General features: G+C 36.0%; 5 protein-coding genes across 8 annotated transcripts; 2 read left to right on the top strand and 3 right to left on the bottom strand.

Moving 5' to 3' along the window:
* Positions 1 to 12,586: 12,586 nt before the first annotated feature.
* Positions 12,587 to 48,593, top strand: LOC148940998 (small ribosomal subunit protein uS11A). The gene is made up of 5 exons (XM_089105420.1): positions 12,587 to 12,666; positions 38,198 to 38,353; positions 39,885 to 39,972; positions 44,805 to 44,934; positions 48,435 to 48,593. Exons 2-5 carry the CDS (start codon positions 38,205 to 38,207, stop codon positions 48,521 to 48,523), a joined length of 456 nt encoding a protein of 151 aa, XP_088961546.1. The 5' UTR covers positions 12,587 to 12,666; positions 38,198 to 38,204; the 3' UTR covers positions 48,524 to 48,593.
* A 25,929-nt stretch (positions 48,594 to 74,522) lies between these two features.
* LOC148940997 (profilin-like) lies at positions 74,523 to 101,607 on the bottom strand. Its single transcript, XM_089105171.1, has 3 exons — positions 101,393 to 101,607; positions 81,876 to 82,047; positions 74,523 to 74,739 (listed from the first exon to the last, which is right to left on the bottom strand). The coding sequence occupies exons 1-3, from the start codon at positions 101,507 to 101,509 to the stop codon at positions 74,639 to 74,641; spliced, it is 390 nt and encodes a 129-aa protein (XP_088961297.1). The 5' UTR covers positions 101,510 to 101,607; the 3' UTR covers positions 74,523 to 74,638.
* A 15,505-nt stretch (positions 101,608 to 117,112) lies between these two features.
* On the bottom strand, positions 117,113 to 237,255 carry rudhira (breast carcinoma-amplified sequence 3 protein rudhira). 4 transcript variants are annotated; one of them, XM_089105435.1, is made up of 11 exons: positions 237,178 to 237,255; positions 228,083 to 228,267; positions 214,039 to 214,203; positions 202,751 to 204,021; positions 197,274 to 197,473; positions 174,883 to 175,124; positions 170,312 to 170,400; positions 166,749 to 166,897; positions 163,034 to 163,192; positions 131,412 to 131,578; positions 117,113 to 117,350 (listed from the first exon to the last, which is right to left on the bottom strand). In XM_089105435.1, the coding sequence occupies exons 2-10, from the start codon at positions 228,200 to 228,202 to the stop codon at positions 131,427 to 131,429; spliced, it is 2,547 nt and encodes an 848-aa protein (XP_088961561.1). In that variant the 5' UTR covers positions 228,203 to 228,267; positions 237,178 to 237,255; the 3' UTR covers positions 117,113 to 117,350; positions 131,412 to 131,426. The 4 variants fall into 4 exon arrangements, with proteins under 4 accessions (XP_088961561.1, XP_088961559.1, XP_088961558.1 ...); XM_089105433.1 differs by lacking the exons at positions 117,113 to 117,350; positions 131,412 to 131,578 and adding exons at positions 145,361 to 151,402; positions 231,975 to 232,064 and having other exon boundaries at positions 237,178 to 237,214; XM_089105432.1 differs by lacking the exons at positions 117,113 to 117,350; positions 131,412 to 131,578 and adding an exon at positions 145,361 to 151,402.
* LOC148940996 (uncharacterized) lies at positions 122,871 to 131,379 on the bottom strand. Its single transcript, XM_089105132.1, has 4 exons — positions 131,371 to 131,379; positions 129,378 to 130,449; positions 128,821 to 129,120; positions 122,871 to 123,082 (listed from the first exon to the last, which is right to left on the bottom strand). The coding sequence occupies exons 1-4, from the start codon at positions 131,377 to 131,379 to the stop codon at positions 122,871 to 122,873; spliced, it is 1,593 nt and encodes a 530-aa protein (XP_088961258.1).
* A 28,850-nt stretch (positions 237,256 to 266,105) lies between the features above and the next one.
* RpS10b (Ribosomal protein S10b) lies at positions 266,106 to 284,173 on the top strand. The gene is made up of 5 exons (XM_089105588.1): positions 266,106 to 266,235; positions 272,699 to 272,839; positions 275,953 to 276,066; positions 279,283 to 279,465; positions 284,079 to 284,173. The coding sequence occupies exons 2-5, from the start codon at positions 272,699 to 272,701 to the stop codon at positions 284,121 to 284,123; spliced, it is 483 nt and encodes a 160-aa protein (XP_088961714.1). The 5' UTR covers positions 266,106 to 266,235; the 3' UTR covers positions 284,124 to 284,173.
* Positions 284,174 to 288,358: the final 4,185 nt, after the last annotated feature.

The raw sequence follows: 288,358 nt of genomic DNA, 5'->3' as shown, positions 1-288,358 counted from the left end.
GTTAACTAGAGAATATTTGTTCGAGTGCTAGAAAAACTATGGAGTTTTTAGCAAAAAGATGGCTTACAACTCATGTTGATAAATTTTCGAGTGTTTTTTAATTGTAAAAAAAAATGCTATTCTTTCACGATTTTCTGTTTTTTGAATTGTTTACTAATAAAAAATTTCTTTCCTCGATATTGTTTGTTGGTTTGAAAACTTAACGTAAGGAGAGATACTATTAAAGATTCCTATAGACAGCTACGCACGGGCTTTGGGACTATCCAGTTATCTCAGTGTTTGTGCGATTGTCTCAATAGTTTTTAAACTTGTAAAATATTCCTAATAGATTTCCAGTCATGGAATTTTTTTTTTTTTTTCTCAATAATTGTATTTGGTTTGCTCTATTCCAATTCAGTGTTATCTCACTAGTTTTCCGAACGCCTGTATTAGTTTTCTTTATAAAAACTGTCGCAGGAGGAAATTTCCTTTATTTGAAAATGAAACTTAAAGATGTGTCAAAAAATTTTTAGTACTGTATTAAAATATATAGAAAAATAATGTAAGCATTCGATAATAAGGAAGTACTAAGACCGATTTGCCACTGATTGCTTACGTAGCTTTGCTTTAAAGCAGATTGCTGCCTCAAAAAGGCTGAAATTGTGCGAAACCCTCCTTCATAGTAGCAGGACAGTTCGTCTATAGGAATGAAGTTGCGACACTCTACGCCATCCACCATGCAGCAGGGGTCCTAATTTGAGTCAAGTCTGCTTTACATAGTGTTTTCGATACGGAAATTATATATTTGGAGTTGTTTGTTGTTGTTGTTTTTTTTTTTTTTTTTTTTTTTTTTTTTTTTTATCACTATTTGGAAGGTCTTATACCCTTGGATTAAATACGTTGAAAAGACTGAATCAAAGATGCTTTCAAGTTAGTTTTATATTGATCTCATTCCTGCATTCTTGCATTCTGTTTTTGCGTGTTACAGCGGGGGAGGGGGGTAACTGCGCCCTACAGACTCCAGTTTTCCCCTCCAACTGAAATTTAGTTTCTTCAAAAATCTTGTCAAAACTAAGATAGACCTGCATAATTCATGCATCCATAGAAACGGGTCTGTTTTCTTTAGTATTAATAAAAAAAGCTTTCCACAAATCAGGTTTCCCAAAGAAAGGTAAAGAGCCCCATTGAGCCAAGAATGAGCAGGTATAAAGTCAAATAATCTTCCAAGCGTAAAACTACCACAAATCACTATCAATAAATAAATGAAACTCAAAACGAGCAAACATTAACATAAGTAGGGCTTAAATTAACAAAATGAACCAGCAATTGAATGAGTTGGAGAGCTATGTCATCTGATTTCTGATTCTAATAAGTGTATTCCTTGCAGGCACTTTTTGAGACTTAAGGGGTTATTAACGTGTCAGATAAAGTGATTGGGAAAGTGGTACAAGGTTTATATCTGGGACTACTAAAGTATCGGCTTCTCTTTTGAGAAAACCGAAATACGGCTCAATTATTCTTAACTTCACCCGAATCCCTGTTCAAACCTAGACTGACGTAAATGTTGGTATTTATAAATGTCAACAGCTTGTCTGTAGTGCTGTACAACACCTTTGTCATGCGATATTAGGCTAGCTTGATTAAATAAAATAGTATGGTCTTGGTTTTCAAAAATGTGCTTTGCAAGGGCAGAGTCACAATTTTCTGTTTCTTTCCGTTTTTTAAGTGCGTTATCAATTGAAGTAGAGTGCTGAGTTAATCTATCTGTAAGTCGCTGATCAGTTCTTCCGATATACCAGAGACCACACGAGCAAGGAATTCTGTAGACACCGGAGTTTTCACTTATCGGGATACGGTCTTTACCTAATTTATTAAACTATTTGGATAAGCATTCCAAAATACAATATCTATAAGGTGGTCGAGCTCTGAATCCAGGAAGCGTGTTGAACAAACTTGCAATGCTCTGTCAAATAGAGAAGTGACAACTCCTCTTTTCACAGCAGGAGAACGATTAGTGGAAGAATTTAAGTAACGATCACCATGTGTGGGTTTTCCATAGACACCAAACTCTAAACATGTATCATTTTGGTGCACCAGAACATCTAAGAAAGGAAGACGCCTCTCTACCTCTGATTCCTGAGTAAATTTAAGTTTTGGATTCAAGGAGTTGAGCAAGTGAAGAAAAGAACCCAGAGACCATGTTCTCACAAATAAAAAATATCATCTTTAAAACGAACCCAAAATTCAGGTTTACAAAAATTTTGCAAAATAGCCCTTTCTTCAAGGTGTTCCATGAAGATATCGGCCTGTATTGGAGGAAGGCGGGGGCACCCATGGAAAGCCCATATTTCTGTCTATAAAAAATGCCTCTATAATGGAAGTAAAAAGCTCTGTTACAAAGGGACGTAAGTGAAAGAAGTGCCTGATTCGAAAGAGTAGATTTTTCTGATATAGATGGGTTAGAACTAACTTTATGCTCCAAAATCAGTCCGGCCTTTTGAGGATCACAATTTGTATATATTGAATCTGCATCAAAACCGCCAATTCTTGTATTTGATTTAACTGAAATTTGCTATACCGTGGAAACGAAATCAGCGGAAATTTTAGTATAGGATTTTTGAGCCTGAATTAGTGGGCGAAATACAACTGATACGAATTACCCTATTTTTCCTGTAGGAGAAGTAAAAGAAGAAACAATGGGTCGAAGTGCATTACCGGGCTTATGAATTTCAGGAAGACCATAAAAACGGAGGGACGTGAACCCTCGTGGGTAAACCTTTTGTACAATTGATTTGTGATTTCACCTTTTCCTTTTAGATAAGAAAGCTCTTTCCGGACTTCCTGGACAAATTTTTTCTGTGTGATCGGTAGCTTATTGCTCATATGTGTTAGAATCATTCAAAATTTCTCTGACTTTTTGTCGTAATCATCTGAATCTAATACAACAACAGTATTGCCTTTATAGGCTTTTGTAATAATCCTGGAATGATCTTTATGTAGTGAGCGTAAGACTAAGTGTTCATTTTTAGCAAAAATTTTTAAATTTGGATTTCTAATAGAAGGCGAATACAACAAAGGTTTCAACAAAATGTGCTCTAACCTCGGCAATCTCTCCAGTCTCCGCAGAAGAGTCATGAAATGTCCCCTCTGTGTTCGCGATAATTTCACAATAAGGTATTTTCGAAGGAGCTATTGAAAATTTCAATCCTTTCGACAGAACCTGATTTTGTTCTATTGTAAGGGGCGTGGGGCTGAGATTTATCAAAGCAGGACCAGAAGATACTTTGGTGGATTATTAGACAGTTTTTCGAATTTTAAACATGGAATTTCTCAGAAAGTCTTTATTTGGAAATCCTAAAATCATGCTGAAAAGAATGTTCAGCAATATCCTTAATTTGATGAAAATCAGCACAAGAAAGCGTGCATAACATTTCTCGCTCTAGCCTGAAGTATCCTGATTTAACTGGTAGCGCTTGCTTTTGCAATCGCTCATAACATGATTTAAAATACCAAACCCTATACGTTCTGTAAATTACCGTTCGTGACGTGTATTTAAGTGAAGCGAATGTCGCATTGACTTGGGTTCAATATACGGTTCATTTTACAATTATGAAGAAAATATTGTTGATTAATCAAATTAGCTTTTTGTTTTCTCACAAGAGATATGAATGTAGTAACAACAAATGTATAATGCTCCTCATCATTTGGCCTTTAAAAAAAACCGTTTTTACATGTTTTTCTTTCTTGTTATGTCAGGCCAATGTAGTTTAAAAAATTGTCTAGGTCCTGGAAGTTACAAATTAATACAATTAGCCACTGCTATGACATTGGTGATATGTCGTTTTGATAACCTGTATCTTCATATACTTCTTGGAAATCTCATCTCAATGCTCTTGGCCCTACAAGTAGTTGCAATAGAAGTAATAGTAGTAAAACCCCATTTTTGCTCGTTTTTCTTTCTTGTTATGTCAGGCCAATGTGGTTTAAGAAATTGTCTAGGTCCTGGAAGTTACAAATTAATACAATTAGCCACTGCTATGACATTGTTGATATGTCGTTCTGATAACCTGTATCTTCATATACTTCTTGAAAATCTCATCTCAATGCTCTTGGCCCTACAAGTAGTTGCAATAGAAGTAATAGTAGTAAATGTAGCAGTAACTGTAGTATTAACAGTAGTGTGCGCATATTGCCTTTTGGTGAGTTGCTCCTCCCCTTTAAGCATTCTCTGAGAGTTCCAACTCAACTTAAAATTAACTCAATAATTCTGCTGTACGCGGATGACACCAAGCTATATCGTATCATCATGTCACCTGAAGACTGCAAAACTCCAAGAAGATCTTGACCGTATTAGCGCCTGGATGAAGACTTGGCTGATGGAAATTTGTGTCCCGAAAAGCCACCACTTGACCCTTCGAGGTGAATGTTCATCTGCATCATACAGCATTGGGCCCACGCCACTGGCTCAAAGCACGGTCGAAAGAGATTTGGGTATCATGGTTGACCACAAGTTGACCTTTTCGAATCACTATGAATTAACCATAAAACAGGCTATGTGGGTATCAGCGCTGATCTGGAGAACGTTCAAGTGTCTTGATATAGAAATGCTCGCGACCCTCATCAAGTTGCTAATCCACCCAATTCTCGAATATGGTCATTGCACAGTTCGTTCATCCCTGAACAAGGATATAGATGCACTTGAAGCAGTTTAAAGGTGGATGACGAAGTTCTCCCCAAGTCTAAAAGACCTCCCACACGAACAACGTCTTCGTCTGCTTCACCTACCAGCCTCTCATACATATTTCTAAGGGGTCATGTGATCGAGCTGTACAAGCTATGCCATGGCTGCTAAGACAACGTCCCCGGACAAGCACTGCTGGTCTTTAAAGAAAATCATCTACGTGGCCATCCCTTAAAGCTTAAAACTGAGAAGTTCTACAACGATGTAGGCAAATGGGCCTTTCGAAACCGATTCGTCGACACCTGGAACTCCCTAGCCGAAGAAAATGTTCTGGCACCCTTCATCAGCTCTTTCAAGAGCTTGTTTGACAGGATATACGGGAGTCGTATGTACGACTTCAGTAACTTTAGAAGATTTATCTAGATTTTTGTATTGCCTTTTTCCTGTTTTGTAAGAGGCTCTGGCCTGTGTTTCTGCATTATATTATTATTATTATTAATACCCAAATCAATTCTTAAGGTATGCTCTTTTCACAATTTTCATGCAAATAGTGTCTTATGATTTAGTTCAATTTTGCCTTCAATATTGTAAATAGAGTAGTGTGGTGGTAGTCATAGTAGCATTGATAGCATGCAAATGTTGTCTTTTTGATCATATCTCTTATCATTTCCTGAATTTTCCCAATTAAAATACTCAGTTATTACTGTGTTGCACCCTTTTGACAATCCTTATACACATAAAGTGTTTTGATTTAGTTCAATACCGCCCTCAAAATTCTCTGAAAGGCTCACCTGAATACTCTTCGTCTTCTTGGAAAGTAAAGTTCGAACATGCATCCTTTTTCAACGAATTGCCTAACTTACAGCCCTTGTCCTGAGGACTGTGGGAGGTTGACATCCCGAATGACATAATTACTGGACCTATCAACAATGTTGAACAAAATAGTTCTCAAAATTTCGATCGGATATATTTTCGGGAACAATAGGCTGGGGGGGGGGCTGATTGCCCTCCGTTCACTTTTGACTCTTAAAATAGGAACTAAAACTTCCGACTTCCCATTCCATTAAAGCCTTATATGCCCGGGGCATACCTTACAACCCTTGCCCATGGGAATTGGGGGATTGTGTCCACTCTAACTACATTGTTATATTATTTTTCTTCTATTGGTAACAAAATGGCTATCTCACAATTTCAATTGAATGCGTTTTGGGAAAAGAGGATTTAGGGAGGGTGGCTAGTTGCTCTCCGTCATGTTTGACTCTAAAAATTGATCTAGACCTATACATTTCAAATCAAATGAGCCTTTTCTAAAGCTCACAGGACCACCCCTTCCATAAAAACCTTTTATGCCCCTGGGGCATAACTCGCAACCCTTACCCATAGACTCTGGGGAAGTCTGTCCACCCCAAAAGCCTTATTGTATGATCTTTGGACTATTTTTTAACAAATGGCTATCTCGAAATTTTATCGGAAATATTTGTGGAAAACACGGCGTGCCGGGGGGGGGGCTGCCCCCGATCACGTTGATTCTCAAAAAGTGAACTAGAACATCTGATTTCCAGTCTAATGAGCCCCCTCCGGAGTTTATACGACCATCCTTTCCATAAAAATCTTATATGTCCTCGAGGCATAACTTACAACCTTTGCGCTGAGAGCTATGGGGTTGGGGGGCTGTCATCCTCAAAGATACAATTCCCAGACCTTTCAACTACGCTGAACAAAATGGCTATCTCCAAATTTTGATTATATGTTTTGGTATTTATGGCTTCGGGGGGGGGTTGTTGCCCTCCAGTCACTTTTGACTATTAAAAAAGACCCTTTTAATTTCCAACTGAATTAGTCTTTTTTGATGTTTCTACGACAACAAATGGCCATCTAAAAAATTCTACCAGATGCATTTTGGGAAAACACGGTGTGTGGGGGGGGGGGGGTATCCGTCCTCCGATGGCTTTGAATCTTGAACAGGGTACTAGAACTTCTGATTACCAATCCAATGAGCCCCCTTTGAAGTTTATGCGACCACCCTTTCTATAAAAACCTTATATGCCCCCACGGCATAACTTACAACGTTTACCCTGAGGGCTGTGAGGGGGCTGTTATCCTCAAAGACATAATTTCCGGACCTTTCAACTACGGTAAACAAAATCGCAATCTCAAAATTTTGATTGGATGTGTTTGGGGAAATGGTGGACGTGGGAGGGGGATTAGTTGCCCTCCAGTCGCTTTTGACTATTAAAAGGAGCACTAGCCCATTTAATTTCCAATCGAATGAGCCTTTTTTGAAGCTTCTGCGACAACAAGAGGCCGTTTCAAAATTTCTATCAGATGAATCTCGGGAAAATACGATATGTGGGGCGGGTATCCACCTTCCGATTACTCTGAATATCAAAAAGGACAATAGAACTTTTGGTTACTAATTCAATGAGCCCCCTCCGAAGTTTATACGATCACCCTCTCTATACAAACCTTATATGCACCCGTGTCATAACTTACAACCTTGATTTGAGAGCTGTAAGTGGATTGTCAACCTCAAAGACATAATTCAAATAGCGACGAAGACCACACTGCCTTTCCATCATAAACAAATAAGTAGAACAACAGGGAAATTTTTATACAAGACAGTGGAACGCAACTTTAAATGAATATTTCGACCCTATATCCAAGGGCCGTCCTCAGCAAAACAGACGAAGAGAATAAAACAATATAAAAGAAACTTACATTAAAATTCAATCATTAAAACTGAAAGGTTTTTTAAAAAAATGTTTTAAAACAGCCCTAATATCATTACTTCAAGGAAGTTCCTGGTTGAACTCAATATGACTAAGAAGTCAAAACTCAAATATGACTAAGAAGTACGTAAATAGTGGGATCACAAATAGTCAATTTTAAAGCATATCTATCAATGACGAGCTTAAACATGAAAATCCCAGAAAAAGAAATAAAATATCTCTTATTACAATTTACTTTGACTTTGGTGTTCCCACGCCGAATGGCACATAAGGTGGCACCAATGTCTCTCCATGATGACTCCAGTGCTGCCTACCAGATATGATGATCTGAACAGAGTAGCATCCTTCTCCAAACAAAGGCTTATGTTATCTTTTGGAATATAGTATAATGATTAACGAACTATGTTTAACCAAAATGACTGAGTGAAAATTATTTATGCTGATTCACCATTTTTTAAAAATTTCATGTAGAATATTTAATGTGACTATAAACACTCATTTAAAAATAATATAAATATATGGCATTTCTTTAGAATTCGAATTCTCCGTATTACAAGGAAGAAAAAGAAATCATTTGCTTGTAATTTTAATTTGTAATAATTTGTTAAAATCGCACGTATTCCTTTGAACTCGTTTATAAAAGTATGCTTTGAATTGTCATTTGAAATTTCATTATGCAATTATGCTTATAACTTTTGAAACATTATTCTCGAAGTCAATGAATTTTACGTCTTTGGAATCAGCATACGAAGTATGTTATTTTACTGTATATATTTGTATTTTCACCGGAAACTTCTGTTCTGCTGAGTTTCAGCTACTATTGACAAAGCTGAGTTCAGCTACTGTTCTGCTGAGTTTCAGCTACTATCGCTGCTGTTGTGTCAATTGGAGGGGGGTTCTCCTATTTGGGGTATTTTCATTGGAAACTGCCTTTGGGGGTATTTTCACTGAAAAACTACGAATATGCTCCGCCCCCTAGATATTAGAAAATACATTCGCCCCTCCCCCACCTAAATTTTCGTGAATTGACGCCACTATCACTCTTTACTTTCCATTCATTAATATAAACAGGTTAATACCAAGTACACCTGAGCATAAGCTATTCTAGATCAGACATGCATCACAAGAAGTATTCGTCCTTGCCTAACGATTGGCCAGATGTTTCTGAAGTTTTGGTATAACTGGATATCATTAAAAAGATTAAATTGCAGCTCAGTAAATATCACAGAATCACACTGGATTTAGATTAATAGACGCTTCATTAGGGTTTTGTTTGTTAAATGGGCATTTTGAGGATGAAGAACCTCTTTCTAGCTTTGTTACTTATAATAGATCGGCTCCTCATTGTAATATAGTATATGTAAGCGTGAATTTATTATGAATTACACGTAGTAGGTTTGAGATTGCTTGTTCGGGACGCTTGCTCTTGTTGATATTTGGTCTTTGCTTAGTGCCCCCAAATGGAGACGCTCTGAAGGAGAGCATTGCAAAGTGCAGAAACCATCTAGTGAATAAAATGGGTCCAGGCTTGGAAAAAGCCTCTGTTCAACTAAAATTCTGTTCAACCGACTTAACCGCTTTGTGTAGACGTGAGAAAAATATATCAGTCACTAACATTATTGGGGGGGGGGCACTACTTTTTTTGTCGACATGATGATTTTAGTGACTTAAATAATATAGAAATTATGACATGGAATGTTAGGACGTTAAACGAAAACTATTGTATTAAAACTCTGAGTGACATATTCAGACGTTTTGAACTAGATTTTCTATAAGTTGTAGGATTCCCAATGGCTAGGAAATAAGAAATTACGTGGTATAGAATTTATAGATTCGTGTAAGAAGGATTGAGTACAAAGGTAAGGGGTGCGGCTTATAATGAATAAGGAAGCTTTCACGTATTTCTTAGGTTGGGAAGGATTTCTATCCTAAGTACGAGGTATCAGTCAGAATATTATATCAAACAATTCGTGGTAACGAACTGTTAGTAAGGAGCGACCCGGCTCAATAGTAACTGAAACTCTAAACAACGGAATTTTGATACCAATAGCTATATCAAAAGAATCAGATTTTTATGATGATTTCAAATATATAAATTTCATCAAGTTTAATGTTACTCATTTAAAGTTACGCGCCTGAGAAGATTTGCCTTATTTTTCGAAAAAAGTGAGAAACAACCCCTAAAAGTCATAGAACTTTAATGAAAATCACACCATCAGATTCAGCGTATCAGAGAACCCTACTATAATTTTCAAGCTCCTATCTTCAAAAACGTGGAATTTTGTATTTTTTGCCAGAAGAAAGATCACGGATGTGTGTTTATTTGTTTGTTTCTTTTTTCCCAGGGGTGATCGTATCGATCCAGTTGTTCTAGAATATCGTGAGATGGCTCATTCGAATGGAAATTAAAAGTTCTAGTGCCCTTTTTAAGTGACCAAAAAAATTGGAGGGCAACTTGGCCCCCTTCCTAGCTCATTTTTTTTTCCGAAGTCACCCAATCAAAATTTTGAGATAGCGATTTTGTTCAGCATAGTCGAAAATCTTAAAAATATATCTGAGGGAGACTTAATCCCCCAAATTTACCGGGGGAAGGGCTGCAAGTTATGAATTTTACGCATTGCTTACATATAAATTCGTGGTAACGAATTTTAAGTTAGGAGCGTCCCGGCTACATAGTAACCGAAACTATGAAAAACGGAATTTTGATACCAATAGCTACATCAAAAGAATCATATTTTTATGTTGATTTCAAATATACAAATTTCATCAAGTTTAATCTTACCCATCCAAAGTTACACGCCTGAGAAAATTTGCCTTGTTTTCGAAAAAAGGGAGAAACAACCTCTAAAAGTCATAAAACTCTAATGAAAATCACACCATCAAATTTAGCGTATCATAAAATCCTACTATAGAGGTTTCTAGCTCCTATTTAAAAAAATGTGGAATTTTGTATTTTTTGCCCGAAGAAAGATCATGGATATTTGTTTATTTGTTTGTTTCTTTTTTCCCAGGGCTTATCTTATCGATCCAGCTATCCTAGAATATCTTGAGATGGCTCATTCAAATGGAAATTAAAAGTTTTAGTGCCCTTTTTAAGTGACCAAAAAAATTGAAGGGCAACTTCGCCCCCTCCCACGTTCATTTTTTTCCTGAATTCACCCAATCAATATTTTGATATAGCCATTTTGTTCAGCATAGTCAAAAATCTCATAGATATGTCTTTGAGGGAAACTGAATCCCCCAAAGTTACCGGGGGAAGGGCTGCAAGTTATGAACTTTGCACATTGTTTACATATAGTATTGGTTAATGGGAAATATACAGATGTTTTCGGCAGAGATTTTCTCAGGCGGGGGGGGAGGTTCCAGGGGAGGACCTTTCCATGGAGGATGTTTCCTTGGGGGAAGGGACATTTCTATGAAGGGGGTGTTGGATTTCCCTGCATTATTTAAAAAACGATCAGAAAATAAATAAAAAAACAAGTTTTTTCAATTGAAAGTAAGAAGCAACACTAAAACTTAAAACGAACAGAAATGATTACATATATGAGGGAGTACGCCCCTATGTTAATACCTCGCTCTTCACGCTAAATCTTTTTTTTAGTACTTTCAAAAGAGCTGTCTATTATAATTAACCGGCCTTTGGGATTCGAACAAAATCCGAACTATAGCGTAAAGAGCGAGGTATTGAATAGGGGATAAACTTCATAATATACGTAATAAAAACATACGAATATAGAAGTTCGTTACGTAAGTTAATTCATAAGTTACGTCAGAAAAAAATTTCGAGAAAGCCATTTAGCCAAAAAAATAAAATTAATATGCAAATTTCGTTTTAATTATTCATGTACCGTGAGCCAAAATCAAAGCTGCATTAATGCAAAAACGTTCACAAATTAAATGTAAAAAAAAGTTTTTTTTTAACTGAAAGTAAGGAGCGACATTAAAACTTAGAATGAACAGAAACTATTCTGTATATGAAAGGGGCTGTCTCCTCCTCAACACCTCACTCTTTACGCTAGAGTTTGACTCTGTATCACAGCTTTATTTTTTAAAACAATAAAAATTTTAGAGTAAAGAGCGGGGTGTTGAAGAGGGGACAGCCCCTTTCATATTCAAAATAATTTCTGTTCGTTTTAAGTTTTAATGTCGCTCCTTACTTTCAGTTAAAAAAAACTGTTTTTTTATTTAATGTCAAGCAGAACCAATTGACGGAGACGCTAGTGACTCTAGTGAATTCTTCATATAGCTGCCGGAACAGATCGACAAAACACATGTAGAAATAAAATATTTATAAAAGGGTATTTTAATGCTCAGGTGGGTAAAAATAAGGATAGACAGTATCCTCGCTTGAATAACTTGGTGTAAGAAAAAAAAAATAATGCAATTGTACTTGACTTCTTGAATTGTATTGGTGATAGGAATAAATGAGGGAATAGTAAGTTATTCTAAATAAAATCGCGACTGCGAGTTACCTTTTCATTATTTACGTCATATTGACAGTTTTAAAGGAGTTAGTTTAAGACCCCAAAACAAAACTTATTATTTTCAGCTTTATTTTTATCTGTCGCCTTATGAAAATAATTAGAATTGGTTTTCCCTCCAAATTCTCGACTGCCTCTAAAATTTATGTTAATTTTCACGAAGAATTATGATTCATTGTGCTCTAAAAATTGAAAGTAATATTAGGTTACCTAAAAACCTGTTTTTCCATGCTATTTTGAAAAACTACTTTCACAAAAGTTTGATTGGCAACTTAGCTTTCGGAATCGTCCGTAAAACGTTAAATAAAAACAGACTGTAGGTGTTTGTAGTTCTTTGGTTGGTCAAAATATAGAGACCCGTTTTCACAAGAATGGGAGATGAAATAATTTTAACTCTTCCCCCTTTTCCTTGTGAAAACAAACTTTTATTAAAAAAGTAGTGTATTTCCCCATCTAGTTCTGTTCCGGTCTCATGGCATAGTTGAACTAGTGTTCTTCGTGAGGTTCAACAAGAGATGGATGAGAGGAAGAAACAGGCAGTAATATACTCTGTTAAAATAATACAGCAAGAAAACACAGGTTTGCGTGAATGTGAGCCTGGCTTTCATCTAGATCACATCCATATAAAATGGGCTGCTTTTTTTTTTTTTTTATCAACATATTTGAACAGCCCGAAATTGTTTAAGAACTCAGGTTGAACTCAAAATATTTACGGCCGGCAACGTGCTTAATGTTTACTGAAGAAAAGAATTTTAAAAGCTAAATATTTAAGCTGGGATAAATAAAAGTTTATCAGGTAGCATCGTTTAAATTTCAAATTAATTAGTAAATTTCCCTTGACTACTGTCTTCCAATGTCAAATTATTGTGCTTAGCTAAAATCTCCAAGATTTAAAATAAGGCATACATAGATTCTAGTTGGCAATAAACCTCAAAAGTTGACATAAAATATATTGTGAAAATGCTGTCTTAAATAGCTTTAATGGGAAAATGATACTTTCAGGAATAATTTTGAAGTCTAATGTCCTTTGGAAGGTGTCCTTGTGCTCCCATTGCTACTCCTTCACTATTATTAAGGCATAGGAAATTGTGTGGTAAAATTCCAGGTCAATATCTACCTAATCATATTATTGAGTTAGGAATAAAGTGAATACACCATTCGATGCCTTTTTTATGCTGATTACGAATATAATAAGCATTTCTATCAAAAATGAATTTCAGCCCCCCCCCCCTATATAGGCTATACCTAACCTAACCCTTAATTGTGATATTTAGGGGGGGGGGGGCTGAAACTCATTTCCGATAGAATTGCTTATTAAATTTGTAATCAGCATAAAAAAGGCATCAAATGGTGTATTCACTTTAGTCCTAACTCAATAATATGATTTGGTAGATAGGGTAAGACACCCAGTAGTCAGACACTAATCACTTTGAAAACTTTTTGACATTTAAACTACTCTAATTACTGTATTATACCACCTAGAAACTTAATTTTTGTATCAAAAAATTTCTGAAGAATTTCTGAATAAGTAGGTTACTAATTCAAATAGGTTCACTTGTACAGTGCTCCCTATTTTTGAATTTACTAACAAGGGACAATTCTGCCTAACTTCGGACATACAAACAGCTCATTGTAAATTGGTTATTAAAATAGTATAAAAGATTCTGTCTGAGAATAGGCAGGTGGCTAACTACTGGGTGTCTTACCCTATTTACCAAATTCCACTCTAGCTACTTTTGGCTATCCTATCTTAGAAAGTGGCTAGGTTTGGAAAATGAAATTTTCAGGGATGGGTCTACAGACTAAAGTGTGTCCTGGGAAGGTGTTTTGAAGTACCTACCTCCACTTCTTCTCCTTCTAGAGGGTCCTGACCTTTGATGACCTTTATAAATCTATGTGTTATAAAAGTGAAACTTGCAAAATAGATCTTTGGCTTAAATGAAGTACAACCAAATTGTTTTCAGCTTCACAACTTTGCTCAATCTCAATTTATAAGGGTTTACAGATATGAAAATGCATTTCCTAAATTTTGATAAAAAACATTGAAATGGCTTAAAATTCTGCTCAAATAACAGGAATTGCATTTTCAAAACTAAAGCCAGAGAAAAGGAGAAACTAAAAAATTTTGCTTTGTCAAAATTTCAATAGGTAACCCCTTTTCAAGATAGCCAAAAGTAGCTAAAGTAGAACTTTACCATTTGTGTACATCTAAACCTGTCATCTGTGCAATCTTCTAAACTTAGAAACACAGAAAAATTTGAGGTAATAGCACAGTATAATAACACCTCCCCAGTGGCCTAGGCTACCCAAACAGTGCTTAATCTTGGACAAACTGTATATTTGAGAGCTTCAAGGTCCTCCAGACCTGTAGTGCTTTTGAGTTGATGACTCTCAGTCAAACCTCCACTGCTAGTTCTCCTACTCCTTGTCAAGCTGGTGTTCATAAGACTGGATTACTGGAGTTCTTCAATTCATTCCATTGGTGTTTTACTCTTCTTGAAAAAATACATTTGACAGATTCTTGATATGGAGCTTAATTTCGGTAGCTTCTTTGAGTGTCCTCTTGTGAGATGATGGCTGGTACTGTGGCTGACCTCGAAGATGGTAAAGTTTCGCTTTTCGAGTTTATAAGTCAGCCTCATATCACTACGCAGCCATTTGTAGACAAGGGTAGCCAACTTGAGCTCCTTGAGAGGGTTCTTGTATGAAGCATATTTTAGGCTTTTCATGTACTCTGTTGCTTGTATCTGAACATTTTGATGAGCCTGACATCTTTCCAGTAAGAAGGACCAGCTGGGCACATGCCAAAATAAAGATGGGGTCTAACAAGAGCCTTAAAAATGTTTATGAATATTGTTGCCTCAGCTATTGATGGTCCTTTTTAATAGGCTAAGGATAGGATTTGCTTGGGAGACAACAATTTGGATAGGGCTGTGGAACCTCAACCTTTCATTAATGATCACACTGAAGTCCCTTTCTTCTTCTCTATTCACTAGATGGTCCTTTATACTAGTGATTGGGTTTAAAATTGAGTAGGTAGCCATTGGGTTATTAGGTCCAAGGTGTACACATACAGTATTTGCCTGTATAGGATTGGAGAAGCCAGTTTTGAGTCCAATTCAGTTGTCATGCTCAAAATCCCCTGGTCCTGCTTCATCTCTGCCTTTGTCACTGTATGGCAGCAATCTCTTGGTATTTTTCTTCTGAATCTTTGGCTTTTTGGCAGGAGCTGCTTTCTTGCTTTTCTTGAGATCCTTCTTCTCTTTTTTTGCCTTCCTTTTGTTTTCAGCAGCTTGGATTGAGTCTTTCACTGGTGTAGAATACTCCAGGCTTCCTGCCTGTCTTTCTGTTTGTAGCTTCCCTTCTTGACAGGTGTATAATATCTTCTGGCACAACAAATGAGGTTGAATGGGTTGTAGCACTGGGACTTTGGCTCAACTGAAGCTCTTGCAGATCTGTTAAATTTTTGTCAACAGTGGCAAACTGATTTCCTGGCTCAGTAGTGTCTTCTCATCACAAAGCAGAAAGAAAGTCAGACTCTTGCCACACTCCAGCATTCAGCAGGAAAATTCCAGGCTTTGAGAATCCACTAGTGATGTTAGTATGAGAGAAGGCCTTAGGAAAAGCAACCCCCCAGTAATTCACCAATCTCATATTCTATCACAGCTTGACCAGGGTGAAGTCTCAACCAGTTCTCCATTGCCTGTGACCTGTAAGTCTTTAAAGGTCCATAAACCAAAACATTGAGACTGCAACCTGGATGATGTGCATGGTTGGAATGTAAGCAAATGTATTTGCTTATCTTTGGCCAATGAAACTGCATTGTAACTGGTGCAACTTTCATGATTGTCAATCAGAATCAAGACAGGATTCTTAGGAGATGGGTGGACATGAAATACAAAGTGCTCCAAATGCAGCAAAAACAGATCCTTTGTCATCCAAGCATTTCCAGGCTTGTCACTTGCTATTCCAGCAGTCTGTGGGGGGGGGGGGGCTCCATCAAGAAGCCTTTCTACAAAACATGCTCATGGGAAAATCAGAAAGGTTGGAATAAATCATTCCATGGCATTTATAGTGCCCACCATGGTCACCAGCTTTCATCTCTCTTGGGAAGTCATAGCACCAAGCTGCTTTACTCCCTTTAGGCTCAGCACTTTTTGCCACTTGGTCTGGACATTTGTGAGACCAGTCTCATTGAGGTTGAAGATCTGGTTAGCAGGGAACTTGTATTTTGAATACAACTCTCCAAGATTCCTGTAAAAGGTGTCAACACAGTTGAAACCAAGATTTCTCTGGATACTTGTAGGTTCTGGCCTTCAAAGCAAAATTGACAGATGCTTTCTAAGAAAGCCACACAGCCAGTCTTTGCCTGCAGAATTTTCTGTGTCCCAGCTTGATAGATATGCAAGTCCATTTTGTTTTGCCATAAGCCAAGCAAGCTCTCTGGCTCTCTTCCTGGAGAGACCATAGTGCATTTGGGCTGTTTGAAGGATGTACTCTTCAAGTTGAAGGTCCTGCTCACTTGTAAATACTTGCCTGTTGTCATAGGTGGGAGTGTAACTAAACTCTCCTTTTTCTTCATCTGTTCCATTATGAAACCCCATGGTGTATCTGCTAAGAGTTGACTGCTTTACATTTGTTAACTTCAGCAGCTGCTCAAAGTGGCATCTCATTAAGGTGAGCTTGTACTGCTTAAGTTCTTTTAAGTTTACATTTATATACATATTACATATATATATATATATATATATAGGTAAGATTTAAATTTAATTAAATGCTTAGAATGTATGGGGTTTATGATTGAATATAGTTTTATGGAATATATAAATAATGTAGGATTTTGTATGATGTAACAAAAAACAAATATAGTTTAGATTTGAAGTATTTGAGACTTGGATTGTAGGGTTTAGATTTGAATTAGTGAAGTTTATTTTATGAAAAAAAAATTAGTAAATTTTAGGGAATGCAGAAACATTATAGGATTTATGAATTTTTAGATTGTTGGTTTTATATTTGAAGTCATTTTTTTATGAAGTCATTGTTGAGGGGGATACAATTCACCTAAATTGTGAAATACTTGATTTTTGGGAGTTTTTTTTAGGATTGTTGTAGCTACCTAATAATGCAAGGCCCAGCAAGAGTAGAAAAACAAAAGAAAGAAGTCAACATAAGACAAGAAGCATACTCTCGAAAGTTCTCTAGGCTAAAGCAAGCAAGAGTACCCTAGGACACAACAAACTTGAACCTGTCCCAGTGTACCCAAGAACACATGTCCCAGAGTACTCTAACAGTACAAACTTACGAAAAAAAATTAGATCAGCCACTAGATGGCAGAAGAAAACAACAAAATTTATACCATCAAAAAGCTCATAAATTTCTCTATCTAATGGGTTATCAGCAATTTTCTAGAAGCTGCTTACCTAAGAGTACCATAGAATTTTGCAAAGCAAAAATATTTTTCAAAAATCACATAAAAATTCTTACCTAAATTTTGTGATAGAAAGTTGCATGTGTGACCTTTATACTACATCCACAGATGGTCCAAAAGATGGCGTTTGAGGTGTGAGTAGTGGCAGATTTTTAGCTTGAAGTGTTCTGTCAAAAGTACATGTGTCTTGATGTACCTGTGTCCCAATGTACCTGACTTTCCCCTACAGTTCCCTGTGGTACCCCATCCATTACTATGGACTCTTAGCTTGCAGTTAGTGAAGAAATTTATTAGCCAGTCTATAAGGGATGAGGTGATACCAGCAGCAGATAATTTTGAGTGTAGTCAACTATGGGGCACCTTGTCAAATGCCTTGGCAATGTCTAGCAGTAGTACTACCAGTACTAGGTCTCTGAAGAAATGAGAGAAATATATTTTATCATAATCTACAATGCCTACTTATGGCACAATATATCAACTATTACTTTTTTATGTAATAAAAATGTGCCTACTTATTTTGTGTAAACAGGATAAGATTGCCAACAAAACTAATATTTTAGTTTTGAGGGCCCCTTCACCTACAATAGGTTTTTTTTTACTCTCTTCTCTCATTTTGGAAAATTATTAGTGTGATGGATACAATTTTGAATGATACAAAACAAGGATTAAAAGTAGCCAAGGGTAAAGAAAAAAATATGTCAAAAGATGGGTACTTAAACCCTATCTTTGAGTTTTTTACCTGTACTAGTCACATAACCAGCTGTCTCAAAAGTTTCAGGATTATTTTCTGTTGCTGTATAGACATTTTAAGCTTTTTAAATAAATAAAAAAGTGATTGTATCACACATTTGGGCTCAGTAAAGACAAGAGGTGTACCAGATTCTAAATTCTATGATAGTTGACAAGTTTATACATGCTAAAAAGACTTGAGCTGTTTCCCAGTTTCTAATAAATTGTTGATGTACATGCTAGTTATTAATTTTAGTACTATGGATAAGGATGAGAATGATGTTTTGAAAAGATTAAGCAACCTAAGCTGTTGCAAGGCAAGAAATGCTGATTTGCTACATCCATAGCTACTGAAATTGTATTTCTTTGTCCTTACTTTAAAATGGTGCCTTACTCCTAAAAAAGTTATTTAAGAATTATTGGCCATTAAATATAACCTCAGGTTTTTTTTTTGCCAACTGCTCAGTGCTTGGGTCAACAAAGCAACCATCTATCATAGGCAGCACAATAGTACTGCCTAAGTAAAGAACAGTGTGGGCACAATGTATTATTTATTTTTTTATTTTTCTTCCCCATACCCGGGCACTTTGTATCAAAGGATTTGTCATAGAAACTTCGAAAAGAGCTCATTTAATTGGAAATTGGAGTGGCTAGTGCCCTTTTTAATAGTCAAAAGTGATTAGAGGGCAACTAGCCTCCCCCCCCCCCCCGCCCATCATTCCCCCAAACATATCCAATCAAAATTTTGAGATAGCCATCTTGTTCAGATTAGTTGATTTCCAGATAGAAAATATCTTTTTGAGGAGGACACTCCCCCAGAACCCTCAGGGAAAGGGTTTCAAGCATACCTGAGGGTATGCCCTGAGGGCATATAAAAACAATGTTGGCACAATGTATCATTTATTATTTTTTTCCTTTAGAGCAGGGCACTCCATATGGAAGGGGTCATTGTAGAAAGTTCAAAAGGGGCTCATTCAATTGGAAATCAAGAGTTCTAGTGCCCTTTTAAATAGTTGAAAGTGGTTGGAGGGCAACTAGACCCCCCCTCCCCCACGCCTATCATTCCCCCAAACACATCCAATCAAAATTTTGAGATAGCCATTTTGTTCAGCATAATTGATTTTGAGATAGAAAATATGTTTTTGAGGAGGACACTCCCACATACCATCAGGGCAAGGGTTTTAAGTTATGCCCTGGGGGTATATAAGGTTTTTATAGAAGGCATTGTCATAGAAACTTCAAATAAAGCTCATTTGATTGGAAATTCAAAGGGCTAGTGCCCTTTTTAATAGTCAAAAGTGATTGGAGGGCAACTAGCCCCCCCCATGCTCATCAGTCCCCCAAACACATCTAATAAAAATTTTGAGATAGCCATTTTGTTCAGCATAGTTGATTTCCAGATAGAATATATATTTTTGAGGAGGACACTCCCCCACAGCCCTCATAGCAAGGGTTTTAAGTTATGTCCTGGGTGCATATAAGGTTTTTATAGAAGGCATTGTCATAGAAATTTCAAATAAGGATCATTTGATTGGAAATTCAAAGAGCTAGTGCCTATTTTTAATAGTCAAAAGTGATTGGAGGGCGACTAGCCCCCCCCCCACGGCCATCATTCCCCCAAGCACATACACTCAAAATTTTGAGGTAGCCATTTTGTTCAGCATAGTTGATTTCCAGATTGAAAATATTTTTTGAGGAGGACACTCCCCCAAAACCCTCAGGTCAAGGGTTATAAGTTATGCCCTGGGGGTATGTAAGGTTTTTATTTACATCTTTGTTGTAGAAACTTGAAAAAGGGCTCATTTGATTTGAAATTCAAAGGGCTAGTACCCTTCTTAATAATCAAAAGTGATTTGAGGGCAACTAACCCCCCTCTCATGCCCAACTTTTCCCCAATCACATCCTATCAAAATTTTTAGATAGCCATTTTATTCAACGTAGTTGAAAGTTTTGGAAATTAGGTCTTTAAGGATGACAACCCCTGCCCCACAGCCCTCAGGGGAAGGGTTGTAAGTTATGACCTGGGGGTATATAAAGTTTTTATAGAAAGTGTTGTCATAGAAACTTCAAAAGGGGCTCATTCGATTGGAAATCGAGAGTTCTAGTTCCTTTTTAATAGTCGAAAGTGATTGGAGGGCAACTAGACTCCCCCCCCCCCCACGCCCATCATTCCCCCAAACACATCCAATCTAAATTTTGAGATAGCCATTTTGTTCAGCATAGTTGATTTTGAAATAGAAAATATGTTTTTAAGGAGGACACTCCCCCAAAACCCTCAGGGCAAGGGTTTTAAGTTATGCCCTGGGGACATATAAGGTTTTTATAGAAGGTTTTGTTGTAGGAACTTGAAAAAGGGCTCATTTGATTTGAAATTCATAGGACTAGTACTCATCTTAATAGTCGAAAGTGATTTAAGGGCAACTAACACCCCTCTCACACCCACCTTTTCCCCAATCTCATGCACTCAAAATTTTTCGATAGCCATTTTATTCTCCGTAGTTGAAAGTTTTTGAAATTAGGTCTTTAAGGGTGGCAACCCCTGCCCCACAGCCCTCAGGGCAAGGGTTGTAAGTTATGACCTGGGGGTATATAAAGTTTTTATTTAAAGTGTTGTCATAGAAACTTCAAAAGGGGCTCATTTGATTGGAAATTAAAAATTCTAGTTCCCTTTTTAATAGTCAAAAGTGATTGGAGGGCAACTAGACCCCCCCCCCGCACGCCCATCATTCCCCCAAACACATCCAATCAAAATTTTGAGGTAGCCATTGTTCAGCATAGTTGATTTCCAGATAGAAAAATATTTTTTTGAGGAGGACACTCCCCCACAACCCTCAGTGCAAGGATTTTAAGCTATATTGAAATCTTTGTTGTAGAAACTTGAAAAAGGGCTCATTTTATTTGAAATTCAAAGGGCTAGTACCCTTTTTAATAGTCAAAAGTGATTTGAGGGCAACTAATCTCCCTCTCACGCCCACCTTTTCCCCAATCACATCCCATCAAAATTTTTAGATAGCCATTTTATTCAACGTAATTGAAAGTTTTGGAAATTCGATCTGTGAGGAAGAAAATCCCTCCCTCCACAACTATCAGGGCAGGGATTATAAATTAGTCCCTGGGGGCACATAAGGTTTTTACTTACAGCATTTTCATAAAATCTCCAAAAGGATTCATTCGATTGGAAAGTGAAATTGCTAGTATCCTTTTTAATCGTCAAAAGTGATTGGAGAGCGACTAATACCCCTCTCATGCCCACCATTTTACCAAACACATCCAATCAAAAATTTGAGATATCCATTGTGTTCAACATAGTTGAACGTTCTGGAAATTAGGTCTTTTAGGATGATAACCCCCTCAGAGCCCTCAGTGCAAGGGTTGTAAGTTATGCCCTAGGGGGCATATAAAGTTTTTATTGAAAGCGTTGTTGTAGAAACTTCAAAAGGGCTCATTCAATTGGAAATTGAAAGGGCTTGGGCCTTTTTTAATAGTTGAAAATGATTGGATAGCAACTAACGCTCCCTTCATGCCCACCATTTTTCTAAACAGCTCCCGTTAAGATATGGAGATTTCAACTTGGTTCAACGAAGAGGAACGTTCTTAAAAATATGTGATTCAGGTTAATAACCCCCCCATATTCCTCTTTGCACGGATTTTAAGTTATGATCTGGGGGATTGTAAGGATTTTATAGAAAGTTGTTGCATAAATCATAGGCAGTGTGGTTGTGCTGCCTAAGTAAAGAATGGGGACATTCAAGAACAAGACAAGGAACAGGGACTAAGTAAAGAGGAGGACACTCCCCCACAACCCTCCAGGCAAGGGTTTTAAGTTATGCCATGGGGGCATATAAAAACAATGTTGGCACAATATATTATTTATTAATTTTTTCCATTAGAACAAGGCACTTTGTATCAAAGAAGTTGTTTTAGAAACTTCAAAAAGGGCTCATTCAATCGGAAATTGGAGTGGCTTGTGCCCTTTTTAATAGTCAAAGTGATGGGAAGGTGACCAACACCCCTTCCATGCCCACCATTTCCTGAAATACGTCCAGTCAAAATTTTGAGATAGCCATTTTGTTCAGCATAGTTGATTTCCAGATAGAAATTATGTTTTTGAGGAGGACAGTGTCCCACAGCCCTTAGGGCAAGGGCTGTAAGTTGTGCCCTGGGGGCGTATAAGGTTTTTATTGAAGGCATTGTCATAGAAACTTAAAAAAAGGCTCATTCAATTGGAAATTCAAAGGGCTAGTGCCCATTTAATAGTCAAAAGTGATTAGAGGGCAACTATCCCACCTCTCACGCCCACATTTTCCCCAGACACATCTAATTTAAACTTTGAGATAGCCATTTTATTCAACGTAGTTTTAAGTTCTGGAAATTAGGTCTTTGAGGATGACAACCACTCCTCAGGGTAAGGTTTGCAAATTATGCCCAGGGGGCATATAAGGTTTTTATATAATGCATTGTCATAGAACCCAAAGGGCTCATTCAATTGGAATTTGAAAGGGCTAGTGCCTTTTTTAATACTTGAAAGTGATTGGATAGCAACTAACGCCCCTCATGCCCACTATTTTCCCAAATACATCCAATCAAATTTTTGAGATATCCATTTTGTTCAACATAGTGGAAAGTTCTGGAAATTAGGTCTTTTAGGATGATAACCCCCTCAGAGCCCTCGGTGCAAGGGTTGTAAGTTATGCCTTGGGGGCATATAAAGTTCTTATTGAAAGCGTTGTTGTAGAAACTTCAAAAGGGCTCATTGAATTGGAAATTGAAAGGGCTTGTGCCTTTTTTAATATTTGAAAGTGATAGGATAGCAACTAACACCCCTCTCACGCCCACCATTTTCCAAAACACATCCAATCAAAACTTTGAGATATCCATTTTATTCAACATAGTTGAACATTTTCGAAATTGGGTCTTTTAGGATGATAACCCCCTCAGAGCCCTCAGTGCAAGGGTTGTAAGTTATGCCCTGGGGGCATATAAGGTTTATATAGAAAGTTGTTGTATAAATCACAGGCAGTGAACTCTTTATGTCCACCATTTCCCCAAAAACATTCAATCAAAGTTTAGAGATAGCCATTTTGTTCAACATAGTTGAAAGTTCTGGAAATTATGTATTTAAGGATGACAAACCCCTCAGAGCCCCAAGGGCAAAGGTTGTAAGTTCTGCCCTGGGGCCATATAAGGTTTTTATTGAAGGCATTGTCATAGAAACTTCAAAAAAACTCTTTTGATTGGAAATTTAAAGGGCTAGTGCCCTTTTTAATAGTCAAGTGATTGAAGGGCAACTAGCCCCCCCCCCACCACCACGGCCATCATTCCCCCAAGCACATCCAATCAAAATCTTGAGGAGGACATTCCCCCACAACCTTCAGGGCAAGGGTTATAAGTTATGCCCTGGGGGCATATAAGGTTTTAATTGAAATATTTGTCGTAGAAACTTTAAAAGGGGCTCATTCGATTTAAAATTAAAGGGCTAGTACCCTTTTTAATAGTCAAAAGTGATTTGAGGGCAACTAACCCCCCTCTCACACCCACCTTTTCCCCAATCACATCCAATCAAAATTAGATAGCCATTTTATTCAATGTAGTTGAAAGTTTTGGAAATTAGGTCTTTAAGGATGACAACCCTTCCCCCACCACTCTCAGGGCAAGGGTTTTAAGTTACGCCCTGGGGGCATATAAAGTTTTTATTGAAAGCTTTGTCATAGAAACTTCAAAAGGGCTCATTCAATTGGAAATTGAAAGGGCTAGTGCCTTTTTTAATAGTTGAAAGTGATTGGATGGCAACTAACACCCTTCATGCCCACTATTTTTCCAAACACATCCAATCAAAATTTTTAGATATCCATTTTGTTCAACATAGTTGAAGGTTCTGGAAATTAGGTCTCTTAGGATGATAACCCCCTCAGAGCCCTCAGTGCAAGGGTTTTAAGTTATGCCCTGGGGGCATATAAAGTTTTTATTGAAAGTGTTGTTGTAGAAACTTCAAAAGGGTTATGCCCTGAGGGCATGTAAGGTTTATATAGAAAGTTGTTGTATAAATCATAGGCAGTATGATCATGCTGCCTAATTAAAGAACGGTGACACTCAAGAACAAGACAAGGAACAGGGACTAAGTAAAGAGGAGGACACTCCTCCACAACCCTCCAGGCAAGGGTTTTAAGTTATGCCTTGGGGGCATATAATAACAATGTTGGCACAATATATTATTTATTAATTTTTTCCATTAGAACAAGGCACTTTGTATTGAAGAAGTTGTCGTAGAAACTTCAAAAAGGGCTCACTCGATAGAAAGATGAAAGGGCTACTGCCTTTTTTAATAGCTGAAAGTTATTGGATAGCAACTAACGCCCATCTCACGCCCACCCTTTCCCCAAACACATCCAATCGAAATTGTGAGATAGCCATTTTGTTCAATGTAGTTGAAAGTTCTTGAAATTAGGTTTTTTAGGATGATAACCCCCTCAGTGCAAGGGTTGTAAGTTATGCCCTTGGGGCATATAAAGTTTATATAGAAAGTTGTTATAGAAATTTCAAAAAGGGCTCATTTGATTGGAAATTGAAATTGCCCTTTTCAATAGTCAAAAGTGAGTGGAGAATAACTAACCCCCCTCTTACGCCCACCATTTCCCCAATATCATTCAATCATAGTTTAGATATAGATTTTGTTCAACGTAGTTGAAAGTTCTAGAAACTATGTATTTAAGGATGACAAACACCCCAGAGCCCCAAGGGCAAAGGTTTTAAGTTCTGCCCTGGGGGCATATAAGGTTTTTATAGATAGAGTTGTTGTAAAACTGCAAAAGGGACCATTCAATTGGAAATTGAGAGGGCTAGTGCCCTTTGTAATAGTTGAAAGTTATTGGAAGGTAACTAACACCCCTCTCACGCCAACCATTCCCTGAAACCCATCAAATCAAAATTTTCAGATAGCAATTTTTTTCAACTTATTAGGAAATTCAGGAAGTAAGTTCTCTGAGGATGACACCCCCCCAGCCCTCAGGGCAAGGATTGTAATTTATGCCCTGGGGGTATATAAGATTTGTATTGAAAGTTTTGTCGTAGAAACTTCAAAAGGGCTCATTTGATTGTAAATTTAAAGGGCTAGGGCCATTTTTAATAGTCGAAAGTGATTGGAGAGCAACTGCCTCCCCTCTTATGCCCACCATTTCCCCAAATACATCCAATTAAAATTTTGAGATAGCCATTTTGTTTAACGTAGTTGAAAGTTCTGGAAATTTGGCCTTACAGGCTGACAACCACCCTAACAGACCTTAGGGTAAGGGTTGTAATTTATGCCCTGGTGGCATATAAGGTGTTTTTAGAAAGCGTTGTCGTTTCCAAAAGGGCTCATTTGATTTGAAATCAAAAGGTCTAGTGCCCTTTTTAATAGTCGAATGTGATTGGAAGGCTTGACATTTTTATAGTAAAGATCAATGTGGGTATACTGTATTATTTGTTTTTGTTGTGGTTTAGACCAGAGCACTTTGTATCAAAGGAGTTGTTGTGGTTTAGACCAGAGCACTTTGTATCAAAGGAGTTGTTGTGGTTTAGACCAGAGCACTTTGTATCAAAGGAGTTGTTGTGGGAGCTTTGAAAAGGGCTCATTTGATTGAAAATAGAAAGGACTGATGCCCTTTTTAATAGTCAAAAGTGATTGGAGGGCAACTAATCCCCCTTCCACTCCCACCCTCCCATTTGCCCATTATGTTTTAAAACTAAATTTTGCCTTAAGATTAAATCAAAATTCACTGTGATAATTCTAATTACCAATAAGGCATCTCAGCAGTATTCAAGAACGACTGAGGGTATTATGTTCAAACTTTTGGGGCTACTTCTGCTCTTAAAATTTAACCAAATTAAAATAGCATAAGTGTATCCAAGCTATCAACGAAAGTAAACAGATTTTTCTGCAAATGGTAAAAAGATTTCCATTTCAGGTCAACTAGAGGAGGTATGAAGCTAAATTAAACAGTACTATTTGTGTCCGGATTTTTAAAAGGGTGTATGTTAAAAATTGCTGAAAATTTTTCTCCAGCATACAAATAGCAGGCCAAACTATAAAGCCTTTAAAAACGAAAAGATTTAAAGTATTATTTTCTTTTTCCCTGAAAAGACTATGTCAATATAAGACAAACAGAAATTAATTAAAAAAAAACTTTTTCCACAAAATAAGTGCTTCAAAGAAAAGTAAAGAACTTCATTAAACAAAAAATGAGCAAAAATAAAATCAAATAAACTAGCAAGTGTGAAACTACCACAAATCAGCATTGATAAATAAATGAAACCCAAAACAAACAGAAATTACAGTAAATAACCAAGTCAAACTCAAAATGAGGAGAAATTAACATAAGTTTGGCGCAAAACCCATATGGCTTCCCAAGGCCAGAACAAAATTTGCACTTTACTGAAAAAATACAAATGAATGTGCATTGTCAGTTTAGTACACATATACTGATAATTAGTAATCAAAATGTTAATATTATTTGATTTACTAAAGTTATAAAAGTAAAAACATTTTTATATTTTTCAGTAAACTGCAAATTTTGTTCTGACCTTAAAAAAGCATAGGGGTTTTGCGCCCAACTAATGTTAATTTCTGCTCGTTTTGGGATTCACTCGGTTATTTATTGGAATTTCTTTTTGTTTTGGGTTTCATTTATGTATCGATGCTGATTTGTGGTAGTTTCAAGCTTGGTAGATTATTTGATATTTATTTTTGCTTGTTTTTTGTTTAATGGAGTTCTTTACTTTTCTTTGAAAAACTTATTTTGTGGAAAAGTTTTTTTTTAATTAATCAATAAATAAGGCCAGTCCAACATAGTACTAGGTCTAATAGAATCATTTAAGCTGGCCTGGTGGATGCAGTTGGGCTGTGGAATAACTAGAATAAAGATAATCTTATAAATGAAGTCCTCTTGAAAAAGTCAAAATCTTTCAATTGTGTCTTCAAGCAAACTGATTCAAGATGTCAAAGGCCATGAAATAACTTTTTGCTTTTGTTGTCAAAGTTGGACCCATTCTTTTTGCTTTTGTTGTCAAAGTTGGACCCATTCTTTTTGCTTTTGTTGTCAAAGTTGGACCCATTCTTTTTGCTCCAATTTTGTGTGAAGTATATATTTTGATGGACCAGGGAACTAAGTAATATGGATTAAAGGATAATGTTTTATTGCCTAAAACAGCCTATGCTAGTGCAGCTAAATCATAAATACAGTTGACTCAGCACTCCAACAAATATAAATATATATCCATAATGTAAATAAATAGATTCATAAACCAAATATCAAATACCTTCTAGAGTGTTCTCATTAAAATCCTGAGTAAAATAAGTGACAAATTGAAAAGATATCTCTCATTAATAGAAGGTAGTAAACAGTTAAGTGCAGGTAATTCTGTTTTTTGTAGAGTCAAGTGTTAGTTCTACCCTTACAGTCAACAAGATTGGGCTGTAACTCACAGCGAGTATGAGAGTACAAACATTTCTACCTTAAATTGCACTTGCTAGCAATAAGCAATTGTCCAAATCAGTAAATCAGCACCAGCAGTCGTCAACAGATCTCAAATTGGGATGTTGAATAATTATATCCAAGTATATGTCTTCTTCTTGAAAAAGCACCTGGGATCCTAAACAGACTCTTCTTCTTCTATTTCACAGCAGGTGGGCTTTTCAGTTGATACTATTTAGCCCTTTTCCTTTTGCTTCACTCTGTGGGCTACAGAGCTACTAGCTTGGTTGTCTCTTATTTATTAGATATTGTCAAATATCTTTCAGTAGATCTTTCGTCTCTAGGAGTTCAAATATAAGATGATAGATATCGATTTCTGTGCTCTGTGTGCAGGTTTAGTCGGCTGATAGTGAGATTTTGTGGTGTTTGAAGCACTTTAACAGTTTACAATGCAAGGTATGCTGTGCAGACGTCAGCATATTACATTCATATAGGCAGTGGTCAAATGTTTAATTATTTATAATACAATACCTGCCGAGAGGGGACAGGGTAACTGAACCACTTGGATTAGGAGACTGATACGAAAATACAAGAACGTCTAGTCTATTTGTTCCAGAACGAATTCTATGATAAATTTTAGAAAAATACTTATTGGGAAAGGGGGAAAGAGTAGGATTTTTCTTATTAAACATAATATCTGATAGTCTCCATCGGTAAATATCTCTAATGGGGATTGGTCTCCCACTTGGCTGGTCTATATTTATAGCATTTTTTGCTATTTCTTCAACCTGATGATTACCACTTATACCAGAGTGGCTAGGAATATACTGAAGATAAGTTCTTATGCTGCTTGAAGCAAGATTATCTATAATACTAAAACAATGATAAGTGTCAATATCCAGCTTATACTGAGGAGCTGAAGACAGCAACTCAAAGCTTGATAAAGAGTCAGAATAAACTACAATATTATTTGAATTAGCAATCAAGGGTTTATTTTCCATAAGGTGTTCTAGTACCATGATTATGGCATTTAACTCTGCAGACATTATAGATACATTATTATACAATCTCTCACCCATTGCAATTTTCAGGTGAGGAAGGAAGGCACCATTTGCTACCTTCTCATTCATTTTGGACCCATCAACAAAGATTTGGAAATGGTTTTTATAAGTAATTATTTAAAAAAAACTACGTTTTCTAAAGAGTTAAAGAGGCTGAGTTACAAGGTCGAACCTTAAAACGTACAGGGATTAGGAGGCACAGTTAGGGGGCTGCCGCCCCCAAACCTCGCTTTCGCAGCCTTTAAATAAAAAAAAAAAAGTTTTTTTAAACTGAAAGTAAGGAGCGACATTAAATCTTAAAACGAACAGAAATTATTCCGTATGTGAAAGAGGCTGTGCCCTCCTCAACGCCTCGCTCTTTACGCTAAAGTTTTTATTGTTTAAAAAAAGAGTTGTGAGAAAGTCAAACTTTAGCGTAAAGAGCGAGGCGTTGAGGAGGGCACAGCTCTTTCACATACGGAATAATTTCTGTTCGTTTTAAGATTTAATGTCGCTCCTTACTTTCAGTTTAAAAAACTTTTTTTTATTTAAAGGCTGCGAAAGCGGGAGTTTGGGGGCGGCAGCCCCCAACTGTGCCTCCTAATCCCTGTACGTTTTAAGGTTCGACCTTGTAACTCAGCCTCTTTAACTCTTTAGAAAACGTAGTATTTTTCAAATAATTTCTGCACGTTTTTGTACAGTTTATTACTTATTATTGCTTGACTAACTGTTAGACGATTGTGTATTATTCTTTTCTTTCTCGACAGGGTGTTTTAAGGGTCGACCTTGTAACTCAGCCTTTTTAACTCTTTAGAAAACATAATTTTTTTCAAATAATTTAAAAAAGAAAATGAGTTTTTTTTTTAATTTAAATTCAGTATATAAAAAATTCGATCTAACGTTGAATCGAACTCGGATTTTCCGTCTGATAGCCAGGAGTCTCACCTCTACACTAAAGAGACATAAATGGAATTGTTTTTTAGTAAGGTGATGAACCTTTTTGACGCAAGCAAAACTTGATATTTGGTTTTTGGAAAACAGGGAAGGAGTGATCAGATTGAGCTGAAATTTCTAGGATAAGCTCCCAGGCCCCAGGAAAACTTATCCTCCAAGTTTCAGCCCGATCAGACAACGTTAAAGGGGGGTTGTGGTGGGAAAAATTAACATGGGCTAATATAGGAAAACAAGGTTTTTCGTAAATGTAAATTCGGGGGATAATTTTTTCGGTCTGAAAATATCAAAAGGCCCTAACTGGTCGAATTCTGCTTCGAATGAGTCCTCATTCAACCGGATCCGTGGCCAACTGTGGCCTGTAGGCGTGGCTAAGAAAAAAAAAGAAATGATGAATTTTAAGTGGCTATATTTGGTTTTTTGAAAACAGGGAAGGAGTGATCGGATTGAGCTGAAATTTCGTGGATAAGCTCCCGGGCCCTAGGAAAGCTTAACCTCTAAATTTCAGCCCAATCGGACAACGTTAAAGGGGGCTGTGGTGGGAGGGTCCAAACTTCCGGCCCAGTTTACCCCATGAAGATAAAGTCGGAGGAGGATGAAATTTTGCAAGTTTCTTAGTTTGAGCTTGGGCTACAACCGCCGTCTCTCTGCGACCTCTAGGACCTGAAATCGCTTAACATTGTGGTGGGTCGCCTCTTTATAGAGGCACAAGTGTGCCTCCTTGATTGTATTAAGTTCAGCAATTTTTTTCTGGACAAAAGCGATTGGGGTTAAATCTTTAGTCCACTTTGAGAAATCAGTATTTATTATGGGGATTGACCAATTCCATGGAGGGGATTGGGGGAAAGTAGGTGCAATAGACATTGCGGGTACAGGGAACCTATTCTGAATATTAGTATACTCATCTGCAGTGACTCTATACATGACTAAATTTCTTAACCAATTATTTAGGGTGTTTGAGCTAATTGATTCAATTTTGGTAAGATGTTTTATCAGGAGAAAGCTATGTCTCTCCCTTATTGCTGTTTATCCAATCTCCATAAGCAGAAACTTGGTGCTTGTGGGTTTCCTAAGACCAAATATGAGACATATTATATTGTTTTGTATTGTTTAAATTTTTCTCATCTGGGTCTTTGCACATGCACCATAGACAATGAGCCCATAGTCAATATGGGGTCTTATATGGGATTTATAGAACTGGAGTAAGGTTTTCTCCTTGCAGCACCAGGGTGTGGAAAGAAGTCTTTAGTATCTTTCTATAGTTTTTCTATAGCATTAGTTTTTATATTAGCATTTAGTTTTTCTATAGCATCTTTTTATTGTATTTGAAATGTGGAGGTGGAAATTAAGCTTTTGGTCAAGCATGAGACCAAGGTAATTAATATGATTATCTTCTGGAATAGTTGTTCCATTTAGAGATAATCTTACATTAACATGGTTTCGCTTTCGGTGAAATTGGATTATTTTTGACTTGGTAGGTGCAATGGGTAGGTCTGAATGTTGAGAGAATTTTTCAAATTGGAAAAGTGACTTTTGCAGCTTTGACTGTGCAATCTCAAAGGTGTTGCCAGATGACCATAGTACCAGATCATCAGCATATTGTAGATTCATGTGGGGGAGGTTCTTGTCCCAGAGATATAGGAGATATATAGAGATATAGGGCAAAGAGGAAGCAGCTGAGGACTGCTCCCTGAGGAATGCCTTTGGTTATTGTCTTTTGGGGTGAAGAGGCTGTACCTACACAAACAATGAAACTTTGCAATTCTATTAAAGATTTTATAAAAGATATTAGCTTGGGGGGTAGTCCAAGGTTTGCAAGTTTAATTAAAAGGATTTGGTGGCTCACATTGTCATATACCCCTTCAAAGTCTAGGAAAGTTGGAACTAGGACGTTTTTTTGTGAATGATTCATTTATTGCATTTGTTAACAATTTGAAAGCATCTGTTGAGGAATGGTGTTTCCTGAAGCCAGTTTGAGTGTGAGGGATCATATTATTTTTTTCAACAAACCAGAGGAGTCGGCAATAGATCATTTTCTCAATTATTTTCCCCATCACAGGAGTAATCATTATGGGCCTATAAGACTCAGGGTTACTTTTGGGCTTATTTATCTGTAGGATTGGTAGGAGGGATGAACATTTCCAGATAGTGGGGAATATCGATCAAGCCCAAGCATAATTACAACAACTTAGAATTTTCTGTTTGTATGAAGGGGTGAGATTCTTTATTCATGTAGGGTGTATATTATCATAGCTGCTGCTAGTCTTGGTCCTAATATGATGTATTGCATTATTCATTTCCTGGATTGAAAATGGACTGGTTATATACTCGGATCCTGGGCAAGGTTGGTAACTTGGGTTCATAGGAATTGGGGGCATTTTGCTACAATTATTTGATGTTAACTTATTAACAAAAAGAGGGGCAAATAGCTTAGCTTTTTCATTATCATTGTCATCATGGGTATTATTATGTATAAGCTCATACAGGAGTGGGTTGGGGGAAGTCTTTTTGCCACAGATGTGGCTTATGACTTTATGTATAATTGGCTCATGTGCTTCTCTGGAGAGATTATTTGCAAAATTATTCCAGTAATTATATTTAGCATTTATTATGGTCTTTTTTAGATTAGATTCTGCTTGTAATTTTTTTAAATTAGTAGAAGGTAATGGTTTTTTTTAAGAATGTTTTCTAAGCTGCCTTTTTTGCTCTCCCTATCTGTTGGAAATAATTTGTACTGCATGCATTGGGACTGTGTTTTGTGAATGGTTGACAGGGTGTGTTTCATTGGGATAGTATGATTATCTTTATCTATTAGTAAAGATGACAAAACTTAAGAATGTGTGTCAGCTGTTGCATTTGAAATGCATGAATTTTGGGTGAAACTTGTAATTTCATCATTTAGCTTATTTTGGAACAAAGGCCAATTTGCTTTAGTGTTGATATATTTGGAGGTATGTGATAGGGTCTCAGCAGGTTCGTTTAGGGAGCAAACTATGGCAAAGTGGTCAGTACATAGACTATCAATTTTATTTATATAAATTTTATTCAAAATATTTAAAGACACAATTTGTAGGTCAATTGTAGATAAACTGCCACTTTTGGGGTTGAAATATGTATTCATGTTTGGAGGGGTAGCAACAGCTAATTCATTATTATTTGAAATCATACGCTCAATGAACTTACAAGCTTTATTTGCTGGTTTAGTCCCCCACAAAAGGCTGTGGGCATTAAAGTCGCCAAAAATAATGATATTTTTCAACATATTAGAATTATTTATATAGCTGAAAAAATCCATGACATCTGTAATTTGGCCATTAGGGTTATAAAAGCCTAATACGTAAGTTTTTGTATTATTCAGCCAAACACTGATACCAATTGCAACAACATCCTTTGCAAAATCTGGAAAGTTGATGCCACAGAATTTTATATTATTTTTAACTATTAAAGCTACTCCACCTCCTTTTCTCTCTGATGATCTATCCTTTCTCAGGATAGTGTATCCCAGTGACTTAATCTGTTGATTTTGGGTTAAATGAGTTTCCTGGAGGCAAGCAGTATTGATGGAATTATTATTCATAAAAGATATTAATTCATTTAACTTTTTTTCTGTAAATGATTTTCTGTATTCCACTGGAGTATTGATATGTGTTGTGTTGTTGATTTACTTTTGATATGACAGTGTATCAATGTTCAGCTTTGTTAATAGTAAAGCAAGATCTTTTTTTTGCTTGAATGATCATATGATTAGGGATGTAAATTTTTGCTAATTCAGCAATGATTTTTGTTTTCTGTTGTTGTTGTATATTCATGGCCTGAACTGCATTGCAGTTTAGAATGAATAAGCATATATTTGGGGTTTGCATGTTTGGTTGTGTATCCAGTTTGTCAGCTAAGGGACTAATTCCTGGTAGTGTTTCTGGTTTGTTTTTCGTTGGGAGGGGGTGCCAGGCTGACCTAATCTCACTAGGCAAGAAGGCTTGTTGGTCTGGTGATTCTTTTTGATAGAGATGCGAGCTAGGGGGATTAATGGATGATGTTTCGCAAGAGGTATTTGGTGCATTGGGAGTGTTTGACTTGTGGGTTTTATTTGATTTCAATATGGGTTTTATTTGGTGTGATTGGGTAGCATTTGCTTCCATAGCCACAAAAGGGTATGGAATGGCCTTCTCTGTTGCTATTTGGAGTGTTAGTGCTCTTTTCTTATATGCAGGGCATTGTGATTTATTGGTCGATTCATGTGGGCCTTTACAATTGATACATGTAGGCTGAGTGTTGTTGCAAGTTGTCAACTCTTTAGGATGGGAGCCTTTACAATTACTACAGGCTAGGAGAATTTCATTGCATTTATTTGTTGTGTGTCCCAGTTTCAGACACTTCTGACACTGGATAGGCTCTGGCTTGTGTTCCTTGTGCGGTTTGATTTGCCCAAATAGGAATAACTTTTTTGGGATATTAATTTTTTCCTTCAGTGTAAATAAGAAAGATCTACTTGTTTTTAATCCATTTGAGTAAGGTTTACCCAGTTGAGTGACATGTTCTACAGGGACTGTGTTACCAGCTCTATCTGAGAGCCCTTCTTTTAACTCCTGAATTGGTATTTTTAAGGGAACATTATATACTACTATTTTTGTCGGGGATTGTTTTAGGTTCCATTTAGATGAATTGATTGGGGTATTCAGGAGAGATTTTAGATTAAATAATATATCTACTGATTTCTGATCATGGGCAGCTATTAGTAAAGATCCATCACGGTGAATGTTAAGAGAAAACATTGATTTTAACATTTTGAAAATTGGAACCCTTATTGTAGTAATATTTGTTATTTCAAAGGGGGTATTAGGAGTAATTTTGAGGTAAATGCCTAAGTTTTGGGAAGGAGAAACTTGGACAGGGGGAGGGGAAATACTTTTGATATTTGTGATAGAGAGCTTGACCAGCCAAGATGGGGCAAAAATGGATCAATTTCATTAGTATTTAGGATGGGATCCAGAGGGACTTTTTTAGGGGGAGTTCTTTGCATTGCCTATTGGAATAAGCTTTAAGCTAAACAGGAAAAGATAGTAATATGATACAAGACTGTCTGCACTCTACTATGGGGAAAACTTCACCATCCACAAGAGAAAACACCACAGTTTGGCCCTGAGGAGGATTTTGAGCACAATTGGTTTGGTACAACTACTGATAAATCGAGACAATAATTCACAAGAAATTTATTTTTAAATTTCTTAAAATGTTGCTGTTGTGTTCACAGACTCCTTTCGGCTTTTGACTGCACTTTTCTTCTTTTTCATTAGAAATCACTTGGACTCTATCATTTGGTGCCTTTCTGGCTTCCAAGTTGGTAGATTCTCCTCCATGGCATTAAATTTATGTTCTTCCAGGGGGAGGGGGAGAAAACTAAATTGGCTTTTTCATACAGGCCAAACAAGGGAAGCATAGGGTCCTGCTACCATTTCCCTTCAATTTAAGAGTAAACTCGGCAGGTACCTCTATGGCTCTTGCGACAGGACCCTCCCTTTTTTCTGCTTGTCAACCCTTCTTTAAATTTACGATACTTTGGAAGAAGTCACTCACTCAAAGAACATCTAAATTCATTAACACATCAATTGCGTCTCTGTAAAAACTTCTTTTAAATGGAGACTGGGAAGGAAGCATCCACAATCAGGTTAATATCTAGTGGAAGTTGCAAATTTTTGGATAGGGCATGCAGTTTATAAATTCCAGGAGTACTTGCAGTTCATTCAAAAAGAAGGTATTGCAAAGTTTCCTCAGTCAATTTGCAGAGTCTACAATTTCGATCACTATACGGCTTCCATATGAATTCTTATCTCCTCAGTATTACTGCTAAGTTTTATATTTTGAGGCAGACCAGATTTATTTCAGGCTCTTTGAAAATTGGAGCCAAAGCAGGAGGAGGATTTCTATAAGGATGGCGGTTTCTAATTGCATCTCTAAGTGCTATTGAATAATTTTGAGCAAGCTGTGGGTTGATTGACTTTGCAGTCTCTTCAGCAAGAATGTCCACTTTTTTGTTATAGTGGATGCCTATATGGATAGGAAATATGCTGGAAAGCCACTGCTATGTCAATCTTATGTAGAGAAATAAGCTGTTCCTCTTATCTCCTGCAAATCAGTGTCCTGTGCGTTCCAGGTTAAGGTTTTCATTAGTTTACGAGCAGTCCGAGAATCCGAGAAGATTGCTACTTTGCTGAAATGGGGAGGTATATTTTGCACCGTCTTTAGTGATTCAACTATTGCTGCCAGTTCAGCCGTCAAAACTGAGGAGTTCAATGGGAGAGGCTTTTGAATGGACAGAGAGGTGTGTGGAATTTTACTGTTGCAGCAGATTTATTCCCTACTAGGGATCCATCAGTATAAATGTGCATATGATCTTTAAACTCTATAGCCTTTTTTCTTAAGAATTCAGCCATAATTAGTTGATGTGGGATATTCTCCTTTTTGTCTTGTATAAGCTTTAGGCTGACAATTGATTGGCAAAACTTCCATGGAGGAGGGAACTTAAAAGAATCAACCTGAATTTTATCTAATGACCAGTTTCGACAGAGTGCTGAAAAAGCTTGTCATGGTGCGATTCCGATTTGATTCTGCTGCCTAGCGCTCCCATGACAAAGAGTGAAAATGGAGTGCCGCTCCCCATAGGCTTGGATCCTGGTATAATATTTAACAGTGGCTTTGGCTATTCTCTCACTTATAGGGACAACTCCTGCTAGTTTCCTGGTACAATCACTAGAAGTGTATGGGTACAGCCAAGAGCGCCATGTTCTGGATAGTTTCCAATTTCGACGTGTTTTTTTTATTGGTATGGCCATAAGCAACTATCCCATACTCCATTTTTGGCCTTATATATTGTTTGTAAAAAGTTCCCAATGCAGCTGGTGAGTTTCCCCATTTTGTAGAGGCGGGTCTTTTTAGAATTACAATCCTTTTCAGGCAGACTTCTTTCATCGCCTTTACTTGTTTATTTTAAGTCCATTGATGGTCTAATTTCAATCCCAGTAATCTGCACTTGCACTCTACTATGCTATTGACACTAAATGCTATTGCAATTTCATATTGTCTCAAGTTGTCATCCAATTGCAAAAAGTGGGATAGCATGGTAGCCATTTTATTTGGCAGTTTTCATGGCCTAGTGAAATTTGTTGGCAGCTTTTGGCATTTTGTTGAGGTCTGCTAAAGGCTGCTTTGGAACTTTTTGCATACCTGTCTGTCATATTGGTTGTTTGTCAGTGCTGGATGTCAAGTTGGGCATGCTTGCTCCAGATATATTTCTACATAGCTGCAATATGCTATCAACCTAAGATGATGGAAAAATTGGCACTCCCCAGCTGCAACAAAATCTGGTAGACTTGTGTTGTTACATCAACGATGTTCGAACATACATTGCTTGAGCATAGTCTCCCCCACTGTATAAGACTGACAAGAGCCTTATAAAAAGGTTTAGGGAAAACCTACTAAGTTTCAATCAGGAAGTCTGCTTCTAGAGAGAGAAAGTCATGACAGTTTTATAAGGGATTTGTGCAGCCCCAGCTCAACATTACTTGTGCATAGCTTCTTTGCTGAGCATGGCTGACAAGACAGTTAAAAAAGAAGATTCAGAGACAAACTACTGAGTTTTACCAGGAGGAATGTTGCTTCTAGAGGGAAAAGCATGACAAAGTTTTATAAGGGGTTTGTGCTCTTCCCACTAAATATTGCTTGAGTATGGCTTCTTGATTGTGTAAGGCTGACAAGGCCCTTATCAAAAAGGTTCAAAGTAAATCCACTAAGTTTGATAATGAGGTTGTAGCCTATAGATAGGGAAAACGAATGAAAAAGTTTCATAGGTGCAGTCCTAGCTCAATGTTATTTGATTGTAGTTTCCCCACCATATCAGACTGACAAGATTCAAATATAAAAAACTCAGGGTCAAACTACCAAGTATGGTCAGGAGGACCATTGCTTATAGAGAGGAAAAAGCCATGGCAAAGTTTAACAAGAGATTTGCACTGTCTTAGGCTTGACAACACCCCTATACAAAAGGTTCATATACAAACTACTGAGTTTCAACAAAAGGAATATAGGTTGTATAGTCGGTAAAATCATAATAATGCTTTACAAGGAATTTTTGCAGTCCTAGCTCAGCATTGACTTAGGTACGCTTCTTTACATTACAAGGCTGACAAGAATTTTATAGAAGGTTCTGAGACAAACCATGTTTGATCTAGAGACTATAGCTTGTAGATAGGGAAAAGAGTTGACAAAGTTTTGCAGGGGGCCTAGCTCAGCATTGCCTGAAAATAGTTTTCCCTCTGTATAAGGGTAGCAAGATCCTTATAACAAACCACTAAGTTTAATCAGAAGGACTTCAGCTTGTAGAGAGGGAAAAGTCATTACAAATTTTACAAAATACCCTTAAAAGTATTTTTCGCTGAAAATACCCCAGAAAAGTATTTTGTAAAAAGTAGGTGGGTGGGAGAGATTCTTCTTTCCCTATATATATATATATATATATATATATATATATATATATATATATATATATATATATATATATATAATTTTAAAAACACATTTTTATTCTGTAATTTAAATTTTGAAATATTCAATCAAGCATTGAAGGGATAATGCTCAATGAAAAAAAAGGTTTAAATTTAATGTACTATCCTTACTCAAACTATTTGGATTTATTGTTGTTTTTTTTCCCTTTGTCTTATTATTTCCCTCTTATAGGTGAAAGATGGCCCCACGTAAAGGAAAGGTTCAAAAAGAGGAAGTTCAAGTTTCTCTTGGCCCCCAAGTTAGGGATGGAGAGACAGTTTTTGGAGTTGCACATATTTTTGCCAGTTTCAATGATACTTTCGTTCATGTAACAGATCTTTCTGGCAGGTGAGTAAAATCTATTTTAGTGTTAAGATTTACATTTTAATATTAATTTTTACAAAAAAGTAGGGGAAAATAATTTTTTACAACAAAAGATAAATATTTTGTTAATGATTAAATGTTTCAGTGTACATGTTAATATATTTCAATATAATAATCCATGATTATCATTTAAGCATTTCAGTGTACTATTTTCTGAAAGTTTTTCTTAAGATACTTCTGATGTTTTTAAAATAAAACTTTTTGCCCATATTAAAATTAGAATTATAAATAGCTAAAATATTTAAGTATAATAATCCCCTGTGTTGTCAATTGAGCATTGAGCCCTGGTTCCCACCAATAACTTTTGAAAAATACCTTTGTTGGGGGTTATTTCTAATGAAAAATACTTTTGTCCCACCCCTCTCCTATCTTAGATTTTTGTAACTTGACACCACTGATAATCCCTGGTTCCCATTTAAGCAAATCTTCCCCATAAAGCTTATTTAAAATAATTTTCAAATGGTAACAAGATCTTTTGTTAATACTGCAATTAAAAATTTATTATTAAAATTGATATTTAAATGTGATAATCTGTGGTTCCTATTGAAATTTCAAATATTAGCTGAAGTATTTCAGTGTAATAATCCCTGATTCCTATTTCAGAAAATTCAGTGTTCTGTTCTTTACAATAGTTTTGAAATATTAAAAGCAAATTTTAGTGGTAACATTGAAATTAAAGACTTGTTAACATTTAATTATAATAATCCTTTTTTTTATTCCCCTGTTCCCATTTAAAGTGAATTCAGTCTACTGTTATGTAAAAAGCATAAAGGGAGGGGGGTTATATGCTGTGGTATTTCTTTTCTCAGGTTTGCTAGATCTAGGCTATAGAACATTCTTGGACACTATGTAAATAAGCAGCTGATACAATGAAAACAACAAATTGAGACTAGTTGAAAGTGTCATCAGAACTCCATTTGCTTCTTTATTAATTTTATCTCTCAAAAAACCCTCCAAAATTAATTCCAAATCGTAAACCTTTCGTATTTTTCGCCATAACTTATCCGATTTCACCATAGCTCATTGCTCTCCTTTTTTTTCTTTTTTTGCCACACCTCGCAAGGAACAGTGGTTGCAAAACCATTGTATAGTCTGACATTAGGATCTGACATTCTCTTTTAGATGTCTTGATAGTAAAAATAAAATAATAATTGTGCCATGATGTCAAAAAGCATAACAAGTACGCTGGTTCTAACTTATCACCTAGTTTGATCTAACAATCTGTCTCATAGATGTCCTGATGTCAAGAAGTCATTTGAAGGGTAAGATTCAATTTATTTTTTTTGGGGGGGGAGGGGGGGGGTAACTAAGGAATAGGTCTTCATTTAGACTCGACAACTTTTTGTTCAAGGAATGTTTATTTCAAAACTTTTTTGGATTCATTGAAACATAAACATAAATTGAAATATAAACTGAACATATGTCCTCCAAATAACAGTTCTCACGGTTTTCTGGTTTTCTTTGATGCTAGCAGCTATAGCCTATTTTTATTTAGGGAAACCATCTGCCGTGTCACTGGTGGTATGAAGGTGAAAGCTGACAGAGATGAATCATCTCCATATGCTGCTATGTTGGCTGCACAAGTAAGATTTTCTATTTCAGTCCCTTTCTGTTTGTGTTTTTTCAATATGTATTACTACAGTGCACTATTTATTAACCTTTTTACCCTAAAAGAACCTATTCAAATAAATTTAATATCTGGAAGAATCACCATGTAATATGTATCCTATTCCACACTTTTGCGCAATAGTAAACTATTTAATACAATGGCAAAGGACAGGGTGCTGGAAAGATCAGTCAACCTGATCCAAGCTGTTTATGAAGAGATGCAAGCAGTGGTCAAGTTAACAGTGGACCGTCTATGATCTTGCTCGTCAACTATGGATGTGTTCTCTCATTAATGCTATTTAATTTGGTTATTGACTGAATAGTTGAGTCTGCGGTAGTGATACGTCAAGGAATTGCTAGTATAAGCCTCAACTGTCTGCAAGTCTTATGGACATGGTCAGTCATAAACCTTTGAATCATATTTTTGCAGTCTCCAGTTGCCTTCAAATGGCTCACTGAATTGATAGACTATTTGAATTACACTTACACTGTGCCTATCTACCTTAGTTCTCCCTAGTGGTGATACGTCAAGCAACTGCTAGCATAAGCCTCAACTGCCTGTAAGTCCTGTGGACATGGTCAGTCACAAACCTTTGAATTATATTTTTGCAGCCTCCAGTTGCCTTCAAATGGCTCACTGAAATGATATACTATATGAATTACCCTTACTCTATGCCTATCTACATTAGTTCTGCCTAGTGGTGATACGTCAAGGAATTGATAATATAAGCCTCAACTGCCTGTTAGTCCTGTGGACATGGTCAGTCGTAAACCTTTGAATCATATTTTGCCGTCTCCAGTTGCCATCAAAAGGCTCACTGAATTGATAGACTATCTGAATTACACTTACATTATGCCTATCTACCTTAGTTCTCCCTAGTGATGATACGTCAAGCAACTGCTAGCATAAGCCTAAACTGCCTGTAAGTCCTGTGGACATGGTCAGTCACAAACCTTTGAATTATATTTTTGCAGCCTCCAGTTGCCTTCAAATGGCTCACTGAAATGATATACTATATGAATTACCTTTACTCTATGCCTATCTACCTTAGTTCTGCCTAGTGGTGATACGTCAAGGAATTGATAATATAAGCCTCAACTGCCTGTTAGTCCTGTGGACATGGTCAGTCGTAAATTTTTGAATCATATTTTGCCGTCTCCAGTTGCCTTCAAAAGGCTCACTGAATTGATAGACTATCTGAATTACACTTACACTATGCCTATCTACCTTAGTTCTCCCTAGTGGTGATACGTCAAGCAACTGCTTGCATAAGCCTCAACTGCTTGTAAGTCCTGTGGAAATGGCCAGTCATAAACCTTTGAATCATATTTTTGCAGTCTCCAATTGCCTTCAAAAGGCTCACTGAATTGATAGACTATCTGAATTACACTTACACTATGCCTATCTACCTTAGTTCTCCCTAGTGATGATACGTCAAGCAACTGGTAGCATAAGCCTCAACTGCCTGTAAGTCCTGTGGACATGGTCAATCACAAACCTTTAAATTATAATTTTGCAGTCTCCAATGCCTTCAAATGGCTCACTGAACAGATAGACTATTTGAATTATCCTTACTCTATGTCTATCTACCTTAGTTCTGCCCTAAGATGGCTGATAGACTGTCTATCAAGAAGTGAAATGAATAATTTTTGTATAATTCTGAAAAGCTAAGCCAGCTCTGCATCTCACAGAGGTTTAACTGTTTTGGCCTTCAAGTTTTTTATCCATCACTACCACTAAATTGATATTAATTCAAAAGAGTAATAACTCTATATTGGGAGATTCACGCAGTTGTAAAAGCACAAAGGAAAAGGATGCGCCACTAAACTCTATGGTTCAAACTGGCAGTGCTGATATCCATTTCATGGTTCTTCAGCCAAGAAGTGCAATGAGGGACTGGGGGCCAGCCGTCCAAGGCTTTGCACATCCTTCCTGTTTCAGCACAAAACAGGTTCTCGTAAAACCCAACCCCGCTTTCTCTCTTGGTCTAGTGACAAATGGAGCCGAAACCAAATATGATATAAATGACCCCAAAATCTTCCTCGTTTCAAAGGAGAAAGTAGCATGCTGCGTTCTTCATTTGAGGTATGTGTTCCTAGATACAGCCTAGAATAGGTTGTGTAGCACTTTTTGTAGCCACGATTGTCAAACAGACAAGACTGCGTTGGTTTGGCCATGTCCTGAAAAGACTCAATAACCGCATCAAGCAAGTGCTTCTAGCTGCTCCTCTTTTCAGTTTGATGCAGACGTCCTGGCGATCAATTGAAGAATTGGTGGGCAACTGTCAAAAACGATCCCAATGCTAGTTGTGGATGCTGAAAGTTAGACAGAAAGAGGGAGAGCTGCTGGTTCCGGTTTTCTGAAGAGCTGGCACAAGACTACAACAAATGGAAGTCAACCATACGAAGTCTTCTAGATGCTGGGGGAGGCGTTGTCGTCTGGCTCCGCAGCAAGTACAAGTAATGCCATGTCATGCATATGCAAATCTTACCTTTTCACCAAAGTCTAGGTTTATGTAAAACAGTGGCTAGGGCATTATTTTTATGCGAAAGTTGAATTCGGATAATCAAAGTTGCTGATGGTGATGTACTAAGAGTCTTAGACCATGGGTGTGTAAGAAAAGTTTTAGCTCTCCCCCTTACCATCAGGGTCTCAAATAGAGACTAAAAAGTAACGATTTTAGAAGTACATCCTAGTTGTACAGCGCCACGAAAAAGTGCCAGCTCTCCTAGTTTCAGCACATTCGCCAAGGACTAAACACTACTTGATAAAAAAAATTATTAAACCTCCTTGCCATTGCCCACTCCGAAGAAACACCATGGCAGTCCACATTTACTTACTTAGTTACAATTAAGGGAAATCTAGAACCCCCTAGTGGCTTTTGGCAACATGGTGGGATTTGTCATGGTTACCAATTATTGTTTCCGTGACAGAAGAGCGATCCAAATGGTAATTCTTTATTTAATAGGAAGAATTGCACCAGAGGTGTAATCTTTGTCAGTGTGGGGAATTTACTTTGAAATTTTAGCAGGTAATTACATAAAAGGGGTAGATGATAACATAGGCAGTTGCTTATACGACGAAAATCAGATAGAAAAAAGGAAATGTATTATTTGATTCCCTATTCAATGCCCTTTCTGAACACAATTATTGTCAATGTTTATGAAGACAGTGTTTGGTCTTAGTAAATCAAACTTTCAGAGATTTTCAGGCAGGGCCGTAGTCAGGGGGTGGGGACTACCTGTTTTGACCCCCCCCCCCCCCAAAAAAAAAGAGAACAAAACAAAAAACTGTCAGTCTCGCACAAAAATAACAAAAAACTTGTAAACAAATTTTGTTGCATTTTGTAAAGTTCTTTTTTGTATTCCCCCCTCCTTTTGGGAACAAAAGTTTCAGTTATATAGTTCAAACACTTTCTTTGAAATACTAAAGAAAATATTTGCTTCAGAATTGTTATTTCTCTACAAATTCCAGGTGATAAATTCTTAGTGGCATCTTAAGGTCCAGCCATCTAATGCATGTTGTGGTAAATTATGATGATTTTAGAAGTTAAATCTGAATAAATATGGGTTCAGGAAGGGATTTGAAAGACCAGCCTACTGACTGTTCTCTATTACTTTTTGGAAATATCATGCACTGGACATCAATTTATGAACTTTCATTTCTCCTGTTCTACTGTTCCTTCTCCTGTTCCACTGTTAATAGTCTGCTCGGATGCATGAGGAAACAATAAAAAATGTTTCAGAAAACCGACCGGTTCTTCTCTTAGATCGATCTGTTTTGGGGCTAGGAATTTTTTCTAGTTTCCCTATGGTACCGATCGGTTTTTTGTGTGTCGTCGAGCAAAAATGAGCAAGTATTTTTTAAAGTGGGAAATATGTCAACTGTTAAGCACGCGAAAGTTCGAGATTCAGTGGTTCTTACCCAGAACCATCAGTTTTAATCCAACACTGGTAATGCTTTCTATAAGACTAACACGAAAAAGGAAGATACTTCCTAAGAAATACATTTGGCTTAGAGACTTGGGCTAACAAGTGCATGCTATCTGTGCTTTTTAGGGAAAATTTTGCACCTATAATTTGAACACTTCTGCTCGTACCGACCGGTTTTTCTCATTGGTTTTTCCATGCATCTGAACGGACAATAAAACCAATATCGGTTTATAATATGTATGTTGTCTTTTGAGAACAGATAAATTCATTTCAGCAGTTTTTAATAGTTTTGAAATTATGATGAAAAAATAATGTTGTCAAGGCTGTGAAGTCAATACTAACCTGTTAATTAAGACGCGATGAAATCATTCCAAAACAAATGTCTACCTTATATTTAGGTGAGAAGTTTTTAACTGCAGCGGTTCGCTGGTGCGGATGAAATCCGGGACAAGTTGCAAGGTATGCGGGCCTCGCCAAAAACATCCCTGTTTCTGTTTGAACGTTTGGCTCAACAGTGGCGTAGTGTGTTAGCTTCACAGATGTGTACAAGTGTTCCAGATTTGCAGCAAATAGCCGAAATTAAAATTGGTGACCATCATAAAAAGCAAAAAATCTTGACCGAAGGGCAAAAGCTAATTGTAATACAAACTGCTTCCATTCTGAAAGTAATAATAATAATAATGCTATATTGTGTATTCCAAGTTTTGCTAAATTCAATTTTTGCAGAGTTAAAATCGTGGCAAAACTCGCCTTAGTAAAGGTTGACGGTTACGCAAAGCTAAAGGTGGGTTTGAATATTTGCTCAATAACGAAGTAGCCAAGTCAAATATGTTTTTTTTTTTTTTTTTTTCATTTGTCTACATATTCATTTTAGGATGTGTCTGAAAAGTGCAAGACTCTTGGCATCACTGCCCTCCACATTAAACTCAGAGCCACTGGTGGTAACAGATCAAAGACCCCTGGACCTGGTGCCCAATCTGCCCTTCGTGCTTTAGCTCGTTCAGGTAATTTTGTAGGTTTTTTTTTTTTTTTTTTTTTTTATGCAGCTTTGCCTTTTTTTTAGAAAGATCATTCTCGACTGATTTTCCCTTAAGAAAGAAGAAGAAGAAGAAAAAAGGCTCACTGCTTCAATGATGTTGCGAACAAAGATGGATCTAGAGTAAAATCTTGGGGGGGGGGGAATGTGACAAGGTCGCCAATAATTGACCAAAATGACAAGTTTATTTTTTAAAAAGTAAAAAAGATAAAAAAACAAATGCGGGTGTCATAAACATCTTGGAGGGAGACCCCCTGGATCCGCTTTTTTATGAAGAATAGAAAACCAAAAAAAAAAATATAAATTGGCTTTTTAATTTAATTAAAATATTGTTATAATTAAGCTATGAAATTTTATTAAGATGTCAAGACCACACTGGCTATACATGAAATACGAAAAAATTATTATAAATAAAAATTAAGTTCATAAAGACATCGCTTTAAACAGAGATGCTGCTGATGTTTTTAAGTTTTTTTTCCTATTTTCTCTTTATGTTTTGTTTTTATTTTTGAGCACTTCCTAAGGTTTGGTTTTTCTTTTAAGGGCCAAACACACTTAGCTTTTTTCGGCATTAATTTGCCAAATCGGCACAGAATTGCAAAGAAAATGGCAGCGATTCGAGCTTGAAACACTTTATAGTTTTTGGTTGCAGTTTATAGAAACGGCGCCGAGTCTCATCATAATCATAAATAAAAAAGTTTTTTCCGAAGGATTTCAATCCTCAATCGTTTCCTTCTCTTCAGCAGGAAAATAAAAAGAACTAAGTTGAGGTCAATCATGCAACCATTGAAACACCTTAAAATTGGTGTCCATGAAGTTTACATTTGAAAGTCTCGCTCAAAGGGAACAAGTACTGAAGACAGTTTGGCGTGCACACTTGCCGAAATATCCTATTGGTTTTCGTTATTCACACAGAAAATCATCCTTGTAGTTACTCTTAGTCTTTTTGTTTCTGCATTTTTTATTTTTTCGTTCTTCGTACATCTTAGCTCTGTTATTTTTAACTTATTACTGAAGTACACAACAGAATTTTATTTCTGAGGAGGAGGGGGGCAAATTCAAAGGACGCCATAAGCAGCCAGTTATATCAGAAATATGTAACAAACATCAAAATATGGTTAAGATTTAGGGTTGATGAAGTTACTAAGTCCCCCCCCCACTTTTCATGTATACGTGCCTGATCATTGCTCTGGTGCCCTGTGGAAATCTGGCGAATGCATTTAGCAGCTCAGTTTTTAAGTACTATCCCAAACTTGATGTTAATTTAATCTTCTTAACGAAAATAAAAATTCTTAACTCAAGTAAAGCACGATTAACAGCTCTAAATCACTTATTATTTAGTTATGTTATGTTATTATATTAGTTATGTTAGGCTATTGTTTATACACATATTGCCACTTTATTACATTATTTATATTACTCAAGCTGTTGTTTATATCATTTATTTTATCGTTATTTCTGTCCAACATTATGGGTGCCTTGAAGATTTATAACTTCATGTTTGATGACTTTTCTTTTGGAACTATGGGTATAGGTTCAAAAAGGTTCATTTTGCATTTCCAGTAGTTCAAGAAAGTTTAACAGAACCGTCTTTTTGTTTTTTCTGTTAAAGGTTGTCTGTTATTGTTTTAACTCGTGATAATAAGCCTACAAATTACAGACCGAGAAACCTGAAATTGATCAGGAAGTAGGTTTAATCTAGAAAATAGTGAGCGGATGCCCACTCACTGTGCCCCTTAAAGCTACGCGGGGCATACTTCAGCCACGTGTGGCGTGGGCTACTTGGTATACACGGGCTACCTGGTTTCGAGTTTTCGAAACCCCTTTGGAAGCAAGTGTATAGTATCAAAAGTTCTTCAGTTTTTCTTTATTTCGTTTATTAAATTTAAGAAATTTGGAAAAGAAGGGTTTCCCGGAAAAAAGGAAAGATGTTTCTTGGATTAAGAAAAGTACCAAAAATGTGCAAAACAAAAGGGACATGAAAATGAGGTGATCTTTGCTCTCCCCCCTGGACCCATCTTAGGTATATTCTTACCTGAAAACTGCGATTTTCTAAGGGTTCTCTTTTTCTGAAATTGTAAAGTTTTGAGGGTTTCTCTACGTTTTGTCATTGGTGCCACGTTTAACCCCCAAAACAGATTTATCTTGGTATATCTACAGTCATGTAACTTAGTATTGAGTAATTTCAAGATATTTCGTGTTTTTTTTCTTTCTATATTTTCTTGGTTTAATTAACGTTTGTGCACGTCATTTTTTCTTAGTAAATAAAATATAACCCCTGAACCATCTTACGACTATTCACACCTGAAAACTGCAATTTTCTAAGGTTTCTCTTTTAGTTGTTCTAGTTGTCTTTTATTTTTAATTATGAAGTTTATAGTGGAGATTCAACATTCTTGTCGGTATTACCACGTTTAACTGAGAAAAGAAATAACCGAAGCAAGTTTTTAAGTTTTGTTTTATTCCCAAAGATAATACACCTTCAAAGGGAAGATGTTTAATACGCTGGGGGGACCAAATGTTTTTAGTTTACTTTTTGTTAATTTTTCACCCACGTTTATAAAAATGATGCTTAAACAAGTCTTGATAATTTTTTGTTTTTAAATTTTTTTTAAAATGAAATTTTCACTACAGTTAATATAGAATATTATAAATTTTTGATGGGAATCAATGATATTAACACAATTAATTTTTAAGCAATAGTAGGGAATTATTTAGATGTCAAGTGTGGGATCAATTTTCTGCATTAAAATTGTTATATTTTTTTTTCTCTGTTATGTTAATTTTTCTTATAAAAAATATTTCTATTAAGTAACTAGTAATTAAGTAACTTGATAACATTATTATTATTACGGTAAATTAAAAGAATATTTATTATAAGATTGTTAAACTATATACAGATGAATTCAATCAGGAAAGGGTTCCAAAATACTGTGGCATGCTTCAATGTTGCCAACCTGGTATAATTACACCGTTTTCGGTACAACTTAGAGGTCCAGGTACAATGCGGTATATTTGAAATTTTTTTAGTATAGTGCAAATTTTCAGGTACATTTTGTTTATTACGCCAAATTTTAACCTGTAATGCGGATGGAACAAATCAATCTGTTGCGGTACAATTAAAATAGCTAAGAAGCATCTCCCCCTCCCTCTCTCAAAGAAAGACTGAAAGTGCATAAGTACTTAGGATGGGAACTTTAGGCCAGTGCCCGAACAACCCTAAATATCTAGATTATCAGAAAATGTTGCCATGTTTATTAGATTTTTTTTTTTTTTTTTTTTTTTTTTTTTTTTTTTTTTTTTTTTTTGATACAGCCTTCCCCGTCCCGCCTCCGACAATCTTTTCGTAATTTTAATTGAGTTCTTTATATAAACTTTATATATAGGAAGAAAAGGGTAAAATTTCTCCTGGGAAAACTTGTCCAATCTTGACAGTAGCTTAATAAATATAAATATTTACTATTTCAGGAATGAAAATTGGTCGCATTGAAGATGTAACTCCAATTCCTTCAGATGCAACAAGGCGAAAGGGAGGCCGTCGTGGTCGTCGCTTGTAATTCGAATTCTGGTGTGGGACACTCAATCATTTATGTTGTAAGCCCAAGATAAATAAAGTTGTGACCCATATCTTTTCTCTTTCTTCAGCCTTTGACATGTATTGAAGTGTTGCTTAATCACTTCGGCGGTTGTTGAGCCTTTACTGAAAACTAAGTAGATCGTCCGAACCTAAAGTTGTTTTTAGCCAATGTTTTTTTGTAAATATTTTGAAAGAATGGGTCTTAAGTGACGGAAATACTAGTCTTCTTATAAATCCATGTTACTGTGAAATACCGAAATCCGGAGAATGTCGACATTCACCGGTGAAAGTCCCAAATAATGATATTTAACAAATATTTCGAACATACACCAAGCGACTGTGTGTTTGTTGACCAGTCAGCTTTGTCACTCTTTGGCAAGGTTTGGTAGTGACAGGTTAGATTATGAATTTCAGAAATGCTCAACATTCACCATTAGTACATGGTAAATGTCAACAAAAAATTTTCGCTTTGTGTATGTCCGAAATATTAGTTAAATATCCTGATTTCGGTGTTTCACCGTAACATCCACACTTACGTGGACGTAGGTCATTCCACACCGACTGACGCATAAGGCAGCAACGATAAACTCTCCAGGGCTGCAGACCGAACATATTCCATTGACGATCTGAACATCGTAGCATCCTCCAGGCATCGGCTTAGCGTTGTTGTTTTGTTTTCCTTGCCCTCTGATACCGGGAGGGACACAGCACCTACACCTCGTGAGGGAGTCGGTCGTTACCAATGTGACCCCAGTAGCGCCGTTGACTGCTTGCAGTTGTATCGGTCACAAACGATAATTTGGTGTTTTTTTCACGAATGAAAACGTTCGTAAACTTGTCAGCGTGATGTATTCCAAGGATGTGTCTAAGAAAATTATTCTCAAGTCCTTGAATTTGTTTTTTGACCTGCTCAGCCAACGCCAATAATTCACATCGTTACTGACAGGACATAATTAAATTAAATCTTCATTAATTGTTACAAATGTTTCTAGGTCGAAAACATCTTTTCCCATGGAATCTTGATTAGTTCTATTAGTTCTTGATTTAGTTGTTCTATTTACAATAACTATTTATAATATATTTTTTAGTCGTTTACTCGTCGCTAGAACAAACAGAGAAGTATTTATAGAGATTAATAGAGAGAAGCTAATTTTATGGTTAGAGTCGCGTTTGTGACTGTTCACCTCCACCTCCTGATGGCCCCATGCATAGCCCTTAGGATATATAAAACATACGTTAAATAAAAATGGTATTTTTTGGTTCCTTATTTACTCTCCTTTTCAACATACGAGTCATTAACCCAACGATACCCCTCCTCCTTTCCCTGATGGACGCATATATAGCCTAATAATACATTTGTTAGTTGTTCTTTTTCCATTATTTAGTCCATTGTAAAAGCCAGTTACCCTGTGCAAAGCCATTTCTAGGGACAAATTAATTACAGCGCCCTTCCGACTCAAATTTAAGCAAAAAAAAGTCAAATCAAAATGAAAAATTGGATCAAAGTGAGCAATTCTCCAGCCAAGGCAACCTCCCCCCAAAGCCACGATGCCTGGGGCAATTGCCCCTAAGCCTATAAAAAGGGAAAATATATATGTTCTAATTAAGCACTAACTCAATGGAAGAAAAAAGTTAAACACATTAAATAAATTAAATATAATTTTATTAGGAGATTCTCGTAAACCATTTTCAGCAATTTTGACACACTGTCGCTATCACACCTAAATGTTGCATCTGACGTTTTCACACTCTAGAAAAAATTGCCAAAAACTATTTCTAAACTCTCAACTGATTCTAAAATCTCAAACATCGTGCAAATCTTATATAATTTGGTTGGTGCAACATTGGACCAAAAATATGCTAAGGAAATATTATTTCATCCCCTGTGTCAAACTTGCTGAACTCAAATTGCAAAAACTAAGTGGATACTGTATACTGAATCTGTTGTCTTATTTAGTTCATTTGGGATTTTTCAATTGTTTTTGCTTTGTCAATACTAGCCTTACCTTAGCTATGCTACCAACATTATTTATAATACCGTGCTTTCTTTCTTAATTCGTTTTTAAAATATTCTATCTACTTTCCTATTTCCAGTGCTATGCTAAGCAAAAAAAACAACAGGAAATTAGTCATAGTGAAGAGGGTCTAATGATGAATTTGAACAGTAAAATAAATCCAGTTACCCATTATATTTCAAATTACCCATTAATATTTGCAAAGCTCGTCTTCTGTCCTGCGTTTATAATCTAACAGTATACTGTTGAATTAATTGTAAAGAAATTACCTGTAGGTCCCGTATCGACTGTTCTTAAAAACTGCTTCATATTCTTATGGGGAAATTGGTATCTTGAGATACTCTCGCATAAAAAAAAACGATCTAGATAGGTCAGAAGTCTTAAGAAAAATCGTTAAGAGCCTTAATTTTGTTTTTTTGCAAATGACGTCATGTACTCTGTTAGTACATCGTATAAGCATTTCTTTTGACATCATATATGGCATCATACAAGTGTTTTCTTATCATGCATAGCATAAATAAGACTTTTCCAACGCAACAGTTGTTTATATAATGTAATGTCTGTTGGAAGGCCAACACCTCGTATTGATTCTCATTGTCGCTTATCTTCGAACAACAGCCTCTTTTTGATGTCATGCCGTTACCATAGGTTCGGTACAACCACCCTGGAAAAATACAAAATTCCTTCTTAAAGTTGTAGCCTTTTCAGATCGTTTTCGTGGCCAGAAATTTCAATATGCCAGTTTAAAAGGAAAAAAAAACTATATTGCCGATTTCGAGACCCGGCACTTGGCATGCGGCAGGCTTGTATATATTGATTCTCGTTGTGAGTAGCAACCTCCAGATGAGTCACCTTTGTTTGCTACTCTTTCATCGGGAAAACACTGGGCTCCATAGGGAATGCACATAACGTTGAAGGGCCCCAATGATTTGTAATTAACAGTTGCATAATTTAGGGCATCTTTGTAGGTTTGTGCTTTTTTTGCGCCACTTTTGATGGCTTGGTTCTTCTAACGTTATGTTTGTTTCTTCTTCACTTTCATTTTTGACTCATTCTGATTTTCACTGTTGCTTGTCTTCTAACAGCACAATTATTTGTTTTTCGCTTCATTTTTTAACGTTCTGATACTCGCTTTCTCGCTATCGCTTGTAATTCTTGCTGCCGCTTATCTTTTTGCCCCATATTTCTTTGTTCTCTGTGTGGCATATCTTTTAACCGCGTTATTCTTTGTTCTCCACTTTTATTTTGAATACGTTCTACTCCTCGTCGCTTGTCTTGTAACCTGATATTTCTATGTTCTTCACTTTGTTTTTGACTCGTTTTAATTCCTGCTACCGCTTATATTTGAACCAGATATGTGTTATTTCTTCACATTTGTTTTTGACTCGTTGTAATTGTCGCTGACGCAAGTATTTTAACTTTATATTTCTCTTTTTTTCATTTTCGTTATTCTCAAATCCTTGGTTTGTTTTTCAAGCTTCTTAGCTAACGGCAAAAATTCACATCCGTACATCGTTATTGAGAGGACATAGCCCTAGTAATTTCAGAAAGTTCAATAAACTGTAGTTTTGTGCAATACTTTTTTCATGATAGTTTTAATACTAAATTTTGGTTGGATGGGAGGGGATTTTGTTCATGTGTTATTCATAGATGGCTTAACAGCTGCTATGATTGTATTTTGTCTAAGTTTCTACCGGGCCCAGGCGACTACGATAAGCATGTTCAAGTCAAAATCAAATATGTGATCAGTTTTGTTTCATAAAAGATCCCCCAGAAAGTCAGGCCAAGACTGATGCCTTAAAAAGTGATGAATTTCCGATACAAGTGTGTGTTGTTACTAACTATTGTAAGTTAGGAGTTTTTTAGGTAAATTTTCATTATAAAATAGGTATATGAGAGATTGTTTCGTTGTGTTTTTTTTTTTTTTTGTCCAAGGCTGCAAGATATCTGGGTTAGATGTCGAAAATTACTAAATTTGTTCCCCGTGTCCTTGTTAAAGTTTGCTTATAGCACAAATATTCAACTGGAACATGGATGCCTTTTGTAACACGGGTGTCGCGTGACTAAAGATTGCAGAAGAGGCTCCCATTGACAGATCTTGTTTCAAGGGGGCAGTTGGGGGGGGGGCAGGGCTTTTACTATTGAGTCGAATTTAAATAATAGCTATCATTCCTGAATTTAACAGCAATTTTTTTTACGAGATATTGCTTTTCTTAATGTGTTTTTAAGATTTTTGGCTACTATGGACCGTGGTTTTCTCTGTACTAGGGTACAGCTATTGCTGTAACCATGACCATCAAGTGTATTGGGGTCCTAGGTATGAATGGCCCATTTCCAAATATATAGGACAGAAGGATAAATTATTGTTTTTTAGAGAGGGAGTAGTTTTACATCGAAGCAGCATAAAAAAACACAAAAGTATTAATCAATCACTAAAGACCATTCGAGTCAGCTTTTGTCACCTCCAATAAAAGGGGCTGGATGACGTTTTCTAGTTTTATTTTTGAGTAGAATTGAGCTGAATACGGTTGGTTTGAATTGAGGCTGAGTGAGACGGGTTTGGGTTAAACAGAGGTTGTGCTAGAAGAGGGTTGAAAGGCACGGAGGTTGAGTTCAATGGGGGTTGAAACAAATGAGAGTTGAGTTGCACGAGGGTTGAATTACAAAGAAAGTTGTTGAGAAAGATGTTGAGTTGGATGAAGATTGAGCTGAATGGGGTTAAGTTGCACGGGTATTGAGTTGAGTGAGGGTTGTATTGTTGCATTGGGGTTCAGTTGTACGGGGGTTCAGTTAAACAGGGGCTGAGTTGCGCAAGAGATCAGTTTTATGAGGTTTAGTTGCATGGGGTTGCGTAAAACAAGGGTTGAGTTGCGTAGAGGCTCAGTTAAACAGGGTTTGAGGTGCACGAGGGTTCATTTAAATGGCGGGTGAGTTGCACCTGAGGTCAGAAGCTCCAAGGTTCATTTCCAGTGGAACCGATTTATATTTCTCAATTATATTTTTTTCTTATATGCGAATATTTAGCCTTAAACAACTTGATTGCTTATAGTTTCCACATATACCAAAATTTACAATGCCTTGAGTGAACTAAGGAGCGAAATTATAGTCTTCCTGTGAGCTTGTTCTCAGAAACCCTTTGATTCTTCTAAGTGCTTTAATGATGTATATTTATAACCCACTTACAACAAAAGATAAATAGTGGAGTAAACGCTGGAAAAAAAATTGATACAAAAATCAACTATAACATTAAATAATAAAATTAATAAAAGAAACGGATCTCACCGTGCTGACGTGACAAATGTCGATATGCCGTTTCCGAAAGCTTTTCATATAAGCCAGTCAGCTTCTCAGTAATATTCAGAAGGTAGAAGTTATTTACTCTCTTTCGGTTCCAAAACCAAAGAGGAATATAAAGAATAAATTTACAGAAGCGGAAATAAGACGCTCAAATAACACTAGAATCTTTTTTTTTCCCCCTTTTTTTTAATAGGATAAAACCCAGAAAGGTAAAGAACAGAATGATCTGAAAAAGTAGAATAAAGCTTACCAGGGTAATACGATTATATTTCCCTTGATTGGCTACAATTTTAGAGTAATCAATCTAGATCTTCTTTGTAGCATCCGAAACAAAAAGTTGTAAGATTTTTAGTAAGTGTAATGCTCAGCCACCAAATCGAATGAGGAATGGAAAAAGTTTAAAAGGTTTAGGAGGAGATAAAAACTTGAAAGAAAGATACACACATTTATCAATATTAAGCGAAAGACCGATTTTAGTAAAAGAATAAGAAACTTTATGAACCATCTGTGGTAGACTGAGGTTAAACTGGCTAATTATAAGACTATCATTAGCATAAGCAAGGTGGGAAATATCAGTTTACCAAACAAAACACATAGAAGATATGTTCTCAACTATAGTAAAAATATAGAATTTAAAAATACTTGGACATAATATTCCATCCTGCCGGACACTGCGACGAACAGGGACAATAAAAGAAGAAAGGACACCGTTAGGTTTAATTCCAAGATAGGAGTTACTATACCAAAACTTAAGATAGAAATTAAGTGAAAGGTTGATTTTACACCTGAGTTTTAATGAAAAGGTTGCAATATTTGATGGAACAACGTTTTCTATTATGAAAATAAATTTAATCAGAAAAGCAATTTCAAAAACAAAGTAAGTCCCTCTTTCACTTTTTTAATATATTCAACTGTTTACTCTTGAAAACTTCCTAATTTCCAATAGTTTTTTTTTTATTTAAACAGCTTATATAGGTTAAATACGATAATGCCATCTACATATCAGTCGTACCTGGTGACAAAACTGAAGTATCACTTTCGAATTATAGAGGAAATTTTGACAGCTTCATTATGTTACACATGAGTCCGGTATTGGGGCGGGGAGGGGAAAACTAACCTTCCCAAGTCAAGTGAAAATGACAGTGAACCATATAGTACCGCAAAGGTAAAGATATACTAAAGAAAACTGACCCGTTCCTGTGGATGCTAGAATTATGCAGACTTATCTTAGTTTTGACAGGATGTTTGAGGAAACTAAATTTCAGCTGGGGGGGGGCAAATTGAGGTCTGAACAGGTTAAATGTTTTTTTTTAACATTTTATCTATTTCCTTTTTTCTTTTATTTGAAACAGTCCCTCTCATTTTTAGTGTAGCCTAGCAATTTAAAAGTACGTCCCCTCCTCTGTACTCCCTGGATCTTTAACTTAAAATTTGTCTAAATAAAATTAGGTATCTTTACCACTTGATTCACTTAATTCCTCTAAGATGGTTTTTAAGACAATCACGATTCAAGCTTTGAACTTCTACATAAAATAAGGACAAATATCTCATCGAAAAATCGCAGAAGAGACAGGTTGTCTGAGGTTCGGTTTATTCTATTTACCATTTTCGATTTTAATTTGAATATCTGAAAAAGGAAACGGACAAGACATCAGATTTATTTTAATTGTTTAACATAGCCTTCACGGAGCCGTGAAGATGTCGCTAATCTTGGTAGTTGCCTCGCTTTTCATTCCTGAGGTACTTAATATACCTTCTCTTAAACACTTCAAGAGAAGATTTTTCGGGATTAACTCTGCTGGGAGGCCATTCCATTGGACGACGATTTGTCAGGCGAAACTCATTTTAAAGTATTTCCGGCGGGGTGTACCCTGCACAAGATAGTCCTGCCGAAATTGTTGTGCAAACTGCGCGGTTTTGGACACGTTGAAGAGCAGCGATGTGCCTAGTTGGGCCACCAGCAAAGCGAGGACACGCATATTTCATGACGGTTTGATGCATGAAGTGAATAGTATCAAAATGGAGTCGTTAGAGCGGAGGGTTTTGTATCTTAGGGTGGCTCCTAGCTTCAAAGAGCATGAGGATCTCACTTTGCTGAGATGTCCAGCCATGTGAGATCGAATGAGAAGTGAACTCCAAGAAGGCGTTCTGTATCTGCTCTTGTTACTGTCTCCCCTTTGAAAATAAAAACCGAGTAATCTTGCGAGCCTTCGAAACTAAGAGCTGTTTTGCTTTTGATGGATTTAAACTGACAAGCCACTCATCCACCAACACCTCAATTTTTTCAAAATCAGCCTGAAGCTCCTTATGAGTTTGCTGGGATATTCGTCTTCCGCGATAGAGATCTTGGTCATAGTGTCATCAGCAAAGTGATGAGGTTTTTTGTACTAGGCTATCCCTTAAGTCGTTTATGAACACCAGAAAAAAGTTTACCCAAAAAAGCTTCCTTGAGGTACTCCGACTAAAACCGGCCGTCCTTTTGAAATGAATCCGTCAGGGACAGTTCGTAATGAATACTGACGAAGCAAGTCAGCCAGCATCTCAAATAGCCGACTATCAAGTCCATAGGCTTTTAGTGGCCATTGAAGGCCCTCGTGCCATACGCGATCAAAGACTTTTTGCAATGTCAAAGGAGAGAGGGCAAATGCCATGTCCCTGAGAAAGAAGCTCACCCCACTCTTGGTACTATGCAATTAGACAGTCCAACGTAGACCGTTTTCTACGAAAGCCTTATTCTGTGTCATCCAATAACTGGTGTGACTCGAGGTCTTTAAGGGTCTTCATTAAGATGCTTTCAAGCAATTTTTATGGAGAAGCTTTCATGGGCCAAGCTTTCCACTCAAGCAAATTAACGGAAAAATTCTTCCGGGGCAAATTTTACAAACACCATAAGATTGTGATTTTGAAAAAAAATTTAAAGAAAAGTTTCTGTTAATAGGCGAGTGAAAGACAAGTTCAGTTTCAACCGTCTATGGTTATATATGAATATTCGACGCGGGCTACGGAGAAGCAGAGTAAAAAAAACTAAGACTAGACAAGTATTAGATAATGTACAGTGCTAAAAATTGTAAACAACCCTAAAATAAATGTACTCTTCTTTAATGCAACAGAAAAGACAGAAATATTCCAGAAAAGTCCCTATGAGCGTCTCAGCACCGTGCAATGGACACAGTCGGAACAAATCTTGATTATTCAGCAAAGCTCCCATGTACCCAGGTGGAGGGGGTAGACGGTTTAAACTCCCTCTTCGAAATTTTTGCTCGACTCGTAGAAACGTAACAAAAACGCATATAAACAAATTTTTGGTGCGTTTTTAAAGTTTTTGCATATCAACCCCGTCTAGTCTTTGGTGACACTGGGTAATTTTTATGTGTAGTAACAAGAATAATTAATTTAATTGGTGTATTTGGTCCAATTAGGGTAGTAAAGAGTATCTGATCTCGGTTCCCGACATAAAAATGATTACAGAGATTGAAAAAATAGCAAGTGTCCCCACATGCTAGATGACGTTGATAGTTTTTTCTTGAAAATAGCACAAGGTCACATGCTAAGTTACCCATACTCTTTGTAACTAAGGACAGTGAAAATGAAATCTAATTGTTGGAACTGGGTATTCGGGGATGTATACAAACATAGATACCTTTTAAAATTCATGTAAATCGGGGATTCAATTTTCACTGAAAAAGACCTCATGTGTAATTATGCAATTTTGGTGGTAGCGGGTGCCAAATAAAAAAAAGGCCGAAAATTCAGCTTAAAATTTGGTAAATACACAGGGCACCAAATAGAATAAGAAAGTTATTTAAAAGTATAACTATCTACGGCAATCAACTGACTATTAGTTTTTTAGTTTCTACGGATAAAAACTATTCAAATTTAACCAATTAATTTTGCTGATTAATCTCCAAAGTTCGACATGGAAATAGTGACGAGATGGGATACTGTCCTAAAAGCTTCCTAATTTTCAAACCAACAAAAGAAAAACCTAAAAAAATCAAGTTTCAACTATGAATAGACCTAAGATTAGTTAAAACGGCAAAAAGTTTTGATGTCCTTGCTACTCTGATGTTATGCTTGAAAATAATTGCACAAAAAGTAAACTGTTGGGAAATTGGAAGCACTTCTAAATATGTATATAACAATACTACAGAAGACTTAGTTGGAAGAACAACTGGTAACTCAATAAAACATTTCAAGATTCTTGGTATTTTATTTTACAAAACCTGAATTGGCTTTATATGGCTTTTAAATGTTGACAATTCAGTTAATGAGCAATAATTCATATTAGAATGATTCCGAGTAAAAGTCAATTTCACACAAAATAATTTTAATTCATAATTTGAAGGGAGAAAAGGGCAAACTCATAGTTCATAGTAACATCACGGGTACAGAGTAGACATTTTGCGCTTAAGGGTTGTTTGGCCTTTTTGACCATCATAGCCGAACAACAAAAGGCCAACAAATAATGGTTAATTTCACTTATAGGACAGAAATAGGGAAAAAATAGACTGTACCATACCGTCCAATTCCTAGTTCAATGATCTTTTCAAATAAAGTTGTCTTTGCCATCACAAATTGATCTCAGTTGCCCCGCCCCTTAATGGGGCTAGACATAGCCCTAGCTTTTATACATTTTTTTTCTAAATCACTTCATTTGGCATTTTGGACCAAGTGCTGATGCGAAATAAGCACAAAATTTAACCTACAAAAAAAAGCTAATAAAATGGTCAAACTTCTGTTGCCATCGATAAATAAACTCCCCTCTTACAAGAAACATCTGCATTTAAAAGATACTAGTGCTTCGAATATTTCATTCAGTGTCCTAGTTTAAGGTTAGTACAAGGGTACTCAACCTGTTTGCATCCTTGGGGCATACCTAGAATACCATTGGGGACAGGTGCCACCTCATTATTGGGTAATATGAATAGATTTGTTTTTTTTTCTCCTTTTTCAGTAACAGCTCTTGTTTTGTTTTTAAACTGAAGTTCTGAAAAAATTTAAATTAAATTATAAATATATTTACAATAAAATTTATCAAGATTAGGATATCTTGATTAAAAAAAAAAAAAAATTGGTTTGTCTATTTGTAATTCTACTGTTTTTTAAGGCCTGAGCATTTGTTTTTTAATCCGTAACAATGTAAAAGATTTTCATCAGACTGTGAAGGGGCTTGTGAGAAACGCCTTGCTTGAACCTTGAAACCCAAATCTATCTAAAATATTTTATTTGAACCCTTATACATAAAAAAAAACAACGTTACCACCAGACTAAGATTTACCAAATGGCCCAAATGGCCCGGGCCTAGAGGCGCACAATGCCAGGGGGCGAGATAAATTATGAGAGTGATTTTTTTTTTCTCAACAAAAACTGGACTGATATGATTTATCGTCAAAGTATCGGGTGCGCTCCGCTGCCGCACTGCCTAATGTTAAAAAAGTGATTTTAAAACAACACAGGAATTCCATGGCCGCTTATTAACTGTCAGATGTTCCCCAAGAATTGCAGCTTAGAGTTACAAAAATATTTTAATACGGGATTTACAACAATTCATAAACCTTAAGAAACAAAACCAAAAGTTTTAAGCTTTGCTATGTTTCTTTCTTCTTCATTTCGGATTTTCATTACTTTAGACAATTTGCCAATGCAATTTGCTATCAAAAAGTGAAAAACTGCTTTTTAAGAAAAAATTGCCATTTGATTTAATATCATCTGATATAGTTACCGAAAAGTGGCTTGAACTCGTGTCTTTCAAATTTGAAGGAGAACCCATGCCCCTTGGATACGATAACGAATAACACACGATGCATTTTTCAGCATACGATTACCAAGGAGCAATCTACATATCAAGGTTGCAGCAGTATCTGCAACCAAGTAATGAGTGAACCACAGCCCAGAGTAACAAAAAGTGAAAAACTGCTTTCGAGAAAAAAAATTACCATTTGACATTAATTCAGGAATGGTGACTTTTACCGGTAACTATTTTTAACGAAAAGTGGCTTGAACTCGTGTCTTTTGAATTTGAAAGAGAACCTATGCCACCTGGATATGATAACCGTTTACACCCGATGTTTTATTGAGCATATGATTAACGAAAAGCGTCATACATATCATGGTGGTAGCAGTAGCTGCAACCAAGTAGTGAGCGAAACAAGGCCACAAACAAAAGTGAAAAACTACTTTTTGAGAAAAAAAGTACCATTTGACATTGATTCAGAAATGTTAACTTTTACTTATATTTCTATTACTATTAATATTAACAATAAAGAACAAAAACTGGTTATTGCAAAATCGGACTTATTTCAACAGCCAAATATCTTTGAAAAGTGCAGTACGAAAAGATATTAAATTGCTTAAACAACAAAAACTGGTAATTGCAAAATTATTTTAGTACGGGATTTACAACAATTCAAAAAGATTAAAAAAGAAAATCAAAGGTTTTAAGCTTAGCTATTTTTCTTTCTTCATTTTGGATTTTCATTACTTCACACAGTTTGCCAATACCATTTGCTATTTGGTCTGTTTTCATATATCTAAGATAAAAATTAAACTGCACAGGATTGCGATTTTTCATTGTTGCAAAAGTCCATTGGTTTTATTACCGATGCCTTCACACCAGTAACTGACTTCATGAACAAACTCATTTAATATCATTTGATAGTTTACCACAAAGTTGCTTGAACTCGTGTCTTTCGAATTTGAAAGAGAACCCATGTCACCGGAATACGATAACCAATAGTAAACACGATGTATTATTGAGCATATCATTAGCAAGGAGCAATATACATATCAAGGTGGCAGCAGTAGCTGCAACCAAGTAAAGAGCGAACCACAGCCTAGAGTAACAAAATTGAAAAACTACTTTTTGAGAAAAAAATTACCATTTGACATTAATTCAGGAATAGTAACTTTTACTTATATTTCTATTGCTATTAATCTTAAGAGTGAAGAGCAAAAACTGGTAATTGCAAAAATTGGACTTACTTCAACAATCAAATATCGTTGAAAAGTGCATTACGAAAAGATATTAAATTGCTTAAACAACAAAAACTGATAATTGCAAAAATATTTTAACACGTGATTTACAACAATTTATAAACCTTTAGAAACAAAATTAAAAGTTTTAAGCTTTGTTATTTTGCTTTCTTCTTCATTTTGGATTTTGATTAGTTCAGAAAGTTTGTCAATGCAATTTGCTATCAACAAGTGAAAAACTGCTTTTTCAGAAAAAATTGAAAACTACAAAAATTAAAAAAACTCGCAAATAACGCAATAGGCTTTAAACGGGGAAGGGGGCAGTAGCCAAACTCCTATTTATAGTAATTTTTGCTAGTTGTCAGTTTGACTTGAATATTAAATTTAATTTTTGCTCGTTCTGAGATTTATTTATTCATCTATAATAATACCTGCTATTTCTGTGTTTGCTGCGATCGTTCATTTTATTTTCTGTTCCTTTTGGGCACAGTTTATATAATTAGCAGTATGATCTTTCCCTATCTCAACCATTATAAAAAACCGGACCGAGTTGCGAGTGCTCCAGAGAGCGTATAAATACAAGCGACACTATATCTTTTCACAGGTAGACAAAGCATAATCACCTACAGAACAAGTACTGACAGAACCACTTGGCCGGCTCACTAATAAGTGGACAATAAGTGCACAAATAGGGAGGAGCTTTTTGTTCGCACCGAGAATGAAGAGCCAGAAATCATCTGCGGTAAACTTACTGCTAATTATATAAACTGTGCTTTTGGGTTTCGTTTTTTCTTTAGTAGTAATTTCTGGTTGTTTTGAGTTTGAATTATTGTAGGAACTTATTTCTTCTGGTTTTTGGTCGTTTTGAGTTTTAATTATTGTAAGAATTAATTTCTGTTGGTCTTTAAGTTTAATTTGTCTCTTTACTTTTATTTGTAATTTTTTTTTTCGGAAATTACAAAAAAAAAAAATTCTGTTGTTTTTTGATTGCCAGCGTTTCGTTATTGGTTAGTATTATGGGTATTTCTCCAGTTTCTCAAGACTTCTGCGTAAGACTTGAAATGTCCGATTCTAATTTATTAGTTATAATTAGTGTCTTTTGATTTATTTAACATCCCCCTCAACACTCCCCTGAAAGTTTCAACTAAATGTCATTGGCCATTCATGAGATATTGCGGATACACCCCTTTGACAACGGGGACCCACGTCTTTTGATCGAGTTCATCATCCCCATCAATATTCTCTGAAAGTTTCAGCTTAATACAGTTAACTATTCCTGAGAAATTGAATACGCCATTTTAACAAGCTGCAAATAGTACATACATAATATATTTTGATTTAGTTCAACATCCTCAGAAAATTTTAACTCAATACCATTAGCCGGTCCAGAGATTTTGCAGCTACGCCCGAGGTCATGGGATGCATATAGTTGTATTTTGATGAAGTTTAACATCTCCCTAAACATTCTCTGAAAGTTTCAACTTAATAACCTTAACTGTTCCTGAGATATTACAGACATACCATTTTGACAACCAAGATGTGTGCACCCACTGTCTGTAAATCCAATATCCCCTCAACATTCTCTAAATATTTCAACTTGATACTTTTCTCCGACTGTTTTTGAAATATTGAGGATATGCCATTTTAACAATGTAGATGCATATACCGTCTTTTGATCTTGCTTAACACCCCCCTTAGCACTAGTTTCAATTTAACATTTTTGGACGTTCCTGAGATCAATGTAGATACGTTCTTTTGACAACTTGGGTGAGAGAGAGAGAAGGATTTATTGACAATACTTATAAACAAAAACTTATTGCTACTTTCCCTAAAAGGCAAAGCTTGTCCTTGGGAGAGGTAGAGAAAACAAAATCCTTAAAACAAAAAGAACACTTGGCCACTGACACCACTAATATCACCACACTAAACAATAAATAAAAAATAATATCATATATTATATATTTCCTCCGGGAACATCATATCAACAAAACCCCCACAATAAATAATTCAATTAATCAAAACTCATAATCAGCAAAAAGCAGTTCCTTAATGGGTTTTCTAAATATTTTGGGGTCTCCATTAATCTTAATATCACTAGTTAAGCTATTTTATTTCCATGTACCTCTAAAAAACAGAAAAACATGAACGGGAAGAAATACCTCTAGGTACATAAAAGTCAACTCTACCGTGAGAATGAACAGTGGACCGAATGGACAATAAATCACCAAAACAATGAGGCTGATTATCCTGAAACTCCTGGCACACCTAGTGTCTTTTGATTTAGGGCAACATCCTCCTGAAAACTCCCTAAAATTTTCAATTTAATGACCTTTGTCCCTCGGGAGATATTGCAGATAATCTCTTTTCACAACTTTGATGCACTATGCCATTTTGACAAGCAGGATGCAGTTAACTCTTTTGATTTATTGCAATATATCTGCTTGTAATAGTAGAAGTTGTAGCAATATTTATAGTAACAGTTGCAATCACAGCATTAGTAGAAATACTATCAGTAGCAGTTACAGTCACAAGGAGTAGCAGTTGCGGTCGCGAGTTTTCCCATTCGTCGTCGCAAGTTGTAACGACACTCGCAGTCGTAAGTAGACGCAGTTACAAGCATCTGCAGCAGCAGTCGAGTTGCATTTGTATTCGTAAGCATTTATAGTCCCAAGTAGTCATAGTCGCAAGTAGTCACAATCACAAGTTGTCGCAGTCGTAAGCAGTAACAGTGGCATGCAGTCACAGTCGCAATTACAAGTAGCCTTAGTTGCAGTCACAGTCATAAATAATCGCAGTCACTAGTATTTGCAGTCAGGAGTAGTTACAGTCGCAAGTAGTCAAAGTTGTAAGTAGTCACAGATCCACCAAGTCAAAGTCACAAGCAGTAGCAAATTTAGTAGCCGTCACGAGTAGTCACAATCCCATTCGCAAGTAGTGGTAGTCGAAGTCGCAGTAGTAATAGTGGCACTGGAAGTTTCAAGTTAATACCCTTAGCCACTCCTAAGATATTGCACATACACCCTTTTGATAAAATGGATACACTAAGTGTCTTTCGATTTAGTTGGAAATACCCCTCAACATTCTCTGAATTTTCACATTTATATCATTAGCCTTTTGTGACACACCCAGGATCAAACGTTCCCCCTTCTTCCCCAATGATAAATCCTGTATGTAAACAATTGGCAGGTTGCATAGTTTGCAACGCTTTCCCCTGGAGGTGGGAGAGGGGGCACGGCGTCCCAAGAGGCATAGTTATTAGACCGTTTGACAAAGTTAAACAAAGTGACCATTTCAGAATTTTGGTCAGTGTTGAGGAGGGGGAATCTAAAAAGGACAAAAGGTGGCCCTTTCCCCCAAGAACTTTTCAGCATGTCCTGAAAGTTTCAACTCGATACCCTCAGCCATTTCTGAGATATTGTTAATGCGCCCTTTTGACATACAGCATGCACATAATCCATTTTAATTTTGTTCAACATACCCCTCAAAATTTCCTGAAAGTTATTGCCAAAGTATGCTGTAGTAGTCGCAGTCGCAAGTTGTCATAGTCGCAGTTACGATTGTAGCAGTAGTTGCCCTGAAAGTTTCACGCTAATACCCTTAGTCGTTCCCAATATATTTCAGATTTCCTGTTTTGATAGTCCGGATGCACACAGTGCCTTTCACTTTAGTTCAGCACCCCCTCAACATTCCCTGAAGTTTCACATTAACACCCTTAGCTTTTTCAGACACACACAGGATCAAACATTCTCCCTATACAAACGACAAATCCTGTATTATACGATGGGCAAATTGCATAATTTACAATCCTTGCCCTGGGGGCTTTGCACCGCTGGAAACATAGTTATATGACCTTTAGACTATTTTGAAGAAGATAGCTATTTCAAAATTTTAATCAAACGTTTCGGGGCGGAGGGCAGCTAAAAAGGAGACGGGAGGAGGGCCGATTGCCATCCGACCGCTTTTAAACACCCCCCTCAACTTGCCCTGAAAACTTCAACTGATTACTCTCCGCCATTTTTAAGATATTGCAGATTCGTGTTTGGATAAACTGGAGGCATTTATTTTTTTTTTTATTTAGGGAGAAAAAAAAATATACGTACCCCTCAACATCACCCGGAAGTTCTAACTTAATATCCTTACTTTGACAAAATAGCTTTTTTAAAATTGTGATTAGTGTTGAGGAGAGGGGCCATCTATAAAGGATGGGGGGGGGGCAAAGGAGGGGGAAAAGGGCGGGCAGGCCCCCCTATGGTCTATACGATAATCTCTTTCATATGAAGTGGCTCTGAAACATAAATGACAAGAATACGTTGAAGCCTTATGGCTCTTTACTATAGACAGCGCTAGAGCGTTGTCTCTGATTTTTTCTTTGGAACATAATGGCACAGTTGATTATATTCTTAACGACCGACAAATAAGGGTTATCCGACAAAATTATCCTTCTGTCCGTTGATTTTCAGGCGCTACAGATAACTATTGACAGCCTTTATGCTGGTTGACTTGATGTTGGTTTATCAGCTGCTTCTTCGAAGACTAAATTTCTGGCTTCGATTGGCTCCAGATTCAAAGATCTAAACTGGCCCTGACACTACACATGCTTCTATGTCACTAAAGTACATGCATTCCCATGTGATATATCAGTATGTGCAACACGATTACTCACTATCTATGCATCAAAGGAGAAACTAAATGGATAACATTCAGAGTGAAGGGTCACTTCGATAAGAAAACGCTGGGCCGCCTTAAAACCGCGTTTTCCTCCTTAATTTTTATTTCCGGTTCCTATTTGCAAGCTTTCTACCGTTTCTGAACGGAAACGAAATCGTTCGTAATTTTTAAGATTTCGTAAATATCTTCTTCGTATATCTTTAAGATTCAGAAAAATCGGGAATGGAACTCTTAATGAGAAAGACCTCCATATATCTTGGTTATAGCAGACGCCGAATTTAGAAAAAAAGAGGAAAATAAGCAAAATCTGAAAGTGAAGTTATTTTGAAAATCAACAGATGGTTGATGTTTGAATTTATAGCGACCAAAGGAGCTGTCAAATTTAACTAGTTAGTTTTTCTAACTTATTTTCACGGTTCAACGTGGTAACATTGACGAAAATATGATACTACCCTAAAAACTTCCTAATTTTGAAACGAACCACATAAAAAAGACTAGCAAATCGTGCTTTTCAGGTATTAGTAGATCTAAGATATGTCCAGTAAAAAAATATTTTATTCCATCGTATATTTAATTTACTCTTATTTTTTTTGTATATACAAGTTCTTAAATAATTCCTAAATTAAATCGACTCTTGCTAACTCGAAATTCACGGGACCACGATTTTTCTTCGAGTTACGTAAAGTTCGACATATGCATAATTCGAGTTATAGAGGTCATTCTATCTAAAATTTGACTTATAAAGGTAGTGAGTTATAGAGGTAACCCAAACGAAAATTCGAGTGATACAAAATCACTAAATTTACTCCCTAAAAAGCTTACACGTTGCAACCAGCATACCGGGGTTTCGACTAACAGAGGTCCGTTGGAAAAACTTCGAGATGCAGAAATGAACTTTGACTTCTAGAGGTAAAGTGAAAACCAAATGACGACTTATCTACTGAATTTTGAATCATAGAGGTAATTTTCAGTTCACTTCGACTTAGAGAAGTAAAATATAACGGGAAACTCATTTCGAGTTATGCATGGTTTTTGTTCGACTTTCTAAGACAGGTTTTTCTAAGGGGATTAAAACCACTTTGAAATATCGAGGATAGGGACACCATGGGCGATTTTCTGTCTTTTAGGATGAAAATTAAAGGTAAAAGTAATTTCGATGTAAGGATGATAAAAGTTTAGCTAGCTCAGCCGCTGTAGCTACACCTGTTTGGTGTGCTAGGATTTTGTCACATCAAGCCTCAAGTCTGTGTAGAATGCGCAGAATTTGGGGTTCAGAATAATTTACTGAAAGGTTGATTTTATTGCAACAGGAGAGTTGAGAACTTCTCAACATAGGGGGGTGTGCGTCTGTGGGGGGAGGAGGCCCTTTTTTCCGTCGCCAGCTCAGAACTGCCTTTTTTATATTTGTAATTTCTATTTTCGTTGCGCAAAGTGGTAATTTTCAATGTTTTCTTCTTTTCTTTTTGTTAGCCCGCAGAAGCGCTACCTCCACTAGGGTACCGGTCAGGTAGGTATAGGATTACCGAGGTTCGAGTTATCGAGAGTCGACTTTATTACATTTGTTACTATAGCTAAATATATTTCAACTCAAAAGTGTCTTATTATCGTGGTTTACTGGTTTCCTATGTTTAAGTTCATCATATCTCAGATTTCTTAAGTCTTAAAACCATATCCTTGCTGAATAAACCGCAAAACTTCCGCTAGAACTATTTTGACTGTTTTTTTTTTCTATTATTGTAAAAGGCTATAAAATATACCAATCATGCCTCACATTTTGAACGGTAGGAGACTAAAATCCAACAATGAAATTTTAGGGTCATAAAATTTTTTCAAAGGGTTCGGTTTATAAATATTGTTGGTAATTGTGTATTATCCCGAGCAAACTCAAGAAGTGAAGTTAATCATAACGACATACACCAAAATATGATGAAAATACAATACTTTAGTAACAAACTTATGGAAACTACAACAACGAATTGTGGAAGCAGGCCGCCCAGAACGGATTATGTTAAATACCTAACCAACCACCTCTATATATTAAATTAAAATATACCTGCATCGGAGTTTTTCTCACTCAGACTGAGCTAATTATAATCAATTGCAGACAGACAAACCGGTTCAGATGAAACAGAGCTCACTTCTTGAGTGCGTTCCGGATAATACACAAGTACCATATTGCATTAGTGGAGTCCCCACCCTTCCGCTTTATGCACAGGTAAGCTAATAAATGTAATCAATAATGCCTTTCCGCGTCACTCATATTATAGCTCTAGAAAGTGGGATCGAACCACATTTTTCGTACAACTTGTTGTTTTGACATAAAGTCAGTCAAAAATTTGGCAAATCTTCCTCTTACTTTTGAAGCACCCGCGTTCCAGGAACATATTTGACCACAGTCATTGCCGCAGATTCCAATATTCTAGCCTTGGTTCGCAGACTTATCTTACTATTCTTCTAAACTTTTCTTGTAAAAAACAAAAACCAAACAAAACACCCTGAGCCGTGGCTATTTTACTTCTTACATCTTCAGCTCATCCACCATCTTTACTAATAACAGTACCCAAGTAAGTAAACCTGTCCACTTGATAGATCTTCTCATTACCCAATATCACTTTTTCACCTTCATTTATTCCTAGTCTAGGCGACTTAGTCTTATTAACATTAATTTTCAAACTTATTCTTGCGCTCCGAACTCTCAAACCTCAAAAAATTCCTTCACTCTGCCAATGTTTTTCTGGAACACTCAAATTGTCTGCAAAACCCAAGTATGGGAGAGTATTACCTTCCCATTTGCCTAAATGCTCTCCCATAGCTTTTTGCCGAGTTCCTTAGGACAAAGTCCATTAAACTAATTCATATAAATGGGGATAGGACAAAACCCTGCTTCACTCGTAATTTGACGCCAAACCAGCTACTAACCCCAGTTTTTACCTTAATCGTAGCAATATTGTCCTCGTATATAGCACTAATCGCTTTAAATGTACTTGTCTGGTGTACCATATACTGATAAGACCTTCACCAAAGCTCTTCCATTAGCTGAATCAAATGCTTGTCCACGATCTATAAAACTGAGGACTGAAGGGGTCTGATGATTCCTCTCCCCTTCGTGAAACCACACTGTTCTTCCCTTAAAACTTAATCTATAGTATTTCTTAGTAGAATAAGTAATTTCATACTAAGTATTTTTCTTCCTATGAAAACCAAGCTAATGCCTCTATAATTAACACATTAAAAACAAAGTCCATGTTCTTAATCAAGAGACATCCATGCTGTGCAAACGAAATATGAAACCGGAGGAGTCTAGATTGAATGTCGAGACAGGGAGTTTTTTTAAGAAGGGCTCCATAAGTTCAGCCACTTATATAAGGAGGGGAAGGGTTGAAGTCCTGGCTAACCAAGAAGAATATTTGGAGCAAATTTGGAAAAATGTGCTCCCCCACCAAACATCTGCGTGTGTTACAAGATGTGGATCAAAAACATATAATGCAGTTGATGAACTGTTTTTTTTATAAACTGAATACAAACAAAAAATTAAACTTTTGAGTTAGTTTTCAGTATTTTTAAACAATTTTTTCATAATTTATAAATAAAAACGTTGTAGAAAAGGTACAGCCTTGTACGGGATGTTTAGCTCTTATGTGTCTAAAAACTCAGAATAATTCATATAGGGCGTATTTAAGCGTTTACAGCAAGAAACTATTGCTAGTATTGGTGTGTTTACAACATTTCACCTCTAGAAAAACCGATGTTCAAGTAGATTTTTCAGAATATTTATGGTTTTAACAGCTAATTCCACAATTTCTCCAAATACCTATCGTTTTTGAGAAGAAAAAACTCTATAACACTTGTCCATTGAGTAAATTTGCAATCAGACGAAGAATACTCCTGTCCCAGTGAATCGTGATGTAATTACACCAAGTAGCCGTTGTAAAAGAAGAAGAAAAAAAAAATACGAGGATGAATTCTTTTTGCTAGATATGCCAAGATTTGTCTTGAAAATTAGTTCACTTTTGTATTAGCTAGTGTTGTGGTGTAATTATTTGTGTTGCTTTTATATCCAGAGGCGGCTGTAAAAAAGCGAAAAACGCACAGTGACTTGACTTGCTTTATTTACTACTAATTACAAAATAAACTATATACAAGCAACCGCCCGGAGAAGGCTCAAAAAGCCTGATGAAAGACGGCTGCAATCCTCTAATTCTCAACCTCTCAAAATTCTAATTCTCAAAAAAAAAAAAAAAGACCTGAAAAAAAACTTGAACACTCTCTCTCAATTTAAACAATAATACCAAAAACTATGAAGAAAAAAATAAATAAAAAAAAGACATTAATGATGACAATAATAATAAATTACCTCCCCTCTCCCAATAAATTTTTTTTTTATTTTTACTTTAAACGACCAAATGTGCTCAGCTTCCCGAACGCCAACTGGGATATCATCCCAAATAGCCGGAGCCAAATACCGAATTCCGAAACCTGCACGTGTGGTGTCTCGATACTCAACCGTAAAATTTTCCGCCTCTCTAGTCGCATACCTGTGGAGTGAACTATTTACGCGAAAAAAATTTGTAAAAACTGGAGGACATACATCATTCAAACATCTATAGGCAAAAATAGCAGCTTGGTAATCGCGAATCTGACCAATGTTAAGCACTCTTAATTTTTTAAAACATGACGCGGTATCATTCACATTTTCTATATAATTCCCAAGAAGACGTACTGTTTTATTTTGTAAAATATGCACTCTTTTGAAATTTGCATAAAAATTGCTAGACCAAATGACACAACCATAAGAAATATAAGGCGCAACAATACTATTATAAAATAATAAAAGAACCGACAATGGTAAAAAATGCTTCAAACGACGCAAAATTCCCAGACCTCTAGCAACTTTAGCTGCAACAAGATCACTATGGTGCTTCCAAGACAAATTACAATCAAGCTGGAAGCCCAAAAAACGCACCTCATGCACCTGTGACAAAGACTTACCATTAAAAAATATCTCTCCATCAACACTCGGAGGCTTACCAACTCTCCTAAAAATCATAAAATTAGTTTTTTGAACATTTACTGACAAAAGGCTTAAACTTTTAAAAACATGAAATGACTTTAAAACCCTATTTACTTTCAACAATAGATCATCAATCATTCGACTAGACATAGTTAAAGCAGTATCATCCGCGAAAGTCGTGATAAAACACTCCGGTAAGTAGAAACGCATTGAATCAACATACACAAGGTACAGAAGTGGTCCAAAGACATATCACTGACGTACACCACACTTAAATTTATTGTTATAATAAAATGCATCATATGAAAAAACTTGAATATATATTCCACTTAAAAAAATATCAAACCACTTCAGATAATTACCACTAACTCCAAGGGACTGTAAACGTTTGAGTAAAATTTTAAAATCCACTGTATCAAACGCCTTTCTAAAATCAATAAAAACAGTCAAAGGGATTTCACCACGTTCAAAGCATCTATTTACAATATCACAGAGAGAATACACGGCGTCCGACGTCGAGTGACCTTTCCTAAAGCCGAACTGAGTTTCACTTAACATCCCTGTTTTCGTAAGGTAATCATATAGCCTTTTATGCACAATTTTTTCAAATATTTTTGAATATAAGAAGAAGATAATATTCTAGGTATGCCAAGGTTTTGTTGGGAATAAGTAGAACGTGAAAATTTGTCTCAAAAATAGCTGGAAAATGTCATGGAGACATATGGGAACTCTAGGAGATATACTCAATGCCAACTTTAGAAGACCTTCACTTCTTTTCTTATGATTTATCTCTTTAAAGAAGTTTCTTTATTTGTACAAACATTCTACATAGTATAATTTTTCATCGCTTTAAACAACATTCCAAAATTTTCTGCTTCTTCTGAAACCTATCACCATCGGTTTAAGCTACGAAACTAGCCTTTGTGGAAAGATCCTATATTTTCTTTTACAAACTACATATATGTCCACTTTTCGTTCTCCTCCAGTTTTTGCTTCCAATATTAATACACCTGCAGACGCAGGGGAGGGGGATTCTCCACCAGATTTGTCCCCAGCACCTGGAGGGGTGGTGACCAAATCATCGATATTTTTGCAATCAAACCTCTCCGCCCCACACCCGACAATCTAAACTTGTGCACCTGTGAGTGGCAGGTAAATCCATGATTTTGGGAGGGGGTGTTACAATCTTGATGGGTTTTTAGGCTCGCAAATCGTAATTTTGATTATCCCTTTTTTCTAAAACAGACACGTATATAAAGTTGTAGGCTATAGGGTTAATAAGAAATATTGAACCATGTGACTTTTCGTCTTGAAATTACCAAAAACATTCCTAAGCTGTTCTCAAAGAGAGGACCAGAAGGGCGATGCAGATCCAGAGGATAAAAATGAAATTGGGCCTACATTGCCCAATTCTGTTTAGAAGGCATTGAAATTGCGCCTACACTGCCAATCCTCTATTTAGGAACAGTTTAACAAATGGTTTTTGGCAATTATCTTAGAAGTGTGAAAATGACTTTAGGGTGTCGCAGCAAAGGTATGCTCCCATGTTTTGCGTCAAAGACCAAAGCCGTATCCAGGAGGGGTACGGCTCCCCAAAATTATTGTTCGCTTCGTAAAAAAGCAACACAAATACACATAAACAGATTTTTGAAAAGGAGAAAAAACAATGCAAGTCTCACTTGAAGATTATGCCTCAGTCTTTTTTCTTTAGTTAACACGTGGTGATTTTTAATGGCAAAAGAAATGTATAAAAATGGTAATATATTTGCCAGAAACGGCAAAAAACGAGCTTCACTCGTACCTTAACCTGCTTCGTGTCAGAAGTTAAGTTGAATTTTACCATTTCCATAAGTATTTGCTAATTTGACTATCATTCTTCATCTATTTTAGTTTTCTTAGCTATTACCGTTCTGTTTTCATATTGTTCATATTTCACCGTTATTTTCCATGATAAATATAAGTAAAATTTTGTAACAATTCCTAAATAGCATTACTGACTTCAGCTCACCTGAGCTTGCTACCATTTTACTTCGGTCTGTAGGACTCCCGTGAGCACCAGGGGTATTTAAGTGAGAAACGTCTCCCGAGGCTCAAAATTTGAAAAAGGAGAAAATTCATTTCGATAATGTAGTCATAAGGCATTCCTTTAATAGTTTAATTGTTCTTTGACCAAATAAATTCAGTAAATGATAAAATGGATGGAATCTAAAATGTAGGAAATGTGTAGACAGCAGAATAGCAACAGCACAGACGACCAAAGACAAGTTTTGTGACTTAAAAAATCATCTATCCTTTGCTAAAATTTGACAGGTACTCAAATTTTGTCCAAAATTTTTATTTGCAATCCAAATTTTCAATTCTTAAGCAGAAAAACTGAAAAAGCGAAACGCTATTAGTCAATTTAAAATTATTGATTCAACAGCAGTTTATTGAAACCACATAAAAAATTTTCGCGGTTGCACCCTCGTGAACCCCTTGCTCTTTACGCTAAGATCCATAGCGCGTTATAGTGTAAGGCCAAGTTTGATTATCCGTTCTTAAATAACTGAGACAAAAAGTAAATCTTTAGCGTAAAGAAGGGGATTACAGAAGGGAGCAGCCGCCTCATTTAAGGAATAATTTCTCTTCATTTTAATTTTCAATGTTGATCCTTACTTCCAGTTGGAAAAAACTGTTTTTTTTTTATTTCTCTAAAGATGGTAGTTTCAGGAAATGTACTTGAAACTCAAAAATTTGTCAATCCTTTTGACTGGTTTAAAATTTGACAAGAATAATATAATAAGAAATAAAGTTACATAAAGTAAGCAAATCTTTGTTAATTCAAACAGGTACGACAAAACTTCAACTTTAGCCAACAGAGAGCAGAGGTCGATGTGAAAATTTTGTAATTTTGAGTTTTAATTTATTACATGAATATTTTTTATGTTCGTGTGGGGTATATCGAGGTGTATTGTGGAAACTTGAGATTTTTTTTTAAATTACGGTGACTCTAGTAGCAGCTCAGCTTGAAAAGATGTATCGATGTGCACTATCAGCATTGGTTATGTAGTTAGCTCATACTTATAACCAGTCTTGAGAAAAATTTTAATCCGGGCAAGCCTCTAGGACAACTTATTTTTGCAAGTTTTAGTGCAAGTTTATTTTTGCAACTAATATGTATATATATATATATATATATATATATATATATATATATATATATATATATATATATATATATATATATATATATATATATGTTTAGATACAATTTATCAATAAACGAAACTTAAAGGATTTAGAAGTTGGAACTATTCAAATTTGTCCGAGTATAAAAATGGATGGATTAGACCTTTTTGACCTATGTTTCACAGATAGAATGATTGACTGATAGTATAAGTCATAAAAGCGGAACAAAAGAAATCAAGACACTTCTTACTATGGTGTTATAGGCAATCAATCCCTCTGTTCCTCTACAGTACACTGTGTTCTAACCAGGGTTGCCACCCGATGAACAAAAATTCACTAGATTGTTTGGTTGACGTAATGATTTTCTTCAATAATCTAGCAATTTATGTGTTTAAGTGAGATTTAGTGATCTTTTTTTGTTTGGGCAATGTAAAAATCACTAGAAATAGTGATAAATTACTGGGGGGTGGCAACACTGATTCTCATAAGGCTTAGAAGAATATGGAAGAGGAAATGGATCGGAGTAAGGATAGTCAAGAGGTGAGTTATATGGCTACATAAGGCGCAGAAGCATTAAAAAGGGTGGATTAGATGAGTGTGCCAGAGCGAATAAGAGGGTTCCAAAAATAATTTCTTGGGGCATTCGTTTATTCTCAAAAGATTTTAACTCTGCGAAACTGTTCTATTCAAAAATAAGACAAAGATAAGCGAACCCTAGACATTTTTCGCAGATTTTCACCAGCCGCAAAATTACAAAATTTAGGCAACCGAATTTTAGTAACTACGTTAATAAATACAAACACCTTACAATACACATAGTATTTCTATTGAATTAACAAACAAAGCCATTCCAGACTAATTAATAGCTTTTATTGGAAAAAAAGGAAGAAAAATGCAATTTGACCACTTTTCAAAAAATTACAGAATAGTATAAGCTTACATATGCAAAATAAAAAACATGTTCCTAGTACCCATATTGCATAAGGTACTCTCCTAGTCGTTCAACGACGTTGGCGGCTTGCTGGGGAGTGCAGTGGGTCTCATCATAGATTCCTATGACAATTGCTGAAATATGAAAAATAAAGAAATTACCAAACATGCGTGATAAGCCACATGTTCCAGTAAGACAACACTAATGATACAATAACACTCTTGCTCACTTAAAGTCAAAAGAAGGTTTTAAGAATTTTAGAATTCTAAAGAAATTTCAAAACTTCAAAAATTCTATAGAATTCTCTTAGAAAAAGAAGAAAAAATTCAAATGAAAAAAAGGTCAGAATCTCGAGCCACAAACTAGAACTAAAATCTCAGGACTTGACTGGAACTTAACCAATTTAGAACAACTCTTACCTGACTGTCAGTGATTTTATTCTTTTCTTTTTTTATATACACGAAGTCTAGGATTTTAAAATATAGCAAATACAATTTATTAATTGAAGGTTCTCACTACAAATGTGTCTCCTATGATGAAATACGCAACAGCAGATTTTGGGAAAACCGAAACCCCTTGGTCCCTTGAGAGCCCAATAATGGCGTTTCTTTTGCGTGGTTGGTTCCGTGGTTTAATCGTGTTTTGCCATTTTTGCGTTTTCGACAAAACACGTAACAGCATGTTTTAACAAAACTTCGTTTTTTTGCGAAACACGAAACATCATGTTGCCTGTTCGACTGTCTGTTTCCTCAAACTTGGAACTTGCTCTTTGTGCGCGTTGCGTGTTCCATTGGTCCCTATCCAGATAGAAAAAAAAGTTATCTGTAGATGACAAAAGAAAAGATAAGATGGAAGGGAAGAAAATGGACATAGATCCTGCTGAATATGCGTTTTTGAATAGAGGCCAAGGTGAAACATATGTGTACAAGAAAACAGGCAAGTAAAAAGCTCAGAATTTTTCCACATGTTTCCACAGTTTTGAATATTTTGCCACTTTTCCTAAAATGCGTTTTTAGACGTTCAACCAGGAACATGGGCAGAGAACACGAAAGCGACAAAAACTGCGTTTTTGGGCAAGAACATGAAACTTGGAACATGAACCATGAAACACGGAACTTCAAAAAAAAACGCAGCTAATGATATACTAAAAAAAGCGCAAATCAATCGATCAAGCGTACTCAGTCTGGAGGGGGATCAAACATCAATGCAACAACAAAGCTCCACTCAATACTAATTTGCAAAAAAATTTGATTACCACATTCGACCAAAGGATGCATGAATGCCGGCAAATACAGAGCTAAAAAACGCGTTGTATCAACGCGTAAAGACTTAAAAAACTATTGCCACTATTAGAGTTACAGTGCTTATTTGTCTGAAAATCAAAGTAACGAGTAGCTAAATCTACTCGAATGGCGCATGCATGACCAAACGGGATGCCTTTAAATGATGGGTCAACAAAACACCTTACAATAATAGTAATTACGAGATTAAACTCAGAATTAGTCAGTAAACCGACAGCTTTTAATAGACTAAAGGCCATTTGGAGAAGCAGCAAATATTCTTTGCGACTAAAGCCACGTCTTTACAGTAGCTATATGCTCCCCATACTCCTCTATGATAGGGGGTGCTAAAAAATGAATCAACAGCTTGAAAAGAGAAACCTTGCATTCGAAAATATGTGCCTTAGGAGCAAAGAGTATAACCCCAAAATCCACAGTAGAAAGGACTAGTCTCTCATTACTGTTGTTCTAAGGAAGAAGCGGTGTAAATATTTAGGACATGTACTCTGTATGAAAGAAGGCCTCCTTCTTCGGACAGTCTACAATTGGAAACCAAAAGGCAAAAGAAGACGAAGCCGTCCGAAGAAAACTTGTGGCGAACTTCTGACCGAGATTTGAGGACGGTTGAGACCTCATCAGTACTTGAAAGGCAAGACATCATCGCTGTGGTACCACTTCGGGACGAGTGGAGAGGCTTGGTCGATGCCTTATAATCCACCAATAGCTCCCCCAAATGGCAACATAATTTTAGAACAAACCGCCCTAGATGGAAAATCAATGGAAAAATCAATTACTATTAGTCCTTAGATGGAGCTGGCGACTTCTTTCTTCCCTCTCGTACACTAAATTGAGATTCAAGTTTCTTCATTTCTACAAGCCAATTTTAATAGGCAGTTCGAATTGCAGAAAAGTTCACTTGACAGTCTGGTTATGCAATTCTAACTCCTTGATAAAAGGTAAGAAGGTTACTTTTTACCGTTCAACATAAGCAATTCTTTAATTTTATGATTATTAACAAAAAAAAACAAGTTTTTTTAACTGAAAGTAAGGAGCGACATTAAAACCTAAAACGAAAATAAATTATTCTTATATGAAAGGGGCTGTCCCCTCCTGAACGCGTCACTCTTTAGACTAAAGTTTTTTTTATTGTTTTAAAAAATAAAATTGTGAGACACTGTCAAACTTCAGCGTAAAGAGCGAGGCGTTGAGGAGGGGACAGCCCCTTTCATATACGGAATAATTTCTGTTCGTTTTAAGTTTTAATGTCGCTCCTTACTTTCAGTTAAAAAAACTTGTTTTTTTTAAAATTTAATTTCTAGACGTTTTTTAATTAATGCAACTTTGATTTTGGCTCACCGTACATGAATAATTAAAACGTAATTCGCATATTAATTTTCCTTTTTTTGGCTAATTGGCTTTCTCAAAATCTTGTTCTGACGAAACTTGCGAATTAACTTACGTAACGAATTTCTATATTCGTATCTTTTTATTACGTACATTAGGGAGTTCGCTCCCTAGTCAATACCTCGCTCTAGACGATAAAGTTCGAATTTTTTTAGAATCAAAAACCCCTTAAACCCAAAGGCCGTTGAATGAGACTCTATAGATATATTGAAAGTAATAAAAAAAACTTTAGAGTAAAGAGGGAGGTATTGAATCGGGGGTGAAACCCCCTCATATACGCAATGATTTATGTTTATCTTAAGATTTAGTATCGCTTCTTACTTTCGCTTGAAAAAAAACTTGTTTTTTTAATCAATTCCCGACTGTTTCTTGGATAATGCCGGGGTAACCGGTATCCCGTTCATGGAAATATTCTTTCCCCAAAGGAAATATCCTCCCCCGTAACCCCTACGCCGACCCCCCACTAGAAAAAAAATTCCTTTTGAACACGCCTGTATACTTCCCAATAATCAAAACTGTATGTAAACAATGGGCAAAGTTATAACTTGCAGCCCTTCCCCCAGGAATTGTGGGGGATTAAGTCATCCTCAAAGACATATTAATTAGATTTTCGACTATGCTGAACAAAATGGCTCTCGCAAAATTTTGATAGGGTGACTTCGGAAAAAAATGAGCGTAAGAGGGGACCAAGTTGCCCTCCAATTTTTTTGGTCACTTAAAAAAAGCACTAGAACTTTTAATTTCCGTTCAAATGACCTCTAGAGCGATATTCTAAGACTTACTAGGTTGATAGGATCACCCCTGGAGAAAAAAACAACAAACAAACAAATAAACACCCATCCGTGATCTTTCTTCTGGCAAAAAATACAAAATTCCTCATTTTTGCAGACAGGAGCTTGAAACCTCTATACTAGGGTTCTCTGAATACGCTGAATCTGATGGTGTGATTTTCATTAAAGTTCTATGATTTTTAGGGGTTGTTTCCTCTTTTTTCGAAAATAAGGCAAATTTTCTCAGGCGCGCAACTTTTGATGGGTAAAACTAAACTTATTTGAAATTAGCATAAGAATTTGATTCTTCTGATGTATCTATTGGTATCAAAATTATGTTTTTAGAGTTTCGGTTACTATTGAGCCGGGTCGCTCCTTGCTTACAATTCGTTACCACGAACTGTTTGTTTTTTCTTGTTTTTTTGCTTATGTTTGTGTATTATTCATTTTGCACTGAGGACAGATGAGCGGATGGTCTCGACTGAAATATTTACATTTTCGATTTTTTTTTCTCTGGCTGTAAATCACTTCAGTTCCCGGCATTTTCTCAAAGTGGCAGGACATCTGTCGGTGGAGGGGGGAGGGGGACTAATGCACATAGCAGAATTACATGAAAAAACGCACAGATACTCAAACTGACGTTATTTTGCTACAATAACGGGGTTCTTTATAAAAAGACCTGATAACGTTTATCTTGAACAATAAGCCAATCTTATTAGTGACTTCGGCTCCACAATAATATAAAATAGTCTGTTTAAGATAATATCTAGAATAGAAGAATCCCATCTCCCGCCAACAAGCCCATAGGGGTTTTCTTAGCAAAAATGTTCTGTATTTTTTTTGTCAAATAAAATTATAAAAAAATATCTATTAATTGATTCACAAGATCCCCCTGATTATCATGGCTATAACCAGGGAAGTATCATGAGTTTAATCACCCCTAAGAAACGTAAGAAAAAGACCCCCACCCCCCGAGGAAATCCAACAGCTGAAACGTCGATTCGGCAGCAATGGCTCTGGCGGATTTTTATCGTTTTTATCCCCAAGAAAATCAAAACAAATTTTGAAGCCAAAAGACACTTTCGCGGTTTTTAGCCCCACTATCCTTGGAGAAAATCGTGATACCCACCAAAAGGTCAGATCTGAGAGCATCTATCATGCATTAAAGACTTAAGAGAAAATATTAAATATTATCTACCCGGTTGACTGATCGTATTTCAAACACTAGGCTGTACGAAAAGTGTAGTTCAATCCCGCTTTCTAGGGCTTTAATGAGAGAAAGGTTGAGATGGCTAGGGCACGTTTTGCGGATGAAGGATGGCAGATTGCCTAAGATTTTTCTTTTCAACCAACCGTCTAGGACTAAACGGAAAGCAGGTCGTCCGCGATTGGGGTGGGAGGATGTCACAAAGAAGTATTTAAAGGAAATGGGAACTTCCTGGAAGGGTGTGAAGAGGGAAGCATTGAATAGATTGGGATGGAGGAGGAGCTTGCGTAGCTCTGTTGGCCCCAGGCGGCTTGGTGTTGCGGTGAGTTGTTAGTAGTAGTAGTAGTAACAGAGAAAAGCACATGGGCTCTGAGATATTAAATCCATAAAACTATTATATAGATTCTAACTATGCAAAAGAATAATTCGCCCAGAAGCAGGACATCTGCAATCTACCTGAAGGACAGGTAAGTCTCTAGAGGGTATACTGGGCAGGCATGAGCCTATGGGGGAAAAGCATAGATTTGAATTGTTTTTCGGGAAAATGTATTTATAGTGAAAACAAAAGAAAATTTCTTAGGAAACTATTTTTAAACGCTCCATCTTACGGATGGGGTTACTTTCCGGGCAGGAAAGCAGAAGGCCAAACCAAGATAAACCTTATCTGACCACCCCATTTCTCAGTTATATAAATTATTATTTTCGCTTCTTCCAACTATCCTTGAGATTTAACATTGTATTGTATTGGCTATAAATCAATTAATTAATCAAACAGTTCGTGGTAACAAAATGCAAGTAAGGAGCGACTCGACCAAATAGAAGCCAAAACTATACAATGAGTTTTGACAACAAAAAATACATCAAAAGAATTGGCTTTTTATGCTAATTCCAAATACATAACATTAATAAAGTTTAAGGTTGCCCATCAAAAGCTACAAGCCGGAGAGAATTTTCCTGATTTAGGAAAATGGGGAAGCACCTCCGAAAAGTCAAATTATCTTTCCGCCCTCCATTACCTCTTGCTCTTTCAAAGCAGTAAAAAACTTCAGCCTAACGAGCAAGGGGTAGAGGATGGGACAGCCTCCCTTATATATGGAATCATTTCTGCTCGTTATAAGTATTAATATCACTCCTTACTTCCAGTCCAAAAAAAAACTTGTTTCTCAGTTAATATGAATAAGAGCCAATGAACGTACGATTAAACTCAACAAAGTTTGTACTGGTCCACTAGTCTCATTCCGTGTTCGATATTGAATTTTACTCTTTTTTTTAAGTCCACTATTCTATGAATTTAACAACACCATAAACTTAAAACATACGTAGCTTTTTTGTCCATGCTTTGATTACCAAGTCCAAACTTAAAATAAAACAATAGTTTCGTTGATTGAATTGTTCTCGGCAGATTCCACAGAATAGCTGAGACATAACTTGTTGAAAATGTTCCGAATCAAACTTTACTGAATTTTTTTTTTTATTGATTAAGTTTCATAAAAAAAAATAGCCCCGTAATTTGAGACAGCAACGAGTAAAAAAGGATTGAGTTATTTGACTTCCCTTTTTAACATAAGCTTTAAAAAATGATGTAATTGGCAACAAAGATAAGGCACAAAAAATAAACCACATTAATTAAAGCTTTAGTTAAATATAATTAATAATTGATAAAATTAATAATTCATAATTAGTTAAAATCACATTAGCTAAAAATAAACCACATTAATTAAAGCACACTTCTTATAATATTTTTTTTTCATGTTTCGAACTTCATACAAAAGAACCCTATCAGGTGTGGCGTTATTTTTGAGAGTTGAAAATCCGCCAGCAAAAATAGGTAAATACCACAACTATCTTCGTTTCTACAAAAAGGGAAATAAAGGAGCATAAAACTCAGCATCAGAGGCAAAATACAAGACACAAGTAAATTGTGTTCCAAAAAATCCCATAGCCATCAAACATTTCATGGGATCCGAATATGATCTATCTGTATGGCAAAAAAGTAATGTAATAATAGTAGGTAATAAGAAGGCCCATTAGTCTAATTGCACGCAAAGGGGTCATAAAAAGTGGGGCTATGATACTAATACACTGAACTGTTGATAAGTATCTGAACTTTGGTAAAACAGCAATATTTTTAAATATAATAAACAAAAAAAATAGAAAATATGCAGAATAAAGGTACAATTGCAACAATTCAAAAAGTAAACTGTTGGTTGGGGGTGGGAGAATAGCGTTGAGGACAGCCTTAGAAATTCAACATCCCCAGAAAAAAATCCCGAATAAATCACAGCAAATTCGCTAATATTTAAGACCAACCAAGAAAAGCCTTTAAATATGCAAAATAAAGCTGGAAATTGCAACTCTTAAAAAGGTAGACTTTTGGTTAAAGAGGGGGGAGGATGGTGTTAAGGACAGAGATTAAATCGATTTTGAAATAACACATTTGGTTCTCCCATGAGGGGGGGGGGCTTTGAACAGCCTTAGAAAATCAATATAGCCTGAAAAATAATTATCGAATTAATCAAAGTAGATCCGCAAATATTTAAGAGCAATCAAGAAAAGCCTCTAAATCCGCAGAATAAAGCTACAAATCCTAAGGACAAATAAGAATGAACCTTTTTCCGTTTTGATGCAATGAATTCCCTGCTTCATCTTCTTCCCTCTGATAACTCTGTCTGATGCTGACAAGAAAATATAGCGCGTGCCAGCTAGGGTGAGACCATTAGCCTGGAAATATTCGTGGTTGGCATAATTGGTCGCTAGAGTAACTAGCTCTTGCTGTGCAACCTGAAATGAAACAGTATTTAACTTATGAACACGGCTGCACATAAAGGGATTAAGGAGAACCACCCTTAATCCCTTAAGGGTGGGAGAGCAAAGGGATTAAGGAAAATATGAGATTATATATAAACGAACCTTTTTTTTTGGCACTTAAGGAAGTTTATTTCGGTTTGAATCAAGAGAAAGTAATTGTTACACTTCAAATCATTAAATTGTCTTAAAATATAAGAGTGGCAAAGCTGAAAAAAAAATATTTTCATCTTAGGTCTGTGCATACCCAGCAACAGCAATTTTCCAAAGCGATGCATACATAAATGTACTTAAAGGAGTGTATAGGCTACGCATACCTAATATCCCCGCATTAAGGAAAAAATCGCCAATATCGAAGCCAAAATCCATAGAATTTACCTCAACTAATAAGTCCCCATCTTGTTGGAAATTAGGTTTCATTATTCCTGTAAAAAAAAAGAACGAACAAGATTTTGATGGTGTATGATACGTAAGATTGATTATTTCCATACATACGAATAAAAATATTTCCAACGTACGAATAAGAATATTACGTACGATTAACATCATATTTTCATCTTGGGAACATATATTCATACCTGAGAACAGCGATTTTCCAAAAAATTTCTTTGGTTGTTTAAAAATTATGAAGTTTTTAGAATAGCACCACATTTTTGTCAGAGGTGCCGCAATAATCGTGAAAATAAATAAACAAAATTAATTAGTTGAATGCTTTTGCCCATAAAAGTTAAGAAATAAAAATTTGTTGATTCCCAAAAGGCTCTCGATTATCTACCACTAAGAGCATGGATTGATGAATAACGGAATTTCTCTAAAGCCTAAACAGAAAGGCTGAGATGCAAAGGTGAAGATAGCTCATTTTTCAGTCAATGCAGACAAGTTCTGTCCCTCCAGCCCTTCTGCGTGGTAAGGCATGTGGTTTTGAGACGAGAAGTGGCCTACCTTCTTTTACCCCCTTTTTACCCTCTTTGAGGTCTACAATCCGGAAGGAGTGCTTCTGAATAGACTCAGTTTTATCGCCAAGTTCTTTCAAAAATGGACTTAGCACATTCATTAGACGAGTCAGCCTTGGCAAAAGGCAGACAAGTGCTGCCTCCTCTGTCTGTTAGGGTAGAAAGGCAGTCAGTTTTAGGATCGAGGAAGTTTACCCTTCTTGTATATAATTCAAGAGGGAATGCTTCTGAATTATTTCAATTTTATTCCTAAGAGTTCAGGGTGCTAGAGTAGGTTTGAAAATAAATAATAAGAAGACTAAGTCGCTAAGGTTAGGAGTAAGTGCCGATGAAAAGGTGACGTTGGATAACGAGAAGATCGATCAGGTGGACACCTTCACCTACCTTGGTAGTATTGTTAGTAAAGACGGTGGGTGCATTCAAGATATTAAAAGTAGAATAGCCAAGGCCCAGGGTGTTTTTTCGCGGTTAAAAAAAAAAAAGTTTGGAAGAATAGGAAGATAAGTCTGCAAACCAAGATTAGAATATTGGAAGCTACAGTGATGACAGTGGTCAAATCTGGCTCTGAAGCATGGGCGCTCCGAAAAGTGGATGAATATTTGCTAGATGTTTTTCCAGAGAAATTGCCAACGTATTGTTCGGGGTACCCGGCTTAATGACCGTATTTCAAACAGTAGACTGTACGAAAAGTGTGCCTCAATCCCGCTTTCTAAGGCTGTAACGAGAGAAGGACTGAGATGACTAGGGCATGTTCTGCGGATGAAGGATGACAGATTGCCAACGATTGTCCTTTTCGGCTAACCGTCTATGGTTAAAGGGAAAGCAGCTACTTCATGGTTGGGGTGGGAGGATGTCATAACAATCATTAATTACCAATGATTACTTGTTCATACTGTCAGGCTAAATGAAAAAAAAAAAAAATATATAGCTCCTAAAATGCTTTTAATCCAAAGGAATCCGTTGCAACATCGCAGTCCGTTCTACATTTGAAATAATATCAATTGCCAATAATTTCTGTTATCCCCTGTCTAAGAATGAAAATAACACCAAATAAGTACAATCATTTATGATAACTGATTTGTGGAACACAGGCTAAGTTCTTTTGAAAGATAGGGATGTTAGCGAAGTGAAAGCAGAATTCTTAGCTGATCCACTGAAGCAGTGCAATATATTCAATCACAGAGGCACCAGAAAAGGAACAAACACAGGTTAAATCTCTTCTATATGCGAAAGGTTTTATGCAGAGATTCAGAAGCCTCTAGAGCTATCACACAATCTACAGACACTAGTAGCAGAATTGGGTGAGTGAACAGTCCTGGTTGACCTCAGTAATAAATACTTCAACGTTGCTGGCACACATGATTTCTTTAGACATGTTGTTCCATCCTGAGATTAAAAGAATTGAGAAGAAGCTATGGTGGACTCTTGAACCTGTTTGTTTTCAAAACTTCCTCGAGTGACATCTAGTAGTTCAGATACTAGGGAGGAAAACTAACGATGGAAGTTTAGAAGAGTTAAAATCCCAAACGTGAATTGCATCTCATTATAGTGTCTAGTCCTGAGGTGTTAGAAGTTTTAGTCTTTTCAAGTATGTTTTATAGTGCAGGGTTCCAAGACATGTTAGAATTTCTGCGCCTCTTTCTAGAACCTCTTAAGTAATTTACAGTAATTAATATATCAGGGAGATGCAGCAACAATCCGTTTTCAAGGTGGATGCAAATAAAAACAGCTATGTTTAGTTTTTAGTTAGCTCCAGTTTTTTTTAAACCGGCAGTTATGTTGACAAGACCTAAAACACTGTCTGATTTTGTCATTTGTACTTAAGTATACTAGAAGTAAATTGCAATTATAACCCTACAGTCTTTCTCTGAATCAACCATTTCTAGAACTTCTGGCTGCATTTAGTGGAAACAATATTAATGGTAATGGTAATTCAGATTCAGACAAAGGGCTTTACATTTTTAGAGGATAGATTCAAGCATCCAAATGGTGGATGATAATGAAGATAATGAAGCAAGGTGTAGCTGGAGTTATGATTTTGAGTAATAAGGCTACAGAATTTCGAGCCACCAGCAAATATGTATGAATCTGAATAATTTTTGGACAGGGCAATAGTATACAAATTGAACAGCATTGATTCAATGATGGTACATTGTTTGGTAATTGTTTGAGAGACTGTAATTTGCGTGGCAAATGCAAAAACGAAGCTCAGAATTCAGTTTAAAGAAGAACAAGAGCAGGATTGTTAAATCTATTTTGTGAATGGTACCAAAGATTGTAGCTTGTGTGGCAAGTGTTTGGCAAGATGAAGCTCAAAATTCAGTTTAAAGAAGGACTAGTGCAGTATCACATAATATGTACTGCAAATGGTGCCGGTGTGCCGATGATGGCGCCTTGTGTAGCAAGTGTTTGGCAAAACGAAGCTCATAATTCGGATTAAAGAAGAACCAGTGCGGGATCAAACAATCTATGCTATATTTTACAATGACGATAGTTCAATGTGTGGGAAGTGAAGCTCAGAATTCAATTCAAAGAAGAACCAGTGCAGGATCACATAATCTGTGTTGTGGATAGTACTGATGTACCAGTGACGGTTCCTTGTATGGCCAGTTTTTGGCAAAGCGAAGCTCAGAATTCAGTTTAAATAATAATGAATAAAGGATCATATAATCTATGTTATGAATACTGATAAAGACCTATTCTGAGCTCCCAAACAAGTAAAAGATGAACCTTATCCAGTTGGAGTAAGGTCTATTGGATAAGATAAGACAAGATAAAGTTTTATTCTCAAAATGACTTATGAGCAAACATTGCTAAACTTGAATTTATAATCAGAAAAATTAATTTAATAAAAAAAAAAATTTGGGAAAAAAATTACAATAATCTTGATAAAAGAAAAACAGTGAAAGGCCAGTCAAAAATTAAAATCAATGCAAAAAAAAACTGCAAAAAATACAAAAAAGCTTAAAAATAGAAAGCAAGAGCTCATAGCAATTCAGATATATTTTAAGCATTTAAAAAATTGATACAAATTAAAAATTACATTCAGGCGCGTAACTAAGAGGAGGGAGGGATGTGGGTCACCCAAGATGACTCCTTCCAGGAGGCGGGACAGAAAGAAGAGATTAAGAGAACAAAACAAGTTCGGGGTCACTTCTAAAGTATATTACGAATACGGAAGATCAAACTCCGATTTGTGTAAACATCAAAACAACCATTAGAAACGTTGTGGTAGAACGTGGTCAGGATTCAGAAACAGAAATTGTGTGTACCAAAGTTGAATGTGTTACTGTGGAATCCAGAAAAACCTCAGCTGTGATAGCTGCAACCTACTAAGAGTGAACCCCAGCCCATCTTAACCAGGAGTTTAGAAAACCATTTTGGAAAAAAAACATGGCTAGTAAGAAAGAACTACAAATTGAAATCAATTCAGGAACGGTACCTTTTTTTTCAATTAATCTACAGCCTACACTTAAAATGCCACCCTCTATTCGACGCATTAAGTCACACCAATTCATTCACCCCAATCCAACTAAAAATACCTGCCTTACTACATCCCACACAACTCAGCACAAGTATCGATCCCTCCTACTCCATGCCACGTTGATCCCTCCAGTCCCAACTGTCTAAAGAGAAGATGTCAGTAGCAGCCAAGGCTTACGATGGAGAATACGCCTCCGAAACCGCGGTCCCCTACACATTGAGTCACAAACATGGAGTTCATAGTATTAATTTATTTTCATTCCAGAGCATCATGGACAAAATCCAGTTATTTATTATATTTTATTATTTGTGTAAAATAACTGTCCTGATCTGTTTCAAGTATCATGCTCACAAAAAAATCTATATAGTTGCAGAGCATTAATGTTATCCAAACAATTTTTTTTTACTAGTCCATTTTAAGCCATGGATGGGGGGAGGGCTATTTATTAGACTCACAAAGAGGAGGTGGAATTTTTAGAGTCTGCCCCAGGTAGCACCCATGCTAGTTACAGCACTGCTTACATTAATTGTCAGAAGACATCAGAAGACAAAAAAAAATCAAGCAAAACTAAAAGAACAAGCATATAAAAACAACTCAAAACGACACCTGAACTGACAATGCACAACAATGTTTGCTAGGGTTGTAGCAACAGGTAACTAGGGTTGAATCATTGTTGCATATGCTTTCAATGTGTGCCAACATTAGTTCTGCCTGCTATTGTTCTTATTCATTGTATTATTCAATTTGCTTATTACGCATTTTTTTAATAGGTGCTCTGATCTTAAATGTACAAAACAAAAACGTTTTTCAAGGCTAATGTCTAGTTGGCTAGAAAATCCATGACACGAACGTTGGAAAATTAGAGTAAAAATCATTATATGGATTATAATAAAACAGTTTTGAGTTCAAGGAGAAAAGCATTACCAATCAGTTTTTATTCTGATGCAAATTCGAGTCCCATGCTGAAAGAGGGCTAATAACCAAAGATTGATACCAATCAATTCCCTATTTAACACTTTTTCCAGATATGATAGTCACCATCCTGACAACTTCATTCCAGCCTCCTCCTCCTAATGGGACTGGATATAGTCCTTGGTTTTATACAATATTTGCTGATTTTATACGGTTGCCATTATTATTTTTTGTACTTATCCTTTATCAACAGCTGATTCATAATGCCAAACAAAGCAAATTTGACACAAAAAAGCAAACTTTTGCATATAGCCCAGGGCTATGTCAAAAACTTTTGCATATAGCCCAGGGCTATTTCAAGCCTTGGATGAAATTGTCATAGTAATTTTATATCATACTTCCAATTGGCATCACAGTTAAAACATGACTGGCAGCACTCCGTTTGAATGATGACTTTAATTTTGGTTACTATAGAACCTGTATATTGTGTAGGGTTGTTTTGAAAGAGACTAAGCAGTAGGTACCTGCAATGCTTTAAGACTTCAAGCAATATGTTGTTTCAAGCTGAAGGGTGAATTTATAAGCTTCCAGAGGAAAGATAGATCATAATTTTTTGCAGAGGTATGGAGAGCTTGTAGCATAGGGGGAAATACTTACAAGTGATGAAAAGCCCATGGAAGGCACTAGTGATTAACTACATTTGGTGTCAATAGCCCATAATCGTTTAACATAAAACAAATGTTTCTTATTAAAGTAATCCCTACATTTGATTATTTTTTTTTTAATTATATGCTACACATTAATTTGCTCAGGAACATTGGACTTTACCCCCTGGATTTTTGCATATTTTCATTTTTTTTCTTAAAACAAACAGCTGTCTCAAATGTTTTGTCTGATGGCATTAATGCAAAGATTGTGCCCCTCTGGGACAAAATAAAGGGAAATGGCGATTTATGAGGTACCATGAGGAACCTGTATATTGACTAGGGTTGTTTTGAAAGAGACTAAGCAGTAGGTACCTGCAATGCTTTAAGACTTCAAGCAATATGTTGTTTCAAGCTGAAGGGTGAATTTATAAGCTTCCAGAGGAAAGATAGATCATAATTTTTTGCAGAGGTATGGAGAGCTTGTAGCATAGGGGGAAATACTTACAAGTGATGAAAAGCCCATGGAAGGCACTAGTGATTAACTACATTTGGTGTCAATAGCCCATAATCGTTTAACATAAAACAAATGTTTCTTATTAAAGTAATCCCTACATTTGATTATTTTTTTTTTAATTATATGCTACACATTAATTTGCTCAGGAACATTGGACTTTACCCCCTGGATTTTTGCATATTTTCATTTTTTTTTTTCTTAAAACAAACAGCTGTCTCAAATGTTTTGTCTGATGGCATTAATGCAAAGATTGTGCCCCTCTGGGACAAAATAAAGGGAAATGGCGATTTATGAGGTACCATATTTTATTACTTAGGAAGGGTACTTGAACTCAAAATTTCTGCTTGACTGAGCCCTATTTTCTATTGACTACTAACTATGGTTATTGAATCCTTTAGGGTTTTTTGGAGAGGAGGGGGAAGGGGGCAGCATATAAATCAGTCAACGTTCATTCTTTCAATTCTTTATTTCAGACTATTCTACTTGCATTTCATACTTAATTAGTTTTGAAGTATAGAATTTTGTTCTGAAAATCAAGTATTTTTTTCTGCTATTGTCTTAGAGAATTTGATTTTACGATAGTCATATTCAAAAGAAGGACTGCTAGCAACAGGGAATGTATGTCTAGTCAGCAGGAAGCTGTTCAGTACAACTTTGAACCTGATGGTCAAATGACAGAGCTTGCTTTCAAAGATGACGAAAATATCAAAGTAGACATTGAGAGCTAGAATAAAATCCACTTGAGAATGCAACAATGGGGAAAATCCAGTCATTGACAAAGAGAGCTTGTCCCTTCCCATGCTGGTTGATAGAGATGGATCCCAGAGCTTTCTACTCCATATTTATCATCTCATAATCAGACAAGAACCCATCACATTTCAAAGAAATCTCAATATCTAAGAAGCTACAATTCGAGAAAGCAAACTTGCGGCCTCTAGCCACAAAGGGGACTTCATCTCTTTCCCACCTCCTTCTGAATTAATTGCCCGTCAGATACTTCAAACTTCTGTTTGGTAACCCCACGAATGGATATTTGGCCTATCAAACTAATCTGTAGGCAATTCTGAACAAAGAAACCAGTTTGTAGGTGACCAAAAAAGAAATGGAGCAGCTTTCAGGTATCCACTTATTTGTGATGATTATCAAAGAGCCTAGCATCTACCACCAGTAGGAAAGACCAACAAGATTTCTGCTATTGTTGATGTTATGTCAAGAGACAGGATGATTATACTTTACGAATTTGTTTATGTCAGTGAAAACATCAATATCCTCCCGAATTGCCAAGGTACACATGACGCTTTTATAAATAATAAATACTCATTATAGAAATAGTAGCAAACAGCTAGAAGTAGACATAACATGACAAGAAAATATAACACACAATAAAATGAAATAAATATAGAAATGAATCATCAAAACTTTACACAGCATTTTCAAAAGCTTCATCATTGTAGTGCTTCAAAAAGTACAGAATAAAGAAAAAAAAAATCGTTTTGACGCCTTTTGGGGTTGAGGACAAAGGAATTAACATGATGAAGTGTGAACTCTTCTATATGTAATTTACTGGCTGGTTTATAGTTCCTGAAGATCCTGTAAAATTTTGTGATGGGCATCAGAGCTAAGGCCCCCCCCCCCCCCAAAAAAGCATCATAAAGCAATGGCACCTTTTTGATAGCTTCTGAAGCCCCAGCATCTACAGGATGTCCTCATAGAAGGTGGGTACTTCCGTATCATACTGACAACAGCCAAGAAGTGAAGTTAATCCTAATGAAATATACCAAAATATAATCAAAATACAATACTTAATTAACAAAATCATGAAAACTACAACAGAGAATTATAGAAAGCAGGCCGCCCAGAATACATTACATTAAATATCAAACCTAACCAACTCTCTTTATTAAATATTTAATTAAAATATATCTGCATAGTAGTTTATCTCCCTCAGGTTAAGCTGATTATCTCCAAGTGCACACACAGAAAAACCAGTTTTACTACATATCAAGAACAAAGTGTGGTTGGTATAATGCATAAGTACCAGAATGTGTAATTTGTTCCAAGCATTAATTGTCACACCTGCTTCTGAATATTTTCAAGCTTTTCATTTTGGATAGCAGCTAAACCTGGGTTTCAAATAGGACAAGTATATTGGTTTGTGATTGTGCATACATAAAGTATAGACTGCATATAATGGACATTTGGATATTAAAGCTAGCATGGCATGTAAATGATTTTAGGGAGAAGGAAGCTTTTGGAGGATAGTCTATATATGTGACATTTCATATTTCCTATGATATTTGCTTCTAGAATTTTATTTCATTTTAATTGCAAGTCCAATGTCTTCTTTGGACAGGATTGTGGTTATTAAGAAGCTAGTATTTTTTTTCCCATGACCACACTGCCTTTTCTATGACGAAATCAATAAGAATTCAAAATAGGGATAGGTCCTTTTATTAGACAGTGAAACAAAAATATAAACAAAGACTAAGTATTTCAATGACACAGTTGGTCATCATCATCAGTAGAGTTACTAACCTACTCTACTCTTACATCAGTTAGTAACTCTACTGATGATGATGACCGACTGCATCATCAAAATATTTAGTCTTTGTTTATATTTTTGTTTCACTGTCTAATAAGAAGCTAATACATAGAATATGATTCATTTTTCTCTAACTGCAAACATTACATTCTGAAGATCATGCTGTAGCTGGGAAAATATTGATGAAGTGATGATTTCCTCTGCTAGACTTTCTGAGGTGCAGAATGATGGGAATGATACAGTTGATTTGTCATCAGCATACTTGTGGGAATTTTGTATTTCCACTAGGGTTGGGTTGAAAACAATCAAAAAGATCAGAGGTCCTATTTGGGGTGCTCCACACATGTTTCTTGAAATTTAGATATTTCACTCTCCATGTGTGGAGCACATTGGTTTTGATCCTACAGGAAATATACATCCATTCTCATAAGAAATTGCCAAACACCTATTTCTTTTCCTCCGTTTATGACTATCAGGTGTTGGATACTGTCAAATGCCATCACTATGTTGCTGAGTAGGATTTCTGCATGATCAAAACAGGTAGCCAAAATAGGGCTAATTGCCTCAGAGCAATTAGCTATCAACTCAATAGAAATTTCTACTGTACAATTACCCCTCATGGTTGTGAGACATTTGAGTTTGTCATATACTACTTTGGATAACTAATCAGAATTTGTTTTATGGTCCATTTTCCAGTAGCTCATCAAGAGATGAGTGTCTACCACATATATTTGAAAAAAGTGTTTTAATCTGATTAGTACTTAGAGGTTACCTTCAATGCCATAAAGTGTCAGCTGTTTTTGAGTTTGTCCCGTAATTTCCTAAACCTTTTGACTTCCAGATCTTATTAACCACTTGATCACCAAATTCCTTTTTAGATTTCTTTATTTTAATACATTAGACCCCTGTTTGACAGCCAGAGAAAGGATTTGAATGCTAATGATGAGGCCATGGAAGCTTTCTCTATATAATTGAACTGGGATTTTAATTATAAATGGTACAACAACAGCTGTATCATTGTTTGTTGGGCCTTTTCTCACTGACAACTTCCAAAGATGGGACACAAAAACAGCAAATGAATCTTGTCCATCCCTACAGGATCACAGAGCACAAACCTTCTATGGTAGAGAAGATCCAAATAATATAATTATTAAATTGCATTGGATAGATGTTCAAAGTGATATTAGAGGCTATTCTTTCTCTTTGGATTTTTCATGGACTGAGCATATCAGTAAAATTAGATTCTCTTGCAACAAGAAATTAGGAGTTATCCTAAGATGCAAAAGTCTTCTCCCTGATGATTCTGCCACTTTTCAATTCGTGCATCAGACCTGTCATGGAATATGCCTGTCCTCTCTTTGCTGGTGCACCAAAAAGCCACATCACTCCACTCCAACATATTCAAAATAGAGCAGTGTGTGCAACAACCTCTGGCAACATGAAAGCTAAAACCCCACAGCTGATCCAGGAACGTCTTGATGTGGCATCCATGTCGATTTTCTAGAAGTACTTGTATAACCCTCCATCAGAGGAGCTATCAAAGCTTGTTCCTGATAAAGCAAAGCCCTTGCAATCAACTCGCCAAAGTACAGCTCACCAGGACTACCTTGAGCAGGGTACTCCCCGCCAAGAATATCTGAAAACGAGTTTCGCCTGGCAAACGGTTACCACATGGAATAGATTGCCGGCAGAGGTAATCCTGAAAAATTCGTCCCTTGACGCGTTCAATAGAAGGTATAACAAGTACCTCAGTGTTAGAAAATGAGGTAACTACCAGGACTAGCGGAAAATCATCATTTGTGAATCTTTGTGATGGAGCTGTGAAGCCTAATAAAAAAAAAGTGTCAGTAGTTGATACATGGATGCTATATTGTTGGTATATGAATCAGCAGGGTCAAAAGTACAAGAAGTGCATCTTTCAATTCAAAACTGAAATAATAAACTACTTCATGAGCAGCAATGGAACAGCTCTTAGGAACCAAGGTAGGCCCAGTGCTTGGGTGTGGATGCTCCATCTACACCTACAAGACCAAAAATTATAAAGCCATGACTGCATGATGGCTTATATTGGATGGGCTCATTCAATGGCCTGAGATAGTTATAGACAAGAATCATTGTCAACTGTGCCATGTCTATGCAAGAATCAGATGCACTAGGTGTGTTATCTGTTTGTCTTGTCTAGGGGTGGAACTGCTTCAAAACTTCCAATGCAGGTGAAGGCATATTTTTATACCATTTTATGCATAGCTTCCAGGAAGCTGACTTTGTTAGTATGAATAATCAAACAGATGACATCACATGATATCATGTTCAAGAAACCTAGAATGAACTCAATAACATAAAAACAAGTATTTTACTTTCATATTGAATCTCTGTGATGGTCGAAATGCACACAAACAATTTTTTTCATTCACATTTTCATAACTTAGCCAGTGGTGTCAATTCACAAAAATATAAGGGAGGTGGAGAATATATTTTTCAATATCTAGCAAGAGGAACAATTTCATTGTTTTTCAAATTTCTTCAATACTAAAAAAAGGTATTTTTCAGTCAAAATACCAAAAAAGATATTTTTCAAAAGCTTTCAGTTTTTATATTTACAATTCATAGAATAAAAGTCACTTCAAAATAATTAATCAGCTTCAATATAACTACCAGAAGACTAGAAAACGGAAGGCTTGGTTCAAGCTGAGGCAAGACTTAGGTCAATTTCACCCAAGGCCATACCCAGGATTTTTTTTTTCAGAGGGGGTTTTACTCAAAGGTTTTTTTTTGGGGGGGTTTTACACAAAAAAAAACTAAAAAAACGCCTACAAAATTGGTTTATATCCATTTTTTTATGTTTTCATGAGTCAAAAAAACATTTCGGGAGGGGTTCAACCCCCCCTCTGGGTACAGCCTTGATTTCACCCTTTAATTCTTTAGTTAGTTTTCACTAATTTACTGAAAAATGAGGAGTCTTAGTAGAGGTTTGCTTATAACACTTAATTAGGCTACATCTCATTTTATTAGATCTTTAATTTAATTCTGATGAGTAAAATGGATCAATTAAGGTACTTCAATAGGCTAGCATTCTTTTTGGCAGAGCTAGAAAAGTTAGGCTATCATAGATGATAGTTCCATTAATTTTGTGAGAGAAAGGACCTGAAGGTTCTATTTTTTTTAACAATCTCAATTATTGTATTTCCAATAAGATCACACATGCTGAGTTAACATCACCAACTAGTGGCAAAAAGCAATAATGTTTAATCATCAAGAAGGGTGCTGCACTGAGAGGATATGAGACTTCTTATGGTAAATTGAATTTCATGGGACCATTGACTTTACATACTGTACCCTATCAATATTGACATCATCATTAGGTCACACTGGGATGCATTATACCAGGTATCCGGTCAATCTATGGCACTGGAATTCCAGCATAATACAATGTTTTTCTCTTAAATCTGAAGTCAGGCCTCCAACACTTTTATATTACAAAAGACCCCATGACTTAACACAAGACATGCCATTTGGTTAAAATGAGGTCCTAAAAGCACTACATGAGTAAAAAAAAATCCTCAAAAAACACTATGAGTTAGTGTTTTGTGTAGAAGAGAAGTATTTGTATACACATAGGCTAGTTATGAATTTGGCTGGGTTCACTTCCAAAGCATAGCAAATCCTTGTCTGCTCATGAATAGCAGTCTGGCAGCTGTCTCCTAAATGCAAATACTTGATGGCATTTTCTAAGTATTTCCTAACTCAACTTATGATTATTCTGGAAAAACAAAAGCCAAATCAAGAATTTGTAGAGAAGTCTATTAGGAGATGCTCTGTCTAACAATGATAAGCAGTGAGTTTTTGCCTCTTCTGCATCATTCCTATCAATACAATTGTAATACAAAACCAACATTTCATATGATTATGACAGCTGTTGTGATTACCTTGGATCAGTTGTGATTTTACTTAGAGTGAAAATGTCAGGTGTGAGTAGGTGGCCTACTTAAGTGAAACACACTTCTTTAACAAATTTAATGAATTCTGACAAACAATTGAAACAAAACTGGCGGCAATCTTTCTGAACTTTGTAAAGTTTCCCAACTGACATTTTCAGTATCCTGTGGGGGTGCAGGGGGTTTGATCTTGGCTCAGTAATACAGGATCCAGAGATCAAAGCCAGCTGTAGCAACACACTGCAGGGACCTTAGTAGTCAAGAAGCATTGTTAATCCAATTACTTACCACTTACATTTTTCAGTGATACTAAGAAGGCATCTGAGCTGATTGAGAAAGTTTTGTGAACTTGGGGTGCCAGAATTAGTTTGAAAATTAATAAGACTAAGTTGCTATGACTAGGAATAAGTGAAGGTGAAGTTGGACAACAAGATGGATCAAGTGGACAGCTTCACTTTCATAGGTAGTATTGATAGCAAAGATGGTGGGTGTAGTGAAGATAAGTCTACACACAAAGATTAGAATATTGGAATCTACAGTGATGACAGTGTTCAAGTGTGGGTGCTCTGAAAACAGAAGAGCAGTTGATAGATGATTTCTAGAGAATTCACTTTCTGATTGTTTTGGGTACCTGACTAACAGACAGTATCACAAATAGTAAGCTGTACAAAAAATGTGATACAGTCCTGCTTTGTTCAAGAGCTATAATGAGATAAAGGATGAGATGGCTAGGACACATTCTACTGATGAAGGATGACAGATTGGCAATGATTGTTTTTTGCCAACCATCTATGGCCAAACGAAATGCAGGTCATCCCCAAATGGAACAGGGGGATGTTGTAAAGAAAGATTTAAGGGTAATGAGAACTTCCTGGGAGGGGTAAAGAGGCTTTGACTAGAATGAGATGGAGGAGGAATGTGCATAGCTGCATTTGCCTCAGGCGGCTTGGTGCTAAAGTAAGTTTCTAGTAGGAGTAGTAGTAGCATTCCAAGAAGTCTTATTACTTATGCTTAGCATTTATCAAGACATAAATGATGTTGGAGGTTAGGAGGATTAATACTCCAAAAAGTAAAGATTAGTTAACAGATAAGTAACAGCTGTTAACCCAGAAAATATAGGATATGTAAGTGATGTGATATGTAAACAAAATATTTAATCTTTTCAAAAATGGAAAAAAAAATCATGAAATTATATACAGAAAACAAGAAGGGAAAGTAAGTGTGAAATATAGCACACCATAAGAGATTTGTAAATAAACTTCATTTATAGTGGAGCACATTATAAGTATCTTTTGCTATCTTCTACAGGTTATATGCATGGAGATTAGTGTTAAGTTGACAACTCAAAAAGGACAAGCTTCAATGCACTATAAGATTCACAAACTAGGATAAAATATATCATAATTGGAAGGGTAAAAATTGTAGGGAAGTCTTAACTTGCTAGAGACAGATGCTTGCATAAAGCCTACTATATCTATTTGAAGTCAAAGCCATGTTTTTAGGTGTTGTTAACTGGTGCATTACTTTAGCCCTAATTTTATCTTAACACTTGACAATATTTATAATCAACCTTACAAACAGGGATAGGTTAAAGGCAGGAATTCAAAAGCACAGAAACTAGACCTACCTAAGGCAGTAAATTTTTGCAAGTCATATTATTGACTTACAAATAAACTAAACATACCACTTGATGCCTTTTTTTATGCTCTTTCCAAATATAATAATGATTTTTGTCAGAAATAAATTTTACCCCCATCCCTATATATACCAATTCAGGGTATATATTTGCACATTAGGGGGGTGGGGGGAAAGTTCAAACTTACCTCCCATTTAAATCAGAAATAAAATTTACCCCCACCCCACTAATGTGCAAATAAATACCCTGAATTGGTTATATATAAGGGTGGGGGTAAAATTCATTTCCATCAAAAATGATTATTAGGCCATATTTGGAAAGAGCATAAAAAAGGCATCAAGTGGTATGTTTACTTTATTCACAAGTCAATAATATGATTTGTGAAAAATTTACCCCTAAGGCTGGGGTCTCTAAGAAAATCCTGGAAAGTTAATTTAAAACTAGCACAGCCCAAAGTTAAATAATTTATCATATCATTCCTAAAAATGCATTGTTTCACTTTACCCCTGATGGATGAATGTTAAGCCAGATATCCATTTTGACTATTGGAAAAAAATTAGTTTATAAGCTAATATAAAATGGTACTATCCAATCTCCTTATAATTAAAAATATTTTTGCCATCTAGTTGGAAAATTTTGCCCATATAGGAGAAATCTATATTTGCCAACTAGTTGACAAATAACTTCTCCCCAGCAACACTTAATTTTGCCAACTAGCTGGAAAGAAACATTGTCTCAGAAAACAATTCATTTTCCAACTTGTTTTCCAACATGGTTTTGACTTCAAATAGATATAGCAGGCTTTATGCAAGCATCTGTCTCGAGCAAGTTAAGACTTCCCTGCAATTTTTACCCTTCCAATTATGATATATTTTATCCTAGTTTGTGAATCTTATAGTGCATTGAAGCTTGTCCTTTTTGAGTTGTCAACTTAACACTAATCTCCATGCATATAACCTGTAGAAGATAGCAAAAGATACTTATAATGTGCTCCACTATAAATGAAGTTTATTTACAAATCTCTTATGGTGTGCTATATTTCACACTTACTTTCCCTTCTTGTTTTCTGTATATAATTTCATGATTTTTTTCCATTTTTGAAAAGATTGAATATTTTGTTTACATATCACATCACTTACATATCCTATATTCTCTGGGTTAACAGCTGTTACTTATCTGTTAACTAATCTTTACTTTTTGGAGTAGTAATCCTCCTATCCTCTAACATCATTTATGTCTTGTTAAATGCTAAGAATAAGTAATAAGGCTTCTCATATAAGTAATCTTGGAATGCTACTACTACTCCTACTAGAAACTTACTTTAGCACCAAGCCGCCTGAGGCAAATGCAGCTATGCACATTCCTTCTCCATCCCATTCTATTCAAAACTTCTTTACCCCTCCCAAGAAGTTCTCATTACCCTTAAATCTTTCTTTACAACATCCCCCTGTTCCATTTGGGGATGACCTGCATTTCATTTGGCCATAGATGGTTGGCAAAAAACAATCATTGCCAATCTGTCATCCTTCATCAGTAGAATGTGTCCCAGCCATCTCATCCTTTATCTCATTATAGCCCTTGAACAAAGCAGGACTGTATAGATGGATGAATGTTAAGCCAGATATCCACTCTTTGACTATTGGAAAAAATTAGTTTATACGCTTATATAAAATAGTACTATCCAATCTCCTTATAATTAAAAATATTTTGCCATCTAGTTGGAAAATTTTGCCCATCCCTACAGGAGAAATCTATATTTGTCAACTAGTTGACAAGAAACGTTTTCCCAAAAAAACATTTATTTTCCAGCTAGTTGACAAATAACTTCACCCCAGCAACACTTAATTTTGCCAACTAGCTGGAAAGAAACATTGTCTCAGAAAACAATTCATTTTCCAACTTCTTCACTAGCGACTTATCCCCAGAAAAGCTTAATTTTGTTAACTAGCAGGAAAGAAATAATACCCTAGAAAACAATTTATTTTCCAACTCGTTGACTAATAACTTCTCCCCAGCAATACTTAAATCTGCCAACTAGCTGGAAACAACCATTACCCCAGAAAAGAATTCATTTTCCAACTAGTTGACTTGTAATTTCTTCCCAACAAAACTTTATTTTTCAATAGGCTTTCACCCTGGCCTATTTATTATAGGCTGGGCTACTTGAAACTGTGAGTGCATACATCTCTAAGAATAGAAGGGTAAATTAGTCAAATTTCCAAATATGGTAATATTTCAGTTTAGCAGTACTTCTCAAAAAACATGGTAGGCTAACGAAATAAAAATTTCAATGTTCTTATTTCATGCTCTTTTTTAATATATTAGTTGTTATCGTGACAAAAAAGCAACCCTCTCTCCCTGATGATCCCATCAATATATACAAAACTAAAAGAAAATTTCAAAAAGTGGATGACAATTTACTAGATGTTTTCCATAGAAATTGCCTACAGATTGTTCTAGGTACCCAGATGACTGACCATATTTCAAACAGTAGGCTGTACAAAAAATGTGGCTCAATCCTGCTTTCTAGGGTTATAATGAAAGAAAGGTTGAAACGGCTAGGGCACAATGACAAATTGCCAAAGGTTTTCTTTGTTGGCCAACTGTCTAGGGCTAAAAGGAAAGCAAGTTGTCCTTGTCTGGGGCAAGAGTATGTCATAAAGAAAGATTTAAAGGAAATAGGAACTTCCTGGGAGGGGAGAAGTTACTAGTTAGAAAATGAATTGTTTTCTGGGGTAATGTTTGTTTCCAGCTAGTTGGCAAAATTAAGTTTTGCTGGGGAGAAGTTATTAGTCAACTAGTTGGAAAATTTTTTGATGGGGCAATGTTTGTTTCCAGCTAGTTGGCAAAATCTAAGTAGCCTATTGTTGGGGAAAGTTATTTGTCAACTAGTTGGAAAAATTGAGTTTTACTGGAGAGAAGTTATTAGTCAACTAGTTGGAAAATGAATTGTTTTTTGGGGCAACGTTTGTTTCCAGGTAGTTGGCAAAATCAAGTATTGCTGGGGAGAAGTTATTAGTCAACTAGCTGGAAAAGCAAGTTTGAGGGGGAGAAGTTACTAGTCAACTAGTTGGAAAATGAATTATTTTCTGGGTCAATGTTTGTTTCCAGCAACACATGACTTCAAATACTTGAAAATCAAGTATTTTGCATTAGGCATCAAGACATGGCTAATTGTAGAAAAAGCCAAGACAGATAGTGCAAGTGATTGAGAGGAAAATCTGGGATAAGCCCTTTTTAGGATTGTATAAAAATGATGTTAGAAGGAAATTGGATAGTAACATTCTATATAAGCTTATAAAGTAATTTTTTCCAATAGTCAAAGGGTAGAATCCCCTTTTTCAATTATTGACTTACAAATTAAGTGAATATACCATGCCTTTTTTTATGCTCTTTCCAAATATAATAATCATTTTTGTTGGGAATGAATTTTAGCCCCACCCCTATATAAACCAATTCAGGGTATGTATTTGCACATTCGGGGGGGGGGGGCAAATTTTATTTCTTATGTAAATGGGAGGTAAGTTTAAACTTTACCCCCACCCCCTAATGTACAAATATATACCCGGAATTGGTATATAGGGGTCAGGGTAAAATTCATTTCTGACAAAAATGATTATTATATTGGAAAGAGAATTAAAAAAGGTGGTAAATTTTTACCAAATCATATTATTGAGTTAGGAATAAAGTGAATACACCATTCAATGCCTTTTTTATGCTGATTACAAATATAATAATCATTTCTATCAGAAATGAATTCCAGCCCCCCCCCCCTCCCTAACCTAACATAAACCCCACCCTATATGTGCAAATATATATCCTGAATTGAAATATATAGGGAGGGGGGCTAAAATTGATTTCCAATAAAAATGATTGTTATATTTGTAATTAGCATAAAAAAAAAGCCATCAAATGGTATATTTCACTTTATTTGAAACTCAATAATATGATTTGGTAAAAATTTACCAAAAAGGCATCAAGTGGTATATTCACATGATTTGTAAGTCAATAATATGATTTGGCAAAAAAAATTACCAAAAGTTTAGCTGGGGCAACATTTATTGTCAACTAGTTGGCAAATATAGATTTCTCCTATAGGCCTACAGCTGGGCCAAATTTTCCAACTAGATGACTAAAATGTTTTAAGTATAAGGAGATTGGATAGTACCATTCTATACAAGCTTTTAAAGTATTTTTTTCCAATAGTCAAAGGCTGGAGTCCTTGTTAAGCCTAGGCTACTGTACAGGCTGTTTATCCACTAGGCTAGTCTATATTTTATAATAAAGAATGGTTGTAATGTCTCATGATAAGATACAGACAAATTGGGTATTATAACTCTTTGGTATCTGAAAATATAGTGAACTGCATATTTATCAATTAAGAGGGGGGAAGTAAAGTTAAGTAGGCCTAATGTGCCTTAAGGAATTAGACAGGCTAAACTAGCCTGTTTGTGATTATTTTTAGTGTTTCTTTCACATGGCCCTCAATCATTAGGTATTAGGCTACCAAAAGCACAATCAAAGACCCTAATTTTGGTTGTAGATTTATTCTTGAAACTTTTATTCAGGTAGCCTAGCAACAACCTTCTGAGCTGAAAAAAAACTTACCAAAACCTTAACAGTCTATAATCTCAAAAGAAAAAAGAATGGTTAGGCCTACAATAACATGACAGAAAGTTTTTGAACAGAAAAGCTCACATTTAAATTCTCTGATTTTGCCCACAATGCACCATCTGTTCCAATTATGGCCCCTTGGCTGATAAATCCTCCTGCCAAAAGCTGTTTGTCAATATAATCTTGCCAAGATCCACTCATATTTGAAGGTTTCCTAAGATTTTCAAGGAAAAGAAAGATAGCCTAAGCTAGACAGTAACTTCTGATAAATGGCAAATGATTCACACCCTTTGACGAGTTGCAGACTTTGTCCAGAGCACTATTTGACATCTACTTTTATCAATTTCTCTTTTTTTAAAGGTAGCGCAAAACCGAGTTTTAGCGGCTGAATTAAACTTAATCAATGGTCGCAGGACGTTACACTTTTCTTTTAATTCTAAGAAAAATTTATAAGAGCAAACTTCAAATAAAAGAAGTTGTAACATAGTCGCTTTGAATTCAAAAAAGGTTCACTTTAAATATGTCTTTTATTACCAATACAAGTGGGTTCAAATCCATCTATTACAAACAATTTACAATTCTTATTGATCAGGGACAAGTGTCTGGCAGAGAGGGAGGATCGTTTGTCTGAATAGATTCTGTTTCCTTTAGCACCTCGTTCTCACTAATAAAAATTATCAGTTCTATATTCTATTTGAAATCTGGATCATTACGGACGCTAAGCTGTCTTTAAGAAAAGGACGCATGAGATTCATAGCCAGGGTTGTAATTTGATAGGGGGGGGGGCAGCTGCCCCTCCCAGACTTTGGCCGCCCCCCCAGATCTGAGTTTGCCCCCCTCCCCAGCTGAAATTTAATTTCTTCAAAAATCTTGTCAAAACTAACATAAGCCTGAAAAATTCAAGGATCAACAGAAAGAGATCAGTTTTCTTTAGTATATATTTGCTTTTATAGTACTATAAAGTAGCTTTATAGTACTTTCATGATACCCAATGGCTCATTTTTCAGTTTTTACTGTCATTTTCACTTGATGTGGGAAAACTGGCTCCAACTTTGTCCGCCAGGATTTTGACAAAATTACGCCACTGTTCATAACCCTATAAGTATATAATATATTATTATCTTGATAATCAAATAATCTTATTGAGATAATTTCTTACCACTCGCGGGTCGAGGAAGATATTTAGGAAGGGCTAGAATGAAGAGTGGTCCTCAAACTTGCCGGATGCATGGAGAGTGGAAGGAAAATTTATTCCGTTTTCTAGGGAAGTGTGAAGGGCTAAAGGATTTGATTCTTGGAGCTGATGAGGGTGAAGAGTCTTGGATGGAAATATTAATGCGAAATGTGTGTTTTATTAGTATTAGAAATCGTGCGTGGAATCGTAGCTTTTTGAATGATACTTTCTTGCTTGAATTGAATTAAAATTGAATCTTTTAATTAAATTTTGTATCTAAATCGTAATTGCATCTCAATCGAATCTTGTAATTGTGTTTGTAAGTCGTTCTCTTTTTATGGCCATTTTCGGTAGTTTTGTTTGCGTGTCAAACTTACTATTATTATACCATGCTATGTTCTCGTAAAACATAAAAATTTCAAGAGGGAATGTTATAAAAGCTTGTTGTATTAAAAAACCATGATTACATTAAGCCAAGTTTCAAATTACTATCCTGCGACAAAATTAAACTAATCATCAAAGGAAGAAGACGAAACTTTAACTTTTAGTTTAAATGTAAAGTTTAACTGGAATAGGAAAATCACAATGGAAAAAGAACGGCTCTTTTAAATATGTACACAGCGATGTATATAATTTATAATTTGTTTTTTTTTCCAAGGTATGAAGTTAAGTAGCTGTAACCAGAAATGTTCTGCAACAGTAATAGTAAAAATGTTCTCCAATTGTAAATTTTGATACTTCTAATTAGATATTTATACAGAAAAGGAATAATTTCTGAAGTTTAAAACAGAACATATAACAGGAAAACTTGAAGGACTAGTAAAAAAACATGTCTTAAATGATAAAGCGAGAAACTTAGCTTTTGGTATGCATATCAAAGTACACAGACTGTCTCAATTTCCCAAAAGTCTTTGTTGACAAAGCTAGTTACCCTTCCAAGAATTCTTAAGTGATGATAATATCGAAAAGATTTCTTCAAAAGGCGGTCCACTTAGAATAACAGTCAACATAAGAAAGTTCAAAATCCTCGAGGACTTTTCCAATACATATGGTCTTTTCACTTCTTATACTGACATTTCCACCATTTAGCAGGCACGAAATTTACATAAACTAGTCATAGCTGCTGTTAAATCAGGGATATACGCTATGAAGCGCTAGGGACAAATCTAGGGGCTTTGGGCCTCTTCCCTTCACCCCCCTAAAACCATAAATTTCGTGAAATTATGGGCACCCTTCTCATTCAAATTATCCAATATTTTTTTTTATTTTTATCCCCACTCTGAATTTGTGTGTTTGCTATTGCTATTGCTCACACGCAGAATTTGTGTGTTTGCAATAACAAACACACAAATTCAGGGTGGGGATGAAAAAAATAAAAAATTATTTGATAATTTGAATAAGAAGGATGCCCAGAATTTCACGAAATTTATGATTTGGGGGGGGGGGTGAAGGGAGGATGCCCAAGGCCCGCTGCATGTGTTCCCTAACGCTTCCTAGCGTATATCCCTGATTTAACTGCAGCTCTCGCTAGTTGATGTAAACTTCGCGCGTAGTTCTGCATTGTGACAAGAGTACCTCATTGATTATAAATTCTTGTTCGTTGTTCAACATACAGTAGTTATTGTATATGTTGGTTTGATTCTTATTTTATTTTTTAATTTCAGGTTTATCCAGTTTATGGATGATTATGGTTAAATTTCTTCCCCTTGTTCAATACTGTTAGTGCCTTATTGTGATACAAATAAAATATTTGTTTATTCTTCTCTTGTTTTCCTACTGGCTATAGATCAGTTGTTTTTAAGATTTACTTCTTTGGTTCAGTTATTAATGAACAAGGGCAGTATAACGAAGATTTTTATCTGGCGTTAAAAATAAGATAGGTATCAGTTTGATATACGAAATACAGCACTTAAACTATTTCTGCATTTGAGAAAAGGCGATATATTGGTGGGAAAGATGTTCCAATTATCTTAAGCCCTAAGCATATGTGGATTGGATTAATCAACTGACCGTGTATAATTTATTAGAACAGCTTAGATGCATTCCAGAGAAATTGCCTACGGCTTGTCATCGGGAACCCAACTGATTGACCGTATCTTAAATAGTAAATTGTATGAAAAATGTGGTTCAATTCCGCTTTCTAGATCTATAATGAGAGAAAGGTTGAGATGGCTGTTACACATTATACAGATGACAGATTGCCAAAGATAGTCCTTGCTGGCCAACCGTCTTGAGCCAAAAGAAAAACCCAGGTCTTCCACCAATGGGGTGGGAGGATATTGTAAGGAAAGATACTAGGGAAATAGGAACTTCCTGGGAGGGTGTAAAAAAGGAGACTTTGAATAGATTGGGATGGAGAAAGAGCATACGTAGCCGTGTTGGCCTCAGGCGGCTGGGTGCTGTAGTGAGTTGTTAGTAGTGGTAGTTTTTACATTATTTACTATCCTTCGTAAGGTATGAGGTGTTGGAGCCAGCTTGATTAAAATAAAATAAAATATTAGAGATATTCCTTCGTTAAAGAAGGTAATTAAGAAGATAATTTTTAGAAAGTATGCTTTTTAAAATCTGGTTCTTCTTCTTTTTTTTTGGGGGGGGGGGGAAGGGGCAGCCTCATTACCATCTTTTACTGTTGCAGTGTATGCAATTTACTACCTCCATGAATCGTTTTTTGTTTCTCAGGGTGGTCCTTAAACTGATTTCTTTTTGCCATACTAAATCTTTTTCTTTTTCTTCCAGTCAAAGATTTAATATTACTATATTCTAAACAATACTATTTTCATCCATTTAAAATATTTAAATCCTTTGACCTTTAATTATAATCCTTTCTTTAAATGTAAAAAATTTTATTTTGACAGTTAATTTGACTTGATTTTAAGTTTTTTTTTTTTTTTTTTTTTTTTTTTTTTTACAGCATTTGAAATTTGACGAATTAGGCTTTTGACATTTGACTTTTGACGAATTAGCATTTGACGAATTAGGCAATGTTTTTCTTCTTACCTGTGATTTCTTTTTATCCCCCACCCTTTCTGTTTCTTTTTTTGCCATTATTCGCACAAAGTTCATTTTAGTTCTTGGACTTGAATTTTTTTTTTTTTTGTGTGTTAAATTTTTATTGACCATTTTTATGCTTGATTGGTGTTTCTTTTCTTGCTGTTATTTGTTTCATTGTTTGCTTTTTCTGTTCTTTTAGACATATGAAGTGAATTCAGTTCTATTAGAGCTTGTTATAGCCTTTTGAAAATAAATATTATCTTATCTCATCTCAATTTCACCTTTTAATTTTCGATGTTTTCTTTATTGTTTTTGCTTCTTTTGATTAAAATCTATTTTTTTTTCGTGGCTTTCGCAGTGTAATTTACCTACCTGACCAAATTGTTAACACAAGGACAATGCTCTTGATATGGCTAGCGAAGTGGGTTCTTCTTCCCACGATATCTGTGATCAGTGGAAAGCCAGAAATATAATATTGTGCCTATGGCAAGGATGAAGTAGTCCACAAACTCAAAATTTAGCCTGTGTGACACACTGTTTGACTCCTTTTTATATATATAATTTGGCTTATTTTAAATTATTTTTTGGCTTATTTATAATTTTGACTTATTTTTGAAGTTCAATGCAAACATCAATTACAAATTGGCAAATTGGGATCTAATGAAGCAAAAAAAAAAAAAAAAAAAAAAAAAAAAAAAAAAAAAAAAAAATCAGCCCAAAATTAGAAAGAAAACTGGGCAAATGGTTTTTCACGCACAACATGGATCTTGCTGTCATGGCTTTTAAAAAGGCTATGAATCTGACGTTTTTTCTTGTTTTGTAAATAAGATGAAACAGATAGCATTCTTGAAAACCTTGCATAATTTTAATCCAGTCAGAATCAGCTTGTGGTGGCACACTGGATAAATCGATCTCTTCAGACTTCGGTTCAAGCCAGCAGTTGTAAGGTATTATTTCTCGATTAGCAGCCACTGACATGGCTTTGCGCTGCATTGACTTCAGTCGGATTTTTGACGCGATGCGTTGCTAATAGTAGCAGTAATTGCTAATGCAAGTTTGTTCGGTTCAGTTGATTATAATGATCTCAACGTTCCTTGAGAATTTCCTTCTCCGTAGGGACCTTAGTCGTACGACATCCTTTACACATTTTCGCCAACAAAATGCTAGGTAAGGACCTGGAGCTGCTTGATGGTTCCAGAAAATGTGGAAGACGTCGAAAATGAGAATGAATCCATCTTTGAGTCATTGATTTTGGACAGACCCGAAGAATATGGGTAGCTTAGAAGAGTGAAAACGGACACTGGTATTGAAGAAAAAATTACCAACGCTATATAGTGTTTGGGATGTCTCGGCGTTTCTGTGTGCAACAATAAGGCAAAATCAGTGTGATTTGCAAAATCAGTGTAGTATCAAGTTTCTGATCAGCTTCTGTAAAAACACTCTTGCGAAGTTTTGAAAAATGGCAAGAAACGCCAAACTCTAGATGACGCGAGTACTTTTTTCAGTATTAGTGTCAGTTTCGACTCTCATAAGTTACCTATAGTTTTTTGACAGACCCTCTCGGCGGCAAATATGTCACCAGACCTTAAGCACCACGATGCGCCAAGGGCTTGGAACGCAAAACCAGTACGAGGAAGTACAAGATTATAAGATGATAGCGAGTAATACTTTAATAGATTCCTGAGGCTAACATTAATTTTTCTAGAATAATTTGATAATTAAATAATTTGTGTTATAGTCAGTATTTACGACAATTTAGTGCCAAAGATTTTTAAAGCCAACTTGATTTTCAATGAGATTCGCGACTTTTTTGATTTGTAAAAATGTTTTTTACCGTGTTTCAGCAAACATTTCAAAATTTGATCTCGCAGCAAATATATTTACATTGTATATACCGAATATACCTTATTGATAACAATGCTTATACTAGCAGACTTCAAAACCATTAATTTCCCGTCATAAATATAAATATTTGAGCTCAAATGCATTGCTGGAAAAAATGTGAGTGCATTCTAATCCTTTATTTAGTTGTCCGTATTATCACTGACTAGGAGGTTCTCCACCTTTGCTTTTCTAGTTTACAAAAAAGATAAGTTTTATTTTAAAAACAGCTTTCACAAGCAATAAATGCCAAATTCGAACTTCTTGCGAAATGAACAAATAAAGTTTAAAAAAAACAAAATTATCATACTTGTTACCCACAAGCATGGGCGGATTTAGAGTAAAATGTTGGGGGGGGGCAATGTGACAAGGGCAGCAATAATTGACCAAATTTATTTTTAAAAATACAGAAAAAAGAATTAAAGGAATGAGGGCACTAAAAAAACCTTGGGGGGGGGGGGTCCGAGCCCCATTCCCCCCCCCCCCCCTGGATCCACCGGTGGCCACAAGCTTAATTGATAAAATAAATGCATTGCAAATACGAGACAAAAAGAAACGCAAGATTGTGTCATACGTTACTAGAAAGAATATTTATTTGTTACATGTCACTCAAATAATTGTCACTCAAATTTAAGGCTTGAGTTACAAATGGTTGAAAGGGGATAGATAGAAAAAATTGAAAATAAATTGCTAGAATATAATAATTATAATCATAATTAAAGACTCACGAGAATAATAAAACAAAAAATAATAAAGTAAATTTGAAATCAAAGAGGTGGACCCCAAAACCTCACAAACCACAAAACCGGACCACAGGATTAAAAACGAAAACTACGAGTCAAACAGTTCGTGGTAACGAACTGTAAGTAAGGAGTGACCCGGCTCAATAGTAACCAAAACTCTAAAAAACGGAATTTTGATACCAATAGATACATGAAAAGAATCAAATTTTGATGCTGATTTCAAATATTTAAATTTCATCAAATTTAGTCTTACCCATTAAAAGTTACGAGCGTGAAAAAATTTGCCTTATTTTCGAAAAAAGGGGGAGACTCCGCCTAAAAATAATAGAATCTTAATGAAAATCAAACAATCATATTCAGCGTATCAGAGAACCCTACTGTAGAGGTTCCTATCTGCAAAAATGTGGAACCTCTACAAGCTCCTATCTGCAAAAATGTGGAATTTTGCATTTTTTGCCAGAAGAAAGATCACGGATGCGTGCGTGTTTATTTGTTTGTTTGTTATTTTTTTTTCCCAGGGGTGATCGTATCGATCCAGTGGTCATAAAATATCGCGATTGGGCTCATTTGAACGGAAATCAAAAGTTCTAGTGCCCTTTTTAAATTGACCAAAATATTGGAGGGCAACTAGGACCCCTCCCACCCTCATTTTTCCCCAAAGTCACCCGATCAAAATTTTGAGATAACAATTTTGTTCAGCACAGTCGAAAACCTAATAAATATGTTATTGATAATAAATATGAGGATGACTTGATCCCCACAGTCCCCAGGAGAAGGGCTGCAAGTTATGAACTTAGCCAATTGTTTACATATAGTATTTGCTATTTGGAAGTATGCAGACGTTTTTAGGAGAGATTTTTTTCTGGTGGGGAGGGGGGTCGGAGGACAGGGGCTACATGGGAGGATCTTTAGATGGAGGATATTGTCATGTGGAAAGGGACATTTCTATGAGGGGGGGGGGTCAGATTTCCCAGCATTATTCAAAAAACGATCAGAAACTAAATAAAAAACAAGTTTTTTCAACTGAAATTAAGGAGCAGCATTAAAACTTAAAACGAACAGAAATTATTATGTATCTGAGAAGTTTTCTTCCTAGTCAATACCTCGGTCTTTACGCTGAAGTTTGTTTAGTACTTTCAAAAAAGCTATCTATTCTAATTAAACGGCCTTTGTGGGGTCATTCTTAAATAATTGGAACAAAATTCGAACTTTAGCGTAGAGAGCGAGGTATTGACTAGGGGGAGAACCCCTCATTTACCTAATAAAAATACACGAGTATAGAAGTTCGTTACGTAAGTTATTTCGTATGGTACGTCAGATCAAAATTTCGAGAAAGCCATTTAGCCAAAAAAAGTAAAATTAATATGCAAATTTCATTTTAATTATTCAGGTACGGTGAGCCAAAATCGAAGCTGCATTCATTCAAAAACATAAATTTCAGAAGCGAAATTTCAGAAACATTCAGAAGCGACATTAAAACTTAAAACGAACACAAATTATTCCGTATACGAAAAGGTCTGTCCCCTCCTCAACGGCTGGCTCTTTACGCTAAAGTTTTTTATCGTTTATAAAAATAAAGTTGTGAGAAAGCGTCAAACTTTAGCGTAAAGAGCGAAGCGTTGAGGAGGAGACAGCCCCTTTCATATACGGAATAATTTCTGTTCGTTTTAATTTTTAATGACGCTCCTTATTTTCAGTTAAAAAAAACTTGTTTTTTTATTTAATACATATAAAAAACGATGAAAAGCTGTATATGACAATATAAATACAGGCTAAAATTAGTCAAATTTGCCAATAAGATAAAAAAAGGAAAAAAACAAAATATTATTTAAAAATGACAACTGTATTAAATATTATTTGTTGTACTATAATTCGTTTTCAGTAAAGAACCAATGACGCAATAGGCTTTTAAATTATGGAAGGGGGCAATAACCAAAATCTTGTTTGTAGTGATTTTTGTTCGTTTTAAACTTGATTTGAATTTTCAATTTAAGTTATACTCGTTTTAAGATTAATTTATGGATTTATATTAGTACCTGTTGTATGTTTGTTTGCTATGATTGTTTATTTAATTTCTGTACCTTTTGGGCTTCATCTATTCTTTAATAGTAAAAGATTTTTGTTCGTTTTAAGCTTGATTTTCATATTCAATTTAAGTAATACCCTTTTTAAGATCTATTTATTCATTTATATTAGTACCTGTTGTTTTGTTATGATAGTTTATTTGATTTCTATTCGTTTGATTTCTATGGGTTGTATTTATTCTTTAATAGTAATTTTTGTTCGCTTTGAGTTTGAATTATTACAGGTTTTTATTTCTGCTGATCTTAAGTTTAATATGGCCTTTACTTTTCTTTGAAAAACTTCTTTTTCAATTAATAATTTAAAAATGACAACACTATCAAATAGTTATCTCTCTTGTACTTGCAGTTGGACGAAACTTTTCTACCCACCCGGCACCTGAAATTCAGAGTTTTGGGTGAATTTGTTTAACCGTCAGCTCCCCAGGCCCACAGGAACTAGACGAGGACAAAGAGTTTTGAAAAAAAACATATGTAAGTTTCAAACCCCAACATCATTAACAATCTAATTTGACTAGGAATAAAAGTAAATATGCACGGGGTATTTCTTGAGGAAAAATGAATTATCCTCAACAGATGGTAAGATACATTCAGAATACTGTTTAGCTAATTCCAAACCCTTTAATTGAAAGTTCAATTAAATTAAATTTCGGTGCTTTCTACCAGTGCTTTCACAGTTCCCAATTTTTTACAGCTTTCCCAAAAAGAAATTGGGCGGTTCTAGTTTAGAAGTTTAGTGGGTTAAAAGTTCTAGGGTAGAAGTAGTTCGGTAACTATTGAGCTGTATCGATCCTTACTTACAGCTCTTTACCATGAACTATTTGAAAGTTCAATTAGGAATAAATTTCGGAGCTAGCTAGCAGTGCTTCCACAGTTCCCAATTTTTTGCAGCTTTTCCAAACTTCCCAAAAAGAAAATTGGTCTGTTGTAGTTTAGAAGTTTTAGTGAGTTAGAAGCAGCAGATTCTAGGTTAAAAGTCAGAAGGAAACACTATAAAATTCTGAAAACTACCTTTAAAATCCTAGCATACTTATACTACTATCACTACTAACAACTCACTGCAGCACCAAGCCGCCTGATTGCAACACAGGTATGCACACTCCTGTTCCATCCCAACCTATTCAAAGCCTTCCTCTTTACACCCTCCCAAGAAATTCCAATCTCTATTAACTTGCTTACGACGTCCTCCCACTGCAGCATCTAGCCGCCTGTTTACAACACAGATACACATACTCCTGTTCCATCCCAATCTATTCAAAGCCTTCCTCTTTATACCCTCCCAAGCAGTTCCAATCTCTATTAACTCCTTGCTTACGACTTCCTCCAACCGCATTCGAAGTCAACCTGCTTTTTCTTTGGCTCTTTATGATCTTTGGCAATCTGCCATCCTTCATCCACAGAACGTACCTTAGCCATCCCAACCTTTCTCTCATTATAGCTCTAGAAAGCAGGGTAGAACCGTATTTTTTTGTACAGGGTACACTAAAAATACTTACATGTGTGATTCCTAAAAGCGCTCTACTTTACTTCCCCCGCCCAATGGTTAAATTTGTAGTCCAAATTGCATATTCTCCGTGAATTATCTATACGTGACTTAGACATAAAATTCGGCAAACAGGCCACGGGAAAATTTATGGAGAATTATAATTCGGGCTAAATATTTGACAATTAAGGACAGAGGGGGGGGCGGAGTGAAGCGCTTTTCGGAATGGTATAAGTATATTAGAATTTTTAAAGTAATTATAGGAATTTTATAACTTGCTTTAGAAGGAAAAATCACTAAATCGCTTCCAAATGGGCTCAACGAAATCTCCCCGACCATTAAGGTTAACAAAAATAACCGTTTAAATACACTAACGTTACAAACGTTAATATAATGTTACAAAACGTTGCATCTAACGGTACAAAGTTGGCAATTTTATAAAGATTTCGTGTTAACATTCTTATATTTACGAATCTTGAATAAATATACAAGAATGAAACGTGGCTTTGAATATTTGTACGAGCCGGCCAACGTTTTAAATTTTCCATTTTGTAAACAAAATTTCAAAGTTTATTCATTAGTAAGGATGTACAAACAGGCGATAAACAAAAAGCAAATTCCGGCTTATCTTCAACTGATAACCAAATATAAAATAGACAAATACATGTAATAACAAGGATTAATTCTCACTTTATCTTTAATTTGTTGTTTAACATAGGCCAGAATCAAAGTGAAAATGCATCATCCCCTGCCATCTATATAGCTTAACAGTTCTTGATGACGAGCTATAAGTAAGGAGTGACTCGTACTAGTAATGAACGAAACACCGAAAAAAGGAGCTTTGATAGTCAATAATGAGTAGATAATGAATCAATTGATAACGAGTTGATGATGAACTATCAACTTGGTGGAAGTGATGAAAAACTTGAGAGCCAGGGCTAATTGGGGTAAAGCCAAGACAGATATTCTCTGTGAGAGACAAAGCTGGTATAACTTTTTTAGAGTTGTATAAGAATGATTATTTTCACTTCTTGATACATAAAAAATGGTCTTTCGGCTGTAAATCGAAATATTTATTAAATTTCAAGTTTCCCACCAAAGACCAAGAGTTTCAAAATTTGTACTTGATTTTCAAAAGAGGGACAGCATACCCCTGAAAGGGCGAATGGCCAAAAAGAAAAGTAGACCGTGAAATTTAGCATATTTATAAATCCTATTGCAGAGGTTTGAAACCCTTTAATTTTTTCTCCAAGGGTCAAGACAAAGGTCCTACAAAATCGGGGCAAGGCTGATTCCAACGGGAATCAAAAGTTCTAATGTCCATTAATTAGCAAAACGGTTTTGTCAAAGTAAAGTGGCGTTTTCTGCCATTTTGTGGTATAAACAGCAATTTTGCTCCAAAGAGGGAGAAAAAGCTATTGATCGAGAGACAGGTAGTCAGTTTAAAATTATCGAAAAGTTATTAATTGAACTTACCAGTTTCCGAGGCAATAATACCACACTGTGGCACACTCGTTCCTGAAGGTACACGCAGTTTTGATACAAAATAAATGGTTTATATAGAAATTTATTTTAAGACTTCGTTTAACTAAGTTGATTCATTTGAGGGAAAACAAAAGGGAAAAATAGAGTCTAATAAAAATGCTGCAAGAAGAAGAAGAAAATGACTAAAGAAAGAACCTTTAAGATACCAGGGACATCAAAAAAAGAAAATTTTTGAATCCCTGGAGTAAATAAAACAAACATTTAAAACGTTTAAAAATATTTAAACATTAAAACATTTAAAACGACTGGTCCTACTGCAAGAAGAGGAAGAAGAAAACGACTAAACAAAGAATCTTTGAGGTACTAGGGACGTCTAAATCGAAGCGTTTTCAACTTCCTCACCCCATCTTAGGTTTATTCCTACCAGATAATCGCAATTTTCTAAGATTTTTTTGTTGTTTCAAAATTGCAGTTTTTCTGGCAGTATAACATTTTGGTCAGTGTTGCCATGTTGAACCCTGAAAATGAATAAGCATAGCAAAGTAGTTGAAATTGACGGTACTTTAATCCGTAAAAACTCAACCGTTTAGTATCTCTTCAGTAACATTAAGACATCTACACCTTCCAAAGATACACATTCTTATCCCGTTCGGAGCCACATATTTAGATTATTATGTTGTCACACTATACTTCTTCAAAATACACTCATGTAATAACTGCGTTAGACTTTAGACACTTTCTACAACCTTCTTCGCTATTTGAGTCAACATCGCGTCCAACCTCTCCACGTCCTTTAAGGTTATACTACAAATGTCTCTTAAAAACATTGACTATACTACCATTAAATTAAACAATAATGTCGGCCATTTAAAATAATTTAATTAAAAACGCTAGTCATATAGAATCTGATACTGAAGAAGAAAATGACATTTCGTAGATTCAACCACCCAAAGTTTAGATCTATTTAATAACGGACAATGTGATAAAAATAAACATGGGAATATTAATGAGATAATGACATTACATTATTTACCCTTGATCACAGGTACTTCTTATTCCATAATTTTTGTTAACATTATATATTGTGAATTTGCTGCGCCGGGACGAGCCTCCTTGTCCCGCTCCTTCTCTAAGTTGTCATATTTTTTTATTTTCCCCTTCTTCTCTGTTTTATTTTATTTGTGTCTTTTAGTGGATCGTAAAAGTTATTTTGACATTAGATCAACCATCGATTCGAGCTTAGCTCTCTGTTGGCTCTATTTGAAGAATTTTTGTCTGTCTATATTTTGTGTTAAAAAAAAAAATCTAGAATCTTGAAATATAATACTGATTTGAAAATCCAATGTCCACACAGAGACTCAGTCAAATGAGGAGTGCCATCTCTTTAATAATGTGCTAGATGGGCTACAATGCAAGAAAAGAAAAAAGAGCTAATTCTATACTCAACGTGCTAATCGAATTATTGTATTTTAGATCATTTAGAATTTAGATGATTTGGGTTATACTTTTAGTCATCTAGTTAGCATCTTAGTCACTTTTTAGTCATCTAGTTAGTCTCTTAGTCCCTTTTTAGTCATCTAGTGATTTAACCCAAAGAAAAACAAATAGGGAAACAAAGATGGGGGAGGATTTTGTCCCTCCGGTGATCATTCATTGGATACTTAATTTTGTTTAGATCAACTTAGTAGCTAGCTAGTCTAATCTATGTCAATTGTGCTAATATGTTCTGTACTATTATAATCCGTGCAACTCATACCATTTTTCCCTTTTATGCTCATTATTGTTTTTAGCATCTTTTGCGTTTTTATGTTTTTTTTTGTATTTTCTAGCGACAAGTAGTTTACTTTACACCAAAGTATAAACACATACTGACCAAGTACTGACAAAACTCTCCAAAAGTGACCCCGCGTACCTCAGCGCCTCTAGAGGGTAAATACTGTACTACTTAATCGCTCCCAGCAATTAAATTTAAAACAACTTTTACTGAACAAGCATAATCACCTGCGGAAATTGTGATTTACTCGTTAGGTTCGCATAGGTATGGAATCGTCTCCGGAGACGCGGACAAAGGGTCACTTTTTTTGTGTGGAGAGGATAGGTTTTGTCAGTACTTGTTGTATGTGTTTATACTTTGCTTTACACTGAATGTAAAAATTACGATCGCAGTAAAAATGCCACCGTTATCCGTTAATAGATTTGGATATTTTGTACCTATACCAGCCTAGCAATTAGAGTTCATTGACATCTCTGTCTCCTAAGACCTTGTCCAACTCCTAAGACCAAGTACAGACCTTGTCCAAGTGCTTTGGAAATAAGCAGGTTTTTAATGTTCGCTATGGAAGAAAAGCATTGACAAATCTAACCAATTACTTTTGCATCAATGTGGCAACATTGATGCCCTAATGTCTGTGGCAAATGCCTGTGGCAAATGTGGTACTGCCCTAAAACTTCATATTTTTAAGACAAACATGAGGAAAGTCTAAAAAAATCACGGTTTTTATGTATGAATAGAGCTAAGAGCGGCCCAGGGGGCAAGATCTTTGTAATTTGATTTTCTTGGTATCAGTAACGGTTTTACGCCTCATAAACTGGGAAGGGGGGGGGGGAGGGTAGGGGATAAAAATTACAATTGCGAATATTTTTTAGTCAATTATGTACCTTAATAGGAGTGTAAAAATATAAAATAAAAGAAATTTCATGTCAGATGTTAAAAAAACTGGGGAGGGGGGAAGCTCCTAACCCTGCCCCCCTGCATAGGCCAAGAACTGCCACTGCTTGGTATTTTAAAGTAGACCACGCTTACTACCATAGACTAACATAGCCTAGATCCAAAGAGGAGTTTATATCATGAAGTTTCTCCAAGATCTCTTAAGCTTCAAAAAGAAGATTTTGAGGCGCAAAAACTAAGACTGTGCGCGCTTTTAATATTGATTTTAAAGGTTTTTAAGAGGGAGAAGACGGACTGATTTCGAAGAGAATGTTCCTGCTTCATTTCAGTGTAAAGAAATATTTGTAATTCTTTATTTTTTCTTTAACTTAGACTCCCTTGTCCCAAAAGAAAGAAGGAGAGGTTTTTTGTTCCCTCGCCGCTCTAGAACACCACTGAGTAAAAAGTGCATTCATAGAATTAAACGTATGTCGATTCAACTGATATACAACGGGTTCCAGAAGTCTAAAACAAAATACTCAAATGCCGAATATTTATCACAGGAACATTTATTTGTGCGCAAGTATTTCTACTAAAAAGTTGACACTGAGGGGGGATTAGGTTTGTTTGAGAAGCTACGGGCCCGCTTTGATTTTCTAATCCTACAAGTTGGCTATCCTTCTATTATTTGGTTCAAATATTGTACAACTCACTGAAGTTTCTACTGAAAAGTTGGCAGCGGGAGGAGTGAGATGATGTCGGTAGCGTCGACGGCAATTTTTTTCTCTTGAATCATACAGATTTAAAATCCCTGCGTGATTCTATTCAAACAAGGTGTAACATGGCAATCTTTCTGCTAAGAAGTTGGCGGTGGGAGGGACATGAGTTTGTATTGGAGGGGTGATGGGTGACGGAATACCAAACCAAATGATTATTTTTAACAAATGGATCACAAAAAAACAACAACATAGAAATCTCCATATAGTACTAACAAAACAAAACTGCATATAGTACTAACAATATCAAAATAGGTCCCGACGCATATTAGCGTATTTGGAATGACCCAAAAAAAAGGGACACTTCAACTACTTATGCACTAATACACTTCCTCGGGGGAATAAAACTCTCTTATTCCTCCCATCCCCTCCTGCACCCTTACTAAACAACACACTGTACACTTTTATTTACTGTGAATAGCACTGTATCGTACTTTAGCTTACCCTTTAATATAACTCGAGCAAGAATGAAAAAAAAAAAAAAAAAAAAAAAAAAAAAATTGCAACGCATAAAACAATAATAACACAAATTAAAAAGAAAAGCAAGAAACAGAACCGATTCTTACACCTTTCTCATTACAATAAACAGTTGAAAAACAAATTTGTTTAATAATCTCGAATAATTAATGGAATACGACCCATGATACAAAAAACTAAACTAAAACGTTCGTACGCGTAAAAGTTAAAATAATCACTTTTTAATTAACTTCTCTTTCCGAATGACCAGAAGATTCGACAATACACAATCCAAATCACCGCCAGCGCTTCCCTCTTCAAAACCCTAGAAAAACAGAGTTTAAACGCTTAATAGAAATTATTTAACAACAGACAAGTTTAAGGCCTGTCTTTAGGCCAGTCTTGAAACGTCTTATACTTGATATGAGGCACGGGCTGTTTAGCCCGTGCCTCAAACGGGCTAAACCACATTTTAAACCACATTCTGCCACTATCTTCGGTGTATTGTTTGGGGGCAGATGATTTCCAACCATGGTTTGTCCCATTTGCATCCGTGCTTTTGGAATCCATCTTCATGCTCAAGGTCTTTTTCTCATTTTGTCAGACCAGGATTTAGTTTGAACTCTTTGTTTTTGCTTCCCCTGGGAAGTGGGATTTAATTTGAGGGGCTGGCGGACCAGGTAGGATAAGATTTTGAAAAAAACCCATCAAACATTCTAGATGCCTGCTGGCGTGTAATTATATTTTATTTCTATGATATCTGGTAGCTAATTGCGTAATATATCCATAGTCAAGGCAACAGCTATAAAGCATAACGTAACTCGTTTCCCTCTGTATAATATTACCAAGTCAAAAAGGTGTTTCTCATATCCTTAAATATTCCACAGATCAAAAATCAAATTTTACAGAAACAATTAAAAAAAACAAAAAACCATGCATCTGGTGGCCCAACAAACGGCTCTATGGCCTGCATGAGTAGGGGGAGCAACTATAAAACTAAATCAACGCATAAAAAGAAAAGAAGAAAAAAGCAACAACAACATCAACACTTAAATGAAAAACTGTTGCCCACCATTCAACACCAGCCGAAACCAAGCCACGAGAAATGCTGCGCACAAGGAAAACACCACTTACAACTAAAAATCCCACACGGCCCAAAAACGTCCATCCATAATAACAATATTAATAAACATAATCCATCTAGACATTAAATTGTTTTATAAATTTTTTGAAGGTACCAAACGAGGGACATTCTCGAGTTGACTCATGAAGGGTAGTCCACACGATATGACAAGTGGTTAGCAGATTGAAACTAGACCTCACCGATGAAGTAAATGACACATTAAAATTCTTTGAAACGCGAATATGATACGTTGATTAATCAGTAGCGAAAGAGAGGGCCGCGGGAACTTTCCCAAGGAGTTAAAGAAAAGTGAAAGACACATGCAAAAGAATCTAGTGTTACTTTAATTTCAAGTAACGGGTTAGCTGTAAAACTATTTGTTTCCCGTATAAGGGTCCGTGCTTTATCGTATAACTTTGATAGTGGTTTCAAAAAAAGAAGAAAGGTTGAGATCCATATAGTAGGGCAATAACAGACGTAAGCGCCAATGACGCAGTAGGTTTTAGGCTTCTGCAGTGAGGCGATACCCAAACTCTTGTTTGTAGTTATTTTTATTCGATTCAAACTTGATTTGCATATTCAATTTAAGTTTCATTCGTTTTAAGATTTATTTATTCATTTACATTAATATATAATGTATGTTTGTTCGCATTGATTGTTATTTAATTTCTGTTCGTTTTAAGTTTCATTTATACTTTAATAGCAAAATATTTGTTTTCGTTTTAAGCTTGATTTTCATATTCAATCTAAGCATTACTCGCTTTAAGATCTATTTATTCATTTATTATTACTTGTTGTATGTTTTTTGCTATGATTGTTTATTTAATTTCTGTTCGTTTTGGGTTTCATTTATTCTTTAATAGTAATTTCATAGTAATTTAATAGTAATAGTAATTTTAATAGTAATTTATTCTTTAATGGTCGTTTTGAGTTTGAATTTTAACAGGTTTTTGAACCTCCTGAGCTTAGGTTTAAAATGGCCTTTACTTTTCTTTGAAAAACTTATTTTTCGGAATTTTTTTTAATTAATTTTTGTTCGTTTTTGATTGATAAGTTTTTATGGCATGGGGGGGGGGGCTTACTGTTCGATCATTCTTGAATTTAAAAAACGGATCTAGAACTTTCAATTTAAATCGAATGAGGCTTTTTTCAAAGTCTATACAATTACCTCTTTGATAAAAACATTATATATGAACAATAGACAACTTCCATAACTTGTGGACAGCAATTGACAACAATGAATGGATTGAAAAAATAGCTCCAATAAGGTGGTTTAGACCATTTCACTTGCTGACACAAAGGGATCACGACTGTTTGGAATTGACCTTAATAGGATTTTGTGTGCCAAAGCAATTTTACACATATCTCAGAGTATGTATTTTAACGTTATAATTGGATAATTATAATAGATTTCCTATGTGTTCTTCCCATACAAAACCCCTTCCCATAGGTTATAAACCACCCTTAATAAGTAATGCCCCAGGGCATAACTTACAACGACCCCCCCCGGGCCCGGTGGGGCTGTTTCGACACCGGAGTTTTTTATATCAGAACTTGGAACTATTTTAACAGAGTATCTATCTCAAAATTTTTATCTGATGCGTTTAGGACGTGGAGGAGGGGGGGGGCTAGTCACCCTCCAATCTCTTTTGACTCTTAAAAAGTGAACAAGAACTTTCAATTTTCAGTCAAATGAGACCTCTCCAAAGTTTATACGAGCATCCCTTTTATAAGAAATAATGGGAAGGATTCGGAGAATCCTTAAATCATAACTCTTGCCCTGAGGGCTGTGAGCGAGTTGTCATCCTCAAAGACCTAATTTCCAGAGCTTAAAACTACGTTTAACAAAATGCATGTCTCAAAATTTTGATTGGATGTGTTTGGGGAAAAGGTGGGCGTGAGAGGGGGTTAGTTGCCCTTAAATCACTTTTGACTATTAAAAAGGGCACTAGCCCTTTGAATTTCCAATCGGTTGAGCCTGTTTTCAAGTTTTTACGACAACGCCTTCTATAAAAAGCTCATATGCCCCCAGGGCATAGCTTAAAACCCTTGCCCTTAGGGTTGTGGGGGAGTGTTCTCCTCAAAAATATATTTTCTATCTGGAAATCAAGTACGCTGAACAAAATGGCTATCTCAAAATTTTGATGGGATGTGTTTGGGGGAATGATCGGCGTGGGGGTGGTAGGGGGGCTAGTTACACTCCAATCACTTTTGACTATTAAAAAAGGCACTAGCCCTTTAATTTCAAATCGAATGAGCCTGTTTTGAAGTTTCTACGACAACGCCTTCTATAAAAACCCTATACAACCCAAGGGCATAACTTAAAAACCTTGCTCTGAGGGTTGTGGGGGAGTATCCTCCTCAAAAACATATTTTCTATCTGGTAATAAACTACGCTCAACAAAATGGCCATCTCTAAAATTTTGACTGGATGTGTTTGGGGGAATGATGGACGTGGGTGGGGGGCGCTATCTGCACTCCAATCACTTTCTACTATTAAAAAGGGCTCTAGCCCTTTAATTTCCAATCGAATGAGCCTGTTTTGAAGTTTCTTCGACAACGCTTTCTATAAAAACCTTATATGCCCCCAGGGCATAACTGAAAACCCTTGCCCTGAGGGTTGTGGGGAGTGTCCTCCTCAAAAGTATATTTTGTATCTGGAAATCAACTACGCTCAACAAAATGGCTATCTGAAAACTTTGATTGGATGTGTTTGGCGAAATGATGAGCGTGGGGGGGGGGGGGCTAGTTACACTCCAGTCACTTTCGACTATTAAAAAGGGCACTAGCCCTTTAATTTCCACTCGAATGAACCGGTTGTGAAGTGTCTACGACACCGAATTCTATAAAAACATTATATGTCCACCAGTCATATAATAAACCCCTGGTCCATAGAAATATGGGGGATCGTCCTCCTGAAAAATATATTTTCTATCTGGAAATCAACTACGCTGAACAAAATGGCTATCTAAAAATTTTGATTGGATGTGTTTGGGGGAATGATGGGTGTTTGGGGGAATGATGGGCGTGGGGGGGGGGGCTAGTTGCCGTCCAATCATTTTCGACTATTAAAAAGAGTACTAGCCCTTTAATTTCCAATCGAAAGAGCCTGTTTTGAAGTGTCTACAACAACGCCTTCTATAAAAACCTTATATGCCCCCAGGGCATAACTTAAAGCCTTTGCCCTGAGGGTTGTGGGGGAGTGTCCTCCTCAAAAATATATTTCCTATCTGGATATCAACTACGCTGAACAAAATGGCTATCTGAAAATTTTGATTGGATGTGTTTGGGAAATGATGGGCGTGGTAGGGGGGGGGGGGGATAGTTACACTCCAATCACTTTCGACTATTAAAAAGGGCACTAGCTCTTTAATTTCAAATCGAATGAGACTGTTATGAAGTTTCTACGACAATGCCTTCTATAAAAACCTAACATGCCCCCAGGGCATAACTTAAAACCCTTGCCCTGAGGGTTCTGGGGGAGTATCCTCCTCAAAAATATATTTTCTATCTGCATATCAACTACGCTGAACAAAATGACTATCTAAAAATTGTGATTGGACGTGTTTGGGGGACTGATGGGCGTGGGGGGGGGGCTAGTTGCCCTCCAATCATTTTCGACTATTAAAAAGGGCACTAGAACTCTCGGTTTCCAATCGAATGAGCCCCTTTTGAAGCTTCTACGACGACCCCTTCCATATGAAGTGCCTCTGGGAAAAAAAATTTTATAAAACATTGGAGCCGTATGGTCTTTACTATAGGCAACGCTACAGCGTTGCCTCTGATAAACTGACAATGCACATTCATTTGTATTTTTTTCAGTAAATTGTAAATTCGAAGAACAAAAATTCTGAAAAAAATCTCAAGCATTCCTTATTCTGAGAGGCATCTAGAGAACATCAAATTTCGGTTTTCCACTCATAAACTAATGAGATATTTGTGATCGGCTAATTATGTCCCGTTCAAACCCGACCTACTTGGTTTTGGGGACAGTAATGGTCAGACCTGTCAGGCTAGCACTGTTTACCACTTTCTGCGCAATGTTCATGGTTTGGACGGATGATTCAGCGAGGAGTGTACCGTCGTCGGGTCAGCAACCTTTTGTTGTAAAAAGGCCAAAAGTTTACGGTGGGATATCACGCGGCCCGCACTTAGGTCACATGTCATTACACTGTGGTCTAGTAATGTAGGTATACTATAATAAGTAGAGTACATATACAATATTTATATATACAAATACTTTAGGTTTTAAATAAAACCGCTTAATGTATATTTTTACTAAATTTATTCTAGTTAATACAATCGATGAGATTTTTGCTGTTGCAATTGACTTGCAAGTTTTTTTTTTTACATTAGCTTGTATTTTTGTAGCAGAGACGTGAAATATTGCGTCTAAATCTATGTTCGATAACCAAGAAAAGTGTTTTTTCATAATTCCGAATTGAAAAAGTATACCCACAAATACATCTACTACCAAGAACAGTAATTAATCGCTCAGCAAACCATTTTAATTCCTTGTAGTTTTCAGAAGACAAACTTCCATAGAAATCCACCAAGTTGGTTTTTTCCTTAAAAGCTATTTTAAGTGTGGTATCACTTTGCAAATCAATCACCTTGATTTGCAAATCACTTGGAACATTACTGATATGCACTTCGAAGGGGTTTTCGAAAATATCCATCTTACGTGAGATCTTGGTGAAATCAGGAACCCGGTTTTCAAACTCAAACTTGTATTAATCCACTTTTCATTTTAGTATTCCGCCAAACAAAATTTATACCAGCTTCTTCTACTGCTTTCTTGCAATTTGGAAAATCATCGATGTGAATGCATCCTTGAGGTGATGAATTTATTTCAAAAATAGATCTTGACTGATCCAACTGGATGGTGAGACTCCACCTGCTGAGTTTCCTGGAACACCAGTTAGCATGTGAGGCTGAAAATTTTTCCTTGGAAATATAAATTAAGGTAGTTAATACTGACTGCTTGCAGAAACAGTCCCAACCATCGTCACAAGGACAGATCTTTCTGATGATGTTGCCTTGCACAATATCATCTGACCCCTCTCCCAAAACACTTTTAGGAGGAACATGAACTGTGGTCACATAATTTTCGTCATAGTTGTATATGTCACTTGCATTAAAAGGAAGGTTTTCTAGAACTCACTTCGGATTTGAGAAGAACTGTTCAATGTTGAGTCTGTTAAAGCTCGTTGCATGACCTAAGCTTGTAGGCTCAGGCTTGCGTAGTAACAGTTGTGGGTTTTAAGCTCGAAAACCTACCAGCCAGTCTATCTCTGTCGTTTCGGCATTGCACCAGTTTTGAGTGATTGTCTTGTTGTTTGCTATAGCAAAGTAGTTGATGCAGTCAAAGTCATATGCACTGGCAATTGTAGTTACAATTAGTTGGTGTCGCAGTCGCAATCAGTCAAAGTCAGAAGTATTTGCAGTTGCAAATAGTCACAAATTTAAATAGTTAAAAGCAGTCATAGTTTGAAAAAATCACAATAGCAGTAGTACTAATTGCATAAGTAGTAGTTGTAGCAGCCCTCAAAGGTTCAATTTATTGCTTTCAGCTGCTTTACAGATATTGTTCATATGTCCTTTTGACAACCTGCATGCACAGAGTACACTCCAACCTCCCGACCTCCTAGGTGGGAATCAGGGCCTGATAAGCACGAGTGCTCCCGAGCTATGGTTGGGGCCTCGGAGCGAGTATTCACGCCCCCGTCCCTAGTGATCCGGGAGGAGAGCCCTAAGTTGCGCCTCACAGCGGTGGAGCGGAGTAACATTCTATTGGTCGCCAAGCCCGACAAATTGAATGGCTAACGCAACGGGGCACCAAGGGTCTGGGGAGCCCTTGGTCAAGTAAATTCCAATGAAACGCCAATGGATATTGAAGATCGAATACAGAGAGATACTATTCCAATAGTGAAGTAAGGAGTCGCTGTGGCCAATCAGAAGAGCTATCGCTTATCATTAAAAGACGTCGCCTGAAGCTCCTCGGCCACACATTGCGCCGTCCTGAAGGCACGATATGTCAAGCCGTCCTTGTCTGCGAACCAGCCCCCTCCTGGAAACATAAACCAGGAGGACAAAAGAAGGACCTGTGACAAAAATTCAAGGAGGACCTGGAACCGTGGGGAGGATTCAGGAGACACGGTCGGAGATGGGACAAAGACTGGCTGAAGATCGCCGGAGAAGATGCAGCCGACAGGTCCAAATGGTCGTCGGAAGTCATCCCAAGATCCTTTGGTGCCGGGCAGGACAGTTTATCGTCTGGTTCCCGCCGAAAGTAAGTAAGTAAGTAATAGAGTACATATTGATATTGTTCAATCTACTTTGCAATATCCCTTGATAGTTTCGCCTTAATGTCCTTAGCCATTCCATACATGTTGCAGATAGACCATTTCAACATCCATATTTAGTTATAAATCCCCCGCAATAGGTCCTTAAGTTTCAACTGAATACCTTTATCCGTTCCTAAGATGCCGTAATATGCCCTTATGACAAACTTGGACGGACATAGGGTCTTTTGATTTAGTTCAACATCCCCAATAATATGCTACGAAAGTTCCAACGTACCCCCCTTTTTTTCTGGGATATTGCACATACACCCTTTTGATAATAAGGATATGTCCTGTACCTTTTGATTTAGTTTTACTCCACCTCTAGTTTCCCTGAAAGTGGAAACTTAATACATATTCCATTCCTGAGATATTGTATTTATGCTCCTTTGACAACCTGGATGTACTTAAACCCCTTTGAAAAAAATATTACCCTCGATTTTGTAGATGGCTTTCATCTGGTACATGCTGGGAAATGTCCCAGTGTGTACCATATTTTTTCGTCCTACTATATACCAGATGACACCCGTCTGCAAAATCAAGCTTTTGTTTTTTCTTCTGAATGTTTCGCCACAAGATGACCACATAACATGACCAGATAATTTGGCTTTCATTTGGTACCCCAAGCGCTAAATTTTACTGAACTAAAAAAGAATAAACAAAGGAAATCCAAAGACAAAGCATTTTTTGGGGTGTATTTCCAAAACTTTGAGAAAGGTTTGCTCAAAAACAAAAATTGTAACATACCAAAACAATTGGTCTGGACTGGATAGTTGAAAATCAAACTAACTATGCTAGATGAGACTTACGGATTTTTCGAGAATGCTATATGGCAGAATGCTAGATGACACCCCTTTCACTTCGTTGTGTATTGTTATGGTGAGTAATGTGGTCCGTCAGGTGTGTTGTGGCGAGGGTCTTGCGGGTCGCACCAATACGCCTTGCGGGTTGCCGACCCATGACGTAGTTGAAGAAGATAAGTGAAGCTGGACAAGCTTGCCGCACGCCATAGGTAATTTTGAAGAACCCTCTGAACTCCTCATATATTCGGAAATTGCTAAATGCGTTTTCATAGCAGACCTCGAAAACACTCATTAACTTTGTTGGGACTTCGTCTTCTAGCATGATGTCCCATAACAGCGGGCGAAGTACCGATTCTAATCCTGGTATAAAATCAAAAAAGATAGCTGTGGTTTCTTGGATATAGATTGAGCGCTGGTGTAGTAGGATCCGAAGTGAAAAAACGTGATCTGCTCAACCCGTTCCCGAGCTGAAGTCAGCTTAATTTTTTTCTAGTTCTGTGCTCTCTTTCGGCTCTAAATCTGTCTACGACGATGATGGCAAAAATCTTTTCGGTTATAGAGGATGACTCGATAGTTTTTGTAATCGCTCTTGTCTGGAACTCCCACTTGAATCATTACTACATCCCATCATGGAGGACGTCCTCGCTCCTACAGGTTTTATTGAGGAGGGCCATGAGTGTACCAGCCAACTAGCCAAGGATGGGGCATGGTTTAGAGAGCTCTGGTGGTAATCTATCTTCTACTGGTGCTTTATAGCTCTTGAAACGATTTTTACTGCTTTCATTACTTCTTCAAGCATAAGTTGGAAAATATCAGTGGGGTATTTTTTTTTCCGGTTGGGACGGTTCAGCTCCACTGCCTTGTGGTGTAGGTGCGGGAAAGGCTGGTTAGGTCTAGCTAAGCAGTTTCGGAAATATTCTGCCCACTGATTCATTCTTTTTTGTCGGTCGGTTATTATAGTACGGCCCATCTTCTTCACGTTTCCAGGTATTACATTCCGGTTCGTTGAGGTCTTCAAGAATACGGCATTGCTTACAAGAATTATTTCCTCTGGCGACCTTCTCCGGTTTAGTTGCAACCCTTTCCTAGAAACTGTTTCTATCTCTACTAGCTATTCTGCTAGCTTTCTTCCAAAGCCACTTGAACCTTTCTAGATCCAGGGAGGCTTTCGACTTGTAGGTCAGTGTTTGAGTGGTGTGATAAGCGTTATATGAATTCCACACCTTAGGCAGTTTATACTCACACAAACAATTTGCATAGAGTATATTTTGGCTTTTCTTAATTTATGCATAAAAAGTCAAAGGCAGATCTAGAATAAAATCTTTGAGGGAGGGGCATGTAACAAGAGCGTCAATAATTGACAAAATTAACAAGTTTATTTAAAGAAAAAGGGTAAAAAAAGGAGAAAAAATGATGAAACTAGAAAAATATAGGGGGCACGGTCCCTCCAGCCCCCCCTGGATCCGCCACTGAAGAAGATTAGAACTCTTTCTTCGTTTATTTATTTCCTTGTGTTTTGATTAAAAGGATTAGAAAAGGCAATATCCTGCTCCCTTTTGATCGAATAAGAGGAATAAGAAAAAAAACAATGGCGCTTAACTTTAGCGTTCTAAGCCCTTTTAACCTTATTCACATTACATACCAACTTATTACCGTTATTCGTCGATTTAAGATAAACCCTACATTGATTGAAACGGAGATTTCACAATGAAACCCTGAGAACTTCAAACCTCATTGAAGGAAATTTGGCTTACCCGAGGAGGAATTATTAAAGCCCGAATGGGATTATAGCTTTTGGAGGGTTTGTGGGGGTATTATCCTCACTTTTATTTGCGGTATTCTCTGTTCATTTTTATGTCAGACTTGGTTATTCGTTTTACTTTTGTTCGTTCTAGGTTCCATTCATTCACCCTTAGTAGTTTTTGTTCGTGTTAGGTTTGATTTATTAAATTACTGTTGGTTTTAGGCTTTAATTTTGCTCTTTACTTTTCCTTGATTTTTCTTTCTAAATTAATTTCTATTCGTTTATTTAGTTGAAATGAAATCTGCAACCGTATAATCAATGGATGTGGATCTCCTCCGTTTCAAAGAAAAGGTTTTTTCCTTAGTTTTGGACCTCATTTTTGGAGGGTCCGTGCTCCCAGCACAATTTTACGTTGTACATGAAAGTCCCCTTGGCTCAAGAACTGACACAAGTAACTTTAAAGCCGTTAAAAAAACATTTCAGGGTCTTTTCCTAAGGGAACAATTTTTTTTTTTTCCCTGCAAACTAGGGTCACCCTTTTCCAAAGACTTAAGGATACAACTTCCGATTTAATAAAAAAAAACCTTTTAAGGCCCTTTTGGCGGCCTTATTTTTAACTAAAGCGGCCCAAATCGATTTGCTTTTCTACAATAGGCTCTCCATGGCCAAGGGACTTACAGCTGTAGGTTTCAACCTGATAAGAGACAAAGATTTTTGGTCCATTTTCATACCCCCTAATACATTCTCTCCTCCAAACAAAAGTGGGTGGTCCCTTGGCCAGGAAACAGTTCCTGAAAATTTAAAGCCCATCTGAAAGCCAAGATCAAACACATCAATTTTTTTGCACACTAAAAAGCTATTCGTAAACAGTGGGCAATTTGCAGTTTAGGGCCTTTGACCCATGGGCTGCTTGGGTCGTGTAATCCCTGGACCAGAGACATATTTATTAGGCCTTTCAGCAACTCTGAAGAAAATGGTTATCTGAACATTTTTATCCAATGCAATGGGGAAATCCCCTGGAGGAACCGGGGTAGGCTGCCCTCTAATCCCTTTTGATCCTTAGAGGACAACTAAAATTTCGATTTCCAATCGAACGAGACTCCTCCCACATTTCTACGACCATCCCTTCCGTGTAAAGGGGCCGGGACTAATAAAACAACAAACACATAAACAATACATCGAAGCATATGAGTATAGATATACGTATACTGAAGGCATATGGCTCTTTGCTAAGTCAAGGGTAGCTTGTAGCAGCAGCAGCCGCAGGATTTCGGACCTTTCTTGACAGTGGATGTCACTTAGGTCCTCATTCAATGGTTTCTCAAAATATCACATTAGAAAGTTGAAAATGTAAGGAAGGGGCGAATTGTTACTATAATTTTACACTGCACTTATATTCAAGATGCACCAAATTTAACTAATAAATTGGACTATATCTTCTTATCTGCTCCTATGTCTTGTAAAAACTGCACTACAAGGCGACAAATTTGCATATTAATTTTTTCATCAGCAATGCCTCCCAAAAGTGGTTCTAAATTGGGGCACATAGAATTCTGTGCAAATATCTTTGCTAAATATTGTCTCCGATGTTGATAATTATCACAATCTGTCTCTTCATTGTTGCAATGTTCATCTTCTCCAAAGAGTCTGGCACGATAGGATTGAACCCCTGCATGTTGAGATCTTAGACGAAAGATGATAACTCATTCTTTTCTTGTTAGTTTCTCATATAAATTTTAATCCGTGGCTTCTTGTGATTTTGCAAGTGACAAAGTAATTACCTGACAAGTTCCTATTTTCTTCAAAAGAGAGCTTATCTAGGCTCCTTATCACCTTTTCAATCATCTTAACTTCCTTAGGGGAGTCACACTCACTAAAGGGGCCTGTCATTTTGGAGGCCTGCTTTGCAGCTCTGTCTGCTCTTTCATTACCACCAATCCCAACATGAGCTGACACCCATTGTAGAATAACTTTATGGTTTTTACATACGGATGTAAACGCAGAATAACAGGCAGTTACTTCCCTAATTGACATCCTGTCTCTGATTACACTGTTGATGGCATCTATCGAAGCTTTAGAATCTGAACATATAACAATATTTGGATAGCTCTGCAGATTGGTTCCTATATATTCAAAAGCCTTCTTTATAGCAATAATTTCTGCTTGGAATACTGATGTTTCAGTTGGTAACTTGAATTGGTTTTTAATTTGCAGCTGTGGGATTACAAATGCAGCCCCAACTGGTGTGTCATTTCCAGTTTTTGATCCATCTTTATATATATGTAGGAAGTCTTGGTAGAATTTGCCATGTGTAACTTAAAGCTGATTGCAAGATTACACCAAGACATTTCACCAATATTATTTACACACTCAAGATGGCTTTGTTCCCAAGGCGGTAATGGCGGGTTATCTAGGACCTTTAACATATCAGTTGTTTTTAAACTGTAGTCAAATTGAGAGCACAGTTGAATAGCTCGTTCAAAAATGTTTATTTGATTACGTTTATTTTGACTGTTGGCTGTGATAAAGGCGTCTGGTTTTACTATTCTTGATTTTACTGGGTGTGTTTTGTCAGCAGTCCACAGTTTCTTGATATATTTCAATACTGCTATACCTCTTCTTGTTTCCAAATCCTCGAGGTCACTCTCTGATAAAAGGAATGGTATTGATGTTGTATTTCTTGCTCCAAAGGAAATCCTCAGAGCTGAATTCTGTATGGTATCTAGTCTTTTAAGGGTTGATTGTGGAGCTGATTGGTATATTGGTGCAGCATATTCAAGCTTTGGTCTAATGTATTTTTTGAAAAACTCTATCTGGAATTTGGTTCTGCTGCCCCAAGAGATCCTTGTTAGTGATTTCATGACATTTAGTCTTCTGATACATGCTGCTTTAGTGTAATCTATGTGGGGATTCCAATTTAGATTCCTATCAATAATACAGCCTAGAAACTTCATTTGATTAACATATTCGATTTTCCTGCCACCTAAAGTCAATGTTGGAGCAATGATAGAAGTTTTTCTGGTTATAAGCATCCCTTTGGTTTTATGCAAGGAGAAGTTGATGTCAACACTGGCTGGCCAATTCTCTACTTGTTGCAATACAGCCTTTATGTTTTTTGTGACTTCACTGATGTTTCTTCCTGTGACCCAGAAAACTTTACCATCTACAAATATGCTTGCTCTGGATGTTCCATTATCAAGTGGTATATCATAAACTCCGATATTATAGAAATCAGGTCCCAATGCTGATCCCTGTGGTACACCCCTTTTTACTTTCAAGGTGTCAGTAGAGATGGTGTTGCCTACTCTAATACAAGTTTTTGGAAGGTTGGATATAACATTTTGTATTTCTGATAAAGTAAATGGCTTATTGTATGGCTCATGTAATTCTCTTTTGGAAAGTCTGTTGATCTTAAAGTTTTGGCAAATGAAGCAGTTATGTCATGATCAATTTTACCCACTGTTCTGTTTAGCAGCTCTAAACTTGCCTTAGCCTTTTCTGCTTCAGTGAGAAGAGGATTGCTATTATATATCATAGGTGGGTTATTGGTTTTTGGATAGGGTTTGTTTGTTCATCATGTGTCTAAGGAATGAATAAACTTTGTTTGCTGGAGTCTTGAAATCAAGATGCTCAAAATAAATTATCTTCTCCTCAAGGGTAGCTTGTAGATCTGAAACTTAATTACCTCTAGAGTAGTTCAGCCTCAAACCATGAAAATATCAACAGAGCCTTGCATGGCGTTTTACTAATAGCTTTCACATTGTCAGCGTTGTCAGACAACATAAGAGTCGTCACTGGTAATTTGACTGGAAAACGAGAAAGCTGAAAAATATGTTTTGAGGCTTTTCAATGGTTATTAGCGGATGAGATGCTATGAGGAAGGTTTTTATATGGACTTGAAGATAAAGCATACGTGGTTTTGATAAAAACAGGGCAAATTTCCAACTATCTCTGTATTTGAGAAAAAGAGACGCAACGCATTTTAGGGGCAATTAAACTCCTAGAATATTTCGGGGCAAAGTAAGATATTAAGAAATAAACTTGATGAATCAATTGTGTTCATTTTAATAAGGCGGCTTCGTAGATTTCAATTTGAAAAAAAAAGTCAAAGAAGTGGATTAGATCAATCAACATATTGGATACAGAAGCGATATATCCAATCTCTGGATATAGAATATTCTATATCCAACATAAAATAAGATATAAGAGCGCTATGTATCCAACGCATAGCACATTTTGGTTATAGACTGGACAATGAAGTGGATTGAACCAATCAATTTTATTTATTTCAATAGAGCAGCTTCGTAAATTTCACTTGTTGCTGTTCATACAGCCGTCATTAAGTATCAAAGAAAATTTCAAAGATATTTACTTATTCCATAAAAACTTAATCAGCATGAAACACCCCATCTGCAGAAAAAGAGGGTGAAGACCGACTCTCAGTATCGAGACGAGGGTTCGAGCCTTGGCTAGCTGATCCAAGACTGCTTGAGCTCAAATCTTCAATGCTTCCAAGTGCAACGTCTACAGATACACAACCTGAAAAAGAAAGACAGACAATGTAAAACGCAATAACCTGAAATATCTTGTAGCACCTACTAAAATACCGGTTTTAATTTTCAAACAAATAGTTTGACTTACAGCCTTTTGAAAGTCAAGAAATATATATAATAGTAAAGTAGACACACTTGGTTTAGAAAATCCTAACTTTTGTAAAGGCAATGTCGTCATGTTACTTCTAATTAGACTAAAGCAAAATTCATCAGTGTGCCAAACAGTAGCTAGCTATAAAAAAAAAAAAAAAAAAAAAAAAAAAAAAAAAAAAAAAAATTGAAACCTGATGAAAACTGCGACAAATTAACGTAAAAATTGAAATTTTTATTGCCAAATCCCAAAACAAATTTAAATACCGAAAAGCAGCATTTTAAAGATTTTGTTTACCATTTGGAAATGCCACCCGTCGCTTCTGAGGAGAAATCGATAAAGCTCTGAAACAAAGGTAAATCAAAAAAAAAATTAGTAAAACGGAAAAATAGCCAAAAAGGCGCAAAGCTTGCCAGTGACAGCGAGAATGCCAACGAGGGGTCGTTAAAACGGGAGCTGCCGATAAAGTGCCCGTTACCTTGCAAAACAATAAATTCCTGCTTTTTAAAAATCATTTTGCGTAGAAACAGTCAAAGGCAGAGACACAGACAAAGACTATATAATGTAGGTATCCAACTGAGCAATTTTATGGTAACCAACAAATTCAATGCTTGCTCGTCTGTCTTCATTTTCTTCCAAAAATGTTTTTATGAATGTTGCCCGTTAAAAAAAAACAACAAAAACTTTAGAACATTTTTTCTTTACAAAAGAAACGCAAGAGAAATGAAAATGAATCGTTAAATAATTACAAGTGTTCTCGCGATTATTCATAAGGTTGGGTCCTATGACCGTTTAATATACATGGCAACAGTGTCTTCCGGTATTCAGTGCCATATTTCGTGATAATTTCAAGGCATGCCTAATACCTGGCCCCTTTTTTAGCATTGCAGGATATGCCAGTTGGACAACTATTTTATATATTTTTTGTCTGTGGGTAAATCCCTTATATTAACAAGTCTCCAAAGTCGGTATTCTTAAATCAAGAGACCAGAGGTGATTTATATTTCTTTGGGGTGGTTTTACATGGTTGACGATTTGGACAGACAATGAGTCATGATGACGTATCATTTGACCTTTGAAATTTTTAGTTCATTTGATATTTTTGTCTTTCAAGCCTTATACGCCTTAGAATTAAGGGCACAGAAATATTTGTCTCGGGTTCTATAAAAAAGAACAGCTTTCTATCAGTAAGATCTTACCTCAAGGTGTTTGTCATCCACAAACAAACAAAGCATGGAGAACATTTAAAATGGCGTTATTTGGTATCTGTAGTAATTAAGCTCTTTGATCAAAGGGGAATTAAAACTTAGTCAGATATTCCAATAATCAACTTTTTACCTAGACTCTCTCGCTTCATGTTTTCACCTAGAGTTGTGTCTGTTGAGCAGGAGTGTAATTTGCTATGGGGCAGGAGGGCAACTGCCCCTCCCAGACCTCGCCCTCCCGAGCCTCAGTTCCGCCCCCCCCCCAGCTGTAATTTAGTTTCTTCCAAAATCTTGTACAACTAAGATAAACCCACGTAATTCAAGAATCAACAGAAACATATCAGTTCTTTAGAACATATTTACCTTTATAGAACTATAAAGGTAATATATGTACTAAAAACCTTTATAGTACTTTTATAGTACTAAATAGTACCTTATGGTACCAAATATTTTTTTTTTTACTTTTTACTGTCATTGCCACTTGATTTTGGAAAAGTGGCTCCAACTTCCCCCCCCCCTTGAGGATTTTGACGAAATTACGCCACTAATGTTGAACTTCTTGTTGAAATTCTTTTTAAAGGAATCACAAACTGGCTTCCAGATATAAAATCCCCAGTGCGACCATTCCAAACGGAATTGCAGCGTCTCTATTCTTAAAGCACTAAATGCAGAGTGTCTCCTCTAGCAGGTAATCCAACCGTGCCAGATTTCTGCGAGTTTGCCGCATTGGCTTGGCAAACGGAGGTAAACAAGAAGAGCTACCTGGTCGAAGATCTACTCTTAGGAAACAGCCATTGACAACACATCAACATCTCTCACTTAGAAGGTGTAAATATACGCAATCTGGGCTACAGCTTGCCCTTAGGGCCATATTCTGGATCCCACGTACTGGTACCAGTAGGCCTTAGGAGCCCCTGCGAAATGCAGGAATCTATATTTCGGCAACAAGCTAATGTAACTTATACAGAGGGATAATCGAGCTGGATAGGAGCAGATTCTGGATGGTAGCAGATGTAGCAGAACAAAGGGTTACAAGCAGAGTAACCTGCCCAAAGATCTACTCGCAGGAAACAGCTATTAACAACACATCAATATTTCTCACTTAGAAGGTGTGAATATACGCAATCTGGGCTACAGCTTGCCCTTATGGCCATATTCTGGATCCCACGTACTGGTATCAGTAGGCCATAGGAGCCCCTGCAAAATGCGGGAATCCATATTTCGGCAACAAGCTAATGTAACTTATACAGAGGGATAATCGAGCTGGATAGGAGCAGATTCTGGATGGTAGCAGATGTAGCAGAACAAAGGGTTACAAGAAGAGTAACCTGGCCGAAGATCTACACGTAGGAAACAGCTATTAACAACACATCAATATCTCTCACTTAGAAGGTGTGAATATACGCAATCTGGGCTACAGCTTGCCCTTATGGCTATATTCTGGATCCCACGTACTGGTACCAGTAGGCCATAGGAGCCCCTGCAAAATGCGGGAATCCATATTTCGGCAACAAGCTAATGTAACTTATACAGAGGGATAATCGAGCTGGATGGTAGGAGATTCTGAATGGCAGCAGATGTAGCAGAACAAAGGGTTACAAGAAGAGTAACCTGGTCGAAGATCTATTCTTAGGAAACGACCATTGACAACACATCAAAATCTCTCACTTAGAAGGTGTAAATATACGCAATCTGGGCTACAGCTTACCCTTATGGCCATATTCTGGAACCCACGTACTGGTACCAGTAGGCCTTAGGAGCCCCTGCAAAATGCGGGAATCCATATTTCGGCAACAAGCTAATGTAACTTATATAGAGGGATAATTGAGCTGGATGGTAGGAAATTCTGGATGGCAGCAGATGTAGCAGAACGAAGGGTTACATGAAGAGTAACCTGGTCGAAGAACTACTCGCAGGAAACAGCTATTGACAACACATCGACATCTCTCACTTAAAAGGTGTAAATATACACAATCTGGGCTACAGCTTGCCCTTGAGGCCCTATTTTGGATCCCACGGACTGGTACCAGTAGGCCATAGGAGCCCCTGCGAAATGCGGGAATCCATATTCGGCAACAGGCTAGTGTAAATTATACAGAAGAATAATCGAGCTGGATGGTAGCAGATTCTGGATGGTAGCAGAAAGAAGGGTTACAAGAAGAGTATCCTGGTTGAAAATCTACTCGTAGGAAACAGTAATTGACAGCACATCTATATCTCTCACTTATAAGGTATAAAAGGCCTTAGGAGCCCCTGCGTAAAGCGAAAATCCATATTCGGCAACAGGCTAATGTAACTTGTACAGAGGGATAATCGAGCAGGATCGTAGCAGATCCTTAGAACGAAGTCACACCCAGCTTCCTCGCGCAGGAGCTACTCTCGACAAGAGAGGAAATTAATTCCAAAAAGACGATGTTTGTCAATTTCTTCGATGGCAGAAAACAAGCAGTATTTTTACCAAAAATATTTTTTTGTGATTCCAAAATTACGGTTGCTGTCTCTTGAAGGCGTAAAACCATCATAATAAAAAAAAACTGGGTCATCTTTAGCAGTAAATAAAATAGCAAAAACATTTTCAAAATACTCTTATCTCGTACTTACTTTAGTTAGTTGGTAGAACCACATGATGAACGGTCTTGCCCCCCCCCCCACCAAATAATCCCATATTGGATTTTGTTTAAATGCGAGCACCCTATTGTTTTTCTTTCTGATTTTTGTAAAGTGTTGGTGGGTTTTCTTTATTTTTTTCATTTGTTTTTTTTTTTGGCTAGTTTTTCGGCCTATCAATTAGTCCGTTGGCATAGGATTTCGGATATGAAGCCCAAATACTTGAATTTTTTTACTGTTTTCGCATACAGAAGTTTTTTATTTTAACGTTAATATTTTATTTAATATTTCCGTTTCAATTAAAAATGATAATAAAATGTCAAAAACAATTTTTAGAAAATAAAACACTAAACTACTGCTAACTAAGAATTAGTTTTATAGCCGAACTGTCAAAACCAAAAATAATAAAAGGAAGAAGATTTTAAGATCACTTTCCACTTTTAAAATTTTTGGTTTTAAAGTAGCCTCGTGCTGGATGAAATTTAATGCCTTTTGAATAGTACGATGTTGGCGACATCAGGTCGCCAAAAAAAAAAAAAAAAAAAAAAAAAAAAAAAAAAAAAAAAAAAAAAATATATATATATATATATATATATATATATATATATATATATATATATGTATATTTCTGTTGCGTCATTTCGAATATTTAGAAAAAGAATGAAAATAGATCACCGGGGGCCGGTTCATTTGATTACATCCGTTAGCAAAGGCTGCAGAAATATTATTTCTAAACCTTTGACTGTTTATTTAACTTTCACTGTTTAAAGATTTAAATCTGAAAAAAATTAATCTTCAGAGTTACCAATACCCGCTTATAGACATGGCATACATAACATACCAGCAGTGCTATAGGTATTGGTTGCGCGAAGGGCATGTAGACGTGGTCAGAACATTCAGTTTTAAAAGCAAGATTTGTTAGTAAAGTGTATGAGTCACTCAGGGTTGCTAACAGTCGTACTTTTGAACTTTTTACAGCGATTTTTCGGTCACTGTCGTGCGTAGGATATTCTTTAAACTGAGATGTGGCAATATATTCTTTTTCTGTCCCAAAAGACTTACCAATGAAGTAAAAAAAACCGAGCAAAATAAAAACATTAAAAAAGTATTTGACGAAACACTTTTATTCCCAAGTGTAATAAAAATAAAATTAAATTGTTTCTGTTTCTGGGAATTTTCCAAGTGTTTTTTTTAAGACCAAAAATTCGGTCGAAATTTAGGGCTTCTAGAAATAGTAATTTTTTAAAACCGAAAATGGAAGCGTTGGACGTGACTTATCATGACTAACACTTATGACTAATTCATGGCAAAACCATGTCAAGGTAGACTTCCTATGTCGTAACGGCCAAACACTTTCAGACTTAAAACATTCAATTTTGTCACATCTTAGGGAGAAAAAATAAACTCTTTCTAGTGTATTTGGAGTTAAGTGTCATAAATAGTTTTGTTTGTCACTTGAACCTCCCAATCACCTTGATGGGAATCAAAATCCAAAAAGCTACAGTGTCGACAAGCTATGGTTGGAGACTCGGAGTCAGGATTCGACGCCCCAGTCCTAAGCGAGCTGAGAGTCGAAGTTGCGACTCTCTGCGGTGTATTTGTTTAACATTCTATGGATTGTAAGGCCGACCAGTAGAATGGCTTGTGCAGCAGGACACAAAGGACCTGGGGAACTGGAAGACGACGCTTCTTTCTCCTTTTTCAACTCCAGATCCCTTGATGGATCTGCGTATGGTGGAATGGGCATCATTTTAAGTCCCCTAGGCTCGAAATCATTTCTAGAGTGGGAACCTATCTCACATAGAGTAGCAAGAGCGCGATTCAAATGCCACCTATTCAACATATCAGTTATTGCAGTCAGGGGCGTCCCGAGGCTCGTTTTATTAGGGGGCGATCTTCGTAATTTCTACCCAATCGCTACCTGATTTATGCCAAATTTTCAGCAGAAATCAAGAATTTTGCTAAATTTTGGCCGATTTTGCAAAATTTCTGCTGAAATTTTCGCCTTTGGCGAAAATTTTACCGAATGTCAGAAAAGTTGGGGAGGGGGCGGCGCACCTCCCCCCCCCCCTCGGGCTGCCCCTGATTGTAGTTTATGCTCCAACCAGAGACGCACCGGAGAGCAAAGCAGATCTTTTTTATCCACTTCTTACATGTACGCTTAAGAAAGTCCCAAAACGAGACCTCATCTTTATTGGAGGCCACTTTAACGCCAGAATCGAGGGAAAAGTATCCAATGCTGAGTCTGCCATTGGCCACTTCGGCCTTGGAGCTAGATGTAGCAGGGGATCAATACTTCTTCACTTTGCCATGACGAATAATTTGGTCATTACCAATAACTTATTCAAACACAAGCCCAGCCACAGAGCCACACGGCATTCAAGAGATGGTAGTGGCTAGCCCCACGTTAAATGACGTCCAACAAGCAATCAATTGCCTTAAAAGCAATAAAGCCCCTGGTTCTGATGTCATTTCGACTGAACTTCACAAGTATGGAGGGACAGCACTTGTGTGCAGGCATCATAAACTAACCTGTCGTATATGGGAAGAAGAGAATGTTCCACAGGATTGGGGAGACTATCATCCTTCCGGTCTTCAAAAAAGGGCTAAAGACAAAATGCAGCAATTATCGCGGGATTTCTCTCATCTGCATTGCTGCCAAAACATTTGCCATAGTGTAGCATAATCGTTTTCGCATCCAGCGCAACGTAAAGACAAGGCCCAGTCACCCGGGATTCCACCCAGGCATGGGAACAATTGACCAGCTATTCGTCTTAAGACAAACTCGTGAACACAGGGCAAAACACCAGAAACCAACAGTGTCTCTATTCATAGATTTTATTACAGCTTTTGATTCTGTTCTAAGGGATGGAATCTGGAAGGCCATGACAGAGGATGGCGTGCTAGGCAAGAGAGTCAGACTTATCCAAGCATACTACCAGCATACGCGAGCCTAAATTCAGATTGGTGAAGAACTCTCCTCGATGTTCAAAATTGATTTTGGTGTCCGACAGGTATGTATATTGTTTCCCGTCTTATTTAATTTTGTGATCGACTGGATTATGACCAGAGCAATGACTACCTTTTCAGGCGTTGAAGTAAGTCCCAATTTTGTGATCACCGATCTGGACTACGCCAATGATATTTGCTTGTTAGCTGAATCTCGTTCAGATGCCCAATCTATGATATCGAAGGTAGCTGAAGATTCTGGTCGGCTTGAAAATAAGCTCCCCGAAGGCAAAAGTCATGGCGTCTGGTATATCATCTCAAGATTCCCCAATTTTACTAGAACAGTCGCCCATACACGAGATACATGAATTCAAGTACCTAGGCTCTCGGGTAGACCCAATAGGAGGATGCACATCAGAAATACAGCCAAAAATTGCTCCAGCAACTGGAGTCTTCACCCAGCTAAATCACTCTCTATGGCACCAGTCAAATGTTCGTCTGAAGACAAAAATAAGGATATATCAGGCCCTTGTTCAGTCTGTCTTATTATACGGCTGTGAGATATGGGCTATGAAAGCATCCGACATCCAAGCCCTCAACGTATTTGACCATTCATGTCTAAGGAGAATCATGTCTAAGAAGAAGTCCGCAAAATCTGCCATCAGCGTTCTGAGTTGGCCACTATAATTAAACAAAGAAGACTCCGATGGTTCGGCCATACACTTCGCCGTCCACATACATTTGTCAATAAAGCCCTCAGAAGTACACCTCTTTCGGGATGGAAAAAGCGACATGGGGGACAAAAGAAAACGTGGCTCGCCTGCATCAACGCTGACCTAGACCCAACCGGTGGCTTCAAGAAGTATGGACGAAGATGGGATAATTCCTGGCTCAAATTGATTGATCCACTCGCAAACGACCGTGACTCTTGGCTTACTACAATGACGAAGCTACTGGACACCAGGGAGAGCTGAGATGCTTGAGTCCTGTTCCAAGTACAAGTAATTAAGTACTCAAGAATGATAGGATCAACAATTGCTGCCTCTCAGGAACGAGACTAAATGATGTTCCATTCAAAAAGTAGACCGTTTCCGGAACTAATTCATTCCAGTTGTAAGATTAGGACCCAGTTGAAGGCTCTGAACAACATGGAGCTGGGTTCTTATTAAATGGCCCACTGCGTATTTCATCGCTTCAATGGAGCTATTTTCATCATGAATCACGATGATCAGACTCAGACGTCGAAAGAAATATTGCTCGTTATTACGTAAATTTCCATGATATATTTATGGATGCACCATGCGCTACAAAAAACCCAGGAACAATTATTTATTATTCATTTTATCTCGTGATTTGGGCTTTTTAAAAACCGAAATGCTTAAAAATCCAAGAAATCGTCTAACATACCTGAATTCACACCAAACTCAACCGAATACGTTAATTTGAATATAACTAATGCAATAAGATTGAAAATATATATTTTCAATATATATATATATATATATATATATATATATATATATATATATATATATATATATATATATATATATAAATAAATATATATATATATATATTCTACGCTCCAGTCCTAAGCGAGCTGAGAGTCGAAGTTGCGACTCCCTGCGGTGTATTTCTTTAACATTCTATGGATTGTACGGCCGACCAGTGGAATGGCTTGCGCAGCGGAACACAAAGGACCTGGGGAACTGGAATCAAATCAATCTCCACAAAACACCTTACGCAAACAGAAGAAATACAGAGAGATAGTACTACTACAAGTTATAGGACCAGGTTAAGGTGGTGTCTTGTATGACGAGCCTCGCGAGTGAAAAGAGGCTGAATTATACTATGTGGAATAAATGCAATTGCAGAGTGGAATCCCCACAGAAGCTCTTAAGCAAGGGAACTCAAGAATTATAGGATCAACGATTGCTGCCTCTCAGAAACGAGAATGAATGATATTCTATGCAAAAAACAGACTGTTTCCGGAACTAACTCATTCCGGGTGTAGGATTATGGCCCCATTAACGGCTCTGAGCAACAGGGAGCTGGGTTCTTATTAACAGGCCCACTGTGTGTTTCGTCACTTTAATGGAGCTATTTTCATCATGAATCACAATGATTAGACTCAGAAGTCGTAAGAACTATTGCTCACCATTAAGTAAATTTCCAAGATATATTTACGGATGCACCATGCACTACAAAAAAAACAGGAACAATTATTTACTATTCATTTTATCCCATGATTTGGGCTTATTAAAAACCAAAATGCTTATAAATCCAAGAAATCGGCTAGAACATTTGAAGGAACATATCTGAATTCACACCAAACTCAACTGAATACGGTAATTTGAAGATAACTAATGCAATAAGACTAAAAATATATAACTATCAACAACACAAGAAACAGTCGTAGTATGATTTATTGTTCCACAAGACGCGATTAAATACAACATTCCAATTCCAATATTCCGACAAAAGAAAAAAAAGGAAGAAAAACTAGGCTACATCGAAAAATCCAAATACATTATGAAATCTACTTTATGTTTCAATTTAGTCACAAAATCAATTTAGAACATATGCAAAATTAATTCACTTTTTCCGTATATAAGAGAGCAAAAAGAAGGAAAGGGGGGATTCACACTGTGAAAGATTAACGGAACGAGAAGAATTACACTGAAAATCAATATTCCCATACATCCAACCAACATTTTCAAAATACCAGAAAAGGATATTCAAGTTTTTTGAGAATATATAGTATCAAGACATTATTTGCCGGCATTTTTTCAAAATAAATTTCAAAGAGAGGCGATATGACCACACAAAAAAGATATCTCAACTAACATTAAAATAAATTTTTTTTTAATAAACTAATGTGAAATAAATAAATTAAACAAAATTAAATTAAACCAGATAACGTATCCTAATACTTATTCCCGACATTATTTCAATGCAAAATTCACCACCCGTCATCATTGAATGATGTAATGTATCCTAAACGACATTCCACCGCACCCTAGCGCACTCAGAATTTTCACAGTAGACCGAAGCACCAAAGAGAGATATCTGTCTTTCCCTCCATGTTAAAAGTGTGCTTTAATTCTGTTGGTTTATTTCTGTGACGTAAATTGTCATATTTTCAGCCAGTAGCATTATCCCTTATGCAGTTGTCAGGAACAATAAGTAAAAAGCCCCGCCTCTTTTGTCCGTTGTTTTTTGTACCTCTTGAAGCAATGTCAAATTTCGATTTAGTAAAAAAAAAAATTGCTTTTCTTGTAAAAAATTTAAAAACAGTAAACAGAATGAAAATTGTTGAGCCACCACATTTCTTACAAGTAAACCCTCTGTTTAAACGGGGTAAAATCTTATGATTCGCCAGCTCAAAAGTCTAAAATGTATTCTTAAACAAAAGTTCTACAGTCTGATGGCCAAATGCCTTTAATTTAGTCACAAAAGTAGTGTCTCTTTTTATCCCCGTAGTGCTTTTATTTATTATAAAAAAAGAAGATAAAAAGGCTTCACTGGCTTATTTGATTCTCAAGCCAAAACATGTGATGCACCTGAAAATACACCGGCTGATCTTAACTGCCAAAATTATCACCATATATTAAAAACCGTGCTTGACTTTCTAAAGATCATTAAAATTGTTTCGAAAAAGGGATGAAAGAACCATTAAAAAATGGGCTCAAAAAGGCTGAGAAAATATAAGAAATTATCTCTTATAATTTCCCAAAAAGAAGTGCATAATTTATAGCTATTTAAATAATTATATATTAAAAAATCATATTAATACATATTTCTTTATTTCTTCCAATGATAAAGACTCATTCAATATATATATATATATATATATATATATATATATATATATATATATATATATATATATATATATATATATATATATATATATACATATACAAATACATGCATTAAATAAAAAATTAAAATAATAAATAAGTTTTACAATCTAATAGAAATTATCAATTCACAAAGAATGCAAATAATTCAATCATTAAAAGTATTGACGATAAATCCAACTCACTTCTAGTACTTTTCATAATGTTAAAAACTTTTTTTTTGTGGCAGCAAAAATATGACTATAATCTGCGGATATCCTATGAGGCTCCGTGGCATACTAGATAAGAACAAAATATAATGCCAAGCATAATTTTCAATTGTTTCAAAATAATATTCAAAGAGAAGCGATGTGACTACCACTTTTTGGGGTAACTTCAACTAAATAAGAAAAATTTTAAATGAAGAAACCAAATAATAATAATAATAATAATAAAACTCAATAATAATAATAAAACTCAATAATAATAATAAAACTCAACAATAATAATAATAGTAATAGAACTATAAATAATAATGATAAAAAAACAATAAACTTTATAACTATACTTTAACTTGTGTTATTCCAAAATTACATAACTGATATATTATTTGTGTTATTGTCAAAATACAACTTTTAAACGTAATACCGTCTCTGTTAAGCCTAAGAACCGCATCTGACATTTTCAAACTTCTGAAATAATTCCCAATAACAGTTTACTGGGATGTATTAAAAGGCAATGTATCATGAGCAATGTATGTTCAATCATGCTTCGATCCTCCTTATTTACATTGCCCCAGTAATCTCCCCTTTGAGACCAGCTTAGCAAACGGTTGTCCCATTAGGGTAAGAATGCCAGAAATGATCTTTATGCGAAACAGAGACGACATACGATGTAACTAAGTAACGTTATGAAACTTAAAATGTAATATGACTATATAACTCGTATTGTTAGTGAAAAAAACTATACTTCAACTTGTGTTATTAGTTCAACTATACTTCATTTTATGTATCAAGTTATTATATAGACATACAGATACATACATTTAAAATATACGGATTATACTATACTATATACTAGTGGCGGTTCTAGACCTGGGCAGGGGCAGCTGTTCTCCAAGTCTTACTGACATCTGACATTGAATTCCTTTTATTTTATATTTTTACAATCCTATGGTATACCTTGTCCCCCCTCAAATTACGAGGCCTAAAACCACTACTATATACATACATATATATATATATATATGAACTATATACATATACTGTATGTGCCCACCTAAAATAAATATATATATATATATATATATATATATATATATATATATATATATATATATATATATATATATATATATATATATATATATATATATATATATATATGAACTATATACATATACTGTACGTGCCCACCAAAATTACGAAAAATACCTACTTTGGGTATTTTGATTGAAAATACCGAAAAATAGTTTTCTGTATTTTCACTGAAATCTTAAAAAACGACAAATTCCTTCCAAATATTCTGAAAAGCATACTTTGCCCCAAACTTCCCTAAATTGTAGCACATTGACGCCACTATCAGAGAACATTATATATATATATATATATATATATATATATATATATATATATATATATATATATATATATATATATATATATATATATATGTATACTATATACATATACTGCATGTGCCCACCAAAATTACGAAAAATACCTACTTTGGGTATTTTGATTGAAAATACCGAAAAATAGTTTTCTGTATTTTCACTGAAATCTTCAAAAACGACAAATTCCTTCCCAATATTCTGAAAAGCATACTTTGCCCCTAACTTCCCTAAATTGTAGCACATTGACGCCACTATCAGAGAACATTATATATATATATATATATATATATATATATATATATATATATATATATATATATATATATATATATATATATATTATATATATATATATATATATATTATATATATATATATATATATATGAACTATATACATATACTGTATGTGCCCACCAAAATTACGAAAAATACCTACTTCGGGTATTTTGATTGAAAATACCGAAAAATAGTTTTCTGTATTTTCACTGAAATCTTCAAAAACGACAAATTCCTTCCCAATATTCTGAAAAGCATACTTTGCCCCTAACTTCCCTAAATTGTAGCACATTGACGCCACTATCAGAGAACATTATATATATATATATATATATATATATATATATATATATATATATATATATATATATATATATATATATATATATATATATATATGAACTATATACATATCCTGTATGTGCCCACCAAAATTACGAAAAATACCTACTTTGGGTATTTTGATTGAAAATACCGAAAAATAGTTTTCTGTATTTTCACTGAAATCTTCAAAAACGACAAATTCCTTCCCAATATTCTGAAAAGCATACTTTGCCCCTAACTTCCCTAAATTGTAGCACATTGACGCCACTATAAGAGAACATATATATACTATTGACGCCACTATATATATATATATATATATATATATATATATATATATATATATATATATATATTGAACTATATACATATACTGTACATATCCTGTATGTGCCCACCAAAATTACAAAAAATACCTACTTTGGGTATTTTGATTGAAAATACCGAAAAATAGTTTTCTGTATATTCACTGAAATCTTCAAAAACGACAAATTCCTTCCCAATATTCTGAAAAGCATACTTTGCCCCTAACTTCCCTAAATTGTAGCACATTGACGCCACTATCAGAGAACATTATATATATATATATATATATATATATATATATATATATATATATATATATATATATATATATATATATATATATATATATATATATATATAATATATATATATATATATATATATATATATATATATATATATATATATATATATATATATATATATATATATATATATATATATATATATATATATATATATAAATAATACTATATAAATTTATAGATTATAAAGTTTTTATAAAGACATTAAATTAAATGATGACTGTGAAATAAGTTGGATAAATTTAATTAGGTTAATACAACCAAATATACTCTAAAAATAATTTGATATATTAGGCCCTTTATTTCAACGATAAACCAGATTCTTGATATAAGATTCAGAATTATCGGTGTAAAAAAAGGCTATAAAATTGGTCTGTAAAACTGGACTCTCGAATCAGTAATTATATACATCACAATTTACAAACCCACAAGACCCACAAACCAGCAAAATCAGTAATCTAAAAACAAAATCTAAGTTTTTGCTATTTCTAGTGATTTTTATCTTGCCTAAAAACATAAATCATTAAATCAGCACACAAATCACTAGATTATTGAAGAAAATCACTAAATCAACCAAGAAATCACTGCCGGATGGCGAATGGCGACCTTGGCGGAATAGCATTTCCATGATCTAGATTGTAAGTTGAACACCATAACTTTACAGGTCAGATTATGAATTTACCATTTGTCAGAGGAAAAGGATCATTTCTAGTAATTTTATTAATTTTTAATGATTTTTTATGGCACTAAATATAGAACTAAAACTTAAGGATATCCATCAACAATTACAAAATGCTAGGACAAGGATAAGCAAATGCTCTAAAAATATATAGCACCAAGACATCATTTTCTTTGGTATTGTTTCAAAATAAAATCCAAAGAGACATGTCTCGTGTGAAATAAATAAAGTATATGAACGTTAACAAAATCAAATTAACTTAGTGATTCTCGCCTAGAACTTTCTCAACAATATTTCAAGGCAAAATTCAAACACAGATTCTACAACAAGATGAAAAAAGGCAATATAAAAGCTTTAATTTGCCTTACTGAATAAAATAAAAGCTGCCAAATAAATTTTAATTAGAATAAGATAGTATATCGAGTTAAATCAAAACTTTTTCACCTAGTACTATTCTTTTATAGATCATTTCAAAATAGAACTCAAAGAAAGGTGACACGACCAGATCGAAGAAAAAAAACGTTTGAGTATTTTCAAACTATGTTAATGAACGACAATTAATGAAATAAGAAGCATAAAATAATTTGTTTAAAATAAAATAAGTTAGTAAAATAAAACAAAATTTAAAGTTTGCCAACAGCATTGCTTTCAAATATACAGGTAGGCGTACACAGGTCAAACCATTAGGCTTGTTTGTGCGGGGGAGGGGAGTCCTTCCACTTGAAACCTTATAAGTTTGTCAGCCCAGTGGCCTATTTAGTGGCATATCAATTGTAAGACCTACAATCCCGATCTACAGTTCTAGCGATGTTGGATCAACCATCAAGGAAGCCAATTGGGGGACAGAGGACTATTTTCCTCTCCTAGGTTTTACAAAACCTCTTTTTTTGCATTTTCATCAAAATATCTCGAAAAAAAATGCCCGAACCTAAATTTAGAAAAAAAATGCCTATTTTGTATCTTAGTTCCGAAAACTTGAAGCACCCCCCCCCCCCTACATATTCGTTGATTAACACCACTGGCAGCCACCCCCTAAAATGGGCGGTCACTTTCCATAATTTTGTTGAAAATCGGATGGCCATTCACAAACACCAAAGGCCCAAGCTGGCATGTTAGCGAGAAAAAAAAAGTCCTGAGCCCAAGAAGCCGGAAGCGACTGCTTTGGTTTTACCTATATATTTTTTATATTTGTTTTGTGTGCTTTTTTTATATAGGAAAGAGATGAAAAAGACCCCTATATCTAGTTTTTGGAAGCAGCAAGTGCCAAATTGAAAAAAGTAACGTCGGTGAAAAATCAACGAAAAATAGGCTAAAAACATATGGGACCAAACAGACTGAGAAAATGTAGCTCTAGTATAAAGATTTAGCTGTCTTTGGGAATAAAAAAAAAAACTGTTAAGAATTGAATTTTACGAGCCAAAAGCATTGCCATATTTAACTAACTAGTTTTGCTTATTTGTTTTCACGGTTCAACATGGTAACAGGTATGAAAATGGCACTGTCCAAAAAGCTTCAGGATTCTGAAACAACCAAAATGGAAATTGCAAAACTTGGAAGTTTTCAGACATTAATAGACATAATATAAAATCACAGAACAAAATATTTTAACCTCCTTGTTACTTTAAGGGATAAGAGCTCAGTATGACAAAAGTTTAAAACATTACTACAAGCTAATACGACAGAGCAGCCATAGCTGTATACTATAACTGTACGACTGTGCAGTATCATGTATATGACTATTTATTATAACCTACTAGTAGCAAAGTCTGTAAGACAATAGGCTTAACACTCAAAATTCGTAGTCACCCCCCCCCCCCCCCCAACAAATCAATCACGGAAAGTTTCAACTCGATCCTTCAGCCATGAGACACAACAGGGCTGACTTACTAAACTATAACTTTAAAAATACTCATTTATAAAGAGGAAAGATCCCCCATCCCTTTAATCGGACTGTTTATCCATATGCACAAATAAACAGAATAAGACTGATGTTTTATCTACAAATACAACTTACACAAAAATGAATATATCATACAAATTAGCCTTATATTAGACTCAGTCTAATGACCTCGAAATCGAAAGTCTAATGCTCTATCATTTAGGCCAGCGCTTGATGTTTCTATTGAATCAATACACAAATACAGACGGTTTCCTATCAACGAGTCTTCTCTACCAGGTTTCAACCCGCTAGAGAACCTGTAACGGTTAGCGTCCGCTCAACTCACCTAACGGTTTTCAACCTGCCCAACGGATTCCTATCAACAGGTTTTTCCAACAGTGTCAATCATATATGATAGAAATGTAAATTACTCCTTGTTATAACTATAGGGTATAACTGTATGATAACTGCATAACAATAACAAAAGCGTATTTCATGTTAATATCCAAATGGCAATATCCAAAAAAATAGCAGTTTTTTTTTACGTGAAAAAGCAGAGCTTAATTGACAACTTTGAGGGTTTTAAAAATAGAAAAAAGGGAGCAAAATTAGGCGGGAAATTTTGACTTTCCAGACAGGTGTTTGTAATTTTTGGGGAAAGAAGGGGGACAATACTTCGCAACAGCAAAAGAGAAAATTTTATGTATATTGCAAGATATTGTGGTAAAAATATATCTGGAGGAGGCCCGGGCCAAGAGGTCCCCTCCTTCGTACATATCTACATCCTGTTTTAACTTTTCATCCATAGGAAATCATTACATCACTAGGCATTTTTTAAGTTATTTAGAGGCAAATTTTGAGTGAGATGGTTCGTGGGAGGAATTCTTTTTATTTTCTTGGCTGTTTAAATAAAATAAACACGTAATAAATAAAACTGGGGCTTAGAAAGCATACAAATTTACCTAAAACTAAAATGAAAAATAATGTATCAAACTCTCAATAAAAATCAAATTTAACCTGTAGGCTATAATTGATTTTGACTTGTACTTCTCAATTTTTACTTTATTTATAACAAAAGCTTAGCATGTATTGCCTCGAACTAGTTATATTAAATAGCTAAATTAGTTCTAATAGCTGCATTGAGGAGGAATGAAAGAAATTCCCTTTCATAAAAATGTTCTGATACTCCCCCCCCCAGGAAGGTCAGACCTGTGTCCACCTATGCTTATCTACACTAGTTTTATGTTATAAAACTGATTTAAGATTTGGTTCATAACCGATTCCAAACAAAGAAAGAAAAACGAAAAGAAAAAAAAAAAAGAACTTTGTTGTGCTTAACTTCTTGATTTGACTTTTGTTAAATTACGTTACTACTATTTCTTTTTTCCCTTTCTCTTTTGCTTTTTACTTATTGGTTTCAAGTGAGTTTCAACACCTTCTTCGGGCACCACTTTATCACTTTCATCACTATTAGTTGTTTTCTCATATGAATGAGCATCGACTAGATTCTTATCCAATTCACAAGCCGCACCAGCACTATAGTTCTCATTCAGAATTCTAGGCTTTAAAGCACATTCTGCAGTGACATCATGTTTGGACAAGTCTAAATCTCTCCTAGCTTCTGATGAATCTTTTGAGAAGTCTACAGCAAGATCAGGGATTTCAGAATCTTCAGAATCAAGGTGAGTTTCAAATTGCAATGGACGGATTTCAAATTCTTCAGAATCAGATGAGCTGGCCTTTATTACACCGCTCCTGAATTCAGATTGATTATCTCTATGAACATCAACCGCTTCTGGAGGTTGGTCAATTGATATATTCAGATCTAGTGAATGAAGCTGAACCATCGGGTTAACCATCGGGTTAATTTCAAATTCGTCAGATAAGTCACTGTGATACGGGTCAATCAGATCAGACATCAGCTTATGGGCAGTGATTAAGTTATCACTAGATATATTTAATACTTCTGATTCTATTTCCGAAAGTTGTTCTTTATTTTCTGGGTTAATATCAAACTCATCAGATGAGTAATTTTTTTCAGAATTTGGATTGATCTTAAATTCACCAAAATTCGAACCTTGTTCAGGGGCAATGATTATGTTATGGTCGAACATATTTGAACCTTCTGGTTCTGTTTCCAGGCGTTGGTCTTTAGTTTCTGGGGTGATATCAAATTTATCAGATGGTTTATTTTCATGAGAACTTAAATTGATGCTCAAATCAGCAAAATCAGAAGTCTGTTTAGGGGCAATGATGCAGTTACGATTTAATTCTGAAGCCTTTGATATTTCAAATTCTACTTCAAAGCGACTCTCTTCTTTTTCTGAACTATTTCCAGACACATCGAGCGAGCTACTTCTCTCAGGATTTAGAGTAATCTGAAATTCAGCATAATTAGAAGTCTCTTCAGGGGCAATGATGCAGTTACGACTTATTTCTGAAGCCTTTGATATTTCAGGTGCTAGTTCAAAGAGATCCTCTTTGTTCTCAGAACTGTTTTCAAAGAAATCGAGCGAGCTATTTCTCTCAGGATTTAGAGTAATCTGAAATTCAGCAAAATCAGAAGTCTGTTTAGGGGCAATGATGCAGTTACGATTTAATTCCGAAGGCTTTGATATTTCTGATTTGTCATACAATTTCTCTTTATTTTCTGGGCCACTTTCAAATACGTCGAAAGAGTCGGTTTCCTTTGGGTTTAAACTAATCTTTACTTCAGTAAAATCAAAAGTTTGTTTAGGGGCAGTGCTGCAGCTATGATCTAACTCTGATATCTCTGCTATTTTTGATTCTACTTCAAAGGGTTTCACTTTATTTCCAAGTTTGGTTTCTGATTCAACAGACAAATAATTTAGCTTGGAATCAAAATTGGGGTTAAATTCGGCACAATCAGAAATCTGCCCCGTGGCAGTAATGCAGCAAGAACTTAACGTATACGATGCTCCTGATTCGAATTGTTCAACCTTTTTATCTGAATTAGCTGCAATAAACTTGGGAGAGTTAACTGCATTATCCTCTACTCGAGTAAATTCAGTTTTAATTAAACCCGATTGGTTTTCCGAGTCGTTACTTTTTTGAGTCATCGGAAACTGATTGGTTTCAGAGTCGTTACTGTTTTGAGTCATCGGAAACTGATTGGTTTCCGAGTCATTACTGATTTCCTTTTCAAAACAGATATTAGGTTCTGTAACTAAAGCTGGCGACACAGAGGAGTCATTAGTTCCAACAAAGTTTGAAGTCCGTTCTGATAACGAAGAGCGAAATTCAGACTTGTCAAATTCAACTGGAAAAATGGCCGGCGAATAAGTTTTTTTGGATTCAACTTTGGAAACTATATTCGCCATATCCAAACTTTGTTTCTGAGTTTCCGAGTCCCGTTCTAGGTTGCTTGCCAAACACGATTTATCAGCTGTGACGCTGATCTGCGCACGCTTAACTGCTTCACAAGACGCATTTTTCGTAATCCCTATGTTTCTCACAGTTGAGTTTTCTTTATTGGCACTTGGTTTAAATATTTCAGCCACTTCTGGACTGGTGCCAAAATCTTCAAATACGTCACTAAAATCTTTATGTATCACTGGCTCTCCACGATTTTCTTCAACAAAAAGCAAATTCAACTCTCCTTCTCTGATTGGTCGAAACTCACAAGGGCGTGCAATATATTCACCTTGTATAGCTGGCGAGTGGGTGGACGCCTCTCCAGATTCTGCATAAAAGTGGACCACAGCACCGCCTTGAAAATATTTCGGTTTCAGAATTTATCCGCAAAAAGTCATGCAATGATAAAAATTATTAGGTCACTAAAGGGCACGTTTCCAAGTTAAAGGTTAGTTCATTAAAATAAGAGTCAGGTAGCAATCAAATCACAAGATGACTAAAACACATATACACAAGAAGAATAAGAAATTATATGGCAACGCGAACAAGTGAAAAGATGTCACGTATCTGATGATCGATTTGAAAGAAGTGAATAGAGCACGGAACTAAAACAAAAAGCCAAAATTGATAAGCACACAAAATATACTTAAAATTCACCAAGATTTAAAGACTCAAAGTAAAATAGTCAACGAGATGATTGACTTTCATCCTAACTATGACTTTCATCCTAATTAGGATGATTTTCATCCTAACTATGAACAGTTTTGTTCATCCTAACCACGGGCAAGGCTCTATCCAGGAAAGAAAGTACCAGGTTTCAACCCCCCCCCCCCACAATTTTTGTTAAAATAGTCAAAGAGACAATGTTAAAAGGAATGTGATTTTCATCCTAACTATGAACAGTTTTGTTCATCCTAACCATGGGCAAGGCTCTATCCAGGAAAGGAAGTACCAGGTTTCAACCCCCCCCCCCACAATTTTTGTTGTAAGACCCGCAAAAAAGTACCAAAAAAGCGTATATACTATTTTTTTGATGCGTTTTGTAGAAAATTCCTTTTGTGCCCCCCCCCATCTGACAATGTGCATGGGACAAATTGAGGATTCAGGTTAGGAAATATTCGAAAGACAGCAGGAAGAGGTGGAATATGGAAATTAATTTTTCAAGCCCTGACATATTTTTTCATACAGATTTTCCTATCATATTTTTTAAAGAGATAATTTACGCACACCCCCTTCATGTATGCAAATATGGGCCAAATCATAATAGCTTGCATTTACATATATGGTTATTTTGAGATAATGATAGGCAGCGCCATAGCACTGCCTAAGTAAAGAGCAATATGGGCAAAATTTTTTATTTATTTATTTTTTTGACCAAGGCACTACGTATAGAAGGAGTTGTCGTAGAAACTTCGGAAGGATTTCATTCATTTGGAAATAAAAAGTTACAGTGCCCTTTTTAAGAGTCAAAAGTAATTGGATGGCAACCCCCCCCCCCCCCAACCACGCCCTTCATTTCTCCAAACACATTCTATTAAATTTCGATATAACCCTTTGTTTATCATCGTAAAAAGGTCCACTAATTATGTCTTTGAAGATTTTTCCCCCCCCCCCCCCCCAGCCCTCAGGGCAAGAGCTATAAGTTATGCTAGTTGCCCATTACTAACATATAAGGTTTCTATGGAAGGGGCGTTCCTAAAAACTTCGGAGGGGCCCATTCAAGTGAAAGTTGAAAGTTCTAGTGCCCTTTATAGGAGTCAAGAGTGATCGAAGAGCAACTAGCCCCTCTCCACCAACACCCTCTTTTCCCCAAATGCATCCAATTGAAATTTTGAGATAGCCATTTTGTTCAAAATATTCCAAAGAGCAAATAACAATCCCTCCAGTATTCAAACAAACACCCAGAGCCAGGAGACTAGGGTTGTAAATTATACCCCGGGGGCATATACGGTTTTTATGGAAGGGATGGTTCTATAATCTTTGGACGAGGCTCCTTTAGTTTGCAATTAAATCCCCCCCCCCCAGTACTCTTTTCCCAAATGCATCCGATCGAAATTTTGAGACAGTCATTTTGTCCAAAATGGTTCAAAATTATATAAAAATGCTTCCAGGGTTGATACAGACCCTCAGAGTCCGGGGACTGTAGGTTGTGCCCCGGGGGCATATAAGTTTCTTTTTTATTGAAACTGGAAGTTCTAGTGCCCTTATTAAGAATCAAAAGTGATTGGAGGGCAACCAGCCTCCCTCCGAAGCCCATCATTTCCGAAAACAAAATACAATCAAAATTTTGAGAGGCTGTTTTGTTCAGCATAGTTGAAAAATCCGGTAATTATGTCTTAGGAATGTCACCCTCTCACAGCCCTTAGAGCAAGGGCTATAAGTAAGGCAATTTGTCCATTGTTTACACACAATATACGCTATTCAGAAAGGTAGGCATGTTTGATCTTTACTTTCCAAAAACACGAAGGGTATTCAGGCGAGCCTTTCAGAAAATGTTGAGGGGAGTGTTGACGTAAATCAAAACATGTGATGTGCATATGGGTTGTCAAAAGAGCTTAACTCAAGAATGACTGAGTATATTAGTTTGGAACTTTCAGAAAATGACAAGGGAGATGATCAATTGACCAAAAAGGTTATATTTGCACATTACTACTACTACTACCACTCGCTTCTGTAGCGAGTATTACCAAGGCTGAGGATATTGAAATGAACATCTAAGGAAACGTCTAGGGGAAAATTTAACTAAATCAAAACATACTATGTGTACACAAACTGTCAAAAGGGCGCATCAGCAATATTTTTGGAACGGCTTGCCGTATCAAGATGAAACTTCCGGGATATTATGAGGGGGATGTTCAACTGACCAAAAGGCAACATGTACGTGCTACTACTGCTACTAGTTTTACTACTACTAGTAGAACTGCTACTTCTACTACAACTACTTGTGAGGCTAAGAGTATTAAGATGAAAATTTCAGGAAGGATATGAATATACAGATTATCAAAAGGGCAAATCGGTAATGTCAAAGCACCGCTAATTGTATTAAGTTAAAACTTCCAGGACTCGATGAGGGGGATGTTCAACTGACCAAAAGGCAATATGTTAATACTACTGATGCTACTAGAGCTAGTGCTACTACTTTTAATACTACTACTAGTACTGCTAGCACAAATACTACTACTGCAACTGCTATTACAACTATGCCCAAGGGTGTGAAGGCGAAATTTTCAGGGAATATTGAGGAGGGAGGGTGAATTGAATCACAACATGCCGTCTGTATACAAGTTTTCAAAAGGCAGTATCAGCAATATCTTAGGAACGGTTTAGTATTTGAAGTGAAAACTTACAGGGCTTGTTGTAGGGGATGTTGAAAAAAAACAAAAGACCAGATTTGCATCCTAATGCTTCTACTGAGACTACTACTACTACTACTACTGCTACTAAGGCTACTACTATTAATTCTACTACTACTACTACTACTACTACTACTACTACTACTACTACTATGACTACTGGTACTACTACAGCTGCTACTAAAGCTACGGTTATTAAGGCGAAACATTAGAGGAATATTGAAACCGTATTGAACTAAATCGAAGCAAACTATGCATATACAGGTTGCCAAGAGGACATATCAGCAATGCTTCAGGAACAACTTATGTTATTAAGTTGAAACTTTCAGCGTGTGTTGAGAGGGATATTGAAGAAAACCAAAAGTGCTATGTGCAGACTGCTACCAATGCTACTACGGCTACTACAACTATTGCTACTACGCAAGCTAAGGGTATTAAATTATACCATACTATTTGTGTCGAGATTTTTAAAAGCGTGTATGTTGTTAAAAAATGTTGAAAAATTTTCTTCAACATACACATGGCAAGCCAAATTATGTATTCTTACAGAAAAAAACCCGAAAGGATTTAAAATGTTAATTTCTTTTTCCATGAAAAAGACTATGTTAATAAAAAAAGAACAGATATTAATTTAAAAAATTTTTTCAAAAAAAAAAAAAAAAAAAAAAAAAAAAAAAAAAATTGCTCCATTAAACCAAAAATGAGCAGAAATAAATTCAAACAATCTTTCAAGCGTAAAACTATCACAAATCACCATCAATAAATAAATGAAACCCAAAAGGAACAGAAATAAATATGAGTAGGGCTGACACCCTCCGTGCCTTCTGAAGACCAGGACATAATTTGCACTTTACTGAAATAAAACAAATGAACGTCGATTGACAGTTCAATATTCATATTTTGATATTTATTTCTTAAAGTCCTAATAATCTTCGATTTGTTAAAGTATCTATTTTGTTTTCAGTAAGTGCAAATCTAATTCTGCAAGTCCATTGCTTCGAAGTAAAGTCTTCTGTAGTAAAGCTCTTTTGTAGGTCTAAGTCTTTCAAATTCCCCAAGTGTTTCAACTTAATTTGTTTATAGAAATTGTAAAATTTAACTATTCCAGTATATTATACAAGTGTATGTGGCTATAGTTTAGCTCTTCTTTCATAGAGCTTACAAAATAGGACCTGGAAAAAACCGGGCTTATCATAGGCAGCACAATCGCGCTGCCTAAGTAAAGAACGATGTTGGCACGATTAGACCCCGGCGCCGCGCCGATGAGGGAAGACCGGCGGCGGTGGGGCCAAAAACAGCACGCCGCGCCGCGCCACCGCTAAGACGTCGGCGGCACGCCGCCGGCGCGATCAATGTTGACCGCAAACACTAATGTTTTCATCAGTCTTTCTCAAATCACAGCTTAAATTTACAACAGATTCAAGCCTATTCATGAGTTCAAAGATTCGCCAATCGCTGGCTGAAAACTAGTCTTCCTTGTTATTCATCAACAAAAGTAGATAACTTGTGGAAACAAAATGGATGTGACGTTTCAGAACCCTTGCATAATACGAATAGTTGAAGTATCTATTAGCTATGTATTCTTAACATAAATAATTATCGAAATTAGTAGTATTTTTCATCGAACATTACTGCATATAAAACTTCAAATACCATATCACAAAATTTGTCAGTTATCTGGGTAAAAACTTTGAATATAACTTTAAACTTAGAAGCTTAATTTTTTCATAATGCCCTTTGCCTATATCTTTTTTGTCACCTTTGAAACAGTTGAAATTTAAAACAGCCTTTGGTATTGTTTTTTTTTTTTTGCTCTATTGGATTCCTAAGAAGCCTTCTTGTAATAAAAACTGGTTTTTAATAACAATTTAAGAATGCATTTTAAAGTTTTTTTTTGGCTTCTTTATAGAATATATGTCATGTAGGCTAAGGCTGAACTACTGCTTTCTTATTGCTTTTGGCTGCTCTTTCGGATATTATTCATTTTTTCTTTTGGGGATTCATTCCAAATTATAAACTGATAAATACCTAATATCAGTCAAATTATAAATCGCATCTAAAAGGAGTAAATTTATCAAATTGAAAAATACATGATGAACACTTCATATGAGAACACTTCAATTACAATGACACAAAAAAAAAAAAAACTTAATAGTTTATTCGCTATGAAGAAAAATGAAGTTCCAGCTATTTTCTTAGGTAAAAAATGAAAAGCCCATCCGTTTTAAGTGTAATTAAATGAAATGATATGCAGACTGAAATAGCTCCAGGAAGATGTTGAAATTTTCATCCTAGTTCGTCACTTTTAATCCAAGCAAAATGTTAGGACACTTAGTATTAGTTATTGAGTTTAAGCTTTGATTTCCAAATGCTCAAAAGAATTACCAAATTTAAGAAAGTCAAATTTAAGAAAGGTAGCAATAAGTCACCTGCGGTCAAAATACTCAAAGACTCCTCTTTGATCCCCACCCAGGCTCAAAGCTTCTGCTATGGTCATATCCATGGAAATCTCCGAAGAGTTTCTTTTTAAATTAGCTTTCAAGCGTAGTTAGGGGTTTTTAGACTTTATTGCTTTTCTTCAAAGCTTTGAAAAAAGTGTTATAATATTCCAAATGTTACATTTGTGCATATTTTTGGTAATCATTTGTGGGGTGATCGAATTTTCTAAACCACTGTAGATACGTAAGAACGTTGCAACATCTAGTAGCCTGAGGTCATAAGGCTTTCAAAGACTCCTCCTTGAACCTCCCAAATTGAAAGCTTTTATTATGACCTGGCCTTTTAATGTAAGTTAGGCACTGGACCAAGGGCTCCAGTGATACTCGACCGCAACGTTAGGTGGGAATGTCGATGATATTGCTTTCGTCACACCAATTTGTTTTAGTGTGAATCTGCCTGGTACTTATGAATGAATGTTTTCAAAGTAAGCCCATTTCATCAATAATAAAAGAGCGAATTGGAAGCATATGTCCCTTTCCCTTAGGACGATAAAACCATGCAAGTGTTTTTTCAAGTATAACTCACGAAAATCTTGTTAATTTTGTCAACTTTTCAACTTTTTGGCATCCCTGCTTTCAATAAAAAAAATCAAGTTACTATCACTTAAATATAATAACTCCCTATGCCCCCCCTTCTGGATACCATCTTGATAGGATACCGTCTCTGCTTTAAATAAAAAAAAAGTAATTAACTTATTGGCACCCCTGCTTTAAATAGAAAAATCGAGGTATTATCATTTAAATATGATAGCTCAATACCCCCTTCCCCCCCCCCCTCTGGATAACACCTTGATAGGATGCCGTCTCTGTTTTAAATTAAAAAAATCAACTTTTTGGGATCCCTGCTTTCAATATATAAAATTTCGAGCTATTATCATTTAAATGTAATACCTCCCTACCCCCTCCCCCTCTGGATACCACCTTGATAGAATACCGTCTCAGCTTTCATTAGAAAAATAAGTTACTTAATAATTACCTAGGTCACTATATGGTTCAAACAAACACGCGAAATAACCTTAAACAGCTTAGTGTTCCTTGAATAAAAAATTGAGAGTATGAGTAAAGAGGTACAAAGACAACAACAAAATATCGAAATTATTCAGATATACCTCAAATTATTGGAAAACTGAGTGATAGATTCGCCGTGGCATTCAATAAGATCCAAAGAATATAATTGAAAGGCAGCACACACAAAAGCCAAATAAGGCCAGTATCCTATGAGAAATCGCATAATACCCAAGACAATGAACACGTCCTAATGGGAGGCCCTGGGTCTGTAAAAATATCTCAATGGTTCCCCAGCGAATTTGATATCATTTTCTTCGGTCTACACTTTAAATGAAAAAAAAAAATTGTCTTTTTGGCATCCCTGCTTTCAATAAAAAAATGAGGTATTATCATTTAAAAATGATAGCCCCCTATCCCCCCCCCCTATAGGCAATAATTTACAATTTATTTATGAATCATATTTTTAAAGTAACTTCGGTTCAATCTTTAATTCCCCAACCTTGTACATAGCTTAGTCTATAGCTAAATTTTGTCTCAATCGAAGGTTATTTTTTTAGGGGGGGGGGGGTAAAAATGTTACATAATGAAGATTTTATTTTCTATAAGACGTTAAAAAATTTAGTATTAAACATTAAGAAAATCTTATCTAAAAATAGCAAAAAAAAAAAAAAAATCTGCAAACTTACAATTCAGCTGTAGAAACAATCTGTTGGCTGTCAATTTCAAAATCCAACAAAAGGCTGAAGCTGTATAGTAGTGAATGCGTTTAATAATTCTATTCAACTTGAAAATAAAATTCTGAACTACGAATGATGTAAGAAATAGCCATTTGGAAACTGCATTCGAAATGATTTAAACTCATTTCATAAAGACGATACTTTTTTGTCAACATATGAAGAACTGTGTATATTGCAATATTTCCAGTAGCATATTGTATCTGTCTGGTTTTTATGCAAAGTAACAAAAAGAGAGCAAACCTAATGAACAAAAGAGCAGTGAATAGTTATAGCGTGAGAAGCAATGTTAGGCATAGAAATTCACCGGTAATAAATCATTAGGGGTGGCACCGTGATTACTTGAGTTTCGGGAATTCGGGGACCCAAGTTTTTTTTCGGGGTGACGCATAGATTTTCGGGGATATATCCAAAATTCGGGGATAGTGCAACCCCTGCTTTGATTTCTAATCAGGAAAATTGACATACTAAACCACACGAGAAGGAAAAGCTCCGACTTTGCGGTTGACACAATAAAAAATTGCCGCAAAAATAATATATAGTCGACCGAACGCCGCCACCTCTTCCGGCGGCGGCGTGCCTGCGGCGCGCCGGCGGCGTTACGACACTTCGGCGGCGTTCAACCGGGCGTCTCATCGGCGGCGTTCGGTCGATCCGCCAGCGCGGCGCCGGGGTTTAGGCACAATGTATTATTTATTTTATTTTTTTCTTTAGACCAGGGCACTTCGTATCGAAGGAGTTGACGTAGAAACTTCGAAAGGACTCATTCGATTGGAAATTGGAGTGGCTTGTGCCCTTTTTAATAGTGAAAAGTGATTGGAAGGCAACTAACACCCCTTCCCCGCCCACCTTTTCCCCAAACACATCCAATCAAAATTTTGAGACAGCCATTTTGTTCAACGTAGTTGAAAGTTCTGGAAATTAGATCTTTTAGGATAACAACCCCCCCTCCCCAAAGCCCTCAGGGCAAGGGTTGTAAGCTATGCCCTGAGGGCATATAAGGTTTTTACAGTAAGCGTTGTCAAACAAACTTAAAAAAAGGCTCATTCGATTGGAAATTCAAAGGGCTAGTGCCCTTTTTAATAGTCGAAAGTGATTGTAGGGCAACTAACCCACATCTCACTCCCACCTTTTCCCCAGACACATCCAATTAAAATTTTGAGACAGTCATTTTGTTCAACGTAGTTGAAAGTTTTAGAAATTAGGTCTTTGAGGATGTTTTGGAGGAAGGTTTTTGAAATTATGTTTTTGAGGATGACACTCCCCCCACAGCCCTCAGGGTAAGGGTTGTAAGTTATGCCCTGGGGGCATGCCAGGCTTTTCTTACAGAATGCGTTGTAGCTAAAACTTTAAAAAGGAATCATTCGATTGGAAATTGAAATGGCTAGTGCCCTTTTTAATAGTTGAAAGTGATTGAAGGGCAAGTACCCCCCTCTCACGCTCACCATTTCCCCAAACACATCCAATCATAATTTTTAGATAGTCATTTTACTCAACGTAGTTGAAAGGTCCGGAAATTATGTCTTTGAGGATGGCAATCCACTCACAGACCTCAGGGCAAGGGTTCTAAGTTATGTCCTGGGGCATATGTGGTTTTTATAGAAAGCGTTGTCGTAGAAACTTCAAAAAGGGCTCATTCGATTGGAAATTCAAAGGGCTAGTGCCCTTTTTAATAGTCGAAAGTGATTGGAGGTCAACTAACCCCCCTCTCACGCTAACCATTTCCCCAAACACATCCAATCAAAATTTTTAGATAGCCATTTTATTCAGCGTAGTTGAAAGGTCCGGAAATTATGTCTTTGACGATGGCAACCTCCTCACAGCCCTCAGGGCAAGGGTTGTAAGTTATCCCCTGGGGCATATTTGGTTTTTATAGAAAGCGTTGTCGTAGAAACTTCAAAAAGCGCTCATTCGATTGGAAATTGAAAGGGCTAGTGCCCTTTTTAATAATCGGAAGCGATTGGAGGTCAACTAACCCCCCTGTCACGCCCACCAGTAAACTGCAAAATATATTCTGGCCTTGGGAAGGCATAGGGGTTTTGAGCCCTACTCATGTTAATTTCTGCTCGTTTTGAGTTCGACTCGGTTATTTATTCAAGTCCTGGTGTCACTAGTTATTCGGCTTGAAACGGTGGTCAGCGGTATGACTCTGTAGGTTCAGCCAGAGTCGACCCAGCTCCAAATAGGTGCCTAAAGAAATCCGGGAAAAAACACTGGAAGTCTCAGATTATTTGCCCCCAACCACACGTTCGACTCCCAGTCTAAGGCAGTGAATCAGGAGATCAGCACCAGCGCTAAACAGACCATTGGTCAGCATACGAAAAGCTTGTTTTATACTGTCAATCTATACCAGCATTTGTCTTCTGCCAAATCGATCAGGAAAGTTACGCTTAATAGAGCTCCGTGGCAATATAGCTTTTTCGCTAATTTTCTAGTGATTTTTCACAAACGTTTTTTATTTTCAAACTGCGCGCCCGCTAAGTACTAAAACTGCATGGCGGCGTATGGAGATCTTTTTCGTTAAAAATTGAGTTCCTGGGTTTTCCTAATTTTCAAAGACGTTTATGGTTGAATAACTTACCACTTAAACAAATTAAAGAATCAAATTTCATTTTTGGTGTCCTTAGTACTTAAGTCAGTGCAATCGATACAACCAGTTATTCTTCGAGCTTAACCAGTTATTGTCGAAGATTCAAATGACTTTATTTTTAAGTATGAAAGAATAGGGATAAGCAGTTCCTTCCTTAGGAATAATCTAAAAATACTTACAAAAGGCACAGCCTACAAAATGAACATTACTAGAAATTAGAAACTAGAAACTGAAACTGGAATTCTTTAGACACACTTCAAGGCTTACGTCCTAATTAGTAAATATGAAAGACCAATAGTAAAATTAGTAGTACAAACATCCAAGGCCCAGGGTGTTTTTTCCACAGTTGAAAAAAACTTTTGAAGAATACGAAGATAAGTCTGCGAATCAAAATTAGAATAATGGAAGCTGCAGTGATGACAGTGGTCAGGTATAGTTCAGAAGCATGGGTCCACCAAAAAAAGGAGTAGGATTTGCTAGATGTTTCCCAGAGAAATTGCATACGGACTGTTGTGGGTACCCAAGTGACGGACCGTACCTCAAACTTTAGCTGGTATGAAAAATATGGTTCAATCCCATTTTCTAGGGCTATCATGAGAGAAAGATTGAGATGGCTAGGACACGTTTTGCGTATGAAGGATGACAGATTGCGAAGGATCGTACTTGTCGGCAACCGTCTAGTGCCATAAGAAAAGCAGGTCGTCCCCGACTGTTCTGGGAGGATGTTGTAAGGGAAGATTTAAGTGTAATGGGAACTTCTTGGGAGGGTGTAAAGAGGGAGGCTTTAAACAGACTGGGATGGAGGAGGAGCGTGTGTAGCTGTTTTGGCCTCAAGCAGTTTAGTGTTGCGGTGAGTTGTTAGTAGTAGTATTAGTACAATTACAAGTATACTTTCGAAAACAGCAAATAGTAAATAGCATACTATCGAAAAAAATTATTAGCTAAAACAATAAATTTACGAGTAGGTTACCGTTAGCAAAGTAAATAGTGTTAACGGACCAAGGACATTCAAATTAAAAAACATTTGCCCCCCTCCCCTGGACCCATTTTATGCCTATTCACATCTGAAAACTGCGATTTCCTAAGATTTTCCTTTTGGTTGTTTCAAAAATATGAAGTTTTGAGGGCAGCATAAATTTTTCGTAGGTACTGCCACATTTAACCATGAAAATAAACAACAACTAATTACTTGAATTTGAAGCGCATCCTGTCTGTAATAATACGTCGATTGCTGAAGACAACTAAAACTTCAGGAAACTTCAGGAACTTCATAAACTTCAGGAAAGCTGTACCTTCTTGAGCTGTTTATTGCTAGCACTCTTTTTTTTACTGATTTTTCAACGACATTTCTTTTTTCTAAATCCGGCCCCCACTATCACCAAAAATGCATATCTGCATATAGAGGTCTTTTCCATTAAAAGTTGAGATCCAAATTTTTCTTAATTTTAAACATATTTGATTGTTTACGCTTCAAATGAACTAACTCCAACAAAAACCGGCAAAAGCAGCCAAAAAACATTCAAATTACTGTCTGGACTTTGTTTAAACAGACAATGACGGAAACTGTTTTTATTCCCGAACACTGCCAATGTCAAGATTCCCGTACACTTCAGGAATCTTGACACGCCTCCCGAGTCAGCCTAAGCCCTATACAGGTAGCCCTAATAGGTAGGATAATAACAACTCCCACTATTGTAAACACCGCTTTTGCATACTCAAGGAGAGACACCATTATCAGATCATTTGACCATTACACTGTCATTGGTACTTGAAAAATCAATGCACAAAAACAGATTGACTCACCTTGAGGTGGTGCTGTGATTGTGCCACATTCCATCATGGCATCAGCGATATTCTCTTGTAGCTGGCTTTCCACTTCAGAGCTTCTTGGCACAGAGCTACATGATCCTCTCTGTTCTAACATTCTAGATGCCATAAATCTCGGCGATTGCTCGAAGCTCCCTTAAAAAATTCAAGTTAATTAATTAATTCATTCATTAAAAATACAAATCTTCCGCCAAAACAAGAAATCTATGAGCCTCACTGCTAAAAATATCGGATATAGGAACTTTCTCTTTGTTAAAAAAAAAAGATAAATATAAAGGCATGCCTTTAAAAATACCAACTTATTATGCGTTTATTAGATGCGTTCATGGACATGCGTCTATCGACATCCTTTACGTTCATTTGAATTTTCAATGGCAACAGAAGCATATGGGTACACTGTTTTTTTTAGCCAACTTAATCATTTTAATATAAAATTTTAGGAAAATGGAGCCCCAAGATTTGAATCAAAGGAATATTTATGGCTATTGAATAACCGATTGGAAGATCAACGTTCTTCCAGGATCCTAGTAAGCACAATTATAAAATTACTCTTAGATTTCTCAGAATTGTCAAAGTGAATTAATTCAGAATAGAAATTTCCAAATTCCCGACAATTTCCAAATTCATACTGAGAAGTATCTCAATATATTGGCCAAAATCAAGGCAGATTTACACAATAGCAAGAGTAGTGGTTTGTACCGAATCCAAGGCCGCAACCAGGGGTTAGGGAAAATAACGGGTTTGTCCCCCCCCCCAAAACAAATTATTCGACTCGTATAAAAGTATCAAAATGTTTATATTATTTTTTTTTATAAATTTGTATTTTTTTGTAAAACGGTCTAAGATAAATACCCCCCCCCCCCGCTCCATCGAACAAAATCCTGGACACAGCCTTGACTGAGGCTCTTAAAATTACTAATGTTCCTGAAAAGGTGAATTAGGAAGCGTCAGCAAATAAAAAGAATATTAATTATAGTCAATACTAACAAAAACTACTTATGATAACTCATCGTACCACCAAGCTACCTGAACCAACCGTTAATGCTCTTCCTCTAGCTCACCCTGTTTAAAGCTCAAATTTGGTTACTCCCCACCGTGAAGCTACCACCTCCTTTGAATCTTTTCTGACGACCTCTTCCACCTCCGTTCAGGGAAAAACCGATCTATCGATTCCGATAGATCATTCCGATCTATCGATCAAGGAGATATTTTCATTTAACTAAAAAGTATTATTAATAAAAACGTGGAATGGAATAAAGATGTAAATAGTAGAGTGACCGCATGGCGTTTTTTTCAGTTGGAGAATTTTTGGAATAAAAAGATAATTACTATTCTTTTTTAATTGTTATTGTTTTTTAGTACTTTAAAAAAAAGCTTGTTATTGTTCTAATTAAACGAACATTGTGTTTCAGGGATCGTTCTTAAAGAAATGGGAAAGAATTCTATCTTTATCGTAAAGAACGAGGTGTTTTGGAGGAGTAACCCCCTCGAATACGTAATAATTTTTATTCGTTTTAAGTTTTAATGTTGCTCCTTACTTTAAGTGGAAAAAAGTTGTTTTTTTTTAAATTTAATTTCTGATCGTTTTTCAAATAATTCCTGGAAATCTGGCTACTCCTCCACGGAAAAATCCTTCCTCTTCAAGGATTTATTCTCTAGACAATTCAATCCTGGTGAAAATTTACCTTGGACAATTACCCTTAGTAACTCCACGCGTAAAATTGAGTCGGCAAAGAGAAAGCAAGACATATGAAGAATTTCGTATAGGAATTTTGGCAAATTCCCCCAGTGTAAAATTTTCCCTTAAAAATTCCCCCCTGGAAACTTCCCTCCTCATGGAAAATTATCCCCGTGGTAAATTCCACCAGCAGAAAATTCCCCCCTTCCCCAGAAAAATCTATGCATACTTCTCAATAACAAATACTATACGTAAATAATGGGCATCATTTTGTAACTTAAAACCTTTCTCCAGTGGCTGTGGTAGGGTCATGACATACCCAAAGAAATAGTTATTCGGCCTTTCAACTATGCTGAACAAAATGGCTATCTCCAAGTTTTGATCGGACTACTTTGATAAAAAATAATTTCCGTTTGAATAAGCTCTCTGACGATATTCTAGGACCACTGGGTCAATATGTTCACCCATAAAAAAAAAAAAAAAAAAAAAAAAAAAAAAAAAAACGCTTCCGTGATCGTTCATCTGGCAAAATTCCACATTTTGTCAGATTGAAACCTCTTGAAAACGGCGCTTGAAACCTCTACAGTAGGGTTCTCTGATATGCTGAATCTGAAGGGTGATTTTCATCAAGATTGATTATGAATTTAGGGATGTTTCCCCCCTTTTCAAAAAATCAGGCAAATTTTCTCAGGGTCATATCCTCTCTTGGGTAAGACCAAACTTACTGAAACTTAAATATTTAAAATCAGCATACAACTCCAATTCTTTTGATATATCTATTGGTATCAAAATTCCATTTTTTAGAGTTTTGTTTACTATTGAGCCGGGTCGCTCCTTACTTACAGTTAGTTACCACGAACTGTTTGAAAATTATTTCTTTGCAGAGTGAGATTTTATATTAAAAGTGAAATGAACACATTTATTAATACTGCTACTTTTACTAACATCTCATTATAGCACTGCACTATAGCACTATAGCACTGTCTTGTGCAATTCCACTGCAGTACCAAAATGGTATCTTATTGCAGCACCTGTGGCTAATACAGCTAAACATGATTTCCCTTTGCATAATCTCTTCAAAGCTTCAATTTTAATCCCTTTGAAGTTCCAACTTCCTTTAAATACTACAACCAAAAATATTTCTATAGCAAAACGTGCCATAGCCATCTTAACCTGTTATTTATTTCAGCCCGAGACAGCAGGAGCACATCTAAGGCAAACACGTTTTAGAAACAGTCTTGGCAACAGTGGCATTACCGTGGCTTCTAGTATAATTATCATAGTTGATAGTCTCATCTTATCGGTTCGTGGTTATGGACTTTAGCTGTAGAAAAAGAAGCAGCAACTACTGGAATTAGAATATACAGAGAAGTTAATTTCCAGACTCACATTACATCAACACAAATAACATAAGAGGTAGACAAAAATACATTTTTGACACCAAAACCCTTTGACAACAACACGACCAGTCGCAAACACATTTTTAAATGCTCATATAAGACGGATCTATCTTTATCTGATGAGTAATTTCAGGAATATTATACTACCGTTATACGGTGGTATCTTTTTTTACATTTCAAACATCCAAAGGATCAAGAACGTCCATAGGATAAAGAACGTTCATCATTCCGAACGTCCAAAGGATCAAGAACGTTCATCATTTAGAAAGTCCAAGGGATCAAGAACGTCCATCATTTTGAACGGCCAAAGGATCAAGAACGTCCAAAAATATATCGATATTGATACAGGGTATAAATAATTTCTAAGACCACACTGGCTAAGTATAACAAGAAGAAAAACAAACTCAAGTAACATTTTCATCGTTAAACGGAAAGAGTCTATTTATTTTAGTGGTTGTTTTTATTTATTAGTGGGTTTGTTTTGAGGTCTTCTATTTTTACACTGAGGACGGCTGAGCGGAGGTCTTGGCCGAAATATTTTTTTTTCAATAAACATCAGTAACTTTTACAAAATTCATAAAATAAAAAAAAAATTGAAGTAGAAATATATTACCAGCCGATCCAGCTGTTTCAATAACCATTGGTAGGCTATTCCGAAAATCTTCAAATAAAAAGGTGGCATCACTGGGCATATTCATTGGAGTAGATTTTGTATTTGTTGGCGGAGGAGTCGTCAGTTCAATTTCCGTGGGTTCACTCTCGCTATAAAAAAAAGAATAAACTAAATAAAAAAAATAACATCGAAGCAGACAAAATTAATATTCAACAGCCTGGATTAAGGTTATTACAAACACTTTTTGAAAAAAAACTATTCGCAGTACTAATTCTTTTTTTTTTAATACAGGCATCGTTGCCATAGACGTAAGTGGACTCTAATGCAAGGTGGCAAAGACTTAACCAGAAATTTGCTCGTGGGGGGGGGACTTTAAAACGGATTAAAAATTTGCGTACATGCATTTTTGTTGCCTTTTTTTTACAAGTTGGACAATTTTTTCCGGGAGGGGGGGGGGTCAAACCCGGTAACCCGTCAAATGGCTATGGCCATGCTGAGTGGTATCGTTTTTTTTTATTTTATTGGCTTAGTAATATGAACAGTTCATTTCTACCCTATAAACAAAAACAGATAAAATGCTATTATAGAGGAAATATAAAGGAAAAAAGAAGAAAATACACAAAACGAAAATACAACAAAAAATTTAAACAGTGTAATTCCTGCATCATTTAATAAACTACATACAGGAAATGAAAATCATGGAAACACCTTTGATGAATACTAGCACTATTTAAACTAAGATGCAATTCAAAGGAAAAGTAACGGTACTCTACGCTTTTGAAATCTAATCGGTGGTTCATCCATTTCCACAATAATATCTAAGCCTGTGTATTTCTTAGTTATGTAAATATTCTTGATTCACAGGGAAGGTCAAGAGAATCTTACAATATCTTAAGAATTGTCTACGAATAATAAGCCGTTTAGTTCGGGCAAGACTCATAGCTCGGGCAAGACGGGCTACGCAGTTAGTCTGAAGAATTGCTTCACATTTATCATTCCCATTTATCTAATCTGAAACAAGAATTAAACAGCTCCAAATACAGTAATTAATAAACAGCTTTAAGTAGTAAATCGACACGTTAAATTACGAAGGTATTCATTTCGCTGGAAGTGACAGTTAACTATGCGGTTATCAATATTTATTATATAGGGGTTTGAATACGCTGACACATTGTTACAACGTGTTTCAAATTTCAACCGTTAACGTTGTTACACACTAAAGTTTCAGTTTTTTGCAGTTAGATATTATATTTGTGAAGTTAAATATTAATAATTTTGGCCATTTGATATTACGGTTATTTCACAGTAAAGTTCCAGACCGATTCCAAGATTGGTATTAAATTTGTTGCCCATTCACGGCTATTTTTTTCCATTTACGTTTTTTGCCTATCCTTGTATTGACTAATGGTGCTTTCACACTACGCAATAAAACTTTTTACACTAGCTAACCTTAAATTAAAAATTAAATTACTTAAAACTTAAATTAAGATTTTATATTAAGTTTTATAACCTTAAGGACCGAATTTTGCCCGTAATGTAGGTACTGCTAAGTAGGCTCAGGACTACATAGAACTCTACGCTACGCAAGTTTATGTTACGCTAGGGAAAATTCAATATAAAACTCAAAGAGTATGGGTAACTTATAAGAGTGGGAGTTCGCACTAGTGTAAAAAAAACAACACCATCTAATGCTTGGCGATATATGACATTTTTTCTCTAAAAATAATTAATCTAATTAGTGTAATTGGTAAAATTAGGATAGTAATAAGTGTCTGACCCCAGTTCTTGACAGAAAAACGATTGCAACGTCTGAAAAAATGACGTGTTGCCATACGCTAGATGGCGTTGCTACTTTTTTTGTCGATGCCAGTTTCCACTGTTATAAACGACCCATACTGTTTAATAGGACCGACAAAATGGAATTTCTGGATAAGCAATCAATATATTTTGAAAACAAATCAATTAACTTTTCCAAGAAAGCCCTTCACGTTTTCTCCACCAATCCTCACATAAATTCTGCATTTTTAATTTTTGGATAGTTTGCTTAGGATGATTTTAGACAATAATTATGATAGTTATATGGATTTTTACATTAGCACTGGGCGAAAGGACTTGTTTACGGGTCAAAGGTTATATTTAACGTAATGTAACTTAGCCACTTAGAATAGAAAACTACGTAAGTAGCGTTAGAGCACCTTAAATCAGTTAATGGTCATATTCATCTATCATCTCCTTCCTGGCTATGTACACCTTTCGTTTTCTTTCGAAGCATCAAGTTTGAATATTGCAAAAAAGAATTGAAAAAAAAGAAGAATAAAATTGCAGCATTTTTCCAATTGCGGTTGCCAAAGCAAAGTAAACAATGAAATGTCTGTGTTATACCTGGACTGAAAATTTTCAAGGACAGATGGGGGGACTCCGGACCAGTCCCAGGGGGAGCAATCCCAACTCTCTATATTGGCAAATAAGTCTCAAAACGTAGTTTGACGTAAGTTTGGTTCTTTTAGGGAAAATATTCCCGTTTTTTTTGGACCAAAATAGCTGAAAAAGATACTTCGCTGTGGTCCCATCTCTTTAGTTCCTCAGATAAAGTCCTACATCTAGATACTTCTATTAGGCTAAGACAAAATCTTCAAACAAAGAAAACCCTAACCTTAAACCAATTCGTTTCTATTTTTGGATCAACTAGAAAATTATGGGTTCCCCAACCAGAAACGTTTTTCTGTCCTCTCCACTCTTCAAGGCGTAGCTTAGCGCTTTAAAAGTTCTTGGCTAAATTAATAAAATTTCGGGTGTATCGGTATCGCATGTATCGGTATCAGGTATATCGGTACCGGGTGTTTTTTTAATCGTGGTTTTGTGCCTTCTATCATGGTTGCAGCAGCAGCTACTATCATGGTTGCAGCAGTAGGTGCAACCTAGTAAAGAGCAAACCACAGCCCGTAGCAGCCAAAAGTAGAAAAGCGCGTTTTAAGATAAACTGCCTTATGAGAAAAAAAATGCCACCTGACACTGATTCAGGAATGGTAACCATTATTTAAATTAATACAATATAAGATATAGCAAGCCCCTGTGGTACAATCAAAACGAGCAAGATTTTTTGGAGAGGAAGAACATTGCAAACATCGCAATAATGAAGAGATAATTACACATGTTCTACTAGATTATGATAGTTATCAACATCAGAGACAAAATATAGCAAACATTTTTGCACATACTTTTTTGCGCTATAGACCTACTTTTGGGAGTTATAGTTGACGAAAAAACTAGTACGCAAATTTGTCGACTTGTAGTTCAGTTTTTACAAAATATAGGAATAGACAACAAGATATAGTCCATTTCGTTATAGGAGCTTGGTGCATGTTGAATATTAGTGCAGTACAAAACTGCACAGCAAAACTGGCGGGCAACTTAGCCTTTCCTTATTTTGTACAATTTTCTTAAAAGTAAATAGTCTTAAAAATAAATTTGTTATCCGATTGTGGCGCAACTATTTATGTTTTGGCGCATTGTGGCCCACTTATTTATTTTGGAACTTGTGGCATAGATGACGAGACACTTACCCTCCAGTTCCAGATTGGATAGTCTTGAAAGTAAATTGCGGTCCCATCCATAGTCTTCTATGTGGCCCAGCGTATGTGGTAATTTCAACCTGTAATTAATCAATCAATTATTTTTTTATGCTAAAAATCTTCTTTCACAAGCACTAAACGCAAGTTTTGCTGTTTAAGGCCGTAGGGGTTAAGCTTGGCTTATTAGGGCTTCACTATACTATACACACCAATAAAACACCAGGAATACAATAACAAAAGAAAAAGAGAAAAAAACGAGAATGCAATGAAAATACACACTAGAATACAGTGAAAACACAAATAAAGATAAGATTTTTTTTACCTGGAAACAGAGAAAGCAAGAGAAACAAATAATAAGTGTTCAACATTAGATTAGAAAAAAAAATTAAATCAAGAGGTAAGAGTTAGAAACTTAAGATTCCGTAATATAGTTTTAAAAGAAAAGGAGTGAGAGAAGTATCAGTTGGGAAAGAATTATAAAAATCGACCGGAAATTGGCGATTTTTCTAGGGTTGTCAACAAACGGCCGCTTTCCATTTTCCACAGCCGCTTTCAAGGTAGGATGTCCATTTGCAAAAAATACGAAATTGCGATTAACGATTAACGATTAACGAAATTGATTAACGAAAGATTACTTTTGGGAAAGATTAACGAAATTGCCTGGGGAATTTACTTTTCAATCATGTTTCATGTCAATGAAACATGATCATGTCATCATGACATGACATGAATGTCAAACATGTAAATGATACTTTTTTATTTAAAATAAAAATATACTATAACGAAGCAAAAATTATAATGATAATTATAACAATATAATATTACTCTTAATAATAAACATTAATAAAATATATGAAAGCTTTTAGAGCTACTTCAACCTTTCCAATTATGACAACAGCCCCCCCCTCCCCCCCAAAAAAAAATCAAGAAAAGCATAAAAATGCGAAGTTTAATTTAATCAAAAAGTCCTTCATTCTTCGCGATACTATCCTATTCCGCAAGATATTTTTTGTAAAGACCCTACACCTTCTTTGCCCCCTCCAGAAACAACCTGCTCCTGTCTAAGAGTAAACTCTTTCTGAATATATTCTAGCTAGTAACGTTATACTTACTTGAACTGAAATCAAGTGTTTGACTTATAAGGTCTAGAAGTAAAGTTATCAAACTCTTGGAGATGTTCTACCATTTGCGCATTTTTTTTTGCTCTTTCAAATGGCCTTAGTGGCAACTCTGTTAGGCCTGTTCTCTTCTATGCAATTGAGACTCGGCCATTGAAGGTGCTGTCTGCGAAAGATCCTGAGGATTTGATACTCTGACAGAATCTCAAATGTTGATATACGCCACTGCTGCTGTAATATCGAGCCAACCAATCCGATAGTCTAACAGAGAAGACTGCGCTGACTTAGCCATGTCCTGAGAAGACTCAATAGCCACATTATTAAGCAAGTGTTTCTCGCTGCTCCTTTGCTAGATTGGCGCAAGCGACGTAGCACTCGACTGAAACATTGGTGGACAACCATAAAAAACGATCTCTACCCCGTTGACTGATTTCGAAGGTTTGGCAGAAGGCGACAGGTACTGGCTCCAGTTTCCTGAAGAGCTGGCACAAGATCACGACAAATGCGAGTCAGCTTTACGGAGTCTTCTAGACAGAACGTGAGGCGTCTGCATCTGGTCCCACAGCAAGTACAAATACAATTCTGTTTGGCTTTTGTTGCGTAGCAACACAACATTCAGTTTTATCCTAATTGACGCAGCAACATTTTTCCTGCGAGCAAAATCATCCTACAATTGAAATTATTTTATCCCACTTACTTATCTTCAGCAAGACCAACGGCCAAAGGATTTTCAAGCTGATAAAATTCTATCGGCTGGACTATTTATTTTTAAAAAGTTCGTGGTAACCAATAGATACCTCAAAAGAATCGGATTTTTATGCTAATTTTAAATCACAGTATATATATTATAGGCAATATGATCTTTCCCTATCTCACCCATTATAAAAACCCGGACCGAGGTGCGAGTGCTCCAGAGAACGTATAAACATAAGCGACATTAGATCTTTTCACGGGTAGACAAGTCAGATTTCTCTTGAACGCGAAACTTGGCTTCAGCGTTATAACACTAAATTTTAATGAAACTAATTTTAAATTAATTTATTCCAATACATATATGAAAATTGGTAATTAGTAGTGCAATGTTATTACTAGATGTTTTTAGGAATTAAAATAGGTTTTGGAGTCTCAGTTGGTTTCAAAGGCATTTTGAGAAAGTTTCTGCCAAAATACGTGTTCCAGGGTAATTGGCCCTCTGATGGCAGATCAAATGAGAGGAGCTGATTGTACGCGCTATTGCAAGAATAAGAAGGAGGAGCTTTTTGTTCGCACCGAGAATGAAGAGCCAGAAGTAAGTAAGTTTCTCTGCAGTACACTTACTGCAATATCTTTATACTGTGTTTTAAATAAATAAGTTTCATTAAATTTAGTCCTACCCATCAAAAGTTACGAGCCGGAGAAAATTTGCCTTAAAGAGCGAGTAAAGAGCGAGGTATTGAATAGGGGGCAAACCCCCTAATATACGTAATACAAATATAAGAATATTGAAGTTCGTTACTTAAGTTAATACGTAAGTTACGTATATTTATTACAAATAAAAACGTTTGTAAATAAAATTAAAAGTTCTAGTGCCCTTTTTAAGTAACCAAAAAATTGGAGGGCAATTAGACCCTCTCCTCCGCTCCCTTTTTTCATAATCGTCTGATCAAAATTTTGATAAAACCATTTAGCCAAGAAAGGTAAAAATAATCTGCAAATTTCGTTTTAATTATTCATGTACGGTGAGCCAAAATCAAAACCTGTACTAAGTAAAAAAAAGTTCAGAAATTAAATAAAAAAACAAGTTTTTTAAACTGTAAATAAGGAGCGACATTAATACTTAAAACGAACAGAAATTATTCCGTATATGAAAGGGGCTGCTCCCTCCTCAACGCCTCGCTCTTTACTCTAAAGTTTGACTCTTCCTCACAACTCTATTTTTTTAAACAATAAAAAAATTAGCGTAAAGAGCGAGGCGTTGAGGAGGGGACAGCCCCTTTCATATACGGAATAATTTCTGTACGTTTTAAGTTTTAATGTCTCTCCTTACTTTCAGTTAAAAAAAAACTTGTTTTTTTTATTTAATCTTCCGAAAAAACCAAAATCAATCAACAAATTCCAAAATCGTCTTAAATTGGTAGAGAATTATAATTCTTCCAGGTTATAAAATATTATTATAATATTATCTAATACTTTCATATTGTTTTAATAACTGATTATTTCGCCAGCCAAATCTGAGAGTAGGAACTGGCACAAGTGTCGACAAAAAAACCTAAACACCATCTAGCATTTGGCGACACTTGGCATTTTTTTCAATGTGATAATACTAATATTAAATTTAATATGTGTAGTTGGTAAAATTAGTGTAGTGATAAGCATCTGATCTCAGTTCCTGACAGAAAACAATAACACAACTTTAAAAAAGTGTCGCCAAACGTAAAATGGCGTTGATGTTTTTTTGCTGACATTAGCGCCAGTTTCCACTCTTATAAGTTACTCATACTCTTTGAGCCCACTAACATGTTCATTTGCATATTTAGCCGTTTCGAAAACCCGTTATTCTTCCATACTCCTATAAACTAGCAGAGCCTGTTAGATGACAGGCATAGAAACGCATAATATACTCCTTTGTGCAGACTACAAAAAAATATAACCTCCCCCAACACAAAATCCCAAATCCCCACTCTAAAGATTATTAAACTATAAAACCTGAAACCTTTAGGTCGATCCCCCCCAGCACTGAGGCGAACGACTCATCAAAACTACACATGAAATTCGTCACCGTTTTGGTTAAATCTACTGGATGGATGGATGGATGAGAGACTGTATAATGATGCACCGGGGGTATTACATCACGCACTTGTTTTCAGAGCTGAGGATTAGTGATTGGCTGGGAGTTACTGACATTTACCAGTTATATAAATTGGTTTACTTTTGCTAATTACTTTCATTTATTTATTTTTACAATTTAACAATTTTTCTCTTATTCTTACAAAAGAATATATGGTATATTCATTTTTTCCTTTTTTTGTCTATCTTCTGAGAGGATGCTAGTTCTCATATTAATTTAAATATACCTGAGATAGCGAGCTTTCAGTCAGGGTTGAATCCATATCTTCATCGCCCTTGTCCCAGGTTGACACCAGGAGGTTGTTCGGGTTGCCGGGTCTTTTCACTGGGACAGGGGACTTTTCACCCAGTATATGACATCACGCACTTGTTTTCAGAGCTGAAGATTAGTGATTTGCTGGGAGTTACTGACATTTGGCAGTTATATAAATTGGTTTACTTTTATTAATTACTTTCATTTATTTATTTTTACAATTTAACATTTTAACGTTTTTGAAAATTTTAAATTTTTTTCTTTTATTCTTGCAAAAGATAAAAGAATATACGCTATATTCATTTTTTTCCTTTTTTTGTCTGTCTCCCGAGAGGATGCAAGTTCTCATAATAACTTAAATATACCTGGGATAGCCAGCTTTCAGTCAGGGTTGAATCCATATCTTCATCACCCTTGTCCCAGGTTGACACCAGAAGGTTGTTTGGGTCGCCGGGTCTTTTCACTGGGCTTAAAATAAGGAGGCAAGTACTCGACAAAGGAAGAGGGAGGTCAGACCATGAAGAACTTCTTAGCAAGTTCCATTGGCTGATTGGGTGGTAGTCTAAATCAATTGGACTCTCTTCTGAGACTTTATCACGCGGCACAGCTATGAAAAATCAGGAGAAAAATGAACAATAAAGAGAAATAAGAAAACAAAAAGAAAAAATGAAATAGAATAGACAATTAAAATTTTCTTGAATTATTACAATAAAATTAAATAATAAAAGAAATAAAATAAAACAACGAAAATAAAACAGAAAAATAAATAAGAAAAAATAAAGAGACTATCACGCGACACAAAAAAAAATAAATAGCAAGGGTTAACGAGGAATAACTGTTAAAAACAGGCAAGGTAGAGGAAAGAGGAAACAGAAAGAGGAAAGGCTGGAAACAAGGCCCCCTCCCCCTAAAAACATCTGAAAATGTTTAGGATTTCTATAATCTAATGTCTTACAATGTCATTCCTGTACATTTCGTATACTTTCTGTATTTCTTTTACAAATTTACGAGCCCCCCCCCCGCCCCCTTCACAAAAAAGGGCATGAATATATCCCTATTTAAGCTATCTGCGTATTATAAAATAAGAATTTACAGTGGTATCCAGTTTATTGGCACTTATTATAAGACTTTACAAAGCATATTGAGCCAATATTGCAGGGCAATACTTTAGAGAATATACTTCATGAAAGTGACATATTAGTTTCAATTAATTAATTCCAGATTAGTTAAAATTTAATCATTATTTATTATGTACTAATACTACTACTAAATACTCACTGCAGCACCAAGCCGCCAGAAGCCAACACAACTACGCAGGGTCATCCTCCATCCTAATCTATTGAACGCCTTCCTCTTTACACCCTCCCAGGAAGTTCTAATTTCCCTTAAATCTTTCCCTACGAAATCCATCCATCCCAAACAGGTGATGACCTGCTTTTCATTTGGCTCTAGACGGTTGGCCAAAAAGGACAATCTTAGGGAATCTGTCATCCTTCGTCCGCAGAACATGCCCTAGCCGTCTCAACCTTTTTCTTATTATAGTCCCAGAAAGCAGGATTAAACCATACTTTTCGTACAGCGTACTGTTAGAGATACGATCAGTCAGTCAGGTATCCAAAACAATTTCCCTGGAAAACATCTTGGCTAATCTGGCTAAAGGTGTTTAGTTCAAGTTTTTCTAAAATTAATAGGTACTTCACCTTCTTCAAAAATTATATCTACATTGTTCAGTAATAACTATCAGCCCCACAGTCATACCAATTCTTTTCCAAATAAATGCAGTAGAAAAATTTATATTTTTGTAGTGACCCATAGATTGCTTACTTTAAAAAGTAAAAAGAATTTTTACTTTTTTGGCCAACCTTTCTCTCATTATAGCCCCAGAAAGCAGGATTGAACCATACTTTTCGAGGCTGACAAAGTAAGTGATGGCTTGACCCATAGATTGCTTACTTTTGAAACAATCCATAGGCAATTTCCCTGGAAAACATCTGGCTAATCGTCCTCCGTTTCTCAGAGCACCCATGCTTCAGAATCTTACATAACCAGAAATCATAAAAAGATATCTGATGGCTTCACAGACCTCATAAACGATTAAGCAGTGGCAATCATAACTTAAAATGCTTGAAATGGTTGTGTAATTAGGGTAACTAATTGTATACATTGAAAGACAAATCGAGGCTGATAAGGAAATGGAATTTCTGGAGCATAAATAAAACGAAATGAAATTACAGAAAAACGTATAATATTGCAAATAAGACTATGGAAAATAACAAAAAGCCTTTTTTTCAACAATACTAGCAAAAGTCTGAGTATTTTGGCTTCAAATCCGGAAGCCTTTATCAACGAAAAAAAAAAAATCTAAATCAAATTAAAGAAAACATATAAAGAAAAGGAAAACACAAAACAAAAATGATAAACGATTTTTTTCCTTTTTATCCTTTCTTTATATGTTTTTTTCCGATTTTTATCCTTTTCTTTATATGTTTGGTTTAACTTAGTGTTTTTTTTTCGTTGATAAAGGCTTCCCGGAAGCCAAAATATTCAGATTTCTATTAATATTAATGAAAATAAAAGACTATTTTGTTATTTTCCGCAGATAATTTGAACTATTATACCCGTTTTTCTATATTTTCATTTCTTTTTATTTGTAAATAGAAAAACAACATGGTCACGAGGTTTTAAAAAATAGTCTATCTGTTCATCTGTGCTGAATTTTGCCGACAAATGCTGTAAAATACGCGCATTAGAAAATACAGAAAGGACTGAAAGTCAAGCTTGAACCCCCCCCCCCCCCCATCGTCTAAGGTAAGGCCTAAGGTAAGATTAAATTTAATGTATAAAAGTAAATGACAAGAATTTAGCGGAAAGACCTATAATTCCTTTTATGGCGGTGGATCAAGATTAACAGGATTTGTATTCTTTAATTCCTCAATGATTTTCTGTATGTTCCAGAATAACTAAGTATTCTGGAGTCACATTTTAAGCCAGTTAAAAAAATAGACTTTTTTAGTCGCGAGGTTTTAAAAAATGGTCCAACAATTAATCTGTGCCAAAACTTGCCTGCAAATGCTGCAAGAAAAGTAAAAATAAATTAGAAAATACAAAAAGAACTTAAGAGTCACGGGAATTACATTTTAAGCCATTAAAAAAAAAAAAAAAAAACTGAGACTTTTTAAGTCACTAGTTTTTAAAAAATAATCCATCTTTTAATTTGAGCTAAAACTTGCCGACACATGCTGTAAGACAGACCAAAATAAAATAGACAATAACAGAAAGGACTCGAGAGTCAAGGGAGTCAAATTCTAAACAAGTGAAAAAACTGGAATTTTTTAGGTCAGGAGGTTTTGAAAAATATTCCATCTGTTATCCTGTGCTGAAACTTGCCGACAAATACTGTAAGACAGGCCAAAACGAAATCAAAAATGCAGAAAGGACTCGAGAGTCAAAGGAGTCACATTTTAAGACAGTTAAAAACTTTTTAAGTCAAGAGGTTTTTAAAAATCGTCCATCTATATAATTTGTGCTAAAACTTGCCACAAAATGCTTTAAGACACACCAAAATGAAATAAAAACTACAAAAAGGACTTCACTAAGTAATCAACATATGTTGATGGCAACGCTGTAGTCAAATCATATCCCAAGGAAGCGTCAAAGTGGCTGTAAAAAGTAACAAAAGTGGATTTTTGCCAAACAAAAGTGACACCAAGTGACATAGCGAAAGTGATGAAAGGTTACAAAAAAGTGAAAAAGTGATTCCGCACGATCCCTGTATTTGTCGCATACGAAATATGACCACAAAATCAAGAAATGTGGAGACTGTGAGTTATGGAAATTACGGTATGATTGTGCAGTTGCCACGTATCAGATTTAACCATTTCACATAATGCTTAGCATTGCTAAAATAAGTATAAACAAGCCTCTTGAAGCAATAATTCTGTTATATAGAATCTCTACGCATTGTTAAATAATAATAGACAGATTTTGACTTTTTACTGCAAAATATATTTTATAGAAAATTTACTACAGTTAGCGATAAAACATTGTATGGCAATATTAAAGAAATGTCAAATATATACATCTGCTACGAGCGCTAGTCTGGCTAAAAAAATTTTTATCACTGGGAAATACGAGCTTTCATATCTTTTACTAATAATCTTTGATACTGATAATATTTTAATTACAATACAAGTTCATCATCCGAACGTTCTACTGTCGCCTTTGCTGGCAACCACCTCAGCTTCGGCTGCTTTTGTCTGAAGGCTTGGTCTTGAATTTCTTACGATCGGGAGAATGCGTATACTTCTACTCCAGGCTTTGTCGCTTAGATTCTGCTTCAAAATGGTAAAAAAAAATTCGAAGTTTTATAAATTAGTTAAAAATTTTGACATTCAAAACCCCTATGCCTTTCCAAAGGCCAGAACATATTTTGCACTTTACTGAAAAAATATAAATGTTCTTACTTTTATCACCTTAATAAATCAAATAATATTAATATATTGATTACTAAATATCAGTATATGTAAATTAAAACAACAATGCACATTCATTTGTATTTTTTTTTCAGTAAAGTGCAAATTATGTTCTGGCCTTGGGAAGGCAAAGGGGTTTTGAGCCCCACTTATGTTAATTTCTGCTCGTTTTGAGTTTGACTCCGTTATTTATTGTAATTTCTGTTCGTTTTGGGTTTCATTCATTTATCGATGATGATTTGCAGTAGTTTCACACTTGGTAGATTATTTGATTTTATTTTTGCTCATTTTTTGTTTAATGGAGTTCTTTACTTTTCTTTGAAAAACTAACTTTGTGGAAAAAGTTTTTTAAATTTATTTCTGTTCGTTTTAAATTGACATAGTCTTTTCAGGGAAAAAGAAAGTAATACTTTAAATCTTTTCGTTTTTTTAAGACTTTATAGTTTGGTCTGCATTTATTTGTGTGCTGGAGAAAAATTTTCAGCAATTTTTAACAACATACATCCTTTTAAAAATCTGGACACAAATGGTTGTGTTTAATTTCGTTTCATACCACCTCTAGTTGACCTAAAATGGAAAAATTGATACCATTCGCAAACAAATCTGTTTACTTTCTTTGATAGCTTGGATTCACTTGCGCTATTTGATTTGGTTAAATTTTAAGAGCAGAAGTAGCCCCGAAAGTTTGAACATAATATCCTCAGTCGTTCTTGGGATACTAATGAGATGCCTTATTGGGAATTAACACTATCACAGTGCCATTTGATTTAATCTTAAGGCAACATTTAGTGTTTAAAAATAAAGGCAAACGGGAGAGTGGGGGTGGGAGTGGGATTAGTTCCCCTCCAATCACTTTTGACTATTAAAAAGGGCATCAGCCTTTTCTATTTTCAATCAAATGAGCCCTTTTCAAAGTTCCTACGACAACTCCTTCGATACGAAGTGCCCTGGTCTAAACAACAACAGCAAAAAAAAAAAAAAAAAAACAAAAAAAAAAAATTATACCCACATCGATATTTACTATAAAAATTTCAAGCCTTCCAAACAATTTCGAATATTAAAAAGAGCCCTAGGCCTTTCGATTTCCAATCGAATGAGCCATTTTGAATTTATCCGACAATGCTTTCTATAAAAACCTTATATGCCCCCAGGGCATAAATTACAACCCTTACCCTAAGGGCTGTGAGGGTGGTTCTCATCTTCTAAGACACAATTTCCAGAAATTTCAACTACGTGAAACAAAATGCCTATCTCAAAATTTTGATTGGATGTGTTTGGAAAAATGGTGGCTCTCCCATCACTTTCAACTATTAAAAAAGGCACTAGCCCTTTCAATTTCCAATCAAATAAGCCCATTTGAAGTTTCTGCGACAACACTTTCAATAAAAACAGTATATGCCCCCAGGGCATAACTAACAACCCTTGCCCTGAGGGCTAGGGGGGAAGGGGTTCTCACCGTCAAAGACCTAATTTCAGAACTTTCTACTACGTTGAACACAATGACTATCTGAAAAATTTCATTGGATGTGTTTAGGGGAATGGTGCGCGTGAGAGGGTGGTTTGCAATCTCTTTCGCCTGTTAAAAAGGGCACTAGCCCTCTCAATTCCCAATTGAATGAGCCCCTTTTGAAGTTTTACGACAACTCTAACTATAAAAGCCTTATATACCCCCAGGGCATAACTTAAAGCCTATGCCCTGGGGGCTCTGGGGGGTTTGTCATCCTTAAATACATAATTTCCATAACTTTCAACAACGTTAAACAAAATCACTATCTCTAAACTTTGATTGAATGTGTTTGGGGAAATGGTGGGCGTGGGAGGAAGGTCAATTACTCTCAACTATCTTTCGACAATTAAAAAGAGCAATTTCAATTTCCAAACAACTGAGCCCTTTTTGAAATTTCTACAACTTTCTATATAAACCTTATATGCCCCCACGGCATAACTTACAACCCTTGCACTGAGGGCTCTGAGGGGGTTATCATCATAAAAGATCTTATTTTCAGAACTTTCGACTAAGTTGATCAAAATAGATATCTCAAAATTTTGATTGGATGTGTTTGAGGAAATGGTGGGCGTCAGAGGGGGGTTAGTTGCCTTTCAATTACTTTTGACTATTAAAAGGGCACTATCGCCTTTAATTTCCAATTGAATGAGCCCTTTTTGATGTTTTTACAACATCACTTTCAAACCTTACATGTCCCCAGGGCATAACTTACAACCCTTGCCCTGAGGGTTGTGGGGGGAGGGTTGTCATCCATAAACACCTAATTTCCAAAACTTTAAACTACGTTGAATAAAATGCCTATCTAAAAATTTTGATTGGATGTGTTTGGGGAAAAATTAAACGTGAGAGTGGGGTTAGTTGCCCTCAAATCACTTTCGACTATTAAAAAGGGCACTAGCCCTTTGAATTTCCTATCGAAGGATCTCTTTTTCAAGTTTCTACGACAAAGATTTCAATAAAAGCTTATATCCCCCCAGGGCATAACTTAAAACCCTTGCTCTGAAGACTGCGGGGGTGTCCTGCTCAAAGGTATAATTTCCTGAACTTTAAACTACGTGGAACAAAATGGCTATCTGAAAATTTTGATTGGATGTGTTTGGGGAAATGGTGGGCGTGGAAGGGGTGTTACTTGCCTTCCAATCACTTTCGACTATCAAAAAGGGCACTAGCCATTTCAATTTCCAATCGACTGAGCCCTTTTTAAAGTTTCTACGACAACGCGTTCTATAAAAACCTTATATCCCCCCAGGGCATAACTTACAACCTTTGCCCTGAGGGGTGTTGGGGAGTTCCCTCCTCAAAAACATAATTTCTATCTGGAAATCAACTACGCTGAACAAAATAGCTATCTAAAAATTTTCATTGGATGTGTTTGGGGAAATCGTGGGCGTGAGAGGGGGGTTAGGTAATGCCGACTCACATTTAATTATTAAAAGAAGCCCTGCCCCTTTGAATTTACAGTCCAAAAAGCCCTTTTTGAAATTAGTGCGAAACGAATTTCAATAAAAACTTAAACGCCGCGCAGGCAAAGTCTATAAACCTAGTCGTAAAGACTGTGGGGGGAGTGTCCAGCTGTATGGTATAATTACCTGTACTTCAAACTGCGTGGAGCAAAATGGGCATCTCAAAATTTTGATTGGATGGGTTTGGGGAAATGGTGGGGGTTGAAGGGGTGTTAGTTGCCTTCCAATCACTTTCGACTATTAAAAAGGGCGCTATCCTTTTCAATTTCCATTTGAATGAGCGCTTTTTGAAGTTTCTACGACAACAAGTTCTTTAAAAACCTTATATGCCCCCAGGGCATAACCTACAACCCCTGCACTGAGGGCTGTTGGGAGGTTGTCATCCACAAAGACCTAATTTCCAGAACTTAAACTATGTTGAATAAAATGGCTATTTCAAAATTTTGATTGGATGTGTTTGGGGAAAAGGTGGGCGAGAGAGGGGGGTTAGTTACCCTCCAATCAATTTCGAATATTAAAAAGGGCATTAGACCTTTGAATTTCCAATCGAATGAGCCTTTTTTGAAGTTTTTACGACAACGCCTTCTATAGAAACCTTAAATGCCCCCAGGGCATAACTTACAACCCTTGCATTGAAGGCTGTGGGGGAGTGTCCTCCTCAAAAATATAATTTCTATCTGGAAATCTCCCTACGCTGAACAAAATGGCTATCTCAAATTTTTGATTGGATGTGTTTCGGGAAATAGTGGGCGTGAAAGGGGTGTTAGTTGCCTTCCAATCACTTTCGAGTATTAAAAAGGGCACAAGACACTTCAATTTCCAATCGAATGAGCTCTTTTTTAAGTTTCTACGACAACGCGTTCTATAAAAACCTTATATCCCCCCAGGGAATAACTTACAACCCTTGCACTGAGGGCTGTTGGGGGGTTGTCATCCTCAAAGACCTAATTTCCAGAACTTAAACTACGTTGAATAAAATGTCTATCTCAAAATTTTGATTGGATGTGTTTGGGGAAAAGGTGGGTGTGAGAGGGGGGTTAGTTACCCTCCAATGACTATCAACTATTAGAAAGCGCACTAGCCCTTTGAATTTCCAATCGAATAAGCCTTTTTTGAAGTTTCTACGACAACGCCTTCTATAAAAAACTTATATGCCCCCATTGTCTAACTTACAACCCTTGCTTTGAAGGCTGTGGGGGAGTGTCCTCCTCAAAAACGTAATTTCTATCTTGAAATCTCACTACGCTGAACAAAATGGCTATCTCAAAATTTTGATTGGATATGTTTCGGGAAATAGTGGGCGTGAAAGGGGTGTTAGTTGCCTTCCGATTACTTTCGACTATTGAAAATGGCCCAAGCCACTTCAATTTCCAATTGAAGATTCGAAGTTCCCTTTTCGAAGTTTCTACGACAACTTCTTCGATACGAAGTGCCCAGTTCTAAAGAAAAAAAAAATAATACAATTCGCCAACATTGTTCTTATATACCCTCAGGGCATAACTTAAAACCCTTGCCCTAAGGTTTGTGGGGGAGTGTCCTTCTCAAAAAAAAATTTTCTATCGGGAAATCAACTACTCTAAACAAAATGGCTATCTCAAAATTTTGATTGGATGTGTTTGGGGGAATGATGGGCGTGGGGGGGGGGGCGGGGGGGCTAGTTGCCCTCCAATCACTTTCGACTATTAAAAAGGGAACTAGCCACTCCAATTTCCAATCGAATGAGTCATTTTCAAAGTTTGTACGACAACTCCTTCGATACGAAGTGCCCGGGTATGGAAAAAAAATATATAAATAATACATTGTGCCAAAATCGTTCTTTACTTGGCGGCGCTATTGCGCTGCCTATGAAAAAGAAACATTGGTGATTTATCCTTTACGAAGACGAATTGCGTATCAGACATTCAATTATTAAGCGCATATCAAGTGCTCACTTTTGTTCGAAATTAATCTTTCCATTTTGTTTTAAATATTAGATGACAAGCTAATAGGTCTATAGGAGGAAATAAAACAATTTTTCTTTTTAGTCTTTACATTAATGAAGGCAATATTAGCTATTTTCCATTCCTTGGGGAAAATAATTTAAAAAAAACAAGTTTTTTCAACTGGAACCAGGGAGCAAAATTAAAACTCAAAACGAAAAGAAATTATTCCGTATATGTGGGGTTACCCCCCCTCCTCAATACCTTGCTCTTCATGCTAAGGTTTTCTAGCCCTTTTCAAACCGTCAAACTTTAGCACAAAGAGCAAGGTATCCAGGATGGGGGCAAACCCCTCATATACAGAATAATTTCTGTCCTTTTTGTGTTTTAATGCTGCTCCTTGCTTTCAGTTGAAAAAACTTTTTTTTACTTAATTTCTAATCGTTTTTCAAATAATGCCAGTAAATCTGGCTCCCCTCCATGACGAATCCCCAAAATTTCATCCTCACTGAAATCCCCCCCCCCCCCGTAAAATTTCTAGCGAACGATTCCACCTGAAAAACTCTCATTCGATTTCCGCATGCTTTAATTTGAAAAAGACTTCCAATCACTCCAGAAATCCCCTCTTCTGTGGAAAATTTATCCCGGAACCCCCCCCCCCTAGTGGGAAGCTGCTTCCGCGGAAAATTACTATATGGAGACTTTCACCTGCAGAAAATTCTCCCATGGAGAATTCATCCCGCGAAAAATCCCTCCACCACTGAAAAATTCCTGACAATTCCAAACTTGCTGAAAATTTCCCCTGGACAATTCACCCGCAACAGGCAAAATTGAGTTGGTAAAAAGAAAATAAGACAAATAAAAAGAATTTCGTATAGGAACTCAGTCAAATCCCCCCCCCCCCCGTGTAAAATTTTCCCTGGAAAGTTCACCCTGGAAAACTTCTTTCCCGGGAAATTCTCCCCAAGGAAACCCACACACAGCAGAAAATCCCACCCCCTTCGAAAAAATGTGTGTATACTTCCCAATAACAAACACTGTACGGAAACAATTGGCAAATATCATAACTAGCAGACCTTTCCCCAGGGGCTGTGGGGGAGCTCCATGTTACCCCCAAAGGTATAGTTATTGGATCTTTCAACTATGCTGAGCAAAATGGCTATCTTAAAATTTTGATGGGACTGTACCATTGAAGAATTATTTGTAGTAATAGAAAAGATTTGCTCGTGGCGATAGAGATTTCTCCTATAGCGCCACTTATAGCGCTGGTCTCAATTAATGAGAGAAAATTGAATATGTAGACATACCAATGTGGCTTCTTCTTTCTTGAGCTATCTGGAGATCAGATTCCTTTGGGAGCCTTTACCTTGGAGACTGGCGAACTAGTTACCTATTATCGGACTAGACTTAGACATACAAGAGAAACGAACACTCATAAAAAGACAATAGATTTATTAGACTTACATGCTTAGTTGTACAGCAATGGGTCACTTCAAAGACAATAAATGGTGACCGAGATTATCTGCGGTACGAGCTCTTTTAGGTCCAACTTAACATTCAAATTAAAAACACATTTACCCCACTCCCAAACGCAGTTCTTTCGTCCTGCGCTATAGGGACTGCCTGCCATTGGCTCACGGGCCCCAAGGACGCGAATCCTCGTCCAATAATCCCTTAAAGATATTTCAGATGATTCAGGAGTTCACACGGTTTTTTGCCTTTTAAACTTCCTTATAAATGTTATGCATTGCATTTTTTTTGCTACAATTATCTTAGCGAAATTCGAACGACTAGCGCCGTTGTCTGACTGAAGCTAGAAATGCAATTTCTCTCTTCGCTGATTAAGAACTTTTAATTTTTGCGACTAGATTTAGCTTAATTATAAGAAATCGGACTTACCTTTAGAAAGGAAATTTATTTTTGTATTTTAAATAAATCGCATCTTACTCATGGTACATATCACCCTTCCCATCAAATAATGACGCCCCGTCATTAGTTACTGCCCATCATTATTTTTAAAATTTTTAAATTATTTTTCTTATTTTATTATAAATAAATATCTAAAATTAAACTACCTTAATAATTTTATTTTTTTGTATATTTCATATACGTTTAAAAAGATTTTTTTTTTTTTTCTTCTTATATATAAAAAAATTTATAATTATAATTTTACCCTATGTTTTTTCATATTATAAATTTAAGGTAGTTCTCTTTTTTTTTGATTTTTATTTCTATATTTATTTAAAAAAAATATATAAAAAAAGTTAAATGAATAACATAATATTATTAAACCTAATTCTACTTGTGGTACATACATAAATGATTTATAACGTACAATATTTGGTTCAACATATTCACAGATGACGTTAAAACACTTTCACTATTTAGATTTTTGCATTGTCAAAGCTGTTAGGAAGTAACACATGTAGCTTCGCATCTATTCATCACCTTTCGTGTCCTTAGTGTACTACACCCTTCTGTTGTAAATTACTGTCCTTCACTCCTTTTGTCGTGGCAAAAATTTCGAAGCACTCACGTTATGGCTTCTTTATGGAACAGTTTGAGTCTAGTTGTCTTTACACGGTAAGTTTTCCCTAATAGTCAACTGGGAAATGACCGTTAGATACCGTTCTAATAGTCAACTGGGAAATGATTCTTCCCACTACAGGTGTTGGTGTTTTTCTTATCAGCATATCGTTTTTAGGATTTTTGAGGCACTTAGAGAATGTATTTTCGCGTAAAATTTTTTATTTGTGCCTTTTGAAATGGTTTGTCGTCATACTATAGTGACTCTCTTAATATACTGTCTTTAACTTCAGCTTCAAATATCTTCAATTATCATTTAACTTCAAATATTGTTAAATATCGTTTATCTTGTGCTGCTCGATGGTGTTCTCAGAGTTAAAGTTCAAATTGTATTTAATTTCTGCTTCAAATATCTTCAAAAATCTTTAAGTGTCTTTTAACTTCGAATATCGTTTATCATGTGCTGATCGATGGAGTTCTCAGAATTAAACTTCAAGTTGTCTTTGATTTCGTCTTCAAATATCTTGAAATGTCTTTAAGTGTCATTTAACTTTAAATATCGTATAATATCGTTTAGCTTCAAATATCATCACTATACTGTCAAATTATTCTGGGGTCCATAGTGAGTATCAACAGCGATATCTACGTATTTATATCTTGTACTGACCGATGGGTTTCTCAGCGTTTATCTGATTATATAGTTCGTTAAAGCACTTGATACTGAGGTTCAAATATAGTGTTACCTGATACATAATATGGTTCATAGTCGAAGAAACGACGGCCGAAGGTAACTGTTGTTTTCGTAGACGAAGCTGGGATGGAAATTGCCTGAAGTTATGGTGAGTACTCTTCGCTGGTTGAGATATGATGAAAATAGATGCTACTGGGTCGTATCTGTACTGGGCAGCTTATTGTAATACTCAATGACCAAAGTGTCCATTTACTTTCCTGTAATAAAAACAACGCGGCAGAATCACATGTTCTTTGAAGTAAATACACATACAATAATTCACGAATTAATTGGGTTATAATTTCTTAGCTATGAGACAGAATTAAATAAATACATTAATATTAGCACTCACAATGAAAATCTAAAACAGAAATGTCTTCAAATTTGTTTTGATAACGAAAATATCGATATTAGATAAACATAATTTACCCTACATTATTAAGTTTGAGGTCTGTTTATACAATATTTTTTTCATGACTGCATTGTTCACGCAAGTCCGTGCTGTATAAGAAACGCCTGTGCAGCGTCATAACCGCACGGTTTTACGCAAACGATACTACAATGAGGGAATAAGACATAACAAGGACTAGTGGAGACCTCTATACCCACTAGTTTTCTGATGTCTTCCCTATTTCTTGGCTTAGACGTTCTCATGGGGTTCCGGGTTTAACGACTGAAATGCAGAGGTTCTTAGTCTCAGGATTTTTCCGTAATTGCAAGTCAACATTGGTGCCTCATATTCGCTTTTCGAATAAGGTCATTAGATGCAGGATTTCCAAGCTTGCCTCCGTAGATTCCAGCTAATGCTTGGCAAAGAATATAAGCATAATGAAGAACTGACATCAATATCTTTTTAGAAGGCTATTGTTTGAGCAAATCCTTCAGAACTCTATGAATAAATTGATATTAAAGTCTTATTAGAATCCGTTAAGCGAGAAACACCTTCCATTAAAAGGGAATTCCTTGTGGGTTTTACTTAGTCGCCATTGGACATACACAGGGTTTCAATCCATATATCTTAACTGATTAAATGGTTTTAAAATTTTACATATTATTCTTGAGATATAATTTCACATCCGCCGTGAAATTCTATATATAAACGTACCAATAGGTTGTTTGGTTATAGTTACCAATAGTTGGCTATTAGTACATATATTACTCGAGTAAGAGACACATGAATGAGCAATGTGTAGGCCTAAAATAATTATAATCTGCACTAAGATAAAATATTTCATATAATTAGACGCTTCTGTACTGATAATTTCTTGTTTTTTTTTTTGATAATATCCATCTTGGTTAGGACATGGGTCGATTTTTAATATAAAATATGAGGGGAACCTGAGTTAGCATAGGTAAGATATAAAGTGACTGACATTCGAAAATATTTAACAAAAATTAGAGCACAAGATATTTCATAGATAAACCAATGAAATTAAAGACCCTTTTTGTCACAGAACTAGATTACAGTGTTCTCACTTTTATTGTATACGGCATAGGTATAAACTAATTAAATTAAAACACTTTTCTCTTCTTTTTTTTTTCTTTTGCATCGGAGCTATAATAAATTAAAATCACTGTTTATATTTAAAAGAATTAAGATCCAAAAAAGAAAACTTAACTAGCTCACAGAAGTTTCTATTCAACCTTTAAGTATTGTTTTGACTGGCCCTGATTGGCATAAAAATACTAATTTCTTGTACTTGAAGGACTGAAAAATATCCCTTCCTACGATCGTTAAAACAAAAAATTACGAAAACAATCATGGGCCTTGAGTTCCTCCCCAGGCTTCCCACAAGACGTGGTCCAACACCGTTTGTCGTTCTCAGTCGACCACGAGCTTCCTACCTTTGGTTATTTTCTGTTCCAACCTTTCTATTATCCTTTGAAAGGGCATAGAAATAACACTAACAAAAATAAGACATCTAAAACTTAATCAAATCCTTAGTAACATAGACTAATTTAGTCTAAGGTGCGCGAAGTATAGCAATCAAGGATGCTTGTTGTAACAAAACATTGAACATAGATTTAATTAAACTGAAGTACTAAGGCATGTCTTAAGTCTAGCTACAAAAATAAAACCTACATATGCTCATTCTCTCTCGCTCTTAAATAAATAGAACAACATAAAAAGAAAATTGACATTTTCAAATAAGCAGTTTTTAAGAACAATGGGCAGACTTTTGACGACCTTTCTTAATTGTGTTGAATGGTATCTGTTTATAAAAAAAGCAATAAGTTAAGTCTGATGTTTGCCATCATTACAAATAACCCATAAAATTAATAAGCGCAAATAACGCGGATATTTATCCACTAGGGGACCTAACGTGTGCGAGGGGAGTCGACCCCAGCAATAAAAATGACACTCGACCAAAAAAAATATATTCATGCATTTTTAATTATTCTTTGTAAACAAGCATGTACACTGGCTTGTTTTACATCTACATGGCTCTAAAGCAGCCATGGTTCAAAATTCAAATTTTCTTGTTCACTCATTTTGCGGAGCTACTTTAGAATTTGAATTTTTTCTAACACCATTATTCACATGAAGGTCATCTGTGTAGGTAAGAGAGACCCTTTTAATACCTGTCTCCATGCCTCAATTTTCTGTGATTAACGGTTTCTTTCACCGAATTTCTCGCCTTATGCAGAGTTCCAGTCACAGCTGGGTAACAACTCTTCTTTTTTTTTTTTTGATTCCTTCGGCAACTTTTGCTAAGCTTTCTAGCATGTGTGCTTATGCCGCTGCCGCCAATGTTCGTAGTGCTAGCTACCGCTGGCACCACTTATTGGGGTGTATGTGCAGGGTTACTAATTTTAAAGGCAAAAAATGACGCAAAAGATTGCTATGCCACTTACTCGAATGACGCAAAAAGATTGTTATGCCACTTACTCGAATGACGCAAAAAGATTGCTATGCCACTTACTCGAATGGGAGAACCCCTTGTCGGCCCTAAAGTTAGTGAGATTCCCGCTCTTACCCCAACGGTTCTGCAAATATCGGGTTTGGTACTACCCTATTTACAGTATACCCTGTCTCAGGGTATGGTAACGCGATCGAGTGGTCAAATGGCCACTTTCTAAAGCCAAATGTACCCGCCTTGGGTTACGGCTAGAAAATTTCTACTCTCTCCTTGGAGGTAATAACCCTCCCTGTCAATATAATAATGACGGCGCCGTGTAGCTCTATTCCTACCCTGCCTGGGTTACGGAAAATACTACACAGTTTGTAGAAAATACCTTACTTGTACTTTTCCTAAAGGGTCATAAATATAATTAAAGACACGAAAATAGGTAACTTATATGAAAGGAAAAGAAACGGGGGTGGAATATAACAGACCCCATTTGCTACTATTATGCCTAAAATTCTTCTGTTTCTACCAACGTTTCATCGATCCAGCTAGGTTTTGTTTTTCTGTCTTTTATTTTATTCTTTCAATTCACGGTACAAATAGTTTATTATTTAGTAATATACGGCACTACTACATTGTATTTATTACTAACACTAAAAAAATTACTAATTATACACTTGCTTCTAATTGTTAAAAACTGAATACTTTTTTTTTTAATTTTTTTTTTCTTATTTTACAATTCTTCATTTAGCATTTTCTCCATTTTTTATATTGTACCCAAATCTTTGTGGGGATACAAATTTATTTATAAACGACAAAGTTCAATCGAAGATGCTCGAAGTTTTCCTAATTCGAGAGCAGCTAAAAGCGAAGTCCATTTACCTTCCTCCTTTGACAAAGCCATTTCTGTTACAATATTTCAATATTTTTTTTTGCGTTTATATCAACTTAAAACAAATTTATTATTTTACTTAACCTATTTTGGGGAGGCTATTATCTCCTATGAGATATAAGGGGTTTCCTATCGTAGCCTAGCGGTTATAGGCCTAATCACTTTATTTATATGTCTGTATCTCTCCAATAATTAAATTTAAAGCACAAAGTTTTAATAGCCTAACTAGTTCGCAGTTTTCCTCCAATTTCCGACACGCGCCATTTGTAGCGATAAAAGTTTTTCTTGGCACACGATATGGCGAACTAATTAGCTATATAGGCTAAATACAGACATATAAAATGGAATAAACAGAGATAAAAAAGGACACTAGATTTATTGAACTTACATGCTTGGTCGCACAGGAACAAGTCACTTCTATGACAATAACGGTGACCAAAATACAATAAATTCGTCTGAATCTCTCTAATTCTAAGGTACTAATCCCTTCAAATCTGGATAGAGATTCCAATTAAAAAGGCACATTTACCCCACTCCCAAACGCAGTTCTTTCGTCCTGCGCTATAGGGACTGCCTGCCATTGGCTTACGTGGCCCAAGGACGCGAACCCTCGTCCAATAATACGTCTTAAATATTTTCGATGATTTAGGCGTTCACACGGTTCTTATCGTTTAAACTTCCTTAAAAATATTGTGCGTAGCACTTTTCTTATTGCTCACTGTCTTAGCGAAATCCAAAGACTGCAGTTTTTGCGGCGGATGTGAAATTATATCTCAATAATAACATGTAAAATTTTAAAACCATTTAATCAGTTAAGATAGATGGATTGAAACCCTGTGTATGTCCAATGGCGACTAAGTAAAACCCACACGGAATTCCCTTTTAATGGAAGGTGTTTCTCGCTTAACGGATTCTAATAAGACTTTAATATCAATTTATTCATAGAGTTCTGAAGGATTTGCTCAAACAATAGCCTTCTAAAAAGATATTGATGTCAGTTCTTCATTATGCTTATATTCTTTGCCAAGCATTAACTGGAATCTACGGAGGCAAGCTTGGAAATCCTGCATCTAATGACCTTATTCGAAAATCCTACCGACCGCGCCATTTGTACCATTGAAGGAATGTTTGTGGTAATAGAAAAGGTTTGCTCGTGGGGATAGAAATTTATCCTATAGCGCCACTTATAGCGCTGGTCTCAATTAATGAGAGAAAATTGAATATGTAGACATACAAATGTGGCCCCTTCTTTCTTGAGCTATCTGGAGATCAGATTCCTTTGGGAGCCTTTACCTTGGAGACTGGCGAACTAGTTACCTGTTATCGGACTAGACTTAGACATATAAGAGAAACGAACACTCATAAAAAGACAATAGATTTATTAGACTTACATGCTTAGTTGTACAGCAATGGGCCTCTTCAATGACAATAAATGGTGACCGAGATTATTTGCGGTGCGAACTCTATTAGATCCCACTTAACATTCAAATTAAAAAGGCACATGGTCCCCACTCCCAAACGCAGGTCTTTCGTCCTGCGTTATAAGGGCTGGTTGCCATTGGCTCACGTGCCCCAAGGACGCGAATCCTCGTCCAATAATCTCTTACGGATTTTTCAGATGATTCAGGAGTTCACACAGTTTTTTGCCTTTTAAACTTCCTTATAAATGTTATGCATTGGATTTTTTTTGCTACAATTATCTTAGCGAAATTCGAACGACTAGCGCCGTTGTCTGACTGAAACTAGAAATGCAATTTCTCTTTTTGCTGATTAAGGACTTTTCATTTTTGCAACTAGATTTAGCTTAATTATAAGAAATCGGAATTATCTTTAGAAAGGAACTTTATTTTGGTATTTCAAATACATCGCATCTTACTCATGGTACAGGACGACTACAGGGTGAGGGATGTGGGAGGGGGCTAGGTAGCCTCCAATATTTTTGGTCACTTAAAAGGGCCCTAAAATTTCTATGTTCCGTTCGGATGTGCCTCCTCCCGATATTCCAGAATCGTTGGTTCGATAAAATCACCCCAGGAAAAAAAAAACGAAAAAACAAAACAAATAAACATGCTTCCGTGGCTTCCACATTTTTGCTAATGGGAACTTGAAACCTATAAAGTAGGGTTCTCTGATAAGCTTAATTTGAATATGTAATTTTCATTAAGATTCTTTGACGTTTGGGGCTGTTTCCCCCTTTTTCAAAAATCTAGAAATTTTTCTCAGTCTCGTAGTTTTTATGGGTAACACTAAACTTAATGAATCTTATATATTTGGAATCAGCGTGAAAAGCCACAACTTTAATGTATCTATTGATATCGAAATTCTTTTTTTTAGAGTTTCGGTTGCTATTGAGCCGAGTTGCTCCTTATATACAGTTTGTTACCACGAATTGTTTGATATGACAGCCTCGGACACGCATTTATGATTTCCACACAATAGAAGATATCACATTAATATTTATTTTCAAAACTGAATTTAAGTCACTCAAGGGCGAATCCAAGGTTTTTGTTCGGGGGGGGGGGGGAGTGTACCAAAAATAATCAAAAATAAGTTTATATGGATTATCGTTACGCTTTTACGACTCGGAAAAAATTTTCAGGGGAGGGCGTGAAAACCCTTACCCCCCTGGATACGGCCTCGGAGTCACTGTAAAATTCTAAAGCATATTCACTGTAAAGCTGAACCACGAACCTACGCAACCAAAAGAGAAACATCAATCGCTACACTGTATACACCGTCTCAAATCCGTATAGACCGTATACAAATCGTATAAACCAATCGCTATTAACAGCTTACTCAAACAGTAAGCTGTACGGAACATGCGCTTCAATCCCGCTTTATAGGGCTATAATGAGGGAAAGGTTGAGTTGGCTAGGACACATTCTGCGGATGAAGAATAACAATTTGCCAAACATTGTCCTTGTGAGCCAAGCGTCTAGGGCGAAACGAAAAGCACGTCATCCTCGACTGGGTTGGGAAGATGTCGCAAAAAAATATTTAAGCGAAATAAGAAGTTCTTGGGATGGTGTAAAGGGAATAGACTAGGATGGAGGAGGAACGTGTGTAGCTGTGTTGGCCTCAGGCATCTTGGCGCTGCAGTGAGTTGTTAGTAAAAGTAGTAGTAGTAGACCCATTTTAATAAAGATAATGTATCAGAAGATTCAAAATGAAGTATATGATCAGGGCTACATATTAGACCATCAGGAGGTGAATTATAGAAATCGTGAATATAATATTGAAAAGAAGCATGAAATTTAATGATTCAAGTTTGCGACTTTGTTTTTATTAACAACGTGTAAAGGACATTCTGATGATTCGAATGATGGGCGGTTTGATTCGTTCTCATTTTTTTTAACAGCTAAAAAAAAAAAAAAAAAAAAAAAAAAAAAAAAAAAAAAAAAAAAAAAAAAAAAAAACCTGGTGATTGTAGGCTAATTTCTGAAAGCTATGACGTTATTTAGAAAAAATAAATAGTTGCTGAAGGATTAAGATTTTTTTAAAAAGAGGTACATGGTTTGATTCGTAATAACAAGGAGAATTCAAATAAAGCATAAAAAAATATACTTTTTTAAGCAAAAATTTCAGAAAAATCGAAAAAACTAAGAAAAAGTATATTTAAAAACCTTGTTTTCAAAATTAAGGGTAAAAAAAATAAAATAAAATAAAATAAAGGTTGTGGGGAAAAACTAAAAATACCAGGTGAAAGTACTCGATCCTGTATTTTATACAGGATCGAGGATCTATAATAATAATAATATATTGCTAAAACAGGCTTGCGTCTCTATCTACAAAAACTTAAATAATCAAATGCTTTATCACTATAATGATTGTCAATTTTGTTCTTAAATGCATTGACTGAATCTGAGTTAACAGTGTCTGATGGTAGTGCGTTCCAACTGGAGACAATGCGGTTGCTGAATCCCCATCTGCCAACATCTCTTCTGAAACGTTCTTCAGTAAGCTTAAACTCGTGACCTCTCAGGTTATTATTCTGGAATGTTACTATCTCTTCTGGAGGGATGTTGTCGTAGTATCTGTTGCATATTTTGTATACTTCAATAAGATCTCCTCTTAAAAATCGGTATGAGAGGCTTGGGAGCGACAGTTTTTTCAAACGGTCTTGGTATGATAAGTCTCTAAGTGATGGAACAAATTTATTAGCCCTCCTTTGGATTTTTTCTATTGCATTGCTGTCTTTATTTCTTCGAATAATTCCCAAGACTTGTGATGACTTAGAGATGATTGACTCGTAGTGCTTGGTGAAAGTCATGTCACTGTCTATTGTCACTCCCAGGTCTCGAGCTTCTTCTTGTATAGGTATCTGTTGTCCTTCAAAGCAGTAGTGCCGAGAAATGTGTTTTGGGCCTAGCCGAACATGACAACTTTTTTCTGTATTCACTTCCATGCTCCATTTTTTCATCCATTCTGCTATTTTGTTTAAGTCTTGATGTAGTATTTCTGTATCTTCAAGGCTTGTTATTGCTCGAAAGATTTTCGTGTCATCTGCATAAAGCAGTATCTCTGAATCTATGTTATTTGGGAGATCATTTATGTAAATATTGAATAGTAAAGGCCCAAGAACACTACCTTGAACCCCTCCCCTTGTGACTTTTGTGTCATTGCTGCTAAGATATCCCTCCAGTTTCACTCGCTGAGATTTTCGCTTCAGAAAGTTGAGAACCCACTTTAGAATACTATCGCCAACCTCAATAGACTGTAGTTTTCGAAGAAGTTGACTTTGTGAGACTTTATCAAAGGCTTTTCTGAGATCTAAGTATAAAATATCTACCTGCATCCCACTATCCATATATTTTCTCGAGGCCATATATTTTCCATATATTTTTCTCATAGTTTCGCAACTTATAATCACCTCTAAGTAAATTGTAGCGTGGTCCGATTTTCCAACGGGAGGACCTATAGTAAGTTCTTTTATTAGTTCTGTATTACTGCATAGGACTAGGTCCAGTAGTGTTGGCTTGTCGCTTCCTCGGATTCTTGTTGGTTTTTTAATAAGCTGTTCTAGGTAATTATCGTTCACTATCTTCAGAAATTCCCTCTGTGAGGGTGACCCGCTATGCTCTAGGAGGCGTGGAAGGTCCCAATCTATGTTAGGGTAATTGAAATCTCCAATTATGAGAGTTGGTTCTGTTAATCTTTGACATATAGCGTGAATATCTTTAAAGAGTACTTGGTCATTCACGGCTGTGCTATTTGGACTTCTATAAATTACAGCCAAATTTAGAGTTGCTTGGTTTGTGTTTGATATCTGAAGCCAAATAATTTCTTGTCCATTTGTTTTTGATGACACTTCCTGGACTGATAAATTGTCTAAGACGTAGCAAATAATTCCCCGACCTTCTTCTTGATCTATGTTCAAGGTGTGGCTTTTGTAGCCATTGATGGCCAACTCTGGTAAAGTTGGGAGATATCGACAGTGTTTAGGCTTAGCTTCGACCACTGCTGCTATGTCTGGGTTCTTTGCAGCAATTTCTACTTTTAATTCTGGTAATCTCTTTGGTAGTGAATCAGCATTCAAACATAATATCTTTAGTGTTTTTACTTTAGTAGCTTTTTTGTTAGGCTTGAAGGATGGTGGCATTTGTTTTGCTTTGGTTATTCTACTTCATATTTGCCGTTGCTCTTCGTTGGAGTCTTTACCTCGCCTCCAATGGCTCTGCATTTCCATTTGACGATCGCACTGGATGCGGGCATTCCTCTTCTGTTGTCTCTTCATGGCGAGCATTTGTCTCTGCATGGGCGTGAGATCTGGGTTTATATATACTTTGGTACGAGTTTCTTCATTTGATGATTTTCTTAGATTTGGAGCTGTCCTCAGGATTGTTTGCCTTTTCATCCCAAACTCTTGTGATTTTTTTAGCTTAACTAACAAAGTGCGTGGACTACCATCTTCTTTTCGTTTTCCAATCCGGGCAGTTTCTAGTACCTCCCCTTCAGTGATTATTGTACAGGATCTACTGTTATTGTACAGGATCTACTGTTATTGTACAGGATCTACTGTTATTGTACAGGATCTACTGTTATTGTACAGGATTTACTGTTATTGTACAGGATCTACTGTTATTGTACAGGATCTACTATTATTGTACAGGATCTTCTGTTATTTTATCAACATGTTTCCGTTTGTAAAGTCTTCCAATTATAATGCAACTTCCCAACAAATATTATTCAGATATTTTTCCAGGTGTAATGTGCTGTTCTTGAGCCACCCAACTAGAATGTTATTTTGCTTTTAAATCGAACTTAATAAACGCTTGAAGTTTTAACTCGATCCTGTTATTTTAATTTGATGCGTTCTCTGCGGATATTTCTCTAGGCAAAATGTGCTGTTATTATACCACACAACTAGAATATTACCATAAAAATAAATACATATTTACTTGCAGATACTTTAGGTTCCAGACAATACTCCATTAAAATACCATTTGAGACAATGACAAAGAGTGAATCCACGACCGGTTGTCTCTTCTCTCTGCCCATAATGGTTGTTCCGGGTAAAGTGGCAAACTGGGGCGGCACATTTCTTGGGGCAGCGAAACATATGCTAACACGAAGGCCAAGATCATCTTCACTTGAATGCCTGGAAAACGTACAATCGTAATTCAAATCTTCTTGTCGTCACTGTGATATTTCAAGTTCTCTCTTTAACGCAGTGCCCCTCCCCCCGTGGTATATTTCCTTATTTTTGAGATTTCAATATTTATGACTTATTAAACTGGGGCGGCACATTTCTTGGGGCAGCGAAACATATGCTAACACGAAGGCCAAGATCATCTTCACTTGAATGCCTGGAAAACGTACAATCGTAATTCAAATCTTCTTGTCGTCACTGTGATATTTCAAGTTCTCTCTTTAACGCAGTACCCCTCCCCCCGTGGTATATTTCCTTATTTTTTGAGATTTCAATATTTATGACTTATCATTTATTTACATTTGCTATTTAGATACTATAAATTTTTACCGGGTTTTTTAATTTGTATAAGTAATACTGAACTAGTCTCGACATATATCCGCAATTCTATCCATGTACATACGCAAGGGCTGAAGGGGGGGGGGGGGGCCGTCAAATTTTTTAGTCAAATTACCAAATCATTTTTATTAACCCCCCTCCTCTCCCGAAAAAAAAACTCTGTAAATGTTTGTCTCTATCCATAACCCTTTCATTTATTTCCCGAATCTAGTCAGCAGTTGAGATTTTAACCTTACTTTTTCACTTTTACACTCTCGTTAGATATTCTCTAAGTCTTGTGTGCCATTTTTTCCTTTTTTATTACCACGTTTCACTTAACTTGCTTTCTCTGTCTTTTACACTCTCGTTAGATATTTTTTAGGTCTTGTGGGCTGTTTTTTCCTTTTTTATTACCACGTTTTACTTAACTTGCTTTCTCTGTCTGTTGTCAAAATGTAAGATAGTTATTTCGACCCCTTCCTCTCATCCGATTTGGTTCAAAATTTGTACACAGCTTTGCTTTACCTAACATTTTAACATTCTGATATATTTGAACCTCAAAAATACTTAATAATCCTACAATTTTGTAACAATTTAATGATAATAATCAACTCACGATAACAGTATTTGGACAAGAATTCTTGCCTTTAAGCTATTTTCACGTAGGAGCACAGAGACAGAGAAAACGAAGATTTCACCATAAAAAACACAGTATGTAAATATTACAGTATGATCGTCCCCTATCTCACCCATTATAAAAACCCAGACCGAGGTGCGAGTGCTCCGGAGAACGTAGAAACATAAGCGACATTAGGTCTTTTCACGGGTAGACAAGTCAGATTGCTTTTGAACGAGAAACTTGTCTTCACCTTTGTAACACTAAATTTTAAAGAAACTAATTTTAAATTAATTTATTCCAATACACATATAAAAATTGGTAATTAGTAGTGCAACGTCATTATTTGATGTTTTTAGGAATTACAAAGTAGGTTTCAAAGTCTCGAGCTGGTTTCAAAGGCATTTTGAGAAAGTTTCTGCCAAAATACGTGTTCCAGGGTAGCTGGACCGCGGATGGCAGATCAAATGAGAGGAGCTGTTTGTACGCGCTAATGAAAGAGTATGTGGGAGGAGCTGTTTGTTCGCACCGAGAATGAAGAGCCAGAAGTCATCTGCGGTGAACTTATTGCTACATATCTTTACACTGCGATAAAAACCGATGCAAATTCTGTATCTCGCCACTGTGTATCTGCGTTGTTCATAGCAGGAATCGAGGTTTGAGGAAGGATAAGTAAATTTCAGATTCAGCATTCACAAGTCAAATGTCCTACTAGAGATTAATGAAAAAAGAAAAGAAAAGATTCTTTGTCCTCTTTTTAAGTGTAGAGGTCTATAAATGCGATCGTTAAAACCGATCGCCTGAATCGTAAAAAAGTTTTGAAAATGCACATAAATAAATTGATGACTTTTATAGGTTTTTACCCTCCCCCCCCCCGCCAACGTAAGAAATACCCTTCAAACAAGAATCTTGGATATGCCCTTGTGACACTCCCTCAAAAATTAATTAATTGTCACCCAGAAAATCTATTTTCCTGCCACTGTGTTGATTTTTCCATAACAGGTAACGCATAACAGGTTCTATGCAGAACTCGACTTATGGACGAAATTTGCTCCGTAAGATTACATAATGTAACGTTCAACTTTAAAGTTATATTAGTGTAAAGATTCTACAGCGTAGTGTGAAAGCACCATAGGTTTTTTTCCATATCATCAGCTTTATAATTTGATCAAACCAAATCTATAACACAGTCCGTCGAGTCACTCAAGATGATAAATCAATCAAGTCAGTCAATCAATCGAGTCAATCAAGATGATAAATCATTTTCCTTCAGTATAGTTTACTTCAAAAGGAAATTTTTTTCTCTTGTAATGAGGACGGCTAAGCGAAAGTCTCTATCAAAATATCTGGTGTCTGTACGACTATTCACTGGCTGAAATTTCGTTTCCTTATTTATTTTTTTCTTCTTTCCGTGGTTTTTGTCACAGCAGGGAACCGATGCATTCTCTCAGTATCAGAACAACAACTTTTTAGATTATCTTTGTGGTTCGAAATTCAGCACATTTTTACTGATATTTTATAATCAGATTATAATGATAAATGCGGTCACTTATAAAATAGCTCTACAAGTGGAGAGACCTTTTTTTTACACACGCGGCATTGAAAAATAGTTAACTAGGATAAACCCAAAATGTCCCAGTTACTCTTTTATTGGCTTTAAATTCAAACGATTAAATTAAACACGGTTATTCTCTAAAAGTAAGACTCGCACTGTAGAAACAAATTATCAACAAATATTATAATGCTATATGGCTTGGACACGTTCTGTAGAGGAAGAATGGCAGATTGGCAAAGATGGCCCTTTCGACCAACCATACGAAAAGTTTTTCGGGCCAAACGAAAAGTTTTTCGTCGTCGAATGGGGTAGAAGATCGTAAGAAAGGACTTATCGGAAATTAAATTCGAAGGACGGTATAAAGAGGGAGGCTTTGAATAGATTGGAATAGAGGAGCGTGCATAGATGTGTTGGGCTCAGGCGGTTCGGTGCTGCGATGAGTTATTAGTAGTAGTATTCCACAAGCAATATGTATAATGAAAGAGGTAGGCTTTGAATAGATTGTGGTGGAGGAAGAGCGTGCGGAGCTGTGTTAGCCTCAAGCAGCTTGTGTTGCAGTGAGTTATTATTATAAGTAGTAGTATTCCATAAACAACATGTATGATGTAAAGAGAGAGGCTTTGAATAGACTGGGATGGAGGAGGAGCGTGCGAAGCTGTTGGTCTCAGGCGTTTTGGTGCTGCAGTGAGTTGTTAGTAGTAGCATTAGTAAGATGTATGGTTTACAGCCCTATAAATTTTCTTGGTAAAGTTATAAATTCCCAAAAAATACCCTCCCCCTTCCCCAATAATATTATTTTTTGTGCTAATTAGACTACATAAATTCTACATAAAAATAAAATATAAATAGTAAAATATATCTTTCGATCCATAACTGTAATCCATACTGTGTTCAATGATTTCATAGAAATTCTTACCACTACTTTTCTGGTGATGTTACCAGTTGGGTAATTAATATGCACAAGGCGCCTTGTTGTTACTCGTGAAATCTTAGGTTTATTCACAGAAGCTTTGGCCTTGAGTATTAGAACGTAGTGATCACACAACCCACATTGGCCCAAGGAAAACATTGGCCCAAGGAAAATAGGGGTGATAGAAGTCTTCAGTGTTAGTTAGGATTAAGTCCAGGATGCTTCCGGATAAGTGGGTTGGGATGTTGCTTTGGCCTTGAGTATTAGAACGAAGTGATCACACAACCCACATTGGCCCAAGGAAAACATTGGCCCAAGGAAAATAGGGGTGATAGAAGTCTTCAGTGTTAGTTAGGATTAAGTCCAGGATGCTTCCGGATAAGTGGGTTGGGATGTTGCTGCTTTATTGGGACAATCAACTTTAAAGAGAGGCTGGTTGCTAGCCAATTTTTCTTTGTCTGGTTGAAATCCCCAGCGACGATAAAACTAGGGCAAGTATATCTGCTTCTGGATAAATCAGCTGTAGTTTGGAGATAAAAACAAGATCCCGCCTGTTTTGAGTGCTCTTTGAATAGTAAACCAATGCGAATATCAGACACGAAAAGCGATGAGATAGACAAGGGAATTAGCACATGGCCAAGATAACCTCTTGGTCGGATTAGTATATTCAGAGAGAAGTTTGTATGAAATGTCTTCCCGCACATAGATGCCAACAATTCATTTTCAGGAGAATTTAGACAAGCCATTTTTCATTTGAGAAAATTCGGAGATATCGCAAAACCTGGGAGGTAGTAGAGTCATGTGAAAAAGCTCAAATATTTTATTATTATGACAATATTATTGCATATCTCATTCTTACTATTAATATATCTGTCATTATTACATATACAATCGGGTTCAGGTCAAATACAAAAAGAGATTCTAATATTTTTGTCAATGAGTGAAAAATATAAGCAGCCACTGAATCTGGTTTTTGATAATTCAGTTCTTCATCTAGAAGAGTCATTTTTATTTTTACCGATGAGTCATCATTTTTACTGATACTATCAGAATAAATACGCACCTGGCAGGGGTGTCAATTCAAAAATATGGGGGGGGGGGGGTAGTACATTTTTAAAATCATAGAGGGGCAATTTTGTTCATTATTCTTTTTTTTAACGAAAATCCTCCACTAAAGATATTTTTCATTCGGGGGAGCAATATATCTAGAGAATGACAGTTGTCTCCCCTCTCCTACTTACCACCCCTGTTTCGCGGAAATTCAAATGAAAACTTTTCAGAGAGACCACCCCCTCGTTCCTCTGTGCCAATATTCCTTGAATGATAAACTACAGCGGGATACAAACGCACGACATTTTACTAGGACTCCTACTAGTTGGGATTGCAGTCTTGAATAAGATATCTTTGGAAAGGTATAAGAAGAAAGCGATCCTCCAGAACCATTGATGGCACCGAGGTGCAACTAGGGTGCCGAATTGACGTTTCAGCTGTTTCCTTTTAATTTTTTTTTTTTTTTTTTTACAGGGACATGTAACAAGCCTGTCACCCAGCCTTCAGCAGCGGAAATCAAGCCCTAGACCCTGTATTGTCAGGCAGATCATCAACCCCTGGAGGATCGATCCAATAGGGTATAAGAAATATATCAGTTAAATATTAGCCTCAAAAAGTATATTAGGCATATACGTCACTATCATTGGGAATCTAGGGATATTATTAACTTCTCAGCAACAGTCCTGCATTTTAAAGCACATTCCATCAGTTGACTTTTTAAAGTTATTCTATTTTATTAATCATTAGTTATATATGGTACGAAAGAGCATGTTATACCTGCTTTTGGAACCAGCGGAAGGAATTCTGCCAGGAGCAGACAGTGACATTGGTTGTCTTATTTGAGCCAAGGGTGTCACTATTGTTGGCACCGGAAATGGAGGAAGTCTCGGATTATTAGCCCCAAAGAGTTGAACTTCAGGTAGCTTAGATACAGAGGGCGACTGGGAAAATATAGGACTTCCACTAGATGGTGCCTTCTCGTCCAGTCCTGCACTTCTTTGAAATCTTGACAATCGATTCACTACTTTTTGTGAAGTGTGTGTACGGGCACTAATACTTCCCCCATAAGGTGTTATGGGAAATACGTGTGCAGTACCTCTGTGGGTAGAAACACAGACCCACCGTGAATCAGTGGTAAAAGAAACATCTTGAATCCGAGCTGAGGTATCGCCACGATAAAGCGTATATAGATGGTGAACAACGCTCTGAACTGAGCTGCAAGGGTGTGGTAGTATTTTAAAGATATGGAAATTCCGCCCCTGTTTATCCGCAGTAAACAACAACATTCCAGAGTTATCAAACTCTAGGCATGTAATTGGCTCATTAGAGTGAGCAATGAAATGTGCAACAATCCCTTCCACTTCTTCAACAAGACTTAATTCTCCCTTCCTTACTTTATACAAATCAACAACAGTAACTATCCCTGGATGCGCTTGAGCACTTAGATGAGGTGGGCTTGATGACTTATGACCAATCAGTGAGCTGGCAAGAGTCCCTCCCATTTCTCTCAGTCCTTTTGTAATACTCCTTGCAGCATGAATGACAGTGGCAGTGTAAGACTGAACACCTTCTCCTTCAAAACCCCCACCAGACTTGTGAACAGCTGATAATTTCTTTTCGGCATAGGCAAGCCATCGGTGACCCAGAGCTATTGGGTTTAGACACAAACCCGGACTGAGATAGCAATTGGTTAAAACAAACCGATCTTCAAAAGTGCAGCCATCAAATATTGCTGCTTTTTCTGGGAAGGTAACAACAACAACTCTTTCATTGGCAAGAATATCACAAACCGGATTTTTAAACTTTATAGTTTTAATTGTTTCACCAGTTTTGAGTGATAAAAAAGTGACAGATGCAAAAGCTGATATAGATAGATTGGTTTCCACTCCATGGCTGTCACAAATGGCGATAATAGGGCGTCGGTGACTATAAGAATCCACGCGATCAGCTACTTTTTCGGGTCTAGGAAGCAATTTGAGGCATCGCACTTTTCCTTGTCTGTATGATACAACTTCGTGCGCATCTCCATTAGCCAGTACAGCCCAAACCTGAAAATAAGAGAACAAAGCTACGTCAACAACTGAAAGCGAAAAGCTCAATACATTTGAACCATGAGCATAACTAAATTAAAAAAAAAAACAGTTGAAAAAAAAGTTTTTTCAACTGAAAGTAAGGAGCAACATTAAAACTTAAAACGAACAGAAATTATTATGTGTATCAAGGGGATTGCCCCCTCCTCATCACCTCGCTATTTACACTAAAGTTTTTTTTATTACTTTTGAAAAAGCTTCCTATTGTTATAATTAAACGACTCTTGTGTTTCAGGAGTCGTTCTTAAAGAATTGGGACAAAATTCAAGATTTAGCGTAAAGAACGAGGTGTTGTGAAGGAGGCGATCCCCTTCATGCACGTAATAATTTTTGTTCGTTTTAACTTTAAATGTTACTCCTTACTTTCAGTTGAAAAAAAACTTGTTTATTAAAAATTTAATTTCTGATCGTTTTAAAGTAATGCCAGGAAATCTGGCCCCACCTCCACGGAGAAATCCCCTTCCCCACGGAAACATCCTCTAGAAAATTCAATCCCGGTGAAAATGTTACTCCGGACAATTACCATTAGCAACTCCACGCGTAAAATTGAGACGCAAAAGAGAAAGCGAGACATTTAAAAAGAATTTTGTATAGGAATTCTGGCAAATTCTCCCAGTGTATAATTCCCCATGACAAGTTCACCCCCTGGAAAATTCCCTCCCCATAGAAAATTCCCCCTCGAAAACCCCCAGCAAAAAATTCACCCACCCCACCCGGAAATGTGTACATACTTCACAATAACAAATACTATGTGTAAAGTCTATGTGTAAAGACTCAATCAGTCTTGATTGAGAGTTCAGAGGAGACACTTCTCCTGTGATTTATTTATAATCTGGATTCCTGTAATTTCGCAACCTAACTTGTGTACAAAAACGTGATTAGTTCACGTTTTTGATAAGACTTCTCTTGGGAATTATTTATTATCTGGAAACGAGCAATTTTGAAACCTAACCTGTGAATAAGTCCTGTCTTGGATAAGACTTGTGAATACTTTGACTTAAGGTGACCCACTAATCTATTTAACTTATGTTAAAATAGTGAATATTTAAATTTTTGGCAACTGATTAGTAAACACTAAACCAGATTACTGGTACTTTTCTCGTTATTGTTGATTATTTTGAATTTATTGTGAAACAATTTCTAATTAGTGTTCGAATTTGTGAGTTTGAAAATGTTTGGAAAAAAGGAGCCTCCAAAACAACCTCCTCATAGGGATATGAGTAAGTCACCATTTCAACCATCTTAAAAATCCCTTGCTAGAACCCCCCCTACAACTGCGAATGTACCAGCGATCTCTCTGAAGAGTATTCATACCCTAAACATGGATACCACCCAATGTCCATCCCCCTCAACAACTGATACTGAAAAAGATGAAGAAGGCTTTAAGATAGAAACTCGGCTAAGCATAGAAAACAAAGAACAAAAAGTCCACCAGATTCAGCAATAATACATCAAACCCATACCACGAAGAACTCTTCAAGAAACTCAGCTAATTTCCCCGCAATTATCCAACTATTTCCCGAATCTGATAATTGCATGGTTAACAACCGTGATCTACCTAAGTTGTGAATTTTCTTCTTCAAGACCATTTCTTGCAACTTTGGTATGAATATAAACAAATCAGGATCCCTAGATATCCTTTTGAACGATCCCACATCGATGAAAAGGTAATGGAGGTAAAAAGTGTTAAAAATGTAGTTGTCGCACCCCACATGTGGTCCCCAAGCCCGATAGAAACAAAGATAGTGCTCTGCACTGTCCCTAAATCGTTCTAAACTCGGACCTGATGGAAGCATTGATGAACGAAAAAGGCGAATGCATTCCTGTCTCTAGTGATCATACCCTTGGTCACGAAAATACTGAAACTTTAAACTTTAAAATCGTGTTGTTTGAGCTTCAAGGACAATTCAATATTGACAAAGAGTTCCTCTTTGGCCAGCAAAAATCTTTGAAGCCTTTCAAAGAAAAGCCATTACAATGTACAAAATGTCTAAGGCTTGGGCACTCAGATAAATACTGTAGAGAGGATTCTAACATTTGTAAGATTTGCCTAGGCAAGAACCATAATAAGTCAAAGTGTCAATTTTATCCAACATGTACTAAATGTAAGGGCAAACACCAGTCCATAGATAAAGGAAACTGTCCCAAATATAAACAAAGGGTAGAAATACTAAGAATAGCAAAAGAGCTACAACTTTCAATCCCTTTTGTAGCAATGAAAGTCCCAAGGACACCAAGAGTCCCCCGTCCCCCAACAGGCCCCAGACAACCAACAGCCCCCAGGACACCAAGAGTTCCCAATGGTTCCCCTAGTGTTAAAAATTTTCAGAATAATCTCATCCGAGATAAAACTAATCCATGGTTCCCCTTGATAGCAAGTGCCTCCAAAAAAAACCTGAAGAACGCCCTTTCGGAAAATCCTACACAAGGGAAGACATCAAGACCGACAAAGTTACCTGGAAATACTCTCCCCAGATTTCACAAAGTTTTTCCAAATGCTTTTGAAGATGAATCAAACGTGTACTTTAAATCAGCCGGCTTTACAGTTACCTCTATGCTCATCTCCCAATTAGAGTTACCCAATCAGTTGAAGTGCATTATTCCGAAGAATTTGGCAAAAACCCACTTTAGTGTGACCATAGTTTCAGAAGCAGAAATTAAAATTGAGAGTTTTTTAAGCCAACATTGTCTGATTGAGTCACACTCAGAATCCCCGACGATAAATTAATGTGTGACATTTCGTTTTAACTATTTTATCTCTTTCTAATAACATTGCCTTTAATTATCTTGATATAGATGATAATCAGCATACCAACCCTATAAGCAGCCCCCCTGGTACCTTAACAAATGCTAGCTGTAAATACCTTGATATTTTCGATTTTGCTACCAATGTGAGGCCAAAACTAGTAAATAATAATTCCCTTAATGTTCTTTGTTTCAACATCAGAAGCATCCGGGATAAGTGGCTGAAGTTTAAAGATTTAATTTCATTTAATGATGTTTGCCCTTTTGGTGTACTAGGATAAACAGAGACATGACTTTGCGATAATGATGACACTAGGGATTTCTTATCCCCTGGTTGCCAAATAATCCATAAGCCCAGGAGATTGACAATTAGTTCTGGGGGTATCTCACTTTACATCCGTTCAATTGTAATTTTTACCAGGCTATCAAAGTGCGAATCTATTTTCTCTACACAAATAAATCTCAGATGTATTTATTCAATAATTGTTAACATAGTTATTGGCCAAAATTCCTGTATACTCTCCTTATTTTATAAACCTCCTCCATTTCCGACCTCATGTTTTTGTAATCTATTTGATGATTTTTCTTATTTTATTAACCTACCCCATAAAAAGGCAATAGTTCTTGGGGACTTTAATTGCAACCTACTTAATGTTGGTAAAAATATTGAACCTGACACTTTTTTTGAACCAGTGACCGCGAGTGGTCTTCTACCCACAATTTTTTCCCGCAGTAGAGTTGATCCTGTGAGATCAACTTCAACATTAATTGACAACATTTTTGTATCTACTTCTCTGGGAAATGACCTGTCCTCAAATATAATATATTTGGATCTGTTACACCACTTTCATTTTTACTTGTCACTACCTCTACAGCCACTAAATCTTCACTATAGAATCATCATCCCGGCAGCTACTAAAAATTATAGCTCTGAAAAAATAAACCATTTTGTCGATGGTCAAAGAACCACTGACTGGTCTGATTTTTTATATCGTCAAGAAGTAAATTCTGCCACAGATAATTTTGCACAAAGGCTAAGTAAAATTATCCATTCAACTTTTCCACCGGAAAAATATCCCTATTTGCCCCTGGATGTCACATAGCCTCATTGTCTCCTCATATCGTAAAAACAAATTATATAAGTTAGCCTGTAAGACCAGTAGTGATATTGACCTATCTAACTATAAACATTATAAAAACTTGTGCACAGAACACATCCGTGAAGCAAAGAAAAGTTATTATTATACAAAAATTCTCAATTGCAAAGGAAACCTGAAAAAGATTTGGTCCACCATTAATGATATACTTTCAAAAAAAAAGAAAATCAAAGTCTATACCTATTCGCTTAAAGACACAAATGGTAGATTAATTGACCCCTTACATGCACCTGATGCATTTAATAATTATTTTTCTAATGTTCCTCATACTGACTCTCGCCCCTCTTCACAGGCTGTATTCCCTTGCTTCAATTTTAGATCCCATGTTTTTTTGCCCAACTGATAGCAATGAGGTACTTCAAATCATCGGTTCTCTCCCTAATAGTTTTACTCCTGACTGTCTTGGATTAAGTAATAAGCTCCTGAAGACCGTTTCTCCTTTTGTTTACGAGCCCATCAAGCATATTACCAACCTATCTTTAACCCACGGAGTTTTCCCTGATTTACTAATGTCAGCCATTGTTATTCCAGTTCTTAAAAAGGGCGATCCAACTGAGATAGGTAAATATCGTCCAATCTCAATCCTTCCTGTTATATCCAAAGTGCTCGAGATAACTATCTTCAGATATCTGTCTCCCTTTCTATTTGACAGTCAACACTTCGTTTCATTGATTTCTCCACGCTAAGATGACTTTAGGCCGAAAGTTTGAACTTCCCATGCTCTAAGTGACGCCACACAGTTCTTATGCTCACAACTCGACCTTAAAAAAAACTGCAGTGGGTTTATTTTTGGATTTCTCTAAGGCTTTTGACACGGTCGATCATAGTATTTTAATAAGTAAATTAAATAGTTACGGTATTCGTGGTGTTTCCCTCTCTTGGTTTGATTCTTATCTTTCTGGAAGGGTACAGAGTGTGAGCCTGGGTGGAGCATACTCTCAGCCCTTACCTGTTCGGAGGGGTGTCCTGCAAGGCTCCGTTCTAGGTCCTATTTCATTTCTCTTATTTATCAATGATCTTGTTATAGACCTGGGCCCTTCAGTGTATCCTGTATTATTTGCTGATGACAGCAACTTCTTCATCACTGGCACCAATCTACCATTGGCAATAACGTCTGCCCAAGTCCTTCTGAACAGAGTCCAGGCGTGGTGCCTTGCAAATAACATGACCATTAATAGCAAAAAAAGTCAAATAGTATTATTCAGAACCCCCTACAACAAAGACGTTATTCAACCTGCTCTTGGTCTCAGGTACTCCTCCGACATCCTCCCACAAGTGGAGGTTGCCAAGTTTCTTGGTGTATTTATTGACTCATGCTTGTCATTCTCTAATCATATTTCTTACATAACAGCAATACTTTTGAGACAAGTTGCTATGATTGACCGTGTGAATTATTTTCTTCCTCCTGACATCCTAGTTACCCTCTATTATTCCTTCATTTTTCCTTACCTTTCTTATTGCGGATCTGTTTGGGGAAATACAAAACTTTCCTTCACTAAAAAACTCAAATTTGCCCAAAACCGTGCCACTAAAGCAGGTTTTCGGCTTCCCCGTCTATATCCAACCCGTGATTTGTATTCAGATTTTGGAATAGCTCCACTTGATCAAATCATACAAAAACTAAACTTATCGCTTGCTTACTCTGCTTTCCACAATAATCTTCCACCTCAACTACTAACCTATTATAATATTAATAATTCGGAAGCCCACTGTCTCCGTTCATCCAATAGAGCCTTTATAATTTCTAAATGCGTTTCTAGTGCTGCCCAGCAATCTCCCATTCACAAATCTATTATTCAATGGAACAAAATTCCCTCCAGTGTTGAACTTGCCACAAGTTTTTGCAAGTTGTATAAAAATGTAACAAAACTTGATATTTTAATTTAATTTATCCATTTTTAGCAGTTTTAGTCTAATTACCAATTTTTTATTCTTCTATTATTTTTTTTTCTCAGTGTTACTTTAATTTTTTTTTTCTTTTTTTGGTACTTAACAATTTATATTATAGGATATTTAGTGTTATTGATTTTTGTGTTATGTTTTTATTAAAATAAAGTTGAATTGAATTGAATTAAAATGGGCAAATTTTATGACTTAAAGACCTTTCCTCTGGGACTTTGGGGGGTCATTTTATATCCAAAGGCATAGTTATTAGGCCTTTCAACTATGATGAGCAAAATGTCTGTCTGAAAATTTTGATCGTGCGACTTTGAGAAAAAAAGGGGCGGAGGAGGGGGCCAGGTTGCCCTCCAATCTTTTTGGTCACTTAAAAAGGGCACTAGAACTTTTAATTTCCGTTCGAATGAGCCCTTTACCAATATTCTAGGACAACTGGGTCCACACTATCACCCCTGGGAAAAAAAAACACGCACCCGTGATCTTACTTCTGGCAAAAAAAAATACAAAATTCTACATTTTTGCCGATAGGAGCTTGAAACCACTACAGTAGGGTTATATAATACGCTGAGTCTGATGGTGTGTCATTCTTATTGATATTGTAAAACATTTGGAGGATTTTCTCGCTTTTTTCGGAAATCAGGCAAATTTTCTCAGGATCGTAGTCTTTAATCGCCCAGACTTAATGAAACTTATTAGTTTAAATAGCATAATAAGCCGATACTCTTGTTATATCTATTGGTATCAAAATTCCGTTTTTAGAGTTTCAGTTACTTTAGAGCCAGGTCGCTCCTTACAGGGTCGGGTTATAGACTTGTAAAACATAATTTTTAGGCATAATTTTGATCAAGGAGGATAATTTCAACTGACAGAAAGTCAGTTCAACTGACTGTCAGTTGAGAGTGAGAAAGTCAGTCGACTGACTGAAAATCTAACAAATGAAACAAAAAAGCTCAATGATCATGAACCATGATATTAACACGAATTAAACAGACTTGGAAAACATAAGCTTTAAGAACAATTCTGACCAAGGAGAGTAATTCCTTTTCGCCCCAAGGGTGTTAAAATAGTAACATTTTTGCACCCGGGACCCACCTTGGGTCTATTCTTACCTAAAAACAGCAGTTCTCTGTGACTTTTCTTTGTTTTGTTTTTTTTCTTTTCAAATTATGAATTTATTAGAAATAGTATCACATTTTCGTCAGTGTTATTGCGTTGAATAGTAAAAATAAATAGGAAGAACTAAATTTGTTAAATTTGACAAAACTTTTCCTTCGTAATAATTTAAGGTTTAACAATCTGTTAATTCGCAAAGACAACTCAAGCTTTAAAGGAGAACTACGGGTTCATTTACTTAGTCACCCGCGACTTCCCATAACTGCATAACTACAGTTGACATCTTTTCCACTAGAATTGAATTCATCATTTTTTTCTAATTTCTAAAGATATATACGGTTGTGTAAATTTCCACTTCGCCTAGTCCGAGAACCTGATTTATTTTTCACTGTCCTTGGCACGTTAAGCAGCCACGACCATGCAAAGTCCTACTTTGAATGCCTGCTGTATTTCTATGCAAATTTCACTGACGTTTTCTAAAGCAAAATTTTCCGAAGTCTTCTTAGAACCCCGATTAGATAAACAATTATAAGAATGTTGCAACTTTATAAATGCTGATGAAAAATCATTTATCGAACTTCTTTCTATTTACAATTAGATATTAGTGATAGTTAGATGGCGTTTAGTGGTATAGGATATAGTGGTACTGTACTGTCGCGATTGTTTTACTGTTGCGTGGTACTGCTTTGACTACAGAAGTTTGCTGCTTGAACAGTCAAAAGCTTAGGAGGAAAAAATCAGTCTTTAGCTTTCAGTAAAATTATCTGAAGTCCTCCTAGAGTCCCAATTTGCCCAGAAACATACACGAAGTCTATGACTTAATGAGTACTGATGAAACACCACTACTACATTCTTTCTTTGCAAAACAGGGCTAAAGATTATTTACATGTAATTAGGATCAGTTAGGATTAATCAGGATTATAATTAGGATATATAATTAATACTAATTATATAATTAGGACATAATTAGACTTATTATTGATAATCAGGATAATTTACAGACTTTTTTGGTATTGTGCACCATATTCCTAATACGTGTCACAGTTCCTAGTCAAGACATTACGACTAGTGTTAATTCCATTGTGTTGTATTTTTGTCTGAGTGCCAAGTTTTATATTCTTTGTCATTTATTATTTGTAAAACCTAGATTCGTACGGTACTTGCACATTATACCCACTCTTTTATATATGTCAAATGAGACGCGGCAGTTACCGGGACAGATGCGGGAGAGATACTTTTATCAACTTACTTAGCCGAGCACATGTGGCGTGCGAAAGTGAAGTGTGAAGGTAGAATAATTTTACAGCGATTCTCGAAGACATAATAGAGTTCTGGGCGCATAATTGTAACATGTAATTATTGTAATTTTGCTAATAAACCATTATAATTGAGTATCTGTCTTTTTTATCAGTTTTTTTTTTCTTTTTTTTCTTAACCCATCCCCCCCCCCCCCTAATGTGCAAATATAAAACCCAAATTTGTTTCTAAACTATTCTATATTCATCCTATTTTCTTTCATTAGCATTAACCAAACTAGCAGTATATAAAAGAGTGGGTATAATGCACAAGTACCATTCGTACTTTCTGACATTTAACCTAGCAGAGAGAACTTAAAAGACAAACTTAAGACATAGACTTAACCGCCTCTCTCTCTAAAAAAAAGATGAAAATGCTTGAGGATTACTTAACTTTACACTGTCTGTTCTCAAATTTATTTTTATAGTTATATGTAATGCATAGTTTCACATTTCGAAATGTAAGAACTATAATAGCTCAAACAGTTCTTGGTGCAATAGATAAAAAAAATAGCTAAATGTTTGGAGTTTTTCATGGAGTGGGGGGGGGTCAACCCTACTATGCAGTATTGGCTTAATATTGTCAGTTTATTCGATCAATTTAGCACCATAGTCTACATTTAGATACCACTGTCACTGGCAACGCTTATTCATTGTATCAGAATCGTTCATATGGAATGCACAATGGTATTGGAATTTCTTGATATGAAATTTAACTGAGTTTTATGTCTTGTTATTTGTCTATGGTTAAGCATTTTCAGCTGTTTGCCCTTTTTCTTCTTCTCCGGGGATGAATACGTTTTCATAAAATTCATAGGTCTAGGCGTTTCTTTCATTACATGGTCAGTGCAAATTGTGTAGGTACTCAATTTAATTTTTTCTTTTTTTTTAATTCAAGAATTGATTCATGATCACATAATGTTAGGAGATGAATTTTGGTGGCCCATGTTTATTGCCCGGAAATCCTCCCCCCCCCCGGGAAAATTCCCCAATCGACCTTTATTTGTGCCTTTACCTGCTAACATTTTTACTTCTGATCATGAACAAATTTTGAATTAAATAACAATTGTAAATTGAGTACCTACACAATTTACACTGACCATATATCAAGCAACAAGATGTTTGAAAAATGTTGGTCGATTCCACTTTCTAGGACTATAATGAAAGAAATGTTAAGATGGCTATGTTAGGCTCTGTGTATGAAATATGCTAGTTCCACAGAATAAGAGCAATAAGAACAATAAGAATAAAATCAATAAGAAGATACATCTTCAAAATAAGACTAGATACAATAATGACTGTAAACAAATAATGCACCGTACTTCACCATACGCAGGTACTTCAAATCCGCAAAATATACAAGATGTTTCCCAGAAAATATATTCAGACTACCCCGAACCCTGAAATGGGGTGGAAAGAAGTCATAAGAAAACATTTAAATAAAGGGAGTAAGAGCGGAGGGAGGAATCTAAAGTGAGGGATGAGGGGTTAAGTGGGTAAGGAGGGAATAAAGAGTGAAGCTTTCGAGAGCTTTGATGGTGGAGTGCATGCAGCTGTGTTGACACCAGGCAACTTTTTACTGCAGTTACGGTCGCACGAAAGTCCACATAACTAGTTAAATAAATCAAAAATTAGATGCATCTAAAAAAAAGTAATAATAACAAATCAATTCTCCTTCACTCGTAAATACTCGCCTCCCCCACCCTGTGCCGGCGATGTCGTAGTAAATACTAGTAGTGGTATAAGGAAGTTCATAATTCTTTTACCTGGTATCCTTTTGCATATCCTAGAACCAGGATTACAGGAGGACTGTTGCCGTTTGCTTCAGGCTCTGAGGTAAGCGCAAATTGTTGCTGTGAGTAGTCTATCTTTTCGAATTTGCACCACAATATCTCTTCTTTGGGATCAATCAGTGTCGGACTTCCATATGGCTGAAAAATAAATAAATAAATAGCTAGAGTTCTTTCAGTGTCATCAGTAAAGTTTACTGTTAATTTTTGACAGTCTTAAAAAACTCACCCCGTTCTTCACTCCATTATACAATCATGAACAGTTGGCAACGTCTACTCCAGCCTTCCAATCTAGGCCTTCCACAATCCTTCCACATAGGCATTGTGCGAGGTGGTGAGGGATAATCGGCGATCGTTAACGACAAATTAGAAATCCTGAAGTTTTAGAAAATATCTTTGTGTCTAGGAATTTTGGAGAGATTATATTTGGCACCGGTGTTTATCCATCCCGAGGTTTTATTATTTCTTTGCCTTTTCATATTTGTCATTTAGTCTACCCCATTTTTTTTGTGCCATAATTTTTGTGCCACAATTTTGTGACAAATGTCAGCTCGGTGAAAAATAGTCATGGACAGCATTCTTTTAAACATATAGTCTGATTTTTAAATGTTTAAAACAAGCTTTTGTCCACGTTTTTGCCAACAGAATATCAAACATCTGTCATAAGTTCAGTTTATTACGCAGTTTAATATTCACAACTAGTGTGAATTTCCTGTTGCATTCGCAACGTTTATTTGACAGCCCTCATTCAGTGTTCTAAATTCTCAGTACTCTAAAAAATGATTAGGTCTTTATAATATTCACTTAATATAGCAGATAGGCACAGGATCAACCCTTAGGTGAATAGTTTACGAATTTTATAGGGGTATTTAGCTCCATTTTTTTTTTTTTTGCAAAGTGCGTAACATGGTATTCACGTGATGATAAGACAGCAAACCTTACTGATTAAGTTACTAGAAATTAATGATTCGCAGGATAAATACAAAAAACTAGGACGGGTAAGAATACCGCTATTGATACTTTTAATTAGAATTATAATCTTTTAGTGCCAAGGGATCATTCCAAACTTAAATTTTGGAAGGTTAACTATCTTCTAAGACGCTATAATGGTAGTAGACTCCACTATGAGAATTTGAGAGGAACTTTTCAGGAACAGTCGAATACTAAACTTAAGAGTTTAAAATTTGATAATGTAGAAGATGGTTGGAATAATTTTAGAAAAATAATTTGTGAAGTTGCTGAAGGTGTATTAGGGAAGAAAGCTAGAACTGCAGCTAAGAATATTAGTAAAAAAGCTTTATGTTTAATAGAAAAGAGAAAGGACTTGTACAAGAATTATCTGAGTGATAGATCATATGAAAACAAAAGGAATGTAAAGAAAGTGGAGAAAGCATTAAAATATGAAGTAAGGAGATGTGAAGTGGAGGCCATGGAGAAAATTGCCGAGGATCTGGAAGATACAGCAAGACGGTATAATAGTAAAATATTGTAATGGCACGTTAACAAATTGAGAGGGACAAGTCAATCCGGACTTGTCCCAGTAAAAGATAGGAATGGGGTTGCAATTAGCGATGAGGAAAAAACTAAAGAGAGATGGGCCGAACATTTTGAGAACTTGCTTAACCGAGATAGAGATGCAGGAAAAAATATAGAGGAAAATGAAAAAGTTTATGATACTTTGGATGTGAAGGAAGATTTGTTTTGTGAGGAGGAATTAGCAACAGTACTACAAGGATTAAAGAATAATAAGGCTCCAGGTGCTGATAGGGTGGTAAATGAGTTTCTTAAATATGGTGGCTCTGAGGTCAGAAATAAGTTATTGAAGATTATGAATATGATTTTTGAAAAAGGGGAAGTACCTAACGATTTTAGGAAAACCTTAATTAAGCCACTTTATAAGAAAGGCGATAAGAGTGAGTGTGGTAATTATCGAGGCATTAGTCTGGCCTCTGTAGGTAGCAAATTATTTAGTAATATGATACTTTTTAGACTGAGAGATGCTGTAGACAAAGTTATAAGAGAAGAACAGTGCGGTTTTAGAAAAGGTAGAGGATGTGTCGACCAAATTTTCACTCTTAGGCTAATAATTGAGAAGTGCCTGAGTTTTCAAACACCTTTTGTCCTCAGTTTTGGAGATTACGAGCAAGCGTTCGATTCTGTTGATAGAAGAGCTTTAGGAATGGTGTTATCCTTGTATGGTATACCAGACAAATACATTAAAGTGATTAGTGCTATGTACGAGAATAACACTGCTGCGGTTAAGGTAGGAAATGAGGTTAGCTGCTGGTTTTGTATTAAATCAGGAGTTAAGCAGGGCTGTGTTCTATCCCCTTTTATATGGATTATTTTGATGGACTTTGTGTTAAGGAGCACAGGAAAGGCAATGGGAGACCACGGAATCAAATGGGGAAGAAAAAATCTCGTGGACTTGGATTATGCTGATGATTTAAGCATCCTAGATGAAAGTGTGAGCAAAAGGAATGAAGTTTTAGAGGTTTTGCGACTTGAGGGTGCTAGAATTGGTTTGAAAATTAATGTTAAGTGGACTAAGTCACTAAGGCTAAGCATAAGTGAAGATGAAAATGTGTCGTTGGGTAATAAAAAGATTGATCAGTTGGGCAGCTTCACTTACCTTGGTAGTATTATTAGTAAAGATGGGGGGAGCAGTGAAGATGTTAAAAGTAGAATAGCCAAGGCTCAGGGTGTTTTTTCACAGTTAAAAAAAAGTTTGGAAGAATAGGAAGATAAGTCTGCAAACCAAGATTAGAATATTAGAAGCTTCAGTGATGACAGTGGTAAAATGTGGCTCTGAAGTATGGACGCTCTGAAAAGCGGATGAAGATTTGCTAGATGTTTTCCGCAAAAATTGCTTAAGGATTGTTCTGGGTACCCAGTTGACTGACCGTATTTCAAACAATAGGCTATAAGAAAAATGTGGTTCAATACCGACCTTTAGTGCTATAATGAAAGAAAGGGTGGGGTGGCTAGGGCACGTTGTGCGGATGAAGAATGACCGATTGCCGAAGATTGTAGAAGATTGTTCTTTTCGGCCAACCATCTAGGGATAAACGGAAAGCAGGTCGTCCCCGTCTGGGGTGGGAGGACGTCATAAAGGAAGATTTAAAGAAAATGGGAGTTTCGTGGGCGGGTGTAAAAAGGGGGGCTTTGAATAGATTGGGGTGGAGGAGGATCGTGCGTAGCTGTGTTGGCCTCAGGCGGCTTCGTGCTACGGTGAGTTGTTAGTAGTTAGTAGTAGTAGTAGTAGCGTTCAGACAAATAATGAGGAGGGAAGTATTACTCTTTGCAAAGATTAACCATTATATTATAAGGTTTTGACCTTATATTTCAATGATCCAATGATCTTAAATGATCTTAAACAGAAAACTTAAGTACTATCAGGTATGGTTAAGGAAACTAAATTAAATAATATTGCCCATCAAAGATGTACATGCGCCTAATTTTTGGGAGTGGGGCACACCAGAGGATTTTCTTAGATAGAAAGAATCAAAATCCCGTCCGATTTTCACCCTTTTCTGATTTTTGTGCAAGAAGGGATCTTTCAAACCATTTTCAGGAAGAAAAATTCTCCCAGACCCTACCTTTGTGAGGAGGTATGATTGCCTTACAACATGACAGGATAGATAGGCTTCATTCTAACTTTGAATAGGTAAATTTAACACAAACTTGGGGCAATTCGACACTGGGTAGTTGCAATTTTACTGGAGATAATTCAGTACCGCAGTTTTGTTTGTAACATAAACCCTTTATTCCCCATGTTTGCATTATCAATTTTTTGCCCCTATTTTGAAAAACTACGAATACATTTAGTCCAGTAAGAATACGGTTTTGACCCTGCATTTGAGCAACATAAATGTTGTTGGACCACAATATTCAGAAAAATTTGCTCAATAACATATCCAAATCGGCCAAAAGCAGTTTTGCTACTGCCCCCTACCCTAACTGCAATAGCCTAAAGCATGTCGTTATGATGTTCATAATGAAAAAAAGTACATTTTATTATGCCTTTTACGAATATGGGGGGGGGGGGATTACGAGTTTTAGGAAGAATACACCCCACACCCTCCTTTGCAAATTTATTATTTGCTAAATATCAGTTGGTGGGGAAGTAAGAGGACAAGAATCATCCCAAGGACCCCTAGTTATCAAACAGAATTAAGTTATTCATTTAACATACACGTCTAGTCTTTTGGTTACGTGTTTCAGTGTTTTTCTGCAAGTGGAGGGGCGGATAGAAAATAACGAAAAACTAATTTACAGAATTGTTTGGGCAATAGGTTGCATCAAGACTGGGCTGGCAATGCGTGTCGAACAGGGAAATTTTCAGACATATCTTCAAAAAAGTAGTGAAAACTTCTCCAATGCGTGTCGAACAGGGAATTTTCAGACATATCTTCAAAAAAGTAGTTTAAAGTGGGACGATCCTTTGGAACAATTATAGGGTAAATCCTCCATCTTCACTGAGCATAAAATCCATTCTGAGAGCCAATCCGATTATCTTTAAGAAAAGAAGGACTAAATTCCTTTCATCTTGCCAATACTACCCTTCATAACCCCAGACAAATTGCCTTTCTCTATAACCTAATCCCCTTCCCCTTTGTGTTGCCTCACCTATTCTGCTTCAACAAAAATCCCCATTTCTTCACTTATAAAACTGTCCATTGAAAGATTAATTAAAAAACTTTTTCCACAAAACAAGTTTTTCAAAGAAAAGTAAAGAACTCCATTAGACCAAAAATGAGCAAAAAATAAAATCAAATAATCTACCAAGCGTGAAACTACCACAAATCAGAATCGATAATAAATGAAACCCAAAACGAATAGAAATTACAATAAATAACCGAGTCAAACTCAAAAGGAGCAGAAATTAACATGAGTTGGGCTCAAAACCCCTAAGCGTTCCAAAGGCCAGAACATAATTTGCACTTTACTGAAAAAATATAAATGTTTTTATTTTTCTAACTTTAATAAATCAAATAATATTAACATTTTGATTACTAAATATCAGTATATGTATATTAAACTGACAATTCACATTGATTTGTATTTTTTTCAGTAAAGTGCAAATTATATTCTGGCCTTGGGAAGGAATAGGGGTTTTGAGCCCTGCTCATGTTAATTTCTGCTCGTCTTGAGTTTCACTCGGTCATTTAGCCTATTGTAATTTCTGTGCGTTTTGAGTTTGATTTATTTATCGATGCTGACTTGTGGTAGTTTTACGCTTGGTAGATTATTTGATTTTATTTTTTGCTCATTTTCGGTTTCATGGAGTTCTTTACTTTACTTTGAAAAACTGATTTTGTGGAAAAAGTTTTTTTAATTAATTTCTGTTCGTTTTAAATTGACATAGTCTTTTCAGGGAAAAAGAAAATAATACCTTAAATATCTTCTTTTTTTTAAGACTTTATAGTTTGGCCTGCTACTTGTATGTTGGAGAATACACCCTTTTAAAATCTGGACGCAAATAATAGTGTTTAATTTAGTTTCATACCTCCTCAAGTTGACCTGAAATAGAAAACTTGATACCATTCGCAAAAAAAAACTGTTTACTTTCTTTGATAGCTTGGATACACCTACGCTATTTTGATTTGGTTAAATTTTAAAGAATGAAGTAGCCCCGAAAGTTTGAACATAATACCCTCAGTCGTTCTTGGGATACTGCTGAGATGCCTTATTGGGAATTAGCATTAACACAGTACATTTTGATTTAATCTTTAAACATATTGGGCAATTGGGAGGGTGGGGGTGGGAGGGGGACTAGTTGCTCTCCAATCACTTTTAACTATTCAAAAGGACATTATCCCTTTCTATTTTCATTTAAATTATCGTTTTTTGAATTTCCAACAAAAACTCTTTCGATATGAAGTGCCATGGTCTAAACAAAAAACAAAAAAAAAAAAAAAAAAAATAAAAAAAAATAATACATTGTACCCAGATCGATCTTTACTATAAAAATGTCAAGCCTTCCAATCACTTTCGCCAATGAAAGAGGGCACAAGCCCTTTCAATTTCCAATCAATTGAACCCTTTTTGAAGTTTGGACGACAATACTTTCTATAAAACCCTTATATGCCCCCAGGACAAAACTTACAACCCTTGCCCTGAGGGATATGAGAGGGCTGTTAGCGTGAAAGACCTAATTTCAAGAACTTTCAACTACGTTAAACAAAACTGCTATCTAAATTTTGATTGGATGTGTTCTGGGAAAGGGTGGGTGTAAGAGGGGGGTTAGTTGCCTTTCAATCACTTTCGACTATTAAAAAGGGCACTAGCCCTTTCAATTTGCAATCAAATGAGCCCTTTTGAAGTTTCTACGATAACACTTTCTATAAAAGCCTTATATGCCCCCAGAGCATAACTTACAACCTTTGCCCTGAGGGTTGTGGGGGGGGGGGGTTGTCATCCTCAAAGACCTAATTTCCTGAACTTTCAACTACGTTGAACAAAATGAATATCTCAAAATTTTGATTGGATATGTTTTAGGAAAATGATGGGCGTGAGAGGGGGGTTAGTTGCTCTTCAATCACTTTCGACTATTAAAAAGGGCTTTATTTCAATTTCCAATCAAATGAGCCCTTTTCGAAGTTTTTACGACAATTTCTACGACAAAAACGTCATATGCCCGCAGGGCATAACTTACAACCCTTGCCCTGAGGGCTGTGGGGGGGGTTTGTCATCCACAAAGAGATAACTCCCAGAACTTTGAACTATGTAGAAAAAATGGCTATCTCAAAATTTTGATTCTACGTGTTTGGGGAAATGGTGGACGTGAGATGGGGGTTAGTAGCCCTCCAATTACTTTCGACTATTAATAAGGACATTAGCCGTTTCAATTTCCAATCGAATAAGCCCTTTTCGAAGTTTCTACGGCAACGCTTTCTATAAAAACCTCATATGCCCCAGGGCATAATTTACAACCCTTGCCCTGAGGGCTGTGGGAGGTTGTCATCCTAAAAGACCTAATTTCCTAAACTTTCAACCACGTTGAACAAAATGGCTATCTAAAAATTTTGATTGGATGTGTTTGGGGAAAAGGTGGGCGTGAGAAGGGGGTTAGTTGCCCTCCAATCACTTTCGACTGTTAAAAAGGGCACTAGCCCTTTTAATTTGCAATCAAGTGTTCCCTTTTTCAAGTTTCTACGACAAAGCTTTCAATAAAAACCTTATATTCCCCCAGGGCATAACTTGTAATCCTTGCCGTGAGGGCTCTGAGGGGGAGAGGCTGCCATTCTCAAAGACCTAATTTCCAAAACTTACAACTACGTTGCACAAAATGGCTATCTCAAAATTTTGATTGGATGTGTCTGGAAAAAAAGTAAGCGTGAGAGGAGGGATAATTGATTTCCGATGAGCCTTAACATATTCAGAATGACAATTTCCCTTTAGATTTACAATCAAATTAGCACTTTTTCAAGTTTCTCCGACAAAGATTTCAATGAAAACCTTATTTGCCCCCAGGGCATAACTTATAACCCTTGACCTGAAGACTGTGGGGTGAGTGTCCTGCTCGAAGGTATAATTTCTAGAACTTTCAACTATGTTGAACAAAATGGCTATATAAAAATTTTGGTAGGATGTGTTTGGGGAAATGGTGGGCATGGAAGGGGTCTTAGTTGTCTTCCAATCACTTTCGACTATTAAAAAGGACACTGGCCATTTCAATTTCCAATCGAATGAGCCCTTTTTCAAGTTTCTACGACAACGCTTTCTATGAAAACCTCATATGCCCCCAGGATATAACTCACAATCCTTGCCCTGAGGAATGTGGGGGGGGGGGTGTCATCCTCAAAGACCTAATTTCCAGAACTTTCAACTACGTTGAACAAAATGGCTATCTAAAAATTTTGATTGGATATTTTTGGGCAAAAAGTGGGCATGAGAGGGGGGTTAGTTGCCCTCCAATCCCTTTTGACTATTAAAAAGGGCACTAGCCCTTTGAACTTCCAATCGAATGAGCCTTTTTTTAACTTTCTACGACAACACTTTCTATTAAAACCTTATATGCCCCCAGGGCATAACTTACAACCCTTGCCCTGAGGGCTGTGGGGGAGTGTCTTCCTCAAAAATATAATTTTTATCTGGAAATCGACTACGCTGAACAAAATGGGTATCTCAAAATTTTGATTGGATGTGTTTCGGGAAATGGTGGGCGTGGAAGGGATGTTAGTTGCCTTCCGATCACTTTCGACTACTAAAAAGGGCACACGCCACTCCAATTTCCAATTGAATGAGCCCTTTTCGAAGTTTCTACGACAACTTCTTCAATACAAAGTGCCCTGGTCTAAAGGAAAAAAATAATCAATAATACATTGTGCCAACATCATTCTTATATGTCCCCAGGGCATAACCTAAAACCCTTGGCCTGAGGGCTGTGGAGGAGTGTCCTCAAGAAAATAATTTCTATCTGGAAATCAACTATGCTGAACAAAATGGCTATCTCAAAATTTTGATTGGATGTGTTTGAGGAAATGGTGGGCGTGGAAGGGTGTGTTAGTTGCCTTTCAATCACTTTGGACTATTGCAAAGGGCACTAGCCGTTCCAATTTCCAATATAATGAGCCCTTTTCGAAATTTCTACGACAACTCCTTCAATACGAAGTGCCCTGGTATGAAAAAAAAATCGATAATACATTATGCCGACATCGTTCTTTAATTAGGCAGCGCTATTGCTCTGCCTATGATAAAGAAGAAATTTTTTCCTGCATATTTTTTATATATTCATTAAGTGAATCTCCCTCTCCTCCCCCCCCCCCACAGACATTCTACTTTCAGCCTACAATTTGAGTAATCTTTTTATAGTCTTTTTTCTTACTAAACTGTAGTTTGTATTCTTTAGACAGAAGACTAGGCTGTTCTTGTATTTTTGCTTGATGCATTCCCTTTCAATTATACCAGTTTTAACTTTTTTGTCAGTTTTGACAAACTTTTTAACTTTTTGATATTTCCTTTTCCTGACCAGCTCTATTATTGTTTCTATTATTCTATAATTTGTTTGTTTTCTTTTGCTTTGTTTTGGAGGTGATGAGTTCGTCCGGAATGATGCAGACCATGTCTGCTGACTACGTACTTCTGGATATGGAATATCCCCCAACTAAATGCTCCGATTAGGGTGGCCTCAACCTCATGGGGCGGGTGGAGCACACCCGAGGATTCTCAGTATCCAGGTTCATCCTGGCTCTTAATCAGAATCCAGGCCTAGGGTCAGTTGGGCTTGTAACCCTCCATCCGAGACCCATTCAACGAATAGCTCAGCAACTGCCTCGGATGACCAATCTTCTTTTATCCCATCATGACCCTTGCTTGCCCCTGGACTGAGAAATGACCAGCGTTTGAATCTCCTTCACAAAAGTGGCCTCCGTATTGCCACATGGAATGTATTGACATTGAATTTTCCGCATCTCTATTGATGGGATAACAGAAACCCACCTAGTCGGGAATGGGAATGATTCCATAGGTGAGGGATACCACCTACACTGTTTTGGCCAGACAACCATCAGAAGAAACTGTGTTGGAGTAGTTCTTGATGACAAGTCCAAGAAGTGTCTACTGTCATTCACTCGGATGTCATTCGTATCGGATAGAATTGCCAATGCTAGACTCAGTCATAAGCAAGAAAAAATTGCGGTCCTTGTTTGCTACGCCCCCACAAATGAAGCCAACGCCAAAGCAAAAGACACTTTCTACTCTGCCCTGACGAATGAACTGGCTAAGACATCCCCACACAATATTGGCATCCTTCTGGGTGACCTTAATGCAAGTGTGAGCGACAACCATGACTTATAGCGGCAAGTCATAAAACCAGTTGCACCAGATTCTCTAAATGAAAATGGGCTAAGGCTCCTACAACTCTGCAGCATGCACAACCTTGTGAATACGAACACCCTGTTCGCAAGGAAGGACATCCAAAAATATACGTGGTAAAGCAACGATAGCAAAAAAAATGATCGACTACCTCATCGTCTCAAAGAGATGGAGGTCTTCGATTAGCAACTGTCGCACGTACAGGGCGGCTGAGAATGGTAACACAGACCATCGCCTCGTCGTTTCTAACATGCGATTAAGGCTCAAAGCCCAGTGCCCAGAACCAAGACCAGTCAAGATCGATGTCTCTCCCCTCTCCGAGCAGGAAATGCGGTCCAAATACGCCATTGATGTTTCAAACTGCTTTGACGCGCTCCTTCTATTTGAAAATTGTGAGGACGCATGGCTCTCCTTCAAAAAGAACGTCCTGGAGTCAGCGATAGTAAATGTAGGACAGAAAAAACGTGCTAACAAAGCATGGATTCAGTCAGATACGCTTGACGTCATAGAGCAGAGGCGCAAGGGAAAGTTACTGGGTAATATGCCGACTTATAGAAGCCTCAATGACGTCCACAACAAACTGATACAGCGTGACAAGAAGCTGTTTGTGGAAAGGAAGGCAAATGAACTGGAGGGTGCAGCCAAGAAGGGTGACTTTGGCAGTCTGTACAAGCACCTCTGTGATCTCACAGGCGACAAAGCACCCTCGGTTGCATCTGTTGTCTTTGTTGACAGCCAACCACTTAGTGACGAAGCTGTCCAGGTCAGTCGATGGAAAGACCACTTCTCAGGCCTCCTCAATGCCAAAACTGTAGAGCAGACAGACCAGGAACTCACCAGTCTAGCTGCCAGCACTCAAGAACTGCCGACAAATGACTCGGAAAGTCCTTTCGCGCCTGAAGAAATCCATTCAGCAGCAAAACGCTTGAAGAACAACAAAGCGGCAGGCATATTCGGGATATCCGCTGAGCTCTTGAAGTATGCCGGTCTGGCTATGCTACTTTGGATCTAGATTCTGCTCTCTGTAGTGTAGCGAAATGAATGGATTTCGAAGGATTGGCGAGCTGGCAAAATCCTGCCCCTCTGGAAGAGAAAGGGGAGCAAAAGAATCTGTTCTAACTACAGAGGCATAACGCTTCTTTCAGTGCCTGGAAAGCTATTTGCTATGATCCTGCTGGATAGATGCACAAATATTCTCTGAAGAAAGAGGAGAGTCCAGCAGGCTGGGTTTATGCCCGGGAGTTCCACTGTAGAACAGATCTTTACTATGCGCCAGCTAATTGAGAAGACAAACGAATTAGGGAGGAAAGCATGCCTATCCTTTGTTGACTTCAAGGCTGCGTTCGACTCGGTGGATTGTAATTCGCTCCGGCTGATACTTTGATCTACTGGAATGCCTGACAAATACTACAAGCTGTTTGAAAGCTCTACAAAGAGATGGAGAGCTGCATTCAAGTCAACGGCAAACGGAGCACGACATTGGGTATCAAAACCGATGTCCACCAATGGTGTGTCGCTGCCCCAGAATTTTTCAACTGCGTCACAGACTATGTCATGACACGAACTACAAATTGCCTGTCCCTTGATCTGCAGTTTGGAAATCGAGTTCTAACGGATACCGACTTCACAGATGATTTTACTCTCGTTGCTGACTCAATTGACCAATTGACTGACGCGCTGGAAGTTCTACAGGAAGAGGCAACAAAAGTGGGGTTGAAAATCAACTGGCTCAAAACTAAGATAATGGAAAATGAGCCGTCAAGCCCTGTCCCACCCCCGAGAACATAACTGTCTGCAGAGCTCCTGTTGAAGTTGTAAGAAACTTCACTTACCTCGGCTCCGTGTTGTCCAGTGAAAGCTCCATAGCTGATGAGGTACGCAATCGAACGTCAAAGGTCTCATATATCGTCCGAAGGCTCAATGATCTCTGGGGAACTCTGCACATATCTAGGTGCACAAAGATGCGAATTTATAACACATCCTTAAGCTCGGTCCTGCTCTGTGCAGCGGAAACATGGCCCCTTAAGTTGACAACCCCCAATAGAATAGACGTCTGCCAGACGAAACAGCTCCGTCTGATTGAAGGATTTTGGTGGGATGATTTTGTGAGCAACGCAAGGTTACTTACACTCACCTCCCAAGTGCCGTTCTCCATCCAGATAGCACAACGCAGTCTCAGATGGTTTGGACACCTCCTAAGTATGCCAATAACAACCCCAGCCAGAATAATTTATGATTTCAACCCAAAAGCTCATGGCTGGTACCGCCCGAGAGGCAGACTCTGGACCAGATGCAAGGATAGTCTCAATAAATTCCTGAAAATGGCCAACATTGCTGTCGACGAGGCCCCAATCTTAGCACCAAACCCGTCAGCCTGGAAGAGCAGAATTGTGACGTTCTCTATGCAACTACCAACGCAGCAGGAGCCCCAAGTCAAGTTGTTTATTGACTCTAAAGTGTGAAATTAGCAGCCAAGGTTAGTAATAGCCATGTTCCAGAAATAAATCTTACCCTTGGAGGATTCGTCCTTATGTCTATGCAGATATGACTATAAGACATTGCATTTGTATTAGATTTTAAAAACCTAACGATTTTTATTTCATTAAATGAACTGTTAGCAACCCTGACAAGCTAAATTCACTTTTTGAGTCAATATGAGCATAAAAAGAAACTTTTAATAAACAGGCCACAAACAAAGGCTAAATAAAACAATGTCAAGACATAAAACGAAAATTCTTAAGACTTAAATAGGGGGTTAAAAATATACAAAGAAAGTCATAAAAAAGAATCTGAGAGGAAAACAAAATGAGAAAACTATGATGATGAGTAGTTAATATTTTTTCTGTTTAAGTAGAAGATAAATTTAAAAGCACAGTAGTTTTTTGGATCACTCTTTTAGGGGCAAGTGTTCCCTCCTGTGTACAAGTATAGAATAGTATAATATAAAGTAAATCTGAAACGCAATAATAAACCCTCTATATGAACAAAGGGTAAACTGCATAATTTACAATTCTTAACCCACAGGCTGTGGGGGGATTGGTACGCATGAAGGCATAAATATTAGACCTTTTGACTATTTTGAGCAAATGTTTTTTTTCAAACATTTTGATCAGTATTGGGGAGGAGCATCTAAACAAATGGACAGTTTATATAAGTTACAACACTTCCTCCTGGGGCTATGGGGGTTATGACATCCCCAGGGGCATGATTACTTAACCTTTGGACTATTTGTAACAAATTGGCTATTTTAAAACATTGATCAGATACCTTTGAGGAGACGGCAGCCAAAAAGGGCATGCAAGGGGGACTGGTTGCCCTCTGATCACTTTTCAACATCTGCTGCAACATACTTGTTGACAATTAAAGGTTAAACGTTAAACAATTTCATTGAAAAACATCTAGAATGTCTTCTTGATGAGCAATGGTAGAAAATTTTGGTTATTTCATGAAGCAGCATACATAGCCACATACATTGCAGCATACCCTAGCAGCTAAGGTATACCTTAGCATTATACATATGGTAAAACTTTCCCTCCTCAAGTAGAATGAATACAAAGGGGTATGATCCTTATGAGAATAAGGCATGGTTTGAGATAAAAATTTTATGGAGGGGGGGGTACAAAGAGGGTTAAAAACCTGAAAAAGCGAATATTTAGGTAGTCATTTTTCCAAGAGAGAAATACATTAGACCAATCTTAAGATCCAGGTTGAGATAAATACTCAACTAAATATACTCAAGCATTTAACAAAAAAAAATTCCCCCAGGCCCTCAATTAGAGTCTCTGCACAGGTTTCCCACTCACCCTCACCTGGTGCAAATCTCAATTTTAAGCATTAAACCCCGATTATCAGCCACTACAATGAGGGGCTCTTAAATTGCATGCAAAATCAACTATGATACATTTTTATTTTATCAAAATTATAGAAGTGATACATTTTTTTAGCTATTCAGTACAAATTAAGCACAGGAAGCACATCAGATATGGAGAAAAACAAGAAAAAAAGAAGATTAGCAATTGCAAGTAGTCACAGTTGCAAGAAAGAGCTCCAGGGGCTGTAAAAACCTGCTCAAAATCAACTATGATACATTTTTATTTTAGCAAAGTATTGAAGTGAAACTATTCAGCACTTATTAAGCACAGAAAACACTTGAAATATGGAACCTATGACACCAAAAACAAGAAAGAAGAAGAAATCATACCTGTGGTACAACTTCATTAATTAGTCCAGCCATATTTTCCATAAACGTTTTCTCACAAGGAGGCTGAGGTTTGACAAGATTTCCGCATGACTTCCGGCCATGACGAGGAGAGTCTGACATTTTGTTGAAACGAATAATTTCAAGATCCCCTAGGCTTGAAGAGTTGCTAAGATTTTATATCCAGACTACAAAAAGAAACCTACAGATAAAAAAAAACAATACAATAGATTTTTATATCAAGGAGGCACACTTGTGCCTCTATAAAGAGGCGACCCACCACAATGTTAAGCGATTTCAGGTCCTAGAGGTCGCAGAGAGACGGCGGTAATCGCATTTTGTAGCCCAAGCTAAGAAACTTGCAAAATTTCATCCTCCTCCGACTTTATCTTCATGGGGTAAACTGGGCCGGAAGTTTGGACCCTCCCACCACAGCCCCCTTTAACGTTGTCCGATTGGGCTGAAATTTAGAGGTTAAGCTTTCCTAGGGCCCGGGAGCTTATCCTCGAAATTTCAGCTCAATCTGATACTCCTTCCCTGTTTTCAAAAAAACCAAATATAGCCACTTAAAATTCATCATCATCATCTCTTTTTTTTTCTTAGCCACGTCTACATGCCACAGTTGACAACGAATCTGGTTGAATGAGGACTCAGTCAAAGCAGAATTCGATCTGTTAGGGCCTTTTGATATTTTCAGACCGAAAAAATTACCCCCCGAATTTACATTTACGAAAAACCTTAGTTTTTTTCAAATAATACACATAAACAGGTTAGACATGCTTTGTTATGAAAATATCTGCCCGTCAATTTTCATAACAAAGCATGTCTAACCTGTTTATGTGTATTATTTGAAAAAAAAACTACGTTTTCTGAAGAGTTAAAGAGGCTGAGTTACAAGGTCAACCCTTAAAACGTACAGGGATTAGGAGGCACAGTTGGGGGGGCTGTTAAAGAGGCTGAGTCACAAGTTCGAACCTTAAAACGTACAGGGATTAGGAGGCACCCTGTACGACGTGATTTGAGTATTCAGGAATTAAAAGCCTTAGCACAAGAATGTTCAAGAGTGGGAGGTTTGTGGGGCGGCAGCCCCCCAACTTTAACTCCTGACACGATCAGCTAACAGTTAGTCAAGCAATAATAAGTAATAAACTGTACAAAAACGTGCAGAAATTATTTGAAAAAAACTACGTTTTCTAAAGAGTTAAAGAGGCTGAGTTACAAGGTCGAACCTTAAAACGTACAGGGATTAGGAGGCACAGCCGGGGGCTGCCGCCCCCCAAACCCAAACCCCAAACCCAGTACTCAAATTCTCTTGAAAGTTGTTTTTATATATGAAAGAATACTATAGGATGATCATTCCCCAAAAATTCCAAATTTGGCTCAAAATTTTAGAATAAACTGTCAGAAAAGCCTTGCTCAGACCAAGCATCCAGGGAGAGCAGACAAAGACTTTGTACATTAAAATAGAGGCAATTTTAGAGTTTCACCCCTCTTCTAAGAAAAAGTATTATTTAAAACTTGCCTTGTTTGAGGTTTGTTAAAAAATCAGCCAAGCATTAGAAGTCAAATCCTGACTTTTGACACTTTTACATTCAACATAAAGTTTCACATACACATTGAACAACATATATGTTGGACCTCCTTACAGAAGTCCTTTCCATTGACAACTGAATTCCAAAATTTTCCTGATTTTTGAAAAATACACAGTTACAGTATTTTCCCTGAACCAATAAAATAATATTTCATTTTCACTGTTCTTGGTACTTTAAGGGCTATACTAGAGCTAACAATGTTCTTTAAGAATAATACAAGGTTGATGATGCAGAGGCGGTTTTAGGGGGGAACAGAAGGGGCACTTGCCCAGGCACAGCAATTTTAGGAGTGCAAAATTTCAAATAAATTCATTTTGAAATTTCAAATTTATTAAAATGAAATAGAGGATACAGCCAGCAGTAAGTATACACAAATTGAATCCAGAATTTTCATTTTTCCCATATGTTCATTGGCACTCCCAACAAGAAGATTAATAATTTTATAGGTGCTAAAATAAGAAAATTTAAATTTAAATAAATGCAAAATTTTGTTAATAAATGAAAAATTGTTAACAAATGAAAATTTTGTTAAAATTTGGCCTGGAGTCAGGAGGGGGCAGAGTCACTAATCAAGATTTTGCCCAGGTGCAAGAGAGGCCAGAACCATCACTGCAATGATGCATTGTTGGAGAGTTAACAAACAGAACCAATTTGGTGAGCACTCAGCAATGCAGTGGAACAGTGAAAATGAACAACATAGCAAAAACACAAGTATATCTTTCCTGGAACATAGACACTGTTTCAGAAAGCCCACAAGGAGAACTTTAAGAGCTGTATATAGTGCTATGACTGGCATATTTCTTTTAAGTAGTGCTGAACAGCAACCGATGATTTACAACAGATTCAGTACCACCTTATCTTGCTGGAAATGGGATTTTAGGTAATCCATACAATGCTCAACCTTAACAAACAAAAACATTTGTCTTGTTGTATCTTTGATTTGTGGAAATTGTCATATGACTGTGCACTACCTTGAAAAAGAAATCAGGATTACAATTCAAATGAGCCTTGAATATTCACAGGAAAACTTTGCATGAGTTACATCTCTGTAAAAATGGATTCAAAAGAGATTGGAAGGATACCAATCCCTATTTCATGCCCTTCTTAGTTGCCCCTTCCCCTCAACCTCCAAAGACATCTGGCCAAAATTTTGAAATAACCATTTTGTTCAAAATAATCAAAACATCCAATAACCATGCTGTCAGCCACATGTAAAACTAAATATTACACTATGTTCATCTAGGTTGTCACAAGGGTGTATCTGTAATATCTTGGAAACATCTAAGGGTATTAAACTAAATCTTTTTTTTGGGGGGGGGGGGGTGTAAAACCAAATCAAGACAGCATGTACATCCAGGTTTTCAAAGGGGCATATCTGTAATATTTCAAAAAGAAATAAGGAAATTCAATTCAAACTTTAAGAGAATCTTGTAAGGAATTGCTAAAAGTATTAAATTGAGAATTTAAGAGCATGTTGTGGGTGATGCTAAACTGAATCAAAAGGCACAAAGGGTCTGTAGGTGGTCTAAAGAACATATCAGCAACATTTGTGTAACATCTAAGGATATCAAGCAAAAACTTTCAGTGAATGTTGAGGGGGTATTGAACTAAATCAGAAGACATTACAGACATGCAGGTTGTCAAAAGAGTGTATTTGCAACACCTCAAAAACAGCAAAAGGTATCAAGCTGAAACTTTTGAGGAATGCTTAGAAAGGTGTTAAACCCCACCAAAGGACAATATATGCCTCCAGGTTCTAAAAGATTATATCTTCAATATGTAAAGAACAGAAAAGGGTATTACCATAAATTACATTTGCCAGAAAGAAAGACCAATCCTTGGACACTACTTAAAGAAATTCTAATTAATCCTAAACTTTCAGCAAATGATTAGGGAGATGTTGAACTAAATCAAAAGCCACAGTATACACGTTAAGCTGGTCAAGAAAGTATATTTGCACTCTTAGGAATTGGTATGAGCATTAGGCACATGGGCACCCATATGGAGGGGGGGGTAGAGGGGGGCTGCAGCCCCCCCATGGGCTGAATGATGCTGCCTTATATTTTATATTTTGTTTTTCTATTATACAGCATTGGAAGGGCAGATTAGACCAGCTAAGCCCCCCCCTAAAATTCTGCTTATGGGCACCAATGATTAGGTGGAAACTTTCATGGAATGCTGAACCAAAGACACTATGAGCAACCAGATGCATCAAAACAGTATATCTACAAAAATGTAAGGTATGGGTAAAGGTATGAAGTTGAAAATTACAGGGAATCCTGAATGGGAATGTTGTTTATTACCTGAATTTGCACTTTAGAGTTAATTAAGGTCCATGCTGGATTGTTAGACTGAAATCCACTATATGGATGCAGGTTGTCAAAAGGGCATATCTGCAATATATCAGGAATTAGTCCAAGCATTAGAAAGAAACTTTCAGGAAGTATTGAACTAAATCAAAAGACACTATGTGCATCTAGGTTGTCAAAAAGGCATATTTGCAAAAATTTAAGGCAATGTTGTGCATTCGCTTAATTACAGTAATTTTACACTTCAGAACAAATTAAGGTCCATGCTGGAATATAGACTATTAGGCTAGAATTTTTAGACAATATAAAACTAAATCAAAAGTGACTATACAGAAAAGTGGTCAAAAGGCCATATCTCTAATATCTCAAGAATAGTTTAGCACATTAAGTTGAAACTTTCAGGGAATCTTGATCTAAATTCAAAAACCATTTTTTGCATCTAGGTAGACATAGGGGTATATCTACAATACCTCAAGTATATCTAAGGGTATTAATTAACTGCTTAAGGGATCAAGCAGGAACTTAGAGAGAACACTGGATGGAGAAATAAGTACATTTCAATTTTTACTCAGGGGGAATAAGAGGTGCTTATAAAGGACAATAGGTATTTGAAGAAAATTTTGGTTGTACTTATTTTTAATTTGAAATATTTTTTTTATGATGATCAGCTAAAAAATTTCTAGACCAGAAGATATCTCAATTAAAGATGCCCTAAAAACGAAACTGCATTCAGGTAATTCAGGACTGCACTATTTCAGGAGTGGTTGAGGTTATAAATCTGAAAGATTCAAGAAATATTGAGTGAAAGGTGTATCTGCAATATCAAAGGATTAATAAGCATTAATTTGAAATATTAAGTTTCAAATTAATATTATATTTTATATTATTATTTTAATAAGCATTAGGTTAAAACTTTTTTGCTTTAATTTTGATGAGGACTAGATATTGCTCAACCTTGCCCAGCATCCCTATCTTCCTCAACATATATTTTCCATAAGACACAGTCATGTGTAACAGCTCCAACAGGCTTTAATTTGTAATTCTTCTCATTAGACAGTTTTTTTAATGCCTTTTTAAACTTCTGGTTACTATGGGCCATGGTTGACTCTTCACTAGGTTGCAGATATTACTGCTGAGATTTTTGTTGGTCATTGTCCAGCATCCTTGAGGTCTTTGAGATTCAACAGTCCTTTGCTTCCTTCAACTTTGAACTCTGGAGCTATATTGGGTTTAGCAGGTGGTTCAAATTTTTTACACTTTAGTAAAAACAATTTCCACTGCTGAATCCAAACTTTCGTCTGCTATGACACTTGTAATGGTTGTTTTGATGTCTTAAAAAATTGGAGCTGGATATATATATATATATATATATATATATATATATATATATATATAGGGTAAGTTTGTTTCTATAGGGTAAGTTGGTAAGTAGGTTTATAGGGTAAGTTTGTTTCTAGCTAGTTGCATAAAGAAAGTATTGCTGGGGAAAAGTTGCTAGTCAACTAGTTCAAAAATAAATTGTTTTCTGGGGCAATGTTTGTTTCCAGCTAGTTGACAAAATTAAGTGTTGCTGGGGAGAAGTTATTAGTCAACTAGTTGGAAAATGAATTGTTTTCTGGGGCAATGTTTCTTTCCAGCTAGTTGGCAAAATTAAGTTTTGCTGGGGAGAAGTTATTAGCCAACTAGTTGGAAAAATTAAGTTTTGCTGGGGGAAAGTTATTAGTCAACTAGTTGGAAAAGGAAAGTTTTGATGGGGCAACATTTATTGTCAACTAGTTGGCAAATTTAAGTGTTGCTGGGGAAAAGCTATTAGTCAAATAGTTGGGAAAATTAATTAAAAATTCTAAAAATGAAACAGAAATATTCCTCCAGAAAAGAAACAAAGAAAGATAAATGAAGGAACATACACAATTTATGTCCAATAAATGCAAGATAGAAATAAACAAAACTTCAAATATGTATCTGTTTTCTTTAAACAGACAGGAGGAATAATCCTCCAAGCTATGACAAATTTAATCTCACTCTTGGGACCAGGTATAAGACTAATTATCCTTGGAATTAAAACAAAAAATCCCTGGCTTCAAAGCCCAATATATAACTCCAAATAAATCTCCCATTAAGAGGGAGACAGGGAGAGAAATGGAAATTGTAACACAATAGTAATAATTAAATTTGAAAGAACCCTATAATATTAACCATATTTTATGCTATTCATAATAAATTTTAACTAATATTAGTCGAATTGTTGGAAAATGAATTGTTTTCTGGGGCAATGTTTCTTTCCAGCTAGTTGAAAAAATTAAGTTTTGCTGGGGAGAAATTATTAGTCAACTAGTTGGAAAAGGTAAGTTTTTCTGGGGCAACCTTTATTGTATAGCTGGGGAAAGTGTTGCTGGGGAAAAGTTATTAGTCAACTAGTTGGCAAATTTAGATTTTTCCTATCTATACAGATGGGCCAAATTTTCCAACTAGATGACTAAAATGTTTATAATTACCTTAAATTACCTTAAATCGCACTTGCTAGCGATATGGACGAGTCCAGTGTACGCCAGTTAGTGATGATAGGGCCGCGGGACATCAGCTTCATCCCATTGCGTGAGCCATAGTTTGGTTTCCCATTCCTTCTTGAGATTGGCTTTGAAACTGTCAATGGATGGTGAACTCACTGTTGTTTTGCTCAGATTGGTACAGAGCCTTAGTATACAGTTGGAGAAGAAATTGTTCCTCTTCCTTTTATTAGCAAACGTACGAAAAAACATTGTTGAATGACCCCTGGTTGTTGACGACTTGGCAGGCTGAAAGAGGTCCGTGTTGTCAGACTTGAGCAGTTTGTAGGTCATTATCATATCACCTCTTTGCCGACGGTATGTCAGAGTTGGTAGCTTGAGGCTCTGCAGTTGTCATGCATACTCTTTGTCTCTGAGCCCCTTTACGCATTTTGACGCCCGTCTTTGGACAGACTCGAGAGCCATCTGGTCTGTTTTATTAAGTGGCGTGGTGACACACATTCCAAATTCTAATCTTGGTCTCACCAGGCTCTTGTAAAGTTTTGTGATTATTGCAGGGGATCTACTTGTCATTGTACGTTTGATGAGACCAAGAGTTTGGTTTGCCTTTGCTACTGCAGCTCGGGTGTGGCAGTTGAAATTAAGGTCTTCGTCTACAACGACCCCCAGATCTCTTTCAGAGGGGCTCTCAGAGAGTGGCTGTCTCACACCGGCATTTGCTGACATCGAGTATTGCCATCGTGGGTTATTTCTTCCAAAATGGAGAACCTTGCACTTTTCGACATTAAACTCGAGCCTCCATGTCTTCGCCCATTCGCCAAAGCTGTCAAGATCTGACTGTATTGAGGTCACACCTTGCTGAGTTCCGACAGGACCAATGAGCTTTAAGTCGTCGGCGTACAGGCTAAGCTTGCTTATAACGGTTCTTGGAGCGTCATTAATATATACATTGAAGAGTGTAGGTCCCAAAACTATTCCTTGAGGAACCCTGCTTAAGACCTCAGCTATTTTAGAGTAGTAAGCTCAGCCAGCTTCACCAAAAACTCTGACCTGCTGCTTCCTTCTCTTTAGGACAGACGTGATCCAGTCAACCACTCCCTCTTTAAGTCCAATTGTCTTCAGTTTCAAATGAAGCCTTCGATGGCAGACTTTATCGAAGGCTTTAGCAAAGTCTAGCAAGATCATATCCACTGGGAGACCTTGGTCGAGGAGCTCAGTTATGTAATTATACAAGTCAATCAGATTGGTTTCGACTGATCTGCCTGATCGGAAACCATGTTGTTGTTTCGATAGAAGGTTATTTGTGATCAAATGTCTAAGAACGGCAGTGTTGACAATACCTTCTAGGATTTTCCCAACAGCAGACATAATACTGATTGGCCGATAACTGCAAGCTTTGCTCTTGTCTCCTCCTTTATGTATTGGCGAGATATGGGCTACTTTCCAGTCCATTGGTATGACTTTAGTGTCAATAGATTTCTGGAAGAGTCTTGAGAGGGGTATTGCTAGTTGGGAATGAGCTTCCTTTAAGAGTCGTGGATGTATGCCATCAGGCCCAACAGACTTATTTGGATTAAGCTTTTTAAGCCGAGATTCGAGCTCAGCCTGATCCACTCTTATTGGTGATATTTGAGTGGTGATTTTGTAGCATGGTGGGGTTGGCAGGGGGGCTTTGTCTGTGGGTGTGAAGACTGATGTAAACTGGTGGTTCAAGGCATCAGCAATTTCTTGGGGGTCGTTTGACTGGGCTCCATTACAAACCAGCTCTAAAACCGTGTGTCTACCAGGCTTATGTGATGAGGCATAATTCCAGAACTTCTTGGGATTGGTTTTTGAGGTTGCTGCGATGGCCTCCTCGTATTTATCTATCAGTTCTCTGGACAGGGCTCGAACTTTGTTCCTTGCTGCTTTGAACTTTACCAGGTTGATTGGAGATTATAAGGAGATTGGATAATACCATTCTATATAAGCTTATAAACTAATTTTTTCCAATAGTCAAAGGGTGGAGTCCCTGATGTAAATGGGAGGTAAGTTTAAACTTTATCCCCACCCCCCTAATGTGCAAATATATAGCCTACTCTGAATTGGTAAATAGGGGTGAGGGTAAAATACACTTCCAACAAAAATGATTATTATATTTGGAGAGCATAATTAAGGCATTGACTTGTATATTCACTTTATTCATAAGTAAATAATATGATTTGGTAAAAATTTAACTATTTCTACTCTAATAGCCTAACAGGAATCACATTTTCAGAACTAGCCTAAAGCCTGAGAAAAACAAACTGATAAGCAAAAATTAAGGTAAATTGTTGTTAGGAGTCAAAATTTTAATAGGTATAGACCTGTCATGTAGGCAGACTTCAGGACCCTCTAGAAGGAGGAGTAGAGGTAGGTATTTCAAAATAGCCTACCTTCCCAGGACATACCTTAGACCCATCCCTGAAAATTTCATTTTCCTAACCTAACCCCTTTCCAAGATAACCAAAAGTATCTAAAGTATAATTTTACCATTGAAAATTAATGTCATAGCTAAGAGACATAGCCTAACATAGGCTAGGCCTAACACAAAATGAACATTAAAGAGCCAACGTACACATGGGAAAAGATATAAGATCTAACAAAATTTCTAGCCAAATCTTTAGTCTCCACAACATACAAAATTTTATACAATTGCGTCAGATACTCACTTCTGATGGTTTTACATTAAATTTAATATTGTTATTGTTTATAATTTGTGTTGTTTCAAATTCCTCCATTTCAACAAATTATGAGGTTAAAATAATAGATTTTTAACTTATGATAGCTTATATGTAGATTAATCCTATGTAATTTTAGCTATATATAAAACAAAATCAATAGAGTGTAATGTTTTACTTTGTATCTTTTACCGATATTTTTGTATTTCTTAATTTGTAAGAATTCGAATGTTGCCGTAACGCAAGCAGGATTGAAACGAACGACAAACGAAATGTATGCGATATAGACGTCCAGCTGAAATAGTTTTATGGTAATGCCTGTGCAAGTATATCCTAAGTTTCTCAGGCTTCTAGCATGCGTGAACGTTATCGTATATAGCCGACGGACGCCAGAATACCCGACACTTTTTTAATATTAATTTAAAAACTTTTTCCAGAAAATAAGTTTTTCAAAGAAAAGTAGAGAGTAAAGAACTATAAAAGTATAGATGAACTATAAAAAGTAAAGAACTCCATTAAAAAAAAATGAGCAAAAATAAAATCAAATAATCTACCAAGCGTGAAACTACCACAAATCAGCATCGATAAATAAATAAAACCCAAAACGAACAGATATTACAATAATTAATTGATTCAAACTCAAAAGGAGCAGAAATTAACATAAGTGGGTGCAAAATTCTTATGCCTTCCCAAGGCCAGAACAAAATTTGCACTTTAATGAAAAAATATAATTTTTTTACTTTTATAACTTTAATAAATCAAATAATATTAACATTTTGATTACTAAGTATCAGTATATGTATATTAAAGTGACAATGCACATTCAATTGTATTTTTTCCGTAAAGTGCATATTCTTGTTCTGGCCTTGGGAAGCCATAGGGGTTTGTTTTATATTAATATAGTCTTTTCAGGGAAAAATAAAATAATACTTTAAATCTTTTCGTTTTTTAAGACTATAGTTTGGCTTGCTATTTGTATGCGGGAGAAAACTTTTCAGCAATTTTTAACAACATACACCCTTTTAAAAATCTGGACACAAATAGTACTGTTTAATTTAGTTTTATACCTCCTCTAGTTGACCTGAAATGGAAAACTTGATAACATTCGCAAAAAAATATGTTTGCTTTCTTTGATAGCTTGGATGCACTTACGCTATTTTGATTTGGTTTAATTTTATGAGCAGAAATGGGAGGGTTGGCGTGGGAGGGTGGGAGTGAAGGGGGATTGGTTGCACTCAAATCACTTTGACTATTAAAAAGGGCAGCAGCCATTTCTATTTGCAATCGAATGAGCCCTTTTCGAAGTTCCCACGAGAACTCCTTCGATACGAAGTGCACTGGTCTAAACAACAACAACAACGAAAAATAATACATTATACAAACTTCATTCTTTACTATAGAAATGTCAAGCCCTCCAATCACTTTCGACTATTAAAAAGGGCACTGGGCCTTTCGATTTCCAATCGAGTGAGCCCTTTTGGAAACGACAACGCTTTCTATAAACACTTTATATGCCCCCAGGGCATAAATTACAACCCTTACCCTAAGGTCTGTTAGGGTGGTTGTCATCCTCTCAGACCCAATTTCCAGAACTTTCAACTACGTTAAACAACATGGCTATCTCAAAATTTTGATTGGATGTGTTTGGGGAAACGGTGGGCGTGAGAGGGGTGTTAGTCACCTTCCAATCACTTTCAACTATTGAAAAGGGAAAAGCCACTCCAATTTCCAATTGAATGAGCGCTTTTCAAACTTTCTACGACAAATTCTTCGATACGAAGTGTCCTGCTCTAAAAGAAAAAATAAATAAATAATACATTGTGCCAACATCGTTCTCATATGCCCCAGGGCATAACTTAAAACCCTTGCCCTGAGGGTTGCGGGGGAGTGTCCTCCTCTTTACTTAGTCCTCGTTTCTTGTCTCGTTCTCAAGTGTCCCCGTTCTTTACTTAGGCAGCGCGATCCCGCTGCCTAGGATTTATACAACAACGTTCTATATAAACCTCATATGCCCCAAGGGCATAACCTACAACCCTTGCACTGAGGGCTCTGAGGGGGTTATCATCCTAAAAGACCTAATTTCCAGAACGTTCAACTACGTTGAACAAAATGGATATCTCAAAATTCTGATTGGATGTGTTTTGGAAAATGGTGTGCGTGAGAGGGGCGTTAGTCGCTGTCTAATCACTTTCACCAGTAAAAAAAGTCACTAGCCCTTTTAATGTCTAATTGAATGAGCCCTTTTTGTAGTTCCTACGACGAAAATTTCAATAAAAGCTTTATGTGCCCCAGGGCATAACTTTCTATTCTTTCCCTGAAAGTTCTGGGGGGAGGGGTTGTCCCCCTCAGCAAGTCGATTTCCAAAACTTTCAACAACGTTGAGTAAAATACCTTTCTGAAATAGTGTAGTGAATGTGTTCGGGTACAGCTTGGCCGTGAGAGGGGGGTTAGTTGCCCTCAAATAAATATCGATTATTATAAAAGGCACTAGTCCTTTGAATTAAAAATCAAAAGAGCCTCTTTTCAATTTTGTACGACAACGATTTCAATAAAATCCTTATATGCTCCCAGGGCATAACTTATAATCCTTGCCCTGAGGGTAGTGGGGGAGTATCCTCCTCAACAATATATTTTCTATCTGAAAATCAACTATGCTGAACAAAATGGCTATCTCAAAATTTTTATTGAGTGTGTTTGGGGGAATGATGGGTGTGGGGGGGACTAGTTACCCTCCAATCACTTTCGACTATTAAAAAGGGGACTAGACCTTTGAACTTCCAAACGAATGAGCTTTTTTGAAGTTTCTACGACAACACCTTCTTAAAAAACCTTATATGCCCCCAGGGCATAACTTAAAACCCTTGCCCTGAGGGCTGTGAGGGAGTCTCCTCCTCAAAAACATATTTTCTATCTGGAAATAAACTACGCTGAACAAAATGGCTATCTCGAAATTTTGATTGGATGTGTTTTGGGAAATGATGGGCGTGGAGGGGGGGGCTAGTTGCCCTCCAATCACTTTTGACTATTAAAAAGGGCACTAGCCCTTTGAATTTCCAATCGAATGAGCCTGTTTTGAAGTCTCTATGAGAATGGCTTCAATAAAAACCATATATGTTCCAGGGCATAACTTAAAAGCCTTGTCCCGAGGGTTACGGGGGATTTTCTTTCCCAAAAGTATATTTTTTATCGGGAAATCAAGTACACTGAACAAAATATCTATATAAGAAGTTTTATTGGATGTGTTTTGGGGATTGATGGGCGTGGGGGGGGGGGGGGCTAGTTACACTCCAATCACTTTCGACTATTAAAAAGGGCACTAGCCCTTTGAATTTCCAATCGAATGAGCCTGTTTTAAAGTTTCTACGACAACGCCTTCTATGTAAACTTTTATATGTCCCCAGGGCATAACTTAAAACCCTTGCCCTGAGGGTTTTGGGGGAGTGTCCTCCTCAAAAACATTTTCTATCAGGAAATAAACTACGTTGAACAAAATGACTATCTCAAAATTTTGATTGGATGTGTTTGGGGAATGATGGGCGTGGGGGGAGGCTAGTTACCCTCCAATCACTTTCTACTATTAAAAAGGGCACTAGAACTCTCAATTTCCAATCGAATGAGCTCCCTTTGAAGTTTTTACACGACCCCTTCCATATGAAGTGCCCAGCTCTAAAGGAAAAAAATAATAAATAGTACATTGTGCCAAAATCGTTCTTATATGCCCTCAGGGCATAACTTAAAATCCTTGCCCCGAGGGTTGTGGGGGAATGTCCTCCTAAAAATCACATTTTCTATCTAGAAATCAACTACGCTGAACAAAATGGCTATCTCAAAATTTTGATTGGATGCGTTTTGGGAAATGATGGGCTTGGGGGGGGGCTAGTTTCCCTCAAATCACTTTCGACTATTAAAAAGGGCACTAGCCCTTTGAGTTTCCAATTGAATGAGCTTTTTTTGACTTTTCTACGACAACGCCTTCTATAAAACCCTTATATGACCCCAGGGCATAACTTAAAACCCTTGCTCTGAGGGTTATGGGGGGGGGGTCCTCCTCAAAAACATATTTTCTATCAGGAAATCAACTACGCTGAACAAAATAACTATCTTAAAATTTTTATTGGATGTGTTTGGGAAATGATGGTCGTCGGGGGTAGGGCTAGTTGCCCTCAAATGACTTTCGACTATTAAAAAGGGTACTTTCCCTTCGAATTTCCAATCGAATGAGCCTGTTTTGAAGTTTCTACGACCACCCCTTCTATAAAAACCTTATATGTGCCCAGGGCATAACTTAAAACCCTTGCCATGAGGGTTGTGGGGTAGTGTCCTCCTCAAAAACCTATTTTCTATCAGGAAATCAACTACGCTGAACAAAATGACTATCTCAAAATTTTGATTGGATGTGTTTGGGAGAATGATGGGCGTGGGGGGAGGGCTAGTTGCCCTCCAATCACTTTTGACTATTAAAAAGGGTACTAACCCTTTAATTTCCAATCGAATGAGCCTGTTTTGAAGTTTCTACGACAACACCTTCTATAAAAAACCTTATTTGCCCCCAGGGCATAACTTAAAACCCTTGCCCTGAAGGTCGTGGGGGAGTGCCCTCCTCAAAAACATATTTTCTGTCAGGAAATCAACTACGCTAAACAAAATGGCCATCTCAAATTTTTGATGGGACGTGTTTGGGGGAATGATGGGCGTGGGGGGAGGGCTAGCCTCCAATCACTTTCGACTATTAAAAAGGCACTAGAACTCTCAATTTCCAATCGAAAGAGCCCCTTTTGAAGTTTCTACGACGACCCCTTCCATATGAAGTGCCCTGATCTAAAGGAAAACAATAATACATAGTACATTGTGCCAACATCATTCTTATATGCCCTCAGGGCATAACTTAAAACCCTTGCCCCGAGGGTTGTGGGGGAGTGTCCTCCCCAAAAACATATTTTCTATCTGGAAATCAACTACGTTGAACAAAATGGCTATCTCAAAATTTTGATTGGATGTGTTTGGAGGAATAATGGGCGTGGGGGGGGGGGCTAGTTGCCCTCCAATAACTTTCGACTATTAAAAAGGGCACTAGCCACTCAAATTTTCAATCGAATGAACACTTTTCGAAGTTTCTACGACAGCTCCTTCGATACGGAGTGCCCGGCTGAAGAAAAAAAAACACATTGTGCCCACATCCTTCTTTACTTAGGCAGCGCTAGCGCGCAGCCTATGATTGTACGATGGGACAAAAAGATCTTGTCCCATCAGACAAGTATCAGATATTTTTGTCTATGACACAAACATTACGCTTGTAACATTTTATGTAGAGACGGTCCTTGTTCTTTTTTCGAGTTCGATGGCAACGCTACACAACAATTGCCATCTTATCTTGTCGGTCGTGTTGGATTTGTTTATATGAGAAAATTTACATACACATTCTAAAGCTGGTTGCTCAGCTTACATATCCCATTGGGAGAGATAGGGCTAGACGATAACGCCGCGCCGATTTATTCGTGGCGCACTGCCGATGAAAAACACGCTGGTCTGGAAAACATTTTGGTGGCAAACCGGCCTACCATCGATGTGGTGGCGTATCGTCAGTCTGTCTATATTTGGCCTTATATATTTGCATTGACTTGTGGATTTTGGTGTGCCAAGTGAACTGACGTATTAAATTACTTTGTAAAAATCAATCGATATCGAGTTATAATCATAAAATAAGAAAAAGGGCTTACAGACAGAGTAGACAGTGGCGTATTTAAAGGGAGGACCAGGGTCCTTGATCACCAACAAATTTCTCAGGATTTCTTAAAGAGCTTATTCGCTCACTGGCAGTAGTCGTCTTGTTTTTTTTTTTTTTTTTTTTTTTTTTTTGCAGCACAGTTTTACAATTCAGTTGTAGAGCCTCGAAGCAATATCATTTTCCCCTTTAAAGATTTTATTTGGCTTATATCAAAGTTTGTGGTTACGAACTGTAAGTAAGGAGCGACACGGTCCAATAGTGACCGAAACTCTAAAAACGGAATTTTGATATCGATAGATATATGAAAAGAATCGGCTTAATATGTTGATTCCAAGTATATAAGATTTATTAAGCTTACTGTTACATAAAAGGCTAAGAGACTGAGTAAATTTGCCTGATTTTCGAAAAAGGGTGGAAACAAACCCTAAAAATCGAAAAATTTTCATGAAAATCACTCCATCAGACTCAGCGTATCAGAAAACCTTTTTTTTTAGGTGTTTCAAGTTCCTAACTGCAAAAATGAGGAATTTTACATTTTTAGCCAGAAGAAACATCACGGATGCGAGTTTGTTTGATTTAGTTATTTTTTCTTTTCCCCGGGGATGATCGTATCGTACCAACGGTCCTAGAATACCAAGAGAGGAATCATTTGAAAGGTAATTAAAAGTTCCAGCGTCCTTTTTAAGTGACCCAAAAGATTTGAGGGCAACTAGCCCCCTCCCAAGTCCCTTTTCCACAAAAAAGTTCCATAAAATTCTAAAATTGTCATTTTATTCAGCATAATTGAAAGGACCCAAAACCATACCTTTGGAAATAAAACTAACCCCTAAAGCCCCTGGGGATATATCTTTAAAATATAAAATCTGGTTATTATTTACGAATAGTATTTCTTGTTCGGAAGTATTCAGATATTTTTCGAATGGGGATTTCGTGCTTGAAGGGATTTCCATCGGAATAATTTCCTTGGGGAGGGAAACTTCCAGGGGTGAACTTTGAAGGAGAAATTTTGCACTAGAAGGACTTGACAGAAATCCTGTACGAAATTCTTTTTATTTGTCCTACCTTTTCTTTGCCCACTCAATTTTGCATATGGAGATGTTCTGAGGGAATCGTCCGGGCTAAATTTTCAGCGTGTTTTGATTTTCGGGAAAAAAATTCCATGAAAGGGCGGATTTCTAGATTGATCAGAAAAAGTCTTTTTTCAAGTGAAAGTATGCTAACGATAGTTTTTCAGGCTGAATTGTCTGCAAGAAAATTTAAGGGATGGGGGCATATTTTCGTGGGAGGAACTTTCCACGGAGGAGTTTTCCTTGAGGGGAGAGAGTTTTTTACAGAGGGTGAATCAGATATACCAATATTATTTGAAAATCGATCAGAAATTAAATAAAAAAGTAAGTTTTTTTTTAACTGAAAACAAGCAGCAACATTAAACTCAAAACCAACAATAATGATTATTCCATATATGAAGGGGTACCGCCTCCCCAATACCTTGTTCTTTACTCTAAAGTTAGCTGTTTGTCCTAATTTTTAAGAACGACCTCTGAAACACAAGGGCCGTTTAATTAGAATAGGAAGCTTTTTCAAAAGTGCTATAGTCTTAACGTGAAGAGTTGAAGAGGGGTGCAACCCCATCACACACGGAATAATTTCCCCTTGTTTTGAGTTTTAATACTGCTCCTTACTTTCAGTTGAAAAAAAACTTGTTTTTTTATTTAGTATAATATTATTGGCCGTGGTTTGTTCTTTACTAGGTAGCATCTGCAAACATGACTAATATTAAATTATTACATAGAGATTTAAGAGTAAATATAGTTTCATAAATTCTTGTATAAGATTCTTCTTAAAAAACAAATTTACATATATGTGTATTGATTAAAAATATAGACTAATTCATTATACATTCAAATTAGGAAGCTTCCGGGCAACGTACCTGATTCATAGCTCAGAAGCAAACGTTATATTTTGAAGCTATTCTACGGTCATCGATCCAAACCTTGTGTCTTAACTTTCTCAAAAGAAAGGGATTTAGCCTATATGACTTACTATTACTAATAAAAAGATGAAAACTGTTGATTATTTGTTTAAAATTTATGTCTAGTATAAGTACTTCTATTCTGCGCACTGTCAAGAAAGACAATATTGCAAAGTTTTTGGAAATGGACATTTTCGACGGTACAGTCTCCCAAGGCTTTTGGGCTCTGTTCCAAAATTCTAAAAAATGAATTTTTCTCATTATGAAAATAAAGTAAAAATGACTGGAGGTAGCGATTACTATTCCTGAACAAATAGTAATTAAAATTCTTCCTCTCTAAAATTCTTGTTCTAAACATTTTTTTTTCACTTGTAGGTATGTTTTCAGCTATCGCGCTTACTTATTTAATCAAACAGTTCGTGGTAACTAACTGTAAGTAAGTAGCGACCCGGCTCAATGGTAACCGAAACTCTAAAAAACGGAATTTTGGTACCAATAGATACATCAAAAGAATCAGATTTTAATTCTGATTTCAAATGTACAAGTTTCATCAAGTTTAATCTTACCCATCAAAAGTTACGCACCTGAGAAAATTTGGCTGATTTTCGAAAAAAGGGGGAAAGACCCCCTAAAAGTTATAGAACCTTAATGAAATTCACACCATAATATTCATTGTATCAGAGAACCCTACTGTAGAGGTTTCAAGCTCCTATCTACAAAAATGTGGAATTTTGCATTTGTTGCCAGAAGAAAGATCATGGATGCGTGTTTATTTATTTGTTTGTTTTTTTTTTCGGGTTTTCAGAGGTGTTTGTATCATCTAAGCGGTCCAAACACATCGTTGATAAGTTTCTTGGAACGGAAAATAAAGGTTCTAAGGCCCTCATCCATTGACCAAAAAAATGGAGGGCCGCGGGACAGCTTCCCATACTCATTTTTTTCCCAAAGTCGCCCAATTAAATTGTTGAGAGGACTATTTTGTTCAGCATAGTTGAAAATCTAATAAATATGTCTTTTACGATGACTTAATCCATCCCCCAAACTTCCCAGGGGAAGGGCTGCAACTTATGAACTTTGCCCATTGCTTACATATTGTATTGGTTCTTTGAAAGTATACATACACTTTCAGGAAGGCTTTTGTTCTGGTGGGGGGGCGCTGGAGGCGGGGGTTATTCAGGAGAATCTTTCCGTGGAGGATGTTTCTTTGGGGCAAGGGACATTTTTATGAAGGGGCACTAGATTTTCAAGCATTATTTAAAATACGATCAGAAATTAAATAAAAAAAACATGTCTTTTCAACTGAAAATAAGGATCAACGTTAGAACTTAAAACGAACAAAAATTATTACGTATATGAGGGGGTTCTCCCCCAAGTCAATACCTTGCTCTTTACGCCACAGTTTTTTTTAGTGCTTTCAAAAGAGCTATCTATTCTAATTAAACGGCCTTTGTGATTCAGGGGTTTGTAAATTCAATTTTTTTACTTTTAACGTAAAAAGCGTGGTATTGAATAAGGGGAGAACCCCATCATATACGTAATAAAATATACGTAATAAAAAAAAGCAACCGATATGGCTCAATAGTAATCGAAACTTTTAAGTACGGAACTTTGATGTCAATAAATGTATCAAAAGAATGGGATTATAATGCTGATTCTAAATATATGAATTTTTTTTAAGTTTAGTATTAATCATCAAAGGCTAAGAGCCAGAGAAAATTTTACCTGATTTTTTAGAGAGGGGGGAAACATCCCTTAAAAGTGAAAGAATTTTATGAAAATCACACCGCCAGATTCAGCGTATCAGAAAACCCTATAACGTAGGTTTCAAGCTCATATCTGCAAAAATCTGCAACTTTGTATTTTTTGCCAGAAGAAAAATGTACGAATATAGAAGTTCGTTACGTAAGTTAATTTGTAAATTACGTCAGAAACAAATTTAGAGACAGCCATTTAGCAAAAGAAAAGTAAAATTTTTATGCAAATTTTATTTACTTATTCAATGACGGTGAGCCAAAATAAAAGCTGCATTAACTAAAAAACGATCAGAAATTAAATAAAAAAAAGGTTTTTAAACTGAAAGTAAGGAGCGACTTTAAAACTTAAAACGAACAAAAATTATTCCGTATATGAAAGGGGCTGTCCCCTCCTCAACGCCTCGCTCTTTACGCTAAAGTTTGACTCTGTCTCACAACTTTATTTTTTTTTTAAATAAAAAACCTTAGCGTAAGTAGAGAGGGGGGTACCAGCCCCACGAGAACACATGTGCTGCCACCTACAACTTTTTTTGCACCCCAAATATGGGCATAGAGTCCCTAGGGGAGATGGATTTCTGAGAAATTGATTGCGTAATCAAAGTGTGTCAATGACATGGAACACCTCTGCTGTCAGTCATTAATCAAATTGTTTCCGGGCAAAGTTTAATAGTGTCTGACAGATAACGTCAAGTTAATTAATGTCTTTGATGTATTTCCAAAGAGAATGTTTCCGAGGCAAAGTTTAGATCATACATGACAGCTGATGTCATGATTGATTGGCATGAAAGGGGAATTAATTTGTTGTTTCAAAGGGGAATTAATTTGTTGTTTCTAAAGAGAATCGTTTCCGAGCGAATGTTTTGATCTTAGCGTGGGAATCAGGTTTCTTTGTAATTTGAAATGCGTCAGCGCAGAGATACCAAAAACAAATGGAACACGCTGAAATTACGTTTAGGGATTATTTGGGCGAAACCGTTTTAGACAGGTTATGGAATTATTTCGGTGAAACAGTTAGAGACATTTTAAAAGATGATTTAAAAGATAATTTTAGAAGAGGATTTGAGGGTGAAACTCTGTGGTCGTTATAATACACAAGTTTCATTTGAACAGTGTTATAGGGTCCCCGACCACAACCCCAAAGGGTTCCAATCCCCCCAGCCCAACCCCGAAGGAATCCACCGATCCTCAAAGGTCGTCCGGGCTCCCAAAGGGCCCCCGGCTCCCCAAAGGCTCCTGAGCCTCCATTTTAATACTTTTTTAAGGCTTTATTATATCTTTTCAGAACAAATTATTATTTTAGGGAATTATTTCGGCGAAACAGTTAGAGACATTTTAAAAGATGATTTAACAGATGATTTTAGAAGAGAATTTGAGGGTAAAACTCTGTGGTCCTTATAATACACAAGTTGTATTTTAACAGTGTCGTGAGGTCCTCTACCCCAACCCCAAAGGCTCCTCATACCCCACCCCAACCCCGAAGGAAGCCCCCCGGTCCCCAAAGGTCCCCCGGGCTCCCAAAAGACCACCAGGCTCCCAAAGGGCCCCCCGGGCCCCCCTAGGCCCGCCCCCGGTCCCCAAAGGCCCCCCAGACCCCCAAAGGCCCTCCCCAGACCACCAAAGGCCCTCCCCGGGCCCCCCAAAGGCCCTCCCCCAGTCCCCAAAGGTCCACAGGGCTCCCAAAGGGCCACCCCGCCCTAAAGGGCCCCCCCAGACCCCCAAAGGACCCCCGGTGCCCCAAAAGCCCCGGAGCCTCCATTTTTAATACTTTTTTATGGCTTTATTATATCTTTTCAGAACAATTTATTTTCTTAATGTCCATCCTAAACCCATTTTACAAGTTGAAGTACCCATCCTTTTCACCCACAACATTACTATACTGATTTTTGAATGCTTCAACACCAAGCAATACTTTTCAATAGCATTTCAGAACAATTTCTTTACTTAATGTCCCCCTTAAACCCATTTTACAAATTGAAGTACCCATCCTTTACACCCACAACTTTACTTTACAGCTTTTTGAATGCTCCAACACCAAGCAATACTTTTCAAAGGGCATTTCAGAGCAAGTTACTTTCTTAATGTCCCTCCTAAACCATGTTGAAGTACTTATCTTTTTCATCCAAAACTATACTTTACAGCTTTTGGGATACCTCAACACCAAGAAATACTTTTCAAATACATTTCAGAGCAATTTCCTTTCTTAATGTCCCTCCTAAACCCATGTTGAAGTACTTATTCTTTTCACCCAAAACTATACTTTACAGCTTTTAGGATACCTCAACACCAAGAAATACTTTTCAAAAACCATTTCAGAGCAAGTTCCTTTCTTAATACCTCTTCTAAACCCATTTTACAAGTTGAAGCATCAATCCTTTTCACCCCCCAACTTTACTTTACACCTTTTTGGATGCCTCAACACCATGAAATACCTTTCAAAAGGCATTTCAGAGCAATATTTTATTAATACCTCTTCTAAACCCATTTTACAAGTTGAAGCATCAATCCTTTTCACCCAAAACTTTACATTACAGCTTTTTGGATACCTCAACACCATGAAATACCTTTCAAAAGGCATTTCAGAGCAATTTTTTCTTAATGACCCTTCTAAACCCATTTTCCGAGTTGAAGCATCCATCCTTTTCACCCACAACTATACATTACAGCTTTTTGGATACCTCAACACCAAGCAATACTTTTCAAAAGACATTTCAGAGCAAGTTCCTTTCTTAATGACCCTTCTAAACCCATTTTCCAAGTTGAAGCATCAATCCTTTTCACCCCCCAACTTTACTTTACACCTTTTTGGATGCCTCAACACCATGAAATACCTTTCAAAAGGCATTTCAGAGCATTTTTTTCTTAATGTCCCTCCTAAACTCATTTTACAAGTTGAAGCATCCATCCTTTTCACCCACAACTTTACATTACAGCTTTTTGGATACCTCAACACCAAGAAATACTTTTCAAAAGACATTTCAGAGCAATTTCCTTTCTTAATGTCACTTCTAAACACATTTTACAAGTTGAAGCATCCATCCTTTTCACCCACAACTTTACATTACAGCTTTTTGGATACCTCAACACCAAGCAATACTTTTCAAAGGGCATTTCAGAGCAAGTTCCTATCTTAATGTCTCTTCTAAACCAATTTTACAATTTGAAGTACCCATCCTCTTCACCCCACAACTTTACATTACAGCTTTTTGGATACCTCAACACCAAGAAATACTTTTCAAAAGGCATTTCAGAGCAAGTTTTTTTCTTAATGTCCCTTCTAAACCTATTTTCCAACTTGAAGTACCCATCCTTTTCACCCACAACTTTACATTACAGCTTTTTGATTGCTCCAAGTCCAAGCAATACTTTTCAAAAGGCATTTCACAACCAGTTCCTTTTCTTAATGTCCCTCCTAAGCCCGTTTTCCAACTTGAAGTACTTATCTTTTTCACCTACAACTATACTTTTCAGCTTTTAGGATACTTCAACACCAAGAAATACTTTTCAAAGACCATTTCAGAGCAAGTTACTTTCTTAATGTCCCTTCTAAACCCATTTTACAACTTGAAGTACTTATTATTTTCACCAACAACATTAATTTACAGATTATAGGATAAATCAAAACACATAAATAAATTTCAAAGACCATTTCGGAGCTAGTTCCTTTCTTAATGTCCCTCCCTAACCCATTTTACAACTTGAAGTACTTATCTTTTTCACCAAAAACTATACTTTATAGCTTTTGAATTCCCCAACACCAAGAAATACTTTTCAAATGGCATTTCAGAGCAAGTTATTTTCTTAATGATCCTTCTAAACCCATTTTACAAGTTGAAGTACTTATCTTTTTCACCCAAAACTATACTTTACAGCTTTTAGGATACCTCAACACCAAGAAATACTTTTCAAAGACCATTTTAGAGCAAATTACTTTCTTAATATCCTTTCCTAAACCCATTTTACAAGTCGAAGTACTTATCTTTTTCATCCAAAACTATACTTTACAGCTTTTAGGATACCTCAACACCAAGAAATACTTTTCAAAGACCATTTCAGAACAAGTTCCTTTCTTAAAGCCCCTCCTAAACCCTTTTTCCAACTTGAAGCATTCATCCTTTTCACCCACAACTATACTTTACAGCTTTTTGGATACCTCAACACCAAGAAATACTTTTCAAAGATCATTTAAGAGCAAGTTCCTTTCTTAATGTCCCTTCTAAACCCATTTTCTAACTTGAAGTACCCATCCTTCTCATCCAAAACTATACTTTACAGCTTTTTAGATACCTCAACACCAAGAAATACTTTTCAAAGACTATTTCAGAGCAAGTTACTTTCTTAATGTCCCTCCTAAACCCATTTTCCAACTTGAAGTACTTATCATTTACACCCACAACTATAATTTACAGCTTTTTGGATACCTCAACACCAAGAAATACCTTTCAAAGACCATTTCAGAACAAGTCACTTTCTTAATGCCCCTCCTAAACCCATTCTCCAACTTGAAGTACTTATCTTTTTCACCCACAACTATACTTTACAGCTGTTTGGATACAACAACACCAAGAAATACTTTTCAAAGACCATTTCAGAGCACGTTACTTCTTAATGATCCTTCTAAACCCATTTTACAAGTTGAAGTACTTATCTTTTTCACCCAAAACTATACTTTACAGCTTTTAGGATACCTCAACACCAAGAATTATTTTTCAAAGACCATTTCAGAGTAAGTTACTTTCTTAATGTCCCTCCTAAACCCATTTTACAAGTTAAAGTACTTATCTTTTTCATCCAAAACTATACTTTACAGCTTTTAGGATACCCCAACAATAAGAAATACTTTTCAAAGACCATTTCAGAACAAGTTACCTTCCTATTGTCCCTCCTAAACCCATTTTACAATTTGAAGTACTTGTCTTTTTCACCCAAAACTATACTTTACAGCTTTGGGGATACCTCAACACCAAGAAATACTTTTCAAAGACCATTTCAGAGCAAGTTACTTTCTTAATGTTCCCTCCTAACACCATTTTACAACTTGAAGTACTTATCTTTTTCACCCACAACTCTACTTTACAGCTTTAAGGATACCTCAACCCCAAGAAATACTTAGGTTAGGCTAGATTAAATTAGTTTAGATTAGGTTAGGTTATCCTACGTACGCTTCACCTAGGTTAGGTTAGGTGAAAGACAGGCAAAAAGTTAGGTGTATGGTTAGGTTAGGATAGACTAGATTAAGTTAGGTTAGGTTAAGTTAGGTTAGGCTAGGTCAGCCTACGTAAGCACGCATACGTAGGCTATGTGAGAAAGTCAAACTTTAGCGTAAACAGCGAGGCGTTGAGGAGGGGACAGCCCCTTTCATATACGGAATAATTTCTGTTCGTTTTAAGTTTTAATGTCGCTCCTTACTTTCAGTTTAAAAAACTTGTTTTTTTTATTTAATTTCTGATCGTTTTTTAGTTAATGCAGCTTTTATTTTGGCTCACCGTCATTGAATAAGTAAACAAAATTTGCAAAAAAATTTTACTTTTCTTTTGGTAAATGGCTGTCTCTAAATTTGGTTGTGACGTAATTTACAAATTAACTAACGCAACGAACTTCTATATTCGTATATTTTTCTTCTGGCCAAAAATACAAAGTTGCAGATTTTTGCAGATATGAGCTTGAAACCTATGTAGTAGGGTTTTCTGAGACGCTGAATCTGACGATGTGATTTTCATTAAAATTCTTTCAATTGTAGGGGATGTTTTCCCCCTCTTTAAAAAATAAGGTAAATTTTCTCAGGCTCGTAGCCTTTGATGAGTAATACTAAACTTAATAAAATTAATATATTTAGAATCAGCATTATAAGCCCATTCGTTTGATACATTTATTGACATCAAAATTCCGCTTTTAAAAGTTTTGATTACTATTGAGCCGTATCGCTTGTTTTTTTATTGTTTTGTTTATTGCGTATATGTTATTACGTATATTAGGGGGTTCTCCCCTTAGTCAATACTACGCTCTTCACGCTAAAAGTAAAAAAAAATTTAATTCACAAACCTCTTTTGAAAGCACTAAAAAAAAAACTGTAGCGTAAAGAGCGAGGTTTTGAATTGGGGGAGAACCCCTCATATACTTAATAATTTCTGTTCGTTTTAAGTTCTAATGTTGCTTCTTACTTTCAGTTGAAAAAACTTTTTTTATTTATTCAATTTCTGATCGTTTTTTAAATAATAATGGGAAATCCGGCGCCCACTTCATAGAAGTGTCCCTTCCCCCAAGGAAACATTCTCCATGGAAAGATCCTCCCCCGTAACCCCTACTCCGACCCCGATCCCCCACCAGAGAAAATTCCTCCTGGAAATGCCTGTATATTATTTCTAAGAGAAATTTGTGTGTGTTCAGTAAAAGTATGTTAGTATTAAGGTAAAATATCATTACTTTGATGAGAATGTTTGTTAGTGTTAAGAAAAACTTGCTACTTCTGACAGAAAAGTTGCTATTAAAATCAAAAATGTTACTTCTAAGAACAAATTTGGTATCTTTTGTAGAAAACTTGCTAGTTCGAATAGAAAAAGTGTTATCACTGACGAAAAATATTATTTCTAAGAGAAATTTTGTTTGTTCAGTAAAAGTATGTTAGTATTAGGGTAAAATATCATTACTTTGATGAGAAGGTTTGTTAGTGTTAAGCAAAACTTGCTACTTCTGCCAGAAAAGTTGTTATCACCATCAAAAAATGTTACTTCTACGAAAAAATTTGGCATCTTTGGTAGAAAACTTGCTAGTTCGAACAGAAAAAGTATTATCACTGACAAAAAATATTATTTATAAGAGAAATTTGTGTTTGTTCAGTAAAAGTATTTTAGTATTAACGTAAAATGTCGTTACTTTCATGAGAATGATTGTTAGTGTTTATCAAAACTATATAATTCTGACAGAAAAGTTGTTATTACAATCAAAAAATGTTACTTCTACGAAAAAATTTGGTATCTTTGCTAGAAAACTTGCTAGTTCTAACAGAAAAAGTGTTATCAGTGATGAAAAATATTATTTCTAAGAGAAATTTTTGTTTGTTCAGTAAAAGTATGTTAGTATTAGGGTAAAATCTTGTTACTTTGATGAGAAGGTTTGTTAGTGTTAAGAAAAACTTGCTACTTCTGACAGAAAAGTTTTTATCACAATCAAAAAATATTACTTCTAAGAAAAAATTTTGTATCTTTGGTAGAAAATTTTCTAGTTCGAACAGAAAAAGTGTTATCACTGATGAAAAATATTATTTCTAAGAGAAATTTGTGTGTGTTCAGTAAAAGTATGTTTTTATTAAGGTAAAATATCATTACTTTGATGAGAATGTCTGTTAGTGTTAAGCAAAACTTGCTACTTCTGACAGAAAAGTTGTTATCACAATCAAAAAATGGTACGTCTACGAAAAAATTTGGTATCTTTGGTAGAAAACTTGCTAGTTCGAACAGAAAAAGTGTTATCACTGACGAAAAATATTGTTTCTAAGAGAAATTTCTGTGTGTTCAGTAAAAGAATGTTAGTATTAAGGTAAAATATCATTACTTTGATGAGAATGTTTGTTAGTATTAAGCAAAACTTGCTAATTCTGACAGAAAAGTTGTTATCACAATAAAAAAATGTTACTTCTATGAAAATATTTGGTATCTTTGGTAGAAAACTTGCTAGTGCGAACAGAAAAGTGTTATCAGTGATGAAAAATATTATTTCTAAGAGAAATTTTTGTCTGTTCATTAAAAGTATGTTAGTAGTAAGTTAAAAAATCGTTTTTTTGATGAGACTGTTTGTTAGTGTTTATCAAAAATTTAAAATTCTGACACTAGAGTTGTTATCACAATCAAAAAATGTTAATTCTACGAAGAAATTTGGATCTTTGTTATAAAATTTGAAAGTTATACCAGAAAAGTGCTATCATTGATGAAAAATATTATTTCCAAGAGAAATTTTTGTTTGTTCAGTATAAGTATGTTAGTATTAAGGTAAAATATCGTTACTTTGATGAGAAGGTTTGTTAGTGTTAAGCAAAACTTGCTGCTTCTGACAGAAAAGTTGTTATCACAATCAAAATATGTTACTTATACGAAAAAATTTGGTATCTTTGGTAGAAAATTTGCTCGTTCGACCAGAAAAAGTGTCATCACTGACGAAAAATATTATTTCTAAGAGAAATTTTTGTTTGTTCAGTAAAAGTATGTTAGTATTAGGGTAAAATATCATTACTTTGATGAGAAGGACTATTAGTGTTAAGCAAAACTTGCTACTTCTGACAGAAAAGTTGTTATCACAATCAAAAAATGTTACTTCTATGAAAAAATTTGGTATCTTTGCTAGAAAACTTGCTAGTTCGAACAGAAAAAGTGTTATCATTGATGAAAAATATTATTTCTAAGAAAAATTTGTGTGTGTTCAGTAAAAGTATGTTAGTATTAAAGTAAAATATCGTTACTTTGACGAGAATGTTTGTTAGTGGTATGCAAAACTTGCTACTTCTGACAGAAAAATTGTTATCACAATAAAAAAATGTTACTTCTATGAAAAAATTTGGTATCTTGGCTAGAAAACTTGCTAGTTCGAACAGAAAAAGTGTTATCATTGATGAAAAATATTATCTAAGAGAAATTTTTGTTTGTTCAGTAAAAGTATGTTAGTATTAAGGTAAAATATTATTACTTTGATTAGAATGTTTTTTAGTGTTAAGCAAAAATTGCTACTTCTGACAGAAAAGTTGTTATCACAATCAAAAAATGTTACTTCTATGAAAATATTTGGTATCTTTGGTAGAAAACTTGCTAGTTTGAACAGAAAAGTGTTATCAGTGATAAAAATATTATTTCTAAGAGAAATTTTGGTTTGTTCAGTAAAAGTATGTTAGTATTAAGGTAAAATATCATTACTTTGATGAGAAGGTTTGTTAGTGTTAAGCAAAACTTGCTACTTCTGACAGAAAAGTTGTTATCACAATCAAAAATTTTACTTCTAAGACAAAATTTGGTATGTTTGATAGAAGACTTGCTAGTTCGAACAGAAAAAGTGTTATCATTGATGAAAAATATTATTTCTAAGAGAAATTTGCGTGTGTTCAGTAAAAGTATGTTAGTATTAAAGTAAAATATCATTACTTTGATGAGTGTGTTTGTTAGTGTTAAGTAAAACTTGCTATTTCTGACAGAAAAGTTGTTATCACAATAAAAAAATGTTACTTTTATGAAAATATTTGGTATCTTTGGTAGAAAACTTGCTAGTTTGAACAGAAAAGTGTTATCAGTGATGAAAAATATTATTTCTAATAGAATTTTTTTTTTGTGGGTGTTGGGGGGGGGGGGCGGAGCCGGGAGGTGTCTTGGGGCGCGGGCTCCTGGGGGGGGAAGGGGGGGGCCCGGGGAGCTTATTGCCGGGGGCGCCTGAGGGTGTCTTTTGGGTTGGGGATTATTTTTTCGATCTTCCCCCGAAAAATTAGAATTTAACATTAAATTTCTTTATTTCTTTGTGAAATAAAGAACTGAAGTGGAATATTTTTGTTTTCTCTGGAGCAATTAGAATTGAAGTGTGTTCTTTGGTAAAGTTCAGAAGAGAACTTGGACTTTTCTTCACTTCGTTGAGAAAATTTGGAACAGTATTTTATATTTTTCATCCCTTTGAGAAAAATCTGAACTAAAGTGAAAAATTTTTATATTATTTGGAAAAATAGAATTGAATAAAAACTGATTTCTTTTTCATTGAGAAAATTCAGAAGAGAACTTGAACTTTTCTTCACTTCATTGAGAAAATTTAAAATTGAAATAGAACTGCTTATCTTTCGAGAAAATATTCACAGCTATGATATAGCTTTTTCTATCTACTATGGAAAAATTTAGAATTTGTAAAATTGGTTTAAGAAGCATATTAAGAAAAGAACTTGTTCTGAAATGCCTTTGAAAAGTATTTCTTGGTGTTGGAGTATCCAAAAAGCAGTAAAGTATAGTTGGGGGTGAAAAGGATAAGTACTTCAAGTTGGAAAATGGGTTTAGGAGGGACATTAAGAAAGCAACTTGCTCTGAAATGGTCTTTGAAAAGTATTTCTTGGTTTTGAGGTATCCAAAAAGCTGTAAAGTATAGTTATGGGTGAAAAAGATAAGTACTTCAAGTTGCAAAATGGGTTTAGGAGGGGCATTAAGAAAGTAACTTGCTCTGAAATGGTCTTTGAAAGGTATTTCTTGGTGTTGAGGTATCCAAAACGCTGTAAAGTATAGTTGTGGGTGAAAATGATAAGTACTTCAAGTTGGAAAATGGGTTTAGGAGGGACATTAAGAAAGTAAGTTGCTCTGAAGTGGTCTTTGAAAGGTATTTCTTGGTGTTGAGGTATCCAAAAAGCTGTAAAGTATAGTTGTGGGTGAAAAGGATAAGTACTTCAAGTTGAAAAATGGTTTTATGAGGGACATTAAGAAAGTAACTCGCTCTGAAATGATATTTGAAAAGTATTTATTGGTGATGATGTATTCAAAAAGCTGTAAAGTAAATTTTCGGATGAAAATGATAAGATCTTAAAATAGGAACAAGAGGTTAGGAGGGGAATTAATAAAGTAACCTGCTCTGAAATGGTCTTTAAAAAGTATTTCTTGGTGTTGAGGTATCCAAAAAGCTGTAAAGTATCGTTGTGGGTGAAAAAGATAAGTACTTCAAGTTGCAAAATGGGTTTAGCATGCACATTCAGAAAATAACATGCTCTGAAATTGTCTTTGAAAAGTATTTCTTGGTGTTGAGGTATCCAAAAAGCTGTAAAGTATAGTTTTAAGTGAAAAAGATAAGTACTTCAAGTTGGAAGATGGGTGTAGGAGGAACATTTAGAAAGTAACTTGCTCTTAAATGATCTTTGAAAAGTATTTCTTGGTGTTGGGACACTCAAAAAGCTGTAAAGTATAGTTGTGGGTGAAAAAGATAAGTACTTCAAGTTGCAAAATGGGTTTAGGAGGGACATTAAGAAAGTAACTTGCTCTGAAATGGTCTTTGAAAGGTATTTCTTGGTGTTGAGGTATCCAAAAAGCTGTAAAGTATGGTTGTGGATGAAAAAGATAAGTACTTCAAGTTGGAAAATGGGTTTAAGAGGGACATTAAGAAAGTAACTTGCTCTGAAATGCCTTTTGAAAGGTATTTCTTGGTGTTGAGGTATCCAAGAAGCTGTAAAGTATAGTTGTGGGTGAAAAAGATAAGTACTTCAAGTTGCAAAATGGGTTTAAGAGGGATATTAAGAAAGTAACTTGCTCTGAAATGGTCTTTGAAAAGTATTTCTTGGTGTTGTAGCATTCAAAAGCTGTAAAGTATAGTTGTGAGTGAAAAAGATAAGGACTTCAAGTTGGAAAATAGGTTTAGGAGGGACATTAAGAAACTAACCGGCTCTGAAAGGGTATTTGAAAATTATTTCTTGATGTTGAGGTAGCCAAGAAGCTGTAAAGTATAGTTGTGGTTGAAAAGATAAGTACTTCAAGTTTCAAAATGGGTTTAGGAGGGACATTGAGAAAGTAACTTGCTCTGAAATGGTCTTTTAAAAGTATTTCTTGGTGTTGAGTTATCCAAAAGCTGTAAAGTACAGTTGTGGGTGAAAAAGATAAGTACTTCAAGTTGGAAAATGGGTTTAGGAGGAACATTAAGAAAGTAACTTGCTCTGAAATGGTCTTTGAAAAGTATATCCTGGTGTTGACGTATCCAAAAATCTGTAAAGTATAGCTGTGGGTAAAGAACTTATGTTCTTCAAGTTGGAAAATGGGTTTAAGAGGGACATTAAAAAAATAACTTGGTCTGAAATGGTCTTTGAAAAGTATTTTCTTGGTGATGATGTATCCAAAAAGATGTAAAGTATAGTTGTGGGTGAAAAAGATAAGTACTTCAAGTTGCAAAATGGGTTTAGGAGGGACATTAAGAAAGTAACTTGCTATGAAATGGTCTTTGAAATTTATTTCTTGGTGTTGAGTTATCCAAAAAGCTGTAAAGTATAGTTGCGGGTGAAAAAGATAAGTACTGCAAGTTGGAAGATGGGTTTAGGAGGGACATTAAGAAATTAAATTGCTCTGAAATGGTCTTTGAAAAGTATTTCTTGGTGTTAAGGTATCCAAAAAGCTGTAAAGTATAGTTGTGGGTGAAAAAGATAAGTACTTCAAGTTGCAAAATGGGTTTAGGAGGAACATTAAGAAAGTAACTTGCTTGTCTTAGTCGATTACGTCATTCTATGCCCATAAATGGATTCCCGTCAGGACCTCCTGATAGGGTTCTACCGATTATGTAATCAATTTCTCGGAAATCCAATTGTCTTAGTCGATTACGTCATTCTATGTCCCATAAATGAATTCCCGTTATGACCTTCTGATAGGGTTCTACCGATTATGTAATCAATTTCTCATAAATCCATTTGTCCTAGTTGATTACGTCATTCTATGCCCATAAATGGATTCCTGTCATGACCTTCTGATAGGGTTCTACCGATTATGTAATCAATTTCTCATAAATTCATTTGTCCTAGTTGATTACGTCATTCTATGCTCATAAATGGATTCCCGTCATGACCTTCTGATAGGGTTCTACCGATTATGTAATCAATTTCTCAGAAATCCATTTGTCCTAGTTGATTACATCATTCTATGCCCATAAATGGATTCCCGTCACGAGCTCCTTATAGGGTTCTACCGATTATGTAATCAATTTCTCGGGAATTCTCTCCCTTCGATTACGCAATCAATATATCTCTTCCCCACCTTCCCCTTAGAAACATCAAATTAAGTCCCCTTTCGTGAATCAATAATTCCCCTTAGAAACAACAAATTAATTCCCATTTCGTGACATATCAATCAATCTTGACATCACCTGTCAGACATTATTAAACTTCGCCTGGAAACAATTTGAATAATGATTGACAGTACCTGTCAGACATTATTAAACTTTGCCCGGAAACAATTTGATTAATAACTGACAGCACAGGTGTTCCAAATTCCCAATCGCTTTAATTAACCACGTGTTCTCCCTAGGGAGGCTATGCCCATATATGGTGTGTAAAAAAGTTGTAGGTGGCAGCAGGGGTGTCGTCTGGGGGCTTTAGAGTCATCTCTACTAGCGTAAAGAGCGAGGTGTTGAGGAGGGGACAGTCCCTTTTATATACGGAATAATTTCTGTTCGTTTTAAGTTTTAATGTCGCTCCTTACTCTCAGTTTAAAAAACTTGTTTTTTTATTTAATATTACTAAGAATCGACCTCTATTTTGGTTTTATGGACGGAATACTAATTATTTTTTTGTTAAACAATATTCGTCTTTGAGAACAATTATGAAGAGCAGAACTGAAATAAAAAAAATTTGGCCTAAATGATTCTAGCGTAAAGGATTATTTCCGTAAAATATAAACAAAAACCAAATTACTAGCATAAATATATTCCCACAAATTCTGCACACAAAGAATAGTAAGTATGTAAACAAATAAAACTGAATGTGGAGAAAGCATGTGGTAAAGTAAAAACAAGCTTCAAGATAATAATATGAATCAGAATCAACAAAATTTTTCTGAGAAAAAACATAAGCTGGCCAAATTACTGATTAAAATTATTAACAATTTTCTACCATAGTAATTTTATGACGTTGAGGAACCAAATTTTTTGCAGTGTATACCCAAAAATACTTTTTACATTTGATAGAATGAGGTTTATTTGTGTCTATAACTGTCAATTTAATGAATATTACTGCTTCAGTAAATTCAACATTTGCAATTCCTCGGTTGTATCATTATTATTAATCTAAAGACCGTCCTTTTGGTGAACAGATGATAAACATGACCTTGTCTCTTTTTTGACCTTGTGGGCAAAGTGACTTTGGCACCTCAATGCTATTTTACAATTTACCTCCATGATATGTACTTGCTGAATTCTGGATCTAGTTGTTGATGTAGTTGTCATGGTGGTCGTGGTAGAATCTCACTTCGAATCAAAAACTAAGAAAATATATGCATGAAAAAAAGCTGATAATAGTAGCACCATTTTTATGATTGTTTCGTGAATTTAAGAAAAATTTCACATAGGAGGAGAGAGAAACAATAAAGTCTTTGATTTTGTACGGCTAATCGATGAATATTCTCCAGGGAAGTTTTAAATCGATTATAAAAAGGGGAACCTTAACACACCTAAGATTCGTTAGAAAGAATTAATAGATACTTAATAGAGTCTTGACCTTTTTTAAATATGTGTAGCAGTTATACACGTGTCCTGGCGAGGGCCGTATACAGGATTACGACTCGAGGATGAAGGAGGTGATTCACCACAATTGTTTTTGTTCGGAGGGTTTTTGTTTCTAAGATAATTTTACGAGTCAGAATTTTTCTTTGTTTCTTTAGGAGAATTAGTCTTTTTAACTGCCTCTTTATAACCTATTTACAATCCAGAGAAATATTTCGGGCTTAAAATAGAGTATACTCCTGCTATCGTCCCTCCCTTCCCTGGATGTGGCCCTAGTCCTGGCCGATTAATTGTCAGCCGACTCATTTCTATAGTGATATTTATGTCAACTTAAACGTCAACTGTGATATTATATAAATTTTGTCTAAATCAATTGTTTCAATGGGTTTATTTACATTAAATATATGGTGCTAGGGTTGATCGTTTTGCTTGTAACATGACGTAATATTCCTGTGTTTGGTGTTTGCCTTGTGCACAGTATCTTTTTCAGAATTGGATAAAAACGATCTCGTTTCACTTGTTGATAGATTCTCATGGTTTGGTTTTGGCTGATTTTGGGTGGGGGCGATAGTTTTTCATTTGAATATTTAATTTATTTATTTGTATGCGTTTATTTAGCTGTTCTCCTGCATAAACAGACCATAAAATCTTGGGCGTTGTGGGACCAGAATTATGACTTGTGTTTCCCTTGGTGTATTTTGACAATAAATTGATTGCTTGAGTGATTGGCATCTTCGGTTTTACCTTAAAATTTCGACTGCAACGATCTTCAGAAAAAGTTCCTTCTAGCTTAAATAGTTTGACCCAACATTCATGTCAATTTCAAAAAGTTTACCATATTTTTTAAAATCAAAACTGGCCAATTTGATGCCCCTTTAGAAAGCTCAAGTGTACTGCTGCATACTTCGCGCACCACTCAAGCCGGTCCTGATCTTTTTCATATGAAATGGCTTTGGGCAAGCAATTACACAATTAAAAATAATAAAAAAATGATACATAGGATGCTTGTAGCTCTATACAACAAGAAACGCTAGAGAGTCACCTCTCATAGAAATTTCTCTTTGTTTTAAGTTTGAATTACTGTATGAGTTTGTTTTTTCTTGTTCTAAGCTTGAATCATGCTCTTTATTTCCTTGGACACAGTTTTTTTCATTTACGTCGTTTTTAAGAAAATCCATTTATCACTTTATATCTTTTTTTATTTCAAACTGTATACTGTTGTAAAAATACAGTTTCATTCAGACACTTTGAAGGTTTGGAACAATAAATAAAAAAGGGGTTGGAGGGAGTTGAACCGCAGACCTCTAGTACACTTGTTAGGTGCTCTATCAATGAGCCACCCCCGCCCATCACTTAATAATACCATTGCTAAATTGTGTTTATCAAACGAAAGCAATATTGTAGAAAAACAAATAAGGTTGTTCGAAGTTTGAACCTGGGCGTTTTCTTTTCTTGGAGAAAAATTCTTTTTTTTTACAAAGTTCTCAAGGAAATCCATTTCTTGACTTTATACTTTCTATTGGTTTTAAAACTGTATATTATGGTAAAAATGTGGTTTCAGTCAGAGATTTTTAAATCTTGGAACAATAAATAAAAAAAGAGAGCATATTGAACCCTCCCCAACACCTCACTCTTCGAGCTAAATTTTTTTACTACTTTTAAAAAAACTTCTTATTGTTCTAATTAAACAACCATTGTGTTTTAGGAGTTGTTCTTAAAGAATCGGGACAAAATTCAAACTTCATTGTAAAGAGCGAGGTGTTGAGGGGGAGATAACCCCCCTCATATACATAGTAATTTCTGTTCGTTTTAAGTGTTATTGTCGCTCCTTTACTTTCAGTTAGAAAAAACTTATTTCTTCCAGTTCCATTTCCAAAAATTTGTATCAGGGTATATGAACTACCAATTAGTCCTTTCACCCCCTTGACTCTCCAAATAGTATCATCAGATATTCAGAATTCCATCGTCCTCCTCTGCAACCAAGTCTTCTTATCAGTTAAAGCAAACCAATCATCCCAATCAAACTTCTTAGTTCTATTGATGGGTTGTGGGAAATGCGGGTACTTGATTCACCTTTCCCCAGCAGTTTAAGACCTATAAGCCGGCTGGTACCAATACAGTTCTTCAAGATCACTCCCCCTCTCTTATGCCCTCTCCAAAACAAATGACGAATAACCTACTTCTTTTTCATTTCTTCATTGTGCGTTAAATCACTAATCAATTTGTCTCTTCTTTAAAATATCAATAGATGCCTTAAAAATCTTTCTATCCAGTGCCAAGGCAGGTTGGAATTAAGAATTGCAGGGTAACTATATGAAATATTAGCCATGTAGCAGAGGTGTGTAATTGAAATAGTCTCCACTTCCTCACTCAGTGGCTGACAATCAAATAAGACATGCTGGACAGTTTCATCCGTTGCAAAGTAGACCCGGCATAGAGGGGAGGGATGTAGCTTCCAATTGAATAACCAAGTATTGAGAAGAAGGGCACCTGATTTCAGATTGTTATATAGCACTGTGTGTAATCTAGCATGAAAAGTAGATAAAATTGACTTGATGTGATTAACATTAGATCTTTGCCTAATAATATCACGTGAGTTGAGATAAGAGAGGACTTGAGTTTAACAAAGAAGCCTTGGCTGCCAGTAAATCAGCAGTATCATTGTATTTGATACCTTTATGGCTTGGAACATGTTGGAAATAAATCTGGTTGCCTTTAGCCTGAACGATCAGAAGCTGTCTTCTAATGTTTAATAAGTCCTTATCATTTGCAATTCTATTAATTTTTTAACAACATTATTGCCGATTTGGAGTTGGAAAGGCAAAGAATATTCTCTTCTACGATGCTATAATTTATGAGAACGTCCAGGGCCAGGCGAATGGCACATAATTCAGCTAACAAAATGGGAGATTCCAAAGGAAGGGGTGAAAAAAGGTTAAGGTCCCGTGATGGAATACATACTCCTGCTTCATCTCTCTCACCCTGGACTAATCAATCTGAATAGATTTTCCTGTAATTAGGGTACAACTTCGAAATCTGTTCAGCCAGAACAGTCTGAATTTCGTGATTAGGAATTTTGTTTTTATTAATTTGGATATGTTATGCTTGACAAATAGGTGAACTTGTTTCCCAAGGCGGAGTGTCAGTAAAGGGGTACGCACAGGGGGAATACTGAATCCAATTTGGGATCTCTAATTGGAACTGATTCCAACATGAATGGCCATTGGTGCAAGCTGCCTTCAAAGCAAGGGTAGTATTATGCACAACATGCTTGCTTCCATAAGCTTGAATCTGAGAGAAGTAATTCTTACTTTGACTGGGTGCTCTTTCACTTAGGGAAACCGAACCAGACAGTTGTTTTAATTTAGACGGAGGACTAGGAGTATGCCTGTGCAAACCCAAAGCAATTTGAATACCGGAATTTTGTAAAGTCTCCAGGGTCTTAAATGCAAATGAGGAACGAATTGAGAAGAATTGGATAGCATATTCTAGACTAGAACGGATATATAATTTATAAAAATCCAAAATAAGCTTAGGGTGGCATCCCCATATTTTTTAAGTTCTGATTGTTTTTTTAAATTTTGCTGGAAAATCTAGCATAAGCTTTTTTTAAGAATTGTATAAAAAATTTGTCATTTCACTTGTTGATAGATAGTCATGGTTTAACTTTAGTCGGTTTTAAATGGTTGGCGACAGTTTTTAATTTGAGTGTTCAATTTGTTTATTTGTATGCCTTGATTTAGTCATTGATTGAGTGATTGAGGTCTTCGGTTTATCTTAAAATTTCAACTGTAACGATTTTCAGACAAAGCTCTTTCAAGTTTAGATATTTTGACCCAACTTTTACGTCAATTGAAAAAAGTTTGTCAAAGTTTTTTAAAAAGAAAAATTGGCAAATTTGATGCCCCCTTAGAAAGCTTGGGTGTGCGGCTATCTACTTCGCACACCCTAAAGCTGGCCCAGATCTTTTGCATAGGAAGTGACTCTTGGAAAAAAACTAAATAAACAACAATAACAATAAATAATACATAGGATACTTATAGCTCTATACAACACGTAACGCTAGAGTCAACAATTATAAATTTTTATTTCTGTTTTATGTTTGAATTAATGTATAGATTTGTTTCTGCTCGTTTGAACTTTGAACCTGGCTCTACTTTTCTTGGAGAAAGTTCATTTTTTACAACGTTTTTAAGCAAAACCTTTTTATCACTTTCTATTTTTTATTTGTTTTAAAACAATGTGTTATTGTAAAATTGCAGTTTCACTCGGATATTTTAAGGCTTGGAACAATAAATAAGAAAAGATGGGAACCAGGCGCTTTACCGCTGAGCTCCATCCCCTTAATTATATCATTGCTAAATTCTGTGTATCATGCAGAAACAAAATCGTAGAAAACAAATGTATATCTTGTTATAGCCTTAGAAAATTAAAACGTAATTCATTTAAACTAAAAATGAACAGAAATCACAAACAATAGATTAATGAGACCCAAAATAAACATAAAATTACTACGGATAATCACTTAAACTTAAAGCGAGCAGAAATTAGAACAAACAAAAATAATATTAAGGCTGCCAAGTCTTTTAAAGACTATATCATCACTTTTACTTTGCTGATTAAAAACACATTTTAAACAAATTTTTCTTTTATAGCGTTAATAAATTGAAAACTGATCAGAATTTCAAGATTGATCATTATCATAGATTAAACAGTCAGTTTACTTCTGTTATTTCATTTTTTTCAGTAACCTTGGCTGTTATGAAAATTCTCTTCCATTTTTTTTTTAGGTATTATGGATGTTATGACCAGAAAAACCACACTGCCCAGAACAAACTGTTTTTTTAAGGCAAAAAAAGCGTTTTGTTTTTGAAAAACTTACGGGTGTTAGTCTAATTTTTGATTGTTGTGATCACTTAAAACAATTAAAATTTAAATTGAATTTCTAATTTAAACATTTAAAGGGCTTGAGAGTAAAAACTTATGTAAAAGTTTTACTTTAGTATAAATTTGAGAGTTAAAACTTATTTTGGGGAAAGGGCAAATTTTATTGTTTCTTCAATTTTCTTCAGTGGAAATACTGATGAAAAGTGTTTTCCAAGGAAAATGCCAAATAACACATTTACAAAGTCTGCGACGGTCAAAATATCTAGGGGCAATTTCCTCACTCAAGTTAGGGCTCTGGGTATCGTGCTGTTTCTTTAGTATTTTAAAATTCTGTAATCTATATGTTGATATTGATTCTCTCATATTTTCTTTTGTTTGCTCAGAATTAACAATTTTACGTATCATTATTAGTAACCTTGGAATTTTAAGTTTGTCAATGCTGTTGCACGTTTTCGTTTCAAGCAAGATCGCTAAATGATATTTGATCACTAATTCTCAAGTTATCCTCCCTAATCTCAGTAAAGGTTTGTTGATTATTATTGAATTGGATTTTATTACCAATGTACATAACGCAATTTTATTAGAATACTATTTGCTGAAGCAATGTCATGAATGCTAGACTGAAGACGAATTTAAACTAACCTAGGCTAAGAATAGCCTATGGAAAAGTTTGGAAAAAGTCATGGGCACAAATGAAGGAACTCAAAAAAATTCTTGATAAAAAATAGTGCTGAAGTAATATAATGTATGCAAGGCTGAAAACGAGCTTAAAATAACCCAGGCTAAGAAGGTAAAATTCTAGTTTAGCTGCTTTTTGCTGTCTTGGAAAGCAGTTGAATTTGGCATGTAAAAATCTCAGGAATACATCCAGGGGCTTAATAATCTTCTGAGAAGGTAATTACAAGCATTTACCTCCAATTCTTGTCGCTCCATAGGATGTCCAACTGACCTTTGACAATTTTTGTGTTGTAAGACTGAAATGTTACATAATAGATCTTCTGCTCATACAAGGCACAAGAAAAATATTTTGAGCCTTTTGCTAAGTCCTAAGCCTAAAATGTAAGGCTTTAAAGATCTGTGAAAATTTACAATAAAAATCCTTGATAGAGTAAGCCTATTAAACCAGTTGGCCATCATTTTGAATAATGTTCTGTTTATAATAAGCCCAAAAACCTACCAAAACAGTTTTTCAACATACACTTTTATTCACATGCTTTGGCATGCCAAGTTGAAGACCAACACAAGAAATAACTGGTTTTCCAACAGAAATCAGACTAGCTGCCCTTGTTTAAACCTTTAAAATATGGTAAATTTTTTGTTATTCATATTATTAACTTACAAATAAAATAAACATACCAATCAATGCCTTTTTTATGCTCTTTCCAAATATAATTATCATTTTTGTTAGAAATGAATCCCCCCCCCCCTTATATAGGCTATGCCAATTCAGGGTATATATTTGCACATTAGGGCAGTGAGGGTAATTTTTTTTCTTATGTAAATGAGAGGTAAGTTTAAACTTTCCTCCCTCCCACCTAATGTGCAAACATACCCTGCGTTGGTATATATAGGGTGAGCAGTAAAATTCATTTCTGACAAAAATGATTATTATATTTTCAAAAAGCATAAAAAAGGGCATAAAGTGGTATGTTTACTTTATTCTTAAGTCAATAATATGAATAATGAAAAATTTACCTGAAATACTTATAATAGAAACAAATAGACATAAAAATATCATAAAACAACATTAGTAATTCTAAGCTTTATGGCAATAAACACAGCATCATCTGTTACCTCCACAGTAAAGAGAATATGCAGTAGCATCAAAGGCTACATCTCTATCAAAAACATGTGACAGATCTAAAATCACACAACATTCATACTCTACTTTTGCTCATGCACAATTCAAATATACACATCACAATTAGCTTATGGAAAACCTGTGAAACCTATGGAAAGGCTGTGACAACACAGCTTAAAGTCTTTACATGTGGTGGGTCATGTTTTAATAAAGAAGTTGCTACTGTAAATTCTCTTTACTGTGGTTACCACAATCACTAGACTGTGTTGCAGGCTTACTTCTACCTAAACAAAAGTGGACAATTTAGATCCATTCATTATATCCTATGTTTGAAATAAAGAAGCTAAATTAAAGTACATCTGCAAACCTGACATAAATTCCAAGGTCCAGACAGAAAATTTATTTGCAATTTCAGGAATGAATTGGCAATTTATCTAGTTCACACATGTTTCCTTGAATTCCACTAGTTTTGCCTGATAGTGCAATTTATGATGCAAGGGGATGATGTGGCTAATTTTTCTGTATCTAAAATCATTGCTTAGACTACAGTCTTGTGGGTACTATCCCATTGTGTGGGCCTCTAAAAAGTCAAGTTTGGTTGATGCTAATGAAGTGAAATAAAATAGGATGACTATATAATAGTTTAGAAACAAATTTAGGCTATATATTTGCACATTAGAAGGGGGGGGGGGGTGAGGGCAAAGCATAGCATATATTAAATATGTAACCTAACCTAGGTACCTTCTTACCCATCTAAACTCCAAAAAACAACACTTTAAATATCTTATAACCATGTTAGACAAAGTATTTCAGCAGTGTCTTGAATCATCTTGTAAAAACAGGTTTTTCAAAGCATCTCTGCTGGGATTCTGCAGGATTTTTTTGGCAAAGTGGGACAAAAGGGAGCAAGGGCGCTGGCAAAAAACTTTCCAGGGGGGGGGCAGACACCAAAATAGCAATGGTGGTTTGGGTAACAGGTAATATGTTTCAGGATTTTTTCTTTTAGAATAAGTTTATTTTGAATGCTTTTAGGAAAAAACTCAAATAAAAGGGCAATTAAATCGCATGCAAAATGAAACAAACTACAGTAAATTTTAAACAATAAGGATTCCTGGCAAGGTATCAATTTATTTAATCAATAATATATTTAATTATTAAAGAAATACTAAATTAAGTTTACTATCTAGTTGTCTAATTGACCCTCTTTCTTTTTATTAGCCTATTGAACTAAATAAATGAACAGGTTCAAAAAAATGTTTGTTGCTAGAGAATCTCATCAAATTGTTTGTGATAAAAAAAAACTATTAATAAAAATTGACTTGGACCAATATTTACCAAAATGAAAATGGAATTCTCATGACAATTGCTTAAAATCTGTTGGCAGGCAGCCAACAATGGGACAACACACATTTTTTTCATGGTTTTTCCTATTCCCATCTACCTTTCTGTTCTTTAATGTTTATTTTGCAAATTTTGGCTTTCTTTTATAGTCTCTTTTTTCCTTTTCTTTTATTGAATTTTGTTTAGCATTTTTAGTTTTGAGACTAAATTTTGTATGTGTGTTTTATTTGGTCTATCCTCTCTTAATCCTGAAAGTTATATTTGGTTTTGACATTTTTACAATCTCCTAGACTTCAGAAATTCTTTCTTTTTTCCCTGACTGTATTTTCTTGGCTTTTTTTTATGTGTGTTTATTTACTCAGAAGTTCAAATTCAGCCCATCTGAGCTTGTGATAGAAATTTTTTCAGAAATAAATATTATATTGCATTTACATTTCATTTTTGGTAAAGTTCTTGTTATCTTGGAACTTCTTGTTGTCTTGGAAAGGTGGTTAGGTGTAGGAAATTTAGAGGAGGGAATTGAAGGCCCAAAATATACTCAAGGAAGGTGTTATAAAGCTACTATCTCTACCCTTTCCTTGCTTTTAGGGCTAAGAAGAATTGATAGATGACAGGCCTGTGCCTCTCTAGTTTTGATAGCAAATATTTTATCCTAATTTGTTTTTGTTTTTTTGTCTGTCTCATTTGCTCTAGTATTTGAAAATGCCATCCCTGTTACTTGTGCTGGAGTTCAAGCCATTTCAAGCCCTTTTTTCTATCTAAGCAATATAAATATAGAAATCAAAGAAATTGATTTTTCCAATCATTAAAGCCAATTAAATAAAAAAAAATTTTTTAACTGAAAGTAAGGAGTTACATTAAAACTAAAAATGAACAGAAATTATTCCATATATGAAAGGGGCTGTCCTCTCCTCAGCACCTTGCTCTTGACACTAAAGTTTGACTGTGTCTCAAACTTTATTTTTTAAAACAATAAAAAACTTTAGCATAAAGAGCAAGGGGTTGTGAAGGGAACAGTCCATTTCAAATGCGGAATAATTCCTGTTTGTTTTTAGTTTTAATGTTGCTCCTTACTTTCAGTTAAAAAAAGCTTGTTTTTTTTTATTTAATTTCTGAACATTTTTGAATTAATGTAGCTTTGATTTTGGCTCACCATACATGAATAGTTCAAATGAAATTTGCATATTAATTTTACTTTTTTTTTTGCTAAATGGCTTTCTTGAAATTTTGTTCTGATGTAACTTACAAATTAATGTACATATTGAACTTCTATATTTGTATGTTCTTATTATGTATATTAGGGAGTTTGCCCCCTAGTCAATACCTCGCCCTTTACACTAAAGTTCAAATTTTGTTCAAATCACAAAAGCTGGTTAATTTGAATAGATAGCTCTTTTGAAAGTACTAAAAAAAACTTTAGTGTAAAGAGCAAGGGTAAAGAGCATAAAGAACTTTCCCCCAAGGAAACATCCTCCATGGAAAGATCATCCCCCATAACCCCATACTCTGACCCCCCCCCACCAGAAAAAATACCTCCTGAAAATGTCTGTATACTTCCCAATAACCAATACTATGTGTAAACAATGGGCAAAGTTCATGACTTGCAGCCCTTCCCCCATGAACTGTGGGGGATTAAGTCACATTTATCTGAAACATTATCACATTTATCCTGAAAGACACATTTATTAGATTTTTGACTATGCTGAATAAAATGGCTATCTCAAAATTTTGATTGGGTGACTTCAGAAAAAAATGAGCATGGGAGGGGGCCAAGTTGCTTTCCAATTTTTTTGGTCACTTATAAAGGGCACTAGAACTTTTAATTTCCGTTCAAATGAGCCCTCTCACGATATTCTAGAACTACTGGATCAATACAATCACTTCTGGAAAAAAAAAAACACACATCTGTGATTTTTCTTCTGGCAAAAAAACCACTAAATTCCACATTTTTGCAGATAGGAGCTTGAAACTTCTACAATACTGTTCTCTGATAAACTTATATTACATAATGTAAACATATGATAAACATATGATTTAAAAGCTTGACAACAAGGGCAAAGAAGCTGTAAACTTATATTCTACTGATAGTCAATTGAAGTGACCAAGTAAAGTATTTTTTCTTCAAAAAAAAAAAAAAAAAAAAAAAAAAAAAAAAAAAAAAAAAAAAAAAAAGCCGAAAATGTAATAATAAAATTTTGAAGAATGAATACAGGGTCTATCATATACTCTGGAAAGACATTATTAAGGTATTATCTCTGCTTTCTTTATTTCAAGGGCTTTGAAGATTGCACATATAAAAACTAACATAGACAATCTCTCTAAGTTTTGATGCAAATGATTAGCACAAATTTTATGTTTCTAGTATCTTTTTTTTGGCTGTGGATTTTGAAAAAGCAAATCATGTTACTTTGGCTGGATTCTAGGCAATGTTAATGCATTCTTCCAAATTAAAAAAAAATTAGTTTTAAAATTTTTAAAATGATAATTTTAAAAGATTTTGACAATTTGTTTCAAAATCTGGAAATGATAAATTGGTTGATGGCCAGTATGAAGAAAAAGAAGAGGAACAATCAAACAAAAATATAAAGGAAAAATATCAACTAGATAAATAAAGGAAATAAAGAATAGATAAGGAAAAAAATAACTAGAACCCAAAACTAAAATGATAAAAAAAAAATATATGTAAAACTAAAATAGCCTAATTATATATATATATATATATATATATATATATATATATATATATATATATATATATATATATATATATATATATATATATATATATATATATATATATATATATATATATATATATATATATATATATATATATATATATATATATATATATATATATATATATATATAATTATTACTCATATACAATTAATCAGCCATGAAACTGCAAAAGTAAATCAAACTTGTCATTTCCAGATTTATTTCTTAGTTTTGATATGGCTGGCCAGTTTGGCTTTAGACATTCTATTTATCAAAATTCATGAAAGTTATGTGGCTGAATATATTTTTCTTGTGCCTGCTTTAAACACTATATTCATATCTGAAGTTTACTTTAATAACACCAAAATTGTAAAAGGTTTTTCAGAGAGAGAAGGGGTGGAAGTAGAAACTTCAAAATAAATTCCTATGGGATCATTGAGGCTCTAGATTCATTCCTAGAAGTTTCATCCACTTTTTTCAAGTTTTTTTTCAAGATAGACAAAAGTCCCTCATCTAGGATTCTACTTTCAACAACACAAATGACATCTTTCCTGAATAAATTTTTCTTGTGCCTGCTTTGAACACTAAATTCATATCTGAAGTTTACTTTAATAACACCAAAATTGTAAAAGGTTTTTCAGAGAGAGAAGGGGTGGAAGTAGAAACTTCAAAATAAATTCCTATGGGATCATTGAGGCTCTAGATTCATTCCTAGAAGTTTCATCCACTTTTTTCAAGTTTTTTTTTCAAGATAGACAAAAGTCCCTCATCTAGGATTCTACTTTCAACAACACAAATGACATCTTTCCTGAATAAATTTGCAGATTTTTGACTTAGACATGGGGTTACTTGGGGCTCCATTATTGGTATACAGCATCCCTCTGTTTCATTTTCCAAAGTCTTTCTAATGAGGTTCCATAAAGTTGCATATGCAGATTTTTTTTGGGGATAGGGGCAATAATAGAAAAAAATCGATTATTTGAAAACTAGTGAACAGGACATTTGAGAAAATTTAAAGTTTGGGGTGTGGGTTCTAAGGCTACCCCTCTCCTTGCTCACTAGTCTTACTGATTTTTTTTTCTATAAGCTCATTTTTGTGTTTAATTTAGTAGCACTTGTTTCAGATGTTGATGCCCAAAGCTAACCGCCATCAAATTTATGAGCATTTATTCAAAGAAGGAGTTATGGTAGCAATGAAAGACGTTCACCTGCCTAAACACCCTGAAGTAGATGTACCCAATCTTCATGTTATAAAAGCATTGGTGGTAAGTAGTATTAATTCTGTATCCAGGCAAACTGAAGAAAAAAGAATATCTAGCCAGGGCTTTCAGATACGCTTCATAGCCTTGAATTCACAGGGTATACAATTTGGATAAATCAAGACTGCTATCTCCCCATGAAGTATATAAGGTTTCCTGTGGCAATTTTTGGTTTTCAGCCCAAAATCCCCCCTCCCCTGTTTTAGTAAAAAATCATTTCCTATGGCTGAAAATCCTCTTCATTGCCTTAAAGCCTTATCTCATAAGGCTTTATGAGATAAAGCCCCCCCCCCCCTTAAAAAAATGCTCTGATCCATCCCCTCTTCAAGCATTTTACTTTCAAGGGTAAAAACATTATAGGATACCCATATATTTTACAAAAAACTTAATGTGGAAAGTGGAGCCATTTTTGATAGTGTGTATTAAAGACCTTGATTTTTAGCATAATATAAATTGAATGACATCTGAACCAGAAATATAATGTCCATGTTGACATACAGAGTATATGAATTGACAACTTGAATTTGGATGAGCAAGTGATAAAAAATGACAAGTGTTTAAAAAAATATATTTTCTCTCTCTTTTCCCCCTCAATATACAATATAATTACTGTCATAGAAACTACTCAGTGTACCAAATATATATTTTATGGTTGAATGGTGCTTCTTTTCTGCTGATGACATGCAACAGATTAGGAGAAATTAGGGGATAATCCATGACAACAAAAGGCGAGGCTTTCTGATATTGTTTACAAATAATTATAACTTACAGGAAATTATGGAAGGCACACTGATAAGCTTTGCTGATGAATACATTTATAATAATTGAAATTAATCTTAGTTGAATACAGCAAACATGCTTCTTGGAAATTGGGGCAAAAATAGAAGCAGTACATCCTCAAATAAGGCAGGGTGGAAGTATTAAGAAATGGAAACACATTTACCCCATGCTCCTTTATATTGTTATGATTTTCTAGTAGGGTAGATTAGCCCCCTGGTAGTAAACAAATATAGTATGGTTTACCCTTCTTTTTCTTCTGTGTAGCAAGACCACTCTCATGAGGGTTTTTTCACCTCTTAGAGCTAATCTGTACTAATAATACAATTGCATCTCAGAAATTAGTAGCAAGATGGAGAAGAGAGTAAAAGACGTTATACAAATAAAGGATGGAATCAGACCCGGTTTTAGATGAGGGAAAGTGCCCACTTCCTCCAGTCGCAGAAATTTTAGGGTAGCACAATTTAAACAAATAATCTAGCAGTTAAAATCATTTTGTATTTTTTGAAAATTTATTTTATTAAGATAAAGTAGAGGGCGCAGCTAATAAATGAAAAAAACTAATAAATTATTAATTAATTAGTGAAATTAAAGTAAAAAACGAACATAATTAAAAAAATCAAAATGATGAAATTAAGATAATTGATATGATTAAATAATTTAAATGATAAATAAAAATCAATATTTATAAATAAAAAACTTTGTTTCGAAAATTAAATTATTAATTAAGTAATAAAATTAAAATGAACATAATCAAACAACTTAAATAATAAATAAAAACAATAAATTATTAATTAATCAACAAATAAAATTAAAAAAAAGTTACAAAATGAACACAATTTAAATAATAAAGTAAAAAAATAATTAAGATAATAAATTATTTATTAAATAAAAAATAAAAAAACTGTAAATAAATGACAATTTTGTTAAAACTTGGCGTAAAAATTTAGGGGAAGACAGGTGGGGGGGGGGGCGTTAATCAAAATTTCTCACCAGCACAAGAGATACCCGAACCACCACTGGATAGATAGTAAAAAAATAATGCGTCTTTGTGTTTCTTCAGTTTTACGCATGTTGTACACCTTTTCTTTCTCCTTTTTTCTTCTGTCCTTCATCATGAATTACCAATGTGGTCTTGAAAGTTATTTAATGCAACTCCAAGCTGCTAACAATACTATCAGTTCAATATAGATGTAAGGTTAATCATTTAAAGCCAATCTTGTCAAACTAAATGGGTCAAAATTATACTGAAACAAAACTAGAGACTAAGCTAGAATTGAATAAGGGAAATTTGACCTGCTTTTTACTATTTTGGTGAGGTAGGCTATTTAGGCTTATATACTAAAACTTTTAAGGTCAAAAGGATCAAAGTACTTCCTCATAAGGGAATATATTTGTAATAAAAGGAAAAAATTTATTTTGGGAAAGAAATGGAACAAAAGTTGGGAGGGGGGAGAGAGATATCAATGTCAAAATAATAACGAAAAGGAATTTGCTAGTGGCATTCTTTCAGAGAAAGGCATTCAGAAACATTTTTTTCATTAGAGCTAAAAAAGCTGTCAATTAAACTGCAATTTTTCCTGAATAGGGTTTTGGGAAATCCTCCATCTCCTGCAGATTTGTCATTGAGACTTTGGACTCTGCCTGTGAAACCTGATCAATGTATGTTCTGCATGATAACAGCTTTGCTCCTTTTGGATGTCATTACCACCTTTACTGACCATACCAGAATATTATGTAGTACCACAACTGCTAACAACTCAGTGCAGTGCCAGGCTGCCTGGGACAGCCTGGTACAGCAGGTAAGGAAGATTTGTGTATGCCTGGGGCTAACACGTCTGCCTTCTTCCATCCCCATTCGGGGATAACCTGCTCTTTGTTTGGTCCTGGATGGATGGTCAAAAGAATAATCTTCAGTTTTCTTCCATCTCCTATCGGTAAAGTGTATCCTAGTCATCTAATCCATTTGTAACAAAATGCTTAAAATTATCGAAATTATTAAAAATATTGAGTAATTTTTAAAATTATTGAACAACTAATTTTCTTGTAGTATATATAGTAGCCAATGCCCTTGTAAAATATTGCTGTCAAAATTAGTTTGGAAAATATCTATAGTTCATAAATATCCTATTTTGTGTGCATTCTTCTGTTTTATACTCTTAAACTTTGGTTTTTTCCCTCTCTCTTTCTTTCTCTTGATATGTCCAAGTAGGATGCATAAATATACTATGTAGAAAAATTATGGTTTTCTTGTTTGCTTTATTTCGTTTTCTCGTTTTTGAAGGAATCTTTAGATTTTTCTTTTATTTTTGTTTTTGCTGTTCATTCGTTTTATTTTTCAGTCACTGAAGTCAAGGGGGTATGTTACAGAACAATTTGCCTGGAGACATTATTATTGGTATTTGACAAATGAAGGTATCCAGTATCTTAGGGAAGTCCTTCACCTTCCACCTGAGGTATTTTCATGTTTTTTTTTCTTTCATTTAGGTTTCTTTATCAACATAAATGATAACCATTTAACTTTTTACAAAGGCTGGACAAATAAAAAACTGATTTTTTTGCAAATGTGTAGCATGATGTACAAGGTTTGTCCAGAAAGTAATAGGACTGATTTTCTTCCTCTGAAACTGTACTTTGGAGCATTCGTGATCCGACTGGATTCGGTAGAGGGCGTTCCTAGCTAAGGAACGAGCGGCTGGTCAGTTGTCTCCGAGCACCTGGAAGGTCAGGACAGGCATTTTTGCGTGACGTGTTTCTGTGAGTGGTGCAAGCCAAAAATGTAATGTTCTTTAAAGCAGAGGTATGCGATTAAATTCTATGTGAAATTTGGTGTACCTGCGACAGAGACGTTTGATAGGATAAAGCAGGCTTACCCAGTTGTTGCTTTAGCAAGAAATGGTTTGTTTTGGTGGCACCATGCCTTTTTGGAGGGCCGGAAAGAGGTTGCTGATGAGGACCATACTGGAAGACCTTCATCCTCGACAAACACCGACAATGTTACTCGTGTTTGCAAAGTTTTGAACTCAGACCATCGACTAAGTATTTGTTTAATTGCCCAAATGTTAAATTTACCAAAATCTGTCATTCATGACATCGTGATGGTGCATTTGAACATGGGTAAGGAGTGTGTGAAGATGGTCCCAGAAGTGCTCACTGACGACCAGAAATTGCGATGAATGAGTGTCCCAAGAAAATTTTTAATATGTGTGAAAGTGACCCCCCCCCATTTTTGAATAACGTAATCACAGGTGACGATTCCTGGATCTTTGAGTGTGATCCCAAGGCAAAGAAGCAATCTTCCGATTGGCACACGTCGTCGTCTCCTTGCCCAAAAAAGGCAAAAATGAGCAAATCCAAAGTGACAACGAAGCTCATTGTCTTTTTTGACATGAAAGGCATCGTCCACCATGAATTTATGCCTCCTGGACAAACAGTCAACGCCAAGTTTTATGTGGAAGTGCTCAAATGACTCGAACGAAGAGTCAATCGGGTTCGATAAGACATCGCGGCCGAATGGAAGTTGCACCACGACAACGCCCCAGCTCACACCACCTTTCTCGTGAACAGCTACTTGACTAGGACCGGCATCCTAACTCTTCCGCAGCCTCCCTATAACCCTAATGTGGCCCCCCGAACTTTTTGTTTCCTTGCCTGAAAAGGCTGATGAAAGGCAAGCATTTTGAGGTGACAGAGGGGATCCAACCAGCATGCACCTTGGCTCTCAAGGCTATTCCGGAGAATGCATACTATGACGCCTTCATTGCTTGGAAATCACGCTGGCAGCGCTGCATTTACACAGAAAGAGCCTATTTTGAAAGTTTTTAAAGAATTGTAATTAATGACTCAATAAATGTTTTTAAATTGACTCAGTCTATTACTTTCCGGACAAACCCTGTACTAGCTAGTATCTTATAGATAAGATACTATAAATAAGATGAGATACTAAAGATAAAATGAGATACTAAAGATAAGATAAGATTAGATCTTAGAAATAAGATATAAGATACTTCAACTCGAATTTAATGATAAAAAAAGAAGAGGAACAAAACAACCAAACAACAAACCAACCTCAATTAACAGTATAATTTCTATATCCCACAACCACCCCACCTCCCTACTACTCTTTCATGCCAAGTCATCTAAATCAACCTTCAAAATTTTTTCCCCTCTGCAAAAATAACAAATTACTCATCTTAATGAATACTCTCATTTTTCACTTAAAGTCTCAAAGATTTTTAGCTCCCCTGATGCTCATTGGTAGTAAAGTCCAAACAGAGGTTCCAAGAAACTATGACTCAGTTTCTGTGCTGCTCCTCTGCTCAATCACAAATTGTCACTAAATCTAGTCCCATAATCACGAATATCACTACTAACATGAAAAAAAAAACCGCTACAAACTAGATTATTTATACACAGAAAGATGGAAACCGCAGCTTTATAACCACGTTGTTAAGCAAGCCCAGAAACTCAAAGAAGCACGTATATCCTTGACTTCTTTAAAATTTCTATTATCCTTACTGCCTTGTTTAGCAGAATTTGCACTCATTTGAAATTACCGTATAAACTGCTGCTCCAGATGAGATAGCCATGATAAATAATAATCGAATGGTATATTATTAGAAGAATTAGTTTTGTTAAAAATATTGCAGTCTTCGCATTATTCCAACTCCTCCAGCAATTTTAGAACTAATAGCTTCAGTATGATGCCTCCATGACATATTAGAATAAATAAAAAGCCTAAAGTATCGGATTCAACTTAGTTAGTGAACAGAATTCCCAAATTGTGTAACAAGGCCACAAGCATCAATAGGCGTTTCTACCCTACAGAAGGTTATGAAGGAGGTCTTATTCACGTTGATGCCGAGTAAACTAGCTTTTAGCACAGGCTCATCAATAGACTACCTGGATATTGTTAATCAGCAAAAGTAGTATTATAAACATCTTGAAGATACAAATGCATGTTTCCAACATGTATCAAATATAGCAAAGGCCCTAGAACGGATCCCTGAGGCACTCACACTTTAGTGGATACGGGAGTCAAACAACATCATTTAATACTACTTGCATGGATCTTACATGAAGGTAACTTTCAAACTACTGTAAAGGAGCACTGCTAATTCCTAGAAGCTTAAGTCGATCTAGCAAAATTCTTAAATCTATGGAATCGAGTGTGTTTGTTGTGTTCATGAAATTGACATAGGTAAATATCTATTATCCAGTTTACTACTCGCACAATCAAGGCCGTACTCAGGATATTTTTTCGGGAGGGGTTTTACTCAAAGCTTTACCCCCCCCCCCCCCCCTGGGTACGGCCTTGCAGACAATCAACCAGATGCTACAAGGCATGGGTTGTGGAGTGGCCCTTACGGAGCCCAAGTTGGTTTTCAGTTATTTACCCAATAGTCTGGAAAAACTCGTAAAGACGTTTGTAAACGACTTTCTCTAATATTTTCAACAAAAACGACAAAATCGATATTGGTCTCCGGCTTTAAATGTCAATTTTTCAGTAGCCTTTGTGAGGGACATGTCTTTCGTGACTTCAAGCTTTATAACCACAGTGTTAGAAAGTTTGTTCAAGTTTGTAACTACAGTTCAAGTTTGTAACCACAGTGTGGCTAGTATATGAGCCATTGGCAAACGGATAGTTTTGTAAATGATTTATTGTATTACAGATTGTACCAGCAACATTAAAACCTAAGCGAGTAGAGGCTGCTCGAACACGACCAACAGCAATGGCCCGTGAGCAGACAAAGCTGGGTGATGACAGATCGGCTTACAGGAAAGCTGGACCCCCAGGCGCCGAAGGTGATAAGAAGGGAGATGTTGGGATCGGAGAAGGTGCTGAAATGGGATTTGTGAGTATAAATACCAGCTTATGTTTCTGAGTTCATCTTTTACTGCCCCTGTGATAGCATACAGGATCTGTTTGCCAATACGAGGCCCCGTGATCGGTCTCTGCTGCAGCAAGGTTGGGCGACAGGCTTACAATTGTCTTTTAAAAAATACACAATATATGAAACTTCGTTTTTTATTTATCTTCTTATACTACGACGAGAATTGATCTCCTTGAATTCATCTCCTTAATAAAAAAAAATCGCGGTTGAGTGAATTTGACAATTTATCTTTTGGGTGACTGTCTTAAGAGACAGTAGCCTTAGGCTATATCATGAAGACATATTTTCAACTACATTGATAGTTAGAATTTCTCCGCCAAGATTCATTTCTAGATCGGTGGAGAGTGGTAAAAATAATTTGTATAGAATCATTATTTAACTATTTAACAGCACTATATCTCAGTCCCATAATGGCAAACAAGGAAGATTTTTGTATTGAAGATAGTATTTAACTTCAGAGATTACTCGTATGTCAGTTCCATAAAAGTATAGCCTTTCTATAAAGTCATCTTCTATAACCATGTAACTTCAGCTAAATTAAAAAAAACTTTTTCAACTGAAAGTAAGGAACAACATTAAAGCTTACAACGGACAGAACTTATTCTGTTTAGGCGGGGATTTATCTTCTTATACTGCGACAAGAATTGATTCATGGGAATTTAGATATTCAAGAGGTATGGGCTATATAATAATTTTTTTCTCCATATTACTGGGGGGGGGGGGGATAACTACCCCCTTGCCCCTCCCAAACGACGCCCCTGTACCTAAGCTATGGATGTCAGGTTTTGAATTTGTTTAAACGATAATTTCGATGGGACCTGTGCCTGTCATCATCAGGTTCAAATTCAAATGATGATGATGGGCACAGGTCCCATCAAAATTATCGTTTAAACAAATTCAAAACCTGACATCCATAGCTTGGGTACAGGGGCGTCGTTTGGGAGGGGCAAGGGGGGTATTTACCCCCCCCCCGCCCCAGTAATGTGGGGAAAAAATTATTATATAGCCCATACTTCTTGAATATCCGAAAGTAGAATTGATCATGGGAAACAACTTCTGTATTATAGCGGTAATGTCATTGTTGGTCCAGTTTAAAATTGTGAGACAAGGCTTACAATGATAAACCGTGTGAATTATTTTCTTCCTCCTGACATCCTAGTTACCCTCTATTATTCCTTTATTTTTCCTTACTTTTCTTATTGCGGATCAGTTTGGGGAAATACAAACCGGCCCTTCTCTAAAAACTCAACTTTGCCCTAAACCGTGCCATAAAAGCATTTTTTCGACTTCCCCGTTTATATCCAACCCGTGATTTGTACTCGGATTTTGGTGTAGCTCCACTAGATCAAATCATACAAAAACTAAACTTATCGCTTGCTTACTCTGCTTTCCACAATAATCTTCCTCTTCAAGTACTAACCTATTATAATATTAATAATTCGGAAGCCCACTGTCTCCGTTCTTCCAGTAGAGCCTTTATAATCCCTAAATGTGTTTCTAGTGCTTCCCAGAAATCTCCCATTTACAAATCTATTATTCAATGGAACTAAATACCCTCCAGTGTTGAGCTAGCCACAAGTTTCCGCACGCTGTACAACAATATAACAATCTTATAACCAATTTGCTTTAATTACCCATGTTTTATTCTTCTATTTTTTTTTCAGTGTCACTTTTTTTTCTTGGTCCTTAGCAAGTTCTCTTCTAGGATGATTATTGTTATTGATGTTTGTTTTATGTTTTATTTGAATAAATTGAATTGAATGGAGAAAGTATTCTCAAAGGAGCTGTACATTTCGGGTGGAGGGGGTGTAACAAAAATGCATTGAAAAGAATGTTTGATAGGTTTTTTGAAGCTGTTTTTTATCCTTCCCTCCCCCCCCCCCCCCCAGCAAAAATAATCCGTTTCCCCAATGATCGGGATATGATGAGCTGTCTGGTAGTTTGCTGGAGAGCGTTGCATATGCAATTTTCGAATCACATCCATATTATAATTCATTTATTTCTTCTAGTCCTAACAGTGTATGTGTAATAGAAAATGGCATTTTTAAGAAAGGAGACAAATCTGATATGAATAATTTTCTCCCTATTGCGGTTTTAACACCATTATCTAAAATACTTGAAAAAAAATTTGCGGGAGGATTTCTAATTTAGATGAAAGAAATATAAACATCTGTGTTAAAAAAAAATTGATTCTTTAAACCGTGAAGTTTTCACTGATAAAATGGAACTAATATTGGGGAACGTAACATTTCAGTCTTAGTTCATCAATAAAAAGGATCTCAAAAAGTTTAGAGAGCGTAGTAGAGATGGTGATGGGATGGAAGGAGGAACATTGCGACTCAGTTTTTCTTATTTTGGGAATTGGAGTCAAATCACCGATACAGAACCAGGCAGGAACAATACCTGTATTAAATTTCATTTGCATGAGAAGGCTGAGATGACGCACCAGTACATAGCTTCCGTTAATGATGTGTAGAGTTCTCACATTGTCTATCCGATAAGATGCTTTCCTTTTGAGTCTAGATATGCCTTTTGTGACAGCGTCACTAGTAAGAACATAATCAAGGTCAGTAGATTCATCAATGAAGTTATAAAGCTTGTCACAGAATTGTGACTAAAACAATATCAGGCTCAGAAAATTCATTTGAAAAATGGGATACCCATTTGGACGAAAGAATGTCATTTGGGTCTGGCAAATTGGAGGAGATAGTCCGAGGTAATAGCTTGCAAGTTCCTTTGCAAAACATTTTAATGATGCTTTTTTCAATTCATTGACTATTCCATAGGTTTGTACCATTGTACCATTAGTTTTGTGCCAAAACTTAGCCCGGTCATAAGCTTCAGACAGCGCTAGATTTTCTGACCACCCAGGAACTTAGGTGCCAATACGGATTTTTTTGAAGAGGAGCTGTCATTTTTTCAGCGCACAAAAGCGCCGCATGGTAGATTTTTACAGAATAGATATCAAGAGTTAATCTAACTTCATTAATGTCTGTAAAGGAAAACTTTTGCGGAAGATGAAATGGAACTTGGATCTTGTTAAGGATGCTATCAGAAGTTACGATGCACTGAGTTTTGTAAAAAAAATTTCCAATCGCGACAAATAGGCCACTTGTGACGGTGAACAATATGAGGCTGTAACACTGGAATCTGAGAAGCTTCTCGTTTACAACTAGAAGCAATAGGAACCTCAACACAAAGTATATCAAAATTATACGACACAACGTGGTCAAGGTTAGATGTGCAAGAGGAAGAATGAATGTAAGTAAACCTAGCAGATCTCTATTGAACTCTAAAATCATCAACAAACATTCCGTATAGTAAAGAAGCAGGGATAGAAGCTGAAGACAAACTGCAATTTAAATCGCAATTAAAATCACCTACAATTAAAGACGAGATTTTCAGTTTAAGGACATCACGAAGGCATGGGCTAAGTTTACTAACTGCTAATGCCAAATCTTACTCCGAAACTTCATTTGTGATCTGTGGGCAAATACACATTTATTACTACGCACTCACCTAGAGGCAGAAGCTCTGCCTTTAGAAGCACTACGCCTAGCTGGAATTGAAAAAGTCTTGAAGTTGCCACTAATGTCCAGTAAACCAAAACTGTGGTTAGTCAGGAAATGTTCCTGTAAACGCAGAATATCATGATTATGAAGCATGTTCTTAAGAATAGGTCTTTTGTTAATAAGACCACCATTAATGTTCCAAGATAGAAAGCGAATATCCATTTATCTACTGGAGGGGTGGGGGGAGGAGATAATAAAAACAAATTATTTGATAATTTAAAAAATAAATTCCTATAAATGAAATACCTATCCCTGCGTATGTCACTGGTGTGAAACACGTCTAAGATGATCCATGCAAATTATAAAAGGTATAGTAAGTATTATTCTTGTCTTTAAATTTTATGGTTCTACAAAGCTGATTAAAGAATTAAATTAAAGGATTAGATTAAAGGATAAAGGATGAGCTGATCCATAATATAAAGCCTTTGCTTCTTAAAAATAGTCAGTCACACGAAATACAGCGGTTTTTCCAAACCCATTTATCGGTTTGAGCGCTGCCGGGGTATTTGACACTGTAACAGGTATGACCAGACACTTTATATGTAATGCAGAACACGTTCCAAATGCTCCGTAAAACTACAGCGAGAGCACAGATCTGCGTTCTTACAATCAGCAGCAATATGTCCTCGTTGATGGCATCTGAAACACCGCCTGGGTATGAATATGAATTCCTCGACAGCTAACTTCTCATAACCCACCTTCATAGAATTTTTCAATAACGAACTGAGATCACTCCGTTGTTCAAAGTAAATCTTGTAGACATTCGACTTGCCACACTGCAAAGCTTTGACGCATTTTGGAATAATTTTCTCTAGATCTTTTTCGTTCATTTTCATCGGTACACCTTAGAAGAATAATGCTTCCGCTTTCCTTTTTTTCTCTTTACTTTTTCTCTGTTTCACTCTCTTTCTGTCTTTATTTTCTCTTAGATGACTCGCTGATTGAACTGCTGATTATTAAAGATGAACTACTGATTATTTAATTATTTTCTTTTCTTTTCAGAAAGGAGGATACGGTCGTGGCCGAGGAGGCGCCCAACAAGAATAAAGTTACAATTCTGTACTTCGTGACCAAATAAATCCTGGTCCGCCCAAAAACGGTTCTTTCTCTAATTTACGCAGGGTTGTTTCTCTATTAAGACAAAAATTGGTTTTAGACATATGGTATTTGCTCATACGCCATCTTCTCCTGTCATCCTTTTGATGCCTTTTGATGCAAACAGATTTAAATCAAAGCAAAGTCCAAGTAGAATAATTATTTGCAACTAATTAAAGAGCCAAAGCAAACAAGGTAATGCCTAACTGAGCAGGACACACATGTCGTGTTCGTAATTTATTCTATGTGTAATAATTATATGCGTCAATTTATCAAATCAGAGGTAAAAATCCAACCGAAGTCGGCGGAATGAATAATTAAATTGTAACAAAAAAATGGTTGTTAGGATTAAAACAAAAGGTGTGTTTGAATGTGAATAAAACAGTAGGATTAAAACAGGCTTGAATGTGTTCTATTTTCAGTTATTAATGGTGTTTTATTCCAAAATACCCTACCTATTTTTCAGGTTAACCGGAGCTATTTTACTCTAACTCTTGCGACGCGTAATAAGATGATGAGCGTTAAAGAACCCCAGTCTGTTGAGAAGCCGGCTGAAGTCTGCTTCATAACCTAATTATTTTTGATTTATTTAAATTTTCAGGTTTAGCAATTCAACATCCAATTCTCGATTTAACAAAAAATTTAAATCATATTCCTGATTCGGCCTCATAGCTATGGTGGTGGGCCTAATTCAATTATAATAAGTGGTCCCCCGATATAGAAGTTTCTGTAGTTGCTAAGAGGTTATTGAGACCGCCCTATTGATACCAATGGGTTATCAGGTGGAATCAACTGCGCAATGGCTAGAAATTCGAACTTGATTTTTAAGTTTTGTCTGCCTTATTTGGAAAACCAAAATTCCACATCCTAAAGAAACAACTGGTTGGAGACGGACTATGGTAGGGTGTGTATAATCTTGTTGCCCCATTTTGGCACAATTTGCGCCATTAAATATAATTGAGTAGGTTTTACACCAGAATTAAGTTTCTTGCCAGGAATTTTTTGTTCGGTAAAAAAGGAATGTCTCTTCTTTTTGTCCTGTGTTGATGTAATAGGATAAATTTCTGCTTGTATCTGTAGCTGAATCTGAGCTACAGCAACCCGCCGCGGCCCCCGGAATCAGATTTAGATGATGATGTTGCAACGTGAAAGGGTCTCCATAGTAATCCAAAGAAGAAAAAGAAGGAACGCTTTAATTTTCCCTGATACGTATGCATAGAGAACGGCTTTAAATTGAAAGGGCCAATTTGCAGCGGGAGATTGAAAAAGCCTACAATACACCTTTCGTTCGTTATAAGTCTACTTCTGATTAAGTAACAGAAAACAAGTTCTTTGAACTGAAACTAAGAAACAACATAAAAATTTAAAACGAACAGAAATAACCACGTATATTTGGGGGGTTGTCCCCTCCTCAAAACCTCGCTCTTCACACTCAAGTTTCTTAGTACTTTTAAACAGAAGCGCATCCAGGATTTTTGTTCGGGGGGGGGGGGGTACATTAAAGACCTCAAAAAAGGCATACAAAATTTGTTTATGTCCATTTTTGTTACGTTTTTATGAGTCAAACAAACATTTCCGGGGGGAAGGGGGGTTCAAACCGGGTATCCCCCCCCCCTGGATACGGCCTTGCTTTTAAGAAAGATTCTTATTCTAATTGAACTACCCTTGTGCTTCAGGATTTGTTTTTAAAGAGAAGGCAGAAAGTCAAGATTTATCGTAAAGAGGGAGGTATTGACGAGGGAATAACCCTCCTCATGTACGTGATAATTCTGTTCGTTTTAAGTTTTAAAGTTGCTCCATACTTTTAATAAAAAAAAATACTTTTTTTATCGTTTTTATTTGACAGTCTTTTTTATTTTTTAAGAAAATAATAATTTAAATCTTTAGTTGTTTTCCCTATAAAAATCCAAATTTTTAGCTTACTATTTGTGTTCTGGACGAAAGTTTTCAATATTTTTAATAATATACGCCCTTTCGACAATCTACATACACATAGTGTATTTTGATTTAGTTTTCACCTCAAATTTGTCTGAAAGACAAAACTTAATAACTTTTTCTGTTCCTAAGAAGTTGTATCTATACTATTTTGACAACACCAGGATGCAGTTACTCCCCTTTTATTTAGTTTAATAGTGAGAATCTGGAAAATATTCCTGAAAATTTGGGCACATGTTTAATATCTCCTAAGTTAACCTGAAAAATAAAACTTAACAATAAAACTTTGTATATGTGCTCTCTGACAACCTGGATACACCTACACTCTTTTGATGTAGTTCAATAGTAAGAGCGAAAGTAGTAATAATTGCAGCTCTGGAAGTTTCAACTTGATACCCTTAGTTTTTCTTGAAATATTCCTGAGACGTCTGATTGATAGTCAGCATTCCCTTTTTGCTGTTTGAATTAGTTTTAAAGCAACATGAATTTTCCCTGAAAGTATCTACTTTAAACCTTATTCCAGCCCTAAGGTATTCCGCCTGGATATCTTGACAACCTGGATGCACTTAAACTGTTTTGATTTAGTTCAATGGTAGTAGTAGTTGTTGTAGCAAAAGTGGTAGTAATATTTAAAGCTCTGAAAGTTTGAAAACCCACATCTACATAATGTGTTTTGATTCAGTTCAATGACGCCCACAGCATTCCTTTAGAGTTTTACATTCCTTTAGTAGTTGATGACCTTTGGGTAAGCTGAACATCCCTCTCGTCATGCCCTGGAAGTTTCAGCCTAATACTCTTAAGTCGTTTCTAGGATATTGCTGACATCTCCTTTTAACTATCTGTACGCGCATAGTGTGTATTAGTTTAGTTCAGCTTCCCCCAGTTTTTACCTTGATAGCCTTATAACTAGTCACAGTAATAATAATAGCAGTAGTAGCGTGCACAGATTGCATGTTGGTTTATTGATCATCCCATTCAATATTTCCTGAAAGTTCTAACTTAATATACTAAGCCATTCCTGAGATACGTCCTTTTTACAGACTGCATGCACAGAGTGTGTTTTGATTTAGTTCAACATTCCCCCTCAGTATTCCCTGAAATCTTCACCTTCATACCCTTAGCCTTAGGAGTAGTAGGATGCAAAAGTAGCTGTTTTAGGATTAGTTGTAGTCGTATTACCTGCAGTAGTATGCACATATTGCCTTTTGGTTAGTTGAACATCCCTAGAAGTTTGAACTTAACAAGCTAAGTTGTTCCTAAAATATTGCTTATGCGCCCTTTAGACAACCGTAATATACATAATATGTTTTGATTTAGCTCAAATTTTCCTCACCTTGATCCAAAAATTTCATGTTGATATCTTCAGCTTTAGTAGTAGTCCAATAAGAAGTAGTAGTTGTAGTAACAGCAGTAGTCGTTGTGGCGGGAGTAGTAGTATTAGAAGTAGCGTGCACATATTGCTTTTTAGTCATTTGATCATCCCCCTCATCATCTCCTTAGGTTCTAAGTTAATACTCTTAGTCGTTCCTGAGATACGCTCTTTTGACAACCCGTATACACATAGTGCATTTTTAGATCAATAATGCCGTCAACATCCCCTGAAAGCTCCACCTGAATGTCCTTCGCCTTTTTTGGACTTAAAAATTCAAACCTGTCCCTTTTTCATGAAAACTAAGGCTATATGTAAACAATGGGTGACTTGTATGACTTGCTGCCCTAGCCCTCAGGGCTCTAGAGGGGGAGTGTCATCCCTACAGGTATAGCAATTGGACCTTTCAACTAAACTGAACAAGATTGCTATGTCGAAATTTTGATCGGATGTCATTGGGGAAAAAGGTGCTGGGAAGAAAGACTGGTTGTCCACTAATCAATTTTGTCGCTTAAATAGGACACTAAAACCTTTCCAATCACGTGGGCAATACGCGGATCGTCGGCGAAATACATTGCCATCTATGAAAATATTGTATCAGACATTTTCTTTCACTTTCTTTCTCCATTTCGTTGTTTTTCGTTTCCTTCTAATACAGTACACGTGCTCCCGACTCTACTTGACGGAATTATTCTGTGTAAAATATTACTCCAGGCTTAAAAATTGCATTGTTTTTCCGCGATTTATGGCTGTTTTTAGCACCAGAAACACCTCAAACCGGTCATAAATTCGTCTCAAATGACGATTTTCTTACATGTCGTGGGCTAAAATCGAATTTTAACCATTACCTTAAATTACCTTAAATCGCACTTGCTAGTGATAG

Source organism: Artemia sp. Qi Xiang Cuo, chromosome 19 (assembly GCF_049724085.1).
Source record: "Artemia sp. Qi Xiang Cuo chromosome 19, ASM4972408v1, whole genome shotgun sequence".
NCBI lineage: Eukaryota > Metazoa > Arthropoda > Branchiopoda > Anostraca > Artemiidae > Artemia > Artemia sp. Qi Xiang Cuo.
The sequence above is the reverse complement of the archived record's forward strand: the minus strand, read 5'-3'. Positions and strand labels throughout refer to the sequence as shown.

Excerpts from the sequence above, each read along its gene's own strand:
- LOC148940998 (XM_089105420.1), top strand. The coding sequence starts at position 38,205 with ATGGCCCCACGTAAAGGAAAGGTTCAAAAAGAGGAAGTTCAAGTTTCT. Across the intron at positions 38,354-39,884 it reads GTAACAGATCTTTCTGGCAG|GGAAACCATCTGCCGTGTCA; the intron begins GTGAGTAAAATC and ends ATTTTTATTTAG. Across the intron at positions 44,935-48,434 it reads TCGTGCTTTAGCTCGTTCAG|GAATGAAAATTGGTCGCATT; the intron begins GTAATTTTGTAG and ends TTACTATTTCAG.
- LOC148940997 (XM_089105171.1), bottom strand. The coding sequence starts at position 101,509 with ATGAGTGGATCTTGGCAAGATTATATTGACAAACAGCTTTTGGCAGGA. Across the intron at positions 82,048-101,392 it reads CAAAATCAGAGAATTTAAAT|GTTGCACAGCAAGAGCTAGT; the intron begins GTGAGCTTTTCT and ends GTTTCATTTCAG. Across the intron at positions 74,740-81,875 it reads TTGCATCAAAACGGAAAAAG|CAATTGTCATAGGAATCTAT; the intron begins GTTCATTCTTAT and ends TTCATATTTCAG.
- LOC148940996 (XM_089105132.1), bottom strand. Across the intron at positions 129,121-129,377 it reads TATTGGTGAAATGTCTTGGT|ATTCTAAAGCTTCGATAGAT; the intron begins GTAATCTTGCAA and ends TTATATGTTCAG. Across the intron at positions 123,083-128,820 it reads AGAAAATAGGAACTTGTCAG|CCTCACATGCTAACTGGTGT; the intron begins GTAATTACTTTG and ends AAAAATTTTCAG.
- rudhira (XM_089105432.1), bottom strand. The coding sequence starts at position 228,202 with ATGTCAGACTCTCCTCGTCATGGCCGGAAGTCATGCGGAAATCTTGTC. Across the intron at positions 214,204-228,082 it reads TTAATGAAGTTGTACCACAG|CCATATGGAAGTCCGACACT; the intron begins GTATGATTTCTT and ends TTTATTTTTCAG. Across the intron at positions 170,401-174,882 it reads CTGAAAGCTGGCTATCCCAG|GTTGAAATTACCACATACGC; the intron begins GTATATTTAAGT and ends GATTAATTACAG.
- RpS10b (XM_089105588.1), top strand. The coding sequence starts at position 272,699 with ATGTTGATGCCCAAAGCTAACCGCCATCAAATTTATGAGCATTTATTC. Across the intron at positions 276,067-279,282 it reads TCCTTCACCTTCCACCTGAG|ATTGTACCAGCAACATTAAA; the intron begins GTATTTTCATGT and ends ATTGTATTACAG. Across the intron at positions 279,466-284,078 it reads AAGGTGCTGAAATGGGATTT|AAAGGAGGATACGGTCGTGG; the intron begins GTGAGTATAAAT and ends TTTTCTTTTCAG.